The following is a 215,032-nucleotide window of genomic DNA, read 5'->3' on the forward strand; positions in this document are numbered from 1 at the left end:
GTTGCAATAGCTAACTCCTCTCTGTTTGCAGTATCTGGCCAGTCTCCAGATAAGCAGGGTTGGGATCTAGTAGTTGTTCTAGAAGGTGCTGCTGAGCATACCCACAGGAGTGGCCCTGCAGGCCCTCATTGACCTCTGTTACACAGGAATGAAGAGGCCCTGAGAGAGGAAGGACCTGGCCTGGGACCCTGGAGCAAACTGGCCTCAGACACAGAGCTATCAAGATCTGAGACTGGATTCCTAGCCCCAGGAGTCTCTACTTTCCAGCAAATGACAAAGGGGTTGGAGGTTAGACACTCAGGCCTGGAGGGAACAGGATAGCTATGCATTTGTGTAACTTGGGCAGGTCACTTGCCCTTTCCTGGTCAAGTCCTGGGTCCGTAAACACAGATAAGAAGCCCCCCTGCCCCCCTCCCCTGCCTCCTTGTAAGGACTTGAGACAAAGCCCATGCACAGTGAGTGCCCACTAAATATTGCTCCGTATTATTGCGTGTAACCACACCAGGCAGGGTGGGGTGCCCTTGATGGCTTTCTGCAGGGCTGCTAGTGAAAGAAGAATGGATGGAGAAGCTATGTTCAAAAGTCATTTTGTCAGGACTGGAGAGATGGCTCAGCAGCTAAGAACATTGGCTGCTCTTGCAGACAGGGGTTCAATTCCCAGCAGACACAGGACATCACACAACCATCTGCATCTCCAGTTCTAGGGGATCCAACACCCCTGATTTTCCCAGGCACTGCACTCAAGTGGTGTACAGACAGACAGACATATACACAAAACGCCCATACACATAAAATATATTTCAAGTCATTTTTATTCAGTGCTTTACACAGTAATTTCCACTCAAGAGAAAACTGAAACTCAACCAGAATCATTTCACTGCTGAGAGGCCACTTCAGAGGCTGCTTTAGGACAGAAAGGTGGCAGTGAGACAACATTTTGGAGGAAGCCCTTTACCCAGCCTGGGCTGCTGCCCTGTCACTTCGCTTCTTGGCTCCCTGTCTGCTGGACCAAGGGTCATAGACACCATCAGAAAGCCAAAGAGGAAGATGTGCCCTCGGGTTGCAGCCAGAGGCCCTGGTGTTGACAGCTTCTCTCTGTAGGGAACCAGCCCGTCCTGCCAGGGCCTTTATATGTAGAGTGGTGGAAAGGGCAGCTCAGTTGTGGGCTGGAGCCTGCAGAGAGCAAGAGGTGGCCTTAAGGGATCACTGTGTCTAGTGTGGAGGGTCTTCTCAGGAGGTTCTCTGAGGCACGCACCAACCCTGCTACCTACCAATTCTCTGGGCTCCAGACAGTGCCGGCAGCGGCCTCCATGACGTGGAAAGTATAGGCCTGGCGCGAGCGGTCGGAGAGGTTCTGTTCACTCTTATGCACCACTTCTCCATGGATCAGGACCAGACCCCCTTGGGGAATACCACCCAGTCACCAGCGAGTCACCACCAGCCCCACAGCACAGCCTTCCTCTCCCCGAGGCAGTGGGAGAACATGGCCCTCCTCCATCAAAGGGTGAAGTGTCCGCCACCCTCTCTGTTCCTATCTTTAGAAGCTCAGGCTCTCATGCCTGCTCCAGGATGAGGCCACATGTTAGACAGAGGTTCGCCTGGGATCAAATCTCCACTTTGACCTGCCTCAAGAAGCCTTAAGAAGGGCCTCCCCCAGGCCAGGCATGGTGACATATACCTTTAATCCCAGTATTTGGGAGGCAGAGGCAGGTGGATCTCAGTGAGTTTGAGGCCAGCCTGGTCTACAAAGCAAGTTTCAGGACAGCCAGAGCTACACAGAGAAACCCTGTCTCAAAAAAACAAAAACAAATAATAATAATAATAAGGGCTTCCTTCCCTGGGCGAGGGAATCAGTCAGCTGGGATCTGGTGACACTGACTTGGAACCCAGTATTCCCTTTCCATAGGAAAAGCAGGGAGCTCCTGCGACATCCACTGAGCACTTGTGCACCTCACAGATTCCCTGTAAACATCCTGTAATCATTGCTGGCCACTTGGGAAAATGGAGGCTGAGATTCAATCATCCACTCCAAGAAATAGCCCCTAAGCAGGGTCTGGGTTGTAGCCTGACCTCCAAAGCCTGATGGAAGCAGACTGCTTGCTCACATCCAAGCCCAGGACCTGCACTCACCTCCCATTCCATGATTCCATGGCCCTCAGGTGGCAGGCACCACGGAGCCTTGTGGATGCCAGGCGTGGGGCAAACACAGACCTCTAGGCATGGCCACCTGCCTCTCTGTGCTCTGCACCCCACCTACCTCTCCGCACTGGCAGAGGCACAAAGAGCTTGTTATCCCAGGCTGGCTCTGACCCAAGGAAGCTAGTGGCAGGCCCAGAGCCCTCAGGGGCTCTGATCATTCTTCTTGACACTCCACCTGTGGGCCAACATGGAGCCAGCCGTTAGCCTCTCCTTTCCCATGTCCCTCTCCATGGGGATAGGTTGGGCAGAGATAGACAGAATCCTCACTGGTATGGGAGCCAGGGATGAACCAGAGGCAGCCGTTCTCCTGCAAGGCATCTTCAATCGCAATCCAAACGCCCAGCACGCGGCCCAAGGGCTCCGTGTACAGAAAGGTAGCATCTTGGTGAGGGGAGACTGTAATAGACCAACCTGGGGGTGAGGTACAAAGCCCTTGGCCAGGCCTCGCCTCACCTGGCCAGGTTCTCATTCCATTATCTTCCCAGGGCCAACCTGTCACCAGTGAAGAGGCTCACCACTGCCTGACCTACAAGCTCTGGGCAGAGAGTGCATCCCCGAGAGTTTCCATCTCTAGAGTGGTTCCAACTACAACCACCTCAAAGGCCTGCTAGAGGTGTCTCTAAAACAACTTATTAAAATTGCCTAGTACAGGAGAGATGGCTCTGTGTTTAAGAGCACTGGCTGGTCTTCCAGAGGTCCTGAGTTCAATTCTCAGCACTTACATAGTAGCTCACAACCATCTAAAATGGGATCCAATACCCTCTTCGGGTATGCAGACATACATGCAGACAGAGCACTCATATATAGAAAACATATAAATCTTTTAAGAAATTGCTTAGTACAAGGCCCAACCTTGTAATGCTAAAAAGTACCTATTGTTTAATCCCAGCCACATCACTGAAGCCATCATTTTAACCAGGGGCAAGCAGATTCGAACTACCAAATGGCCCACCAGTAGCATAAGCTAGAAATAAGAGCAGAGCTCGACATTAACTGAATGACCAAGCCACTGCATTTCTTTGTTGTGTTCTGTGACAGGGCCCAGCTGTGTAGCCTGGAACTCATAATCCTCCTGTCTCCAGAGTATGGGCACTGCAGGCTTGTGCCACCAGACCCAGAGAGCACCCATATTTGCATACTAGGTGAGTGTTCTCCCACTGACTTATTGACCTGGCCCTCTTTTCGCTTTTGTTTTGAGACAGGATCTCAGGATTGTGTCTCAGCACTAGTTTCCTGTGTTACTAGTCAGGAGACACAACCCCAGCCCATTTGCACCCACTTTTTAAAGCCTCCCTGTGTTGATGCCAGGCACACCCAGGATGGAGATGCCACTGGACAGAGTTTAGTATACAGTAACAAGTTACGGGGTGACAATCTCACCTTCATTCTTCCTAGGTAACTGCATTCTAAGTACCCAACTTTGAGAGGGGCTTTGAAATCCCCAATGTTATCCAGGAGTGTGTCCAGTCAGGGGGGCTTCAAAGTCTTTGAGGGGAAAAAATGGCCAAGGTAGCTGGATGTGCTGGCCTTGGGCAGAGCAGGTACAGGAAGATGGGAGGAGCGATGTGGGAGGAGGAGGCTGGTCACAAGGAGTCGGACGGGCTCGTGCAAGAAGGAAGAGCTGCCCGTGAATGGGGCAGTCTTCCTTGGGAGCAGAGGTGAGCAGAAGGCCACCCACCCACCATGGAGTCCCCAAAATTTGTGGGCTGGAGAGATGGCAGAGACTGAGAGCACTGACTGCTCTCCCAGAGGTCCCCGGTTCAATTCCCAGCACCCACATGCCAGCTCACAACTGTCTGGAACTCCAGTTTCAGGGGATCTGACACCTTCACACAGACATACATACAGGCAACACAGGAGCACACATGAAATAAAAATAAATAAATAAAAATACAGATTTGTGAGCTAGAGAGATAGCTCTGTGACTCCAATTTCAGAGGCTGCAACACCCTATTCTGGCCTTCACAGGCACTGCACGGGTGGTTCACAGACAAAACGCCCATACATATAAATAAAAAAACAGGAACTCTTTTTTCTTTGTTTGTTTTTCAAGACAAGGTTTCTCTGTGTAGCCCTGGCTGTCCTGGAACTCACTCTGTAGCCCAGGCTGGCCTCGAACTCACAGAGATCCACCTGCCTCTACCTCCTGGAGTGCTGGGGTTAAAGACATATACCACCACCGCCCAACATAAGTAACTCTCTTTTAAAGAAATTCAGCCTTGTAGGCTCATGTTGACTTACTTCAGATCTCAGGGAGGGGGCTAGAGAGATGGCTCAGTGGTTAAGAGCACTGGTGGTTCTTCCAGAGGACCCAGGTTCAATTCCAGCACCCACATGGCAGCTCACAACTGTCTGAAACTCCAGTAAGGACACCCTCGCACAGACAAACACACAAAAATAGATAAGAAAGAAAATCAACTTCTTAAGCCAGGTATAGTGGTGTAGGCCTTTACTCCCAGCACTGGAGAGGCAGGTGCAGGTGGATCTCTGTGAGTCTACAGAGTGAGTTCCAGGACAGCCAGAGCTATAAAGTGAGACCCTTTTTCAAACAAAAGTAAAAAAAAAAAAATGGGGGGGACTGTGTGGTGAACACAGCTGCTTGATAAAGTTCTAGCATTTTGACATTACAGACCACACTTCTCCAGCACCTTTTAACTTTCATTTTTAATGATTCTATTAATGGCTTTCCCTTTGGGAAATTTTGTGCAGGCTTTGGTAGAGGATGAAAATGTATAAAATAGCAGCCTCTTTAATAAATATAATTTAATAATTCTTTGGAAAAAAAATCCCTGCCACCTTGGAACCAGGGATCCCATTGTGCCCTCCTAATCACACCAAGGCCGGGGAAAGTTATAGGTTTTCTAGACACACCTGATCCAAGGAGGAAAGGCCTGCAATCCAGATCCAGAGCCTGAGGCCGTTAAAGACAAGAGTTCAGTTTAATAAGCGTAGAGAAGTCAGAATGGTAAGGGTTAATGGGAAAAGAGTAAGACATCAGGGCCTTCCCTTTTGGGAGTATATGAGGGGAACAGGCCATAGAGTAAGACTAAGACACAAAGGGGCACAATTAGGGAACGGCTCAGTGCTTCTCCCCTTAAGGAATGAAAATTGGTCTTAAGTATAGTGTCTGGTCCCAGAAGTCCTTTTCTCAAGATCAGGCATTTGGATAAGGGCCTCCATTCCCTCTGGGGCTTGAGGAAAGTTCCTGCTTGCTAAAGCAGTCATTCTCCTTATCTCTGGCTAGAGGAACTTGTGGCCCTTCCATTATGAACTTACGAAGCCTACTGTCAAGGTCAATGTCAGATTCCTCAACACCCCCCCATCTCAAGCCACACCTCAGCTCACACGCCCCCTTTCTTCCGTTCAATCCTATGTGCAACTCGAGAGTACATAAGGTGTATTCCTTTTCCAATAAACGCTGCTGCCAGCTATCCCAATTCACCCTCAAATCATGGCTGTCTCCTTTTCTCCCGCCATCTACTCCATGCTTCTTCTTTGGGACCTGAACCTCTGCCAAAGCTAGTCTTTGGCAAAAAAAAAAAAAAAAAAAAAAAAAAAAAAAAAAAAGTCTCAGGGAAGAGGACCAAGGGTTCTGGTCTCAATCAGCTAAGTTTGCTGTTGGGATTGGGACCACTGTACCAAGGGCTGTAGGGACCCCTCAGAAGCCTACTGCTCTAAGCAGGGATGGAAGGTGGCTGGCTGCCCTGGCCCAGGTTCCTGCCCATTCCAGACACTGCAGAAAGCGCTTTTCCTCCCTTCACACACCCAGTGGCCACTGCTGTCCCATCTCCAGCCTGGGGCCTTTGCTGGCTCGCACAGCAGCCCAGTCTCTACTCACCTTCGCCACCAAAGTGAGGTTGCTGCAAGAGAGGACAAGGAGCTGGTGAGGACGGAGGAGAGCAGAGAGGGGCTTGGCCTGAGTCCTGTAGGTCCTGCAACCCTGCATGAGCACCCATCTACTGAGCACCTACTGTATGCAAAAAGAAGCCACCCCCACCCACCAGGAGTTTGAGGTCTACACTGAGGCAGTTTGTACCCACCCTACAAGATCACAAAACAGAACCAGTGATGGGAGGGCTGGAACAGGCTTCCACAGGCCTGAGGCTGAACCCTTTTGTGTGTGTGTGTGTGTGTGTGTGTGTGTGTGTGTGTGTGTGTGTGTGTGTGTGTGTGTGGACTCTTTTCCCAGGGGATTTAGACAGCTTCTTAGAGAATATAGCACTGAGCTGGCCCATGAGAGCTGAGAGCAGAGCATTCAATAGAACAAGGAACGCTTCCTTCCTTCTAACAGGTTTTAACTGAGCATCTATGTGCTGCCAAGTACCTTAGCCAGAGGCTGGCTCCACATGCCCTCCCAGCAACCTACCACAGTTCCAGCGGTTCTTGGCCTAGTGTAAGATGATGCTGTTTATGAACAGTCTGTCGTCTTACAGAGGGTAAACTGAGGTGTGGGGAGGCTGCAGAGCTCACCTTAAAGATATACATGCTCTGCACCACCACTGGCAGCTGGAGGCCCAAACTTCTGACCAAAACCTGGAAGATGAAAGCCACACTGCCATTCTGTTCATACATACACACTTCCTGCCTGCTCATATATACATACACACTTCCTGCCTGCTCATATATACATACACACTTCCTGCCTGCTCATACATACATACACACTGCTGACCTGCTCACACATACATACATACACACTGCCCACCTGCTCATACATATATACACACTGCTGGCCTGCTCACACATACATACACACTGCTGGCCTTCTCATACATGCATACACACTGTCTGCCTGCTCATACACACATACACACTGCCTGTCTGCTCATACACACATATCTGTCCTTCACACCCTCCCACCCTCACCTCCAGCCCCCACTCACCTGCACCTTGGGAGAATGTGTCACGCTCCTGAAGACAGGGTCATGAGCATGCAAAGCTATGGGTCAGAAGACAGGGTTCATGGGCTAGCCTTCATGGGCTAGCCTGGGCCCTTATGTAGCCCTCCCACACCCTGAACACCAGATTCAGGCCTATTTTAAACATTATGTTTGTTTATAACTAAGTAGAAGGCTACAGACACCTTGACCCTACTCCGCCCAGGGCCTTATGTTTGATTTTGCTTTAGTAACATCAAAGTCCCAGGATGGCCTGGACTTACTGTGTACCTGAGGATGACCTTCCCATCCTCCTGCCTCCGCCTGAGTGTGCTGCCATCAAAGGCACAGGCCACCACGCCTGGCTTACACTGTGCTAGGGATCAAACCCTGGGCGTCATGTGTACTAGGCAAGCACTCTACCAATCGAGCTATGCCCCCAGTCTGCCTGTGACCTTATTCATGACCTTCTGGCCACCTGGAAACCTCATTCCAGCCCAGACTCCTCACACCTCAGAGTGAAAAGGACTCACAGAGGCCTGTCTCTTGGTAGCAATCTCAGTAACGCCACTTGCTCTGTGTGAGCTCAGATAACAGGCCTCTCCTATAAGCCTCAGTCTCCTCCTCTATAAAATGGGAGTGAGAAGACCAGCTGTGTCCTCCAGTGATGCTGTAGGGTTCAGTGAGCCCACACACAGAGAAAGTATATAAATAAGCAAACGTTTAATTAAAAAGTCTAAAAATGCCAGGTGGTGGTGGTGCATGCCTTTAATCCCAGCACCCGGGAGGCAGAGTCAGGCAGATCTCCGTGAGTTCAAGGCCAGCCTGGGCTACAGAGTAAGATCCAGGACAGGCTCCAAAGCTACACAGAGAAACCCTGTCTTGAAAAACAAAACAAAACAAAACAAGTCTAAAAACCAGTTGTCATGTGTCATCCTGAAAAAAAGGTAAGAGTTTGCACATTTGATTTGGAGGTCTTAGAATAAGGACTGAGATGTCACATCAGGTGTCCCTTAAGGAAACTCCAGGAAGCCACTGGAGCTAGAAGCCCCATCCCCAGGGATCATCCCCAGCCCAGGCGGTAGAGAGTGGAGGAGTGCACTGCCATCTTGGGGGCCCCACAAATGGAGTCCTTTCCCAGTGCTGGGGTGGAAGTTCCAAGGGATCAACATCAGAGGGTGCAGAGGATTCAGGCTGAGGAGAGTGCTGTACAGCCAGCTACCATCTTGTGAGGTGGGGTGGGGATACAGACAAGGTTTCTCTGTGTAGTCCTGGCTGTCCAGGAACTCACTCTGTAGACCAGTCTGGCCTCAGACTCACAGAGATCTGCCTGCTTCTGCCTCCCTCCCGAGTTCTGGGATCAAAGGCGTGTACCACCCCTGCCCTGGGGTCAACTACCATCTTATGGTGGTCTTTGATCTTGTCTCAAACACTTTAGGTCTCAGATGCCCTAATTCCTTTTCTGGACTCCCAGTCTCCTGCTCACCATGGCCGATTTTGTTGATAGATTTCTCTGGAGGGACCAAGAAATTTCCTGTGGTACAAAAGACAAACAAAGGCAGAAGACCTGGAGTCCAGCTTCCTCAGGTAGCTGGTCTCAGCTTCCTCCCAGCCCCAGGAAGTAGCTACCCTCATCCAGCCCCACGAACCCTCATGTCTCCAGAGCCCCACTCCAAACCTTTCTTGTCAAAAACGCCTTTCTCAAAGAAGAATCGAACCTTGTCACTGCTGCTCAAGAAGTAGTCTGTGTTGCCCTGCGGAGGGGAACATACGAGGGCCTAGAGAATGGCTGGGGACAGAGCTGGGCGTGACAAAGACAGGAGTGGATCAGGAGCGGCCCACCCCCACAGGGCTACAGATGCCCCCCTCCAGGGGCTCCTCAAACATGACCATTGAGGTATAGACAATGGATTAAAACTCCAGGTGCCTGAAGCTACAAATTGAGATTTCCTGTACATCTCTTATTACAAATGCTCCTTAATTCACCATGGAGCTTTGATGAGATAAATTCACATACACATACATTGAAAATCTTATAAATCAAAAAAGCTTTTTATGGCCGGGTGGTGGTGGTACATGACTTTAATCCCAGCACTCGGGAGGCAGAGGCAGGTGGATCTCGTGAGTTCGAGGCCAGCCTGGACTACAGAGTGAGTTCCAGGACAGCCAGGGCTACACAGAGAAACCCTGTCTTGAAAACCAACCAACTAACCAAACCCAAACAAACAAACAAAACCCAACAACAACAACAAAATAAACATTCTATGTGAAAAATGCTGGCAACACGTCCCCTTGGTACACTTCTTTGTTTCTCCCCCTAAGGGAGGTGCCATTCCCCTGCCTCCACCCAGCACTGTAGCTGTGTCACCAGGGAAAAGAGCAAAGTTAAAATGCACAGCTTTGCTGAAACTGTATGGCTTCTCAGGAGGAGAAAGATGGATCGGTGATGAAGAGCACTGGCTGCTCTTCCCAAGAACCCTGGATCAATTCCCAGCACCTACATGATGGCTCACAATGTTCTGTAATTCTAGTCTCAGGAGGTTTGACACCCTCTTCTAGACTCCTCCCACACCGCACACATGGTGCACAACCGTGCATGCAAGCGAGACCCACACACATGAAGTAAAAAGGTATCCAGAGACCACAGCACCCTTTCTTTTTCTTCCTTTCTTGTTGTTTTGTTGTTTTTTGAGACAGGGTTTCTCTGTGTAGCCCTGACTGTCCTGGAACTCACTTTGTAGACCAGGCTGGCCTCGAACTCACGGAGATCCGCCTGTCTCTGCCTCCTGAGTGCTGGAACTAAAGGCATGTGCCACCATGCCCAGCTAGCTCTCTCTCTCTCTCTCTCTCTCTCTCTCTCTCTCTCTCTCTCTCTCTATCTCTATCTCTCTATCTCTCTCTATCTCTATCTCTCCCCTAACATTTTTAAAATTTTTCCTAAGATTTAAAAATATTTTTTTGTTGTATGTGCATTGGTGTTTTGTCCACATGTATGTCTGTAGAGGGGGTCAGGTCCCCTAGAACTGAAGGTACAGACAGGTGCGAGCTGTCCTGTAGCAGCTGGAATTGAACCCAGGTCCTCTGCAAGATCAGGGAGTGCTCTCAACCACCTAGCCCCCTCTCCAACCCTGCCCACACTTTCTTCCATTCTTCCTATCTCCGCTGTCCACTGACTGTTGGAAGACGGTGGGGGGAGGAGACAAGTCAGCCCCCTCACTCTTTAGAGTGTGTGTGTCCTTTCATTTGGGGAAAAACAACAACAACAAACAACAACTCAAGTTTGTAATATGTTTTCTGAAGACTTCACACTTCCCTCTCCTAGGGAAGGCAGCTTCTGGCTGCTGTAATTCTGTTTATGCCCACCAGATGGCAGAAGCTCACTGGTATCAGTATGAGTGAGCACTGTTTCCTGGACCACTCAGAAATCCAGACTAAGAGGGGTTAAAGGAACTGGCTGGAAGAACCACCTATCCGGTCACTGTGTTCAGTCTGAGGAAGCAACTGGCCTTCCTAGTCTGGCTGGGGGATGACTCACCCCAGAGTGGCCCGTCAGAATCTCAGGGCTCACTTTGGTCACAGAAGGTTCTTTGTGACCAGAGAACTTGAGAAACCCCAGCAGGTCAAAGACCAGCACCTCTTGATAACAGAGAGCTGGATTCAAGTCCTGGCTCTGTCAGTTACAAACTGTGTGTGTGGCTGGAGCGACACAGTATTACCCAAGGAAAAGCCCTGCTTTTCCATCTGCCAAGTGAGAACAATACCCACCGTAGAAATTCATAGTGAACAGTGATACAGCACAGCTCCTTAGCCTGGTGCCTGGCATGCAGCTGGCTGAGGTCTGATCCCTTATCAGAAGAAGCCTGTGGCCAGGGGTCCTCCCATCCAGGCTGCCCACCTCAGGAGGGTACTGAGCTCCCATCAAAAACCAGATGCCCATCCTCATCGACCCAGGTACCTACCTGAGTTCGAAGCTGCTCATCTTCCTGGGTGGAAAACTCTGTCCGGCAGTGCAGAGGGACATCCATCTCAGCCACAATCTCCCCAATCCTCTGTTGCATGGCCTCACACTCATCTGCTGTCAAGAATCCTTCCAACAGCAGAAAGCCGTCCTCCTGAAACTGCAGCAGAAACAAGCCGCAGGATTCCCTCTGCCCTCAGCCACTCCTTATGATTCATGTTTGAGCACAAACCTGAACCAAGATCGAGTGTCCTGCTGCTTTTCTGTCTCCTAGCCTGGCCATGGGTGTCTGGTACTCAGTGAGGAACAGTCAGTATCGGCTGCTTGGATCTTCGAGAGGAAAGGGAAGAGGAGCTTGTCTCTGCTCTTGGCCTCCAGTGGGTTTGGGACATGTGGAAATATATATGTCCTTAATTATTTATGTGTAAATGTGTCCGTGTGAGTACAGAACCGTGTGTGTGTGTGTGTGTGTGTATGTACTTGTGCGTGTGCACATTTATGCATGTGCAGGGACACCGGAAGAAGACATTAGATGTTCTCCTCTACCACTTTCTCTATTCCTGAGGCAGGCACTCTCCTTGAACCTGGGCTTATGTTTTCTTCACTAGATTGGTAGCCTGTAAGCCCTAGTAATCCTGTCTCCACACAGAAGGTAGGCTTATAGGTGTGTGCAGCTCAAGTGGGTGCTGAGAGTCAAAAAGTGGTCCTCAAGATTGCACAAGTACTCCTAACCACTGAGCCACCTCTCTAGCCCCGCCCCCTTTTATGTTTGTTTGTTTGAAGACAGGTGTAGTGGTATTTCCTCCACCCATGACCATGACTTTGGGCTATATGGCCCAAAGGAGGTAGTGCTTCTTGCCTTCCTATGTGGCCCCACATTGGGCGACACTTGTTAAGATCAATCCACGTGAGTCTATTTAATGGGTAACAGGGATTTATTAAGATATAAATTGAGGGGCTGGAGAGATGGCTCAGAGGTTAAGAGCACTGGCTGTTCTTCCAGAGGTCCTGAGTTCAATTCCCAGCAACCACATGGTGGCTCACAACCATCAATAATGAGATCTGGTGCCCTCGTCTGGCCTGCAGGCATACTAAATACATAATAAATAAATTAAAAAAAAAAGATATAAATTGAGGAAATACACTCATGAATACAGAACCAAGTAAACAGCTGAAGTCATCCTCTGTTCTGTCTGGAATGCACCTGGCCGTCCAATCACGCCAGGAAGAAGGAAGGATGTGACCTCCTCCCTTTCCTTTTAAGGGGTCACATATGAAGGCAAGAAGCACAGCCTCCTTCTGGACCCTATAGCTCAAGGTTATGGGTGGAGGAAATACCACTACAGACAGGGTCTCTTTGTGCAGCCCAGGGAGGCTTCAAACTCAAGATCCTCCTGTGTCATCCTCCTGAATGCTGGCATTACAGATGTGCACCACCACGTCTGGCTATTCCAATCTTGACTAAGCATGAGTATGTATGAGACAGTTTTAGGAGACAGATGCATGGTAACGAACAAGCCATCCTCACACAATTTACGGTCCAGTGACGGAGACCCATCACTAATCCTCAGGCAAACACACCATCCCACATCATGGCGAGTACAGGGAGAGAAGGGTGGGTTTTGAGAATGAAAGGCAGAGCAGCTAATGAGGTGAAGGGTCAAAGGGCAGCTCTGAGGAAGTCTAAGGGAAAGCACAGAGTGTTGGGAAGCACAGATACGAAGGAGCACTGCAGACAGAGACTAGGGTGCGCAGAGCCTCAGGGTACCGGAAGAACACGAGAAACTGGGAAGGAATAGGGCACAGGGTGAGGGGAGGGCTGGAGGAGTGGGCAGGAAGGGAAGGGGTCAGAGGAGGAGCTGGGTTTTCTCCTGAGTGTAGTGGGAAGCCTGTGGGGTGAACACAGAGGGCTTATTCTGACATAGCCCCAAGGTTTTTATCTTGAGACTGAGAGATAAGGTGAGGAAGAGCATCTTCAGGGCTGGGATGCCGCTCAGACAGACTGCTCACCTAGCAAAGACACGGCCCTGGCTTCCATCCCCAGCATTGAAAAAGAAGACAAACTAGGGGGTCAGAAGGCAAAGATGAGCTGGGTAGGGGGGCGCACCTTTAGTCCCAGCACTCGGGAGGCAGAGGCAGGTGGATCTCTGTGAGTTCGAGGCCAGCCTGGTCTACAGAGCTAGTTCCAGCATACCCAGGACTACACCAGAGAGACCTTGTTTGGGCGGTGGGGGGTGCTGGATACTGACAAGGGGTTCTGTCCTGGATATACTGTGAGACAGGAAAAAAGGACTGACTTCCAGTGAGTACTTAACCACAGCAAGTTTGAGAACTGCAGCAACAGTGGCAGGCGTGAGAGACTAGGGGTGTGTGTGTGTGTGTGTGTGTGTGTGTGTGTGTGTGTGTGTGTTGGAATCTATCAGGGCCCCCAGCAAGCACTCAACTACTAAGCTACATCTATAGCTCCAGGAGGGACTGTGAAACATCTAAAACATTAGCAGTCTTGGCATATGAATTCATGGGTGGCTATTCCAAAGTGTGTACACTCCAACTCCTAACGCTGTGTGGTAGGTTTTCATCATGGGACTGACGGTCTACTGGCCTGTCCCGTCTAGTCTCTCCGCCTTCGTCAACAGGCCCCTGGGGCTGGCTGGATTGGCTAATCTGAATTCTGGCTCCTCTGCCTCCTACCCCCAATCCCCACCATACGCCACCTGGGAGTGGGGGGGGGGGGGTGAGGGTCTGTGATCTGCCCACCTCAGGCTATGTACACAGGCTTATGCCCAGAGAAACTTCTCTCCTTTGTGAAATGTCAGGGGTCACCAGAGGCCCTGTACCTCCTCATCTGACTCTCCCAGCCACAGCCCCTACCTTCTTGAGTTGTGAGGGACTCAGGCAGGCCATGGGGAACTGCAGGGTACTGCTGGCTCAGGTTGCTGACTCCAGGGCTGGAGAGGAGAAACTTCCGGAGGGGAGAGAGAAGGACTTAACCCTTACCCACTCAGATAATAGCCCAACCCACAGTTCCACCCTCCTAAACACATCCAGTCCAGTCTGTGCCTTCCACTCTGGTCCCAGTCCCTCCCCTTCCCCCCACTCCCGTTTCTGACCCCGGAAGTGGGCCAGTTCTCTGCCCCAGCTGGCCTCCAGTTAATCCAGGACTAGCCTTCCCTACTTCCCTTCACAGTCCAGGCTCCCTTGACCCCTCAGGTTTCTGTCTTGGATCCACTCCTGGGCAGTTCTAGGAACTGTTATTTAGTGTAGGGCAGGCAGAAAACCGCCAGAACACTTAAGTCACTCCTAGCATGAGGAAGGTAAAGCTGTAAAGTCCCCAGTCACAGGATCTAATTTTACCCTGAGGCGGGGCCTGTGGGGCTGAGTGGCTTTGCATTGTGAAGGCCCAAGAAGTCCTATAAAATAACTGTGTGCTCCAGCTTTGGTTTGAAGCCCTCTAGATGCTGGAAGACTGGAGCGGTGCTGAGGTAGTGGGGATGAGGGGGTACTGGGGCCTCGGAATGAGGGATGACAGATGCTTCCTGCTGCTCTCCAGCCTCAGACCTAAGATGACTGGTGTCTTCAGAGGGGCAGGCAGGGTAGTTAGAACCACCTGCTGGCTCTGCAGCTGACAGGGACACTGGGCTCTGAAAAGCTGTCCACTGGCCTTCCCAGAAATGGTACTTTGAACAGCCAAGGGACAGAGTGTCTCGGGAGTGATCGAGGGGACACTGCTCAGCTGTCAAAAGAGCTTTGGCTCCAGATCAAGTGGTTTCTGGGCCATAACATTGGGAGCTACAGCTTTGTCTCGGCTGTCCAGGCCTCAAGAAAGCCATTGAGGGCTGTGCCCGCCGGCCCCTGGGGCTAATGGAAATTCTCTTGGGTCAGGCTGGGGAAGGCCCTGGAGACAGAACAGGGAGCGTCACAAGGCAGGGCACGCAGAACGAGTCCTTTCTGATGCAACAGCTGAGCAAAACCAGACACCCAACCAAGTTCCGGGAACATGGAGCAGAGAGGCCCCTACTGCTGAGTCAGCAGTGGGCCTGGGGACCTCACCAGAGGCTGGGAGCTGGGGCTCAGCCAGGTAGGGGTGGGGTCCAGCCCTCACATTCTGCAGTTGGTGATAACAGGACCTCAGTGAACAGCAGGTAGCAGTTACTGCTGATAAGGAGCCTGGCCTGGGGCTAGCACCTAGGAAGTACCTCCCAAATGGTTCACCCAAGGCTGGCCCAGTAGGGGTGAGGCAGTAAACCAGGTGGAAGTATTTTGTTTTTAAAACTATTTCTCTGGGGGCTGGAGAGATGGCTTAGCAGTTAAGAGCACTGACTGCTCTTCCAGATGGACCCAGGTTCAATTCCCAGCACCCACAAAAAAACAAACAAACAAAAAACTATTTCTCAGTTTCTCCAAGTTTTCTAAGTTGCTTTTGTAAGTAGTGGTTAGGCCACCACTGTGGTTTTAGGTAGTGTGTGGGGGACGGGGGCATTCCATTCTATTCATTCTGCTGGCCTTGAGGGGAGGGTGGGCCATGTTTCCACACCATATCCCCTCAGATGCTAACCAGTTCCAGATTGAATTCTCCAGAGCCCAGGCCTGAAAAGTCTCTCCCAACCCCCACTCCTACCCTAGGGTAGAAACAGGGAGGGGGAGGGGGAGGGGCCGCGGGTGGGGAAGGGACCCGGCTCAGAACAGACTAGACCAGACAGGACAGGAGGACAGGAAGTCTCCACATGAAGGTATGAAAGAGGGTCTTCCAGTGAGTAGAGCTCACGGTCCTCTAGCAACCCATAAGGGCAGAGGGAGAGGAAGTTCTGGCTCAGTCCTGAGGGGTCAGTCCTGAGGGGTCAGTCCCCGTGCAGTGAGGGAGAGAGGCTCTGGTCAATTCCAGAACTGCCCAGACAACTCCGGCCTCCTCACTGAAATCTCACTTTGGCCCCTCTTTCTCACCTAAAGCCTTGGGCGTTGAGCCCTCATGATGGGCACATGGTCCAGAAGGAAGTGGGAGACTGCTGACCAGGCACATGCTATGCTTGTAACCCCAAATCCATCTATTAGAAACTTAATTCCACTTATTTTGAATTTTTGATAAACCGTCCAGTGAACCTCTCTGCTTGTTCCACAGGTCTGGCTGGCCCACACCACAGAGCCCACACTGGCTCTGTCCTCTGGCAATCTCTGAGATTACAGCATTGAATCCACCACGGGGAGGTAGGCAGAGTAGGAAGTGCTTGGGTCCACCCTCATGAACAGGTTAATGCCTCTCCTGGGAATAGGCTAGCCCTGCAGCTCCAACTGCTGTGATGTTAGGAGGTGGCATGTCCCCCTCACTGGGTACAGCCAGCCATCAATCAGATCCTGGACTTCTTACCTCCGCAACCGTGACCCTAAGGGAGCATTCCTCTACAGATCACCCAGGAGTGAAGAGCACAGCTCAGTGGACGAAAAGAACCCTTGCTCAGCATGTTCACGGCTTTGGGCTCCATTCCCAGAAATGTCCTCCCCCCAGTCCATAGACCACTGTTAGGTACCACAGCCATGGAGAACACAAAGTGGACATCAAAACCATGGCTCCTTTAAACAGGCCTGTTCACGACATTATTACTCCAATTTACAAATGAGAGGGGGGGAAGAAAGAAACCAAGGAGGGGAAAAAGCCAACAAAAAAATGAAGGGAACTGGAGTCTCAGTTGAGTTGCGCTCTGAAGGCAGTTCTGGAAACCAGGGAGGCCTCCCCTTGGTCACTGCCAGCCTGACCTCTGCAGAACCATGGAGACTTGGGTGTTGCGACCCCAAGCATCTTCTGACAGCAGGATCGAAATGCCCATGGCGCAGATGGGAATATGGAGGCCACAGAGGGAGAGGTGGGCTTAGCTTCACGCACAAGACAACTGGGCTCCAACAAGGACTTCTGGCTACTGGCTCCCATCCAGACAACTCCCGGCCCCAACCAATCAAAGCTCACGAGGGCCCAAACAGGTGCCTGGGACAAGAGAAACAGCACAGGCCACCAGACTCGTGGTCAGGAACTATGCCTGAAGCATACAGGTGCACCTTCCAGCAACTGCCCTCAAAGGTACCCTAAGTTTCACAGGGTAGAGAGGTGAGCAGGGCTACTGTAGGACCCAAGAAAGGGTCCTTCAACAAACTAGTCAACCAGGACCAAACACCTCAGAGAAGTGAAGGGACAAACCCGTGTTCTATGGCATGGAGACCTCCAGAGGCAACTGTGTTATACATTTATTGGATAGTTGACCCATGTGTAACGGATTGCTTCATGGTTGACAGAGGCTAGTGTGCAGTATTTCCAAGGGTTACATCCAATGACACGACGCAGAAAACACAAATGGACGGACAGACATAGTCGTTAAGACAAGAGACGCTAAAACGTGCCTTAGTGTCCATGTGATTGATCTAAGGCAAGGCCCCTTCTAAAGTGGGGACCCTAGTGAGTGATCTAAAGCAAAGTGGCTCACTGCCACTAGGCGCTAACTGTACTGTGTGCAAACCAGGTGCCCAGTATAGAAACTGGCCTGGAATCAAAAACTGGGAACCTGCCCTCGCAGTGGTGACCTCTCCATGCCCAACCTGCCTCAAATGTCTGTTCTTCACGAGGGACCAGATGGTGACAGAGCCAGTGTAAGCAGCAGCAGAGGCGAGTGAGGCATGAGCAAACCCACGACACTCGTGGGACAGAGTCTGGGGGAGCAGCTGCCCGGGCTCCTTAACACTGTGCGTGAGGGGCACAAGGGGGGGGGGGGGGCAGGGATGGAGCACCGTTCATCTGGGGATTAGTCAGCCCAAGTCTCCTCCCTTCTTGGCAGCTCCAGAGCTTTCCTTTTGGCTGACAGCCATGAAAAGGGTGCCTGCCAAGACCCATGGAGGAGAAAAAAATAACAGGACACCAAAAAAACCCTAAAAGCAAACAAAAATAAAAGCCCTGCCCCAGGAGAAGAGAACAAACAGCACTCTGGACCAAGGTCAGGACGGACTGGGAAGACCTCCTGGCCCACACCACAGGGACAGGAAGTTTCCTTCAATGTCTTGCTGCTTTGCTCAAGGGGAAATACCACCCACCCTGAGACTTCAACTCACTGGCCTTTAGTGTCGTTGTTTTTTTTTTTTTTCTTTTCTTTCTTTCTTTTTTTTAAATAACCAAACCATCATTTTCAAAGCTTAAAAAAAAAAAAAAAAAAAACAGACTTAAAAAAAAAAAAGAAAGAAAGAAAACAAAACAAACGAAAATCTTCAAAAACTGACAGGGCAAGCCCCAGGCCTGACCCTTTCACCTGGAGGCCTGGTCTCCCACAAGCGCTGCTGCCAGATCCTAGCCCAGTGCCAATAAGGTGACCATCCTGTGCTGGCTCACCTAACCCGACTCTGCCTGCGTCTGGGTGGGCACTGACTCTGTCAGCATCACCCGAAAAGAAAGAGGCCAACACTGCCAGGTTGCTTCAACACTTCCCACAGAGTCAAACCGTCTTGGGAATGTCTAAGCTATCTGTAGGGAGGAGATGGGAGGTGGAGAGAAATAAATACCCAGCTCTAAGTTACTGTCCCTGGGTCTCTGGTGCCCGCTCAGCCCGAGGCAGAGATGGCCCCCAGGGTAAAGACCCTGATTGTCCAAATACTGTACTCTGAGACTAGTCTCAGAGTTTCCGGTCCCCAGCAAGTGCCTGCCCTGGGTGTATGAGTCCCAGAGGGAGAAAAGGGGCCAGCCCCTCAATTCCTGTCTTCTGCCCTGGCCCAGCTCACGCCTGGCCTGGGCTCTGCCTGGCTGGCCCCGGCTGGCTGTCCAGCAGTCCTGGGAGAGCTGGGCTGCCCACTTGGCCTGAGGGCCTGCTGAGGGTCCTTGCTGCTCCTCCAGGCTATGCTCAGGCTTGCTCCTTGTCAGCTCTCCAGAGCCGTTCCTTCACCTCGGGTGGCAGCGTGCTGAACAAATCCTCCTCCACCACCAGGCCACTGCGCTTGAGCAGCGGGCACTCGCCCAGCTCCACAGGTAGGCATTCCAGCCGGTTGCCTCGAAGCTCGATCTGCGTCAGGTTGGTCAGCTCACCCACTCTCGAGGGCAGTGACTGCAGTACATTGTTGCCCAGGTGCAGAGCCCGCAGCTTCCGGCACTGGAAGAGCTCTGGGGGGAGTGCCTCGATCTGCAGGAGGGAGCAAAGAGCCAGGGTGAGGTGGACGGCTGGACAGGGCCTTTGGGCTTTCTCTGAGCCTGACAATCCTTAGTATGGGCCCAAATCTGGCCAACAGCTACTGGTATGTAGGTATTGCCTCTGCAGTCACTTCTTCCAGGAAGCCATCCTAACTTGCTGGGTCCCACAACATTTATAATGCTAATCCTTCTGCTTGTCATCTCCTGGACTGTGGGCTCTCAGAGTGCAGGGTGGGTCTACCCAGTACCTGCCTTAAGAGGCACATCAAGCTGGCAGCTCTTGCTTGTCCCACTCAACTCCACATCCCAGGGCCAGAATCATGTGGGTGCTGGGAATTGAACCTGCATCCTCTGAAGAGCATCAAGTGCTCCTAACCTCAGAGCCATCTCTCCATCCCCCCAAGATGTACTTATTTTTATGTGTGTGAGTCCTTGACCACATGGATGCATGTACATGCACCCATGTGCATACCTAGTGACTGTGGAGGCCAGAAGAGGGTGTCAGATTTCCTGGCACTAACGAGCGGTTTTAAGTTGTCATGTGGATGCTGGGACTGACCCAGGTCCTCTGCAGGCACAAGTGCTGACAAGCATTGAGCATCTCTCCAGGCCCCCTTGGCTGGTTTGCTTGCTTGTTTGGGGATGGTCTCACTACCTAGCCCTGGCTGCTCTAGAACCTGCTATGTAGACCAGGATGGCCTCAAACCCACGAGTGCCAGGACTAAAGGCGTGTGCCACCATGTCTGGCTTAAATTTCTCTCTCTTTTTTTTAAAAAGATTTATTTATTTATTATGTATACAGTGTTCTGTCTGTACATATGCCTATAGGCCAGAAGAGGGCGCCAGATCTCATTACAGATGGCTGTGAGCCACCATGTGGTTGCTGGGAATTGAACTCAGGACCTCTGGAAGAACAGCTAGTGCTCTTAACCGCTGCGCCATCTCGCCAGTCCTTATTTCTCTTATTTTATGTTTTTGAGACAGGGTCTTACTATGCAGCCTTGGTATTTTTTATTTTATTTATTTATTTTTGGTTTTTTCGAGACAGGGTTTCTCTGTGTAGCTTTGCGCCTTTCCTGGAACTCGCTTTGGAGACCAGGCTGGCCTTGGCGTGTGCCGCCACCACCACCTGGCCCAGCTTCCCCATTTCTGAAACACAAAGCTTGGCCTAGAAATCCTTCTCATCTCCAGCATTCCTAACTCAGGACCTTTTTTCAGTCTTGGACCTTAACCTCATAGGTTCTGGTCTCCAATGACCACCTTAGTTTTCTCAGTAGGGAAATGAGTGTGGCTATATCCTCAGTCACCAGAACAGGAGGATCACAGTGATTTGTTCAAAGAGATGTCTGACCTGGGTATCCAAAACTACCTCTGCTATGGCCAGGGATGGGGTAAGGTGGCTACAGGTTCAAGTTCAGGGATATGAAAGTCAAGCATAGATGGGAAGTGGGCTCTGCAAGACCTAGGGAGCAGCGCTTTCCCAGAATAGCCACATTGCCTTCCTGCCTCCTCCACCACCTCCACCACCACACATCCTGTGACCTCCAAGGATACAAAGTCAAGGGCAGCAGAAATGGTTCTGGCCAGTGGGTGGCAGAGTCAGGTCCACTTAGAGTTAGTCTGTGCTTCCAGAGACATCTTCTTGAAAGTCCCCTCCCCAGAATCCCACCACTACCAGTACTCTGCCACCAAGCACTCCCTAGGCCTCAGAGAAAAGTGCAGGTCCTTTTGGTAGCTTGGCCATGGCCACGCCTAACCTTTTAGACCTGTCCCTAGTCCACCGAAGGCTTAAAGTTGTTTCCAGTCACCCTGAATACCATCTATCCTGTCTCTTCAAGAGACCTCAGTGGCTCCCTGATTAGCGTAGAAATGACCTCAGGTCCACTTGGTCTTCAGGAAAGATGACCCTTCCAGGAGCCTCTGGGCTGCTCCCTCCTCCATGGCTCCTCAACCTTCCTGACCACCATCTGGAAAAGTGCTCCCTCTGAGCTCACATAACCTAGCCTCTGCCCTTCTGCCTAGCCTTGCCTCTGGCCAGTCACAAGCTAGATCCACATCTGTCCTTTCACTGACTCCCCATGCATAAGGAGCCATATGCTCCAAGCTGACCTCGCTTTTCACCTCAAAGTTCAAGACCCCTCTTCATCTTGGAGCACAGCAAGGATGACTCTGAAGTCTCAGGACAATTCATTGAGGGCCCAACACAGGATGTACACTTCATCATTCCTCTGAAGACCGAACCACCTCACACTCCCTCCCCAATGGGTGACCCGTAACTCCACCTTCAAAGGCTCTCCCAAACTCACCCTCACTTCTGTCCCTAGCAGCCTTGTGCAATTCCAGCCTCCCACCTCACTACTCACCCTACTGTAGTCTCAAACCCAGCAGGCCCCGCCTGCCTGTAATTGGTCCAAGCACATTTTTTCCTATAAAAGGCCTTTCTCTGGGTACTCCAGGGGGTGGGGACAGGATGTGATTAAGCAATGTGCTTAACAGGGTGTCAGAGGGTCTCCTTCCTCCTAAAGAACATGCCTCTGCCAGCTCCTTTCCTAAGGGGTGACCTCAGCCTACAGGCACGACACTAACAGGCAAGCCTGGTGTGAGAACCCGGGGGTGGGGGACGAGGTAAGGTGAGGCTGAAAGCTGTCCCACACCTTCCTGAACCCTGTAGGAGTCTGGCTCAGCACCTAAAGCACAGCCGGCACCTCAGGGTGAGGGATGGAGAGTCCGTTCCAACTTCCTGGAGTAACCAGGCTCCAACATTACGCCGCCGCAGGGAGCCACTTGGTACCCTACCCCACATTACAGAAGGGACTGGCCTGTGCAGTACTTCCCAAACATGCTTTGTTTCGTTTTTGCTTGTTTTTCCTTCATGGACATCCACTTCCTCTTTTCAACGGGTCCCACTATAGTCCCACTAAACCACTGGAGTTGGGCCATCATCGTTGAACACTCTCAAATGGACATAAACCATGGCTGGGGTGGGGAAACAAGGACTGGCCAGATCCCTCTGACAGGGAGGGTACAGGATGGCCTGCACTAAAGGGGTGGAGCAACCAAGGAAGGAAGCACCTAGGCCATCACCACTTTGTGCCACGTCGAGGCAAGGCGAGCTAGATCCACTGTCCTCCACATCTGAGGCTGGTAGAAAGAGCCGGCAGCAGCAGGAGGCTGCAGCAGGAGGCTGCAGCAGGAGGCTGCAGCAGGAGGCTGCGGTGTCGCACCTGCTCAAGGCCACCACAACCGTCACTCAAGAGTCAGCAGAACTTAAAGGCACAGAGGCGGTGGCTGATCTGGTGCTCAAGCTCTGTCTCCTGCCCCCAACCTCAGGCTCCCCACCTTTGACAGGAAGACATCCTGAGTACAGCGGAACCTCCCACCCAACAGCAGTGGCTGCAGCCTGGTTTCCCCTGGAGGCTAGACCACAAGCCACAGAAGTGCCCTGCCCTCCGCCCCAATCTAACTGCCCCGTTACTGCTTGGTGGGGGCTTTCGAGTCACACAAAGAGTTGGTGCACAGAGGCCACCTACAGTCTCAAGGGCATCGCTTCCCACAGTGCTAGGCCCCAGTCTGCATAATTTCTTCTCCAGAAAAGCAGGTGGGGACGAGCCATGCCATTTAAGCCCAACCTTTCCCTCCAGCGCCCGACACAGAAAAGGGAGGGACACGAGCAGTGGTGTAGCTACAGAGACCATCTGCCTTCACCTCAGCCAGGAAAGCCGCCGCCCTCAGAGCTTCTCTTGCTGAGGAGACCCAAGCTGGCCCCTCGGCTCGAAATCTCATTGGAGACAAGCTGAGGGAGACAGATACCACAAACTCCAGGTTAAGACCTACCTCCCACCAGCCCACTCCAAGAGAACCTTGGTCTTGGGCTTCCTGTGTTATGGACACCCCTGAAACACAGGCCCTGCCTGACCACACCACTCTCGTGGCAGAACTCTGAGCTTATGTGACAAGGACAGACTCCCAGCCCGAGATTCTGATTTAGCAGATCTGCAGTGAGGCCTGGGAGCCTGGCTCCTGAACAAGTATCCGAGTTTCTAGAAACAAGTGAGGACCTCAACCTCAGAAGTGTCCCGAGGTACTAGTTCTCCTGAACGCCCGCCCATCCGCCCGGCAGGCCATCCCGGGGCAGACCACTCACCCTATTGGCCGTGACCGCCAGGTTCTGGAGGTTCTGCAGGAGGCCGATGTCAGCGGGAAGGAAGGTCAGGTTGTTGTGGCTGAGGTCCAGGTAGCGCAGCTTGCGGCAGTAGAAGAGCTGGGTGGGGATCTTCTCGATCTTGTTGCGGTTCAGGTAGAGGCGCTCGAGGTTGGTGAGGTTGCCGATCTGGATGGGGATGTAGGCAATGTGGTTGTACCACAGCTTAAGGCAGGTGAGGCGGTGCAGATGCTGGAAGCTGATGATCTCCTCGATGGTCTTGAGGTTGTTGTCCTTGAGGTCGATCTCCTGCAGGTTGTGGAGGCTGAAGATGGAGTGGGGGATGCGCTCCAGGTCACAGCGGATCAGCTCCAGCTCCGTCAGGTTCACCATCTTCTTGAGGCTGTTGAGGACGATGAGCTTGGTGCCCTCGTTGTTGATGGAGAGCTTCTGCAGGTGCACGCCCACATCCGTGACCACCTGCGGGAGCTTGCTCAGGTTGCTCTTGAGCCGCAGCACCTTGAGGCGCTTGAGCTCCCGGAGCCCGTCGATGACAATGTAGCGGTTGTTCTCTGCACTCAGGTTCCCCGTCAGGTGCAGCTCCTCCAGCGTCTTCAGGCTGTAGATCCACAGGGGGATCTCCTTGATGTCGGTGAACTTGATGTGCAGTGCCCGCAGGTTCTCACGCAGGAAGGCCAGAGCAGGAGCCTCGATCTTGGCTGCTGTGTGGTAGAGCCACAGCTCCTTAAGGCCCGTGAGCTGGGCGATGCTGGGCGGGATGGTCACATCGGGGATCAGTTCCAGCTTCAGGACCTCCAGCTCGACCAGGTCAAACACAGTGTCAGGGATGCCACTGAGCATGAAGAGGTGCAGCTCCAGCTTGTCCTGGGCGTTCTTGGTGAGCCGCTGGCGCAGCTTGTCCAGCGTCCACTCATTGTTGAGGTTCAGCTGCCGCAGCTTGTTCTCACTCACTTCGGACAGGAAGACGGCAAAGCGCTTTGAGTAAAGCGGGTCGTATTGGTCGATGAGGTGCAGCATGAAAGCGAAGTCGTTCTTGACATCTGGGATGTCGCTGTAGCTGCTCTCCTCTCGGATTGACTCAAACGAGTACTTCTTGAGGGAGCGCCGCAGCATCCACCACAGCGTGTACATGCAGATGAGCCCATAGAAGATGACCAAGCTGATGTAGAAGGACGCCAAGATCTTGAAGAGCGTGGCCAGAGGGTGGGCACACCGGTAGGTGCGGTAACCTGTCAGGCTCTCGATGTCCACAGTGCAGTCCACATCGAACTTGATGTTGTGCACATAGTAGACAGTGTAGCAGATGATGAGGACGAACTTGATCACCTTGATGATGGTCTGCCGCATGTAGAGGCGGTACACAATGTCCCCCTCCTCCACGTGGGTCCGAAACTTCTTCACCTTCTCAAACAGTGCCTTTGCCTGCTCCCCTTCCTTCTTGTCCAGCACGCCCGTCTCCGATCGGTCCACGATGCCCTGCTCAATCCGTGACTTGGTCCGCTGCAGCATGGGCACAGTGGCCTCCACGTCCTCGCTGACTGTAGATGACTTCTTGTCCATGGAGCCATTCATCTTGCTGAAGGCTGGCTTGGGATCACTCTCCTCCACCACTGTCTCTGACAGGGCCCTTGTGGTCCACGGAGAATCGAAGCACTTGAGCAGGATAGACACAAAGTGCTCCAACTTGGAACTGGTGCGCGGGAACTTGAACCAGAAGTTGCTGCAGGCCAGGAAGATGAGGGTGTGCAGGAGCACGAGGTAGGGGAAGTACTTGGCGAACCAGTGCAGACGGTTCTCGTAGCACACGGCGTCCACGTAGTTGTACTGGTGGCGGTCTAGGTCATACTTTATACCTGTGGGGCCTGGGTCGGCAGTCGGCACGACTGTGGAGTTGGGGTAAGTGGGCTCCGGGCTGGAGGCCGCCCAGCCCCGGAAGGAGTCGTTGCAGGAGTCTTTGGTGACCCACTTACATGGTAGGCAGATCATCTTGTCCTGGGTGACTTGCAACGTCCCCCCAAAGACAGCAATCATCAGCATGACAATGGAGATGTAGTCAGTGAACACATCCCACCATGGCTTCAGGATCCGGTATGCTGGCTGGGTGTCCGCAAAGTAGCGGAGCTCTGTCACCGGGATCATGGTTCACCCTGAAAGGGACCCATAAGAGGAAGTTACCACAGGCAGATCACAATTGTGGACCCCAAGGATGAGGGAAGAATATACAAATTCCACCACTGGAGCTGCTCGGTGGTGGCAAATGCCTTTAATTCCAGCCTTTGCTGGGAAGAGGCAGGTGGATCTCTGAGTTCAAGGCCAGCCTGGTCTACAGAGCGAGATCCAGGACAGCCAGAGCTACACAGGGAAACCTTGTCTTGAAACAAAAGAAACCAAAACACATCTGCAAGTTTGTACATGGTGGGTGTGGACAGGACTGTGGGGACAGACAGTAGGTCCAGTGAGGGCCTCCTAGAGGTGGGAGTACAGGACGGAGGCTCTGTGTAACTTCCTGTGAATAACCTGCGGTGTGGAGAGGGGGCTGTAAACAGCAAGTACAGGCGAGTCGCCCCAGAGCTCCATCTGGCTGGACTCAGGAAGCCTGGGAATCTACAGTGGTTTCTGTGCCCCAAGTGGTTAGCCCACTGAGAAGTGCTGGACCAGAAGCTGCTTTAGGGAGAGCCAGCCTGTGCCACCAACATGGGTGGAAGGGGTCCTTGGTATCCCTGAACACTGCCAAGGAGGCTGGGCTGCCTCTGGTCTACAGAACTGTAATGAGTGGGGTGCAGGAAGCAGCTACCCCTGGAAGTTCGCTAGAGGGCATCTGGAAAAATATGAAAAGCATGAGATGGGGAAGAGGCTCTGCTCACTCGGCTGTCAGGCCGCCCAGTGCACACTGACTGGTAACTCTCTTGACTTCTGGGTTGGTTTCATCTGAGACAGGGGCTTATATAGCTGTAGGCTGGCCTCAGACTCATCAGCATATAACCAATAATGACCTTGAATTTCTGATCCAGTCTACTCCCTAAGCCACCACACCCAGTTTATGAGTTGCTAAGGATCAAACCCACAACTTCCTGCACGCTATACAAGGGCTATATCACCACCCCCATTTTAAAAAGTAAAACTGTGCTTTTACTTAACCCGTATTTCCGTGATCAGAATCTAGAGTTCACACCAACTTTAAATACTGTGTTAGGTAGGTCTCACTGTCTTGGAAGAGGAAGGGGACCCCCTGGGGAGGGGACCAGGCTACTGCATTTTCACACTGACACTGATCATGACAGCAGTAACAGCTCCTTCAGTCTGTTGAATCCTCTCCACAAGTGCTAAGTGCTCCCAGCCAGTCTCTCGAGGGCACCTGAGGACCTGAGGATGGCCCTGAGGCAGGAGGCATTCGGGCCTTTAGTGGAGCTGGCAATAGCTACAGTACAGGGCAGGCTCCTCCCACACTGACTCTGCTGGAATCTCTCCGCCTGTCCCTTAGCCCATTCCACAGACAGGGGAAAATAGAGTTTCAGGGAGGTAAAACATCTGCCCAATAACATCTGCCCAATGGAATTTTTTTTACCAAGTAAAACACTGTCCCATTCCTCCTGGTTGAGATCAGGCTTCATTGCTCTATGGAGTTTGCCCTCCTCTTGCCTACGGTCCCATGTACAGTAGGTGTCTGATACACATGGTGCTGAAGAAACCCTCAAAGGTGTCCAGCTTCCCCGCCCCCACCCCCGGGCTCCCATTGTTTAGGTCACCTCAGGGCCAGCAGACAATACCGGCAGCCACCCAGAGACAGCTCTCCTGGTGAGGCCCGGACTCTCGGGCCAGGATGAGTGCCTATCCCACAGGAAGGCCCCAGCCCTCTAATGACCAGCTGGCTTTGTACACCACCCACACCCCTGGGAGAGAGGGGCACAGGGGTGGGCTGGAGAGGGCAGGGCGGGCTGAATCACACAGCTGACCTCCAGCTGGGAACCACACAGGGTATCTTTCCTGCCTCCAAGGCCTCATCCAGGGCAGCTGAAGATTGGAGGAGAGGAGTTAGACTGGGCCTGAGGGAGTGAGGCATCCTGTCCCACTCATTCAGGAGACTGGAAGGGATAGAGAGCCAGCCATTTGGGGTAGGAGCAGCTATCGGCTGTGGCTTCCATTCCACAGTACTTCCTTTGATTTCTGGTGAGAAGTTGAGCCTGTCAGTTCATGGGGAATAGCCAGCCTCCTTACAAAAGACAAGTTCAGCTAGCTGTGTGCCCAGCAAGGTAGTAGTAGTCAGGCTCCAAGATGCAGGTAAGGAGCCCAGGTTCTGAGAGGTCAGACCAGCTAGCTGCCTGAAGGAGGAGACACTTCAATCCATCCATGCTCATCCACCTGCCTCCTCCCCCATCTCAAAGTTCATCTTGGATTCTATTCAGCCCTTGGTGAGGCCCCGTGGGGGTAATGAACACATCCAAAGTGTCCCCCACTTCAGGCCAGAGTGTGGGTTAATCCCAGAGCTGAGAAGGAAGCGGACTAGAGCCCAGGGGAGGCCGAGGCCTGGTGAAGGTGACCTGAGTAGAGGGTCACCTCCTACAGACAGTCCTATTACTTCTGCAGTTTGAGCTGGCAGGGTCAGCGACCCCTGCACCTCTGCGGCCAGACGCTTCTTCAGCACAGCAGTCCATAGCACTCTCAAACAGAGGCGGGGGAGTGGGCAGGGATGGGTGTGGACCTGGGTGTGGTGGGCAAGCAGTTTCAGGTGGATGTGGCGTGGGTAGGGCCAGCAAGGGGTGACCCCTCCCACTTCCTGCCTCAGGGAGGACTGGGGCTATAGGGAGTGGTGAGGTGCAGTACCCTCCGGCGGCGGCACCCAGGGAGCCAGAGGGGTGAGTAAGCACCCACACTGGGAGCAATGGGAGCAGCTCCTCATGCAGAGGCTGGGGAGGGCCCAGTCCAGAACCCACTGTGGTGCCCATGGCTTTCTCAGCTGGCTTTGGGACGTGAAAAGATGCAACTACCATAAATGTAGCCATTGTCTCAGGCCTGTGTCTGGCCAGTGGTGTGAAGCATGGAGCTGTGGCTCAGCTGTCCTCACCATCTGCTGGCACAGCCTCTTTCTCTTGCAAAACAGAAACTCCGATCATTAGTCACCGACTCCTCCAGTCCCCAAACACTGGCAGCTACTGTGTCTAGCCATCTCCACGACCCTGACGGTTCTAAGTCTCTCTGGAGGTCTTGAGGCTCTGCTCTGCTGCCTGCCATCATGCTGACCATTCCTTAACTGGGACTCCTCAGGGTTCATCATGTTGTAACCTATTTTAGACTGACTTCTGGTTTTTCGAGACAGGGTTTCTCTGTGGAGTCCTGACTGTCGTGGAACTCACTCTGTAGACCAGGGTGGTATTGAACTCAGAACTCAGAGATCCACCTGCCTCTGTCTCCCAGGTGCTGGGATTAAGGCATGTGCCACCACTGCCAGGCTTATGGGAGCTATTCTTATTCAAACTATTGCAGAGAGAGAGAGAGAGACAGAGACAGAGAGAGTGTGTGTGTGAAGAGGAGACAAGAGCTACAGGCAGTTAGTTCTAAGTCATCTGACATGGGAACCAAACTCAGGTTCTCTGGGAAAGCAGCAAGAGCCTAAACTGCCATCTCTCCAGCCTCTATTCTTCTCCTAAAAAACAAATTTTATTATTTATTTATTTATTTATTTATTTATTTATTTATTTATTTATTTATTTATTTTGAGGCATGGTTTCACTATATAGTCCAGCTCACCTCTACTCAGCAATCCTCATGTGTCAGTCTCCTAAGGGCTCAGATTGTAGGCATGCACCACACACTTTGCTTCTTCCTTAAGGCTCAGTATTACATCATGTGCCCAATTCACACACAGGCTTAAGAGCAAACTGCACACCTACGCACAGTGCAGCCCAGACAATCCACATCCCCAGGGGCCACTCCAGTGAGCAGCCCCACCTGAGCTCTCTCGGGTGCCCCTGGGTGTGACGGGAGAGCAGCAGAGGGATAGGATGGGTACATGGGGGTAGAACCTTTCTCAGGAAGGGACCAGAAGGCTGTCTAGATTCTCTGTTTTCCTGTCTGGAAGGGAGCAGAGACTGCAGGAAATACGCCCATGTGTATAAAATATGGGTCAAGGACTTGAAAGGCAAGTAGCAGAGCCCAGCCTCCTGCCCCCTCCTTTGCACGCTACCCCAGCTCATTCAAGCAGGGCCTGGGTCCTGGGGCTACTGTCATTCCCACAGGCACCCCTTGTCCTGACTCCTGCTGTGGCGGCAGCGGCGGGAGAGACCCATCTCAGTTTCCCAATACAGTCAGGCCATCATGGAGTTAGGTGGGACCAAGGCCCTGAGCTCTGGAGAGGAGCAGCAGACTGGGGCCAGGCTGGCTCTGCTGCTCCCTGGCAGAGTGACCTTGGACAGGTGGCTTGGCCTTTCTGAGCCCTGACTCCTTTCTGACAGTGTCAGGTTCTGGGCCAGAGCCTGGAGGTGGGAGGGAGGGGCAGGTGAACAAAACAGGTATGTCTGGACCCCATCCCAGGGCAGGCCTTCCAACACTCACTAGTGAAAGGAAAGTATGTGGGAGAGGTCAAAGAGGAGAGGAACAGAAGGAAAGCCTCTGGGGCGCCAGGTGGAGAGAGAGATGGGGTTCAGTACACAGTAGGTGGGCAAACAGCCAGTGGAATGGGAAATGGGAACGAAGAGGCTCTTCATGTGCTGCAAGGAAAAGCCAGTCCATAACACTAAGGATATGCCCCACAGTGCTGAGCCCGACCTCTGCACCCACGGGAGCTTTTCCACAGGAGAAAAGGAGCAGAAACCTAAAATGGAAGCTTAGGCTTCTAATCAACATGTATTTTCCTTTTGATTACAAAACTGTATGGAGCCCATGGTCATGGCGCAATATCAAGTGCTTGGCCAACACGCACGTGCGCATACACGCATACGCATACATACACACATACACACACACACACACACACACACACACACACACACACACACACGCGAGCATAAAATGCAAAATAAATACAGCCTTCAAAAAGAAAGCGAAAAGCCGCACACAGGTGTGGAGATCAGGTGTAGCTCTGCGTGAGGTTCAGGAGGCAACAGAGAAACAGGTCAAGTCAGGTCTCTCCCCAAGAACAAAGATGGAAGGGTGTGAAATAGGGCTGAGGAATGTCAGAAGAGGGCTGGGCCTTGCCTCGCTATAGCTGGTCTCTTATTTTATTTTTTATTTTTTTGGTTTTTCGAGACAGGGTTTCCCTGTGTAGCTTTGCACCTTTCCTGGAACTCACTCTGTAGACCAGGCTGGCCTCGAACTCACAGAGATCCACCTGCCTCTGCCTCCTGAGTGCTGGGATCAAAGGTGTGCACCACCACCACCCAGTTCTTATTTTATTTTTTAGAAAAAGGGTCTCACATAGTACAGGTTAGCCTCAAAATCGCTATGTAGCTGAAGATGACCTTCAACTCCTGATCCTCCTGCCTCCACCTTCCCGGTGCGGGATAACAGGCAGGTACCCCTAAACCCAGTTTATCCAGTACTGGGGTCAAAGCCGGGTCTCATGCATGCCAGGCAAGCGGTCTACCAGCTGAGCCACATCCCAGCCCTATTTGTTCTAGCATAGATGAATCAATGTCCTCTGGAGACTGTCACATGGACGGGAGGCTGACAGTATGGTGGGTGAGAGATCCCTGAGGGGAGAGAAAAGGCTGGGAATTTCTGTATATCACGGACCATTTGGGGCGCATGCCAGGCCTGTGTGCAGAGTTTGGGGTGTGGGAAGGTGGAATAAGGATTTCTCAAGCAGAATGAGCTAAGAAAAGAAAGGTAGGCAAGTGCTTGAGATGGACTCCCAGACAGACACACCGTCCTAGGGGTAGTCATCACAGTGAGCAAAAGCAGGAAACGGTGTGCCTGCTGTAGGCCATGGGTTAGATATTTGTTAAAGGATCAGAGGATGAAATACTATACAGCAGACAAAAGTGCATTTGTGAAAAACACGTAAGGACACAGGGACAGACTGCATGTCTGCTAACTGTGTAAAGGTGGTAATCAGAGGACTGCTGCCGTTAGTCCTTCTCACTTCCGGTTCAGTTCTTTTCATTATAAACATATGTTACAATCACATAAATGCGGGAAAGGAGTTCATTCTCATTAGATTCGTTTATTTATTTGGAGAGGGGCTCTAAGTGGAGGTCAGGTCGACCTGCAGGAGTTGACTCTCTCCTTCTACCATGCAGATGTAGGTATTGGAGTCAGGTCAGCCTTGGCAACGGCACCTTTGCCTGCTGGGCCGCCTCGCTGGCCCTGCAGTCCTCTTTCCTACTGGTTCATCTGGCCTCGAACTCAGAGAGATCCACCTGCATCTGCCTCCCGAGTGCTGGGATTAAAGGCACCGCCTCATCTTTCTTTTCTTGATTTTCAGAGATGACGTTTTTATCCAGCGTGGTGGGGACTTTGAGAGAAGATGGCAACTACTTGTTCAAAGGGGTTCTTGTCATGTAGTCCACCAAGACCCCCAGCTCTGCACTGGCCCTGTCTCTGTGAGCGTGGCACCACTGAGCTTTGTTGGCAGGCACGTTAGGACTGTCTCTCTCTGGTACAGGGAATCAAACTTGGAGTCTCACATGTGCTAGATGCGTACCCTGCCACTGAGCTGCCTTCCCAAGCATTTCCAAGCTTTGCTTCAGGTTTTTTTGTTTGTTTGTTTGTTTTATTTTTAAGATTTATTTATTCATGTATTTTATGTATATGAGCGGTCTGTCTTCATGCAGAAGAGAGAATCAGATCTCATTACAGATGGTTGTGAGCCACCATGTGGTTGCTGGGATTGAACTCAGGACCTCTGGAAGAACAGCCAGTCCTCTTAACTGCCATCTTAAGAGCCATCTCCCCAAGCCCCTTGCTTCAGGTCTTTAACTCATTGGGATTTAGTGTTGGAAGTTCTGACCATGTGAAACTTGAGGCTGGCAGAGTTTCTAGGCCTCATTCTTTCCCCCTGAGCTGCAGAGGTAAGAGTGTCATGTCTGACATTTCCAGGTCTGCAGACTTTCTTTGCTCTGCCCATCTGTCCTGTCAGATCCCTGGGACCCCCACGGTGGAAGGAGACTGAGCTCTGACGCAGGATTGACACTTCCCTATGGGCCTAAGCTATTTCATTATATAAAAGGCACCAGCCCAGGGGCTGGTCCTCTCCCCATCCTCACACTTGTGAAGGTCCAGCAGGCAGCAGCAGCTAGTGCAGGTGACTACAGTAGTGGACACAGCCCCTCCTGCCAGCCGGTATACACTCTTTCTGCCCAAGGGCACTGTCCCTGAGCATGGGGAGCAGGCAGCCCCATCCATGCCAGATCCTGCCCCATCCCCAGAGACACAGAAATGCATTCTAAGCAAGCTGCAGAAGGGTCAAATAAGCCACCCAGAGAGCCACTGCTCTCCCCTAGGTGGCAGGCAGATGGTAGAGGAAGGACAGGAGACCAGTGAGTTCAAATTCATCTCTAGCACGAAATCATCTTGTGACCCCAAGCACATAATTTAGCCTAAACATCTGTTATTGTAGCTCTGAAACAGGAATGTCCCTCTTCACAAACCTGTATGCAACGACCAGATGATGTCCCGGAGACACCAGTCTAAAAAGAACTTGCTGACAAGGACACGAGAGGTGTGGTCCCCAAAAGCAGCCAGTCAGGACAGGGTCACTGCTGCCAGGTGACACCAACAACAGTACCAAGAGGTCAAACTCAAAGAGAGCCGCGTCTCCCGGGAGTGGGGGAACTCCTGGGGACAAAGTTCCCGAGACAGGGGCGGGGAGCTGCACACAAAGGAATGTTTGCAAGATGAACCCTCCTGAGATAGAGGCGGGGAGTACTGTACAGAAAGGAATGCAGCCAACATCACCACCCCACCCCTGCCCATCCAACACCCTGCCCTGAGCCACCAGCCTACACCAAATGCAGTGAGAACAAGGATTTTACGTTACACGTATCATACAGGAAAAGCAAAGAAAAGCTCGTCGGTGGCAGCGGCACACATCTTTAATCCCAGCACTCGGGAGGCAGGGGCAGGTGGGTCTCCGTGAGTTTGAGGCCAGCCTGGGCTACAGAGTGAGTTCCAGGACAGCTCCGGCTACATAGAGAAACTCTGTCTTGGGAAAGAAAGAGAGAGAGTGAGTGAGGGGCAAGTGAGCAGAGTTTATTAAGGAAAAAAATAGCTCTGCAGCTAGAAGATGACGAAAAACGAGTTGTGCAATCTTTCTCATTGTAACTAATTTCCTTTATTTAATGTGTGCGTGTGCACCCGTGCATATGCAAGAGCACATACCAAGTGCAAGGAGAGGCCGGAGGACAACTTGAGGGGTGCAGCTCTCTCCTCCCACCACGCAGCAGCTGAGGGATGGGCTCAGGTTGTCAGGCTTAGAGGCGCCCTCACCCATCGGCCCATCCTGTCATCTGTCATCTACTAAAGCAGTGGTTCTGAGGGCTGTCTGAAACAGCAGAACGATGGGAGGGTCTTTAGGGATGGCAGGTTGGGTTGTGGGTCCATGCACTAAAGCAGTGGTCCTCAGGTTGTGGGTCACAGCCTCTTTGGGGGTCAAACAACCCTTTTACAGAGTTGCATATCAGATATTTACATTACGACTCATAACAGCAGCAAAGTTAGTTATGAAGTAGCAGTAAAAACAATTCTATGGTTGGTGTCCCCACAACATGAGGAGCTGTATTAAAGGGCTGCAGCATTAGGAAGGTTGAGAACCGCTGCTCAAGAGCATAGGGCTGCCTGCATGAGCTGTAGCAACCTAACACATACCTGTTCTTATTCCAAAACAGTCCATCAGTCTAAAGAAACAAATCAAGAACAAACAAAAATCCCTCATTACTGCATGTATGGGAAAGCACATGAACTCCACGAGGTTAAGTCAGAGGGTGGGTAAGCTTGTCTCTTCCACATCTTACTATTTAACTATGTTGTGTCTGTAAGCAGGAAACACACTTGGGAAAAAGTTGCCTTCAGCCCTGTGTGACTGCTGGGACTATAACTGAACTGACAAGGACAGTATGCTACCACACGAGGAAAGGTCAGCCCTGTGCTCGCCACCCTGTGACACCACAGCCACCACAGCCACCACAGCCCTCACTCTAACGGGCAACACACAGGGCAGGAAGAACCTGGAGAGGGGAGCATCATTTAGTCATGTCCGCTCTGCTGTCTCAACTGTAAGGTGGAACTGTGGCTGTCCAGAGTGTCACTGTAGGAACTGAGGACCATGGCTGTCCAGAGTGTCACTGTAGGAACTGAGGAGGACCATGGCTGTCCAGAGTGTCACTGTAGGAACTGAGGACAAGATAATGTCCTGCACTTGTTTGAAACCTGGCGCAGGTGAGAGGGCATGGACCCACAACTCAACCTGCCATCCCTAAGACTGCCCCATAGTTCTGCCGTTTCAGTCTAGGTGAGGGTGGAGTTCCTTACTGGTTCGAGGGCCCAGGAAAGGCCCAAAGAGACAGCCCTGAGGCATCAGGCCCCGTCTTCACTCAGAGCCCCTCTCCCACCCTTCCTCCTCCTGTCTTCACTCCTCCCCTCTCACACCTCTTCTTTTTCCTCAAGAGGGGTCTATGGTGCCTAGGCTGGCCCCAAAGCCCTGATATGGATGATCCTCCTGCCTCAGCTACCTGAGCAGCTGGAACTACAGCAGTGCACTGTATTGCACCTAATTTCCTGTTGATGCTTCTTATACACATACACATACACATGCGCGCGCGCGCGCGCGCACACGCGCACACACACACACACACACACACACACACACACACACACACACACACTCACAGGATCAGAGAAACTACATGCTGCCCCTTCCATCTGCAGAGAGACCACCCAAGCATGCCCAGACCTTACAGAACTTCAGGCAGCTCCTACACCTGGGCCACAGGCCCTCAGGAGCTGGCAAGCATGCAGAGCACAAAGAGCCTTTTGTTGAACACAAACAGAGCCTAAGAGAAAACTTCCCTGCAGGCAGAGGAGGCTGGCACCCTCCCTGAAGCACAGATGGGCCGCTGTCCCTCTAAAATGCTCTCAGGGAGGGGGAAGGGCTGGTCCTCAGAGGCCCTGTCAGACACTGAGTCTCAAGCCCCACGGTCTCAGGCCTATGAATCTGCCTCAGGGTTTATGCTTCTTCATGTAGGGGCTAGGAGGTAAGAGGAGGTCTCCCACTCCTGTGGTACACAGCACCCATCCTGACCAGACCCCCACACCCAGCTGGAATGAGTCAAAGACTGTGGGCTGGGGACTTACCCTGCACACAAGGGCACTCCCCCACTTCTTGGGAAACAGCCTAGGGGAGACAGCAGGCTGGAGCAGCAGGGTTAGAAGTATTTGAACTGCTCTCACTTTAGGGCAGGGCTTCCCAAACAGGTCCGTCCTCTGCAGACCTGTAGGGGTGTGGCCTGTGTTCTGGTAAAAGGTGACAGGCAAGGGCCACCTCCTGGACTACCCCCCCTGGCCACTGGAATCCTGTACGCAGTGCAGCAGGTGAGGCCCAGACCCACTGCCCGCCCTGCTCTGGGCCCAGCACTTCTTGCACCTTAGCTTTCAACAGCCAGACAAACCTCGGTGGCTCCAACCTCACCAGTGAGTGACCTGAGAAAAGAATCTCACCTCACCTGTAAAACGGGCTGGAATGTCTATTTCCTCGGAGGGTTAGAGTGGGGACTGAATAAAGCGGTCCAAAAAAGCATTTGGATCATGCCCACGCAGTAAAAATGCTTACTACAGCTATTACCAGGGGGTTGTTTGAGATGTTGCCCAGGCTGCCTCTGAATTTGTGAACTCATGAACTCCTCCTGGACTACAGGCACATGTCACTATTGCTGCTGCTCTCAGAACAGAAGGGCTGAAAAGTCCCTTAACAACGTGAAATTGAGGTCCAGAGAGGTGAATGGGAAGATGACCCAGATCTGAGTTGCCACTATGCCAAGCGGTCCCTAAGACAACAGGTCTCCTGGGCCCCAATGCATCCACAGGTCTTTCAAAAGGCTTCTTAGGAAAAGCCTCCTTTTGCCAAGGCATGAACAGAATGAGGCCTTTGCAAACACCCCTGGAAAGTCATACTCAGCAGTCTCTAGTATTTCAGGAGTTAAAAAAACACTGGAGTCTGGGGTCTGTGTACCTGGGGACAAAGCATCCTTGAAGACTGGTAATGAGCTGCCATGAACACCTTCTGTCTTCTGAGACTGGTTAAGAAACGGAGGTGTCGGGCGGTGGTGGCGCACGCCTTTAATCCCAGCACTCAGGAGGCAGACCCAGGTGGATCTCTGTGAGTTCGAGGCCAGCCTGGTCTATAGAGCAAGATCCAGGACAGACACCAAAAACTAAACAGAGAAACTCCGTCTCAAAAAAAAAAGAAAGAAAGAAAGAAAGAAACGGAGGTGTAAGAACCCTGGACAAGCTTGTAAACACATATGCTGTGGGTCCAGGGGAATAAGGTGCTGGCCTGGCCCAGGCGGGCAAGGGGACCCAGCCAAAGGCAAGCTGTCTACCCACTCCCCGAATAAGAACCCAGGGAGCCAGCTGGGGGGCGCCAGCTGCCCCACCAGGCCAGGATTCCGCCACACCACCTGAGCTGCTGGGCAGCACATTTGTCGGGCTGTCACAGAGGGCACGGGTTTGGCAGCTGCGCCTCTGAGGTGGGCGAGCACGTGAAACCATGGAATTTTACAGCCACTTTTACACCGGCGGAACGTCACACCAAGCGTGTGGCTGTAATGCAGCAAGCAATTTAATTTTGAGATTTCAAGCCCTCAAGAGACAGAAGACAACTTACTGCAAACCAGGAGGTGCAGCAGAAACACACCAAGAGAGCCCATCTCTCTCTCTCTCTCTCTCTCACACACACACACACACACACACACACACACACACACACACACACACGACAGACAGACAAACAGAAACACTAAAACACACATAGGCAACCTGGTTCTGGAGGGCGCTCTACTCCCCTCCCCTGGCTTCATTCACCAAAGATGGATTCTGTCCTGAAGCTAAGTGCTTTCCTGGTCAGTGTTCCCAGCACTGTCTGCAGACACCAAGCCTGAGCACACGAGCTGGGGTCACACTCTGAAAGCACCCTCAAAGTAAAGAGACAGAGAGGAACCAGAAGGGTGGAGCAGACAGAGCACAGGTCACCATGCCATGACTTCAGTTTCAGCCCGGTATTGTGTCGTCACCTACAACTTGAGGCAAGTGACCGCGTCCCCTAAGCCTGGCCTCCTGTCGGTCCCACTCACGAGGCTGGGGTGGAGGTGAATGCAGTGACCTGGTAGGGCTTCTTAGCACCGAGGATGTTCATGGAGGGGAAGGTGTTGGGGAGGAGGGCAAGGAGAAGTCGAGCCATCAGCTACTCAGAGGCCAGCTCCTGTCTCTCTAGAAGCGGGGAAACGGCAAGGGAGAGCAGAGGAGGACCTGGAGGGCAAGGCCGGGAGGACCTAGGAAACCAGCAGGTGAAGTGGGCAGGGAGCTCCGCAGAAAACTCAGAATCTGCCAAACAACACTCCACAGACTCCAGCTGCCGGACTTGACATGACGCACTCTAAAAATCCCTGCTGGTGCTGGGTATGGAGGTGCACACCTGTAATCTAGCACTTGGGAGGTAAAGGCAGGAGAGCAGGAGTTCAAGGCCAGCCTGGGCTACATGAGATCCCATTTTTTTTTTTTTTTTTTTTTGGTTTTTCGAGACAGGGTTTCTCTGTGTAGCCTTGCGCCTCTCCTGGAACTCACTTGGTAGCCCAGGCTGGCCTCGAACTCACAGAGATCCGCCTGGCTCTGCCTCCCGAGTGCTGGGATTAAAGGCGTGCGCCACCACCACCCGGCGAGATCCCATTTTTAAAAAATGTTCTGATGTCAGCTGTGCCCAACAGTAGATCTGTAGACTCAAACCACTAGGAAGCCCTTGCCCTTATCATCCAACCCTTGGGATCTATGTCTGAAAGGAACACTCTGCGACCAGGACAAAACTGACTTTAGGTACTGTAAGGAGAAACAGAGTCAGGGCTAACTTATGACTCAAGTGTCTGTACGGGACAGAAAGGCATATACAGCAATCCAATCCCACTTAAATGCCACACGTCTCTCTAAACTGCACCTAGGCCCCAGCTCAGGCAGACAGTAGAGGCCAAAATTGGCAGGTCAAACCTCAGGCCAGCATGTGGTGGCTCTTCTGTACAGTTTCCAAGCAGAGAAGGAATTCCCATCTCACATAGGCACTTCCCACTGCTTCCTGTTCACCACTGTCCAGCAAGGCAGGCTCCAGCTCAGGCCTCCTCTCTCCCAGGACAGAGTTCCTCAACAACCAACAGGAAGCTCCCACAGGGTAAAGCAGTCACTGCTGGCTTCGTTCCCATAAACAAGAGTACGAACAGCACCACACACCAGGCGTTTTCCACCTTCCTCTCTGATGTCAAGGCCCCACACAAGCAGAAAAGCCCAGCAGGGCTAGAGCAGGGCCCCAGGGGTGCTGCAGCAGCAATGTGCCTTCTGTCTGCCAGGCTCAGCAGCCTGTCTGAATCTGTCCTGGGAAAGGGCTCTAGATGCTGGCTGCCCTTCCAAAAAACAAGAGAGCCAAAGCAGACAGCCCCAAAGTGCCCTGACTTTCATGAAGCAGGCACCAGAGAGGAGATGTGGTGGGAGTCTCTCCATTTATCCCGGTCTCCGAAGACAGGGTCAGGACTTTACCTTCTCTTTGACATTAAAATCTAAACAGTATGATGCAGCACGTCTACAATTCCAACCCTCTGGAGGCTGAGGTAAGAGGATCAAGAGTTGGGGCTGAAGAGATGGCTCAGAGTTAGGATCACTTGTTGCTCTCACAGAAGACCCAGGTTCGATTCCCAGCACACACACGGCAGCTCACAACTGTCTCTAACTCTAGTTCAAGGGAATCTGAAGCCCTCTTCTGATCTTCAAGGGTACCAGGCACACCCATGGTGCACAGACATACATGCAGGCAAAACATTCATCATTCACACACATAATACAATTTGATTAAAAAAAAAAAAAAAAGCTGTTGGAGGCTGGCCTGGGCTACATGGATTTTGAAAGCAGCAGCAACCCCCCCCACCCACCCCCCAGGATGACTATTTCCTTAAAGTCCAGGCTGGGGGTGGGGTGGGGGCTCTTGCAATCCTCCAGGAAAAGCTGAGGCATAAACAGAGGTTGGGGGACTGAGGCAAGAACAAAGGACCAGACCCAGACAGAGTTACAGGATCTGAGTTCAAATCCACGTTATGGTCCTTCATGGGTGGATTTAGCATGTTGCTTCCTGGCTTTGAGCCTCAGTTTCTATGAGTTAACACTGACAGAGACCAAGTTCAAGCTTTGGCAAACGATCCCAAGATCCTGTCACAGAGTGTTCTAAGTGCCTTCTCCACACCAGTCCTCAAAAAGTGACTATCACCACCACCTGTTTTGGAGGCTTGCTGCAGACCTAACTTCCTGCTAACAATGCCAATGAGCTCCCTTCACCCTGTTCCATCTGCTTTTTGTTTTGTTGTTGTTCTTGAGACTACGTCTCTCTATGTGGCCCTGGCTGGCCTGGAACTTGCTATATAGACCAGGCTGGCCTCAAACTTAGAGATCCACTTCCTAGTTTCTTTTCTTGAGACAGAGTCTCAGTATGTAGCTCAGGCTGGCAAACCTCCTGCCTCGGCCTCCCCAGTGCTGACAACAGGGCTGCAGACCCACCTGCAGCCAAGGTTCTCAACACTGAGATGCCCACAGTCCCTCAGCAAGCAAGGCTGAGAGTCTGACTAGCTCTAACCCTGAGTCAGGTCCTAGCTAGTGAGCCTCTGGTCCTGGGCAACCTCTCCAGTGCAATGGAGGGCTGGAGGAAGAGCTCAGTTGGTAGTGTTTGCTAGTGTGCACACAGCCCTGGAGTCCAGGTCCAGCACCCACAGAAAGCACACTCAGTGGTACAAGTCTGTAATCCAGGCACTCAGGAGGCAGGAGACCATCCTCAGCTACCTACCCAGTCTGAGTACAACCTCGCCTCAGAAAGCAAATAGAAGAAAGTATACAGTCTAAAGGAACCTCCGCCTCCAACAGATATGCATATGACCACGTAAGCGTGAGGACTGCTCATATTCATCATGCTCAAGCCCGTGCTTTCAAGACTCTGACCAGTCCTGCAGCAGCTGGACCAAAGGGGTTCGTGTCCAAAGGAACACAGCTTGGGAAATGGGGCACAGGCAGCATTTCTAGCTATCCACACTGGTAAGATGTAGGGGGAGGAAGACAAATGTGAGGCCCAGTGCAGCAGCACTGGGTTCAAAGAACACAGCCTGCTGGGCCTGCTCACAGAGCCTGGAGTCCAGCCACTCAGGAGCTGAGGCAGAGCTGCGAGTTCAAGGTCTGACCCCGCAAGTTAGGAAGATCCTGCCTTACTATAAAGGTGAAACAAGGTCCAAGGAGAAAGCTGGGGGTGGGAGCTAGTAGTGCATGCCTTGCACACAGAGAACCCTGGGTCCCATCCCCAGTACCACATTACCCCAGGCTGGTGCTGTGCCTATAATCCTAGGACTGGAAGATAGAAGCAGGGAGATGAGGAGTTCAAGGCCAGCCTCAGACACATATTAAGAAGTAATTTAAAGATAGAGCACTTGGGTGACACATGTGAGGCCCTGGGTTCAGTCCCCACTACTAAACAAAAACAAAAACACCAAGGCAGAGCAAGCAGGAACACTCAGAAGCCCTGGATCCTATAAAGGCCAAAGGACTATGACAATGGAGGCGTGGGCCATGCTATCTGCCTGGGAGAGGCAGTACACACAGTTTGGAGAGGGCCTTACCCTAAGGTGGCTCTGCTATCTTCGTGCTGGCTGTTGGTGCTGAGGTTGGTCCCTGTCTGGATGCACAGGGTCCGGGGCATTCCTTCTGCTCCATGGACGCGGCTGCTGCCCTAGGAGAAGTCAAGAGCTACAGTCAATAGGTACATCTGTGGGTCTCAGAGATATTTACATTGGGCTAGCATTTTTAGAGAGCCTGGGGATACTGTCAGGGCCTATATGGGGCTCTAGGGCAACAGGAGCACCTGCCCCACAGACCCTAGTTCTCCAAAGAGCCCCCAGGCAGTTTTTTCAATCTGGAGGCAAGGCCCTTGCTGGGGACTCAGGCCCAGCCCAGACCAGAGGGGTTAGTTAGTACAGGCTGCTAGAAGAGCAGGTTTCTGGTGATCCCCGAGCATGAGGAGTAGGCGAATGATCCAGGCAGGAGCAGAGCATGTACTCATTGGCAGGAGAGAAGAGGTAGGCAAGATGCTACAAGCTACTTTTTGGTCACAACTAGTCCTGGAGGTGGAAGTGGGGACAGAGGAGTGGTAAGGGGTGAGCCAGGCCAGACAAGGATTTCTACTCAAACATGAGGACACACTCTCCATAGTGAGCAAGCACTCAACTCCCCACCGGGCACTGTGCTTTGCACTGCTTACCAGAGACAAGGTGGCAGTGTGAGAGAGGAGTGTGGGCGCCACTCCAGACTTGGGAGACAGCAAAAGCAGCCCAAGATGGCAGTGTGGCCCAGCTGTGAGGGAGTTAAAACATTAGGAGTTATCCAGGAAGGAAGCAGCAGACGGCAGGACCTGGACGGGTCTAGGAGGGGTTGGGGAGTACCTGCCAACTTGTGAGGATGCAGTCTCTGGTAAAGGATGGACATCAAACACAGTCTCCCAAACCACAGGAAGACAAGACATGCAGGCATCCAGCAGCCAGAGCCAGGAAGGAGCAGAGGCCATCCAGGCCACCTGTGCCCCACCCTCTGTCTCGGACTGGACTGGGACATTGCTGATGCTGGACAGTAACTTGCCACTTCACAGCCATGACTAAAGTAGGGCTCTGGACTCACGCTTCTCTAGCCCCTTCTTGAAGGACATGTACCCTGGGCAGCCTGCTCACTAACCCAAGGCCCCTCCTCCTTCCTCTGCTTTATTTAAAGTCTACATTTATTCCTCCTGAGTTATCAGGAGGTCTTGGCTGCTCAGCCTGTGCCTTGGTATCTCTATGTAAAAACCTGGAATCATCTACAGTCTCAGGTGAGTGGGGAACAGGCTGGTTCCAGCTCTTGTAGGCAGCAAGCTGGGGTTCTACCCCATTAGGATGAGCCTCACGAGCCCACACCCTCCACAAAGGCCACTCAAATTTGCAAGGAAACTTCATCCTAGCAAGTATGCCTTAGGTACAGAGAACAAATGTGTGAGGCTGACTTCTGGTGGTGGTGGTGGGGGGGGTGTCAAATGCTTCTCTGGTCTCTGCTATTATACACCATCCCCCAAAGTGGAGCATCAAACCCCATCTCACACGCTCTGGGAAGCTGTCCTCCAGCACTACCCATATGTCCTTGCCCTACTCCAGACAGCCACAGGAGAGGATGACCTTCATCAAGGAAACAGTAGTGCGAGTGGCCTAGCACACTGGCACCACCCCACCTGGGGCCTCTGAATACACGCCCACTTTCCTACCCCCAACAGTCAACCTACTCTTCTTTCTGCAGTGTCTGTCTGTCTGTCTGACTGTCTGCCGGTATGTCTGCTCCAGAGGGCAGAACACAGATGGCTGGGTTAAAGGTACCACTGACACACTTGCAAGGACCTTGGAGCCCCTGGCTACTCATTTCTGCCCCCAAAATTCAGCACACAAGTGTCCCCTGTCCTCACACACCCTCTCCCCCTTCCACACCTCATCCTTAAAGGATCCTAGTTGGTTGAGGCAGGGGAAGAGGAGGCAGTGTAAGTGTGACTGTCCTGGAACTACCACTATGTCAGCCCAGTTCCCATGGGGAAAAAGCTAACACTCATCGCTCACTCAATTCGGGTGTCCTTCCCAAAAAAGGCAGGAATTGCATCAGAGGAGAGCCAGCCCATCTTGGTTCACTCCAGTCCAGAGGAAGGGAAGGAATCCTCACCAAAGCAGGTTCAAGAACCCAGGGCTCAAGCACAGCTTAGTGGCCCACGTCTTTACCCAGCACTCGGGAGGCAGAGGCAGGCTAATCTCTGTGAGTTCGAAGCTAGCCTGGTCTACATAGAGAGTTCTAGAACAGCCAAGGCTACATAGTGAGACCCTGTCTCAAAAAACAAACAAACAAACAAACAAACAGCTCTCTGAGCTCTTCCTTCAGCCTGGGAGCATCTTTGCTGACCTTCAGCTCACCCACACTTTCACAGATCTGATACTCCTGCCCGCTGATGGATACAGAAGACAAGGGCAGAGCCAAGTGGAGTTTCACATCGAGAGCCGGTCGTCCGGGGAACCGAAGCCCAAAGACCGAGGTCCCAAAAGCCTGTGCTCCTGCCATGGAAACTGTCCCGCAGATCAGGAAGAGGGAGGGGTCCGAGGAAAGCAGCTGGCGCCGGGAAGCCCCGCGGCTGAGAACTAGGGGAGCTGGTGGGAGAGCTGTCCAGAGAACGCCCAGGTGGAACCACTGGGAAAAGGGCGCGTGCGTGGAGGAGCGCGGATCGGCGGGGACCAGCGCAGCAAGTGTGGCCGGGAGAGCGCGGCGGAAACTCGCGTGAGAGGCGCGCGCTGAGCACAGGGTGCCCGGGAGGGGGCTCGCGAGCCGCGGCACGGCCAGGAGGGTGGGGTTGGGAGCGGCGCCCGCCGGAGGCCGGGCCGAGCGGAGCGCAGCCCGGCGCAGGGCCTGGGTGGCCGGCGCCCGCGGGCAGCGAGAGCCGCCCAGGACTTGCGGAGGCGGGGCACACATCAGGACGGGTTCCGTGAGGTGACAGCGCGTGTCTCATCCCCCACCCGACCCGCTCACCTTAGCTCGCCGCTCGCAGCCGCCCGGCAGGCAGCCCCGGTCCTCCGCCACACAGTCCCGCCGGCCGCCGGACGCCGCGCTCCGCGGGCGCCCTCCTTTTGTTTGTCCCTCACTGCACCACTCTCCCTCCTCCGCCCAGGAAGTGACGTCACGGCCGGGCGCACCCGCGGCAGTCAGGGCGTTACCATGTCTGTAAAGGGGAACGCTTCCCACCGCTTCACCCTACTCTCTCCAACGCGCCTGCGCCAAGTCACTTCGGGGCGGAAGTAACGGAGCCAAGTTCAGCCCCCTTAAAGGGACAGGGGTCCCTGCAGCCTGAGGGTGCGCTGCTACTGGAAGAGAGGCGAAGTGACCCAAAAGGACGTAAGTAGCTGCTCACTACCGATCGACATTGGGCCAGAGTCCTCATCCCTTTAGTGCTGCACGTTGTCTGAGTAGCTGCCCAAAAGATGCAGGTGCCCGCAAATGGAACTTTCGTGCTAACCGACGCGAACTCTTTCCTTTTGCACACACATCCCGCTAGCGAAGGTCGTCCCGTGGAAGCCCGAGTTAACAGTGCATTCTGAGCTGAGCTGCGGGTGGATCCACGTCTCCAGGTCATCAGCCGCCAGCTCTTCATCTGTGTGGACCCTCCTGGGTCCTCATAATTCCCAGGCTAACTGTAGTGAGCCATTCGTTGGTAAATTGTTCAGCCGTTAAAACGAAGTGTTCCGTGTGCCGGAGTACATCCTTCTAGAAAGGCAGAGAGGACGGCAATGAACGGCGGGGCGCTTTTGTGAATGTGGACGTGGGTATCGGGGGGGGGGGGGGGGGGTGTGTGTGCACCAGCTGACTGATAAGATCCACAAGCTGTACAGATTATTCTTCCCTCACTGAATAACCTCCGCCCCCTTTTACAGTGACAATTGACCATAAACGCGAGAGTTTGTCTCTAGACTGTCAATTGTTCACCAATATATCCTTCAGCCAGTCACATCCATATTTTAATCAACTTTAAAACTCTACATAGTGAAGCTTCCAGCTTTTTCTTCCTTTCCAGACATTGACTCTTTTTGCTTTGAGAAGGAGGCAGAAAGAACCAAAGAAGACCTGGGACAGGGGTAAACTAGGGAAGCTGCGTGGAGGAGATGCAACCCAGCCAAACCCTGAAAGATGGGTGCAGACTGCATTAGACTCTGAACCAAGCTGTTTGGTAAGGAACACACAGTAGAAAGTTGCCAACCGTGGATTAGAACCTTGCTAAGCAGAAGTGTTGCCTAGAGGGAATTTGCCAACATTCATTGCAACATATAAATCATTATCCATCGTAGCCGGATTCATGCAGTACATAATGTGTGACTTATTTTGCTAAACAGTGTATCCTGAATACTCTATTTTCAATGCTAGGGATTCAGCCCAGAGCCTTGGGCATGCCAAGCACAACCTGCTGTGGAATAATCCTTTTGTACACTGTGAAGATGTTTTAATCTCGTTGGTTTAATAAAGAGCCAACTGGCCAATAGCTAGGCAGAAAGAGGTTAAACAGGAGAGCCAGACAGAGAGAACACTGGGAAGGAGAAATTTGACGAACATGCTGTGCTGAAAAAAGGTACTGCCACGTGGCAGAATGTAGATAAGAGATACGGGTTAATTTAAGTTGAAAGAGCTAGTTGGTAACAAGCCTAAGCTATCAGCTGAGTATTTATAATAATATAATATAATAATAAGTCTCTGTGTGGTTATTTTGGAGTGGGCTGGCGGGACAGGAAAGTCCACCTACACAACCCACTGAGCCACACTGCAGCCCCTCACTGCTTTTAATGACTGTTTATATTCCATTGCCCAGATGTGCCATGGTTTACTGATGTAGTCCTAACTCTTGGACCACTTCCCATGTCTCCTGTCACAAGAGATGTCATCCTTGTACACATGTGCATTTCTATACCATAAGTTCCTACAAGTGAAACTAGTGAATGGTTGTACATGTTTAAATATACAGTAGGTTAATCTTAGCACTTGGGAGGCAGAGGCAGGTGGATATCTTTGGGTTCAAGGCCTGGTCTACATAGAGAGTTCTAGGCCAGCCAGGACTACATAGAGAAACCTTGTCTCAAATAAATAAACAAATTAATTTGCAGTAGATATAGTGGTAAATTATCTTCCAGGTAGCTTTACTGTTTTTTGTTCATTTGTTTTTGTGGTTTTTTGAGACAGGGTTTCTCCATGTAACAGCTCTGGCTGTCCTGTAGATCAGGCTGGCCTCAAACTGACAGAGACTGGCCTGCCTCTGCCTCCTAGGTGCTGAGATTAAAGTCATGTGCCACCACCACCCGGCTTAGCTTTACTGCTTTATTTTTTGTGTATGGACATTTTGCCTGAATTTATGTCTATGTACCCAGTTGCCTGTGGAGGCCAGCAGAGGGTGTTGGATCCCCTGGAACTGGAGCTACTGATGGCTATGAGCCAGCATGTGGATGCTGGGAATTGAACCAGGGTTCTCTAGAAAAGCAGCCAGTGCTCTTAACTGGTTAGCCAGTCATCTCTCCAGCTTTTAGTATTACTGTTATGTTTTGTTTCCTTTTTGAGACAGCCAAGCTTTGAATGGGAGAAGCCCATTTCTGATTTGCTAACAGATACCAGGATGGCAGGAATTCTGGCCTCTCCAGGTCTGGCCTTTCTACGCTGTGAGATATTTGTACACTGTGTGAAGATATATTGCTGTGATTGCTTTCCTAAAGAGCTGAATGGCCAGTAACTAGGCAGGAGGTATAGGCAGGACTTCTGGGCAGAGAGAGGAAGAGGAAAAATCTAAGCGTGCCAGAGACCTGCAAGAAGCAGCATGGGCGGTGCACGACAGAAAGTAGATTAATAGACACGGGTTAATTTATTTAGGTGAGCTAAAACCAAGCCTAAGCTAAGGCCAAACTTTCATAATTAATAATAAGTCTTGTGTCCTTATTTGGGAGCTGGCTGGTGGGATAGAGTAAGACTCATTACCCCTCTATCCTTACAATGAAGAGCTGGTCCATTATCTCTGAAGTCACCTCATGTAGATCTTGGATTCTGTGGTTTATTTCTCTCTGGCTCTGCCCTGGCTTGCTGCAGTCTGCCCTCTCATTTCCTCTTATCTATCTCTGTGCACACTGGCAGGGCTGGGCACGATATCATATCCTGGCATTCCCATTCTGCTATAGCAGGTGGAGAGCATATGCTGAAGCCAACATTCCTGAAATGAGTCTGAAATGCCCCTCACAGACTCATGTTCCTGAGGCTGGTTTCCCAGCTGGTGGGGTCGTTTGGGAGGTTCTGGAAGGTGTTTGTTAGTTTTGTGAAGTAGGGTCTCACTATGTAGGCTTCTTGGAACTCACAGAGATCCTTCTGCCTCTGCCTCTGCCCCTGCCCCCGGAGTGCTGGGATTAAAGTGGTGTGCCATCATGGCTGGCTGTTGTCAAAGTTTTAAGAGGTTGATCCTAGCTCATGGAAGCATGTTCCTAGGCATGGACCTTTGAAAATTATTTCCCAACTCTGGGTTCTGGTCACCACCCACCCCACCACCCACCATGTGCCCATGCACTCCCATCTATCCTCCCCACCCCCCCACCCCCTGCTTCAGTTTCCTGGACTGTCACAGTGTGAACTGTCTTTGCCTCAAGGCTCCTACTGCTCCGCTGTGCTTTTCCTGCTATGAAACCTTGAGCCACAATTACTCCCCCACCCCCGCGCAAATTGTTTCCGTTTGGTATTTTAGTCAAAACAACACAAAAACAACCAACACAAAAAATTGGTGCTGTCTGCAGAATTGTTGCTGTGACAAACTGACCCTGTGCTCCTTAGACATTTGGAACTGGCCTGAGGGAGGAGTGTGGAACAGTTCAGTTCAAAGCTGGGGCTAGAGAAGCTCTAGGGTGGCATGAGCGCCACCTAGTGTACGACCTGGTGGGACGGCTTCCAGAAACACTGACAGTCACTTCACGGGGAAGCGCACAAGAGGCAAAGAATTTGTCTACATTCTGTCCATATCTTGAAAATTGGGATGAGGTTAGACTAAAAGTATAGACTAATTTGTTTGGCAGAGGAAGGTTCAAGACAGCAGAGCTTCAGACTGGAGATGGTTCTGCTTTAGTGAGGTTTTATAATGAGAATTGGAAGGGGAAGTGGAATGGGATTTGAAAACTGTACAATTTGAGCAGAAAAGGAGTGCTGGTGTTAAAGGGGTGTACCACCATGCCCAGCCCAAAGGTTCATTTATTTATTAGTCTTTTGTTTGTTCTTAGTTGTTTTTTTTTCCAAGACAGGCTTTCTCTGTGTAGCTTTGCACCTTTCCTGGAACTCACTCTGTAGCCCAGGCTGGCCTCAAATTCACAAAGATCCACCTGCCTCTGCCTCCTAAGTGCTGGGATTAAAGATGTGCACCACCACCGTCCAGCCAAAGATTATTTATTTATTTATTTATTTTTTCGAGACAGGGTTTCTCTGTGTAGCTTTGCACCTTTCCTGGAACTCACTCTGTAGACCAGGCTGACCTCAAACTCACAGAGATCCGCCTGCCTCTGCCTCCCGAGTGCTGGGATTAAAGGCGAGCGCCGCCGCCGCCACCACCGCCTGGCCAAAGATATTTATTTTTATCTTTATGTGTATGAACGTTTTGCTTGCATGCATGTATGTGCAGCTATGTGTGTAGTGACGCCAGAAGTGGACATCAGCTCCCGTAGAACTAAAGGTACAGACGGTTATGAGCTGCCACTGGGGTGCTGGGAACCAGACCTGTGTCCTCTGCAACAGCAGCAAGGGCACTGAGCCATCTCTCTCCAGCCCAGCTTGATGCTTTTTATGTTTGGTTTGATTTTTTGAGGCAGGGCCGCTCTACATAGCCCTGGCTGTCCTAGAACTCACTCTGTAGACCAGGCTGACCTAAGCTCGCTGCTTCTCTCTTGGTCATGTTGTGAACAGTCTCCTCCCCATGCTGCCGCCGGCACAGCTGCCGGCTCCACAGTCAAGCAGCGCCCTCCCCGCATGCTGGATCACAACCCCTGACACTAAGAGTCAGACCCTTCTAGTCATTGTTTCCGGGGCGATTTGGTCACATGATGTGCTGATACACTGCACCTGTACCCTGTGGGAAACGATCTGGCACCTGAGCTAAGGCCTTGGGCCTCATGAACTTCAGACATGAACTTCTGCCTCCCCAAGGCCTGGTGGCCATTCCAGACTCCACCTTCTCCAACTGGTACCATCAGAATAACTGCATCTGTTTTATGAAGGTGAGGCTGGGCTGAGAGGTGCAGATGGGAGAACCAATACGTTTGGTGCAGGGTGAATCCACACCAGGGCCAGAGATGAGAAGCTCCAGGTGAAGGCAGAGCTCAGATCCCAAGGCTGGCTTTGCCCATGCCACACTCTCTCTATCCCAGTTACAGCCAGTCCCTTGTCCCACTCCCAGATGGCTTTATGCTACTGTGAAATTATACATATGTGAGTTTTCCCATATTTCAGTGTCCTAGTCAGGGGAAGTAAGATCACACACTACAGTACCCAGGTCTCCATATGTATCTGAGGCCTTTGTTTTCCTTTTAGTCTGAGGTGCTGATCTGGCCAAGCAGGCATTCTGCCAGGAAGCTCTATCCCCAACCCTTCCCTTAGTTTTTGAGACAGAGCCTCACTCACTATGTCACCTAGGCTGGGCTTGAACTTGCAATCCTCCTGAGGAGCTGGGATTGCAGGTCTGTTCCACTGTGAGTAGCTCCTTTGTAGCCTCTTTATCTCTTTTTTTTTTTTTTTTCGAGACAGGGTTTCTCTGTGTAGCTTTGCGCCTTTCCTGGAACTTTGGAGACCAGGCTGGCCTCGAACTCACAGAGATCCACCTGCCTCTGCCTCCCGAGTGCTGGGATTAAAAGCGTGCGCCACCACCGCCCGGCGCCTCTTTATCTCTTAAGTTAATTACTCTCTGGTCAGAGGAGCCCTTCACTTCCTGTCCCCAGGCCCCGGAATGACTGTCCCTTTGTGACCGCACTCCACACTCTTTCCTTAACCCTTAGTCTTCAAGGTTCATATCTGTAGTGTATTTCAGAAGTCAGCCTTTTTTTTTTTTTTCAAGGCTAATTAATGCTCGGTGTACCTAGTTCATACACACACACCTTGAGGCTCAGAAAGAGAAGCTTCTGCTCATCTCTACTAGTCAGAGGCAGCCTCTGGACCTGAGTGCATGGTGCAGTTCTGAGCATTGCTATAAGCAGCCCTACCTACCTGCAGAGACAGGCAGGTATAGGGGAGGGGCCTTTTTCTGGACTCCATTAACAGCCATGCCTTTACAGAGCCTATGAAGTCACCTACACTGCAAGATAAGGTGTGCACCCAGGTTGTGGGGGCGGGGGGGGGGGGGGGGGGGGAGAGGAGGGACATGACCACACCCCCTTCTTGCCTGTTAGCTTCAACACTAAAAACAGAAACCTTCCAAAATAACAACAACAACAACAACAAAAAATGGACCAAGAGTTGGAGAGATTGCTCAGTGGTTAAGAGCACTGGCTGCTCTTCCAGAGGACCAGGGTTCAATTCCCAGAACCCACATGGCAGCTCACAATGGTCTGTAACTCCAGTTGCAGGGGATCTGACACCCTCACACAGATATACGTGCAGGCAAAACACCATTGCACATAAAATTAAAAAAAATAAGAAAAGAACTGGGCAGTGGTGGTGCACACCTTTAATCCCGGCACTCAGGAGGCAGAGGCGGGCGGATCTCTGTGAGTTCGAGGCCAAATTGGTCTACAGAGTGAGTTCCAGGACAGCCAGAGCTACACAGAGAAACCCTGTCTGGAAAAAACAAAACACAGCTAGGGACCAAACCCTCCTCCAGGCTCGTCAAGAGTATACTGAGTCAGACAACGTGTTACTGGAGATCCGGGGAGGGTCACACTCAGGCATATGCAATGACCCAAGTGTTTCTGTCCCTGTAGCAGCCACCAGGCCGCACTGCAGGACAGCATGTGGTGGCACTGGATACTGTTGTGACAAACAAGCTTCTTCATGGTCACCCAGCAAGGCAGGCTCAGGCTTCCTCTTCCCAGGAACAGCTCTTCAAGATCAACAGGAAATTCCCACAGGCGGGGCTGCCACTGCTGACCTTGTTCTCATAAACAAGAGTATGACAGTGCCATGCGTTTCCCACTTCCTCCACACAGAGGAGAGGGGGCGGGCACTCGGGATAGGGGAGGGCCTGCAGCTGGAATGTGCCTTCTGCTTGCCCCTGGCCTGGGAAAGGGCTCCAGATGCTGCTGCTCTGCCATTGGCAGCTCCAAGGTCACCTGACTTTTATGAGGGAATAGAACGTGGAAGGTACTGTGTGACTCTTCTGGGGAGACTGTTTCATTTTGTTTTGTTTTTGTTTTTTGACACAGGGTTTCTCTGTGTAGCCATGGCTGTCCTGGAACTCTGTATACCCAGCCGGCCTTGAACTCAAGGATCCACCTGCCTCTGCCTTCTGAGTACTGGGATTCATGCCCAGCTTGGGAGACTTTTAAGATTTATATTTGTGAATGTACGTGTGTGTACTAGCACGCATAAGTGATATGTACATAGTTGTCTGTAGAGACCAAAAGAGGATGTCACATGCCCCGGAACTGAAGTTACAGGCCACGTGACATGGGTGCTGGGAACTGAACTCAGGTACCACAAGCTCAGTGCAAAATCTTTACCACTGAGCAGTCTTTCCTGCTGTGGATTATTACTTTAACTATGTAAAGGTGTGTTGCATTTGTTTATGCTGCATTTGTTTAATGATGTAAAGATGTGTTACATTTGTTTTACCTTGCCTGCGTAAGGCACCTGATTGGTCTAATAAAAAGCTGAAAGGCCAATAGCTAGGCAGGAGAGGGATAGGAGGGGCTGGCAGGCAGAGAGAATGAGTAGGAGGAGGAATCGAGGCTTGAGGGAGAAGAGAATGAGGAAGAAAAAGAGGGAGGTGCTGGGGCCAGCCAGCTGCCAGAGAGGCATGTGGGGAGCAGGAAAAGTAGGACATACAGAATGAAAGGAAGGTAAGAAGCCCTGAGGCAAAACATAGATGGAGAGAAGCAGGTTAATATAAGTTATCAGAGTTAGTGGAACATAAGGCCGAGCATTCATAATTGCTAAGTCTCTGTGTCATGATTTGGGGGCTAGTGGTCCAAGAAAGCCTGCTACACTTTCCAGCCTCACTTTGGGCATGTTTCTACTCAGGCCAGATAGGAAAGGGCAACAACAGACCAAAGAAAGTCCCACCGAGTCCAGCATGGCGAATCAGTGAGTTTACTGAGACTACTTACAGGCTCATGAGTGATCCCTTGTACCCCAGGGTGGCTGCTGGCTGTGATAGCTGGGGAGTATCCCTTTCAGTTAGCCTTACACATCCGGTAAAATACTGCACCTCTTGAGATCACATATAGCTACGTGTGGAATATTCCTTTACACTGTGTGAATATATGTCGCTGGGATTGGCTTAATAAAGAAGCTGACTGGCCAATAGCTGGACAGGATAAGATTAGGTGGGAGAACCAGACTAAGAACAATGGGAAGGAGGGCAGAGTGAGAGGAGCCGCCAGTGAGACAGGGAGAGGAAACAGGAGGTGCAAGATGAAAGAGAGGTAGCAGTCGGGTGCTGGTGGCGCACGCCTTTAATGCCAGCACTCGGGAGGCAGAGCCAGGCGGATCTCTGTGAGTTCGAGGCCAGCCTGGGCTACAGAGCGAGATCCAGGAGAGGCGCAAAGCTACACAGAGAGACCCTGTCTCGAAAAACGGAAAAAAAAAAAAAAAATGAGAGGTAGCGCCACATGGCAGAATGTAGATTAATATAAATGAATTAATTTAAGTTGTAAGAGCAAGTTAGTAATAAGCCTGAGCTATTGGCTGAGCCTTTATAATAAAGTCTATGCGTCAGTTATTTGGGAACTGGGGGGGGGGGTCCACCTATAGCTACAGCAAGACTACATGGGGTGGAGAGAGGAGAGTGAGGGTCTGATTACCCCCTCACACTTCTACCAGGGAATGTAGAGTCAGTCTTGTGAGGGACTCCTGTGGGTGCCCATAGCTGCTCTGATTTCAAGATGGTCACCCCAAGTCATGCCTGGAGGATAACATCCCACAACAGAGGCTTACTCCCCGATTCCATATGTGAAGAGCTGATCAGAGAAGTCTTTACTTTTGATATCAGGAATCCAAATAGTATGAAACCATTAACTAAGATGCATCTCCTTGTTTATTAGAGAAGCAGTAACCAGGTGGTGCTGGCACACGTCTTTAATGCCAGCAGAGGCAGGCAGCCTGGTCTACAGAATGAGTTCTGCGGCAGCCAGGGCTATACAGAGAAACCATGTCTCAAAAGACAAAACAAAGAAGGAAAAGCCCCAAGATAAAAATCTGTTTAAAGGTGGGGGCCAGAGTCTCGTGCCTGCTGTTGGGGAGAACTGAGGAGGAGTCAGAAAGAACCATGGACCTAGCCCCAGTACTGCAGTGTGCGTGTTCAAGGTCACAACCTTACTTTTTTTCCTGAGGTGTTGGTTGCAACATGTTGCTCACTCTGAGTCTTCATGCTTGTTTATCAACAGGGGACAAAGGCCATTGCCAAAGGTCATGAGATTGATGTCATGGGTTTATTTTGCAGATTACATGACAGTCTCTAAACAGGCCAGTTTTGGGTTTGGAGCCTGGGGCAAGCATTCTAAGTGCCTTCTCTACACCAACATATTCTCAAAACATCCTAAAGGGAGCTGGGTACTAAAGGGAACCTCTAAAAAGATGCGGAAGAGCTGGGCTTAGTGGTGCACACCTGTAACCCCCGCATGTGGGAGGCAGAGGCAGGGGGATCTCTGTGAGTCAGCCAGAACTACATGGTGGGATCCTCCCAATAAATAGATAAATATGACAACCTAGAAAATTAAAAAAAAAAAAAAAAGATGAGTTACCTGAAATTCCGAGAACAATGTTTGTAAGTGAGCATGTGGCAGCTGTGACTCTAGCCCAGATCTGAATAGAGACTCGAGTCTTATTTATTCATTCATTCATTTATTTTATTTTTACTATTAGTTTTGTTTGGTTGGTTTTGTTTTTGTTTTTCAAGACAGGGTTTCTCTGTGTAGCCCTGACTGTCCTGGATCGCACTCTGTAGACCAGGCTGGCCTCGAATTCACAGAGATCTGCCTGCCTCCACCTCCTGAGTGCTAGGATTAAAGTCTTGCACATTAAATAAAATCTTTATAAAAAATATATTCTAAATGTCTAGTCCATAAGTAACTGGTAAATTTATAGATTACTCCAATGGCTGTCCTGTACTGAAGAGTCCAAAGTTTTGCACCTAGTATGTCTTTTGTCAAAATTCTGTAACCAACTGTCTAGTCTTCAACCCCATCAAAGACCTGAGAAGGAAAATAGTATTACCTGAGTAAGCAGGAAGTGCAAGCAAGCGACTTCCAAAAAATGTAAGAAATGACAGACAGCTGGATGCCTGGACAGTTTCCAAGGTTCCTCTGCAACATTGGGGCATCCATCTTTGGCCTATAGGACTAGAATATCTGACAGACCTTTTTCAGAAGCAGAAAATTTTAAAGGACCCTGTCTTGGCAAAGTTCAGCAGTCACTCTTCTTTGTGTCCTGCTTGTCCAGATTGTACAGCATACTTACTGTCAGCAGTCGAGGCAAGGGCAGTTTCTTGCACTATAGGTCAGTTTATGCCATAAAGAAAGCAAACTCCATATGGCAGTGCATGCCTTTGATCCCAGCACTCGGGAGGCAGAGGCAGGCAGATCTTTGTGAGTTTGAGGCCAGCCTGGTCTACAAAGCGAGATCCAGGAAAGGCGCAAAGCTACACAGAGAAACCCTGTCTAAAAAAACAAAAAGAAAAGAAAAATCATTTTTCAAACCCTTGTTATTGACATGGTATTTTTTGTTTTTGTTTGTTTTATGAAATTTGGAGGCTTCTAGCACATTTCCTATCAATAGTTGATTGATTTCATCATTACCTTGTGCATATGGGATCTAATGTGTTAGTTAGATATAAGGGATGATTTCTATTTCTGATTATTTCTTGTAACTAAATAAATAAGTCAATTTTGTGTCATTTAGAATAACTTCAGCAGTTTCAATATGTAAAATAATTCTTTCTGCATATTGAGAGTCAGTACCTATATTAAGAGGTTCTGGAAAAAAATCTAACAATATCATGAGAATAGCATATAATTCTGAGTTTTGAACAGAATCATAAGGGCTTTGAACCTCTTTATTCAAATTTTTTGATTTATAACCTGCCTTTCTTGATTTATTTGGATCAGTATATAATGTAGGGGCTCCATACAATGTGAGGAAGGATCCAGTAGTTTTCTTTATAAACTGAATTTTCTTGCTTTTGGGATGTTTGTTGTTAATCTCTCCCAAAAAATTACTGCAAGCTCTTTGTCAATGTTCATTTTCTGCCCATAAAGAGGAAATTTTAGGATTAATAAAAGGTACTACAATTTCTGTTCCAGTAATGTCTAGAAGAAACATTGTTTCTAGGAATGACCTGCTAACAATTCCTTTTTAGATGACCTTGTTTACCACAAGGAAAACATTTGACATTTTAATTTTTCCTTAAGCCCTTGAGAATCACCTCCCTCATCCAAGCCTCATCACTATAGTTAAGAGACTCAACATTGATTGTGTGTTGGATACATTCTTCTACCGGTGCTGATCTGACCTTTAAAGGCACAAGTATCTTTTTGCATTTTAATTAGCATTTCAAAAGCCAAAGATCGAATTAGTACTCGCCTAACTTCTTGATGTAATATCACTCTGTTTACAACTCTAGTCAATCTTTGTAAAAAGCCAATAAAGACTTCTTTGGTGCCTTGTATAACTTTAGTTAATGGCTCAGTTCTCTTTTCTGCTTCTTGAATCTTTTCCCAAGCATTTAAGGCTACTGTATGGCATAGGGATAAGGTGTGTTCATCAAATGCAGCCTGACTATCCGCATCAGAATAATGGCCCTCACCCAGGATTTGATCTTGGGAAATCTGAAAACCCCTAACCTTACTTTGCTGTTCAAGGGCCTTAGCTTCTTCTCTCCACCAACTGTACCACTCTAACTGAAGACCATATTCCAGTACTGCTGTAACTAAACCTTTCCAGGCTTGTGAAGTAATTCTGTTCTGAGTGGACCATGTATTCAACATCTGCCTCATGTCATATGAATGCATACCATAGGAAACCATTGCTTCCTTAAATCTCCTTAAATCTAACATTTCTATAGGATCCCATTTAACTTCTGTATAGCTTTGGGTATACCTGTCATCTGATAGTCTTTCTTGAATCATATATGGATAAATCGAGGTTGTTGTTTTTTTTTAATAACCTTAGGCTGCTCCTAATTCCATAAGGTAATGATGAGGTTGGTTCTCCTCTGAATTATTCTGTCTGTGTCTGAATGCTTTTATCATCAGTTTTAATAATTTTTTCTAAGGCTTGTTATTTATGAGTAGTGGCCTTTCTAAGGCTTGTATCTTTTGAATAGTAAATTTTTCTAAGTTTTGCAAATTATCATCACCTTCTTGTTCTGTTCATCAGTAAATATTTCTAAAGCCTGTATATTATCAGGCAAGATTGTATTATTCTCCTTAGTAACTATTTGTAAGGCTTCCATATTATCAGTAGTAGCCTTTTCTAAAGCTTGTTATCTTTTGAATAGTAAGTTTTTCTAAGTTTTGCATATTATCAGTCAATTTATCATATTTGACAGTTATCAAACCATTTTTAAGGATAAAATATGAAATGCCAGACTGATAATGACTATGACTGAAATCGTATCGATCCCAGCTAAGTTTTTTATCGCCTCAGTTTTTGTAGCATCCCCGTCCATAGCAGTGAGCAGGGTCCTAATTTCCTGCATTGTGATATTTTCAATCATTGACCTGGGAAAGGTTTTAAGATTGTCCTTTCCCCTTATTCTTTTACCTTTTTAAAAAATTAATTAATTAATTAAATAGTCTAGTTTACAGTTTAAAAGTTGTCAAGTGACTTATCACAGTTCAAGAATTGTTGTAGACGTAGTGGCAATGTTTGACCAGCAGGTGGAGCAGGTGAGGCATCAAGGTAGCTCAGGTTCTGCTCGGCTGAACCACCCCAGACTCTGCTCCAGCACTTGTCCCCAGGGAGCAAAATTGGTTTGAGAGCAGCAGTATGCCACACTTGATTTATGCTAGCGCGTGCCTGCGCAGGGCTTGGAAGGGTAGCGGAACAGTGCAAATGCGCAAGGCAGCGGGAACCTGCCTTAGCGCCTGTGCACGCCGAGCAGAACACATCTGGGAGGGCAACTGCTGGAGCAGGTGGGGCCACGGGGAGCTCCTGGGCGAGGGGTGGGGGGAATCACAAGGTACGAGGGCCAGTGAGGGATGGGGTGGGGTGGGGGGTAGAGTAAGAAGGCTCCGGGATTGTCTTGACGCGCTGGCGGGTGGGTGGGCACGGCAGCCTGTTGGACGCCAGATGATAAAGGAAGTCAAATGATTACCGTTTATTATCAGTAAAATATGTGCACAAATGCCACAGTACAGGGTTGGAAATCTGAACCGACTCGCCAGCAACTCCTACTGCCAGCTAGCCGCTTGTTCCTCCTTCCAAGGGGCCCGCGCATCCCTTGGCCCCGCCTTATACTTGGGTCACGTCCATTCCTCAAGAAAACTCCACCTCTTGGGCCAAAATTCTCCTTTTAATTGGTTGGCTGACCGGTGGCAGGATTCCCTAACGACTAGTCTTCCGGGGACCCCTAGCCCGGAGACCGAGGTCCCCAAAGCCTGTGCCCCCGCTCCCACAGCAGGGCAATGTCCGGCTGAGAATGGGGTGGGGTGGGGGAGCCGGTGGGGGTCTGTCCAGAGAACGCCCAGGCGGAACCACGCGAGTGGCAGCGCGCGTCCCTTTCTCCACCCGACCCACTAACTGGGCCGCCGCTCCCGGCCACATGTCACGCAGCCCCAGCCCTCGTTCGCGCTGTGGGTCTTTGGCGCCCTGTTTTGTTTTCCTGTGGCTGTACCGGTTCATAGGTATCCGCCCCGGAAGTGATGTCACCGGGCGCCAACGGGGCTCCTCGGGGTCGCCATGGTTTTTTAAAGGGAACTTAGAGCTCTTGGCGCCATGTTGCTTCCGGGCGGAAGTAGCGCATCTAGGACTCTGCCTCTTTAAAGGAACAGAGACGTTTGCAACCTTGGTAATACATTTGGGGTTGCCAGCGATGCGAGGAAGCCTCACAGTTCTTCGCTGAAGCAGGTCAGTACCTGGTTGCGGTGCTAGGTTTCACTGAGATCGTGTGTTGAAGCCGACAGGTTCTCCAAAGGGTTCCGAGTGCTGTAGCCCTCGATGCATGTGCGGCTGTTTGTGTGTGGTGTGTAGCTTCGCTGAAAGAAAGGCTGGTCCCCCGAGAAAAACTTGCGCGCGCGGTTGGCAGCTCTGCACTCATCCATGGGACCAGACAGGCTAGCTCTCTCTGCACCCACATTCACTTGCCCAAGGTAATCCTGGCCAAGGAGATGAAGACTGTGGTTATGAAGAATTCCCGGCAGAGCTGGCGCCAATAACAGTCTCCGTGGGTTCTTCTGACGATTCCCAGGCTGACAGCAGTCATGGCAATTGGGTTAGAGTACTAATGTGGGACAACTTCCGAGATAACTTAGGTTAAAAACTTATGGGGCAGAAAGAATAGCCTTCAGCCCTGCTGCCGTTCGAGTGTTCGCGTGCACGCCAGCTTTCTACTAATATGCACACGTTGTTAACCGATGGACTGGCACAAGGGAACAGAGGTTCTGGGTACCTGACAAGGGGAGGAATTTAACTATTGTGTGCACGGTTTGATTCTTGAAAAGAAAGGGATGAAATTATCGGCTGAGCCAATGCCTAGGTTCGCGTCTTCTCCTAAAGGTGTTGTTGCTTCCCCTTAAGGAGGAAACAGGTTAGGGGAAGTTAAAGAATTTAGTGTGTTACAGCCAACATGGGAAGAAGAAGCTGGAATTTGAGTACAGGGGCATTTAGCCTGCTTTGGTCTGACCCATGTTCCACCAGGCATAGCACAGACATGTAGCATGAATTGTTGGACAAATGGGGCTGACAGGAAGACTAGCCCAGGGGGAGGGTGAACAGAGGAAGAGTGTCAGAGCCCAGGATAAAGTCCAAGGCTCACTGTCCTTTTCTACCCTGGAGTCGGTAGAGCTGGACCATCATCCATTAACAGATATGACCACAACAGTAGACACCAAGTGGCTCCACGCTTTCACCTTTTCATACACATCAGTCCTATTTACCGATGGGTGAGGCACAGAGTTTGGAAAAGGGATTCCCACAGGTCCTCGCTCCCCTCCCACCGACCCACCCACGGTAGACTTTGAGGCCACCAGGTCTCGCCCTCTGCTTTCTGGGAGCATCAGCCTCTAGTGGTTCAAAGTCTACACAGTAGCTGGACAGACGCGAACTGACTGTTCCCATTCTATGATTCTGGGAGAGCAGCCGACAACTCGGCAGTCAGCTCCTGTGTTGCAAACCTTTGCATAGGACAAAGAACCAGACTGGGTGGAGTCTTCTAGATAGTGACTGACCTTTCACACGTGACAGAGAAGTGTTTAGAACAACTGCCCAGCATTCCCTGAGGGCCCTAGGGGACTGATAGAGTGCGCATCATCAGAGTAAGTGTAGGTTGCAGACATCCAGGCTAGTTTCTATGCGCACCATCCTTTATGGCCAAACCTCAACCCCACCTACCACTGCACTTTCCTTCCCTGACCTCAAGACCTGGCTCCTGGTTGCTAATCCAGATGGGGGCGCCAGAAGACCACTGGAGGCTTCACAGCAATGACATGCTCCTGACCTTGTCCACCTGCAGGGACGTTGCAGTCTGTCCCCAGAGCAGCGGTCCTGGTGCTGCAAATAAAGGTGTCACATCTCAGGACAAGGGCCTCTTGTCTTCCTGCTTGTTTTTACTGGCTGAGTTCTCAAACTGCCAAGGAACAGGGACACCTAAGCTACCAAGAAAAGACCTGCTCCTTCCTCTGTGGCCCACAGGCCAAATTAGCTTAGCCAGAGAGGGGTCCATTAGGCCTGTCCCAGCAGACATTGGGCCTGAAGGACTCCCGGAGGACCCAGGTAGCCCCTGAAAGTTTCCTACCTCCTTACCCAGGGGAGCAAGTGTGAGCCTGGAGCTTCCTGGCCTTTGCCGGGACTCTGACTTTGGGTAAGTCCCTTCCCTGATCCAACCCTCAGCTCTACCTAGAAAATTGACAGGCTGTTCTCCAAGGTTCCTGCTGGGCCCCTCCTTCCCTGTAAGTAGAACTGCCCAGGGAGGGGGATTTCAGTTTTGCATCTATACCCTTACTAAGGGGACAGGAAACAAGCTGCCCGCTGTTTGTCACACCTGGGATTGCCACCAACCCCTGTGGGCTGGGAACCCTCAGTCAGAGCTGCAGAAGTCACTCCTTCTCAGCTCATTCCAAGGTCAAGGGGCCTGGGGCTCCATCCTTGTTTCCTTAGCTCTTAGGCCAGCATTTCCTCTGGGAATATTTATAATATGGGACCTCTTTTTTACTGTTTAAAAAAGAGGGGCTAGGCTGGCGGTGGTGGCGCACCCCTTTAATCCCAGTACTTGGGAGGCAGAGGCAGTGGATCTCTGTGAGTTTGAGGCCAGCCTGGTCTACAGAGTGAGTTTCAGGACAGCCAAAAAGTTACACAGAGAAACCCTGTCTTGAAAATAAATAAATAAATAAATAAATAAATAAAAGATGGGGGGGTGGATTCATTATTGAATAAGAGACTTTTGGGGAGAGGCCTTGTATCATGAAATAGATGTTTAAAAAAGACATTTTTATTTTTAATAATGTGTGATTGTCTTGCTGTGTGGTTTTGTGTGTGTGTGTGTGTGTGTGTGTGTGTGTGTGTGTGTACATGAGTACAGATGCCTTTGGAGGCCAGCGGCATCAGATCTTCCTGAAAGCTGTAGTTACAGGCAGTTGTGAGCCACCTGGTGTGGGTGCTGGGGTCAAGTTTAGGTCCACTGCCAAAGCAGTGTGGCTCTTAACCATAAGCTCTCTCCCTAGCCCTGTTAAACAGGTTTTTGTGGAAAGCTGGTGGGTTTCAATAATTGGCTTCTTGCTAATTGCAGGTTACCACATACATACAAGGAGCACAGCATGACGTGGGTTAGACTGGCTGGTTATCTGTGGTACTGAGGATCAAGTTCAGCCCTTGTTCTTGCTGTGATGATTCTCTACCACTCTACGGATGGGTAAACTGAGCCCACAGGCTGTGCAAGGGGACCCATGGTCCATAGCTAGTGCAATAGTGGAGCTGGGTCGTTTCATCTAAGACCAAGCTTCATTTTTTTTTTCTCCTTGCCATGGTGTGGGGACAGGTCTTAACCAAGCATGACGTCCCTTCTCCTGCTCTCTCCTGTTCTCGGTGGGCACCATGGTTAGTGTTTTCTCAGTGAGTGGCCATCTTCCGGCTGGCTGAGCCGAGCAAAGGAAATGCAAATGTTCTTCGAGGGAACCAGAGCATTTGAGGAAAGAGTTGGGGTTTTAGGAAAAGGTGAATGGAGAGTGGCATGACCCCTAGTTCAGGTATTCAGGGTCCAGTGGGTGTCAGTCTTTATGCTCTGGAGTAAAATAGGGCAACAGCCTCCCAGCAGTGGTAGTCCGGCTGTAGGACCCCATCCTCACCAGACAACAGGCCAGTTAAATAAAGGGAAGTATTGAGGCAAGGGCGATGCTTTTTTCCCAGTTATTTTATTTATTCATTTATTTTATTTTATTTTTTGAGACAAGGTTTCTCTGTGTAGCCCTGGCTGTCCTGAAACTCGCTATGTGGACAGGCTGGCCTCAGACTCACAGAGATTTGCCTGCCTCTGCTTGCTAAGTGCTGGGACTAAAGGCATACAACACTATACCTATTTCTCCCCCACCACACACACACTCATTTAACATGTATGGGTATTTGGCCTGAATATGTGTCTGGACGACACATGTATGTACTTCTGGTGCAGGCCAGAGAGGGTGTTGGATCCGCTAGGACTAGATACAGATGGTTGTGAGCCACCATGTTGGTGCTGCGAGTCAAGCCTGAGGCCTGTGGAACAGTAACCACTGACTGGCTCTCTCCAGCCCCATGGCTGACCTATTTGTTTATTTAGGTTTTTCTTTCCTTCTTTCTTAATTTTTAGGTTATGTGCTATGGTGTCAGGTTCCCTGGAACTGGCGTTACAGATGGTTGTAAGCTGCCACGTGGTTCCTGGGAATTGAACCCGGGTCCTCTGGAAGAGCAGCCAGTGCTCTTTACCACTGAACCATCTCGCCTATTTTGGTTTTTCAAGACAAGGTTTCTCTATGTAGCCTTGGCTGTCCTGGAACTCCACTCTGTAGACCATGCTGGCCTGTCTCTACCTCCCAAGTACTGGGATTAAAGGCATGCCCCACCACCACACAGAGAAAGACAGAGTTTTGTTTGTTTGGTTTTGGTTTTTCAAGAAACTTTATTTATTTTTTTGTTTTTTTCGAGACAGAGTTTCTCTGTGTAGCTTTGCGCCTTTCCTGGGACTCACTTGGTAGCCCAGGCTGGCCTCGAACTCACAGAGATCCGCCTGCCTCCGCCTCCCGAGTGCTGGGATTAAAGGCGTGCACCACCACCGCCCGGCAAGACTTTATTTTTTTGAAGCCAGGTTTATAGGCTGGGCATGGAAGCTCATGCCCACTATCACATTTGGGAAATTGAGGGACTCAGTGAGTTCCAGACCAGCATAGGGTACAGGGTGAGTGAGACTATCTCAGAATAGCCAAGTAAATAAATAGATAAATTAAACCCCACCAGAGGATGGTGGGGGGCGGGGGGGGGGGGGTTGTCTATGTTGCCAGGAAGCTGACGTAGGGTTGGTTCATCCAGGTGAGTGCTATGTGTTTTCAGACTGGTAACCAGCTTCTCACAGCAAGGTGCCAGAGGTACACATATGACCCTAACAAGCACTTAGTCACAAGGGACTTTTTAGTTCTGCAAATCTCAAAACAGAGCTCATTATTCCATGGGGCCGCCGTTGTGCTGATTGCCCACACGCAGTTTCTGGAATGTTACACAATGGACATGTTAGGTGTGTGGCTGCTCCCAGGCCCTCTTGCTGCTCGCCAGACTCCTTCACAGTCAGCCTCCGTGCACACCAGGGCACACAGTGCACACCCATGCAGATGCACAGCTAGTCATGGTGAATGGCATGGGGTGCATGCCAGGCATCGGGCAGAGCGGGCGCATGTGTGGGTCAGGTCATGTTTAAAGCAAAGAACCTGTATGTCCTAAAGAAAGGGGACCATGGAGGCTGCAGAGTCGGGGCTCAGCCAACTCCAGAGGCCAGGCTGAGGTGGCTCTGCACTGATGTCAACACTCTAGTGACAACACAGCCTACTGGACAAGTGTGTCCAACGTGGGTCAGCAGCCAGGGCACAGCTGACATCAGCACCAAGTTACTGGAACATGCCAAGTGTCCAAGGGTCGTCCACAAGCTTCCTGGTGAGGCTAGTGGCCATTCGCTGTCCAGGCTCAGGGAGATGTCTGTGGGGGGAGGCACCTGCTGCCGGTGCCTGGCCTGACACTGAGGAGGTCTCAGAGTGTAGATGCTTAGGAATCACAGTTTGTAGGAAGGTGTCGTAAAGGTCACATTGTGCCCCTCTGATCCCTGCCCTGGTGAAGTTGTCTCCTTAGTGTACCCGAGCACCTGCTCTGCCCCCATGGCAGTACTTCTCTGGTGGATTGTTTGTGACAGAGTATCTCTGGGTGGCCCTGACTAGCCTGGAACTTGCTGTGTAGACTAGGTTGACTTTGAACTCACAGAGATCCACCTGCTTTCCCTCCCAAGTGCTGGGATTAAAGGTGTGAGCCACCACACTTGGCTCTAATGTATTTATTTACTTATGTATTTTTTGTTTATGTGTTTGAGTGTTTTGCCTGCATGGATATCTGTCTTAGTCAGGGTTTCTATTGCTGTGAGGAAACACCATGAGCAAAAAGCCAGTTGAGGAGAAAAGGGTTTATTGGGTTTACACTTCCACATTGCTGTTTATCGATGAAGGAAGTCAGGACAGGAACTCAAACAGGACAGGAACCTGGAGGCAGGAGCTGATGCAGAGGCCATGGAGGGTGCTGCTTCCTGTCTTACTCAGCCTGCTTCTTATAGAACCCAGGACCACCCACAATGGGCTGGGCCCTCCCACATGAATCACTAATTAAGAAAACATCCACTCAGGAGGCAGAGGCAGGTAGATCTCTATGAGTTCGAGGCCAACCTGGTCTACAGAATGAGTTCCAGGACAGCCAGGGCTACATGGAGAAACCTTGTCTAGAAAGAAAGAAAGAAAGAAAGAAAGAGAGAGAGAGAGAGAGAGAGAGAGAGAGAGAGAGAGAGAGAGAGAGAGGGAGAGAGGGAGAGAGGGAGGGAGGGAGGGAGGGAGGGAGGGAGGGAGGGAGGAAGAAAGAAAGAAAGAGAAAGAAAGAGAAAGAAAGAGAAAGAAAGAGAAAGAAAGAGAAAGAAAGAGAAAGAAAAAGAAAATACCCTACCGGCGTGCCTGTAGCCTGATGAAATTGAGGCTCCCTCCTCTCCAGTGACTCTAGCTTGTGTCAAGTTAACAAAATTAGCCAGCACAGTGACTGTGCGCCATGTGCATGCAATGTCCAGAGATAACAGAAGAGGACTCAGGAACTAGAGTTACAGAAGATCGTGAGCCGCCATGTGGGTGCTAGGAACTAACTCCAGGTCCTCTGGAAGAGCAGCCAGTGCTCTGAGACAGCTCTCCAGCCACCATCACCACCCTCTTTTTATAAAATTTATTTTGTGGTTTTGCTCTTTATTTTTTTTAGACAGGGTCTCACTTTGTAGACCTAGCTGTCCTGGAACTCACTCTGTAGACCAGGCTGGCCTTGAACTCAGAGAGATCTTCCTGCTTCTGCCTCCCAAACTGGTATCAAAGGCACAAACCACCACCACCCGGCCATTTTTAATTTTTACGTGTGTGTGTGTGTGTGTGTGTGTGTGTGTGTGTGTGTGTGTGTGTGTGTGTTTAGGAGAAGGTGCCAGCTCCCCTGGAGCTGGAGTTACAGGTGTTTGTGAGCCATCTCACTTAGATGCTAGAAACCAAACTTAGAGCCTCTGAAAGGGCAGCATGCACTCTTAGCCCCTGAGGGGTCTCTCCAGGCCCCTACCCCACCCCACTCTTCCACCCTGTAGATTTTACATTCCGTCAGATTCTTCATGATTTTGAGTAAATGTTCAGACTTGTGCTCTTCTCACCACAATCCAGTTGGGACCAAAGCCACTCAGGCCCGTGGATATCATTCCTCACTTGCACCCCTCTGTCCTACCCCCACTCCAAGTTCGAAGACTTGCTTTGGGTAGAGCCCAGATCCACTCCTACCACACAAGTGCTCTACCCAGAAACCACATCTCCAGCACTATGCTCTAATTTTTTTTTTTTCCCAAAAGAATCAGGAGACTTGGAAGATGGCCCAGTTGGTAAAGTGCCCAGTGTGTCAGCATGAGGCCCTGAGTTTGATTACCAGGACTGGCGAAAGAATAAACCTGGCACACCTGTAGTGCCTCCTGGGGAGACGGAGACAAGGTGGACGGCTCCCGAGGAATGAGACCCAAGGTTAACCTCTGGCCTACACACACACAGCCACACACTGCTCCTGGGCACTCGTAAACATGCACACTACACACACAATCACAAATCAAACTATATGCAAGTCTGTACGTCCCCAAAGCCAGTGTTTATAATTCAGTAGAGCCTCTTGAGACATTCTTGAGCATAACCATTCATTCGTACTAAGCAGCCCGTATGGAACACTTTTGAGAAGAGTGAGTCGCAGGCGTCCAGATTTAGTTAAATAACACCGGCTCTCAATGACACGGTTCAGACGTCCGTAATCATATAATTGTTCATCACAGTCGTTGTGTAACATAGGCTTTGTAGTTCGTTCCTCCTCCCGGATCTGGATGGGAATGGCAGGTTGTGGAATGACAGGTTGCATGTAAGTGGCAACCAGTCCCGTCGTGTCCTGGCCTCCCGTGTCGGACACGTGTTGCTGAGTCACTGTATTCTTCCAGGGACAGGCAGTGAAGCATGCTGTCACCAAGTGATGGAACCAGATAACCCACGTAGCATCTCACGAAGTGGATCATCAGAAGAGAGTTAGCCAGAAGAGACACAAGTGCAGGCGAGCAAGGGACCGGACACGGCAGTCACATCTGACCCCACAGGGGCACTGTAGCTGTCCCGTTGGAAAACTTCCATCTGCAGTGAGGGAAACTTCCAAAATGCTCACTGATGGAGAGGTCCCAGAGAAGGGCCTGGAACCTGCCAGTCAGGACTGCACTGCTGAGCTGCACACCCGGCCCTTACATTTTTTGTTGTTTGTTTGTTTGTTTGTTTGTTTGAGGTAGGGTCTTACTAAGTAGCTTGGGTTTCCCGTTGGGCGGTGGTGGCGCACGCCTTTAATCCCAGCACTCGGGAGGCAGAGCCAGGAGGATCTCTGTGAGTTCGAGGCCAGCCTGGGCTACCAAGTGAGTTCCAAGAGCGGCGCAAAGCTACACAGAGAAACCCTGTCTCGAAAAACCAAAAAAAAAAAAGTAGCTTGGGTTTCATCAAAACCCATATGATGATTCTGGGGCTGGCAAGATGGCTGAGCAGGTAATGACATCTGCTGCCAACTTGGATGACCCGAATTTTATCTTCAGAACCTACATGATGAAAAGAGAAAACTGACCCCCGAAAGTTGTCATCTGACGTCCACATATGAGCTGTGGTACACTTAAATACACATCAACATGGATGATAAATAAATGAATAAATAAATGTGAATCACACTTAAAAATACAAACTCATGATCCTCCTGCCTCCACCGTTTATCTATATAAAATCTCTCAAACAAACCAAATAATCACTTCCTGTCCCCGTCCACATCTGGTAAGCAGTCACCTCTGCATTGGCTGGGTTCTAGATTCATCGTATAAAAGGGATCACACAATGTGTGGTCTTGTGTGACTGGTGTCTTTCACTCAGTGTAACTGGATTTTTCTTTGGGGTGCCAGCTTACAAATAATGACACAGAGACCTATTAATTATGAGAGCTCAGCCTTAGCTTAGGCTTGTCCCACTAGCTCTTACACATTAAATTAACCTGCTTTTATTAATCTACATTTTGCCATGTGGCTTTTTACCTTTCTTTTCCTATTGCCCAAGCTGCTTCCTCTGCATATGGCTGGCGATCCACCTTTCTTCTTCCCAGAGTCTTCTCTGTCCCCAGAAGTCCCACCTAACTTCTTCCTGCCTAGCTATTGGCCATTCAGCTCTTTATTAAACCAATCAGAAGGCACCTAGGCAAAGGCACATCTTCACAGTGTAAACAAATATTCCACAACAACCTAGCATAGCATAGGTTCATACAAATTAGAGCGTGTAGCAGTAAACTTCACTGTGTCACTGTGTGACTGCAGTTTACTTAGCCATTGATGAACATTTGGGGTTTTCTACATGTCTTTAAAAAGATATAGCCAGGCGGTGGACACCTTTAAACCCAGCACTCGGGAGGCAGAGGCAGGTGGATCTTTGTGAGTTCGAGGCCAGCCTGGTCTACGGAGCCAGATCCAGGAAAGGCGCAAAGCTACACAGAGAAACCCTGTCTCCAAAAAAACAAAAAAAAACAAACAAACAAAAAAAAGATATATTTGCCAGGCAGTGGTGGTACACACCTTTAGTCTTAGTACTTGGGAGGCAGAGACAAGTGGATCTCTGGGTTCAAGGCCAGCCAGATCTACAGAGTGAGTTCCCTGCATACAGTGCCTGTGAAGGCCAGAAGAGGTCCACCATCGGGCAGAGGTGTAGCTCAATGGTAGAGCTCGTGCTTATGTGACAAAATCTTGTGTTCAGTCCCCAGCACTGCACAGAAATAATAGTGTTGCTAAGAAAGGCTCTTCACAGGTCTTTGCTTGGACGTCAGTCTCCAGTTCTTTAGAGTACGTCTGTAGGAGGGGAATTGCCAGGCCACAGGTAAATCTACGTCTGAAGTCATAAAAATGAAATACTTAGCTGGGTGTGGTGGCCCATGCCTATGATCTTAGCATTCAGAGATCACAAGCATGAGGCTAGCCTGAGCTACAGTAGTAAGACCCTGCTTAAAAAAAAAAAAAAAAAAAGGTGGGGGTGGCAGAAAGAGAAAGGGAAGAGGGAAGGAAAGAAACTGAACTTGGTGAGGTGGCCCACGCCTTTAATCCCAGCACTCACGAGGCAGAGCCAGGTGGATCTCTGTGAGTTCGAGGCCAGCCTGGTCTACAGAGCAAGTTCAAGGACAGCTAGGGCTGTTACACAGAGAAACCCTATCTTGAAAAAACCAACCAAAAAAAAAAAAAAGAAAAGAAAGGAAAGAAACCTATGTATATTCTAAAACATTCATCATGGCCCTTTGGAGAAGGGCGTCTGTCTGTCTCACTAAAGAAGAATGAATCCACACTGGGGAGCAGCTGGCAAATAACAGGGTCATGGGTGAGCCTGGGGACAGTGAGCCTGGGGGACAGTGGCAGGACATGAGCCACCAGAGGTGGTCTCATCGAGGTCTAATGAAGCCCAGGGTAGACGTGGACTTGCATCTGGCTGAGAGTTTGGAAGAGAAGGCATCCTTGCCTGACTTGCCAGTCAGGTGTGTTTCCTCCTCTTGTACCCAAATGTGGCCAAAAACATCAGCGTCAGGCAGGGACACACCACAACCCTAGTAAGTCCAGACACAGTGTCTTATTCTATAGCCAAGGCTGGCGTAGAAGTTAGTAATCCATTCTGGCCTCAAACTCACAGAGCCTCTTGTCCCTGCATCTTGAACACAGGGGTTCCAGACCTGTACTGTGTATACGTGTGTGCGTGCGTGCGTGCGTGTGTGTGTGTGTGTGTGAACCCCTGTGTATACGTGTGTGCGTGCGTGCATGTGTGTGTGTATGTGTGTATTCCCAGCTGTATTCGGCAGGATCTCACTGTATGGCCCAAGCTGACTTCAAATTTACAATCAAGGATGGAGAGATGGCTCAGTGGTTAAGAGCACTGTCTAAACTTGTACCGGGGTTATGTTCCCAGCACTCAACTGGGAGCTAACAACTGTCTGTAACTCCAGTTACAGAGGATGAGGATCCGGTGCCTCTTCTGGCCTCCTGGGCACTGTGTGCATGTGGTACAGGGGCTTCTATGCAGACAAAATACTCATACACAGGAAACATACATTTGCAATCCTCCTGCTTCAGATCTTTGCTACTTTGGCTCATACATTTGCTCCTAGGAGATACTGAGTTCATTTTTATATGTGGTGTGAAATAGGGTATATTTGTTCATTTTTGTTTTTTAACTTCAAGGCTGGGTCTCACCTCTTAGTCCAAGCTGACATTTGAAGTCAAGGCTGGCCTCAAACTTTCAGAGTTCTGCCTTAGTCTCCCAGGTGTCGGGATTACGGGCATCCAACACCATGCCCACTCCAAATTCGTTCTTTTCTCTGGAGCTGTTGTAAAGAGAGATCTCAGAGATGGTTATTCTTTTGTTCAGCACCCTCAAATAGACCCTGGGAGCTTTTGAGGGAAGAGAGCCTTGCATGGTCTTCATTAAATATTTGTGACCTGGACTAAACCACGGAGACCACAGATTCTCAGGCCCAGCCATGCAACAGCCTCACAAGCAATCGCCAGTAGGTCTCTGACTACAGTGTCAGTTCACCAATAAGAATTACGCAAAAGCAGGGCGGTGGTGGCGCACACCTTTAATCCCAGCACTCGGGAGGTAGAGGCAGGCTGATCTCTGTGAGTTCGAGGCCAGCCTGGTCTACAAAGCGAGTTCCAGGAAAGGCGCAAAGTTACATGCAAAACAATTTGTAATGTGATGATGTGTGCGAGCATGTGCGTGCATACTCGTGTGCATGCATGTGTGTGTGTGTGTGTGTGTGTGTGTGTGTGTGTGTGTGTGTGTGTGTGAGACAGGCTCTTACTATGTTATAGTACTGGCTGGCCTGAAGCTTGCTATGTAGACAGGGTGGACTCCTAATTGTGTCAATCCCTCTGCCTCTTCCTCCCCATGTTCTGTGATTATATGCCCATGCCAGCACATCTGGCTCAGTTTTGTTTTTCAAGACAGGGTTTCTCTGTGTAGCCCTGGCTGCCCTGGAACTCGCTCTGTAGACCAGGCTGGCCTCGAACTCATAGAGATCCAGCCGCCTGGCTCTTCCTCCTGAGTGCTAGGACTAAAGGCATGTGCCACCACTGCCTGGCTTTGGCTCAGTGTTTTGCCTTTTAAAATCCTGCCCTTTCCTCCAGTGCTCAGAACACAGGCCAATTGCTCCGGGGCCCTTGTCTCCTGGTATTGCAGCTCATTAACAGACTGAGTAAACACCTTTTGCCTGAGGGTGAACTTGGGCGTCATTTCGGGCTAGTGTTAATGTCCAGTTGATCCAGCAGCATTCGTTGAAGATTGCGTCTTTGCCCATTGAATGGTCTTGGCCTCTCTAGGAACAATCACCCATAAACATGAGAGTCGATTTGGGAATTGTTGGTTCCGATGCAATGCTCTGCATGCCTGTCCTTCAGCCAGTCCCCTCTCACTTTATTACTGTTATTGTATTTTTTGATCCTTTCAGCTCTGCTCTGTAGTGAGCTTTGAAATTGTGTGCTGTGACATAGCTAACCTTTTCAGAGCTGTCTGTTAGGTTTTATGTTTGCTGGTGGTTTAAGGTTTAAGGTTTTTTGTTTTGTTTTTTACTTTTATTTATTTTAGACAGATCTTATTCTACAGCTCAAGCTGGCCTAGCACTTGGTGATCCTCCTGTCTCTGCCTCTCAAGTGCTGGGGCTATAGACATGCACCACCACATAGCTGCCCCCCAGCCTTTCTTTTTCTTTACATTTTATTTATGGAAGAAGTGGAGGTGCTTGCTATATAGTTTGTCAGTTTGGGTTTGTGAGTTGTAGCTCTGTGGTATCACTTACCAGGTTCTTCAGTCTCGTGTAGCAATCCATTGGTGGGTTAGGTTCACTGTGGTAGGAGGAATGGTAGGCATGTGTGTGTGTGTGTGTGTGTGTGTGTGTTTCCAGAACTGGAATTAAACTGAGTCTGGGTTGATGCTCTGTGTTGTTAACCTGTCAGTGACTGTCACCTGGGTCGCTTTGCCCTTGGAGGCGATTTGAATTTTAAAGGATCACTGTGTGTGGTTGAGGTGACTAAGGGGAAGAGTCAGGCAGTAAAGCACCTGGCACCAGCCTGGTGCACAGTGACACTTTATTGTTGTTGTTTGACCTGTGTGTGGGACTCAAGTCCCTAGCCTGGAGCCATTTTCTGGCCTAGGCTGTCTGCCCTTCTCCTCTACCCCTGGAGGGGAAGTCTACAGTGCCTGTGGATCTGGGAGGCATGTTCAGGAGCTCAGCAGCCATCTCAGTGCACCTGGTGTGGCCGCTCTGGGGAAGGAAGGCTGGAGCCTCACTCACCCGGTGTTTGCACCAGACTGTAAGTGTCCTGCATGGCCCTCTACCACATGCATGGCCCTCTCTACCACATGCATGGCCCTCTCTACCACATGCATGGTCCTCTACCACATGCATGGCCCTGGGGTCCCTGGGATCTGGCTGGGTCCTGCCTCTAAAGCTATGCATGAGCCTGCTCTTCCAGAAGCCTTCCCAGGCAAGCTGTGCTGTCACCTCCCTTGGGCCTGCTTCTCTTATCTGGAACTCAGCCCTGCATGGATACTCGGTTTGTCGGCTGCAGCCCGCCCACCCATGGTCCCAGCCCAGCTGATAGTACACAGTGGCTGCACAGTACATCTTGGTTGGCTGATTGTGTTATGCACAGCTCAAGAACACCACCATTCTCTGATTTATCCAAGTACTGACTGCCATTTGCAAGGGCATCCTCTTGAGTCCTCCAAGTTTGTGGAGTTCCGATTATCTCTCTCCTTCTCAAACCCATTTGACTCCACTCATTTCTGTTCATCTATAAGTTTGTGCCCTTGTGCCCTGCACCTTCCACACCTCCACCACAACCTCCCTTCCCTCATGCTAGCCTGCCCCTCAACAGTCCCACTGGCAGGCCACCTTCATTCAGTCATCTCATTCATTCATATCCCCCCCCCCCCCCTCCACCCCCAGTCCAATGGTCAGTCCACACACTTGGCTTCATGCCGTTGTCAACAGGGAGAGGTTCTGCTGCTAGAGGGATGAATTTGGGAAATGATGATAAGCTGGAGCTGTGAGTTATGGACAGGCTCAAATTCAGAAAAGATATGGTGTGAAGTATGCAATTGTTAGAATCAGTCAAAAACCAAAAAAGAGCCAGAAGTGAAAGTCAAGGCCTGAGAGGTGGCTCATCAGCTGCAGGTACCTGCCACCAGTCCTGATGACTTGAGTTTGGTGCCTGGGGTTCACACAGTAGGAACTGAGAAGATTCCTGCAAGTTGTCCTCTGCCTTCCACACACCTGCTGTGACAGGCATGTGTACCCCCCACAAAGTGAATAAACTATGATTTAAAAAATACTAAGCCAGGTGTGGTGGTGCACACCTTTAATCCCAGCACTTGGGAGGCAGAGGCAGGTGGATCTCTGTGAGTTCCAGACCAGCCTGGTCTCCAAATCGAGTTCCAGGACAGCCAGGGCTACACAGAGAAACTCTGTCTCAAAAACAAAACCAAACAAAACAAAAAACTCTAAAACCCAATCAATCAAATAAAGTGATCTCTGTACAAATCAGAAAACCAAACATAAACTGGGAAGTAGAAAAGCAAAGAGAGCGAGCTGGAGGCAGAGTCACAGCCCCCATGGGAAAGAGGCTCTGTGAGCACCTCGGTGACTCCTTTCCTACAGCTCCCTTCCTACGCATGTGTGATCATAGAACTGAACATGCCTGCACAGATACATGCATATTAGGGGATTTTTATTTATTTATTTATTTATTTGTTTGTTTGTTTTTCGAGACAGGGTTTCTCTGTGTAGTTTTGGTGCTGTCCTGTTATTTATTATTTTTTTAAAGACATGGTGTCATGTGGCACAGGCTAGCCTCAAACTCACTATGTTGCTATGAGTGACCTTCTGATCCCCTACTTCCACCTCTTATGTGCTGGGATGACAGGTCCAAGTCACCATGCCTGGTTGTGAAGTGTTGGAGAACAAATCCAGGGCTTCCTGTGGGGGTGGGCAAGCACCCTATCCCCTGGGCTCCAGCCCCTGCCCTCAGGTATTTAAAAAATACTGTAATACTTAGTACACCCTGTTTTGCAGACTGTTTTATTGATATTGGTATATTGTATCACTAACATTCTTCTAGATTATGATTGTCTCCAACATTTTTCAATCATAAAAATAAGCTATTTAGCTGGACATAGTGATTCACATCTATAATTCCAGCACTTGGGAGGTGAGGCTGGAGGATTGCTGTGAGTTCAAGGCCAGCATGTACTTCATTCCAAATTCCAGGCCAGCCAGAACTACAAAGAAAGACCCTGTCTCAAAACACAATAGCATTATGAAAAATAAAATATTTAGCCAAGCTTGATGGCTCATACCTGTAATCCCAGGATTTGGGAGACTGAGGCAGGAGAATTACCACAAGAGCCAGCCTGGACTATAGAGTAAGAATTCTGTCTAAAAAAAAAAAAAAAAAAGAAAGAAAAAAAAAAAGAAAAGAAAATTTGTTTTATAAAATTTGAAAAATATGCCAGGCTGTGATGCATACGCCTTTAAACCCAGCACTCAGAGGCAGAGGCAGGCAGATCTCTGTGAGTTCGAGGTCAGCCTGGTCTACAGAGTGAGTTCTAGGACAGCCAGGGCTGCACAGAGAAACCCTGTCTTGAAAAACAAAACAAAAAATAAAAAATAAAAAAAAATGGGAGGCAGAAGCAGGTGGGCCTCTGAGTTCAAAGCTAGCCCTGTCTACATTAAGAGTTCTAGGGTAGCCTGGGCTACATAGTGAGACTTTGTCTCAAAAAAACAAAAATAAACAAACTGAAAAATAATTGTAAAGAAGAAAAATTCAAATTCAATTATCTGCTAACCAACATACCAAAGAAAATCGCCCCTGACATTTTGATTATACTGAGGTGGTCTCCTCAGGGCCATCCTCTTGTAAGCTTGGTGGTCGACACTGGGTGCTAGCCCAGTGACGCCCTCCAGGAGTCAGTGGAGGGGCAGGGCAAAGGGCTGGCAAAGATGCTGTGTGCCAGGCCCCAACTTGTTCCCATGCCAGTCAGGCTGCCGAGAAGTCTTACACACCACACGTGACCTAAGGCTTCTCCAGGGCAGGGCCTGGTGCCAAGATTATTGCCACAACCACTGTGACAGGATCCGCAGTAGCTTCTCCTCTGAGCCTCTGTGTGCCTCATGTCTTCATGTGCTGTGTGCAGATGAGCTTACCACCTCTGGTGGTTGCTATGGGAACTTAGCAGATCTCGACCCACAAGCATGATTTCCGACTAGCCACAGCAGGTGGCCTCCAAGCGTGGGAGTCACCTAGCATGGCTCCCTCCTGGGCCTAAGTGAGCAACCCTCTCACCAGAGTCCACAGTTAGCCTGGAGTCAGCAGCCCTGAGTCTCAGTCAGTTTGCTGTGTGACCGTGAGTACACTACCCACATGCCCACTCCAAGCTCTCGTCTGCGCTAGGAACCAGCCAGGTCATCCTAAGTGTATGTATACTAGGATGCCCTTTGCCAACGCAAGTGACCATTACTCCTGGTACCACCTTTCTCCCCTCCTCACGTTCCTCTTCCTCAGCCCTCTGGAATCACCTGTAACCTGGCTGTCAGGGCTGTATCTCAGGACACACAGAGTCAGCACTGGTGCACTCCACCCTCACAGCCCCCTGTCAGTGTGTGGGAGAAGATGAAAGGGTGATAGAGCCCGGCCGGAAGTCAGCAAGAGTAGTCTGGGAGAGCAGGTTCCAGCCAATCTGGCTACCTGAGCCTGGGTCTCCACCCATGCCAGGAGAGCGGAGGGCGGGGTTGTGACCATAAAGCCACGGTGGGGTTGCTCACACTCCACACGATTCTCACATTGGACTTCCCTTCTCTGTACCCAGCTCACCATGGCCAAACAGCTGCCGGCTCGAAGGCTGAATGGGATTGATCACAACCCCTGGTGAGCTGACGGGTTGGGAGGTGTCCGGGTGTCCCTTCTCCCATGGGCTTACCATCCCGGATTTGTAGTAACTCAGTGTAGCCAGGATGGGTAGTGACAGCCACAGCACAGGAGAGGCAAGACCCAAGGTAGCAGACCAGCCATAGGTCTCAGCATCCCCCTGCTTGGCTGTGGTGCTGAGCGGGAGACGCATTGGTTCAAAATGGAGATGATTTTACCTCCCTGAAGGACCTTGTGGACTAGCAACAGCCTCAAATCAGGCAGCAGGCCATGGCTCCCACAGGTGGTAACTGATCCTCTGCTCCATACCTATGGCTTCCACACATCTGGGGATTCAACCAATTGGAGACCAAAAGCATTTTTCAAAAAATGCTTCCATGTGACTAGAGAGATGGTTCAGCAGGCGTAAGTGTCTGTGGCCTATGCTAGAGTGCCTGGATTTAGATCCTAGCACTCACATTTTCACAAAGCTGGGCACAGCCATGCCTGTTTGTAACCCTAGTGCCGCTAGAACAGAGACAGGAGGATTGCTGGCACTTGCTCTTCAGCACCCTAACTCCAGGTTCAGTGAGAGGTCTTATCTCAAGGGAATAAGGAGAGAGGCATAGATCAAGACACTTGCCCAGCTCCTCTGGGTTCTATATGCATGTTCATGGGTAAGTAAACCAAAAACACACACATGCTGTACACACAGAGAGAAAAGGAAGAATGCCTTTACATATAAAGACAGTTCTTGTCCTCAGTCACTGAGCGATACAGTGTAGCAGCTGTTTCCATGACACACACAGTGACTGGAAATTGGTCATCTGGAGATGAGGTGTGTGGGAAGGTCTGGGATGTACCTCAATGCACCAGTGCCTGCATAGCGTGTTCAAGGCTCTGGGTTTCATGCCCAGCAAGGGGGAAAGAGAAAAGGATGTGGGGAGAGGGCTCAGATCACACACAAATGCTATGATATTGGGCCAGTTTGGATATCCTGGATGGAGGGCGTCTGAAACCCATTTCTCTGCAAACACTAAGGGTCGGCCTTCATTTTATTTCATAGGTGCTTTGAAATGAGATAAGCTAAGAAAGAAAGATACAGAGGCTGGGGAGATGGCTCAGTGGTTAGGTGCTTGCCATACAAGTGTGAGGACCAGGGTTCAGATCCCCAGAACCCATGTAAAAGCCTGGTAAACATGGCTCCCTGTCTGTAATTCCTGCCTGGAAAGACAGAGACAAGGGATCCCCAGAGCAAACTGGCTAGCAAGACTAGCCATATGGGCAAGCTCTAGGTTTACTGAGAGGCCCTGTCTCATTTTGGAAGAACAATGGAGAATGATGCTCAACTTCAATCTTACTCCTCCACCTCACACACACATGTATTCACACACATGTGCCCACATGTGCAGACATGCATGTACACATATGCATACCACACACATACACATGATGACAGAAAAAAAGAAGAAAGTATGATGCAAGCCAGTATTTCCCCCTCAGTGCTAGGGCTGGGACCCAGGGCTCCATGCTTAGTGCTCTAACACTTGGGAGATGGAAGGATTGTCTGTGTACATTGTTATTAGTGTTACAGTAAATATAGCGGGAAGTGTGTTCAAAGGAGTTAATCATTTTTCCCTTCGCCATTTCTGTACATTAAGCCAGGTGCATCGACAGATCTGTATACTTGAAAAAGTTACAGAGGTGTGTCAGAGAGCTCTCTACACACACACACACACACACACACACACACACACACACACACACACACACACACGGAATTTATTAGAATGGCTTACAGGCTGTGGTTCAGCTAACCAACAATGCTGTCTACCAACTGAAAGTCTAAGAACCCAGTAGTCTTTGAGTTCATAAGGCTGGATGTCTTCAGTCACGCCAAATCCCAGAGAGGTAGGCTGTAATGCAGTGAGGGAAAGGACTCACCAGTGGAGCAAGAACAAGCAGGCAAGGAGCAAAAGCTCCCCTCCACGTCCTTTCACAGGCGGCCAGCAGAAGGTGTGGCCCAGATTAAGGGTGGCTCTTCCAGCCTCAAAAGATCTAGATTAAAAGTGGGTCTTCCCAATTCAAATGATGTAATTAAGGAAAAACCCCTCACAGGTGTGCCCAGCCACTTGGGTTTTGGTTAATTCCAGATGTAGTCAAGTTGACAACCAAGAATAACCATCATAGTGCAGAAGCACACACTTGACCCTCCCAGCTACTGGAGAGGCTCTGGGGTCACCTGAACCGAGGAGTTCCAGGTCCCTGAGCAACAATGGAACCTTGATTTTGGGGGGAAATGCTGGGTATGGAGGCACGTGCTGTAACCCTCATGCTCTGGAGGCAGAGGCAAGTGAATCACCACAAACTTGAGGTCAGCCTAGGCTACAGAGTTCCAGGTCAGCCAGGGTGCAAGTCAACACCCAAAGCTCAAAAGACAAAGGCACATACGGTAGCTCATGACTGTACCCAGCAGTCCAGAGGCAGAGGCATGTGGATCTCCATGAGTTTGGAATCTACCATGAGGGTTTCAGATCAGCCTTGATTACACAGTGGAACTCTTTTTCAAAACCAAACAAGGGGCCAGAGAAGTGGCTCCGTGGTTAAGAGCACTTAGCGCTCTCGTAAAGGAGTGTGGTTCCCAGCAACCACATTGGGTGGCTCACCGCTGCCTACGACGCCAACTCCAGGACATCTGACACCCTCTTCTGGACTCCTGGCACCCATGTGCTTGTGTTCACATAAATTAAATATTATTTATTTTTTAAAAATTCACATAAATTTAAATATTGAATACACATAAATATTTTAAAAGATTAAAAACATTTAAATAAATAATTGGTCAGATATGGTGGCATATGCCTGTAATCCCAGCACTCAAGAGGCAGAGGCAGGAGGATGGTGAATTTGGTGCCAACCTAGGCTTCATAGTGAGTTCTAGGCTAGCATGGGCTGCAGAGATAGATGCCATCTCAAGGGGAAAAATGTTTTGGATTTTGGTTTTAGAAGAAGTGGGGACCACCTTTCCTTTAGACTTCCTTTACGGGCAGCGTTTGTATTTTACAGTTTCTTAGATGCCCTGTGGCTGGGAACCGGGGAGCCAAGCCTGGGGGTCCTCCCAAGCCTTGCTGTCCTTCAGGGTCATACTAGACCGTGTGTCTTTTAAGTGGCTGGGCAGGCACCACAGCTCAGCTGTAGTTAAATGAAGTCCTGCCCTGCAAGACCGCAAGAAAAGACAGTCACAGAGACACTCTGGGGGCCACACACCAAGCAGTGATATAGCTGAATCTCCCCCAAACTCTGGGGGCCACACACCAAGCAGTGATATAGCTGAATCTCCCCCAAACTCTGGGGGCCACACACCAAGCAGTGATATAGCTGATTCTCCAACAGACACAGTTAGATCCCCTTACCAAGTACAGCTGATGTGTTCTGTCCATGGTCCTGCCATGGTCCACACCTGGGTTCACACACAGTACTGTCCACTACAGATCCAATCCCAGACACACATTGTAGTCTGTGCTTGTGACTATTTGGCTGTTAGTTTAGGGGCTGGTAAGATGGCCTATTCAGGAGAGTGACGACCTCTCCAGCATGAGGGCCTGAGTTGTGGCACATCTGTAATCCTGGCACTGGGGAAGCAGAGACAGGTGTGTATCAGTCTTTTTCTTTTGGGCCACCAACCAGCTCTCAAACCATGACAGACTTATTAGTTTTGAATGCTTGGCCTAACTTAGACACATTTCTGGCTAGCTCTTTTAACTTAACCTGTTTATCTACCTTTTGCCTCGGGGCTCGTTACCCTTCTTCTGTATATCTTACTTCTCCATGACTGGCTGCCTAGCGGCTGCCTGGCTTTAGTCCCGGGCATGTCCCTTCTTCTCTCCTCTTCTTGTTCTTCTCTTCGCTTCCTCTTTTCTTCTATTCATTCTCTCTGCTCAGCAGCCCCGCCTATCCCTCTCCTGCCTAGCTATTGGCCGTTCAGCTTTTTATTAGATCAATCAGGGGCCTTAGACAGGCAAGGCGAAACAGCAACACATCTTTACGTAATTAAACAAATGCAGCACAAACAAATGTAACACACCTTTACACAGTTAAAGTAATATTTTGCAGCATAAACAAATGTAACACACCTTTGTCTAGTTAAAATAATATTCCACAACACAGGTGGATCCCTGGAAGCTCTCTAGTTCACATGGTAGAATTCCAGACCAATGAGATGCCTTGCCGCAAACAAAAAGGTGGAAGGGGCTGGAGAGGTGACACCCAAGTTTGTCCTCTGACCTTCACATGTACACCTCTACACACACACACACACACACACACACACACACACACACACACTTCCTGATCCCCTTGACAGCCTCCTAGGGTCATTTAATTCAGCAGAACAGTGCAAGGTCTCAGAGAATGTGCGAATGTGCTCTACTGACCTCACCGGCTTATTATGAAGGCCATTGCCAAGATACAAAGGAGCAGGTTGGCACTGCCTGGCACTCAGCTCTGTGTCCTCGGAGTGACCCAGAGCACAGTGAGTCACACAGGCCACCAGGAGGTGATGTGAGCCAAGTGTTTCACATTGCCGGGGACAGATACACTACAGGTTAGGAAATCCCTTTTTTGGCCTCTGAGTAATACATCACCACATCCCATTCAATAGGTGCCTCTAAAGTATAAGGCAGCATGGCATCGAGGGTGTGGCTCAGGGGTGGAGCTTTGCCTAGCTTGCTGTCCAGCACAGTGGGGAAGGAAAGACAGAGTGAGAGGGTAAGATGGAGAGGCTGTAGCAGGAGTCTCCTACTTGCCAGTCACATGGTTTTGGATGTAAATGTTTCTTACCATGGCATGGCCAAAATTGGAAGTCTCCTGGGTTGAGCCATATAATTGGTACAGGGCCTGACCACCTTAAAATATGGGGCCCACCCAGGTGGGGGGAGAGATATGTTACCTGTCTTTCTAGCGTGGTCTCATGCATGTCCACCCTGCCCTGCAGACAGGCAGAAACACTCCTGGGCGGCGGCCCGGGGCTCACTCTCTCTTTGTTGCCAGGGTGGAGTTTGTCAGACTGGCCAAAGAGTATGATGTCGTGAACTTGGGTCAGGGCTTCCCCGACTTCCCACCTCCGGACTTCGCTGTGCAAGCTTTTCAGCAGGCCGTCAGTGGGGACTTCATGCTGAACCAGTACACCATGGCATTTGTGAGTCTCCCGCATCTCCTGAAGGTCCTGAAGGACAGGCACCAACACCACATAGGTGACAAGGCTCATGGGGTGCAACCCAGTAGGTTGAGTTCAGCATTCTCCATTACTGAGAGTCTCCTGTGTCCTGTACCTCAGGTCCCAGTGCAGAAGGCAGATCGGGAACCCTTCATGGTCAAAACATCTGGTCCAGCCTGGGAGGAAGGAGGAAGTGGATCATGGTAGTGGGAGGGGAAGCTTCTAGGAGGAGATGATACCTCAGCCAACCCCTGAGAGAGAGGCTGTTGATTGCATTAGACTAACTCCCAGCTGCTCTGTAAGGGCCACACAATATATAATTGCCAACATTGGACTAGAATTAGCCTTTTGAGGGGGGGAGGGAGTTTCGAGACAGGGTTTCTCTGTGTAGCCCTGGCTGTCCTGGACGCACTCTGTAGACCAGGCTGATATAGTTGTATTTTTCTTTGGGCCACCAACCAGTTCCCAAATAAAGACATGGAGAATTATTAATCATGAATTCTGGGCCTTAGCTTAGGCTTCTCCCATTAGCTCTTTTAACTTTACTTTTTCTGTCCCAGGGCTTTTTACCTTTCTTTCATTCTGTCTGTCCGACTCTTCCTGCTTCCTCTGTTTCTGGCTGGCTGGCCCCCGATGTCTCTCTTTCTTCCTTGAGCCTAAATTCCTCCTCCTGTTTAATCTCCCTGCCAGGAAGTCCCACCTATGCCTCCTCTCTCACTATTGGCCATTCAGCTTTTTAGTAGACCAATCAGGTGCCTTAGGCAGGCAAGGTAAAACAGCAACACATCTTCACATAATTAAACAAATGCAACACATATTTGCATAGTTAAACAAATATTCTGCAACAGACTGCCTCTGACTCACAGAAATCTGCCTGCTTCTGTCTCCCAAGTTCTGGGATTAAAGGTGTGGGCCACCACCACTGCCTGTTTTTTGTTTTTTGGGTTTTTTTTGTTTTGTTGTTTTTTGTTTTTTTGAGACAGGGTTTCTCTGTATAGCTTTGTGCCTTTCCTAGAACTCACTCTGTAGCCCAGACTGGCCTCGAACTCACAGAGATCCGTCTGCCTCAGCCTGCCTCTGTCTCCCGCGTGCTGGGATTAAAGGTGTGTGCCACCACCGCCCGGTGCTATTTTTGTTATTTTTAATTATGTGTGTATCTGTATGTGGGTATATGCACATGAATGCAGGTGCTCTGGAAGGTCAGGGGTGGTAGAAAAAAACCCTGGAACTGGAGTTACAGGTGGTTGTGAGCTGCTTTATATGGGTGCTGGGAATTGAACCCAGGTCCTCTGAAAGAGCAAGATATGCTCTTAACCACTGAGTCATTGTGACTGGTTTAATAAAGAGCTGAATGGCCATTAGCTAGCAGGAAAGGGTCAGGTGGGACTTCTAGGGAAAGAGAGCTCTGGGTGAGAGAAAGGAGGAGTTGCCAGCCAGATCCAGGGGAAGCAGGATGGGCAAAATGGAGATGAGGTAATGAGTATGTGGAAGAATGTAGATTAAAAATGTGGGTTAATTCAAGTTATAAGAACTAGTTAGGAACAAGCCTAAGCTAAGGCCGAGCTTTTATAATTAATAATAAGTCTCCATGTCATTAATTGTGATTGTAAGCTGGCAAAGAAAGCCCAAAGAAAACATTGCACCCAACATCTGGCTTGGTAAAGACAGATCCAGATAGAAAAAAACTCAAAACAGGTTACAGTGTGTTTAAAAATGTGCATAAGCTTAAAAAAGAAAAGAAAATGGGTATAGACAATCATAGAAAAAATAGTTTATAAATAATAAGATAAAATCTTAAAGAGAGAATAAAATAATATAAAAAGGATAAGAAGGAGAGAGCCAATTAAATGTCCTCTGACCTCCATATGTCCACTGACCTCCTATGATACACATGGGCACACACACACACAATAATTTTTCTTTGAGGCAGCGTCTCTTTGTGTAGTCCTTGCTGCCCTGGAACTCACTGTATAGACCAGGCTGGCCTCAAACTCACGAAGATCTGCCTAGCTCTACCTCCCGAGTGCTGGGATTAAAGGCGTGTGCCACCACTACCACCTGGCAAATTTTTTGTTTTGTTTGGGACAGGGTTTCTCCTGTTAACAGCCTTGGCTGTCCTGGAACTTGCTTTGTAAATCAGGCTGGCCTCAAACTCACAGAGAACAGTCTGCCTCTGCTTCTCAAGGGTTGGGATTAAAGCATGCGCCACCATTGCCTGGCCATTTCTTTTTTTTTTAAGATTTTTTTTTTTTGAGACAGGGTTTCTCTGTGTAGCTTTAGAGCTTTTCCTGGAACTCACTCTGTAGACCAGGCTGGCCTCAAACTTACAGAGATCCACCTGGCTCTGCCTCCTGAGTGCTGGGATTAAAGGTGTGTGCCACCATGCCCGGCACCTAGCAATTTTTTTAAAGGAAAAAATGTTATTCCTGAACCTCATGTTCTATAACCTTTGTTTCTCAGGGATTCTATTTTGTAATGCATCCAAATAAATAATCTGAGGCTCCAGGGCTGCTAGGGGTGTGGGTCAGGTTAGCACAAATGTACCTTTTAAACACACAGAGAAGTGTGAGGTTTCTGCTACCCCATGGTTCCACTGTACTACAGATGAAGAAAAAAACAATGTCAGGTTCTCCCCACATCCCAGCTCTGGGTCAGACTCCATGACCAAGGCTGCTGGAGGAGATATAACAATTTAGCCCAAGAAAGCTGACTTTGCTAGAAAGTTCTTGATAACCTGGGTGCAGCTGAGCTGAAGGAGACTAGGCTGATCCTGGGTGCCTGACCCTGCTGTCCTGGCAGGGTTACCCACCACTGACAAAGATCCTGGCAAGTTTCTTTGGCAAGCTGCTGGGACAGGAGTTGGACCCACTCAAGAATGTGCTGGTGACAGTGGGTGCCTATGGGGCCTTGTTCACAGCCTTCCAGGCCCTGGTGGACGAAGGAGATGAGGTGAGAGGTGAAACTTGAATGGGGTGGGATGAGCTAGCTCAGGGCAGTGCTGACCCCTGCTAATCTGACCCTTGAACCAGGTCATCATCATAGAACCTGCTTTTGATTGTTATGAACCCATGACACTGATGGCTGGAGGTCGGCCTGTGTTTGTGTCCCTGAGGCCGGTAAGGAATGCTGCGTGGTTATGGGTTGGCCAAGGCTGGTAAGGGATGCTGGATGGTTATGGGTGGTTGAGGGACCCAAGATCTGACCTGGGCTAGATCCTAGGGCATGGGATAAGGCTGGGAAGGTGTGGAGGTGGAGTCCAGAGCAGAAAGGAGAGAGATGGAGGCAGATGCATGTGGACGTGAGTTGCTGTCAGGAAAGTAAATACTGTTGCCTTTCCCACCTCCGTTTGCAGAGCCCTGCTCCTAAGGGACAATTGGAATCCACCAATGACTGGCAACTGGACCCCACAGAACTGGCCAGCAAGTTCACACCTCGTACCAAGGCCCTGGTCCTCAACACACCCAACAACCCTCTGGGAAAGGTACCAGGGGGTGCATTCAGAGACTTCTGCAAGCTGTTTCCCTTCTGATCGTGAGCATAAGCTCCCTCAGGCTTTATTTCCTCGTGTGAAGTGGGAGGGCTGTATGCCTTAAACCCAACCCTCCCTGAGGTGCTAGGTGCATGGGCTGAATGCCTCACCACTTTCTGGTGGTTTTGGAACAGTGACTTTACCTCTCTGTACAGTGGGATCCAGACCAATCCCACAGGGTCAGTATTGCAGAGCTGGTCAAAGGGGTGGTCCAGAGAAGCCTTAGGACCTGGTATGGTCTTGTACTCTACCTCTGAGCAGGCTCTGCACTTGGGGACAGTCCCAGCTGCACACCCGTGACCTTGGATCCCACAGGTGTTCTCTAAGACGGAGCTGGAGCTGGTGGCCGACCTGTGCCAGCAGCATGATGTCCTGTGCATCTCTGACGAGGTCTACCAGTGGCTGGTCTACGATGGGCACCAGCACATCAGCATCGGTGAGCTGGGCCTGCCGCAGCTTCCCCTGGACACTTGAGCAGGGCTTGAGCCCAAGCTGGGAGCAGCCTAGGCCTGGGGGTCAGGACCCAGGGCTGTGGAACTGTGCACTGGTGTGACCATGGGCAGGGACTTCCCCTCCTGAGGTCTGAGGAGTTCGGTAGCATCTGCTTCCTGAGGCTGTGAGGAGCAGGAAATGGAATGGGTCCTGGCAGCAGCTTAGAGGGTACCAGTCCTCAGTTGAGAGGCTTGCCCCTGGGTCCCCTCCCTCCACCTTCCCCATTTCAGCATTTGTTCTTCTTGGCCGTGGGCAGCCAGCCTCCCTGGCATGTGGGGACGGACCCTGACCATTGGCAGCGCAGGCAAGAGCTTCAGTGCCACCGGCTGGAAGGTAAGTGTGGTCACTTGGCAGGTGACGGTGTGGGAGGATTAAGAAAGGCCACCTCTGGCCCCGAGGCCCTCACTGACTGTGTTCTGGTCTAGGTGGGCTGGGTTTTGGGTCCAGATAACATCATGAAACACCTTCGGACTGTGCATCAGAACTCTGTTTTCCATTGTCCCACCCAGGGCCAGGTGAGGAGGGGAGGAAAAGGCACGGTGAGGGTACGCGACAGCGAGACGGGCAGTGAAAGCCCCTAGACAGGTCACGGCTGACCTGTCCTTCCATCTGCCCTGTCCAGGCCGCCGTCGCCCGGTGCTTTGAGCGGGAGCAGGAACACTTCGGACAACCCAGCAGTTACTTCCTGCAGCTCCCACAGGCCATGCAGCTGACCAGAGACCACATGATCCGTAGCCTGCAGTTGGTGGGCCTCAAGCCCTTGATCTCCCAGGGCAGCTACTTCCTCATTGCAGACATCTCAGACTTCAGTGAGGCACTGGCCATGCCACTCGGGATTTGGGGAGGTACCAAAGTTGGCTAGGACTCAGCATGACCTCTTCTGTTGCCGCAGAGAGCAAGATGCCCGACCTGCCTGGGGCTGTGGATGAGCCCTACGACAGACGCTTTGCCAAGTGGATGATCAAAAACAAGGTAGGCTGGGCCTCTTGTCGGGGCCAGTCGGTGGAGTTGCCCAGGCTGTGCCCTGGTCAAGGGTGTCCAGTCAGCGGACCTTTTCCATGACTCCTGATGCAAGGCGGATTGCACAGTCCTTTTCACTTGCACAAAGAAGCCGTGCAGGCCCCAGGAGTCCCTGCCCTTCTCTGAGCCTGGCTGTCTCTCCTGTACAGTAAGGGAGGGTCTAGTCCATTTGCTCTCATCACCTGCTCAGACTACTGAGGTTCAAACTTAGCTTTCCCCCAGAGTGCTGCACAGTCCCTCTCTTTCTCTGCACCCCGGGAGGAACCTAGCAGAATGCCCTGGGGCTTCTCTCCTGACCATCACAGCAGGTGGGGGGACACACTGAGCCTTTACTCTGTCCCCTGAGCTGATGTCTTGGGTCTCAAGGCTATATGCACACATGGGCTTCCTCCTCCCCAGGGCCTGGTGGCCATCCCTGTCTCCATCTTCTTCAGTCAACCCCATCAGAAGGACTTTGACCACTACATCCGCTTCTGTTTTGTGAAGGTGAGAAAAGGCTGGGAGAACCTCGACGGGCCTGGCTAGCCACCAGGGAGGGGGGAGAGAAGGCTCACTGTGTGTCTTGCAGGATGAGGCCACACTCCAGGCCATGGATGAGAGGCTGCAGAAGTGGAAAAGAGAGCTCCAGCCCTGAGGCTCCTCAGCCCTCCCCCACAGTGGGGCTCAGCTGTGCCTATCACAGGGATGGTGCTGCAGGGCCCAGCTCTGTGACTGGACATGCTTCCAGGAAAGAGGCCATTTATTTGGGGGTTTCAGCAATCTTTCCCCATCGTGTCTGGACTGCTGTCTTGGGTTGAGCCTCACTCTACTCCTCTGTAGGTTACTTGAGGGGTGTGGTTATTTCTGGCCTCTCTGCCTGGGACAGTAAAGGATGGAGTCAGGCCTGGAGTCCCAACCTCACCTCCAGCCTTAACTTAGCCCTGCCGAGGCTCAGGGCTCTCTGCCTCTTCTCATGTGACTTCAGGACATTGCTTCTGGCTTGACTGCTTTTGTTCCTAATAAAGTTTTAAGTTATTAGAGCCCTCAAGGCAGCTTCTCTCTTCCTCTGGACTGCCTGCTAAACAGGGCTTGGAACAGTTTGGAAGGGACCCCAGAGAACCTCAGACCCCACACCTTCCCTAGGAAGAGTGTGTGTGTGTGTGCGCGTGCGTGCGTGCGTGCATGCGTGTGTGTGTGTGTGTGTGTGTGTGTGTGTGTGTGTGTGTGTGTGAACACTGGGAACTTGGAACTCTTCTGAAGTCACAGGGCTTGTTCATGGCAACCCAGACTCTCCACTGCCTGCTATGTTCCTCACCCTCAGAGGGTGCAAGCTGAAGGCTGGGTTAGGGTGTTAGTGTGTGGGGATGGGGATGGGGTCTTAGAGACATCTTCACAGGAGTTCAAGGACAGCCTGGTGTGTGCACAGAGGTAGGAGGGGCAGCTGTGAGCAGCTCCACTGGTCCAGGCTTACCTGCAACTCCCAACAGTCTGCTGAGGGGGCAGTGTGGGGGGAGGCAGTGTGGGGGGAGGCAGTGTGGGGGAGGCAGTGTGGAGGGAGGCAGTGTGGGGGGAGGCTGTGGGGGGGAGGGCAGTGTGGGGGGGAGGCAGTGTGGGGGAGGCAGTGTGGGGGAGGCAGTGTGGGGGGAGGCTGTGGGGGGGAGGGCAGTGTGGGGGGAGGCAGTGTGGGGGAGGCAGTGTGGGGGAGGCAGTGTGGGGGGAGGCTGTGGGGGGGAGGGCAGTGTGGGGGGAGGCAGTGTGGGGGAGGCAGTGTGGGGGAGGCAGTGTGGGGGGAGGCTGTGGGGGGGGAGGGCAGTGTGGGGGGAGGCAGTGTGGGGGGAGGCAGTGTGGGGGGGGAGGGCTGTGTGGGGGGAGGCAGTGTGGAGGGAGGCAGTGTGGGGGGGCAGTGTGGGGGAGGGCTGTGTGGAGGGAGGCAGTGTGGGGGGGGCAGTGTGGGGGAGGCCGGTGTGGGGGACGGTGGTGTGGGGGGAGGCAGTGGGGGGGAGGCAGTGGGGGGGGAGCCACCCGGGCCAGTGAGTGCTTGACCTAAAGTGGAAGTGAGGTTGGATTTGGCCAGGGGTTTTAGACAGGCCTGAAACTCAAACTTGTGAACCTCCTGCCTCTGCTTCCAGAGTACTGAGATTACAGCACGTTCCACACCTGGCAGAGAAGTGGGACTTGACCCCAGTTGTCTCACTGAAGCCACTGCAGTCCTAAATCCGCACGGAAGGCCGCGCTAGGAGCCAGGTTCATTTGTAGAGTGACCTCAGGAGTTTCACTCACATCTTTTCTTGAACCTAGAGAAATGATGGTTACGTAAGAACTTTAAATGTTTTCTCACCGGGCGGTGGTGGCACACACCTTTAATCCCAGCACTCAGGAGGCAGAGTCAGGTGGATCTCTGTGAGTTCGAGGCCAGCCTGGGCTACAGAGTGAGTTCCAGGAAAGGGAACAAAACTACACAGAGAAACCCTGTCTCAAAAAAACAAAAAACAAAAACAACAACAAAACAGTTTTCTCCTGGAACAGAATTCCTACAACATGAAGTTTTGTGATAGATGGGAGTGGTTTTTGTTAATCATATAAAGCTCCTTTGGACTTGGGGTTAGCGTCAGAGCTTTGAGGCTGCCCCCTCCCCTCTACTGTCCTCGGGGAATGGGGTGGGACTGGACTTTCAGTTCAATCCAAAATCATATTTTTCTCTTTGAAGGTTGCCAGGAGAGGTCGGTGTCACACTGTAGCCAAGGTTGGCTTCAAACTCATGACAATCCTCCTCTCTCTGCCTCCTGAGTATTAGGATGATAAGCCTAAACCATCCATCCTGGCTTGATTTTGCATTTTGTTTTGTTGGCAATGCTAAGGATTGAACTCATGGCTTTGCATACACATGCTGGACAAGCACTTGTAACTCTGAGCTGCATCCCAGCCAAGAATCGTCCCTGGAACACGCTTGTTGGCAGAGCCACAGAGCCACAGGGTACTGCTGCTGGTGCAGAGGGAGGCCTGGGAACCAACGTTCCACCTCAAGGGCTCAGGCTTGAAGCGCCTCTGCCGCACCACATGGCAAGACGATAAAGTCTTGTAGAGGGTAAACTCCTAGAATTCTTAAAGTTCCTGGCAAAGACCAGGCCTGATGGCACACACCCACTATTTTACTCCAGAGGCGGAGCAGGGAAGATCAGGAGTTCAAGGTCTGGCTCTGCTGCGTTGTGAGTTCAATGCTGATACATGAGAGTTTGTCTCAAAAACAAAGCCTAGGTTGGAGAGATGGCTATACAATCGGGAGGAGCAGAGATCAGATCCCAGCACCGACGTTACAAGCTGTGTGCCCCACACATGCCTTCCACCCCAGCTAGGAATGTGGTGGAGACAAGAGACTCTTGGGAGCTTCCAGCCTGGGCAGAGCCATGAGCCCCAGGCTCAGGGAACAAGCTTGCCTCAAAGGTGGAGAGTATACATACAGACACAGAAGGACATGCACACACATGAATAAAAATAAACAGAACAGTCTGACCAAAGATCTCCTTTCTCGTGAATCATCCCAGAATCTGCCCATAACTCATAGCCATAGCCATAACTCTGAGTCCCCAGATGTGATTGTGAAGCTGGCTGGGTGGTGCACACCTGGCTTGCTTTTTTGTTTTGGCTCTTGTTTTGTTTTGTTTGGGACAGGGTCTCACTATGTAGCTCTAGCTGTCCTGGAGCTCACAGGGATCTGCCTGCCTCTGCCTCTGCCTCCCCAGTGCTGGGATTAAAGGCGTGTGCTACCACCCCCAGTTTTTGGTGCACAGTTATAATCCCAGCACTCAGGAATCTGAGGCAAGGGGATCTTGAATCAAGGCCTGTGTGAGATACACAGTGAACCTCTGAGTCACACACCGCCCCGCCCCCTTCAAAGAAGTGACCTGGGAGCTGGAGAGATGGCTCAGCGGTTAAGAGGACCTGGGCTCAGTTCCCAGCACACACATGGTGGCTCACAACCTCCTGTAAGTGCCAGGGGATCCAGTGTTCTCTTCTGGCCTTCTCAGGTACCAGAAAAGCCTGTGTGCACAGACATACATGCTGACAAAACACGCATATAAATTAAGTAGCCGGGCGGTGGTAGCGCACGCCTTTGATCCCAGCACTCCTGAGGCAGAGGCAGGCAGATCTCTGTGAGTTCGAGGCCAGCCTGGTCTACAGAGTGAGTTCCAGGAAAGGCACCAAAACTACACAGAGAAACCCTGTCTCGAAAAACAAACAAACAAATAAATAAATTAAGTAAAGTCAAAACCCAGAGAACATGGTGCTTACTGGTCTTTAATTTCCTCACTTGGGAGATTGAGGCAGTTGATACTATCTCAACAAACAAAACCAAAGCAAGCAAAACAGACAAAAAGAAAGTATAACTCAAGAGAGAATGTTGTTTGGTTGATAATAATGTGTCAGTATCTTCCCCAACTGTAACAAAGTACCAGATCATTCTAAAATGTTAATACAAGCTCTGTATGGTGGCACATGCCTTTAATCTCAGCTCTCAAGAGGCAGGTGGATCTCTGAATTTGAGGCCAGCCTAGTCTACAGAGCAAGTTCCAGGACAGCTGGGGATACACAGAGAAACCTGTCTTGAAAAACCAAAACAAAACAAAAAATTAATACAAAGCTACCAGGCAGAAAAGTTTTTAGGGGAACCACTTTCATTACTATCTTCCCATTTTTTCTTAAACTTAAAATATTACTTTAAAGGGGACAGGGAATGTTGCTCGGTGGTAGAGTGTTTGCATGCTGGAGACCTTGGATTTGATTCTCGAGCCTGCCAAAAATTAATCAATCCATCAAAGCACTCAGGAGGTTGATGGAAGGTGATCCTGAGTTTGAGGTCAGTCCAAGCTACATAGTAACACCCTATCTCAAATAATTTTTTTTAAATTTAAACAACCACACTCAAACAAATAAAGTGATAAAGAATAAAGTTTAGGCAGGGTTGGGAATGTAAGCCACTGGTGGAGCACTTGATTTAGCATATGTCAGGCCCTTAGTTGGATTCCCAGGAAAATGAATGAATGGATAAATAAAAAGAAAGTGCAAATGAACAAATTGAAGCACTGGATTAAACTACTACTAAAGTAATTTCCAGTAGGGTCTCCTTACATAAATCGTGGAAGCTGAATGTCGCCCGGGTACCGATCGGGAGGGCCACATGTGAGCCTTTTAGGGTTCGGACCACACTGAGTCGCGAAATTCATTTATCTTGAAGACAGGAGCCAGCGTTGTTGCCTGTGCATCTGCAGGGGGAGTGTCCGTGCTCCACCTCCCCTGACTCCTAGGCCACGCCCCCACACGCCGCAGGGCCTTCGATTGGGCAGCTCCGCGGAGGTGTGGCCGGAAGCGGCGAGGCTGATTGGCAAGCGCGTGGTGCTCCGGAAACATGGCGGAGCGCCCGAAGAAGCGTCCGTGTGGCCCGGTAAGTGGCAGCCCGTGGGGTTCCGGGCAAGGCCGGGGAGCCGCGGCGTCTCACAGTGGTGTCGACCTGGGTGCTCCCTCCTAGCTGCTCGCCCGAGGCCTGAGCTCTCGAGGTTAGCTGGCCCGCGCTGCATTCCTCAGGGCGACGGTGCTCATGCTCGTGAGCCCTTTCCTGGCTTGTTTCTGTTTCCTAGGGCAACGTTGTGGATAGGCCTCTCCTCCCCTTTCCTCAATTTCTCCTTTTATTCTATGGGAATTCATCCCCTAACTTCCCGGTTGCTTACTGTGCCGGGCCTGACCCCAGGCGTTGAGCACAGCGTGTCACTGTGTACTCCTGCCTAGTTTGGGGAATTCAGAGGGCTGGAGGCCAGCAACGATGCTCCCCTGTCTTCCTCCTGCTCTTCCAGGGTGAACATGGCCAAAGGGTTGAATGGCGAAAATGGAAGCGGCAGAGTAAGTAAGGGCTGGCTGGCGGCGGGCTGGAAAGAGCGCTGAGCCCTCCCTTCCCCCAGACCACCTAATGCCCCCGCCAAGCCGTCTCTGGGTGTCCATCCAGTGGAGCTGCCCTGGCAGCCTCCTGGAGCCCAGACTGGCCCAGTGAGAGGGAACTCTCCTCACTATGCCAAGGCCCTCTCCCCCCACTAATTCTTCTCCCAGAGAAAGAGGAGAAAAAGAAGTGGAAGGACCTCAAGATAATGAAAAAACTGGAGCGGCAGCGGGCCCAGGAGGAACAGGCCAAGCGCCAGGAGGAGGAGGAGGAGGAGGCTGCTGCCCAGAGGAGCGACCAAGGTAAGCAGCTGGGTCCTGGGGAGGACGCAGGTTGTGGCCTGAAGCCGAGCCTCACAGCTAACTTGCTGCCTTCCGTCGCTCCTCATTCCCTCTCTCTGTCTCTGTTTTCTCCTCTCTCTCTTTCCCTTCCTTCTTTTTTCTCCCTCCCTCTCTCTTTCTTCTTCTTCTTTTTTTCCTTTCAAGTGAGGCGCTAAAGATTAAACCCAGAGCCTTCATTCATGGTAGGCATTCTCTCACCAAACTACCCTTGGCTTGCACCTCTTGAGCCTTCTGAGTGCTTTAGTTACGTTTTAAATTTAATTTCATAATGAAAATTTTTCTTTATTTTCCCATTATATCTAATACATGCTGAAAACGATACAGAAAACTATGAAAAAGAAAGAAAAACTGAGCAGGTTGTGATTGTGGCTTGTTCTAACATGACTAGTGGTGTGGCAGGAGAGAGCCTGTATGTACAGTGTGACAGCCCTGAGTCCTGGGTATATGCTTCTGGACCTGGCTTTCCTCATCTCCTGTTACTGCCCTGAGTGTTCCGTGACAGTACATTTACCCTAAGAGACCATCTTTTTTTAGTTGTGGTGATACACACAGCTGTGATCTCAGTACCTGGGAGGCTGAGGCAGGAAGATAAAGAGTTCAAGGCTAGTCCAGGGCTCGTAGTATCCTTTTTCACAAACAGAAAGAATCCTTTTTCACTGGTGGGTGTGTGAGAGTGGGAACATTGTACCCTTTAGAGCTCAGTAGCCACCAGTGGGGCTGTTGAACATGGGTTCAGGGGCCCTGGAAATGATGTCTAAGTGTTACCTCTTTCTGATAAGGAAACCCCAGGAGGGAGAGAATGTGGTGGCTCCTCTACAGCTAGGCAACCTATCTCCTGTCTCAGCCACCCCACCACTTAATGTCACTACAGACAGAACACTTATCCGACTTTCCTGGGGGACAAACCATACTCATGTAAATGGGGAGGACTCTGGTTCCAGGAGCCTTCCACTTGTCTGGAGATGCTCATGGCCTTCAGGTGGTGAAGTTTTACAGATACATCCCCTCTCCCCAACTGAGAGCCAAGTTCAGACCACCTGTAACATATAATACAGCACAATGCCTTGTGAGTTCTTGTTACTATATATTAATAACATGTTTAACACAGATAAAAGGGGGTTCTTTTGTAAATATTCCAACATTATATCTGATGTACGTAATTCCCTCACTAGGAAGACTGATACAGGAAGATCATGGGTTTGGGAGTAGTCTGGGGACTAGATAGAGTAAGACTCCCCCATCCCAAAATAAAAAACAAACCACCACACAGTCAGTGTTGTTTGATTTTCGTTTGGGACTGCCAGCTCACAAATAATGACACGGAGACTTCTTATTAATTATGAAAGCTTGGCCTTTGGCTTAGGCTTGTCCCTAGCTAGCTCTTAAAACTTAAACTCACCTGCTTCTATTAATCTACGGTCTGCCATATGGCTTTTTTTACCTCTCCTCCATTCCGTATGTCTGACTTGGTCCAAGGTTCACTGGCATCTCCTCTTCCTCTTTCTCCCCAGAAATCCTGCCTATCCTCTCCTGCCTAGCTATTGGCCATTCAGCTCTTTATTAAACCAATCAGAAGGTACCTTGGCAAAGACACATCTTCACAGTGTACAAAAGGATTATCCCACAACAAATCAGTGACTTACACAGGCTGTGTATGTGTGTGCACAAATGTGTACATATTTGTTTCCAGTCAGGGTTGATTGAATCCGTAGGTGGGGAAACTACAGGTAGAGAGGGCAGACTTGATGCTTCCCGGGGCTTGTGTGATATCAAATACGTATTATATTTTCACTGGCTTTTTAAGATTTATTTATTTGTGTGTTTTACATATATGGGTGTTTTGTCTGCATGTACATCTGAAAACCAGAAGAGGTCATTAGATCCCATGGGGCTATATTACAGTTGTGAGCCGCCATGTTGATCTCAGGGCCTGTGTAAGAACAGCCAGATTTTAGCTGTTCTTATTTACATTTGACAGCTGGTAAACTGAGGTATCTTAGAGCAGAGCCAGGATCCAGATGTAGGCCAGTGCTGCTGACCAATGCTTGGCCTTGTTCTCCAGGCTGCCTTACTTTGAGAAGCCTTGGAGACTTTGGTCCATTTCTTCCTGAACAGATTGGAACCTTTAGAGAAGGGGTGGAATCTAGTTTGCTGATCTCAAAGCTCCTCCCAGTAAGACAGTTCTCTTACTCTGACCATGGGGGCAGACAGAGCAAGGGAGGAGAGGTCCACAGCCTGTCAGGTTGACCAGGAGCACCCCTACCCCTGCTAGGACGGCCTTACACTCTGAGCGTGGCCCTGCCGGGCTCCATCCTGGACAACGCCCAGTCACCTGAGCTTCGCACCTACCTGGCTGGCCAGATCGCTAGAGCCTGCACCATCTTCTGCGTCGACGAGATCGTGGTGTTCGATGAGGAGGGCCAGGATACCAAGTGAGAGTCTTCACAGGGAGGGGAGGGCCACCAGGGTTGGCTGTGACTTGTTCTGTCCCTTGTCACCTGCCTGGCTTTTTGACAGTGCCCCGCCTGGAATGCCCACATTATAATCCTTAGTTTTGTCGAGTCGAGGACTCTCACAGTGGGTGGGAGCCGCTGTCAAGGCAGCTGCGGTTGGATTTTTTTCCCTTGCTGCTGGAGATGGAACTCCGGGTTTTGTACTTGTTCTGCCACTGAAGCTGCATGCCATTCAGCTCTTAGCTCCGGTGTGGCTCCTATCTAATATTTATTTATTTATTTATTTATGGTGCTTGTGTATATACACACCAGTGTGGTTGTGGAACTCAGATGACAACTCGGGCCGGGCAGGGGCAGCGCGCACCTTTAATCCCAGCACTCGTGAGGCAGAGGCAGGTGAATCTCTGAGTTCAAGGCCAGCCTGGTCTACAGAGTGAGTTCCAGGACTGTCAGGGCTGTTGACAGAGAAACCCTGTTTCAAAAACCAAAACAATAAATAAATGAAGAGGACGACATGCAGGAGTCAGGTGTCAGCTCTCTTCTCATGCGGGTTCTGGGCTTGGAATTTAGGTTTTCAGGATTGGGAACAGGAGCCCTTAACCCGGTAGGCCGTCTCTCCAGCCCAGCACGGGAACCTTGAGCCCTGTCTTTGTCTTCCCAGGACTGTGGAAGGGGAATTCAAGGGAGTTGGCAAGAAGGGGCAGGCGTGTGTACAGCTGGCCCGCATCCTGCAGTACCTGGAGTGTCCACAGTAAGTGTGAGGCGAGGGTGGTGTTCCCTTGGATGTCGCTGGGAAGCAGCCTCCCCAGGGTGGTCCTGACAGCTGCCTTCCGCCCCAGGTACCTGAGAAAGGCGTTCTTCCCCAAACATCAGGACCTGCAGTTCGCAGGTATGGCTGGCGTGCCCGCCCCATTTCTCAGGGCTCATCCTAGGCACTGGGAAATGATCTTGCCCCACTTACCCCAGTGGGAAAGCAGGCCTGAGAGTGCAGGTCTGGACCTGACATCACCCTCCTGACCCCCACAGGGATCCTCAACCCCTTGGACAGTCCTCACCACATGCGTCAGGATGAGGAATCCGAGTTCCGAGAAGGCGTTGTGGTGGACCGGCCCACCAAGGCAGGCCATGGCTCTTTGGTCAACTGTGGAATGAAGAAGGTGGGAATGGAAGGCAGGCTGTGGTCTACCTTGAGGACACTTGCTCACTGTGGAAGACAGGCAGGGACATAAGAATAGACCTGGACTGTAGGCCTGTTGTGAAACACCAGTTATTGCTAACTGGATCAGAGAAGTACCCAAAGTAGAACTTAAGAGATGAACTCAGGGAAGCTGGAGAGGTGGCTCATTGGTTAAGAGCGCTGGTTGCTCTTGCAGAGGACCCAGGTTCAGTTCCCAGCACCCACATGGCGACTCACAAACCAACTGTAACTCCAGTTCCAGGGGATCTGATGCCCTCTTCTGGCCTCCGTGGGCCCCAGGCATGAACATGGTGCACAGACATGCATGTAGGCAAGACACCCATATACATAAAATAAAAATAAAAGAGAGATGAAGTCATGACCACACGCAGTGTTGTGGTGTGTTTATTATTTATTTTTGTTACTGAGATTTAATCATGCTCTGTTGTTGAAGTACATTCTCAGCTTTGCTGGTTTGGGGTGAGGCGATTTTTTAATTTCTCATTTTTAGTGTACATGGGTGTGAATGTGTGTGTAAGCATGCACGTGCCAAGGAGTAAATGTGAGCTCAGAGAACGACTTGACAAGTGTGTTCTCCCCGCACTGTGTGAGGAGTGAGCTCTGGTCATCAGGCTTGGGGGCGGGTGCCTGGTGAACCGTCCGACAGTAGCTCTTGTTTATATATAGTCTCCTGGTCAGCAGATGAGGAGGCTGAGGCTCACAGGAGTTAAGTGACCCCCTCACACTCCGCAGCTAACAAGTGGCCAAGCCACCACATGGAGGAAACCTATGACTTCATCTCTTACCCAGGGCTTCCATCTCTGACCAGTGCCCTGTGGTAACTGTTCTGCATGAATGGTCTCTCTTAACAGGTCCTACTCAGTGCCAGAAACAGGGTGGCGGGCTGACCTGGCACCACAGTTCTCGGGGGGGTCTCTGAGAAGGTTGGCCCCTTTGGAGGTGTGGCGCTCATTTCCTCTAGCTTCTCCACAGGAGGTGAAGATTGACAAGAAACTGGAACCTGGACTCCGCGTGACCGTGCGACTGAACCAGAAGCAGCTCCCCCCAGGTATCTGGAAGCTTCCGTGGCCCTTACAGTTGCCTGGCCTAGAGCCTCCACCTACCTCCTGGTCTCCTTGGTCCTCACAGCCTGTTTTATTCCCCAGAATGCAAGACCTACAAGGGGACAGTCGTGTCGTCACAGGACCCCCGCACCAAAGCTGGTCTCTACTGGGGCTACACTGTCCGGCTGGCCTCCTGTCTCAGTAAGGCCGAGTTCCTTCCCTGAATGTCCCTCTGTCCTACCAGATGGGTGTGTGTCTAAGTGGTGCCATCTCTGGTCTCCCTGAACATCTGTTCGGATGCTAAGAACATCTGAGAGCAGGACGTGCTTGGCCCCCAGCTGCCATCCCAGCACTGGGAGGCCAACAAAGGGCTCTCACTGTAAACTTGAGGCCAGCTCAGGAAACAGAGCAAGACCTTGTCTCAAACACCAAACCAGGAAAGCCCTCTGAAGCCAGGGTCAGGCTGCTGACCATGGTCCAGGGCTTGGGAGCTCCTCCTCGCCCACCCTGTGTGCTCCCCAGCCCAGGCTTCAACTCCACCATTCCCTGCCCCCAACTTCCCAAGAGCAGTAGATGGTCCCTTTACCTGAGCTCTCAGCCACCTTGCAATATGCTAGAGACACAGCCCAGAGCAGCACCCCACTGAGCGGCCCCACCCCCAGGTGCCGTGTTTGCTGAGGCTCCCTTCCAGGATGGGTACGACCTGACCATTGGTACATCAGAACGTGGCTCCAACGTGGCCTCTGCCCAGCTGCCCAGCTTCAGGTGGGTGCTGCTTAGGGCAGGGACTGGGCCCTACTGTATATGGGTTTGGGGACCTAAAGCTCTGGGGACTATCCAGTGGAGCCTTGAAGTCAGTGACTCCCTGTCTCTGGGTACCAGGCATGCTCTTGTGGTGTTCGGGGGCCTCCAAGGGCTGGAAGCTGGAGTGGATGCTGACCCCAACCTTGAAGTGTCTGAACCCAGTGTCCTCTTCGACTTCTACGTCAACACATGCCCCAACCAGGGCAGCCGTACCATCCGCACTGAGGTGAGCCGCAGGCACAGGCACCCGGTCCTCCTTGTGATCCACCCTAGGTGCTTTCTCCCAAGATTTACTTATGAGTTCATGTACTTCTGCACGTCAGAAGAGGACATCAGATCCCACGAGACTACAGGTATAGACGGTTATGAACCACCATGTAGATGCTGGGAATTGAACTCGGGACCTCTGGAAAAGCAACCAGTGCTCTTAACCACCGAGACATCTTCCGAGCCTCAGCCTAAATGCCTTTTCTGAAGGTGGGGTCCTTACCACAGCAAACTCGTGGCAGGGACAGGACACAAGAGCCATAAAGGTTGCAAGTCCTGGGCCAGTAGTAGTCCCCAGGTACCCTGTCTGTCCCTGTTCAGGGCCTCTGCTTCCTTGGTGATGTCCTAGGCCCCTCTGGGTGTCAACAACATTTCTGTGCTGAGGAAAAGTGTCCCACAAGAACAGAGCATCTGCCGGGCGGTGGTGGCGCACACCTTTAATCCCAGCACTCGGGAGGCAGAGCCAAGCAGATCTCTGTGAGTTCGAGGCCAGCCTGGGCTACCAAATGAGCCCCAGGAAAGGCGCAAAGCTACACAGAGAAACCCTGTCTCGAAAAAAACAAAAAAAGAACAGAGCATCCATGGGATCTGTGCAACCATCCCAGAGGCCAGCATAAAATGATGTCCCTATGGGTACCATGTGGAGGAGGCTCTGTTGCTCCATCGGTCTCAAGGGTGGTGACTGTAGGTTGATAGCCCCAGTCTGCCTGTCCCTGAGGCCCTGCCCATGTCACTTACTACTGCTCAGCCAGTTGGAAACAACTGCCCATCATCTTCTTCCTGGCTCTTGAAGAAGGCCCCGGCTGGGGCTGGGGCAGCTGGGTAACTGCCAGGTCCCAGCCAACTTCTTTTCTTCCAGGAAGCCATACTCATCTCCCTGGCTGCCCTGCAACCTGGTCTCATCCAGGCGGGTTCCTGGACCACCTGACAACTTCATGGATCCAGGATGCAGAAACAGCAGGAAATGGAGGATCACCAGGAACAGAGATGGTCAAGGCTTGTCTCCAAAAATAACCATCTTTAATATGAACCAGCCCCATCTCCCCAGTGTCTTGAATCCTTCCCCCTCACTTGCTGCCAGCAGTGATGGCCTTGAGGTTCCCGGCACGGGCCAGGATGTTGGGCACGAAGAGCAACCCCGAGGCACGCTCAATGCTCTCGATGGGCACGAGGAAGCGCTCCAGAGGGAGAGTCTCGTCTACAGGGGCATTGGGCATCACGTAGGAACGCAGCTCGATTTGCCCACTGGTGGACTCCAGGATGAGCACCTTGAAGAAGTGCGTGGGCACTGCCACATGATTCTTTCCAATAACCTGGTACTTGACGTAGGACTTCCCATCAGCCTCTGTCCTGTGGATAGACCCAGGCACATGTGGCCAGGAAGCAGGGTTGGACACAAGGCCACCTCTTCCAGGAAGCCTTCCCTGACCTAACTTCCAACAAGAAATTTATTTCCGTGCCTGGTTGCCTCCTTGGGCCGGGGAACTCTGTAGGGTGGGGACCAACATTTAACCCTCTGTTTTTCTGCCCAATACTGGTTCAGACGGAGTGGGTGGCAATAAATGCTGCTAGAGGAATGAGCTCTCTGGACCTTGAAGTCACATGCAGTCATGTGACTACCACCTGTCCCCATAGGCAGTACACCAGGCAAGCAAGGGTGTGAGGGCCATGACAGTGCAGTCCCAGCCCGGGCCTGGTATCAGCACTGCCACACTGGATGGATGGGAGCGTCCAGGTTCCTCAGCAGCAGCCATGCCAGGCCTGAGCTGATCACAAGGCTCTCCGATGTTCAGAGGAACTTAGCTCGCCTGTCGGGCAGGGCTGACCTTGGGAAGGAGTGCTTCAAGCCCAGCACAGGTGAGAGCCTGGTGCAGCGACGTGTCAAAAGGGGAGCAAAGGCAGACTTGGGGCCTAGCAGCTGTGGACACAAGAGGGTTCTAGGCCACCCAAAGGTCTCTGGCTGCAGTGAAACAGCCCAAGGTCGGAGAATAGGATTGGAAGGCCCTGTCAGCCACAGACTTACCTGGGCAGGAAAAGGGGCCCTGTGCAGACATAGACATTTTGGTAAGTGCGAGTCAAGCTGCGGCTGTACTTCTCAAGGTTGTTCCAAGCATTCTGGTTGAGGTGCGGCACCTGGTGGGAGAAGCAAGGCTCAGTACCACACCTGGGCCCTTCTTTGTTAGGAATACCCCAGGTCCTAAGGAGACGGCCAAGCATGTGGAGGACGAAGGCTCAAAGAAGGAGTCACTCCTTGAGGCTCTGTGACTACAGGGGTTGAGTGTTTGTAGGGCTGTCCACTGCTAGCCACACGCCATCCGTTCCTAGGCACTCCAAATCTCGTAAGTTTACCCCAGCTCAAAGAACCGGGGACAGAGGGAGCATTAATCATTTAGAGATCCCCTAGGTCCCTTGACAGGCCTCAGAACAAGCACTGGGGGTGGGGTGGAGGTGGGGGGCATGCTCTGTCCATCTCCGACCACTGGGTGGATGTTCCTAGTTCACCTATCACAACCCTCCTGGGAGCAGGTGCAGTGCTAACAATGTGTCCAGGGTCATGTGACTGGCACCAACAGCCCAACTTCGTGCCAGCTGTTTTCCTGGCAGCTGCTGCAGGGGCCAGCTGGGAACACGGAGTAGGCGACCTCCCGGGTTCCCTCCGGAAGTACACTGGGTAGCTTACAGACTGGGAGATAGGAGCGCTGTTTCCCACAGGAGTGCTTCCCAGCACTCCGTCTAAGTTCAAACCCCGTCTCTCCCGCTACGGTGCACGTGTAAATTCAGACCTAGGCGCTGCAGTCAGGCAGGTGCCCGGGGACCACGGCTACCTGCGGGGCCACGTTGCTCAGGTAGAAGGTGTCGTCCATGGCCCGCTGGCTCCAGCGGTGGTTGGCGGCGGCGGCCAAGTGGCCGCGGTCAAAGCCGCTGCCGCGGTAGTCCGCGTTGGTGGCACGGTGGTATGCATGCACAGAGTCATCCTCTCGGAAGTCGCAGGCGCTGCGGTCGCCCTCCCCGCGGAGCCGCTCAGGCCGCAGCTGCTCCAAGACCCAGAGCGCACCGCGCGTGCGCGGGTCGTAGCTCAGCACATAGGACTCCCGGCTCCGGAGCTGCGCCACGCCGGGCAGCCCGTACTTGGCCAGTTCCCCGGTGCCACCCGCCGGCCCCCCAGGCAGCGCGGGCAGCTCGGCCGCTACCACGGGCAGCACCGGCACCCGGCCCAGCAGCCCCGGCGCTATCCCAGCCCGTCGCCGCCAGTGCTCTGCCGCCGCACCCAACCCCGCGCCTAGCGCCAGGGTCAGACCGACCCGCAGAGCGCGCATGGCCTATAAGAGGACGAGCGTGGTCCCAGTGCAAGGCGCAGGAGCATCGGGCGACCCCTAGCGCGTGTCCTCGGGGCCTTCCTCCGCCCTTTTTAGACACGGGCCGGGGCGTGACGCCGCCCGACCTGCTTACAATTGGTCGCTGCCAAGTCTGGCTCCGCCTCGCCGTGTGCGTCTCCGGAAACCTTGCCTCCTGCAGGGCGTTTAGCGCAGTCCCAGGGCCGAGTATTTAACCTTCACACAGGCCTGGGAAGTCTAGTTGCTTGAACAGGACAGAAACCCGGATCTGTCAGACCCCTCCTCTCCACTCAAATGAGCCAAACATTTCTCTCCATTGGCTGACAAAAGGGCGCAGGTGCAGGCTGAAGCTGCTGACAGCCGCCTGAGGCTAAGGTTGCTAGTGAGGTCGTAAAAAGCAGCTTGAAAAGCCTATACTAGGGTCATACTTTTCCATTTTTTTGTTTGTTTTGTTTTGGTTTTTCGAGATAGGGTCTGTGTAGCCCTGGCTGTCCTGGAACTCACTGTGTAGAGCAGGCTGGCCTCAAACTCACAGAGTGGTGGGAGTAAAGGCGTGCACCACTACCGCCGCCGCCGCCGCCGCCGCCGCCGCCACCACCACCACCACCGGCGCCGCCACCCACCACCACCACCGCCACCGCCACCGCCACCGCCACCGCCACCGCCACCGCCACCGCCACCGCCACGCCCAGGTCTTTTCAACCCTCTTAAAGGCTGAAGTATGTTGTGTAAGGCAGTGTTTCCTGTCCACAGAAGCTGGACAGTACTCAACTCTAGGGGGTGGATAAGAATATTTCCTGCACACCAGATGGAACAGTATTTAACCTACGAATATTTTAAGACAGCAACTTGCCTACCACTTATTAAAGTGGGGGAAAGAACAATACGAGTGTGTATCATCAGAGCTACAATCATTAGCACGAGACAAAACCAATTATTTATTAAGCATTAAATTGGAAAATAGGGGATCAGCAGGTGCTGGAAGACAGGAGGGCACTGGAAGGAAATAATAAAAATGCACAGCATATACATATGGAAGTGTTATAATGAAACTCACTTTTTTGTTTGCTTATTTTTTCAAGACAGGGTTTCTTTGTGTAACAGTCCTGACTGTCATGGAACTTGCTTTGTAGATCAGGGTGGCCTTGAACTCACGGAGATCCACCTGGCCCTGACTCTGAGTGCTGGGATTAAAGAAGTGCACCACCACCACCCAGTTGAAAGATATTTTTGGGGGCAGGGGAGCAAGCTTAGTGGGTAAAAGCATGACTGATGACATGATTTCCATCACTGGAACACACATAGGCCTCAGAGGCAGCAGCTCACATCTGTAATCCTAGCATTCCCAAACTGAGATTTGAGGCCCAGGCAGGGGCCTACAGTGCACAGCACAGTGGATGAAATAAGAGACCCTGCATCGAAACAAAATGGAAGGAGTGAACTGACTCCCGAGTTCTTACTACAACATGTGTATACCTGTGCATGGGCTGGCACAAGCACACACACAAGCACACACACACATTAAAGAAAGGCTAATGAATAGTAATTGGGCATAGTGACTCTTATCTGTAGTCTCAGCACTAGGGAGGCTGAGACAGAATTACCATGAGCCCAAGGCCAGCCTGGGGTGACTGCCTTAAACACACACACACACACACACACACACACACACACACACACACACACACACATACACACACACAAAAGCAGAGTAGTATTCAATGTGTATCTATACCATTTTCTCTGTCCATTCATCCACTAATGGACATTAGATTTTTTGGTTCCTGTGAATGTTACCAATAAATATAAGAGTGCTTTGGGGGCCATGTCCAAACAGCATCCCCCTGTCTTCTGACAGCTACAGTTCCAGGCTTCAGGATTAAGCCTGCAATTCATTTGAGAGTTGATTCTCTATGTGTTGTAAACGTTTCATTTTGCTTTTCTGTGTGTGGAAATCAGTTCTCTCAGCACCATTTACTGAAGACTGTCCTTTCTCCATTGTGTTTCTGGCTCCTTTGTCAAGGCAACTGATTACAGGGGCTGGAGGGATGGTTCAGAAGAGCACTGGCTGCTCTTGCAGAGGACCTGGGTTCAGTTCCCACTCTCCACAGGGTGGCCCACAGCCACCTGTAACTCCAGTCCCGGGGAGTATGGTGCCCTCTTCTAGCCTCCATGGGCACCACGTACACATACAGCAGGTAAGCACACATACACATAAAAGTTTAAAAGGTTGATGTCATATTTTTTTCTTTCTTTTTTTTTGGTTTTTCAAGACAGGGTTTCTCTGTGTAGCAGCTCTGGCTGTCCTAGAACTTGCTCTGTAGACCAGGCTGGCCTTGAGCTCACAGAGATCCACCTGCCTCTGCCTCCCTAGTGCTGGGAATAAACTCGATGTCATCTATTTCTGTCCACATCGTGCTGTTTTGATTACCATAAACTAGGATTTTAAAGTCAGGTGGCCTTCAGCTTTGTCCTTTTGCTCACAATTATATCAGGTACTTGGGATCTTTTATGGTTCCCTAACACATTTTCAGATTCTTTCCTTTTCCTGTGAAAAATGACTTTGTGTGTGTGTGTGTGTGTGTGTGTGTGTGTGTGTGTGTGTATGTGTGTGTATGTGTGTGTTAGGACTCATAGGCTCAGGCAAGCAAAGCAGATGCTCTGCCACTGAGCTACACTTCCATGTCACAGTAATGTTGTTTCAGGCAGGACCTCGCTATGTAGTCCCAGGAAGACTGGAACTACACACGCCGGTCTCAGATTTGCCAGGATCCTCTTTGTGGAGTGCTGAGATCACAGGTCTGTGCCACCACACTTGGCCACACTGGAATTTTGATGGGGACCACATTTACCCAGAGCTGGGCTTGAGTTAGTGCACCAGACTCCTGGATCCCCAGCTCATTTACTATTAAATTTCGGTGAGCTGGAACCCTTCCTCCCACCATCCCATAATCACCACCTTCTTACCACACTCCCAGTCTTGGGCTTATTTAGCCGGGAGTTGCTTAAGATGGAGAAGGAATTTTCATTTTCTCACCAGCTGGAAAAGATTCATTCATTCAACTATATACACTTAGAACCCACCCGTTCACCTTTCACAGTTCTAGATACTGGGAATGGAGAGAAGTTCTTCCAACCTGGAAATGCAGAGTAAGTAAGTACCCTCTTGTTTCTCTGCACCTCCGTCAACTTCTTCCAAGGATTTACAATGCACAGTATTCATGGGGCTGTGGTTCTGGCTCAGTGGTCCAGTGCTTGCTTGATATGTGTGAGGGCCTGGGCTCTATGAGCAGCACAAAATTCATAAGAACTTTAATTTCTCTTAGGTATTGCAAGTAGCATCTTATTATTTTCAGAGTTTACAGTTAGCATATGCACAACTACAACTTAAAAATGAATAATAAAGTGTGTACTGGCAGAGCCCTCCTTCCTAAGCCCACCCATCTCCTGCTGACTGGCAGCTGAACTGGAAGAGGCAGGCTCTCCTGGAAAGCACTTCCTGGTCTTTCTTAGACCAGTAGAAGGGACTCTGACTTTGTCCTTGCTCCAAAGTGTCACGTCGGGCCATCGAAGGACCAATCCACATGGTAGAGAGCACACGGTTTATTAAAGACAACTCATTAACAGCACTGACTCGGAATGGATGCCAACACAAAAGCCATTGCTGTCCTGACTCTCAGGCGGACCTGCGGAGCTCCTGGGGGCCACTCCCGGGGGAAGCTGCAGGTCCTCTGAGGACAAGTTCTTTCCTCGGGCAGCACCCAACTGGGGAGCCACCCTACTCAAGAAGAGTCTGTGTGTCCTTGGCCTTCATCCCAAGGACCAAGCAGTGGGCACAGGATGCAGGTCTCCCACAGAAACCAATCGGATGCAGTGATTCCAGCAGCATGGTCCCAGGAAGGAAGAGGGGCAAGGAGAGAGGGAGAGAGAGACAGGCAAGAGGGAATACACTGGGTGTCCCAGGCAGTGTCCGCTGGCTTCCAGACAATGAAGAGGTCAATGCTGGGGCTGAACTACCAGTGACAGGTCCTAGATGAGGGGACGGCCAGGATGCTAGGAGTGTATGTGTCCTGTATCTTTGAGTACAGCAAATGTACCAGCTCTGGCCTCCTTATACTCAGTTTTAGTGTAGAGCTGGCAGCCCTCCAGTCAGGGATGAGAGAGGATGTCAGAGTTAACATCTCTGTTAAGACAATCCATGCCTCCAACTCTACCATCCCAGCAACTACCAGCCACCCACAGCCCCGAGTCACTTGCCAATCTGCAATAAATAGCCTGTGTCTAAATAAATAGTTAAAAAAAAAAAAACACCCAAATATTGTGTGTTGGGGGAGAAGGTAGCAAAACGGGAAAAAGGCAAGCGCGGAGTCCCAGCAGCACCCGAGAACGTTCACTCCGCAGTGGCCTGGGGAGGCAGGAAGCCCTGCCCACCGGGCTCAGGAAGGCTTCAGGTGGCTGCTGCAGTTCCTGGGGCTAATCAGTCAGTGAGGACTCTTTCGGTCAACCTACCTTCAGGACCCAAACAACCTGGCCGCCACACAAAAGGAGGGAAGGCGCAAGGTCAGAAAACGTCTGCCTGCTGAACAGGAGCGGCTACGGGCACACTGGCCCCAGAGCCGGGAGACAGCCAAGCACCTCCACAGCCCCGTAGGAGGAGAGAACAGATGCAGCTCTCCTGGACACACAGAGGCATCTTTGGTCCCCTTGCCCTTGATGAGGCTGGCACACCCTTGGTAGGAACATGGAAGCCCCGGGGATGATAGCTCTACTGAAATGCTTAGGCTCCGACCCCCAGGCACAGCACAGCTGGGACATCCTTGATCTCTGAGGTGATGAGTCTTCAGGAAGCCCCTGAAATGACTCTCCTCCTCCCTCCTTTCTCCACACTTAGGCAGAAGATAGGCAAGAGGCTTAAAGTCTCACAGTCCACCACCGTCAGCAGCACGGGGTTTCCACGAGCAGACAGGCCAGGGCTCTCTCACGAGCCACTGTGGAGTCCCCCTGACTAGGGGACCTTGAAACCTTGGGCTGGGGATGGGAACAGAATGCCCAAGCCAAGGCTGGCCTTCAGGGGTCCCACTAAGACACACTCCTCATTCTGACTGCTGGCTTCAGGAAGCAGAGGAGAGGAGAGAGGAAGAGGTTTGGGGTAAGGCACCCCAAGAGAAGGGTAACGAGAAATGGAGAGGAAGGACAGCAGGGGTCAAACACATCTCTGGCAAAGGAAGGAGGGAGAGGTAGAGACACAGAAAAGAGGAAGCAGGGCCTTAGAGGGACTCCAACATACCCTCACTCCACGTCCAGGGCATGTGTGAACACACATGGACACACACACAAGCAGAGACACCTGGGGGCCATGAGCAAAAACACACCAGCCAGGAGAGACAAAAGGTGGACCGAGAACTGGCAGTCACGCAGCTCTTCCGGGCTCACTTCCCCAAGCAGCTTGAGCACCAACACTCAGAAACGGTTTCTGGCCATCGCCAGTGACCTCCCCTGACCAAGTCCCAGGGGAGGGTGAAAGCACAAAGGACATGGAGCTACTGGCAGAGGTATGGCAGGACCCTTGCCAGCCTCCTGTGCCCCAAATGGCCCCAGCCCCAGGAAACCAGTTCAGGAGCTCCAGCCCTGCTCGGCAGCCTGGGCGGAGGGTCTCAGGGCTCCAGCCCTGCTCGGCAGCCTGGGCGGAGGGTCTCAGGGCTCCAGTCCTGCTCGGCAGCCTGGGCAGAGGGTCTCAGGGCTCCAGCTCTGCTCGGCAGCCTGGGCGGAGGGTCTCAGGGCTCCAGCCCTGCTCGGCAGCCTGGGTGGAGGGTCTCAGGGCTCCAGCCCTGCTCGGCAGCCTGGGCGGAGGGTCTCAGGGCTCCAGCCCTGCTCGGCAGCCTGGGCAGAGGGTCTCAGGGCTCCAGCCCTGCTCGGCAGCCTGGGTGGAGGGGCGCAGGGCTGAAGTGCAGGGAGAGCGGCAGGGCCGAGCACTGGGGAGGAGCACAACAGTGTGCTCCAGGAAGAGGAGCCTGGACCATGGGAACCAGGGTGGGAAGACCTGGAGCTGGCCAAGCCTGCAGCTTGCCCTCAGGCTGCCTTTCCCACTGGCTGCTCTGGGTCCCACAAACCAGGGTGTGGAGCGCAGGTGGCTGCTCTTCCAAACCCAGGCCTCTTGCTACCAGGTTACTTCGAGTCTTGGAGTTCCTTGGCTTTCTGTAGGATCTGGCAGACGTCTGTGATGGGGTAATCCTGGACACCAAGAAGATCACAATGTGCTCTTGGAGCAGCCCCACTGTGTTCCACTCACCACACCCACACAGATGGCACATGGTATGGCACCATGGTATGGCACCGGGGCAGGGACCATGGTATACCAGACACCCCGAGTATCCCGCCCCAAACACAGCGTGTCACTGAGGTCACAACTCCCGAGGTCCAAAGGGTCTCACAGTCTGTCTTAGAACCGGGGTGCCCAAGGCCTCAGTCCTCCCATCTCCTGACATAGAACCTGGAGCCACACCCATGCAGAGGCTGGAGCTACTTCGGGCAGTGTAGCCCCTGAGGAGCCTCAAGAAGGGGTGCTGTGATTACATCCATCTTACAGACCTAGCTAGTGAGGTGTTTGAAAACCAACCCTAAGCCAGGAGTTGGTAAAGACACTGAGGCCTAGAAAATGTCACTTGGCTCAAGTCACATGACAAGCAGAGCAGAACACACGTGAACCTCAGGTTGGCTGTCAGACCCTCCTGACACACACCTCCCTGCCTGAGCATACTCAGCAACATCCACTACCTTCACCTTGTCGTCCAGAGTCCTGGAGGGCCAAGGACGTGCACTACTCGAGGTCTGTGAAGACCAGGATTCAACTCAGATCCAAACCAGATGTGGTCAGGAGTCTGGACCCTGAACCCACAACACAGGCTCCCGTTTCTGTGCCAGCCTGCCACAGTGGCAGCTGCAGGGTGGGGGGTGGAAAGTGTCTGCCCTGTGGCTGAGACTGGCTTCCCCTCCAGTGCCCATTACCTGCAGAAGCCGCATGTTGACGGTGAAATCCCCCTCCAGCAACTGCTCCCGGATCAGTCTGCAAGGAAACAAGCAGCCATGGCTGGGGCTGGATGTCCCAGGAGCAGGCCGGCAGCCCTCCACTTACTCCTTCACCCTCAGCAGGTCCTGCTGGCCCGATACCCGGTCCACTTTCCTTACAGACAGGGCAAATCATGGCCCCACTCACATGAGCATGGCACAGCAGACCAGGAGGAGGAAGTCAAAGCGGTTGTCATCGGCGAAGAGGGAGTCCCAGATGCGGATGACGTCGGGCAGCAAGAACTCCTGCGACAGCAACAGTGTCAGCCAGCGGAAGGCGAAGAACTGGGGTTTGATATTCTGCTCTTGCTGGGGAGACAGCAGGGATCGGGGGTCAGCTGCATAAAGAAAACAGAGCCTAGGAGCAAGCCCTGCTAGGGCCCTGGGAGGGGCCGCACAGAGTCTCCGTCCACGAAGGGGGCAGCTGCTGCTAGTCCACCCAACATTGCCATATCTTTTGATTTCTTCAAGACACACTAGAAGCCCTTTGGATTTGGAAATGATGGCTTACCACATGCACAAGGACCAGCACCAGGCACAGTACCTGTGCTCAGCTTCCATAACCCATGAAACCACCTCACAGAACAGAAATCCCCAAGAGGGGAGCACTTTGGTGAGCCACAGAGGGTATTAACAGAAAGAGCATGCACCACACAGCAAAAACAGCATTCCGTATTCATTTAAAAATGTTGGCCGGGCGGTGGTGGCGCACGCCTTTAATCCCAGCACTCGGGAGGCAGAGCCAGGCGGATCTCTGTGAGTTCGAGGCCAGCCTGGGCTACAGCGCGAGATCCAGGAAAGGTGCAAAGCTACACAGAGAAACCCTGTCTCGAAAAACCAAAAAAAAAAAAAAAATGAATGCTTCAAGACAGGCATGGTGGTAGGCGCCTTTAATCCCCATGCTGGGGAGGCAGAGGCAGGCAGATCTCTTGAGTTTGAGGCCAGCCTGGTCTACAAAGTGAGTTCCAGGATAGCCAGGACTAAACAGACAAACCCTGCCTCAAAAAATCAAAATAAAATAAAATAAGAATATTAAAAGGGCTGAAGGCTCAGAGGTTAAGAGCACTGGCTGCTCTTCCAGAGGTCCTGAGTTCAATTCCCAGCAACCACATGGTGGCTCACAACCACCTGTAATGAGATCTGGTGCCCTCTTCTGGCCTGCAGACATACACGGAGGCAGAACGTTGTATACATAATAAATAAATCTTTAAAAAAAAATTTTAAAAAAATATATGCGTCCATATTTTTTTTTCACAAAACATTTTATCAACTTGTGTTTTAGACAGGGTCTCATCATATAGCCTTGGCTGGTCTTGAACCCATTGTGTAGATCAGGCTAACTTCAAACTCACAGAAATCTGCCTGCCTCTGCTTCCTGAGTATTGGCTTTTTGTTGTTGTTGTTGTTCCTATTCATTGTTTATGTTTTTGTTTTGTTTTGTTTTTTGAGACAGGGTTTCTCTGTGTAACAGCCCTGCTGTCCCGGAACTTGAGACCAAGGTGGTCTTGAACTCAAAAAGATCTGTCTGCCTCTGTCTCCTGAGTGCTGGGATTAAAGGCGTGTGTCACCAAACCTGGCTTCATTTTTTTTTTTTTCAATTTTTTTTTTTTAATTTTTTTTTTTTTTTTTTTTTTTTTTTGGTTTTTTCGAGACAGGGTTTCTCTGTGCAGCTTTGCGCCTTTCCTGGAACTCACTTGGTAGACCAGGCTGGCCTCGAACTCACAGAGATCCTCCTGGCTCTGCCTCCCGAGTGCTGGGATTAAAGGCGTGTGCCACCACCGCCCGGCTAAATGTTTTTTTATGTACAGCCCAGGTTGGGATCAAAGTCACCATGAAGCCAAATATGACCTTAAACTCCTGATATCCCTGGCTTCCACCTCTGAGAGTTGAGATTACAGGCATGTACCACTGTGGCTGGTTAATATACCAATGAGAATGGAACCCAGATGAGCCCAGGGCTTCAGCATGCTAGGCAAGCATTCCATCAACGGAGCCACATGCCTATCCCATAACACTTGCAACATTTATATGCAAAAATGTGTCTTTTTTTTTTTTTTTAGTTTTTTGTTTTGTTTTGTTTTGTTTTTCTTGTTTTCGAGACAGGGTTTCTCTGTGTAACAGCTCTGGCTGTCCTGGAACTCACTCTGTAGACCAGGCTGGCCTCAAACTCACAGAGATCTGCCTGCCTCTGCCTCCCAAGTACTGGGATTAAAGGCATGCACCACCACCATCTGGCTCCTTAATCTATTCTTAAGGTAGGTTTCCATATAAACTGGTCTTAAACTCACTATGTAGGCCAGGCTGGCTTGAACCTTATCCTAGGATGTGTCTCCCTGTCTAGCTTAAACTCAACTATTTTATGAAATACACAAGCGTATTACAGTTTGAATGTATTTGTTGGAGGAGGTATGTAGAATAAAGGACAACCTTCAGGAGTCGGTTCTCCTTCTGCCATGTGGGTCCCAGGGACTGAACTAAGGTGGCTGGGCTTGGTGCTAAACACCTGTATCTTCTTCCTTGTTTTTTGCTTTTTTTGAGGCAGGGTTTCTCTGTGTAGACCAGGCTGTCCTCAAACTTACATATCCGCCTGCCTCTGCCTCCTGAGTGCTGGGATTAAAGGTGTGCACCAATACCACCATCACCCAACATTTTTTTTTTGTTTTTTTTTTTTTTTGAGACAAAGTGTCCTGGAACTCACTCTATACACCAGGCTGGCCTCGAACTCAGAGATCCGTCTGCCTTTGCTTCCCAAATGCTGGGACTAAAGGCTTACGCCACCACATTCAAGCCTACAAGCACCACTCCTAACTTTCCACTCCCCTCCAGCCTACTGGGCTTCTATGCTCAGCTGCCAGGCTCCCAGGCCTGCCTCAGCACATGGGTCAGCATCCCCTGGCGCCGGGCCCATATCTGGAGTAAATGCCCAGTGTTCTCAACTGCAGCCTCTTCCAGCCCCCAGACTCAGGCAGCTGTGTGCCTGGCCTGTGCCCTACCCGTGCGCTCTGTCAGTGTGTCCCGCCTGTGGCCTGGCCCTCACCAGTTTCAGGTAGAGTTCGACATCCTTGTCCTTCAAGGTGGAGTACACCTTTTCCATCTTGTAGGTGATGCCGCACTGGGAGTCATCCAGGCTCTTGATGAAGTTGTCCCGGATCTCAGCCATGAGGTTGGTGAAGCAGAAAAAGGTGTCGGCTTCAGCATGCTCTGAGACAGACAGTGAGGTGTGGGTGGACACAGGGAATGAGGTGTTCTTCAGTCCCTCCTCACCTCTCAACCCGGACATACACCCCACTTCTATGTGTCACCCAGCTGCACCTGTGGAGGCTGGAATGGGTCCCTCACCTTGGCCCCTGTCCACCTCTAAGGGTACCACCACTTCTGCCTCACCTTCTAGGCCCACAGTCCACTCAGCAGTTTATCATACACTATGCCAATGGGTCACATCTTTCAGCTGCTTGTGACCGTCTATTCTACAGAAAGTTACAAATACCAACAGATCAGTGAACAGCAGTATTCTAGAAGGCAGAGCTGCGAAGGGTCTTAGATACAATCCAGACCAGCACCTGCTCTGACATGAGCATAGGTATCTGAAAGTAGATGAGGCTCTGGAGCCCCAGACGGCCCATCAGCCTGGCTAGTCCCATTCTCTTTCTCTAGGGGGCAGCAGTGGGAAATTCAGGAGGCTAAGAGCCTGTCTACCTTTCCACTCGCTGTTGGGGTCAGTGGCAAAAGTATAGTACAGGGGGCCCACGATCTCATTCATGCCCTGCACATAAGCGATGCCAGGGTTGAGCTTGGCATAGATGAACAGGATCCGCTCTACCACCTCCCAGTGGGCTTCACAGCCATTGGGCAGAACCTCATACTCGTTCAGGGCCGGCGGTGTGCTGCTCTTGTGTGGGGAGCTCATCTAGGGAGAAGAGAAGAGCCTGTTAGCAGGTCAAATGTCCCCATGAAGGCCAACTTGACTTAACATCCTAGCTTCTGGGCAAGACAGGGCCTGGAGGAACCTGTCAGCCACAAGAAGAGGCAGGTCGAGGCTGCAGGAAGACACTGAAGTGACAACTAGGTTAAAGACAGGTCACAGCAGGGCGGCGGTGGCACATGTCTTTAATTCCAGCGCTAAGAGGCAGACACAAGCAGATCTCTGTGAGTTCGAGGCCAGCCTAGTCTACAGAGTGAGACCCTGTCTTTAAAAACAAAAACAAGTGAGTTCGAGGCCAGCCTGGTCCCCAAAGCGAGTTCCAGGAAAGGCGCAAAGCTACACAGAGAAACCCTGTCTCGAAAAACCAAAAAAAAAAAAAAACAAAAAAACAAAGGAAACAAAGCAAAACCAACCAAACACAACAACAAAACAAAGGTAAATTCTGTGGTAAAGGAACTGACAGGGAGAGGGAATGGGCCTCCTGCACAGTGAGAAATCTTCATCTTGACTGGTGGTTACACAGGTGCATCCATTAGAAAAACAAATCTGGGGCTGGAGAGATGGCTCAGAAGTTAAAAGCACTGGCTGTTCTTCCAGAGGACCTGGGTTCAATTCCCAGCACCCACATGGTGGCTCACAACCATCTGTAATGAGATCTGGTGCCCTATTCTGGCCTGCAGGCACAACACTGTATACATACTAAATAAATAAATAAATAAATACATTTTTTTTTTTTAATTTTTTCAAGACAGTGTTTCTCTGTGTAGTTTTGGTGCCTGTCCTAGATCTCGCTCTGGAGACCAGGCTGGCCTCAATCTCACAGAGATCTGCCTGGCTCTGCCTCCCAAGTGCTGGAATTAAAAGCGTGCACCACCACAACCCGGCCATAAATAAATAAATCTTAAAAAAAAAATTGTTTAAAAAAAAGGAAAAAAAAGAAAAACAAATCTAGCTATATACATAAAATGTGTGTATTTTTTAAAAAAAAGATGTATTCATTTATTATGTATACAGTGTTCTGCCTGCATGTATGCCTGCATGCCAGAAGAGGGCATCAGATCTCATTATAGACGGTTGTGAGCCACCATGTGGGTGCTGGGAATTGAACTCAGGACCTCCAGAAGAACAGTTAATGCTCTTTAACCTCTAAGCCATCTCTCCAGCCCATGTGTGCATTTTTAAGTATGTATACTTCAACTGAAAATAAAGTCTTGGCTGCATGTGGTGGTGCAGGCCTGTAAATCCCAGCACTTGCAGGTAGAATTGAGAGGATGAGGGGTTCAATGCCAGCCTCAGCTACATAGAGTTCTAGGCCAACCTGGACTGCATAAAACCAACAAGTTCACAACAAGAAAAAGGGTCCACAACATCAGCGGCTCTGCCGAACCCCAGGAAATTTAGGGGATCAGCCTGCTCCAGCAAGTGGGTACAGAGCTTTATAAGGCTGTCTTAGGAGTCCAGGGAGCCCAGGCTATTTCTACATACCCGTCATACATGTATATGCCAGAAACACACGCAGCCCAGGAGCAGACCATACTCCTCCATCTTCTCTCAAGGCCACTTTCTTTTTTCAACAGAACTTAACATGGTTCAGACTGGACTTCCAACTCATCATCTAGCTGAGGATGGCCTGGAGCTGATCCTCCTGCCTCAGACTCCAGGCTTTGAGCCACAGCACCACCTCTGAAGAGTTCAAGACGAGGAAACAGGCCCACACAGACTTGAACCTGGACTGGCTAGCCCAGAGCCTGTGTGCCAAGCTGCGGGAGCAGGCTTTCTCCCAAGAAGTGCTTCCAGCTTTCCAAGAACCTGCTTTCCATGACATCATTTCCTCTAACTGTTCCTCAGCCAGGCAGGCCAGGAGCGATCATGCCCAGAGTCACACAGATTGACTTAACTGACCCCACTACAGGTCCAGAATTCTAGGGATGGAGCTTCAGGACCAGATCCAAAGGTAAAATGGGTACAGCATGACCCGCACAGACAATACTATGAAAGGATTAACAAGGTTGGGCCTTCATCCAGGCAATCAGCGTCCACGCCAAGAGGGATGCACAAAACGGAGCCACAGTTCCTTCACCAAGCCTGGGCTATGCCCAAGAACTCTGGTGGACCCTAACTGTTGTATTTTAAAACTGGCTCGAAGGAGTCACAACAGGACCCACATGGGAGGTTTATAGAGGGGAGGAGAGAGAAAGGGCAGAGGAGGGGGCAGAGAAGGTGAAGAGATCGATGGGGGGGAGGATAGGTAAAGCCTTCCTTTTATAAGGAAACAGGAAATGCACACAGTGGGTGCTCTTAGTGGCTACAGCTGAGGATATATCCTGTCAGGACCCTAAGGGCAGGCCAGTACAGATGCCTAAATGCTGACACTAACCCCAGGCAGGTACATGGGACCAGGAGTGACAGCATCTGTCCTCACTGCCCCATCAGCATCTTGACTAGTTAGCAACTCTGGGAAAAGAAATTTGTACAACCCTCCATTCCCTGCTGGGGAGGCTGCACAGGAGAGCTTTCCTGCCGATATGAAAGCCAGTGACATGTGGGAACAAGTCACTACTCACTACAGGTCCCAAAGCAGTGGGTCTAAATGGAGAAATAAGGTCATACATCTTTTTTGGACATAGCAGCTGCCATAATGGTGGGGTCTGCTAGATCCTGGAGCTCAACAACACTCAGAGTTTACCCTTTCTGTGTGTCCCAGATCTGTCCCTGCTCTAACCAGACAGCAAATTCTGCCCTAGATAAATGCAGCTATCTCTTTTGATATCCCTTCCATGCCCAAGGCCACCTGAACCAAAAGTTGCTGCCTGCTCAGAATACTCCAAGAGCCCCCCAGACCTCGGAACAGAGGCCCCGTCTGACCTCCCACCACCAGCTATTCCAGCACCTCCAGCATTCCCCTCTGCTGTCTCACGGCTTCTAGCCATGGGGCCTTCATTTATTTTTCCACAATACAAATGATAAATTAGACTTTCGGAGTGAGACCATGAAGCGGCGAATGGGATGCCAGTGGTCGTGGGTCCCTACAGGCAGTCCCAGCCCAGCTGCTTTCACCAGGTAAAGATGGGCTTTGTTGTGCCATGGGCATGGTGGCTGGGCGCTGTTTGGCACCTTCTCCTATCTTGGGATTGGAATGTGGGTCGGGAAATGATGGGCAGCATTGGGAAAACCATGATGCAGAGTAGCGGCACCTTTGGTACATTCATGGCCATCAGAACTGGCACATGATGTTCATCAGGGCAGTGTCTGCCTGCTACATCCATACTGTCCTATCCATTTTGAACCTTGTACAATAACAAAGTTTAAAAAAAAAAAAAAAAGATAAATTACATTTATATGGTAAATAAGTATCAACAGTCAACACAAATCCAAAACTGACCATCAGCCCTGGGACTGAGAAACAGCTGGGTGATTTCCTCCAGGGTGTTCAGGAAGACATGGTGGCACGTATGTAGCACACATGGCAGTGACCAGTGGCTTCATGATCCCTGTCTGCAGTGGGTCACAGGGACATTGCTAGATGGCCTGTGGGAGGGGGGACACAGTGGCTCCTGAGGTGGGCTTTTGTCTTCTGCAGCAGAGTCACTAGCCTGACCCCTATTTCCTGAGCACTGGCATTCACTCACATATGAAGACTTTGGCACATGCTCCCCACAACACTTGGAATGCTGTTTCTTCTCCATCCTTCCCTGACTGCCAAACAGGTCAGCTGAAGCTGATATCCAGACCTGGATGGGCTGCTAACCACCCCAGTACTGCTCTCTTCACACCCAGGCCTTCTCTCTCAGAACCATCTCCACTTCACCTGAGGCAGAGCCTGAACACGGGGAGAGTGCCGTCCTCACCCTGCAGCTAGTATAACCTGCTGGAACCACAGAAAGGCCCTGACACCAACCTTCAGCAAGCACCCAGTGCGCTGGGGCCAGTGGACCAAAGGACACATGCAGGGGACAGTCTGTTAAGAAAAGACTCCAGGAGCCGGGTGGTGGTGGCGCACGCCTTTAATCCCAGCACTTGAGAGGCAGAGAAAGGTAGATCTCTGTGAGTTCGAGGCCAGCCTGGTCTACACAGTGAGTTCCAGGAAAGGCACAAAGCTACACAGAGAAACCCTGTCTCAAAAAACCAAAAAAAAAAAAGAAAAGAAAAGAAAGAAAAGACCCCAGGGGCTTGAGAGATGACTCAGATGTTAAGAACACTGGCTGCTCTTCCAAAGGACCTGAGTTCAATTCCCAGTAACCACCTGGTGGCTCACAACCATCTATAATGGGATCTGATGCCCTCTTCTGGTGTGCAGGCATACATGCAAATAGAGCACTCATATACATAAAATAAATAAATAGATAAATAAATAAATCTTTAAAAAAGAAAGGACCCCAGGAGGCTGGAGTGAAGGCTCAGCAGTTAAGAGCACTTGCTCTTGCAGAGGACCAGAGTTCGATTCCTAGCACTCACAATTACTTCTGACTCCAGTTCCAGGGGATCCAATGCCTTTTTTTGACCTCCATAGGCACCGAACATGTACATGGAGCACATATGCACATGCAGGCAAACACTTGAACAAAATAAATAAATCTTAAAAAGAAAAAGACCCCAGGTCCCCAGCTGGTTCTTACATTTGTGACCCCGCTCCGGTTCCGGGCCACCGTCTGAGATTTCAATGTTGTCTGCTCCACCCGCTTACGAAGGGTCTCGAACTCATTCTGTGGGTCCAGGATGAGGAGGCAGGGGTACTCAGTGGCTCTTTGGAAGAAGGATATATCTGGGCACAGCCTCCTATTGGAATGGAAGGAAGGTTATCATTGACAGTGATTGATTGATAACAATGACAGTGCTGGGACTAACCTAGGTCCATGCTAGACAAGTGCTCTACCATGCTACTCTCCAACTGTCTGCTTGTTTGTAACAGTTCAGCTGGGTATGACGACTCACACCTGTCATCAAGTACTTGGAAGGCCTGAGGCAGGAGGATTGCCCTGAGTTCAAGGCCAGCTTCAGCTACAGAGTGAGCTCCTGAGCAGCCTTGACTAGTGTAAAACTTTGTTTCAAAAACTAAAGTAATAGTATTTTAAGCCCCAAAACACTGTTTTTAAAAACACAGTAGAAATTACATATACATATGTGTTTGTGAAGAGGTACACACATGTGTACATTTTTTAAGGGTCTTTATGGTCATAAAGCCTAATTATCGTAAACCACAAACACCTCTCCACGTCAAAAGCACTTGTGTAGAAGCTAAGGCTACAGCTTGGTGGTAGAACACTTGCCTAATACGCACTATATATACATGTATATAAGTATGTCTGATATTTATAAGGAGTCAAGTCCTGAGTTCAATCCCCAGCAAAAACATTTTATACACACACATACATTTACATGCATCCGTCTGTAGATGCATGGATATGCACAAGGATTAAACATGGCCATCTTCCACAGGAAAGGTTTGGTTAAGTACAACAGAACACCTTCTGCTGACATGAAGAGATGCTCAAGGAACAGCAAGCAGGGGGCATCCGGAGTATGACAGGGCACTGCACTCATGTACACTCCTCAGACCTCCTAGGCGCAGCACACTGCACGCTGGCCCTCTGGAAACACTGACAAGCTACTGCAGTCACCAATGGGAGAGAGAGCCTGAGCCCCTAATCCCTCCCCCAAACTACTGCAGGATGAGACTCATCACCTAAACCTGACCAGTACAGCATCTCATGGGTAGGGCTGCTCCAATGCTAGTCTGAGAAGAAAGGCACCAAGCGCCTGCTGTACCACCCGATTCGGGCATCCAGAGGGCACCTAGCAAGGGATCTGGGCAGAGATGCAGCACTCAGGGGGTAAGGATCTTCCTGTAGACTTTATCCCAAGCCTCGGGGCACTCCTACATCAGTTCCTCAGGCTAGGAAGCTCTTCCACACAGCCCCATGCCTCCCATCCTCTTCTCGTCTGGCATCTCATGCTGAGTCACCTCTAAAAGGGCCCCTATTCCCTCAGAACACCAGCTTCTCCTCCCTCACAGCAGTGCAACCTTTGAATTGCCTACGTGTTGACAGGCTGAGTGTCTGTCTCCTCAGGTAAACCTCCAGCCCTCCTCACATGGGTGCAGCTGGCCTGTGCTGTTGCAGGCAGAATTGGCCCCAGGATTCCTTGGGAATGCCACTGAGTCTCTGTGCATGACTCTCCTGTCTAAACAAGGAGTGGGTGCTAGAGAGGACTCTCAGTCAGGCGGCTCCAAGTGAAGGGGGATCAGCTCCCAGGACCCTTCTCTAAAGGCAACTGAGCATTTCAAAGGCCTCTGTAGCATGCTAAAGCCAGCCCAACAATTCAAATTATATGTGAAGACCCATACTGCACATGCCCTTAACCTGAGCCACCTCACTTCTGCTTCCAGATAAGTTCAGAGAGCCCGAGTCGCCTGCCCAAGGTCAATTCGTGAAGCTGTCACTGAAACCAGACATACAGGCTCTAGTGCCCTCTGGTACTCCACTGCAGGTACAAACCCTCTCAAGGCCACCCTGCAGCAGAAAGCCCATGGGAGCCTCTTACCGGACATCTTTGTCAATCTGCAGTAGCACCTCGTTGTCCTTAAAATACGTGTTCCACCTGCTATCAGGGTTTGGGTTGAGGGGCTGTGAAGAGAGAAGCAGATGCTGTGTGCAAGGACCAGGCAGGGCTGCAGCTCGGCAGTCTCATATCAAAGGCCTACAGACCCAGCTCTGGTTGAGACAGGCTCAGTCCACCCAGCAGGCACAGGCTTCCCAAAGCCTCCCAGGTTCTCTAGAGGCACTTCCACACTACACAGCCGGCAGAGAGCCTTGCAGCCTGCTCTGTATGGCAGACAGTGTTCTAGGCAGCGCCCCAGCCAGAAGTGTGCATGTAGCAATCAGTCACTGAGCGCTGTGCAAAGGGTGAACGAATGAATGTCATTTCATTATCTACCAGGGCTTTAGGTAGTCAACTCCTGTCTGGGAGGATGGGTCTGGGGCCAGCCCAGCTACACTTCCCGCCCTGTCAAGTATACATGAAGGAGTTCAGCATAGGAAGAGGAAAACAGGACTTTCTCCAGGCCTCGGACTGGCACTTATTTCATCCTTACCTCTGCCCAGTTCTTTCTTCAACTATACAATCCCAGTACCTTCCTCAAGAACCCAGGGTGAGGGGAGACGTACAGTGCAGTGGCAGAGTGATTGCCTACCACGTTTAGATCCTCTGCTCAACCTCCAAGCCCATAAAAAGGCAAATAAATGAACATTTAGCCAGGGATAAATCCCAGATCTTGGGAGGGCTGAAGCAGGAAGATTCCAAGTTTGAGACAAGCCTAGGCTATATAGCAAGATCCTGCCTCAAAAAAACAAACAAACAAATCCGTTCTGAGCCTGCAAAATGGCTTAGTGGGCAAAGGTGTTTGCTGCACGAGTGTAGAACTAAGTTCAGTCCCCAACACAGGTGGGGGTGGGGCAGGAACCGACACAAATGATCCTTTCACCTCTCGTCCGCCATGACATAAACCCTCACTGACACCCACAGACATACTAATAATCAATTTTTAAAATGTTTTTAGGTTCAGGGTCACTCTTGGCTATAAGCTGAGTCCAGGCCAGCATGAAATATACAAGACTCTATCTCTTTTTCGAGACAGGGTTTCTCTGTGTAGCCCTGGCTGTCCTGGAACTCAACTATGTAGACCAGACTGGCCACAAGCCCCAGAGATCCACCTGCCTCTGCCTCCCAAGTGCTGGGATTAAAGGAATGTGCACCACCACCACCACCCAGCAAGACTGTCTTTTTTTTTTACTTATTTACATTTATTTCATGTACATTGGTGTTTTGCCTGCATGTATGTCTGTGTGAGGGTGTTGGATACCCTGGAGCTGGAGTTACAGACAGTTGTAAGCTGCCATGTGGGTGCTGGGAATTGAACCCAGGTCCTGTGGAGGAGCAGTCAGTGCTCTTAACCACTAGCCCCAGGACTCTATCTGAAAAAGCAAACAATGGGGGACTGGAGAGAGACCAGTGGTTAAAAGCATGTAATACTCTTTTATTTATTTATTTAGATTTTTGGAGACAAGATCTCTTAATATAGGCCTGGCTGTCCTGGAACTCACTATGTAGACCAGGCTGGCCTGGAACTCAGAGATCCACCTGCCTCTGCTTCCTGAGTGCTAAAAATAAAATCGTGCATCCTCCCAGCGTGGAGCATGTACTACTCGTAACAAAGGACCTCAGTTCCCAGCACCACATGGTGGCTCACAACCATCCAAACTCCATTCCATGGGATGGCACCCTCTTCCGAGCAAGAGTGCATGCAGTAGTGCACACACATACAGATAAGCAAACTGTTCATACACATAAAACAAATGAAGCTAAAAAAATGCTTTTATTGTATTTTTGTTTGGTTTGTTTGGGTTTGGTTTTTTGAGTTGTTTCTCTGCGTAACAGCTCTGGCTGTCCTGGAACTCACAGAGTTCACTGCCTCCAAGAGCTGGGATTAAAGGCGTGTGCCACCACCACCCAGCTTAATTAACTTTTTACTAAAATCAAAACAAAAGTACTGGGGTGTGGGTTCCAGAGACCATGCCCAAAGAGCTCCTGGTACAGGACGACTCCCACAGCACCCTCGGGACAATGGTTCTCACTTATGTTACTAACTGGGCCTAGGGCTCCTGTGGTTAACTTGAGCCTAGAATAAGCAGGGAGACACCACTGTTTCCAAGGGCTGGAAACCTGATGAAGAGGGAGGAACTGACGGGAATGCAGGCTAGGCCCCACCCGTCCTCCAGCAAGGGGCCCTTGCCTGGTCCAAGCCTCTCCCCTCCCCATATCCATACTCATCCCCTGACGCCAATCTTACTTACATGGTCCTCAAAGGTCACATCCTCCCTGGATACACCCAGGTTGGCCTTGGCAATGCCAGGCTGGATAATCATTTCTCTCAGGAACTGAGAATAGAGGCCCCTGCAGGAGTGAAGAGAAGGATGAGTCCAGAGAAGCACCCACAGGAAGCAGGACAGGCTCTGTGTGAGGCGAAAGCCCCCCCTCACAGGTCTCACCTCTGCTTGGCCAGGACGGAAGTCCACGAGGCTCTCTCCAAAGGGAGGTAGTTCAGGAGGATCTGCACAGAGAACAGTACAGCTCTTGCAACATCCCTGCCCCTGTCCTAGACAGCAGTGGAGGCACACAGGCCTCCAAAGAAAGGCTTCATGAAGCCAGGAACAGGCAAGATGGCTGCGACCAGGAGCTCCGGCCTGAAGAGCGGCCCCCTCCTCCTAGCCCCAGCTCCATCCCCTCTGCTTTCCTCACAGACTCTTCTAATGAGAAGAGAACATGGCATTGAAGGGCTGGTAACCAGGAACAGATGCTGCTCGCCACCTCAGCTAGTGGCTTCAGGGGGAGCCAGCCTCGGTTTTGTCCCAACCAGCGTCACTTCCAATGCGCACTGGCACCGGGAAGTGGACATCTTTGCTGGCATTATGAAGTGTTCCATCCCCAAAGGAATCCTGGAGAGGATACCAAGAGAACACAAAACCCCACAACTTCCAGAAAGACTTCCTCAGACAAGCAAGGAAAGAAACAGAGAGGAGGGGCCGGGAGGAGGTCCATGCAAGACCCAGGGGACCCCAAAACCAAGAAGCCCCACCCCAGGCACACCCACCTTCCAGCAGAGGCACCGAAGTCCGCCCTCACAGGGGATGCCTGTGGACACAGCAGGCAAAGGTCACCCAAAGCCAGAGTTCCAGAACCCCCCCAGCCCTACACCTTGGAGCCAGTTGGCAGGGAGTGGAGTAGGCAGGAAGCACTTGGGGAACCATTCTCAACCAAAGAAATGTCTAAACTGGATGCTAACTCTAATTTCTGTCTACAGCCCTGTCCCCCAGCCCAGAACCTCATCTGTCTGGAATGTTCTTTGAACCTTCTCATCTTTGATACTTTCTTCTTCAAAAAGGTCATTATCAACTACCAACTCTACTCAAAGTTAGGCTCTTCTTTTCGGGGAGGAAGCAGAGGCTCATGTAGCCCAGGTTGGCCTCAAATTTACTATGGAGCCAAGGAGGAACTGCTGCTCCTCCTGCCTCCTCCTCCTGAGTGGCAGAATTTATAGGTGTATTCAGCCACCATGTCTAGTTTACAGATGGGGCTCTGTTCATGCTAGGCAAACACTCCATGAACCGAATGATATGCCCAGCCTCAGGCTCTCTAATTTTCATTTTACTTTTTGAGACAGGGTCTCACGATGTAACTCTGGCTGTGACGGAACTCACTACGTAGACCAGTCTGGCCTTGAACTCACATAGATCCACCTGCCTCTGCCTCCTGTTCTGGGATTAAAAGTTTGAACCACTACGCTGGGCATCAGTATCTCTGCTCATACACAATGGCTCTGTGGCTGTCTATAACACCCATCACAAACAGAATTATCTAAAAACTTGAGCATGAACTTAATGTGTGTAACTCCCACAGATGGAGAGGCCTCAGACAGACAAGAAGCATGTTTGTGGATGCTCCTTGCCTAGCACAGGACACAGAACACAAATGCCATTCCACATTTGTGAAACTCAAATCAGACTGTCAGGTTAAGAGCTCTGTGCCAGACAGCCACGATTTCACTTAATTCCCATTTTAGTTCCAGTAAGAATGGAAGATTAGCTCCCTCATCCTCACTTACAGATAAAGGAACTTATCTGTAGACAGAACCAAGGATTAGGACACAGGCGTAATGAGCAGCCCAAGCTCTGTGCGATCACCACAGACGGCCTCCCCTCTGGGGCCTCCACAGCACTCCAGAATGGGAAGGTCAACTTCTGCAGTGCCGCCAGGAACCAACCTCCCAAGAACAGCTCTGACGACGGTGTCCCTGAGCCAATGCCCCTACCTCAGAATCTGCATGACCCAGGCAATATGAACTCCTTCCTGGCCGAGTTACTGGGCAGAGCAGTGCCACAAGGAGCTATTCAAACACCTTGGGGTGTTTTTACAGACAGGATAAAGAGCCAGCTATCTGTGCTGGAACATTAACCATGTGAGAAGGGCAAAGTCAAACATGGCTGATGTTCAACTCCTTAAAGCTGCTGTTCTGGGGCTTGAGTTTTAGCATTAACCAAAGGTCACTCTCAGCTCTGATCCAAAGCCAGGCAGAGGAACCGGGAACCACCCTGCGACTTCTGAAACTCAGGAAACTAGCTGAGAAATGACAAATGCCTCTCCTAGGCTCAAAAGGTCAACCCCATTTCAATCTTCAGGCTACTTCAGGCAATCTGGGGAACCTTGTGCCTCCTATCTAAGGCCGAAGGGTGGTTACCACTCCTACAACCTCCAAGCAGCTCTGTGAAGTCAGCCTGGCCTCCTTGGGTATGGTCTAGGTGCTTCTCCTCCCTCTCAGCCCTGCTATTCCAGGGAACCTGGAAGGAAAATTGTGCCTTACCACTAAAGCTCAGCTCTCGAAGCTTTTCCAGCACAATGGAGGGCTCCTTCAGGACATCCTGGAAATCTGCAATTCTTCAAGGGCAGAAGAGGAAACCCCAAGGTAACAGGCTTAATGACCAATCTTGCAGCCCACAGATCCCTTACCCAACAGTCTCCAACTCCTAGCTTAGGGAAGTGGGCAATACAAGTTTCTTCCTCTAAAGTCCGAAATGCCAATGAAGAGCAGGGGTGGGGGGGGTGTTCTAGTCAAACGGTTTGAAATGAGACCTTAACACCAAGTCACTGTTAGTGAGCTGGCATTTCCTGGGCACTTGCTGTGGGCAAGCCCAGCCCACAGCACACCACTGCCTGAATTCACACAACCAAGCTTCGCAACCAGGAGTAATTTGATCTACAGACAACGGACCTGAACAGTCTCCCCACCACTTGGCTGGGGAAGGGGGAGGGGGCACAGACTTCTTGGGCCTGCCCTCAGGCAAGGACAAAAGGCTAAAAATTAGTCCTGGAGTGAGCAAAATTTAGCCGACGCGGCAAGATGTAGCCTTGGCGGGGAGGGGGAATTAAGAGGCCAGACTGGAGACCTCGGGTTCTCTCTCGTGTTTCTCATAAGCAAGGAGCACAGTGACAGGAGTATTTCGGGGGGTGGGGGTGTAGCCTGGAGCCAGGAAGTGGGGAGGGTAATAGGTCTGAAAGAGGGAGACACCAGGGTAAGGGGTCCAGAGTGAGAGAGAGAAAGGTGACAGCAATGTAGAGAATCATCTCTGCTTCCCCCCACCCCCCGCCACACAGGCAATGATGTTGTAAAGTGGGCGCTGGGGACCCTCCGCCGGGGGTGGGGGCTGCTCTTGGCCGCACATGCGCTGAGCAGCTCGGTCGGGGAGAAGGCGCGGCCCGGCCGGAGCGGTCTAGGCTCAGTCCTGCCCTCCGGTCTCCTCCTTACCGGCTCTTGTGCAGACTCGACATGGTGTTGACTTCCGGACCCCCGGGCTGATCTGCAGCCCCAGCTGCCGCCACTGCCCCCCCTCCCCGTCCGGGGACCCGGGGAGCTCCGCAAAAGCCTCCGGCGGGAAGCACAACCGAGAGCGTGCACGTTCCGGAGGAGCCCGGCCGCGCTGGTTCCGCCCCGGGATCACGTGACGCGGGGCGGCTTTCAGGCCCCGCAAACCCCTGCGCTGAGCGCCAGGGCAGCCCGGGAGCGCGCCGGCCGCCAGTCCCTGGGCCTCGGTTTCTGACTACGTAATACACTTGTCAATGTCTCTCGCTCCCTGTCATTAACCGCGGCGCAGTTGTTTGGTGAGCTGGATCCAGTCCCCGGGTGTGGTCTTGTTCAGTACTGAGTCCTTAATGGAAATGACCGTGTGGCTCAGTAAGTACCGCTTGGAGAAGCCGGCGTACAGCTCGGTGTTTCCTTGCCTTTGGGAGTTCATAAAACAGAATTTCTGAGGGTGAGGTTCAGTTGGTAGAGGGCTTGCCTGGCATGCACTTCGCCTGGGTTTCTGACGCAGCACCGCTTGTAGTTGTAGTTGGATGTGGGAATGCATGCCTGGGGATGCGTGCGGCTCTTGAGAGGTGGAAGCAGGAAGATCAGAAGTTCAAAGTTGTCCTCTGGTAGAAGTGAATTCGACGTTGATAGTTGAGGGAATAAGGCGCTTGCGTGTTTGGATCCATAGAACTCATGCAAGAGCGGAGGGGCAGAGATGGTAATCCCTGCATGTGCAAGGTGGTGGGGCAAGCTGGCTCCCTAGACTACCCTCAAAGAATAAAATGGTGGGCGATCACGGAAGACAACTGACTTTTAGGTCAGGGCCCCCCAACACACACACATGCACACTGTGCACATACATGATCCCACACATATTTGCACACATACACACATTTTTTTAAGTATGTGGGTGGGTGCTTTGCTTGCATGTATGTCTATGCATCTCTTACCCACCCAGAGGTCAGAAGAGGGTGTTGGATCCCCCGGACCTGGAGTTGTAGACAGCTGTGAGCCATCATGAGGGTGCTGGAAAGTGAACTAGGCCTTCTGTAAGAAAAGCCAGTGCTCTTAACTGCTAAGCTATCTCTCCAGCCCTTACACAATATTTTTTAGTAAAGAGAGCTGGGGATGGTAGAGGCAGGTGGGTCTCTGTAAATTCAAGGCCAGTCTGGTCTACAAATCGAGTTCCAGGACAGCCAGAGCTGTTACACATACACACACACACACACACACACACACACACACACACACACACACAAACCCTTTAATCCTAGCACTCAGGAGGCAGAGGCAGGTGGATCTCTGTGAGTTTCAGTTCAGCCTGGTCTATAGAGGGAGATCCAGGACAGGCACCAAAACTACACAGAGAAACCCTGTCTCGAAAAACCAAAAACAAAAAAACCAAAAGCCTGTCTTGAAAAAACTAACTAACTAAATAAATAAATATTAAAAGTAAAGGGAGGGGAGAAATCAACATGTCAGAAGTCCTTCTCAAGTTCCTCTACACATGCACACACGCACACACACACACACACACACATTCATAATTGCACGTCTTAATTTTTTCTAACAGCCAATGAAGACTTTAATGTTGGACAACATCACTTCTCAGCTCCTCTGATTTTCATGTTCCTGGCACTGGCCAATAGAACAGGCTCACAATTTTCTAGTTCCAAGTCCCAAAGTTTCCCATATTCCTCCAGAAAACAACATGTTCACGTTGGTCGCAGCGACACCCCAATCCTGGTACCAACTTCTGTCTTAGTTACTGTTCTCTTGCTGTGACAAAACACCATGACCAGGACAAGTTATAGAGAAAAAAGGGGGGGGGGTTATTTGGGATTATGGTTCCATCGCCATCACGGCAGGGAGGCTTGGCAGCAGGCAGCCACTGGCAGAAGAGCAGCAAGCTGAGAGCTCCTATCTTGAACCACAAGCACAAAGAGAGAGTAGGGCTGGAGAGTTGACTCAGCAGTTAAGAGTACTTGTTGCTAGCACTTGGGAGGCAGAGGCACGAAGATCTCTGTGAGTTCAAGGCCAGCCTGGTCTACAAAGCAAGTTCCAGGGCAGCCAGGGCTAAACAGAGACCCTGTCTCTTAAAACAAACAAAAAAAGTGCTTGTTGCTCTTGCAGAGGACCTGAGTTCAGTTCTCGTTAGCCATAGAGCGGCTTGCAACAGCCTGTAACTCCAGTTCCAGGGGATCTGAAGCCCTCTTCTGGTACCAGGCATGCAAGGGCACCAGGCATGCGCATAGTGCACATACATAAATCATACACATAAAACAATACAAATAATCTACAAAAAATTAAGGGAACTGGGGTGGTGGTGGTGGTGGTGGTGGTGGTGGCACACGCCTTTAATCCCAGCACTCAGGAGGCAGAAGCAGGCAGCTCTCTTGAGTTCGAGGCCAGCCTGGTCTACAGAGCTAATTCTAGGACAGCCAGGGCTACACACATACACACACAAAACCTGTCTCAAGAAAAAAAAAAAAAAAGGAAGAAAGAAAGAAGAATGAAAGGAGAGTGTGAGAGCGAGGGCAAGCCAGAGGCGGCTGGAATCCTGAAGCCCTCAGCACCTGCCCCTAGTGACCTACTTCCACCAGCAAGGCCACGCCTCCTAAGCTTCCCCAAATAGCACCGTGGACTGGAAACCAAGTTTTCAAATACAGAGCCTTTGGGAAATATTCTCTTTTAAACCACCACAATCACTGTGCCTTACTGCCTTGAGACGGTGTCTCCCTTAACCAGAACCTTGCTCTTTCAAATGAGGCTAGGCGACCAGGCTCAGAGTCCGCCAGGCTCTGCAGGGCTGGAGCTGCAGGTACACGCAGCTATGCATGGCTTTTTATATGGGTGTGGGTTATTTGAACACAGGTGGTTCTGCTCACAGAGCAGGTGTCCTTCCTGACTGAGCCATCTCTCCAGCCCTGCATTCATTTCTTTTTATCACTGAGATAAAATACCTGACATGGACAATTTAGGAAAGCTTTATTTCAGCTCAAGGATTCAGAGAGTTCAGTCCATCACGGCAGGGAGCTCAGAGCAGGAAGTTAGTTCATGTCATGGTTAACTAGCAGGCAGGTGTAAAGACGGGGCTCAGTGACTTCCTGCTTCCTCTTTGTTCTGAGACTCTACCCCATGGGTTGCTGCTGCCCAGAGTCAAAGTGGGCCTACCCTTGTCATTTAGCCAACTCTGGAAACATCCAGAAGTATGCCTTAGAAATGTCTGTGAGTTGCTTTATAAAAATATTTATTTTTATATTTACTTGTGTGTGTGTGTGTGTGTGTGTGTGTGTGTGTGTGTGTGTGTCTGTATGCCACATGTTTCAGGTTCAGAAGATGGTGTGGGATCCCCTGAAACTGGAGTTACAAATGGTTGTGAGCTGCCCTAAATGGGTGCTGGAACCAAAGTGGGATCCTCTGCGGCAGCAATAAGTGCTCTTAACCACTGAACCATCTCTCTACAACCCCTTGGAGTTTCCTAATCTAATCCATTAGATAATCAAAATTAACCACCACAAGAGGACCCTTTGTTAATTTGACACCCGGACATAACACTTTTATTGTTTATTTATTATTTTTATTATTTTATTACTGCCTGCATGTATGTCTATATACCACATGCATGCCTAGTGCCTGTTGAAGCCAGAAGAGGGCATTGGGTCTCCTGGAGCTGGAGTTACAGATGGTTGTCAGCCACTGTGTAGGTGCTGGGAACCAGACCCTAGTTCTCATTATGAGTAGCCAGTGCTCTTAACTACTGAGCCATCCCTCCAGCACCCAAATGCATCACTTCAAATCATTTCTGTAACATGCAAAAGCCAATTTTTAAAGGATGCAAACTTTTTTTTTTTTTTTAAATAACAGTTTTATTTTATTTATTTTTACAATTTATTTAGCTATTACATATACAGTGCTCTGTCTGCATGTATGCCTACAGGCCAGAAGAGGGCAGCAGATCTCATTATAGATGGTTGTGAGCCACCATGTGGTTGCTGGGAATTGAACTCAAGACCTCTGGTAGAACAGCCAGTGCTCTTAACCTCTGAGCCATCTCTCCAGCCCCGGATGCAAACTTTTGTTTAAGGTTTTTAAATTTTATTTTATAAATTTGAGTTTTGCCTACACACACACACACATATGCACCACATACAGTACCTGCAGGGGCCAGAAGAGGGCATCAGATCCCTGGAACTGGAATTAAGATGGTTGTGAGTCGTCATGCCGGAGCTGGGAACTGAATCCCCATCCTCTGTAAGAGCAGCCAGTGCTTTTAACCTCTGAGCTGTCTCCCCAGTCCCACTGCCCCCCCCTCAAAGATTCATTTTCTGAGAATGAATGGTTAGTGAAGTTGAATCTTAGAGGCATTTAACTGATAATTAATTTTGCTAAGTTTGGCCATATTTAAAAAGTTTCATTGAGATAAGATCACATACTATAGAATTTACTTCTTTAAATTGTATGAATCCAGCTGGACAGTGATGGCACATGCCTTTAATCCCAGCACTTGGGAGGCAGAAGCAGTCAGATCTCTGCGAGCTTGAGGCCAGCCTGGCCTACGGAGCGAGTTCCAGACAGCCAGGGATATGTAGAGAAACCCTGTCTCAAAAACCCAAACAGAAAAAAAAATTGTATGACTCTGGGGTTGCAGACATGGCTCAGGAGTTAAGAGCACTTTCTGTTCTTCAGGGGGACCTGAGTTTGGTTGGTTCCCAGCACCATGCTGGCCAGTTCACAACTGTTTGTAACCAGGGGATCTGGTGCCCTCTTCTGGTCTTGGAGGGCAAGGGCATACAGATGCATGCGCATGCGTGCACACAGACACACAGACACACACAAACACTCACATACACACACTCACACACACAAATAAAAAAAGAAAAATAAAGTTTTCAAGTGTATTAAACATTATTTGGGTAGTGTAGGCGGCATAGAGTCCTTGTGCTCACAGATAAGCATGAGAGGAACCAGGAGTGTTAAACACACAGCACTGTCTCTTCAAATGAAGAGATGTATAATCTGTTTTTCACTCAGAAAGCTGGGAGCGGATTGGTCTCAGAGCCTGGTGACCTTCGCACTATCTGTGTGGCTGAGGGCAGTGGTGGCGCACGCCTTTTATCCCAGCACTCGGGAGGCAGAGGCAGGCGGATCTCTGTGAGTTCGAGGCCAGCCTGGTCTACAGAGCAAGATCCAGGAAAGGCTCTAAGCTACACAGAGAAACCCTGTCTCGGGGGGAGAAAAAAAAGTATCTGTGCGGCTGAAACTACACCGGATCCTCCCCCAGACCCTTATTCTGAGCTTGTTTCCTCAGTCAATCTATAGAACTTATCTTTATGGAGGACATCATTGTACTTTACCAAGAGTCTTGATTTGATCATGTTGTAAGCTCTGTTGTACACATGAGATTGAGTTAATTATCACCAGGAAACTTTTTACCAAATTGTACTGTGATTAAATACGCCTAAAATAATAAACTACTTGAGGTCTGACTTTTCGTTTTTGTTTTTGTTTTTCGAGATAGGGTTTCTCTGTGTAGTGTTGCGCCTTTCCTGGGACTCGCTTGGTAGCCCAGGCTGGCCTCGAACTCACAGAGATCCACCTGCTTCTGCCTCCCGAGTGCTGGGATTAAATGCGCCCGACTCTAGACTCTTGAAGTCTGAACCAACACTGGCTGCTTAGTTCCTTTGAACCAACCTGTCTTCTTGCCTCCTTTGCATGGTCCCTCGGCCAGCCATGGTGGTCAGAGACCCCTGCAGGGTAGATTTTATTTAAACTGTAGGAAAATTCACATAACCCAAAATGTTCCCTCTGAATGATTTCAGACTGATTCAGCAGCATTAATTACATTCTAATACCATGCAACCATCAACACTATTTCCCAAACTCTTCACCATCTTCAATAGAGACTCCACAATCCATTATACAAGAATCTCTGCACCCATCGCCACACTCCGGTACCATCTGTGCTATTTTCGTGTTCTGTTAGCCTGTGCTATTCTTTTTAGGTTTTTATTGTTATTTTAATTAGGTGTGTGTGTCTGCATGTGGATGTGCGCCTGAATGCCGGTGCCACTGGAGAACAGAGGCACTGGACCCATGTGCCTTTGGGTTCTGGGAATTAAACTTGAGTCCTCTGGAAGAGTAATACATAGTCTTAACCACTGAGCCATCTCTCTACCTCTGAAGCTGTGTTTTTCTTACGTCATTGTTCAAGTGGAATCATGCTGTGGTCTTGGTCTTCTGTTTGTGTTACTGACCTATATTGCACAGTGTAATGACTTGGAAGTTCACACTTGTTACAGCATGTAAAAGAATGTCATTATTTTGTGGCTGAGTGATGCTCCACTCTATGTACATCGGTGGACTGAGGTGGGTGTTAGGAGATCCTGGCTGCTGACAATGCAGGAGTCAGAGGGACTGCCAGAAGTCTGGCTGGCAGACACAACCAAATCAGGAAGGACAATCCTTTCTGTCTTCTGGCTATTGCAATAAACAGCAACATGCAGTTATTTGTCTTGGCTTTCAGAACTAGTGGCTGAATCATGGGGTAAATCTGCATGATGAGAGACCCAGCAGCCCATCACAGCTGTGCCCCCTCTGTTCCCACGAGTAATAGCTGAGTCCAACCCCTCCACACTCTGGTCAACACTTATCATCACTTCTTTGTTAAAAAGAAATCATATGCACCCTTATAGGAGAAAAATAGTCTCTCATTGTGAGTTTTTGTTTGCTTATGTGTGTGGGTGTTTTACCTACATTGATGTCTGTGCACCACATGTGTGCAGTGCCCACAGAGACCAGAGGCAGTGTGTTGGGTCCTTTGGAAATGGAGATACAGACCCTTGTGAGCTGCCATGTGTGCTGGGAATTGAAGCCAGGTCCCTTTGCAAGAAAGAGCAGCAGGTGCTCTTAAGAGCTGAGCCATCTCCTCATCTGCCTGTGCTCATTGTGGTTTTGATTTACATATGTAGCTACCAACTTTGTCCATCTTTTCAAGTTTGTTTTTTCTGTGAACCCTGATATTCCATATGAATATTGAGGTGACTCTTCCCCTCCCCCCGTGTCTCTCTCTCTCTCTCTCTCTCTCTCTCTCTCTCTCTCTCTCTCTCTCTCTCTCTCGTTGTTTTTCCAGAAGGGTTTCTCTGTGTAGCCCTGGCTGTCCTGGAACTCACTCTGTAGACCAGGCTGGCCTCAAACTCAGAGATCCGCCTGCCTCTGCCTCCCAGTGCTGGGATTAAAAGCGTGTGCCACCACCACCCGGCTTAAGGTGAATCTTTCTTTGCTCCCTCCCTCCCTTCCTCCCTTCCTCCCTTGGTTATTTTGAGACAGGAGCTCCTGTAGCTCAGGAGACTTCAGACTCACTATACAGCCAAGGGTAGCTTGAACTCCTTATACTCATGTCTCTGCCTCCCATTGTTCTGGTATTACAAGCACAACCCACAATGCCTGGTGGGTTTTGCTATTTTTTAAAACTGCTATTAGGAGTTTGAAAGAGTTCATACTTACTTTGTAGATCAATTTGGGTAATACTGCCATCCTAACAGTACTAAACTTTCCTGCCTGTGAACATGGGGTGTCTTTCCATTTATTTGTGTTTAATTCAATCTAGCACTCTTTCGTAGGTTTCAATGTGTAGGTTTTTTCACTTCTTTTTTTAAAAATTTATTTCTTTATTATGTATACAATGTTCTGCCTGCATGTGTCCCTGCACACCAGAAGAGGGCACCAGATCTCATTATAGATGGTTGTGAGCCACCATGTGGGTGCTGGGAATTGAACCCAGGTCCTCTGGAAGAACAGCCAGTGCTCTTAACCACTGAGCCATCTCTCCAGCCTTTTTTTTCTTTTTCTTTTTCTTTTTCTTTTTTCTTTTTTTTTTAGTTTTTTGAGACAGGGTTTCTCTGTGTAGCTTTGCGCCTGTTCTGGAACTCACTCTGTAGCCCAGGCTGGCCTCAAACTCACAGAGATCCTCCTGCCTCTGCCTCCCAAGTGCTGGGATTAAAGGCGTGGGCCACCACCGCCCGGTGTTTTTTCACTTCTTTGGCTAATTTTATTTATCTATTTATTTGTATGAGTGTTTTGCCTTCATGTATGTATGGGCATCATATACATTCCTGGTGCCCAAGGAAGTCAGAGGAGGGCATTGGATCCCTTGGAACTGGAGTTGCATATGGCTGTGAGCTGCCGTATGGGTTCTGGGAGCTGAACAATCCTGGCCCTCAGTAAGAACAACATGTCCTTTTGTTGACTGTCTCTCCAGCCTCTAATTTTATTCTTAAATGTTTCATTCTTTTCAATGTTACTGTACATGAATTGTTTCCTCCTTTGAACACTGTAAATACGTTTACTCTCATTGGTTAATAAAAAAGCTGACTGGCCAATAGCTGGACAAGTAGAAGTTAGGCAGGAAAGCCAAACTGAAAGAACTCTGGGAAGGAGGGCAGAGTCTCAGGAGAAGCAAGATGAATGTGCTGTGTTGAAAGAAGGTACCGCCATGAGGCACCGGGTAGATAAGAAATATGGGTTAATTTAAAATGTAAGCGTTAGCTTGTAATAAGCCTGAGCTATCAGCCGAGCATTTATAATTAATAATAAGTCTCTGAGTGGTTATTTAGGAGCAGCTACCAGGACACTGCCCACACTGGACCCTCACAGATGACTGAAATTTGACTCTGTTGGTCTACAGAGACCTCCTACCAGGCTAGCTAGCCCCTTGTGCTGTGTGTAATAGAATAGCTGAGATTCCAGGGCTTTGTGCATAGTTGCTGCTCCCTCAGAGTGAGCACAGCCCAAACAATTCTAGCTTTTCTGAATGTGTTTCTGCCCTTTCTTCATTCTCTTACCACCCCAGTTAGGTTCCCAGGACCAAGCTACGCTTGATGTGGCCAGCTAGAGAGGAAGCTCACTGAGTAAAGTGCCTGCCAGACAAACCTGAAGACCAGAGTTAAGATGCCCAGCACCAGGCTGGAGAGATGGCTCAGGTGTTAAGAGCATTGGCTGTTCTTCCAGAGGACCTGGGTTCAATTCCCAGCACCCACATGGCTGCTCACAACTGTCTGTAATTCCAGCTCCAGAGAATGCAACACTGTTATACTAATGCACATAAAATAAAGTTAAATTAATCATTAAAAAAAATCTCCAGCACCTATGTAAAAATCTGAAGTTGCAGCAAATTGATGAACTTCCAGGTTCAGTGAGAGACCTGTCTCCAAAAATAGAGTGATTGATGACGATATTCAATGTCAACTTCTGGCATCTGAGCAGACAGCGCTCGCGCTCTCTCTCTCTCTCTCTCTCTCTCTCTCTCTCTCTCTCTCTCTCTCACTCGCTTACTCACCATGACAGTCCTGGAACTTGTTATGTAGACCAGGCTGGCCTTGAACCTACAGAGATCTGCATGCTTCTGCTTCAGGAGTGCTGGGATTAAAGGCGTATGGCACTATACCTGGCCCACAAAAATTCATTTTACAAAATGTATTTATTTCTGGGTAGTGGTGGCATACACCTTTAATCCCAGCACTCGGGAGGCAGAGCCAGGCAGATCTCCGTGAGTTCAAGGCCAGCCTGGTCTACAGAGTGAGATCCAGGACAGGTACCAGAACAACACAGAGAAACCCTGTCTCGAAAACAAACAAACAAACAAACAAAAAGTATTTATTTATTTAGACAGAGTCTCAAATATATAGCCCTGACTGGCCTGGAACTGGCTATGTATGCCAGTCTGGTCTCAAACTCACAGAGATCCTCTTGCCTCTGCCTCTTCGATCAAAAGCATGCACTAACAAGCCCATCATACTTTTAAATATTTTCAGATTGTTCAAGTGTACAGAACAATCAACAGATTTTGTGTTTTATATTGTATCTTAAAACTTCTTATCTTTTTGTTTTGTTTTTCGAGACAGGGTTTCTGTGTGTAGCTTTGGACCCTGTCCTGGAACTCACTCTAGCCCAGGCTGGCCTCGAACTCACAGAGATCCACCTGCCTCTGCCTCCCGAGGTCTGGGATTAAAGGCATGCACCACCACCGCCAGGCTCTATAGTGTATTTTACAACTCTCACATGTTGTTGTGAAATAAGGCTTAGATCTACAGTTATGTCATCTGCAATCAGAAATAAGCTTCTTTTCCAACTTACTTTCTTTTTTTAACCTCTGGCGAGGATGTCTAGTCGTGTGCTGAGTAGAAAGAAGTGGGCACCTTTGCCTTTTTCCTGATCTTAGTGTAAAAACTGTTTTTCACAAGTATAATGTCAACTTGAGTTTTCATTTGGCCTTCATGATATTGAGAAAATTTTCTTCGATCCAACTTAACTGAGGAGTTTGTGTTTGTTCAGCTTGCTTCTTGAGACAATGCCTTACCATGTAACCATGGCTGGCCTGGAACTCTCTAGGTAGACCAGGCTGGCCTCGAATTCAGTGCTTGTTTTGTGGGGGACAGGATCTCAGGTAGCCTAGATTGACCTCTGACTTTATGTAGCCAAGTATGACCTGGGACACCATCAGATGATCCTGCTGCTTCCACTTCGCAAGTGCTGGGATCATATACAGGGTGAGACCCTACAGCCTGAATCATTTTAATCATGAAAGAAAGGGTGAATTATTCCAGTATGTTTCTACTTTAATTATGATGATGATCATCAGTTAAGGAAGCTTTTTTTTTCCTTCTTTTTTTCGAGACATGAGATTTCTTTATGCTACAGCTCTGGCTGTTCAGGAACTTGATTTGTAGACCAGGCTGGCCTTGAACTCAGAGGTCCTCCTGCCTCTGTCTCCCAAGTGCTGGGTTTTTTTTTTTTTTTTTTTTCGTTTTTCGAGACAGGGTTTCTCTGTGTAGCTTTGCGCCTTTCCTGGAACTCACTCTGTAGCCCAGGCTGGCCTCTAACTCACAAGATCCTCCTGCCTCTGCCTCCGAGGTCTGGGATTAAAGGCGTGCTCCACCACTGCCTAGCTTTTTTTCCCTCCTTTATGTCAATGCCCTATATTAGAATGATTGATGCCATCTTTGAATTCCAGGAATAAATCTTACTTGGTCATTGTGCTGGCTAGTTTTATGTTAACTTGACACAAGATAGAGTCATCTGAAAGGAGGGAAACTCAATTGAGAAAATGCCTCCATATGATCCAGATGTATAAGCCCAGTTAGTGGTGCATGCCTTTAACCCCAGCAGAAGCAGGCAGATCTCTGAGTTCGAGACCAGCCTGGTCTATAGAGTGAGTTCCAGGACAGCCAGGGCTATACAGAGAAACCCTGTCTCAAAAAACAAAAATCAAACAGAAAAGGAAAGAAAGCTGTGCAAACCATGAAGAACAAGCCAGTAAGCAGCACCTCTCCATACCTTCTGTATCAACTCCTGCCTCCAGGCTCCTGCCCTGTTTGCGTACCTGCCCTGACTTCCTTCAGTGATGGACTGTGGTGTGAAAATGTAAGTCCAATAAGCACTTTCCTCCCCAGCTTGCTTTTGGTCATGTGTTTCATCCCAGCAATAGTAACCCTGACTAAGGCAGTCATGGTGTAGAATTGTTTCAATACGCTGCTGGGTTAGGTTTGCCATACACCAAGTGTTGTGGGACAAAAGTTTTCCTGGGGAGAGAGAACACACACACATCTACTCACCCTAGATAAGGAACTCATGGCAAACCAAAGTACAGATGCCACCACAGTCCAACCTGGTGAACCAGTGAGTTTTACTGGGATTACTTAGAGGAATGTGTGTGAGGGGTTACTCACAGGAGCAGAAATGACTCACAGACAGCCACATCATCAAGGCCCACCCCAGCACAGGTGACAGTTCACAAAGCTGGGAACCTGGAGCACAGTGCACAGCCTGCAGACAGCTCAACAGGTTGGAGAGTGTCCTTTCCAGGTGTCTTAGCTGGTCTAGACCTCTTCCAGACAGTTCAGCTGGTTTCTGCTTCCAGGCCTCAGTCTGCTCTCAGAGTTTTCTTCTCTGAGAACCTTTGCTGCTCAGCTCCTCTGAGAGGAACTCTCAGCTTTTTATTATTTACTCTAGCAGGGAGGGACTTAGTGAATCTGGTCAGTTTCAGGGGCTTCCTGAAACTATTTTGAGTTGTTTACTCTTCTGCTTAAATATCTAGACAGGATTTTTTTGTGTAGCGTTGGCTGTCTTGGAACTCACTCTGTAGACCAGGCTGGCCTCAAAGTCACAGAGCTCCACCTGCCTCCACCTTAAGAGTGCTGGGATTAAAGATGTGCACCACTGCTGCCAGGCATATGCATCCTTTCTTGTACATTGACAAGAAAGCTTATAGCTCCCTGGTAGAATTCCTGCATGCCTCAGGACCTGGATTTGAGACTGAGCATCACCTTCCTCCACCATCCACTCCCCACCTCCCACCCACCAGAGTTCCTCAAGCAAGAAGCATGCCAACAGAGACCAGTACACCAGATGTGGATGGCAGTAAGAAAAATGTTTAAATTAACCAACTGATTGATTGAGCCTATGAAGAGACAGAGATGAAAAGAGCCAAAACTGATTTAAACTGTGAACTGTCTGGACAGGGAATCAGAAGGAAGCAATTGACTGAGAGACTGGGTCAGGGTAGATCAAGAGAGTCTGCATGCCCTGATGAGATTTGTTTTGGAAAACCCACTCTTGGATTGTGGAACTGCAGAAGGAATGAGAGGATTTGTGTTAGGAGCCCATGGTAGAAGTTAGGAGAAGAAATGGTGTGTGTGTGTGGGGGGGGGGGGGGCAGTGAGATGACTCAGCAGGTAGGGAGGGGTTCTTGACATCAAAATTGAGGGCCGGGGTTCGATACCTGGAACCCACATGCTAGGCACAGAGAACCATCTCTAGCAAACAGTCCTCTGACCCCCTACACATGCATACATGGGTGCACAAATGTAAATTAAAAAATTATCTTAAAAGGAAGGATAGGTAGGAGAGATAGTTCGGTTCCCAGCACCTACTTGGGGGGCTTAAGACCACCTGTAACTTCAGCTCCACGGAATCGGGGCCTTCTGGCCTCCATAGGCACCTGCCGTCACGTCACGTGCATATACCCCCACTCACACAGATACGCGTAATTAAAAATAATAAAAATTTTTGAAAGATAAAATGATGGACAGAAGGCACTGTTGGAGGAAGAAGAAGCAACTGTTAAGAGGTCCTTGGTGACTAGAGGGAAATGCAGGGGACAAGGGCAGCCTCAGCTTGCTATCTGACAGCTCCTGGGTGAGTGGCCCTTCTCTTGAGGGAGAGGGAGGAGCACGCTTGAGGGGCAATGTGGTGGCTTGCGTGGAACAGCCCAAAAGACGTCGGATTGGACGCCGGGTGAGTCAGCGCTGACGAGGGAAGGTGGAGTCAGTCCTGTCCTGAACCCTGCTCCTGCGAGCCAGCCCTTCGCTGGAAGGGACCCTGAAGGCTAACTTGGGGGACGCAGGCCCCACAACTGGCAGGAGCAGCCCGCAGGGCCCGGAACCTTCGGCCGCCGACGCCCGCATTCGCGGCGGGACACGACCGGGGTACCCCTCCTCTGTTGCTAAGGGGCGGCCCGGAAGTGACGCTTTGTTGACAGCACACCGGCAGCCACAGGCTCTCCCAGCGGTCGGAGCAGGATCGGGGGGAGGGGCTGGGCCCGGAGCCAGCAGCCGACGGCCCTCCGCGGCCCGAGGGCAAGGGAACGGCCTCCGTCCCGGGCTCTGGCCGCTGCCTTCGCGCCCCGCCCCGCCCCGCCCCGCCGCCCCGGACCCGGACCGGATCCGACCTCCTGCGGCGCTCTGGCAGCGGATTCCCCAGGGCCGCAGCCTCTGCTTGTAAGCCTGCGAAGCATCCCGTCTCCCCGCTGAGGGCCGCCCTCTCCCAGGGTATGTCCTAGCTGCCGAGCCGAGCGACGTACCTGCATCCTCCTCTTCCCCCGCCTCAGGGTCTAAGCATTGCCGCTGCGACTCCTTGCAGGTCCACCTCGGCCAGGGGTGGGAGGGCTCTTGTCGCCTCCCGCCCAGGTCTGAGGAACCTGCCTTGAAAATTGAGCTCTCTCCACAAGGAGAACGACGCTCGTCCGTGCAAGATGGGGGAATCAATGTAGGGATTAGAAGGCAGGCCTCTGCCCCTCCTACCTGTTGGATGAGCTTAGGTCTCGTTCCAACCCCCAAGCCGTGCTACTTAAAAGCTTAAGGATGGCATGGCTTCTGGATCAGCTCCCAAAATGGGATGGCGCGGTGCAAGAGGGTGCAACAGGGTCGGGAAAGGGCGGGTGGGCTTGCAAACTGAAGACCAAGGGCGCCCATAGGTGACGTGAAAGTGGAGCTGGCTGGTCTGGCCAGCTCAGCTCTGGGTGGAACTTGGTTTGGCTGCTCTTTAACCAGAGTCAGAGATTTCCCGTGTTTGCTTGCGCCTTGTGAGATATTAAGGGGGGTGAGGGGGTGCCACCTAATGCCTGGGAAAAGCTGGCTCAATGGTGTTTCTGACAGAATGCCTCTCTTTAGGTTTCGAGTGACCATGGAAGATAGCACTGAAAAGGGTCACAGGAAGCTATGTTTAGACCAAGAGGTGGCTGTCAGATGGAAGGGTCGTTACTATTACATGTAAAATAGTAATAGTGAGTGTCATGTAGAAAGGGAAAGCAGGAAGGACCATGGGGGACAGAGCCTGGGACTTCTTTATAGAAAGTGGTCAGGGAAGGTTTCTAATAAGGTTGCTGTCTGAGCAGAGATGAGTGAGGCAGGAAGTCATTAAGCTTTCTGGGGGCACAGCATCCAGCAGCAGGTGCAAAGATCCTGAGGGGAACTTGCGTGGGTCAGCATGGAGGAGTGGGTCAGCGTGGAGGAGTGGGTCAGCGTGGAGGAGTGGGTCAGCGTGGAGGAGTGGGTCAGCGTGGAGGAGTGGGTCAGCATGGAGGAGGAGTGGGTCAGCATGGAGGAGTGGGTCAGCATGGAGGAGTGGGTCAGCATGGAGGAGTGAGTGGGTCAGCATGGAGGAGGCAGAGTGGGTGGTAAGGAAGTCAACTGGGAACAAGAAACAATAGGGGGCAAGTTAGGGGCTGCCTTGTGATGCAGGGTTGACTGTAATTGTTAAAATGTTGGAGAAAATGCAAATGTGTCTGAGGTGACAAGTGATCATTGTACTTTGGCCTTTTGTTCTGAGTGACCATCAGTGACAGAAATCTTTTAAAAGGTAGCCCTGCAGGCAAGTCATTCACACTACTGTTTCCTGGTTCTAAGGATGTGAGCAAGTGACCTTGTGCCTCAGTCTTTCCGTCTGTAGAATAGGACTGCTAAGTAGAGTGCGTGTGTGGCAGTGTGGTGGGGTAGATGACAGTAGGGATCTGCCACCACACAGCCCTGCATTCCAGCACCAACCAGTGTATCCCCTGCTCTGCCCGATTCCCCAGCTCATAGAAGTTGTAGGAATACTGGAGGGGGCTATGTAGACTCTTATGACATCCCTCATTGGTAAAAGTAATGGTGTGTCCTCCAGGGAAGTCTGAGAGCTTAGCCTTGGTTTTTTGTTTGTTTTCTTTTTCTTTTCTTTTCTTTCTTTTTCTTTTCTTTTTTTTAGGTAAGGTCTCCTGTAGCTAGGCTGACTCACTGTGTAGCCCAGGCTGACCTTGGACTCACAGCAGCCCTCCTCAGCCTCCCAAGTGCTGGGATTGCAGACATGGGCCACCAACTCTAGCTGGTGGTCCTTACTTTTTTATTTGTTTGTTCATTTTGAGGCAATTGCATGTAGACAAGGCTGGCCTGAAACTCACTCTGTAGACCAGGCTGGTCTTGAACTCAGAGATTCACCTGCCTCTGCCCCCTGAGGGCTGGGATAATATGGTACACCATGCCTGACCCAATGAGGACTTTGGAAATCAAGTCCCAAGAGTCCCCATTCTGTCACATAACAAAATGACAGTGCTGTCTGTGACTTGTAGACTGGGAAGGACAGTGTTTGTTGGGCCGAGCTGTGGCATCGAGTGTGTGGCCACGTTTTAGGCAGAGGCTGAGGATCCTGGAGGTACCTGGTACAGGCTGAAAATTTGCAGCCTTTGAAGAGAACAGCCCCAGACCTTTCTCCTCATCCCTTGAGCCTGACTACATCATCAGGCCTGGGTCATAGGCTGAGCAGTTGGATTTAAAAATGCAAGGGCAAGGGACAGAAGGTGTGGCTTCGTGATTGACTGCTTGCCTAGCATGCAGAAACCACTGGGGTCCATCCCAAGCACTACAAAAATAAAATGTAAATGTGTAAAATTAGAGCACTTCGAAGATTGGAGCCTAAATGACAGAGAAAGCTTCTATGACCCGGGGAACCCCAAACTAGCTAGGACCCAGGTGAACCAGGGTCCCCCACAGGTCTGCCACCGCTTATTATATGTACTTTCGTGAATCCTTTGTTCCCTCTGGACCTCAATTTTCCCATCTTTACACTGAGAATGTTGTCCTCTTGCCCCTGCTGACTCTGGAGGGTGTGGGGGGGGGGGGTGAAATGAGACATAGGTTAGAGAAGGATCAGTCCTAGGCTAACGCTCCGCAGCACTGACAAGCACTTCCTGTTAGTTCCCCGGGGCTTCCGCAGGTGCAGCTAGCCCACCAGGCACAGGGGTGCTCTTTGCCTCCAGGTGTGTTTGTTTTTAACATTTACTTACTGAAGTACCACAGCACATATGTGGAGGTCAGAGGACAATTTATGAGCGTCGGCTCTCTCTTTCCATCATGAAGGACCTGGGGTTCGAACTTGGGTTTTGAGCCTTGGCAGCCAGCACCGCTTAACCACTGAGCCGTCTCACCAGCCTCTGCTTTCACTGTTTTTTGTTCAGCCTAGGTGCTTCAGCTGTTCTTGACTCCGAAAATGTGAGCTCAGAGACCCCTGTAGAGCCAGCTATTTGGGGATTAACATAAAACCTGGTTCCTTCACTGGTGCTGGTTTTCTGGCTTCAGAAGTGAACAGAGAGCTGGGGATATGGCTCACACAGTAAAAAATACTTGGCTTGAGGACCTGAGTTCAATCCCCAGCACCCACACAAAACTGTATGGTGGTCTGGTGGTGGTGGCGCACACCTTTAATCTTAGCGCTCGGGAGACAGAGGCAGGTGGATCTCTGTGAGTTCAAGGCCAGCCTGGTCTACATAGAGAAACCCTGTACCGGAAAAAAACAAAAAACAAGCAGTATGGTGACGCGCACTTGTAATCCCAGAGATGGAGAGACAGAGACAGGAGGGTCTCAGCTAGCCTAGCCTGTCATTCACTTATTGTATAATGGAGGTCCTGTGACTCTACAGGGTCCCTACTTTTAGGAAGCTTCTAGTCCTAGCCCATGGTGCCCATGGAATCGCTCCCACAAAACCAGAAGAGCAGTGGTCATTAGGCAAGGATGCATGGAGTTGAAAGAAGGTAGTGATAGCACAGAAGGGAAACTGAGGCTTGCGTAAGACATCGTGAGTGACCCCCCTGAGAAGATAGCTGGAAAGGTTAAAACCCTCGGGCTTGACCTGTTGAGTGGAGAGCACGGGTCTATCTGTGTACACAGCGGCTGTGCAGACTACTTGGCACACAGCCTCAGCTGCCACACCTGCAGGCTGTAGATAGGACCCTGCCTCCTGTGACGATGGGGAGGGAGCTGGCGCATAGCTAGTGCTGAGCAGCATGGGCATTAGTAAGTTTGCTCGCACAGACAGAACCCAAGCAGTATGGTTCTCAGCTTGCCCTAGTCACTCACACACACACACACACACACACACACACACACACACACACACACACCCGCCCCAGTATTTGTTCATTGTTTCTTATCAAGAGAGATACCAGCAGCCTAGTGGGATGTGCTTGCCTCCCTCGCTCGGTGTCTTCCCAGGATTTAGTCTCTGTAGACACCCATCTCCAGTCCTCACCTGCGCCTCTGCCCGCTAGAGTTCCCCTAGCACTTGTCTGGACCATTGTCACAGCAGCTTTCTGTCCCTAATCCCTAGCCCAGGATCCACTCCTTCCTGGAAAGCATTCAACTGTAAGTAGGGCATTTGTCTGGGGAGCTTACGGGTTAACATTTCACAGGGTGGGTGCCGCCGCTCCAAGGTTCGGATCTTCTGGCTCCCCAGACTGTTCTCTCGGTGTCAGGGTGTCTGTTGCTGGGGTCCCTTGCTCCTTCCTCTGAACATTGGTCACTCTATTTCTCTAGCTGGTTGCTGGATGAATGGAAGAGAGTGATTGGTGAGTTTAGATTTTACACCCTTACCCAAAGTCAGTGGCTATCTCAGGCTACTTTTGTGTTAGTTATGGGCCTCTCAGTGTCTTCATCAGCAAATGACTAGCAGTCTCTACCTCAGAGTACCATCGTGAGGTAATCCTGGCAACAGCAAACCTTTGTTCCGCCTAAATGCCAGGCACTAGTAGGCACCAAGGATGTGGGCGTGGGTGCAAGCCGCCAGTCGGTCCTCCCGAGCTGGCAGCTGGGGGAGGGTCATAGACAAATTGTTATGCAAATGAATAGCTCTCGATTGGTACAGGGTACTGGGCTGTGATGTTTGGCTGGTTAAATAAGAAACTGTAGGAAGTCAGTTCTGGAAGGAGCTGGGTATCCGTCTGGAAGCGCCCAGCATGGAGATGGTGCAGCGGGGGCGGCTGCCTGGGCTGCTGTTGTTTTTCTCCCTCTTTTCTCCCTGCATGTCCTAAAGAGCCTGTCAGAAAAGAGACACTACCTCCTCTGGTCGTCATCAATAGCAGAGTCCCCACTTGCCGGAACTCCAGATGGCTGGAACCTGTTGTGAGAGTAGAGATCCTTAAGGCTCCAAGGGGTGGAGTGGTAGGGTGTTCTGAGCCCTCCAGGCTTTGGTGCCAGATGAGGGCAGCTCCTTCCTCCTCAGCTCACCGGGGACACCCCCATCCCCACCGCTGCAGGGTCAGTCCCTCGAGGAGGTGACCACAGGTGGCAGCATTCACCCAGTGTGCTCTCTGGAGGCCTTCAATGACCTGGGCAACTGGTGTTGTGGTATCCCTTTAGTGTGCACAGCCCAGTTAGAGCAGGAAAGTAGCGCTCTCCCAGGCAGCCACAGGTTCTGCTGTGGCCCGTAGGGTTTCAGCAGTGTTCTGGGGACGGGGAACTTACACTCAGCCTCATGAGACTCAGATCCTGCAGTTCTTTGTGGCTCCTGCCATGGCATTTGTTGACACTTCCCTTCCCTCAGGCCCTGCGCTGGGTGTTCAGTACCTCTGGGCTCTTGGTGCCTGCATGCCCTGCACCCCATCTTTTCAGTCACTGCACATCCTCTCCTTCCTCCCCCTCCAGGGCTAGGGAGGGCTCATCTCTGGGGTCTCCGATAAATGTCAAGCCTGCCCTGAGACTGCAGCTCAGAGTAGACACAGGCCCTTCCCTGTCTGTCAGAGCTCTGGCCCAGTGATGTGTCTGTGTCTGTGTTCTTCTTAGGTGGCTGTCTCCTAGTAGTGCCAGGATGTTTCATACAGGCAGCGCCTTGTCTGGCTTGCTCAATAGAGGACCTATGCCCTCAGGAGTTCATGGCTAGGTTCACAGTTACAGGGAAGCACTGCAGAAACAGACAGCCTGCAGGCAGTGGTGGCGCACGCCTTTAATCCCAGCACTCGGGAGGCAGAGGCAGGCAGATCTCTCTGAGTTCGAGGCCAGCCTGGTCTGCAAGTTCTAGGGCAGCCAGGGCTACACGGAGAAACCCTGTCTAGAAAAACAAAAAAACTTAAAAAAAAAAAAAAAAGAAAGAAAGAAAAAGAAAAAAAGAAAAGAGAGAAGAGAAGAGAAAAAAGAAGGAAACGGATATCTATCTGTCCCCTGTCTACCATGGAAGCGGGAGGAGTAAACTAGAACCCGGACTGAGGTCGTGAGACCCCCAGCAGGAACATGCTGACAGGACAGTGATGCCTCCCTGGACACTGGGATGATGGAGTGGGCCCATAAGAGAACTCAGTGCATTGAGTGGCCAGGAGCTGCTTTGTAGAGGCAGGACATGGGTGGGGATGGATAGTTGTGGGGACTCTTCGGGGTGAAAGAAAGCGTTGGTTTACCTGGACAGTCCCAGTAGACAGAGAAGGAACTAGCTATGGGGCTACACGTGGCTAGGCCTAGGGCCTCGAGCCATCCAGTGGAGGAGGTAGGCTAAAGGGGGTCACGGAACTGAGGAGGCCAGAAACCGGGTCCCGAACCTGCCTGGTCTCTCCATGCTGCTTCCCCAGTGCCGGCAGGGAGAAGGCCAGGCTGTCATTCCGGCAGGCTTGCCAGGGAGGGAGGGCATGCCGAGGTCCAGGCAACCCCACCATTGGGCCGTCCCCGGAGAGTGTTACATTAGCCCCGGGACTGCTGGGCATGGGCCTTGTGGGAGGCCTGGGTCTAGGAAGAACAGACCCTGCTTGGCACAGAAGTGAGAGCAGCTTGGCAGAAGGTGGCAGTGAGTCTTGAGAGCCGTCTTTAAAGAAAAAAAGAAAAGAAAACCGAAGTAACAGGGCCTCAGAGATGGCTGTGCGGTTAAAAGGGCGTGCTCTTCCTGGGTTAGAGAGATGGCTCAGCAGTTCACAGAGCATTTGTTTGAGTCCCAGCACCCACATGGTAGCTCACAAACATCCATAACTCTAGTTCCAGGAGATCCAGTGCCCTCTTCTGACCTTCAAGGACACCAGGCATGCATGTGGTACATAGACATACATGCAAGCAAAACACTTATGTATCTACAAGAATATAAATAAATCTAAGAAAAAAAATTAACTGATTTATTTTTTAAAAAGAAAAGTGCATGCTCTTCTTACAGAGACCTGAGTTCAGTTCCTAGCATGTGCACCAGGCAGCGCTCAGGGCCTGTGACTCCGGCTCTGGGGCTGTCCTCTTCTGGTCTCCATGTGCACCTGTACTCATGCACGTAGGCCCGCCCTCCACACACGTTATACGTAAGTTTATATCAGGCGTGGGCATAGTGGCACCTGCCTTTAATTCCAGCAGGGACGGGAAGACCTCTGTGAGCTCACGGCCATCCTGGTTTACCTAGAGAGTTCCAGGTCAATCAGGTCTACATAGTGAGATCCTAGCTATAAAAGAAAATGAAATAAATCTTAAAAGCAGCAGCAGCCAAAGAATAGCTGATTTTTAATTTTTTCCCGAAGATGGAACCCGGTGTCTCACACATGCTAGGCAAGTGCTCTACCACTGAGCTGCCCCACATTTTTTATTTTATTAATACAGGGCTTCGCTAAGTTGCTCAGGCTGGTCCTGAACTTGTGATCCTCCTGCCTCAGCCTCCCCAGTGCAGGCAATGTTGCCTCTTGCTCCATGGCCTGAGTATCTTAGAAGGCTCAGGAGTGGTGCCCAGAAGCTGGGCAATGCTGAGCCCACACCCTTTTGGAACTTTCCTCCTAGGGCAGTGGTTCTCAACCTTCCTAACGCTGGGACCCTTTAATACAGTCCCTCTTGTTGTGGTCATCCCCAACCATAAAATTATTTTCGTTGCTACTTCATAACTGTAATTTTGCTACTGTTATGTAACATAAGTATCTGTGTTTACAGATGGTCTTAAGTGACCCCTGGGAAAGGGTCATTCGACCCCCAAAGGGGTCATGACCCTCTGGTTGAGAACCACTGCTCTCAGGGATGATGTGACGGAGCCAAACAAACCCGTTTGTACAGAGTGGCCTTGAGTCTCAGAGCTTGCATTTCCTTATCTGTCAGACATAAGCAGAGCCTCGTTTGCTGTGTGTTGTGTGCTGTGGGAAGCATTTCTCAGCACTATCTCCTCAGCTCCTCCAGCCCTGGCACAAGAATTATCATCCTCACCTTTCTACATGAGGACACTGTGATCTGGAGAGGTGACATTGTTTCCCAGTGAATTACAGAATGAAGTCGGACCACAGAACCTGTACTTTGGGGGGATGTCAGGGATCGAGCCCAAAGCCTCATACATAGTAAGCATGGCCTCTACCACTGCGCTCCATCTCAAAACACTGCGACTTGTCTGCAGTTCGGTATCCACAGGGGATTGATTCCCTGGGTTGGGTACCAAAATCTGTGGCTGCTCAAGTTGTCTATGTACATAGTGTAGTAGTACTTGCACAGAGCCCATCCACCCACACAGTGAAGGAAGCGCAGGTCCTCTGCCAGAGTAGTACCAGGCTCTAAACCCCTGTACCCTCTCTCCAGCCCCCAGGAACTGTCTCTTGTGCACCTGAGTATAATATGAAGGTTCAGTCTGCCGTCACTGCAGCCAGTGTTGGTACTATATGAACTGGCTTATCACCGGGAGGCATCCAGACCCCTTTCCACTGGTGCCAATCGTGTTTTTGTTTTTTGTTTGAGACAGGATTTCTCTTTATAGCCCTGGCTGTCCTGGAACTCACTCTGTAGACCAGGCTGGCCTCGAACTCACAGATAACCCTCCTGCCTCTGCCATCTGTGTGCTAGGACTAAAGGTGTGCGCCACCCAACCATTTTTAATCTCTTTACTGAATTCTGTGAATGTTCACAATGAAGACACCTGTGGGTCCACTCAGAGGAGTGACCTGAAGCCCACCCAAACCCAAAAACTTCCTTTCAGGGGCATATCCCTACACACACGTCCTTGCCAAGGAGATAGTCCCACTCCAGGGCAGGCTTCCTTGTGTGCTAGTTGAAGGGAATGCTCCGGAAACAAATGCAGTGGCCTCCTGTTGGACTCCTTCCTTGTCCTTTGTGAAGATCATCCCAGTCATTGACTGAATTCTCACTGCAGTGTGGTGATTAAACAATAAATAGATTGTAATTATCCATTGCCATATTACTGGACACTCAAGGGGGTCATCACATAGAATATTGCTGTAAGCCAGGCAGTGGTGGCACACGTCTTTAATCCCAGCACTCGGGAAGCAGAGGCAGGCAGATCTCTGAGTTCCTGGTCTACAGAGCGAGTTCCAGGACATCCAGGGCTGCATGAAGAAACTCTGTCTTGTAAAACAACAACAATAACAACAACAAAAATACTGCTGTGACCATTTAGTGTACCTTTTAAAAGTTTTATTTATTAGGTATTGTATGAGAATGTGGATGTGCACCTGCCACAGTCCCTGTGCGGAGGTCAGAGGGCAACTTGTGGGAGTCTGTTGTCTCTTGTACTGTGGGTCCTGGGGTTTGAACTCAGGTCCTCAGGCTTACATGCAAGTGCCTTTACCCCCAAGGCATCTCACTGGCCCTAGTTTCACATTTGCATGTGTACCTCTGTTGGGTGTGTTCCTGACAGCAGACTTGCTGAACCTTGAAAGCACAGTCCTACTCAGCATCAGTCAGTGTTAACTGTCTCCCAGTTCACACCACTTCTCACTCCACCAGCAGTTCCATATCTTCACCAGTGCTTGGTGTCTGCCCCTGAGCTGGCTGGCAGTGGGAAATGGCATCTCATTGTGGGTTGGTGTGCGTTTCCCTGATACTGATGGAGCAAGCTGAGTGCCCTTCAGGAGGCAGTCGTGTTTAAGGAGGTGCCTGCTGGGGTCTTCTGCCCCCTTTACACTGGTAAAGCACATGATACCTCTCTCCTTACTGGTCTGTAAACGTTGCCTATGTATTTTGAATATGTGGGACTGAAGGCATGCACCACCATGCCTGGCTGGTGCCAACCATTTTTAATCTCTATTGAATTATAGCATACATGTGAATGTTCACAGCGCAGACAGCTGTGGGTCCACTCAGGAAGGACCAGCTTTGCGTTTGTAGTCTGTGCCTCCCTCCTCCTCCTCCTCCTCCCCCTCCCCCTCCCCCTCCCCCTCCCTCCCCTGAATCTCCATTACGTTGTCTAGGCTTGAATTGAGCTTCGTGATCCTCTACCTTAGTGTCCTCCCAAGTGCTGGGATTGCCGGCACATTGCTAACCCCAGTCTATCGGCGTCCGTCTTTCTGTGAAACAGGCCTACTGTTACGTCATAAAGTGCCCTGTGCTTTACTTTAGGCCTGTGGTGTGTTTGGAATTAGCTTTTGTGTGTGTGTGTGTGTGTGAACAGAAGTTTCCTCACTCCAGTGCATACCAGTTTAACCTTTTCTCTCTTATGGTTGGCATTTTTAAGGCCTGTTAAGAAATAATCTTAGGGGAGGGGCTGGAGAACTGGCCAGTGGTTAAGAACACTTGTTTGCTCTTGCAGAGGACCTGGGTTTGGTTCCCCGCACCCACATGGCAGCTCAAAACCATCTGTAATTCCAGATCTAGGAGATCCGATTTCTTTTCTGAGCTCCGTGGGCAATGCATGCCCCTGGAGCTAGAATTCTGGTCAGTTGTGAGCTACCATGTAGGTTCTGGGAGTTGAACCCAGGACCTTTGCAAGAGCAGTAGATGATGTTCTTAACCACCAAGCCATCTCTCCAGCCCTCAAGACTTCACTTTATAGAGCGACATTTGAGTGTGATTCACAGGTCATGTATTGCGGCCATTTCAGGTGTCCAGTTCTGCAGTTTGTAGTGTGCTCCCAGTGTACAGCCATCACTGTCTTCACTCCCGTCTCCCCAGACGCTGTCTCCGTGTCTGTGGAGTTGCCCTTTGCGGCTCCACATCCCGTGGACTGTGTTGTAACCTTCATAGTTGGTTTCTTCAGTTAGCATGGCCCAGTGTTACCTGGGTACCTTTATGACCGGATAACACTCAGCTTTTGTTGTGAGTCAGGAGCTAGCTATAGCTCAGGCTGGTCTGCAACTCTTGGTCCTCCTGGTCTGTCTGCCAAGTGCTGGGTTACAGGCTTGCCCAGCCTTGTAGGTGGTCATTGGAATGTGCTGGATGGGGCTTCCCTTTCCCCACACAGAGCAGACACAGGCTTTTATCTGCAGCTCACTTGGCCTCTTTTCTCCTTTCCTTCCCAGGCTGTGGCTCTGCCAATGATCTTGTGAGTGTTGGGAACTCCTAGCTGACTGAGAGTGGCCACCTGCCCTCCCCCAGCATGGCGTCTGACACACCCGAGTCCCTCATGGCCCTCTGTACCGACTTCTGTCTCCGGAATCTTGATGGCACCCTGGGCTACCTGCTGGACAAGGAGACCCTGCGGCTGCATCCAGACATCTTCTTGCCCAGCGAAATCTGTGACCAGCTGGTCAATGAGTGAGCAAAGGACTCCCCAGGACTGGGGCAGGGTTGGAGCCAAATGTGGGGGATGAAGTGTGAGCTGAAGATGAAGACTATGTGTTCAGACCCCCACAAGGGGAAGTGGCTATGAGTGTAACATTGAAGGACAATAATGATATGTATATGTTACCATAGAGATATGGTTGCATATGCATTGATGTGTGTGCACTTGAAGGAATGGGTATATATACATGTAGGATTATGCAGCACAGAATATGTGTGTGAAGCAGCATGTGTGTGTTTAGGAATGAGTTAGTATAAAATCCCGCATGTAAATCAGGGCATTGTGTACTACCCTGTGTGTGTGCTCACACCTGTGCCTGCACTTCTGAACTAAGTACACATGGGCAAGTGTGTTTATATGTGTACCAAGACCAGAACAACAGAGGCTGTATCACCCAGATGACCTCTATGCAGCCTCCTGGCAGACCCTCCACTGCGCTGGGTGCCTACAGCACAAGGTGTATACACCTCCCTGAGCGCTGGGGGTATACAAGTTATCCCAAAGGGAAACCATTAGATCACATGGGAACTGAGGACTGAGCTCGGAATGGTATTCTGGGCATTCAGTGTGGGCCAGGCATGGTGCTGAACACTTTCTCAGCTTAGCACCAAAGCTAATGCATCTCCCAGATGAAGAGATTGACATCTAGGCAAGTTCAGTTGTGTGAGCTTCCCAGCTGGGAGCAGTTGAGCCAAACGGTTTCTCTGTATCACCTCTTCTAGCCTGGAACTCACTCTGTGGACCAGGCTGGGCTCAAACTCAGAGATCCGCCCGCCTCTGCCTCCCAAATGCTGGGATTAAAGGTGTACCATCCCATACCTGGTTCTTTTCTTTTTTAAAGGGGCCACCATGTAGGCACTGGAAACTGAATACCAGTCCTCTGCAAGAACAAGTACTCTTTTTTTTCTAAACTTTTATTCTCTCATACATTACATCCTGACCTCAGTTTCCCCTCCCTCTACTCCAGTCCCTGAGAACAAGTGTTCTTAACAGCTGAGCCATCTCTCGGAGCCCCTAGCCCAGGATTCATGCATACACAGGTGTGGCTAGGTAAGGTCACACTGAAGGCTCACTGTCTGCCTAGTGTCCAGCTGTAAGTTCAGAACCATTTTACTTCATTTTAATTTGCCTGCCCTGGAAGGGGCTGCTAAGATGCCAGAGGCTACAAAGAAAAGGTGTGTCTGGACCGTGGTGGAACTGTGGTTAAGGTAGTGCAGTCTGGTGTGATGGGCTGTGCCTGTGAAGAGTTGGCACATGTGCTATGTGTGCAGGTTCGTGTTTAGGCTGCTGAAGGGAAGTGCTTGGGACTTGCTGTGGACGATAAGAGGCCCCTTGTGTCACACGTGGTCACCCTGAGGACTGCCTTTGGATTCTGTCTCCTGAAGCATATGGTGTAGCCAGAATCTAAGCAGGTGCTATGAAGAGAGGACCAGGAGCTGGCTATTGCTCGGGTGATGTGGCCTCAGAAGGCGGCCCAGGTGCGTAGGCACTTCCTGAGCTAGGCTTGCTTCTCTCCCAGGTATGTGGAGCTGGTCAGTGCTGCCTGCACCTTTGAGCCACACGAGACTTTCTTCAGCCTCTTCTCAGACCCCCGCAGCACTCGCCTCACCCGGATCCACCTCCGCGAGGACCTGGTGCAGGACCAGGACCTGGAGGCCATTCGCAAGCAGGTGAGGCCGCTCTCTCTACTGTGCAGACCCCGCCCATCCCCAGAAGCCAGGCCTGGGGTGGCACAGGGTGGGCAGAGGAGCTGAGGCTGCTGTGCTACTCCAGGACCTGGTGGAGCTATACCTGACCAACTGCGAGAAGCTGTCGGCCAAGAGCCTGCAGACACTTCGGAGCTTCAGCCACAGTCTGGTGTCCTTGAGCCTCTTCGGCTGTGCCAACATCTTCTATGAGGAGGACAACCCAGGGGGCTGTGAGGACGAGTGTCTCGTCAACCCCACCTGCCAGGTGCTGGTCAAGGACTTCACCTTCGAAGGCTTCAGTCGCCTGCGCTTCCTCAACCTGGGCCGCATGATAGACGGTGTCCCAGTGGAGTCTCTGCTTCGGCCACTCAACTCACTGGCTGCCTTGGACCTCTCAGGCATCCAGACAAGCGACGCCACCTTCCTAACACAGTGGAAGGACAGTCTGATGTCCCTTGTGCTCTACAACATGGACCTTTCAGATGACCACATCCGTGTCATCGCCCAGCTGCACAAGCTTCGGTGAGCTGTGCAGTCAGCAGGAGGGGGAGGACAGAGGGCGGGAGAGAGGTGTGGGAGAGAGGGAACCCTTGCATGGAGCAGAGGGAGAGAGCCCACTCCGTAGACCACATATTCCAGCTGGATGAGGGCGGTTTACGGCACCTCCGTCCCAGCAGACAGAATTCCCTGGAGAAGTTGTGGCAGGCATGGCCCTCCCCTGCTGTGACTTGAAGGAGTCAGATCCTGACCTGTGGCCCTCCCTGACCTGCAGCCACCTGGACATCTCCCGAGACCGCCTCTCCAGCTACTACAAGTTCAAGCTGACTCGGAAGGTGCTCAGCCTCTTGGTGCAGAAGCTGGGGAACCTGATGTCCCTGGACATCTCTGGCCACATGATCCTAGAGAACTGTAGCATCTCCAAGATGGATGAGGAGGCAGGACAGATCAGGTGGGTACCTGGCTATGGCTGCTGGGAAGGTGTCATTCACCAAGCCCTGGCTAAGCACCCTGTGCCAAGTACTGTGCTGGGTGCTAGAGATAAGAAGCAAGTCTGTAGGGGATTTAGCACAGTGGTAGAGCGCTTGCCTACAAGGTCCTGGGTTCGGTCCTCAGCCCCAGGGTAGGGGGTGGGGGATGGGGGGAAGAAGCAAGTCTGTGAGTCCAGCATGATGATGCACAACTTTAATCCCAGTACACAGAGACAGGGCAGGCTCATCTCTGTGAGTTCAAGGCCAGCCAGGGCTACATAGCTTCAAAAAGGGGCTGGGGTGGCTGGAGAGATGGCTCAGCAGTTTATAGCATTTGTTGCTTTTCCAGAGGACCTGGGTTTGAGCCCCACACCTGCATGACTGCCTATAACCGTCTACTTCCAAGGGACCTGACATGCTCTTCTGGCCTCTGCAGGCACCAGGCACACACAGAGAGTACAACATAGAGTATGCAGGCAAAATACCCATAAAATTAAAATAAATAACCAATTACTTTAAAGAGTCAAGGGCCAGCAAGATAGTTCAGCAGGTGGAGGTGCTTGACACCAAAGCTGACGCCCTGAGTTCTGTCCCTGGAACCCAGTCCTACAAACTGTCCGCTGATTTCTATATGAGTGTGAGCGTGCGAGCATGCACAAGCACACATGCACACGTTGAGTAAATTAGCATAAATAAATACAGAAGCAAGTCAAGCCTTGCCCACATGGCCCGTGTGAGCTGGTGGGGATCGCAAAGTCGTTCTGGGCACTGGCCTGGGAAGTGCACACTCGGGGCCACCCTAAGCCATTCTGAGTCTGTTGAACAGATCCCATTGCAGCATGGGATCAGCATGCACAAGGCTTGGGGGCCACAGGGAATGTACCTGGGCAACAAGCAGCCTGGGCACGATGGCGTGGCGGGGAACGGCAGGCCTGTTGACCTGCTGCTCCTCAGGTGTTGCCGTGGCTGATGTGTGCCTCTGGATGGGTGGTGAGATCTCATTCCAGCCCAGCCACTGTGATTGGCCTCATGGCCCTCCCCCAGCCACATTTAGTGGCGTGTGGCAGAGGAGCTTATCTTTGTTAGTGAAACATGTCCCTGTTAGCCTGGCAGGTGATACCTCTCAAAGGTGGCAGTGGGAGTAGTTCCAGTCCCGTGTTCTTTACACTGTGCCCTTCCCACCCTTCCATCAAGAAGTGGGGGCTGGGCATGTAGCTCAGGTGGTAGAGTGTTCGCCTACCATGTGCAAAGCCTTGGGCTCCATCCCCGACACAGAATAGAACAGGCATGGAGGCATGTGCCTGTAATCCCAGCACTTGGGAGGTGAGCGGAGGAGGATCGGGAGTTCAAGGCCAGTCTTAGCTACCAGGGAGTTGGGCAGGGACAGGATGAGGCTAGAAGCCCTTGTTTCTCCATCAATGAAATGCCTAGTCTGTGGGGGAGCCCAGGCCAGGTCCGACCAGGTTGCCAACTCTGGCATGCTCTTTTCCCAGCACCGAGCCTTCCAAGAGCAGCATCATGCCTTTTCGGGCTCTCAGGAGGCCACTGCAGTTCCTCGGACTCTTTGAGACCTCCCTGTGTCGCCTCACACACATTCCAGCCTACAAAGTAAGAGGCGGGGTGGGGGAGGAAGGAAGTGGCCGGGTACTGGAGCGCCACTGAGTCTGGGGATCCCACTCCCTGGCCTCTTGTGGGTTGTCCTGAACATGTTCCATCACTAGGTAAGCGGTGACAAAAATGAGGAGCAGGTGCTGAACGCCATCGAGGCCTACACAGAACACCGGCCTGAGGTCACTTCCAGGGCCATCAACCTGCTGTTTGACATCGCACGTATTGAGCGCTGCAACCAGCTTCTGCGGGCCCTGAAGGTCAGCTTAGACCCCGGCCTTCAGCCTCCCAGACAGCCCTGCCTCCTCCTCTGTCCCTCTGCACCCACTCCTGACCCCAGGGAAATAGGCAGCCTTGCCTCACAAGCTTCTACCCCGTTGGCAGTGCCTGGCTTCCCTACCCTATTTCCTGCCCTCCCCACATCTACCCAGGGAGAGCAGGGCTAGGGTCAGCCTTTCCCCAGAGGAGCCACGGTGACTCATAGAGCCCAGGCTGTCCTTGCCTGCCTCTGGCAGCACTTCCAGCCCCAGCCTCTGCCCTGTCTTCACACAGCTGGTCATCACAGCCCTCAAGTGCCACAAGTATGACAAGAACATTCAAGTGACAGGCAGCGCTGCCCTCTTCTACCTGACCAACTCCGAGTACCGCTCGGAGCAGAGCGTCAAGCTGCGCCGGCAGGTCATCCAGGTGGTGCTGAATGGCATGGAGTCCTACCAGGAGGTGACGGTGAGCCCCCTGCCTACTGTGGCCTGCATGCTTTGGCCCAGTAACCCTTGCTGCTTCCCAGGGTCCCAGACATGCATGTCCCCCAGGCTTGCCTGGACTTAGGTGGCCTTCATCAGTTCCCCTTAGCACTGTCCCAGAAACCTGTCTCTAGCCTCAACTGCCACTCACTCACTGCCATGGCCACCACCCCCCGCCCTCTGAGTTCCAGATGTGCCTTCTCCTCTGCCCCTATCACTGTTGGGAAGGTTGTTTCTAATTAATACCTGTGTTTTAATTATAATAAAAGAACATGTACCATAGAACAGTTACAGATACAAAGATGTGAACTCCACCTAAAACCCCACCACACTTAGGGCCTTTCACTGACACCCCTTATTCTGACTTTTAGTCTGTGCATGGGAGTTTAGTAAGTGGGTCATCTGCACCATGCTGCATGTTGTTTATGTAATGTGGATGTTTGTTTCTGTGGGTGTGAATGTACAGACAATATTTTTTAGTTGTTATTATTAACGTTCATTGGTGTTTTGGGTGCATGTATGTCTGTGTGAGGGTGTCAGAAGTCCTGGAACTAGAACTACAGACAGGTGTGAGCTGCCATGTAGGTGCTGGGAATTGAACTCAGGTCCTCTGGGAAAGCAGCCAGTGTTCTTAACCGCTGAGCCATCTCTCCAGCCCCACAAATAATTTCTGCTTTGAAGACTTGGCTTAGACAAAAGGGAGAGAAAGAGGGAATCAGGCATGCTGGCTCTTGCTTGTGATGGCGGCCTCAGGAGGCTGAGCGGAGGATTGAGGTCTGGGTTACAGAGTAAAACCCTGCCTTAGAAAGAAAATCACTTTAGAAAGGGCATCCCAGAACTCAGGAGGCAGAGGCCGGTGGATCTCTGTGAGTTTCAAAGTGAGTTTCAAGACGGCCAGGACTACACAGAGAGACCCTGTCTCAGAAAAAGAAAAAGGAAGGAGGGAGGGAGGGAGGGAGGGAAGGAAGGAAGGAAGGAAGGAAAATGGGGCATGGAAAGATGGTTCAGCAATTAAGAGCACAGACTGCTGTTGCCGAGAATTCAGGTTCAAATCCCACATCTCACAACCATCTGTAACTCCAGTCCCAGGGGATGCAGCACCCTCTCCTGGCCTCCGGGGGCACTGCATGCATGTGGTGCACAGACATACATGCAGGCAATCACCCACATACATAAAATCAAGACAACAAAGGAGCTAGGACACTAGCTGTCTGCCGGGTGATAGCACATAAACGTTGTACAGGGTTGCCTTTCAACTGTAAAGTAAGGCCAGAGCAGAGGCAGGGTTCTGCCTCTCTGAGTTCGAGGCCAGCCTGGTCTACAGAGCAAGTTCCACGACAGCCAGGGCTACACAGAGGTACCCTGTCTCGCACAAGCAAAAATTTAAAAAAAAGAAAGAAAAACTTTAAAATCATCTTTTTCTCAAGTTCTAATATTTTGGGCCAGGGTTGTAGCTCAGTGATGGAACCCATGTACAAGGCATGAGGTTCGGAGTTCAGTTCCCAGCACTGCAAAAAGTGTGTGTGTGCGTGCATGCATGTGTGTGATAAACAGAAAAACAAATAAGATGTTGCCTGAGGGACCATACTCTCTAAATAGTGTGATCAATAAAACGTGGTGAATGTCAATATTTAATAAGGAAGGAAACAGGGCTAGATATATGACTCAGTGGTTAACAGCACTTATTACCCTTGCAGAGGACATGGGTTCAGTTCCCAGCACTCATTTGGTGGCTCACAATTGGCTGGAACTCCGGTTCCAAGGGCTCCAACACCTTCTGACCTCCTCGAGCACAAGGCATGAATGCAGGCAGAACACTCATACACATAAAATAAATTTAAAAATTGAAAATATGTGTTTAATAAGGAAGGGAATGAGATTAAATGGTGATCAGTGCAGGTGGGAAAGAGCAGCTGAGAAGGGGTGTGGCCAGATGCCGATACGCTGTTGTGAGAATGCAGGCCAGCGCAGCCACCTGGAAAACAGCCGGGCCGTATCCAGCAGCATGAATACTTGTACATTTACATCAGGCAAGCCAGGCTTGGAGGCAAGAGGCTCAGAAGTTCAGGGTCATCTTCAGCTGCGTTTGGAGCCATCTTGGACTACATAAGACCCTCTCAAGAAAATAAAAAACCGGAAATCTCCCGAGCATGTGTACCGTAGTGCAGCTGTGTTACGGACATCAGGAAGCATAATAACACATTATGGACAGTGGCCAAAGTCTGGTAGCAGGAGAATGATAGATAAACTGAGGTGTTATGAGAGAATACTTCCTGCAGTGAAAAAGAGTACACTCTAGCTGCATGTAACAACACTGGACCCTGTGAGCAGTCCTGAACAGCGACTGTGGCTCCCTGGGAAGGGTAGGAAGGGTCTTGGGATCAGGAAGGGACTTTGGGTGTTGGCAGTGTTGTTTCTTGGCATCGGTAGTGGTTACATGGGTATGTTTTTATAATTATATACTCTACAAAAATTTCATGTTTTTAAATGCTGTTTTAGAATAACCTTAATAAAAATGAAAAGCAAGCCAACAAGCATTAGCTGGGCCTGTTAGTACGTCTTGGGAGACTGAGGCAGGGAGGGTAGAAGTTGAAGCTAGCCCTGGCTACATAGTAATTTGAATTCAGCCTGGATTACATGAGACCCCCATCTCCATCTCAAAACACTCCAAACAAAAGAGCCCGGTAGGCTGCTCCTCCAGAGGGCCTCCCCAGCTCTGGGCGGCCCTGGCCTAGAGCCCTGCTCCAGGTCTGTGCCCGACCGTGCCCGACCGTGCCTGGCCGTGCCTGACAACCGTGCCTGGCCGTGCCTGACGACCGTGCCCTGCTGTCCCCCACCCTGCCCAGGTGCAGCGGAACTGCTGCCTGACCCTGTGCAACTTCAGCATCCCCGAGGAGCTGGAGTTCCAGTACCGCCGCGTGAACGAGCTCCTGCTCAGCATCCTCAGCCCCGCCCGGCAGGACGAGTCGATCCAGCGCATTGCTGTGCACCTGTGCAATGCCCTGGTCTGCCAAGTGGACAATGACCACAAGGAGGCTGTGGGCAAGATGGGCTTCGTGGTGGTACGTGTGCTTGTCCGTCCTTGTCATCCTGTCCTCTGTGAGGAAGGCCTCAGGAGACCTGGGCTGGGGTAGGAGGGTAGGGAAAGTCGGCAGCGTAGACCCAAGGGAGCGCATCTGTGTTATTCTCGTCTTTATGTGGGGTGGGGTGGGGGAGAGGATTGCTAAGGACTGAGTGCAGGGCCTGGCGAATGCTAGGCAAGTGCCCAGCACTGAGCTTCACACCAGCACTTTGAAGACTTTCGTGTGTGTGTGTGTGTGTGTGTGTGTGTGTGTGTGTTAGTGGGGCTAGTGCAGGCCAGATTGGTTTGATCCATCTAGAGCTGGAGTTATAGGTGGCCATGTGCCATCTCACACTTGGGTCCTCTGCAAGAATAGTGTGCCCTCCTAACTACAGAGCTGTCTCTGCAGTCCCTCAGAAGAGTTGTTTGTTTAATTCTTTTATTTTTATTTTTTTGAGACAAGGTCTTTCTATGTAGCCCTGGCTGGCCTGGAACTTGATATGTAGACCAGGTTGGTCTCAAACTCAGAAAGATCCACCTGCCTTCCCCTGAGTGCCGGTATTAAAGGTGTATGCCACCAGCCACCAGCCACCATGACCACCTCAGAAAAACTGTTTTGTTTTGTTTTTCAAGACAGGGCTTCTCTGTGTAGTCCTGGATGTCCTGGAACTTGCTTTGTAGCCCAGACTGGCCTCAAACTCACTGAGATCCTCCTGCCTCTGCCTCCTAAGTGCTGGGATTAAAGGCATGCGCCACCGTGCCTGGCGATCAGAAGAATTTCTGAATGTGATTGTTGATGATTATTGTGTGGCCTTCCCTATCTTTGAACTACTTCCCCTCAGCTCCATGCAGTAATCCCTGTGGCAGAAGACCAGGGTTGGCCTGTGAATAACTTCCCAGCCAGTACATGGGACAGGATAAATATGGGAGGGAAGGAGGGGGCAGGAACTAGATGCATCCATTGTTAGCCTCACTTTACCCCCGGGGAAGGGCAGCCCAGAGCATGGGAGGGCTGGGCCAAGTTCCAAGGGTCTGTCCTTGACCACCCTTCAAACAGCCTACAAAAAACGTCGTGTTGAGTGCTGTCGGGCTGTCACCCAGGACAGCCAGTGGCTCCCTCTGCTGAGCTCCCGGGCTGTTGGAGTCCTGGCCTCAGGCAGCCTCTCTCCTCTCCCCACAGACCATGTTGAAGCTGATCCAGAAGAAGCTGCTGGACAAGACGGTAAGGAGAGCCTCACATACTCTGCCCTCACCCGAGACTTCTGTGCCAGGGCTGGCCATGTGTCCTTCGGTGGGCTCGGCTGAGCTGTGCCTCCCCCACAGTGTGACCAGGTCATGGAGTTCTCCTGGAGTGCCCTGTGGAACATCACAGACGAGACACCCGACAACTGTGAGATGTTCCTCAACTTCAACGGCATGAAGCTCTTTCTCGACTGCCTCAAGGTAGGCACTGCCCTGGCTGCCACCCACCCCACAGGCTGCTACCCCACAGGCACTATCCCATACAAGCTTCCCATGGACACCAGGACATGAGCAGTTCAGCCCCCCTCCCCCCACCATGCCACCCCAGCTGGGCCTCCTGAGATCCTTTCTGCCAGGGAACCCCCAGCCTGTGTTCACAGCAGTCTGCTCTGATTGCCCACAGACCATTTCCTGCTAGTAGATACAGTTCTGCCCAGAAGGTAGGTCTCTGTTTCTTGCTCTAGCTTCCGAGGAGCTCCCCAAAAGGACCCTTCTAAGCTGTGGCAAATGGAGCCACACTTGTCCCACAGGTCACAGGAGCACTAGAAAGTTGGGGTCAGCCCACTGTACCCCTTCTGTGTCTAGAGGGCCATTCAGACAGGTGCCCACAAAGCCTTCAGGGTAATGATCAGACATTAAATGACCGAGTACAAGGCTTTGCTGGATCTTGTTCCCCAGGAGTTCCCAGAGAAGCAGGAACTGCATCGGAACATGCTGGGACTCTTGGGGAACGTGGCAGAGGTGAAGGAGCTGCGGCCTCAGCTGATGACTTCCCAGTTCATCAGCGTCTTCAGGTTGGTGCTTCCTTGGCTGCCAGGATACTCACAAGACTAGTGTGTATTCGATGGCCACAGCCGTGCTCAGTCTCGGTTTCCGTCGTTGATCCTGCTTTCTATCTATCATGTGGGTTTTGTTTTCAATTGGCTTTAATTATGTGGGGGGTGGATGGGTATGTGCCCATGAGTGCAATTGCCCATAAAGGCCAGAAGCTTTGGGTCTTCTTGGAGCTTCAGGGTACGGCAGTTGCAAGTCACCAAGTGTGCTGGGAACCTATTCCAGTCTCTGAAAGAGCAGCGTGTGCTTTTAACCACGGAGCCATTGCTCATGCCCCTGTGTGTTGTCTTATTCTTTCAACCTGCCACAGATGGCAGTAATGTCACATCCATTTTTGAAGGACTCTGTGACTAACAAGTGGCTGGATGTGGTGGCACAAGCTTGTAATCCCAGCACTTGGGGGACGAAGAAGCAGGAATCTTGACGACATAGCACGTTCCAGGCCAGCCTGAACTGCATGAGATCCTGACTCAAAAAACAAACAAAAGACCCTAGTCATTTACAGCTGAGCCCAGTAGTACACACCTGTAATCCTAGTGCTCAAGAGGCTGAACCAACAGAGTCATAGCAATAGTGCCTCTGGTATCGGGGGTCTAGATTGTCATCCATGAGTGCATGATGGATTTTTCCTTCTTCCTCCTGGTAGCAACCTGCTGGAAAGCAAGGCCGATGGCATTGAGGTTTCTTACAATGCCTGTGGTGTTCTATCCCACATCATGTTCGATGGGCCTGAGGCCTGGGGTGTCTGTGAGCCCCAGAGGCCAGAGGTGGAGGAGCGTATGTGGGCAGCCATCCAGAGCTGGGACATCAACTCTCGGAGGAATATCAACTATAGGTGAGAGATGGGAAGGTACACAGCATGGAGAGTCAGAAGCTGCTTATCCCAGCATGCTGTATCCTGAGCTTCCATCCTGGTCCTGTCCTCCACAGGCGTTTGCTCTCGCTCACTCTAGGATCCAGTGTGTGATGGGCACATTCCCCAGTTAGTAACACCTGTGTGTATCCCAGGCCTGTGTTTTATGCATGCTTGATACAGAATTAAATACACAGCAAAACACAAGTCACCTGTAACCCTCCCCTACCAGGCTGGCTTCAGTTCTTACTGTGCTGTGAGTGGATTGCAGTCTCCAGTCAGCCCCTTTCTTCCTGCTGGGCTGTCTGTGCAGCTGGTTATTAAGTCAAATACTCTTTTGAAAGGATGGGCTGAGGTATGCAGCTTTGCTCAGGCCCTAGGTCCCTGGGAGACGGGAAGCTCAGTCTCGGGGGGCCCCTCTGAGGCCTTGCTGATTTGGTTTGGGGGCTGGCACTCCAGCCTGGCCTAGAGTCACTGTAGGCAATTTCCAGGGCTTCTCCCTTCCTCGCCACAGCTTGTCTCTCTCAGGTTGCCGAGACCCCCCAGCTTTCCCTCTGTTCTGACTTTGATCTTGTCCAGAGTGAGCTCCTGGGCAGAGCCTGCAGCAGGACCCCTGGCATCCCCCAGGCTTGCCCTTAGGACCCTGCAGGAAGGAGAGCCCCCCACACATACCCTGCTTCAGTCTCAGGGGTAATAGCAGCAGTCTCTCTCCCTCCAGGTCCTTTGAGCCGATTCTCCGCCTCCTTCCTCAGGGCATCTCTCCAGTCAGCCAGCACTGGGCCACCTGGGCCCTGTACAACCTCGTGTCTGTCTACCGTGAGTGCCTCCCCTCCCCAAGTTCAGACACTCACTCAGCTGAACACAGCATGTCCACAGGGAGCTTGCATGCAGGAGGGGTCCCGTAGGGTTACTGTTGGCCTTGTGTCTTAGAGCAGTCCTCTGCACTTGGGGATTAGTGGTATGCCGGTGTGATGGCTAGCCCCGCTACACCGTCAGAAGCGACTCGGCCTGTACAGTGTGCCTTACTTCACACTTCTACCCTACTTGTCAGTGACCTTTCCAGTCTTTTACCACCTGCAGGGCAAAAGGATACCTGTGGCTCCGGCCTGGGTGGTTACCACAGTCCCCTGGGGGTATCTTACTAACAATATCATAAATGCAAGCTGCTGCCTGGGGACTCCAGTTCCAAAACTCCCTGGGAACCTGTGTCATGATACAAACCTCTAAGAGGGGTATCATGCTTTGGGCCTGTGCTTGGAATAATATTTTCTTAATTTATTTGTTTTGACAAGTCTGGGGGAACTATAACAACTTTGGACCACAATAGGAAGTGTCTTTTCCAAGGGCTTGCCCCTTTTCCCGTCCAGGTGGACCCAGGAGGCAGGCAGACTTGGCTTGTCCCTGCTCCAATGTGTCCCTCCCCCCCCAGCAGCCACTGTAGAGCCGTTCTGGAAGCAGGGTGGGTGTCTGGGGCACAGACCCATAGAAAGCTGCCCATCCTCAGCTCCCTGCTCTGCCCTATAGCTGACAAGTACTGCCCCCTGCTGATCAAAGAAGGTGGGATGCCCCTGCTGAGGGAGTTGATCAAGATGGCCACTGCCCGGCAAGAAACCAAGGAGATGGCCCGGTAAGAAACAAATCTTGCATTTCTGGCTGGGTACCTTGATCTGGTGGGCAAGGGGCACAATGGAAATGGCTAAAGTTCCCAGGGGCCACTCAGGATTGAATGTGGAGCAGACAGTGTATGGCTGTCCAGCAGGGGCCCCTGTCATTTATCCATGTCACCGACCTTCAGCGGAGTTAATCTGCTCTTAAGGGCTCGGTTGGCTTCCTTTGATTCCCATCGAGAACCTCCTTGCTGCTCAGCACTAGCAAGAACTCCGCATTATTTTTGACCACAATGATTCCAATGAAAAAGGACTCAGTGTGGTGATGCATATTCTAGAGGCTGTGTGTGCACAGTGCTAGTTTATCTGAATGCAAGTGTGAAGGCGAAGGTCACCAGGAGAACAGTGCCCTTGGATGAGCTAAAAGGAAGCTCAGTGGTACAGTATGGGGCATGTGCAAGGCCCCATCCATAGCACATTCATATGTGTGCGCATGTGTGTGCACACATACATACCCACGCACACGCACAAATTACCTGTGTGAAGGTTGGGGTATGCCAGAGTCCACACTGGGCTTCTGTGTCCGTGGATTCATTGTTGAGTGTTGAGCATCAGCTCTGATTGTCCCTCCAGTGTGTGCACAAGAAAGTGCAACACCACATGCTAGTATCAGCTGGATTGGCCCTCCTCTCTCCCGATCCATTCTAGTTGGGAGGGTAGTCCCTTGTCATAATTCTGAGCACAGTGTAGCCTGAGGCTCAGACAACCCCAACCCCACCCTCAGAATATATCCTCCTGGGCTGGAGGCATCAGCTGGTTCCTTCCATTCATTATTTTTGGTGAAGGCATTGTTTCAGTATTACTGACAGACTAGTTCCCAGGAACTCACCAGCAGATTTCTTACCAGGGGCCTGGGGCTATCCATGTCAAACAAGGATCCTCGGACTTGCCAGTCACTAGGTGGGGCTCACCAGCCCTCTAGGCACCAAAGGTCCTTTTGGCATCAAGGAATGAATGGCCCTGGGCATTTCCTTCTCAAAGGCCTTAATACAGCCTTTTGGCAAATTGGGGCTGCAGCAAACCCCCAAACCCAGAGGCTTCCTGTTGAGCAGGCAAACAGTGTAGGTCAAACGTAACCACGCCAGCAATGGGTGGCAGTTTTCTCAGGGAGCAGGGTGAGCTGGGACACTAAGACCTGGAGACAGCGTGGCTGCCCATGCAGATCTCCAGTCTGGTCCTTTTTGGGAACCCCCTAGTGGACTTCTGCTGAGAGAGTGGGCCGGTGTGCAGGGAAAACGGTGAGGAGAGCAGCAGTAGGTTTGGGAGCTCAGGCCTGGCTGCTTGTGGGATCCCCTTCCCAAGCTGAGGGCAGCGGCAGTGCTCATGGCCACAGGCGCTATTAACCAGGCGCTCTGCCAGCCACTGACACACCATTCAAGTCTGCGTCAGGGTCAGGGTCGCTCTTAAGGTTTTTTAGGCAGCCGTGCGGCCCCAGGAGGAGCAGGGGGCCCAGGAGGAGCGGGGGCCCCAGGAGGAGCGGAGCCCCAGGAGAAGCGGGGGCCTCAGGAGGACCGGGGGGCCCAGGAGGAGCGGGGGGGGGCCCAGGAGGAGCGGCCCTCCTTAGCCACCCTCCACTGCTGTCCCCCGTTGCATCCAGCAAGGTGATTGAACACTGCAGTAACTTTAGAGAGGAGAACATGGACACGTCCAGATAGAGGCCTCCACCCATGGCCACACAGCTCGGACCACAGGACAGGAGGAAGCGCTGGAGGTCCAGTGGGCAGGTCCCTTCGGCCTCCCACAGGATGAAGAGACAGCGAGGACTTTTGCACAGCCGACGCTTTTCCTTAATGTTAGTGAGATATATATATTCTATATATATTTTTTTTTTGGTTAGGAAGTGTGAAGTTTTGTGTGTATGACCTCTTCTGAGTCTTCGCAGCTCCTTGCCACTCTCAGCCCGCCTCCAAGCTTTCATGGCTACCATGCTCACTCCCGCCCAGCCAGGCTTGCCTCTAATGCTGTGAGTCTCCAGTCCCTTTCCAGTGAGCTCAGACCCTGGCCTGGCTTCTGTCTGTTGTGGGAGGAGCTGGCCCTTACTGGGCTGGCTGCTCAACAGCTCTGATGCCTGCCTGAGCGCCCTGACGGGGCTCCCAGGTGAGGCTTGATGGGGTTTGGGAATTAAGACCAGCTCTACTGAGTCTCCCAGAAGCCTTGGTGCTCCAGGCTGTAAGCTGTCCAAGGCCTCAGGCTAAGCAGCTCCTGTCCAGGGGACCCTCTGGAGAAGCAGGGCTGTATTGACTCTCTGGCCAGGGCTGCCTGTGGCCATGCTGCTATGGAGGCTGCCTCAAGTCTCCCTCAGGCCCCAGGTTTTTGAAGGCTCCAGCCCAGAGATGGTCAGAACTCAGGGGCAATTCCATTGCCCCTTCTGCCAAACATGCCCCAACCCACCCCAGCTCTGGCAGCTGGCACCTTCCAGGACCAGGGTCTTGCTCCTTTTTCTGTAGCTCTCATCTGCCCACAGCACCCCAGTGCCCAGGTACTCCCACCAACAGAGCTGAGCCCACCCCCCTGCCCAAAAGATACCACAAGGCAGGTCCCCACTCCAGCCCTTCACAGTGACAGCGGGCAGCCACCTCCAGACCAGCACTGGGACAGTCCTCTGTCCCTCCAGCCCACTCAGGCTGTCCCTGAGAAGCCGCTGTATTGTGTTACAAGGCACAGTGACAGGCGGCTGTCTAGGCATCTCGTGCGTTGTATCTCAGCATTGCTCCTCATTGACACAGGACCACTGAGGAGGCCTGTGCTCACAAGAGCAGAGCTCCCCCTGGAGGCAGCTTTTGGTGTGGCTTTTTCTGCCCTCTTTCTTCCCTGGGCCTGTTGTTTGATTTTTCTGGATTGGCATGTCTGTCTCCAGGCAGAAGGGGCCTGGCTGTTCACAAAACTCTCCAGAGGAGACTGTCTCCCTGGCCACGTTAGAGAGAGGGCTTAACCATGTGCTTCTACTGTGCAGCACGTGGGCAACCTTAGCCCTCCTTTCCATCCCTGGCCCTTCTGGCAGTAGCCAGACCATGAGCAGAGTTCACATCCCATCGCTTTACCACCTGCGGTCTGGGGAAATGTCTGTACTTTGGGGTGTCACAGAAATACATTTTTGTGCAAAGTGCAGAAGAGTGGTCTCTTTCTCTCTTTTTGCAGAGGAGATTGGGGAATACTGGTCTAGGGTGGGGGTGGGGAGTCAGGAAAGGAGCTAAGGGTCTCCCAGGGTACCTTGGAGAGCAAGTGGTTTTGTTATAAGTGTATGTGCCAGCAGGCTGGAGACAGGCGGCACACTGAGGTGAGGTGCATCTGTGACCTTCCCTCCACATCTTTGCCTAGAGACTGAGGTCACGGCTGGCCACCAGACTGGCAGAGCCTCCGCTGGGCTGGCACAGCCTACTGGGAGAGACACACAGTAAATAGAAAGGGACTCGTCACTCTGCAGGAAAGATCAGAAAGGTGCCTCCTGCCACTGCTGGGAAGGTGGAGTGGTTCAGAACGTCTGGTGGGTGTTAGGCCGTGTCACAGAGCCCCTGTGGAGGGAGAAGAGCAAGGCACCAGCAGAGTGTCCTCCACATAAGGCTAAGCTGAGCAGCGGAAAAGTGGAGCCTGCCAGGGATTGCATCTCAGACAGAGGGCCCTGCTGTGGCGGTCAGGAAGACCGTTCCCTGGGGAGCAGTACTGTAAAGGCACAGGAAGCTGTGGGAGGGGGGACAGAGCTAAGGAGCCGAGAACAAACCTGAAATGAGGAGGCTCCGGCCTTGCCAGGACAGCCCTGCTTCCGTCTGGGCCCCAGTGGACTGTCAGTAGTCCTCGCGCTCACAGGTTCTTGAGTTGACAGTAACCACGCGGTCAGGTGCTCTCCAGACCACACAGAGGGTGTAGGCAGAAGTTCCAGGGCCTGCTGACCACGCCCTTCTCAGGAGAGCAGAGGTCCCCTCTTCCCTTCAGCAGAGCCCACACCAGGCTCTTCCCAGGGTGAGTACCCTCTATCACTGGAAGCCCACAGGGTCCAGCAGAAAGGGCATCACATATGGTGCTTTGCCCTTGAACCCTGAGTGGGTCAGCCAAGTCCCGGAGAGACGAGGAGAAGCTGTCAGGGCCTGCTGAAGGCTCCATCTGTACATACCCTGTGTGCATTCGGCCTTCTCCTGGTCCTTGGAACAACCCTCAGTACATGGACTCAAAAGGTGAGGTGCCTTCTTACCTCAAGTACCACAGCGAAGGAGGGGACACAGGCTTCCCGCCTCCACTGCGTGCTCCTGGCCCAGGTGCCTGCTGCTCCCCGTTTCTGGAACACTGCTTCATGCTCACTCATCATCCTGCTACACTCCCGTGGGATTGTGAACACAGCCCAGAACCCCGACATCCAGGACTCTTCACAGATGCATTTTATTTACTTCGTGTGAGGATACACTACTTGGGTGCCATGTCCATGGTGGCCAGAAGAGGGCAACAGCTCATAGATGGGTGGCATGGGTGCCGAGAGCCAAATTTCTTGAAGAGCAGTGAGCATTGACCCCTCAGCCATCTCTCCAGCCATCTCATCCAGGGCTCTTATTAAAAACCTTACTGGTTGAGCCAGACGTGTGGCTTAGCAAGTAAAGGGGCCTGCCTCCAAGGCTGACTACCTGAGTTCCATTCCCAAGACCCACACTGTGAAAGCCAAGATCAGACTCCTGCAACCTCTCCCACCCCAAAAAACACAAATAAATATGCTAATTTTGTTACTGTTTTTCGAGAAAAGGTTTCTTTGTGTAGCCCTGCCTGTCCTGGAACTCACTCTGTAGACCAGACTGGTCTCGAACTCACAGAGATCTGCCTGTCTCTGCCTCCCGAGTGCTGCGATCAAAGGCGTGCGCCACCACTATCTGGCTACTTTTTTTTTTCAAGACAGGGTCTCCCTGTAGATCTAGCCTATGTAAAATTGTGTAGACTAGGCTGCCTCTGTCTAGTACTGGGATCAAAGGCATACACCACCATGTACAGTTGTACTGTGGCTTCTGCAGAGGGCCACAGTTTGGTTCCCAGCACTCACATGGTGCTTATAACCATCTGTAACTCCAGTCCCAGAGAATCTGACGCTCTCTTATGACCTCTGCAGACACCAAGCACAGATATGGTGCACAGACATGCATCCAGGCAAAACATTCACACTCATAAAATAATAATGACCAGGCTCTAGCCTGATGACCTGATTTGATTCTCTAAAACCTGTATGGCAGGAGAGAACCAACAGGTAGTGTAGCTAGAGTTTTCCTGCCTGGCTCACAGTCAGGACAAATCTCTGTCACCCGACAGTCCCACAGCAGCTCAGACCCGACCAAGTAAACACAGAGACTTATATTGGTTACAAACTGTATGGCCGTGGCAGGCTTCTTGCTAACTGTTCTTATACCTTAAATTAATCCATTTCCATTACTCTATACCTTGCCACATGGCTCGTGGCTTACCAGCATCTTCACATGCTGTTTCTCATCATGGCGGCTGGCAGTGTCTCTCTGACTCAGCCTTCCACTTCCCAGCTTTATTCTCCTCCTTGTCCCGCCTATACTTCCTGCCTAGCCAATGGCCAATCAGTGTTTTATTTATTGACAAATCAGCAACACATTTGACATACAGAACATCCCACAGCAAGGTAGGATTATCCTCTCCTTCCCATGGATACGCCATGGCATCCATATAGGTGCACACACAGACTCACAAATGGGTGTGTGTTGTTTGTTTTTGTTTGTTTGTTTTGTTTTTGTCTCCCCCCCCACCCCCACCTCACTATTCAGCCCTATAGACCAGAGCTGGCCACCAGCCTGTCTCTCTGGCTCAAACGCTGGGATTAAAGATGTGTGCCTCTGTCCTAGTGCTGGGTTTAAAGATGTGGGCAGCTGTTGTTTGTTTGTTTGTTTTCTGAGACAGGGTTTCTCTATGTAGCCTTGGCTGTCCTGGATCTCTTAGAGATTGCCTACCTCTGCCTCTAGTGCTGGAATTAAAGGTGTGCACCATCACTGTCTGGCTTCCAAACCCCTTTTTTGAGACAAACTTTCATATCACACAAGTTGGTTTTGAATCCCTCCCCCCATGTATAGTGGAGGATGGCCTTGAATTTCTGATTTTCCTGCCTCTACCTCCTGCATGTTGAGATTGCAGGCATGCACCACCATACTCATTTTATACCATGCTGGGAATTGAATCCAGGTTTCAGAGTTACTAATCCCCAGCCCCTATTTAGTAATACTACGAAATGGTTCTGATTAGCCCTAACCCTGCACACACATACACACACACACACACACACACACACACACACACACACACACACACACTGAGAGAGAGGGAGAGAGGGGAGTGAGGGACAATCATTCCTTCCAGAACCACGCTGGTCTTGGGAAGTCAGTTCCCCTACAGAAAAAGGGAATGTTTAATTAACCAAAACAAATAGCCAACAGCATGACTACCGGGGAAGGGCAATCAGTTGGAGGTCAGCTGAATGGGGAAGGTCCTAGGGACACAAGAAAATGTTAGTCTAGCTGGGCCGTGGTGATAGCCGGGTGACAGGCACCTGTCTTAGAGGCGGGTACTATCGCCAACCCCATTGAGAGGCAGAAAGTAGATCAGAGAAGTTCAGTAACTTGCCTTGAAAGGCATGGGATGTGCTATGTCTCTGACTCCAAGCCGGGCCATGCATGCCCGGAATCCGCACCAGAATCTCCTCTCTCCCATCATTTGTTTGCAATATCCGAAAACAAATAGGCAAGAGTGTCATCTGACTGCTCTGTGTTAGCAGAGTCGTGGTTTCCAAGCTGCTTGCATTAGTTTTACCTGCTGCTCTTCCCGAGTCCATGGAGTCGCTTCACGCCCGATTGTTTCCTGGTCTCTCCATCAAGATTCAACGCAGTAATGGCTTAATTCACAGTGCCAATATAAGCACACTGAACTTGGAGAAATCCTGTGTTTCAGTGGAATGGACAGAAGGAGGTAACACACAGGGAAAGAGATTGATACTGATGATGTGGCTGCAATAAACCCAGACCTCTTCCAGCTTCTTCCCTTACACCGAAGGACAATCTGCCACTGCAGGAAAATGTAACAGTTCTGAGGCAAAAACGCAGATTGGTCAACTCCAAAATTCCAGCTCCAAAAGAAGGTCTTCAAGGTTGGGGATTTAGCTCAGTGATAGAGCGCTTGCCTAGCAAGTGCAAGGCCCTGGGTTCGGTCCTCAGCTCTGGAAAAAAAAAAAAAAAGGTCTTGGAAGCTGGTCCACTCGCATGTCCACTGTCCCAGAGGTTCAAATTGCCACTCAGGAGAAGGAAATGGAGGTGGAGCTGCCTGTGGCTACAAACTCTCGCAAGCAGTTTTCAGTTACCACCGACTTCCCTAGGCCCTCCTGCCCTGCAGTAGCAGAATTACCATTGTCGATGGTTAGTGAGGAGACAGAAGAGCAAGTCCACCCTACCCGAAGCATGTCTTCTGCAAACCCTGGAAATTCAGTTTGGAGGAAATCATGTATTGTGAAGGAAATGGAAAAAATGAACAAGCGGAAAGAGAAGAGGGCCCAGAACTCAGAAATAAGAATAAAGCGAGCTCAGGGACATGACAGCAGCTTCCCAAACTGGGAATTTGCCCGGATGGTTAAAGAATTTCGGGTTACTATGGAATGTCACCCACTTACTGTGACTGAACCTATTGAGGAACACAGGATCTGTGTCTGTGTTAAGCGCCCACTGGCTGGGCGGCGGTGGCACACGCCTTTAATCCCAGCACTCGTGAGGCAGAGGCAGGCGGATCTCTGTGAGTTCGAGGCCAGCCTGGTCTACAAAGTTAGTTCCAGGAAAGGCACAAAACTACACAGAGAAACCCTGTCTTGAAAAACCAAAAAAAAAAAGGCGCCCACTGAATAAACAAGAACTGACCAAGAAGGAAATCGATGTGATTTCTGTTCCTAGCAAGTGTTTCCTCTTTGTGCATGAACCCAAATTAAAAGTGGCCTTGACAAAGTATCTGGAGAACCAGGCGTTCTACTTGGACTTTGCCTTCGATAAAACAGCTTCAAATGAAGTTGTCTACAGGTTCACAGCAAGGCCACTGGTGCAGACGATATTTGAAAGGGGAAAAGCAGCTTGCTTTGCCTATGGGCAGACAGGCAGTGGGAAGACTCATACAATGGGTGGAGACCTGTCTGGTAAACCTCAGAATGCATCTAAAGGGATCTACACAATGGCTTCCTGGGATGTCTTCCTTTTGAAGAGTCAGCCTCGCTACCGGAACTTAAACCTGGAAGTTTATGTGACATTCTTTGAGATCCACAATGGGAAGGTGTTTGATCTGCTCAACAAGGCCAAGTTACATGTACCAGAAGACAACAAGCAACAGGTGCAGGTTGTGGGATGCAGGAGTAACTGGTTAACTGCCGATGACGTCATCAAGATGCTCAACATGGGCAGCACCTGCAGGACTTCTGGACAGACGTTTGCCAACTCCAATTCCTCCCACTCCCATGCCTGCTTCCAGATTCTTCTTCGAGCCAAAGGGAAATTACATGGCAAATTCTCTTTGGTAGATCTGGCAGGGAATGAACGAGGGGCCGACACTTCTAGTGCTGTAGTGCTGTAGTGCTGACCGGCAGACTCGCGTGGAGGGTGCAGAGATTAACAAGTCTCTCCTAGATCTGAAGGAGTGCATCAGGGCACTGGGACAGAACAAGGCTCATACCCCATTCTGTGAGAGCAAGCTGACACAGGTGCTGAGGGACTCATTCATTGGTGAGAACTTGAGGACTTGCATGATTGCCATGATCTCACCAGGCATAAGCTCCTGTGAATATACATTAAACACGCTGAGATATGCAGACAGAGTCAAGGAGCTGAGCTCCCACAGCGGGCCCAGTGGAGAGCAGCCAACTCAAATAAAAACAGAAGAGATGGAAGCCAGCTCTAATGGAAGCCCGCTGGCAGTTGATTTCACCAAGGAAGAGGAGGAGCTGTCTTCCCAGATGTCAAGCATTAATGAAGCCATAACTCAGATCAGGGAGCTGGAAGAGAGGGCCATGGAGGAGCTCAAGGAGATCATACAGCAAGGACCAGGCTGGCTTGAGCTCTCCGAGATGACCCATCAGCCCGAATACGACTTGGAGGCCTTTGTGAAGAAAGCAGAGTCTGCCCTGGCGCAGCAGGCTAAGCACTTCTCAGCCCTGTGAGAAGTCATCAAGGCCCTGCGCCTGGCCATGCAGCTGGAAGAACAGGCTAGCAAGCAAATAAACAGCAAGAAACGGCACCAATGATGATTTCAAATAAAGATGTTTGGTATCAAATAAAAAAAAGAGTGCCATCAAGGCGCACCCTTGTGCAAGCCCTGCCAATCACCCCTTGAGAGCAAGCACCGCGTGGCCTCCGGGCATCACAGATGGAACCTGTGTCTCGTGGAGGGGGGAACCAAAGACAGGCACGTACGCGCATGCGGGGGTGGGGGTCCTTCCGAGGCTTCCGCCTCCCCGCCCTAGCAAAGTTACCTGGCCCACGGGGGGCGGAGTTAGGGAGTTACGGTCTGTGCGCGTGCCGGCCCCGCCCCCGGTCTCCTCTGGCACCTGTTGGCCTGAGGGGCCGCGGCTGCCACCCAATAGACAGCCTCCCTGAGCCGCCAGGGCCCCGCCCCCGATGCGAAGCCACCAATCCCCGCGTTGCCACCGCCCCTCTGCTCCCTGGCCCCTCCTTCCGCGCGCTTCTTCCGGGCCGGCTGGAGCGGGGGGCAAGGCCATGGCTCTCTGGGCGCTGCTCAGCCCTGGGGTGCTGGTGCGGACTGGGCACACCGTGCTGACCTGGGGAATCACGCTGGTGCTCTTCCTGCACGACACCGGTGAGCTGGACACCGCGCGACCCCGAGCCCACCCAATCCCTCATGGTTCCCCTGGAGTGGGTCTCATCCGGTTCCCCTAATCCTCAGATACATTGAGATTCACCACCAGCTCCTCAGTTCTCATCTGTCGATCCAGGAACCATCCACTCTCTGTCTGATACCCAAGTTGGTCCCTAATTAATGCCGGGATTTTTCCTGTCGCCGACATATATCCATCCAAAGACCACCAGTAACCATCAAATCCGAGGACCAGCTAGAGGCCCCGTCTCCCCTGACCCTGGCCTCCACCCCATCCTTCTCAGAAATTGCCTCCCAGCCTCTCCCTGAGTAAGATTAAGAAATCGATTAGATTCAAATACTGGCTTTTTGCACAACTCCCCAAATCCTGAGAAGACTACTGCCCAAAAGAACACCAGAGCAGTCTCCCACCTTCCCTTGGTAGCATTCACCCATCCACCTCCTTCCCCTTTATTTCCTTCAGCAACCCCTACCCAGGTTTCCCCACCCAAGGCAACAGCCCCCACCACTGAGGCTTTGGGTCAGCCTCCTCCACCACCTTTGCCCTTTATGCTCGGGCTTCCCCTCCAGGAATCAGCAGCTCCTTTCAAAACCTAGGCTCTCTTTCGACCACGAGTACTAGAGTTGTCTACACTCAGCTTGTCCAGTGTCTCCACGCTCTCTCACTTCTCAGCTCTCCCACCTCTCCAGAATCCTCATTCACCACCATGGGCTTAAACACGCTGGGACCTTCCTAGCCTGGGCTCCTTAGGCAGCATCTGGGCCTCTTTGAGGGCTGACTCTTCCCATGGAGGACCTTTTCCCTTGCACCATTCATCGGGTTAGCCTCATCACCCCTATTCCCTCCCCTCCAGCTACTTCCCGTCCTGTCCCCTCTTGCTGTGGGCCTCACTGTCCTCTGGCCTCTCCAGAGCTCCGTCAATGGGAAGAGCAAGGGGAGCTGTTCCTGCCCCTCACCTTCCTGCTCCTGGTTCTGGGCTCCCTGCTGCTCTATCTGGCTGTGTCACTCATGGACCCGGGCTATGTGACTACGCATCCCCAACCTCAGGTAACCAGGGACCCTGAGGTCCAAACCCCTCCTTGGGCCAACAGGGAAATGAGACCTCAGAAATATGTCTGTGTGAAGCTCTGAGCTGCTTCCATTGTAGCACATATTGGTGAGACCTCTTTCCTACCCTATGTTTTTACTCCTACAAGGCCCACATGAGAACAGGTGCCTTGCAAAGGCCATCCATCAAGTGTCCAGTACTCTACTGTGTACCTACCTCCCTTCTGCATGGGATGGGCCCCAAGTCCTGCACAACCAGAACCAAGCGGCCCCTAAGAGAGATGCCCCCACTGTCATCTGCCTCCCAAGGGGACCCTTCCCCCACCCCATACCCTTTGTTTCATTTTCAGGAGGAACCGAAGGAGGAACAGACAGCCATGGTTCCTCAGGCTATCCCACTTCGACGTTGCAGATACTGCCTGGTGCTGGTGGGTGATATGCACATACTCTTGTGGGAGGAATTGGGACCAAATTAAGACTCCTTGCCCTGGTGCCCTAGCACCTTGGCCTTATCCCTCCTCCAGGAAGGCCTCCCAAATTTAGGACCTGACTGTGGCCTTCAGCCCTCTCAGAACCCACGGGGGGCGCCAGCACTGAGCCTGGACTCCTCTGTGCCCACAGCAGCCCCTGCGAGCCCGACACTGCCGTGACTGCCGCCGCTGTGTTCGCCGTTATGACCACCACTGTCCCTGGATGGAGAACTGTGTGGGTGAACGCAACCACCCGCTCTTCGTGGCCTACCTAGCACTGCAGCTGGTGGTTCTCCTCTGGGGCCTGTACCTGGCGTGGTAGGTGCATCGGGGAGTGTGGACAGCATGCATGTAGGTGCTCACCGAGCAAGGACTCCCTGGGACGCCCTGCAGTCCCCAACTCCTCCTTCCCTGTCCTCTAGGTCGGGTCTCCGGTTCTTCCAGCCCTGGGGGCTGTGGCTCCGGTCTACCGGGCTCCTGTTTACCACCTTCCTGCTGCTTTCCTTCTGCTCACTGGTGGTCGGCCTGCTCCTGGCCTCACACCTCTACCTGGTGGCCAGCAATACTACTACCTGGGAATTCATGTCTTCACACCGAATTGCCTACCTCCGCCAGCGCTCCGGCAACCCCTTTGACCGAGGTCTGACTCGAAACCTGGCCCACTTCTTCTGTGGGTGGCCCTCTGGGCCCTGGGAGACCCTCTGGGCTGAAGAGGAGGAGGAAGGCAGCAGCCAGGCTGTCTAGGCTTGCTGAAGAGAAGGCTGCCATTGTGCCTAAAAACTGGAGGCTGTGCCACTAGGGGTCAGCCCAGTTAGCCTGAGCTCTTTGCCCCTTCCCAGGCTACCAGCCCTCAGCAGAGCATCAGACAGAACCCCACACACAAGGAAGATGGAAGAAAAGGACATAAGCGGGGGGAAGTGGGGAGGGCGCGACACAAAGAGAACCCAGACTCTGCCACGACCCCTGGCCTGGCTACCTCGAATGTACAGTTTTATTAATTTAATCCTCTATAAAGGCAAGTATTAAAGACAAACCGTCCTGCTGTGGGGCCTTGCCTGCTGATCTGGGCACTGCCAAGAAGCAGAAGGGCTAGTGACACAGCCACCCAGTAACACTGAGGAAAGCCTCCAGCAGCAGCCCACGGCCACTACCTGGAACCCCACACGTTCATTAAACACCTTGGCCCTGGGCACATGGACAAGTGGCGAGTTCTTGAAATCTGGCAGAGGGAGGCAGAGGGGCCAGGAGACCCTCAGGACTCCAGGAACCGCTGAGACACAAAGTCAAAGTCCCGGAAGGCAGCCTGTTGGCGAGCGGTGAGGGAACTTTGGGGTGCCGGTGGGGTCAGGGTTGGCGGCAGGCTGGTGAACTCCCCCTCGAAGTAGCGAAGATCTGCGGGGCCACAGAGAGTAGGCACAAAGGGGGGCCGGACAGTGCGGGCAAGCAAGGCCTGCCAGTTGGTGGTCTGGAAACAAGGATGGAGGAATCTGAGAAGGTGGGAACAGCAGACCCCGGGGTCACCCAGCCCTCCCACCTCACCAGGCAATGGGAACTGCTGGGTCCTGGCCACTTACCCTGAAGAATGGCTGAACCTTGATCTCCTCTGCGTCCTGCTCTCCTGCCCCTAGACGCTTCTCTGGGCACTTCTGGAGGAGCTGGCAGGAAGCAGGGTAGGTGTGAACTCGGCATGCCACTCCAGGTGCTGGCTGCCCCACAGGTACCCTACTTAAGCCACGCCATAGGGCCCCAAGGTGGTGTCAGGAAGCACACAAATCACGAGCAGCTGCCTGGCCAAGCCCTGGACCTTGGGACTCACCTTCTGAATGAGCTCAAGCCCTTGAACGGATAGAAAGTGGGGATATGGGGCGTCTGCATTAACGATGCAATCGAACACCTCCTCTTCTGTGTCCCCCGGGAATGGGCACTGTGAAGATGGGGGCAGAGCAGGTTATGTGGGTCATCCCACTGTCCCCACCCCAGACCCTAGAAGTCCCACTTAAGGACTTACCTCACCCACTAGCATCTCATAGAGCAGCACACCCAGCCCCCACCAGTCCACAGCCCGAGTGTAAGCCTCCTGAGTCAGAACTTCGGGAGCCAGGAACTCTGGGGTGCCACAGAAGGTGCTCGTCCGGTCCCCAAATCCAATCCCTGCAAACCATCATCCACACCAATGCCTGCTTAGGTGTGGCTCACTCACTATAGCCTCTGTGGTTATAAGAATCAACAGGGGGAGGGGCCTGGAGGGATGGCTCAGTGGTTAAGTGAGGACTCAGGTTTGATTCCAGCACCCACATGGTGGCTTTGCAGCTGTAACTCCAGTTTCAGGGTATCTGAAGCCCTCTTACGGCCTCCACAGGCACTAGGCACAGACATACATGCATGCAAAGCACCCATACACATTTTTTGGAATTCCTTTTTTTTTTAATTAATATTTTTCCTGCCTAATCACAGTTTTCTCTCCTATCCCATGGCTAGCTAATATACAGGGAAGGCCTGCAATTTTCTGAAGGGAAGGGAGAGGTAGTGGATTGGAGGGGGGAGGTCAGGGGAAGGAACACACAAAAATTTTATATACCACAAAATTAAAAAATCACCAGGCAGTGGTGGCGCACACCTTTGATCCCAGCACTTGGGAGGCAGAGGCAGGCAGATCTCTGTGAGTTCAAGGCCAGCCTGGTCTACAAAGCGAGTTCCAGGAAAGGCTCCAAAGCTACACAGATAAACTGTCTCGAAAAATCAAAAAAAAAAAAAATCAAGGCCAGAGATGGAGGTGTGATTCAGTAGTAAAGTGCTTTCCTGGCATATGTGAAACCGTGGGTCAAAACTCAACAATGCAAATACATACATACATACATACATATCATATGTACGTAGATACATATTTTCTAATCTGTGCCAGCCTTTATGATACCCATTAACAAGGTCTGCTGTGTCGTGCAGACCCCCTAGGCCAAGGTCATCATGCAGCCAGTGACTGTATGAGAAAGCTAAGTCTGCTGAACCTATGTGCAAAACAAACGTCCTCTTCAGTCCTAACCATAGGTTCTCTGACCAACTACAAATTAGGAAGAGCCAGTACTCTAAGCTGTCCTCCTAAATAAGGGTCCCAGTTGGGAATAAAGGCCAGAGGCTGGAGAACCTGGGTGCCCATGAGTGGGTTGACTTCCGGCTGGCCTGGGCAAGACAAGCGGATGTGATTCCAGGAGGGGGGCCCACCTTCCTTGCACAGTCCAAAGTCCGCAATCTTCAGGAAACCCTGGGCATCCAGAAGTAGATTATCCAGCTTCAGATCCCTGATGGCAGAGGGCTGCAGATCAAAGGGGCTGAAAAGGGCTGAGGCCCAGCAGCACAGGGGAGGGGCAATGGGGCAATGGCCCACCCAGGTCCACCCTAGTATCTCTCAGGCAGAGACTACCTGTAAATGATCCTCTTCTCATGTAGGAACTGCAGCCCCAGGACCACACAGGCCAGGTAGAAGCTGAGGGGTAGTACAGGGATGTTCAGGCCAGGCGCTAGGAGGCACCAGGAGGTCCTGGCCAGATTCAGGCATGGATGAGACCAGACAAATAATACGGTGCCTGGGCTAGAAGGGCCCAGAGTCATCCTGATGTTGTCATATATTAATGACCGATCCTTCCTGGGCTTAACTATGCAGGACCACTGGGTCCAGTAGTATAGACCTGTGATCCCAGCTACTTGGGATGCTGAGGCTGGAGGGTAGGAATTTTGAGGCTAGTCTGGTCTACAAAGTAGAACCCGCTTTCAAAAAACAAACAGAAAAGGAAACATAGAGGGCTGGGCATGTAGCTCAGTGGTAGAGCACTTGCCTGGCATACACTAAACCCTGGTTCAGTGCTCTGTATGGGTATCTCCCCAGCAGCCTGTGGAGGATAACCATCACGACTTTTACTCAAATCAGGATCTGGGAGGCTGGAGAGATGGCCCAGGATTTAAGAGAGAGTGTTACTCTTGAAGATGACCTGAGTTTGGTTCCTAGAATCAGATTCCTACATCAGGTGGCTCACAACTGCCCATCATTCCAGCTCCAGGATATCTGGCACCCTCTTCTGGCCTCCAAGGGTTCCTGCACTCATGTGCACACGGCCATGCACAGCCACACATACAATCAAATGAGGATCTGAGACTTGACTCAGGGTCATACACCCAGTATGACACTCAGTTCAGAACTGATGCGCTGAGTCAGATTGCTCTAAGCAGAGCAGGCACGGGAGCATGGCACGCAACTCCAGCTGCCATCCTGTGCTGAGCAGTTTGCAAGCATGGCCTTCATCCCTGCAAACTTATGAGGACAGATCCCATCCACAACTATGCGGACAGAACCCCCATGTGCTGTAAGAGTTGCACCAAGGCTCCTCCAACCCGGTGCTACTTGTCTGCTGGGTACCTCCTACCCCAAGGGAGCAAGCGCCAAGTAACCAGGGGACCCACCAGGCCTGGGGCTCAGGAAAGATGTCCTCGTGGATCTGCATCATGAGGTCTCCTCCAGGCACAAACTCAGTAACAAAGCAGGCATGGCTAGAGGTCTGGAAGCAGGCAAAGAGGGACAGCAGGAAGGGGTGTCCTGTGTGACCCACAGCCTCCAGGATCCGCTTCTCACAGTACAGGCTGCAAGGGAGGATGGGATGGATGGGATGGAACCTCCATGGGCTGTGCCCTGACACCCACATGTAGCATGAATCTTAAAAGTTCTTATTACTACGTGGAGTGGCCTTAATAATTTCACCAATACCCACACAGCACCTCTGCTTGGATGGGTCCTCAAAGAGCTAAGGAGGTAAGTTGATGGTCTGCACATGGGGAAGGTTTAAAACCATCAAAACTAGACGTGTGGTGGCGCACGTTCTTAATCCCAGCATCGGGAGGCAGAGGCAGGCGGGATCTCTGAGTTCTAGGCCAGCCTGGTCTACAGAGCGAGTTCCAGGACAGCCAGGGCTACACAGAGAAACCCTGTCTTTAAAAAACAAAACAAAGCCGGGCGGTGGTGGCGCACGCCTTTAATCCCAGCACTCGGGAGGCAGAGCCAGGCGGATCTCTGTGAGTTCGAGGCCAGCCTGGACTACCAAGTGAGTTCCAGGAAAGGCACAAAGCTACACAGAGAAACCCTGTCTCGAAAAACCAAAAAAAAAAAAAAAAAAAAAAAAAAACAACAAACCTTCAAAACTATCACAGTCCTATTTATAAAAGAGCAACCCAAGGTGCTAAAAGATGTGAGAGCTTTCCCAGTGCCAAAAAGAGAACCTGAACCTGGCCTCTGGGATCTTGAGCTGCCTTCTGGAACCCAGGCTAATCACCCAAGTGTCCCTCCAGGGTCAGCTACGTCTCAATTATACACACCTGTCAATCTCGTCCCGGCCCAGCACTTCCTGCTTCTTCAGAGCCTTGACAGCATAGTACTTTCCTGTTCCTTTGTACTGGACCAGGAGGACCTGGGGACCGGAAAGAGTTGGGCTCCAGATGGGCAGGACAGAGAGACCTCACCTCCCTATCCTGCACCCCCACATCCCAGCACCTCCTAGCTAATGTGCTGAGGCTCACCCACCCACCAACTCCACTGCGCTATCCTCAACCCGCTACCTTCCCGAAGTGTCCCCTGCCCAGTACAGCCAAGCATCGGAAGTCCTGAAGTCGGGGGGGTTTCCTGCAAGAGAGAAAGAGCACAAGGAGCGGGACAGGACCAAGGTCAGGCCTTCCTGTCACAGCCTAGGCTGTCCCCACAGCTGGAATTTAAAAACTGCACTCAGCACATAAGGAAGGCATTGAGCAAGCCAGTTTGTGTACTCAAGGAGCCAGGGAGTGAGGTGTCAATCAGTATGTACAATGAGTGAGTAAGTGATGGTGCACACTTGTGATCTCAGCACTCAGACCACAGAGACAGGAGAATCACAAGTTCAAGGCCAGCCTGGGCTACACAGTAAAGCCTTATTTTTAAAAGAGTAAGTCTCAAGGAAGTGAAATGGCTTAAATTCCATGCCTAGGATCCTCTTTAGAAATGCCAGGCGTAGTGACTGGCTCACATCTGAAACTCCAGCCCCCGCACCCTAAGGTGAGACGGGAGGTGGAAATGAAGTTCAAGTATGTGAGCAGCAAGCACAGTAGCGAAGCAAGGAGGCCCTGCCTCAAGAACGAAGGGGACTGAGGACGGCCTCCCAAAAAGCTGTGCTCTGCCTTCTACATGGGTCCGTGTGTGCGTGCAGGCACACACAAGCACAATCCTTAAAAAAACAAATCCAAGTCTCTAAATGAATGCAAGCCAGTGAGTACCTGGTGGGTGAGGCCGCCAGGGTGGGCACTATTCCAGTTCTAGGGTCCATGTGGGGGCGTTTGGTACACTGTGAGGACAGTGGGGTTCAGGACAGAGCTGACATGCTGGCCCTCTTTCCCTCCTCCCCCAGCCTCTGGGTCTGCCCCCACCTCCAGAATCTCTTACAGGAGTGTCCCGGGCTGGTTCTTGGGGCAGATAGAGACGAGGGGGTTTGGGTGGAGGCTTCATGTCTTCTCCCGAGAGGGTCTTCGTGGGCAGGAAATTACTGTCAGAAGAAGGAGATGTCTGAGCTGGGACAGATGGAGGTGGGAGGGGCATGGCCATGGGAAGGGACAGAGAAGAGTGAGCCAGAGATCACAAAACATTCACACGCAGAGCCTGGATGGATGGGACCTGCAGGCGGCTCACCTGGGGGAAGCAGAATTGGAGGTCCCAGAGGCCGCAGTTGGGGGACACCCTTTAGGGGGACTGACTGTGCTTGGTGAGCTGCAGGGGGGCAGCAGGCTCATGACCAGGCGTCCCCAGGCTGCCATGCTGAGGTTCATCTGGGAAGCCCTCAGGAAGTCCTGGCCTAGAGGAGGCAGATAGGGCTCAGTCCCACCATCCCAATGGTCAGCCTCGCCCTCTCCTCACAGTCCCCACCCTCCATACCTCTACGCTTAGAGAAAATGCGTCTCTGCCTCTGTAGCCGAGGCCTCCTTTCAATGACAGGGTCACAGAAGGTTACCTAAAGGGACGTGAACAGAGCTGAAGACCTGGACTGGCCATCCTCCACCCTACCGGCTAGGCCCCAAGCACCCAGCTCTCAATCTCAACCAATGGAGGTACCCTAGTTAGCTCTAACTGTCAACATGACACAGCCAGAACCATCTGAGAGGAACTGCTTAGATCACATGGCTTGTGGGCATGTCTGGGGAACTGTCTTGATCGTTAGTTGAGACAGGAGGGTCTAGCTCCCTGTGGGTGGCACCATCCATAGACAGTTGGCACTGGGCTATATAAGAAAGCTAGCCAGCCGGGCCGTGGTGGTGCACGCCTTTAATCCCAGCACTCGGGAGGCAGAGCCAGATGGATGTCTGTGAGTTTGAGGCCAGCCTGGTCTACAGAGCAAGATCCAGGACAGGCACCAAAACTACACAGAGAAACCCTGTCTTGAAAAAAAAACAAAAAACAAAAACACCCACAAAAACAAAACCAAAAAAGCTGGCCAAGCATGAGCTTGTGAGGGAGGCCGAGAGCAGGCCAGCAAGCAGGGTTCCTCCTTGGTTTCTGCTTTGAGTTCCTGCTTAAGGTCCTGCCCTGACTTCAAGACAGGCTGGAAATCTGTAAATTGAAATAAACCCTTTCCTCCCAGAAGTTGCTTTTGGCCAGTGTTTTTATCACAGAATGACACTAGTATGAGAGGCAAAACAAAGGACCCAGAGAATACCACACATCCTCATTGGTGCCAGTGGAGAAACTGAGGCCCAGAAAAGAGGCACTTATTCAAGGTGACAAATGAGCCAGGACAATGTCAGGGGAGAGACGTGAGCCTCTCTGCAGCCCTGTCTGTGGAACCATCTCCATTCCTCAGCTCCCACACTTCTGTGGGGTGCCAGTCTGTACACACACACACACACACACACACACACACACACACACACACACACACACGCAGGTGGAGGATGACACGGAGTATCTGCCTTTCCACCTTATTTTTTGAGACACGGCCTCTCACTGAACCTGGAACTCACTGTTTCAGCTAGACTGACTGGTGAGCAGGCCTCGGGATCCAGCTACCTCTGTATGACCAGCAGTGACATCTACAGACAAGCACCACTACACCTAGTTTTTACACGGATGCTAGCGATTTTGCACACAGCAAGCACATTTTACCCCCTGAGCCATCTCCCCACCAAAGTGTCAGTCCTAAAGACCCTCTGTTAGAGGTCAAGGGTCAGTGGGAACCTGGGCAAAGAGCCTTCCTTGCGGCACCAGGCTGAGAGAAAGCTGGTGACACGTGTTGTCCAGGAAGTCCTCAAGCTTCAGGAAGGCCACGCCACACAACTGCCGCCAGTCCCGCCAGTGAACCCCGATCTCCAGCTCCCGTGCCTGTGTGGGGGAGACCAGGCTAAGGAATGGGGTGTGGCATCAGCCGCGCGTGAGTGGTCTCCCTCCCTGCGGCCCCTGGCTATCCCTGACCACACAAAGGCCGGCCTTACTCGATCCAAGGAGATGTTAAAAGCCTGGTCCCAGGATTTCTCGGCCACCTGTCCCCATCCTGTCTGACCCACAACACGGTTGTCAACCTTCAGTACAGCCAGTACCTCACCTGTAGTGCCAAGGCTGGGATTCAGAGCATGTTCAGAGCGGGGACCCCCAGTCCCTTCCATGGTTCCTCCCTACTCACTGGCCAGTTCTCCTCCACCACGCTGCTGCCTGGACCTGGTTCGGCGCCAGCCCTCAGAGGCACTGCCTGCCAGGACAGCCATGGGAGACCGTCCAGGTACAGCTGCCAGCAGCTGTTCACAGCCCAGGAGGTGAACCTGCAGGGTGCCTGGTCGGGAGTCGGGAGGGCACTTTGTCAGAAGCCACCCCCAACGGGCCATGGGACCCCCGAGGGATACCACTTGCTCTAGGAGGGTTAGAGTTAGGATTAGCTGATGCAAACCCTATCCACACTAGGCCTTGGTATCCACCCCTCATCCTCAGCAGCCCTCCTAGCTCTCCCTCCCGGGTGCCTGTGCCGCGGCAGGACACAGCAGACCTCCCCCAGAGCTGTGTGGAACCACAGGTTGGGGTAAGCTGCTGCCCTGAGCACAAGGCCTGGAGAGCACCGCGGCCTCAAGTGCACAGGGGCAGGCCCGGGAGCCTGGGAGCAGGAGCAGCTCCAGGGATGCCTTCCCCATTTGTTCCTGTCTGAACAGTGAGGGAGAGTCCCGAACAGGAACAAAACATGTTTTGTCTGAGATCACTGAGAGGAAGCAGGAACCCCGGAGCCCCTGAGGGCACACAATGCGTCTGGGAAGACCTTTTTGGTGGGCTGGACCTGGGGGTAATACTTGGAGAACTTACAGAGACCCCAAGTGTGGTGTCCAGGCAGGATACTCACCTTAGGAGATGGATGCTCAGCCATGAACTAGGATATGTGGTTTTGGGTCTTGTTTTTAGATAGGATCTCGTCAGCCCAAGTTGGCCTCAAACTCAGTCTGTAGCTAAAGATGCCCTTGAACTCCTGATCCTCCAGCCTCACTTCCCAAGGGCTTAGATTATAGGTGTGTGTGGCCATACCCAGTTTATATGATGCTGGGGATCGAACCCAGGGCCTAGTGCATGCCAGGCAAGAACTCTACCAACTGCCTCCCATGGCTACAGCCTTGTCTCAAACCTTTGCCTTTAAACAAGCAGTTCCCTCTGTCTTCCCCAACTCACTGACTTGACCATAAGCATGCCCACGAGACCTCCAAGTTCAGACTCCACCTCTTCTAGGGAATCCTCTGATGACCCACGACCAGTGAAAGGCCCACCAGGAGCAGGGCCCTGTCTAGTCCCACCCCATCCACTGTGCTCTGCAGCAGGCACCATCTGGGCTGGGGCTCGCAGCTTAGGTGATTTATTGACTGTCAGCTACTGCTACAAGGAGACAGATAGGAAAGACCTTTCTGGCCTGGTGGTGGTGGCGCAGGCCTTTAATCCCAAACTCAGGAGACAGAGGCAGGCGGATCTCTGAGTTTGAGTCCAGCCTGGTCTACAGAACGAGTTCCAAGACAGCCAGGGCTACACAGAGAAACCCTGTCTGGAAAACAACCAAAAACAACAACAACAACAAAAAACCCTCAAAAACCAAAGAGAGAGAGAGAGAGAGAGAGAGAGAGAGAGAGAGAGAGAGAGAGAGAGAAAGGAAAGATCTAACTTTGTGGAAGCCCATGCTGCCCAGGCCTGGCTCCAAGGCCGACAGGGGAGTGTGCCGACTAACACTGTACTCCAACTTATGGTCACTTGTTTAAATTACATCACACTGGCCAAACCCTGACTGTACTCGGTGCTGAAGGATCAAAAGTTAGAGGATTTACAAAGCAATCCACAAGTCAGTGCTCATAGTGTTTCTAGCCTTCCTTTGTTTACTTAGAGACAGGGTCTCACTCTGCAGCTCTGGCTGTCCTGGAACTCACTCTGTAGACCAGGCTGGCCTGGAACTCACAGAGATCCTCCTGCCTCTGCCTCCTGAGTGCTGGAGTTAAAGCCATGACCACCATGCCTGGCTACTATCATTTCTGTTACAGATGGATAAACTGAGAACCAGAGTGGGAATGTCAGCTATCCAAGCTCACACAGCAGGACTGAACTCTTTCCCACAGTACTTCAGGGTCCTCTCCAAAAGGTAAGGGGCTCCCTGAAGTGAGAGGGAACCCTTTGGACCTACCTGTCAGGGCAATAGGTTTCACAAGTGTCCCCAAAGGCTGGGGGTTCCCGAGCACAGCCATCCGCAGCTCTCGGGTCACCCTGCTGCGCAGGGAATGGGTGGGCGGCAGCCTCTCCAGCAGTGACTCCAGGGCCAGTCTCAGGAGGTCCAGCTTCTGGGAGGACTCCTGGAGCTGGGCCTGGGCCTACAAAGGAGACGCAGATAGAGACAGCCATGCGGCCCGGGTTGAAGGGACAGATGATGCCTTGTGGTTCTTCACCGCCACCCTACCCAGGCAGCAAGCCCTTGGTGCCTGGCACCACTGCAGGGCGGACAGAGATAAGCAGAGCTGTAGGAAGAGCAGATCTCTATGATCTGCCTGGTCTACAGAGTTCCAAAATAGCCAAGACTACAAGACTAACCAGAGAAACCCTGTCTTAAAAAAGAAGAGCAGTGGTCCAGGGGACACAGTCTGACCTCGGCCAATGCCTTGCGGTCCTGCATTCTCTGGCCACCAAGCAGCTTCACCACGTTCTTGGCTCCTGCAGCCACAGCGGCCTCGATTCGCAGGCGGTGCTGCAGCTCCTCTGCTAGCAAGTCAGGGCCTGCAGGGAGGAGGCACCCTTAGCCCTGGCCACCGGGTGCCGCCCTCCCTGCCTTGAGAGGCCTCACCTGGCTCTGGAGACCCGCTGGCCTCCAGGCTGCTTATCTTCATTCGGAGTAGGGCAACCTTCAGTTGGCTATCCTTCAGCATCTGCTGGGCAGCCGCCAGGAGCTTCCTTTCCTGCAGGGATGTGACACTCGCCCCATCATATCAGGGCTATGGCAGGTCACCAGGACCTGGAGTTGAGCTCCCCCTGCTATACCAAGGTTCAACCCCTACAAGGAAGCCACTACAGAGGAGGCTCCCTGTTGAACTAGGTGACGGGGTAGGGGCTGGGGGTGAGCAGAGCCTGACTCCTATCAGTTTGATAAGCTAAGTGTTACGGCGTCCTGTCAGACGGAGCACAGAGGGTAGAGGCTGAGAGTTGAACCTGGCAGCTGGGTGAATATTCTGCTAGACTGCTGTTGGGCCTTTACGATAGAGTGGATTGGAACCTTGCGTCACCTGACCAACTAGGATTTAGGGCTGTACTTCCACCATTAGACGAAGGACTGGGGCTGGGTAGCATTTCCCTCTTGGCACACGGCCTGGCACTGTACTAACACCTGAGAGCTAGATCTCTCCCACCAGCTCAGAAGCCAGGCTGTGCCTCCAGTCAGGCCCCAGCACTTACCTTGGGGGTGCCGCTGGCACACGTGTGGATCATGTTCTCAGCCCCTTGCTTTACCTTCAGCTCCACCTGCAGCTGCCTCTGTAAAACCTCCAAGTGCCGGGCCCTTGCCTGCTCTGCCCGCGGCCGGGGTCCTGAGGCCACTGGCTCTGCGGAAAGAAGGTAGGGGGTGCATGATCCTGCCACCAGAGTCCAGACCTCTGTAAAGAGGCTCTCTCTTCCCTTCCTTCCTGGCCTTGTCAGCAACATGGAAGATACAGGGAGGTCAGGTGGTCTTACCCAGTGGTCACAGCCAAGGCCAGATCAGGGTGTCCATGAATCTCCTATTCCCTGGGGTCTGTGCAGACTTCTCACTCACCGGCTGAGGTTGGCAGCAGAACTTGGGCATGCAACTCCCGAAGCTCGCCATGCAGCTGCTCCAGGCGGCGGTTGGAGGCCCTCAGCAGCTGCTGCACATGGCCCAGGTGGCGCCGGTCTGTGGCCACACGCCGCATGTTTTCCATGCCCTCCTTGATCTTCAACTCCTTCTGGATAGCCCGACGGATCATCTCTTTCTCATCCTCAGGGGGCCTCTGGCCAGTGCCAGGCTGCAAAAGGGCAGGGAAGTCATAGCCCACCCCCCTCCAAGGGGGAAAGACACAGCAAGCCGAGCTCTGGGTGTCTCAGAACGCTGCTGCGGTGTCTAGCTCTTGTCTTCCTTTCAGAGAAGGGAGAGAGATGACAGATCAGGTTCCCAGGATGCTCTCTGGGTACTGAGTTCCAGACCACAGAGCTCTAACAACACTGAATCCCCTTCCCCTCTGCAGCAAGCACTCTTTCGAGGTACTGGGGAAAGAACCCACAGCCTGGAGCATGCTAACAAGCAAGAGCTCCACCACAGAGCCACATGCTTGGTTCCCACTCCCGTTCTACACAGGCGCAAAGAACAAAGAGGGTGAGCGGCTTGCTCACAGAGGCAACACCGAGAAGGGACCACTGTGTGTTGAGGGACAGTGACCCCATTCTCTCCTAGTCATACTGCTTTCTCTAGATCTGAGAACCAAGTGCAATATGGGAGGTAATGCAGGTAAGGAATTTACTCAGGGTCGCATGCAGGAGGCAGCCAGTGGCCCAAGACACCAACACTTGTTTCCTCTGCCTTAGTGTGGTAGGCAAGTGATGAAACGGAGCTGCCAAGGAGCTGAGGAGGTCTGGGCGGCTCAGCTCTGGCAGGAAAGAAAAGACCCCCTCAACTGTTCACCAGGTTAGAGGCAGGAGAGGAAACCTCCCTCTCAGAGGCTGACCTCAGCCCAGGCAACCTGCTGGCCCCCTCCCATCCCAAGGATCGCGGCAGCCACCCTATTTTATTCCTCTTACCTCTCTGTGTTCCATCTCCCGAGCCCCATGAAAGAATGGCTACTCAGTTTAGGGGCCCCCCAACCCCCCAACTCCAGGCCTCAGCTAGGCTGGCTGGCTCTGCCTTAGCTGTCAGAGGGTGAGGGCGAGGGCGAGGCTCAGGAAATCCTTTGACCGCCCCAGGCAAGAAGGCCAGAGCCAAAGGCCTGAGCAAACAAAGCTCCCCCAGAGCTAGGGGCCTGCTGGCCACCAGGGTCCTGAGTCACCCCGCTGCTGCCACAGGGCGGAGGCTCACAGGAAATCGGAAAATGTGTACAAGTCACTGCTAAACAGGCCAAGAGGGATCTCTGGAGGAAGGGTACCGGGAGGGGCGAGATTCAGCCTTGCAGGCTGCCTGAACCCTTGAGGTGCTCATATCTACACGTCTTGACTTGGTACTGGATGCCATCTTGTACATAAATATCCCGCTCCACCTCTAACTGCCCTGAGGTAGGACACTACCTCTCTCCCCTTTACATCTAACCCAAACCCCTCCACATTGTGGACCCTTCGGTGGACCCGAGGATTCCCTGCGCATTGCTGGGCCAGGTGCCTCTGGTGGGAAAGTGTTCTTGCCCGTGGGTGTAATGTGTTGGGGACAACGCCCACCAAGAGCTCAGTCCCGTCCTCCCCAACGCAAGCATCCCCCTCCCCCCGCCGCCGCCCCAGACTCCTCTTGGAGGGCCGGGACCCCAACCTCTGCGCTCCCGGCACATTGCACCCGCCTGAAAGTCTCTAGAAGACTGATTTTTAAGGAACTTGAGACCCAGCCTGATGGCACATTCCACGTTTTCAGGCATGCTGCCGGGCTGGATCTCCGTCACTCTGGGGACCAGAGAGTGTTAACCCAGGGCTCAGGTCCCGCCCCGCGCAGGGGTCACCAGCAGAGGCCGGAGTAGGGTGGAGACGCAAGCGTGGGGTGCTCTGAGCTGCAAACGCGGCCGCTGCGCGCGCTCGGTTCACCTGGCGCGCCGCCCCATTCTGCTCCATGGCGCCGCGCCGGCCAGTCCTCTCCTTCACCACTATGGTTCCGGAAGCCCGGGCCTCTGCGCCGGACTTTCAAACTTGAAACTTCCCGGGAAGCGGCGCGGGACACGCGGGATAGGGCGCCCCCTCCGGAGACCGGCGCGCCCGGCGGGTGCTGGAGAGCAGCGCCCCCTCCCGGCTGCGAGGGAGCAGCGCCCCGGACCCCACTCCCGAGTTCGGCTCCGCGGATCCCGGGTCCCCTTCCTGCCTTAGCGGCTCACACTCTGCACCACAGCTGATCTTCCTAGAGTTGGGAAGTCCGGGGACCATTTCTACTCCAGCTTTACCGGCAGCGCGCGCCGGGGGAGCCTGACCCGATGCGGAGTAAACCTTGATCCAAATTATGGCCAGATACAAGTAAGATATGAACCAACTCAGGCTCGTTATGAAATGAGTTTGCTGACTCAGCGGGAGCCAAGCTTCTGACTTTACCATAAGGAAGTCCGTAGCGGCTAGGGAGGGAGTTCAGTAAAGTGCTTCAAGGCAAGCTCACAGATTCGATCAATTCCCACCCAGTATCTATAGTTTTTTTTAAGGGGCCAGGAGAGTCCTCTCAGGGTGGGTGGGTTTTGCCCTGAGCACAGAGAGCGGGGTGCTTGCCCATGAGATGGCGAGGGGGTGGTGTGTGGAAGGGGGTGTTGAAGACCCTGTGTGCGTGGAGAGGGCCAGATTGAACTGGTTGGCATTGTCCAAGCCTTCAATCCCAGGATTTGAGCGGCAGAGGCCGGAAGATCTTCTGTGAGTTCAAGGCCAACCTGGTCTACAAAATGAGTTCCAGGACAGCCAGGGCTGCATAGGGAAACTGTCTTGAAAAACCAAAACCAATAAAAAGTGTGTGCCTCAACATACCAGGTAGGGGGCAACTTTCATCTTTTTTTTTTTTTTTTAATTGTGATTTTGTTTTCTTTTTGAGGCAGAGTTTCCCTGGGTAGTCCTTGCAGTTCTGGAACTAACCTGCAGCCCAGGCTGGCCTCAGGGAGTCAGGATGGAGAGTCCCTGAACTCTCCATCTTCCTGTGCTGAATTACAGGTGTGTGTCACTGGGTTTTGTTGAGCCGAAATCTTTTTGTTTGTTTGTTTGTTTTTACAGGGTTCCTCCATGTAGTCCCTCATGCTTACCTGGAGTTGCTGAGTGTTACAGTTCACCAGTTAAGAGGGTGTGGTGGCACATGCCTGTAATTCCAGCACTCAGGTGGTTCTTGAGCCTCCATCTCAATAAATAAATAAAGTAAAAATTGGGACTACTGCTATTCCTCAGAAGCTAAGCAAATAATCTGATTCAGAACTCTCCTTTGAACCAGTGGCTCCATGTGTAAAGGAGTTTTGCTGCCAGTAATGAAGGCCCTGAACCCAGATGGTGTGAAGAACCAACTCACACAAGCATCCTTTGACCCTCACGAATGCACAAATTCTTCTTTTTTTTTTCCCCGAGACAGGGTTTCTTTGTGTAGTCTTGGCTGTCCTGGAACTTGCTGTTGACCAGACTGGCCTCAAACTCAGAGATCCTCCTGCCTCTGCCTCCTGAGTACCTGGATTACAGGTGTGTGCACCACCATTGCCCGGCTTTTATTCACTTTTTAAAAACTTGTAATACACGCTGGGCGGTGGTGGCGCACACCTTTAATCCCAGCACTTGGGAGGCAGAGGCAGGCAGATCACTGTGAGTTCAAGGCCAGCCTAGGCTATAGAGTGAGTTCCAGGAAAGGCGCAAAGCTACACAGAGAAACCCTGTCTTGGAGGGGGAAAAAAATGTAATACGCAAGCCTTTAACCCCAGTACTGGGGAGGCAGAGGCAGATAGATCTTTTTTAGTTTGAGGCCAGTCTGGTCATAGTTTCAAGACAGCCAGGGAGAGACCCTATAACTAAAAAAAAAAAAAAAAAGTTTGACTTGGCGATGGTGGTACATACCCGTAATATCAGCACTGGCTGATGCTAATGGGAGCCCCAGGCTAATCAGAGATGCATAGTAAAGCACCATCTCAAAAATAGCCAGGCATGGTGGCACATGCCCTTAATCCCAGCACTTGAGAGGCAGAGGCAGGTAGGTCTCTGAGCTCAATGATAGCCTTGTCTACAGAGTTCCGGGGTAGCCAAGGCCACAGAGTAAACAACACTGTTTGTACATGTGACTGCAGCCCCTATCCCCACTCCCAGGGATTGACGGGATGCCCTGAAGTAGTTTACATGTAAAAGCTTCTGTACCTGGGTGCTCTTTGCTTCCTTCTGTGCTGCTGGGAGTCAAGTGCTGGATTTTGCACCACATCCTTGGCAAGCCAATGAAGCGAATCCCCACCCCTCTATATAATACTGCTTCAAAACCACTGGTCTACCTCCTTCCCCAGGAAGCTGAACGAGGTGCCTCACATGCAGGGAAGGAGTTGTGAGGGAGCAGGATCATTAAGGCCCAGCTGCACCTGTCTGATGAACTTTGCTCAAATTCTCAGGCAGAGACTGCATGCCCAGCTTTCAGCATGAAACTACACAGCTAACGTAAGCTTAGGATAAGTCAGCTTCTCCACAGGATACATCTTCCCAGCTGTGCTTCTCCTCACGAGTGCAGCTGTGTTAGGTCTCCATGCAGACATCACCGGGTCAAGCTGGTAAACAGCCTACAATTGGTGGGATTCTCATCTAATCACAGAACTAACCACAATCCATTAGACTGATAGCAATTAAATTTGAGCTGCAGATGGTAGAACATGTCTTTAATCTCAGCACTCAGAAGACAGATCTCTGAATTCCAGGCCAGCCTGGTCTACATAGCAAATTGCAGGAATAGCCAGCTAGGGCTATAGACCCTACTTAAAAATAAACAAACCAGGGCTGGAGAGATGGCTCAGGGGTTAAGAGCACTGGCTGCTCTTCCAAAGGTCCTGAGTTCAATTCCCAGCAACCACATGGTGGCTCACAACCATCTGTAATGAGATCTGGCGCCCTCTTCTGGCCTGCAGGAATATGTGCAGTCAGAACACTGTATACACACATAATAAATAAATAAATCTTAAAAAAAAAATAAAATAAAATAAACAAACCAGGCCGGGCAGTGGTGGCGCACGCCTTTAATCCCAGCACTCAGGAGGCAGAGGCAGGCGGATCTCTGTGTGTTTGAGGCCAGCCTGGTCTACAGAGTGAGTTCCAGGTGAGGAGCAAAGCTATACAGAGAAACCCTGTCTCGAAGAAAGACAAACAAAAAAACCCAGAAATCAACCACCCACCTTACCCTAATTTTTATTTTATTTATTTGTTTGTTTATTTATTTGGTTTTTCGGGACAGAGTTCTTCTATATCGTTTTGGTGCTTGTCCTGGATCTTGCTCTGTAGACCTGGGCTGGAACTAACAGAGATCTGCCCGGCTCTGCTTCCCAGTGCTGGGACTGAAGGCGTGTCCCACCACTGCCCAGCTCACCTTCCCCTAATTTAAATAGGGTGTCTATGTGTGCTTTAGAGATGGCTTGGTGATGGTGATTACAAGCATTTATGTACCAGAAGTCCAGACTTTGGAGCCTATCACCCCATATCAAATTCCAGCTCAGAGGATCCAGTGCCCTCTTTTGGTCTACAAGGGTGCACGCACACATACCGCATACATACACTCAGATATATCATACACATGAAGTAAATTTATAAACAGCACACATATACAGAATAACTTTTTAAAATATTTTTTTGTTATAGATGTTTTGCCTCTATGTCTGCACCATGTGCATGCAGAGGCCGGAAGAGTGACATTTGACGCTTCAGTATCAGAGTCACTGATGGTTGCTGGTAGTTCTGTGGGTGCTGAGAACTAAACGAAGGTCCTCTTAAACTCTAACTAAGCCCATCTCCAAAATTAAAACTTCCATATCCACGGGCTATGTTCTGGTAGTCTTGGAACTCTCTGTAGACCAAGCTGGCCTCAAACTCAAGAGATGAGCCTGCCTCTGGCCCCTAGCATGCCCTGTCCCAGGCTATGCTCTAAAGGGAATGCCACTGCTGAGTAACTGTCATTTCCTTTGAATTCACCGCAGGGGTGGGAAGCAGCTCACTGGCTTGACTATCTGGTGGACCCTGAACTGATGCATGGGACAGAAGATACCTATTTCCAGGAAGTTCTGTGCTGGCACAGTGGGTCTAACACATGATAGGCAAGCACCCTACCATTGACCTATAGCCCCAACACCACCACCCCCCCTTCTTTTGAGACAGGATCACTCTCCTGGAACTCATTTTGTGTGTCAAGCTGGCCTGGAACTAACTCAACATGCCTAGCTCCAGAATGCTGGGATAAAAGGTGTAGGCCACCACACCCAGTTAAGTATTTTAAAACAGTAGTTAAGAAACTGTAACTGCAGGATGATCTAATAACATTCTTTAAGGTTTTCAAATGCAGTCTAGGCCTCAGTAGCTAATAAGTAGTGACTTCTTGTAAAACAGTATGGCCCACTTTGTTAGTCCTCTCCTGTATCATACACCCGCTAAGGCCAGCCCAGAAACCCTCTTAAATAGATGTAAAGCACAGCTAAGCCCAGGAAACTGTTAGGTTCTCATCCCAATCCTCAAAATCCTATGTTCAAAGAAAACAGTGACAATATCTAGGGTCAAATTATTACCTTCAAAGGCCCCAAAACTTGATCCCAGCCCCCAGAATATCATTAAGGACCTAATTAGACATTGTAACTGATGCCTGCAGTCCCACTTGGAAGGCAGAATCACTGTGGTCAACTTCAACACACCTCCAGAAAAATGAAAAGGGCTGGAACACTGGCTACCCTTCCAGAAGACCAGGATAACTCCAGACCCAGGGAATCCCAACACACTCTGCTGGCCTTCCAGAGAAAAGCTCCTGTTGCAGACATACATGTAAGCAAAATACTCATACACATAAATAAAACTAGTTCCATGGTCTCATGCACACTCTACCTTTCTGAATCCTGGAGCCACAGGAATATTCTGCCGTAACTAGCTTTCTATAGACCTCCCCCTCACAAAGACCTGGAATCTAGACACCGGGGAAACTCAGTGATACCTGTCTGCAAACGAAGAGGAGACACCCAGAGGCTAGCTAACGGGGAGTGATCACAAAAACACATGGTACATATGTAAAAATAAGGTAGAGCACACTAGTTAAAAAAAAAATGGTAAAAGGAGTACGGGCCATAAGCTCTTAGTGGTACAGTCACAATTTAAAACAGCATGCATGCACACTCACCACCACCACTTGATTCCCGAAGTCAGGATTCACCAAGTACAGGTGAGCACCCTCCTCAATCACCAAGACTCTCCAGAGTCACACAACAAAGTGTTTATGGATCTGGTACATACCTCCACCTTTGGTATACTTGTACCTGGGCCATAATTACCAAATGAATAGCCCCAGTACCCCCAGTCATTAATATACCTTCTAAATCTCTACAAAACAAGGAGAATGACCCCAGTCCAAAAAAAATCTTTATGTTCCTTTATTGGAGCAAGATTCCTGACGTATACAGTGATGTATTTACTAAACAGAGTCCTGTGCAGAAATTACACACTATCCATCTAGACAGATTTTGGTTACACTTTGCCTATTGATGGATTAGTTCCATTTATAAAGTTTTATACATCAAAAAGCTTTGAATTTGACCAGGCTGTCCATTAATCATCTCTGAAAAAGTGGCATTTAATTTTAGCTCTATTTTACAGCATTAAAAAGCTTATGCATCAGGTAGCTTCCCAAAACATTATTTTCTGCACAATGGCGTGGAGCAGAGCTCTTCATCCACCCAGATTCAGAGTCACAGCTGAGAGCTTCTGCTACATACCTGGGACAGAGCACTCTCGACCACCCCATGGACTGCATACTCTGATAGCCCACTTCCTTGGCCAGTTCATACTGCCAGTGAAGACACACCAGCAGCTGTCCTTCGTACAGATGGCATTAGAGTAACGATCTGTGACACGGTGGGAGCAGGTGCTGTCATGATATCCAGGTAACTAAAGGCCCATTTAAAAAATGCCAAATTGAGATAAAAATCAAGGGTACAAGTCCATTGCAGCAAACTGTACCCACATCACTCAGTTACGGAGACATTAAGACATGATTCAAATCCCTTTAACTCAAATCTGCATAGCCCTGAGGTCATCTTGCAAAGTGCGTATCAAAAAATACGAAGTTAGGGAGACAAAGTTTGACATGATGTCATTATGCAGGTCAAACTTGGAAGGTCATGTTGAGCATCTGTTCTGACAGAAAAGCATCGGGTCCTTTGTGTACACATTGGTTTTATTGTAACAAAGCAACTTGTACACTTCAACATTTAAAATGAGCATTTTTCCTTCCAGTGAAAACCAAAAAAAAAAAATAAAAAATAAAAATTAAAAATAAAGTTACAACAGAGAATGTCAACTCCAAATAAAACCCTACAGGTTCTGCTGATTCTCCCATTGAGTGGCAGGGCTCAAGTCATCGTTAGGAGAGAATTTTATTTAAAAGTGTCATCTTAAACTGCAAGGATGTCCGTTAAACATCACAATCAAACATGCCAAAGGAGAAGCCATGTTGTCACAATGCCCACTTACCCCCCCAGACACCTCAACCCACCCTTGCTGACCTTCTATACCCCCCCTTTTTTTCTTTTTTTTTTTCTTTTTATTAAACAAGAGAAAGTAGACAGATACATGTTGGTAAATGCTAACTGTCTGTATTCACATAGAGACACAGTGTAATCTCTGAGCCCAATATACAGAGAAAGGAAAAAAGCTAGAAGTCTATGCACTACTACACAGGGGCCTGGCACCCCCAGTCTCCAGCAGAGCCAAGGGGGCCGAAGGGTTTTCTTTTTTCCCACAGAGCACAGTGGTGGTGTTGAATCCACAGTTTGAGACAACAAAGGATAAAAATGAATTTAGAACAGAATAGTGGAGATTCTTTTCCTGTTGTATTTTGTTCAAGGTATTTCCCCCAAAATAGGTTGAGAACCATGGTGTTGAGAAGAGACCTCAAAAACAGGGCTACTGAGCACAAGAGGGGTTGGGGGGGGGGGAGGGAAATGACTGCAACTTGCTCCCAGGGACTGGAGAAAATTAAAAAATAAAAAGAAAATAAAAAAGAGGGTTGGAATCCATCAGTCTTCTGTGCTAGTCATCCTCGCCTTCATCCTCCTGAAAGAATAAGCGACCAGTCAACCATGGGGCAAATTCAAAGACCTTCCACTAGCTCTTGGGCACACAACGGACCTTACCAAACACAGACTACTCCTTGGAGCACCCAGTTCTCATAGCTTAAACATGAATCTCCATTAAGCTAGCACTCTCCGGAGAATATGCTTATAGATTAAGAGCACTTCAGGACCCCAGCCCCCACACAGTGGCTCACAATCACCCATAACGTCAGTACCAGGGGAGCCTATGCCCTCTTCTGATCTGTGCAGACAAGTCACGTGTAGTGCACAGACATGTAGGCAAATCACCCATACACATAAAATATTAAAGCGAGGGGGGAAAGACCCAGATGTTAATACCTCATCTCCCCCACTATTTCAGTCAGTTACACATTCTAATTATATTATATTCTACAGTTCTGTTACTCATTATTATCTTCTATATATGATCTCCAAAGTCACTGGGGACTTAACAAGTCTCCTCACCTCTCCTTCCTCCCCTTCATCATCATCTTCATCTTCTTCACCTTCATCTTCATCCCCTTCCTCATCAATATCTTCCAAGCCTTCCTCTTCTTCATCATCATCATCATCATCTTCTGCCTCTCCTTCTTCATCATCCATATCAGGAACCTTAAAAAACCAGGGAATGTTCCTTTATGAACTCACTTTGCAGGACACATTGCCATCCTCAAGTTAGTGACCATCAACTCACCAAATAGTACTGCAAGGGGTTTGGCCAAATATCGTCTTTGATGACCTCTCCTAACTCATCTGCACCTGCATCAGAATGGTCAGTGAACCAGGTGAAGAAACTCTCCGGCTCTTCATGCTGCCTCTTCCTGCTGGCCTTATTCTGCGTTTGACTTGAGCGTTTTGTCAAATCCTAAAGGAAAATATCGGTATGTTCTATATTAGCCTTCTCCAACACCCAAATGCCCCCAAAGCGCAAAAGATCACATTACTAAGAACAATTATAAAATGTGTACTTGCAAACTGCTTTCACAGAAGGATGTTATCTATCAACTGTGGGATTTTATAAAATTATTTCCACTGTAGACCTAGAAGCCAGGCCCGTGTCTCCAAAATAAAAATTGAAAACCAAAAATGTGTAAGTATGGAAGACACTGCACTATGAAAACTTTGACCTGACACACTGGCATGAATCTCTGCACTTTTCACCCAGCAATCACTAAGGCCCTGAGCACTCACTAGTAGTCAAGAGATTCAGCTGAGCCACCATATAAATACCTTTCCAGACTTCCATTTGATTTCAGTGGACTTTGAAGATGGGTCACCACTCTCATTCAGATGAAATTCTTTGGAGAGAACTTTATTTTCAAAGTAAGGATTTTCATCAAAATACTATAAAAGATCAAAAGATTAGAAATGAATAAACAACTCTCAGAACCAAAGCACACATTCATTTTTACAGTTGCAAACTGGATGTTAGGTACTTACAAAATCTATTCTGTAACCTGATTTAATGTCTTCAAATTCTGTCACTTCAACTCTGGTCAAGTAATGCAGAGCCTCTTCATCTTCCTCCCCAAGCAGTGCAGACACTAGAGAACACATCAGATCAGTTCAAGTGTGAATGGATAACTACCCGTTAGAGTGGTTACAAATTGAATAACAACTTTGCTCTCTGATAAACTCTCCTTTGTCCTGCCTGCAGTCCTTTGAGATCAAGTGGCCCCAGAGCTCCCCAATCCCAGGACAAATGCTCAGTACTGCTGACCCACCACATACCTTGTGGATGGTTGACAAATGTTGTTACCCAAAAATTTGGGATTTTGGCGATCAATTCTGACCTCTTCTGAAAAAATGGTTGGCGGAGTTTGTTATATTTTTGTTCTACTTTCAAAATTTCCTCACTGGCTTGTTCATTAAGTCTGAAACAATGAAGACATGTTGACTACGATGGTTATTTGACAAACATAAACTGTTCAAGACTACGGAATACGTTTTATTTCTTACTGGCTTCAGGACTGCAAAAGATCTATCTGTAGAAGCTCACTCCCTAGCTTATTCCTGAAGACCATAACAAAAAACTAAGACAGTAAAGCTAAATACCAAACTGACACATCTTGGCTACATTGTTGCCCTCCTTAGGGACTGGGAATCTGGAATCCCTGCCCCCAGGCCTCTCTGAGAACCAAAACCACAGAGCTAACTCTAGTATTGGCAACATTTATATTTTAGCAAACTCCATTTCCAGGCTATTCTGACTGTGTTTCCCAGGAGCAGAAAGTATTAAGTGAAGGTGTTACTCAAAAACAAAAAACAAAATAAAAAACAAAACAACAAAAAACAAGCAACATTGTTGCCATACTACCCCATGAAAATCCAGGCAGCCACCAGGCCATTTTATAGCCTTTAAAAAGCATACTCAACCTAAGTCGGCCTGCATTGAGGAGGTTGAGGTACGTTTACTTTAACCCAGGAATTATGAACAGACCAAGAAACAGGGCTTGAGTGCATATTCACCAAAACCTTCCTGTGATTGACTGCTCATCAGATCCCCAAGAAAACTTCCATAAAGTGAATGAAATAAATTTACCTGTCTATTTCATTTTGTACTTCGTCAATGTGTTCAATTGCTTCTTGCTGTTCTTTTTCTGCAAAAACAAAAAAGGAACACGAGACTCAATACAAATCACAAGCTACACTTCCTGATACTATGATGTGAACTGTTAACAGTAAAGCTGCTAGAAGTGTGCTTACTACAAAGCATGCTCCCCACGTGTTCAAGCATGCAGTTGACAAATTACTTTCTCATTACTCGACCGTTCACAAATTAAGATATCTGCTAGGCTATTCAGAAAAATGCTTCATTACTGGATCACTTTTTATATAGTTTCGAAGGGTCCAATCATCGGCCTTCATTATGAAAGGTGAGGGAGAGGCTTAGCCTCATTCAGAAATTCTCCGTGTTTATTACTAATCACATTATACACTTGCAGTAGAATGGTGCCAGCTGCTAACTTAATGTGGAAACTAATCCATGACAAATTAAGATACTACCAACTGGTACAACCGCTTTAAAAGAAATAAATACTGCTCTCAATTTATTATGATTATCAACACATACCGACAAAGACCAGTCACCAAACTACCACAGTCGTCTTTGCAGTCTTAGAATGTGAACCTGAATCCAATCCGACCTTACTCTTCAAACCCAATCCTGACGAGCCTGGTCACCACACGCGGCCGTGCAGGATTTTTGAACACACTGGAAAAATGCCGTCCCAAACTCAGGAGGCACAAGGAGCAAAGGGGGTGTGCTCCTAATTCCTGCCCTTTTGTCCGGTGAGGGCTGCGAAGGCTTTTACAAAGCCAAGTGGGCGTGAAGGGGCCCGATCGCGCGGTTCATTTCCGGTAACTCGCCCTGGGGTCTGCAGCTGCCCTCGGCTCAAAACGACCCTCCCGGTGAGGACTAGGCGTCCTAAGGGTCCTTGAAAGCCCCTGCATCGCTCGGCCTCGGCGCCAGATTCCCCGCGCGCCCGGCGCGCCCGAGTGTGGCTGCCCCACGTGGGGTGTGCAACCCGCGCGGCCCGGAGCATCCTCCCGCCGGCTCCGCGTCGCTACCCCGCCCCAGACCGAGGCGGCTCCCGGTCCCGCCGCGGCGCCGGCTCCGGGCGGGAAGCAGGGCGGCGGGAGAGGCCGGGCCGCAGGGCTGCGTCCGGCCGCACCATGTGGCGGCGGCGGCGGCGGCTGATGGGAGCGAGGCATCATGGCGGAGCACAATAAAGAGAGGCTTCTCGGGAGGGAGGGAGGGAGGGAGGGAGGGAGGGGGAGGAGAGCGCGGGCGGGGGGAAGGGGGGGTCTCCGCCCGCCGCGCAGGCCGCAGCGCCCCCGCCTCGCCCGCGCCGCCCGCCGCCGCGGCGCCACCCCGGCCCCCCGGCCCCGCGCCGCACACAAAAAGGGCGCCGGCCCCGCGGGCCCCGCGCGCCCCCCGCAGCCCCGCGGCCCGGGCCGAAAGATGGCGGCGCGGCCGGGCCCCCGCCGCGCCCGGTCCTCACCTGAGGTCTCGTCGGCCCCGTCGTGGTTGGAGTTGAGCTCCTTTTTACTGGCTTTGGCCGTCGGCGCCGACATGGTGCCCTCCGCGGTCGGGGCGGGGAGCGGGGAGGGGGAGCGAAGGGACGGCCTAGGGGGCGGCCAGCGGCTTCCCCTCACGCCACACGCGCGGCGCCCGCTTGCTCCGGCCGCCTCCTCCCGGCGCTCACTTGCTCGCCCTCCCCCTGGCTGCCTGGCGCTGCCCGCGGGGCCTGACGCCGAGGCAGGCCCGGGCGCGTTGTGGCGGGCCCCCGGCCGGGGCTCTCGCTGAAGGCGGGGAGGCGGCGGCGGCGGCGGCTCGGCTGGACTCCTCGACTCGCGCCCCGCGCTCCGGCTCGCTTCTCGATTGCCCTGAGCCGCCTCCTCCTCCTCCTCCTCCTCCTCCTCCTCCTCCACCTCCTCCACTTCGCGGCGAGGGGCAGTCGGCAGAGCGCAGGCGCACCAGGCCTGCGCAAGTCCCGCCTCCGACCGGAGACGCTCGCGCCGCGCAGCTATTGGCTGGGGCCGCGGGCCAGGGGGCGGGGCCGTGGCGGGTGGTGGTGGTGGTGGTGGGGACACTGGGGCCTGGACGAGAGGCGGGAGGAAGCGGCTCCGCGACGCATGGTCCGGGCCCCGCGCGGCGCTCCCCTCCCCCGCTTTCCCCTTCTCCAGCCGACCCGGGACGTTTGCGCGCGGCGGCGGCGGCGGGCGCGCGGTGACTTGAGGGGCGGGGCCTCTTCTCCCCAATACCCGCGCATCACGTGGTGGCTGAGCGGCTTCCCTTTGCGGGGCGGCCGGGGGGCGCCGGAGAGGGGGCGCGCGCAGCCCCTCGGAAGAGCAGGCCTTGGTAATACACAGACTACCCTCACCGGCCTGAGTTCTGCACCCCGGGCACCCTCGGACCTTCCTTCCTCTTCTTGGGAGAAAGAAGCACCTTCACCCTTTTTTCTAGGTGGAGAAATTGCGAACCCAACTCAAACTCTGGGTTTGTGTGCAAAACTACCAACAGTTCGTCTATCCAGTCTACTCACAGGGTCCTACTGTACCCTTGGGCCAAGTCAAGCCTCCTCTAGGCACTCGGATCTGAAATTTTAAAAGCTGTCACATGTCACATTTAAACAGGGTCCGCTGAATGTAGGAAGGAAGCGGCATTCTGCCACGAGTCCTTCGGCCCAACTTAGTCCCAGGTGCCCATCTCAGCGGTGAGAGGAGAGAAGTTTTGGAGGAGACAAATGGAGAAATGTTTAGGCTTTTTAAACATCAAAGGCTAAAACAGCAAAAACCAGTTTTAGATTAAAAAGCCCTTAAGCACTATATCGGGAGGAGGCTCTCTGCTTAAACAGTTTTCCAGGACTGGAAAAGACAGCAGCTTTCCTGTCTACCTGTACCCCAACACGTGGTCCTGGAAAAGCCAGAAATCTCACCTGGGTGCTATGCAACTTGAGCGTGGGGTTATTCACCCACCTTCCAGCATTCCTGTTTTATTATCAGTTCTTAAAGATAAAGCAGTGTGACTTTAATAGTCAAGACATCCATGGTGGGGGATCAATAAATGTAAAATACACCATATACAGTTCATCAACACCAGGAAATTCATCTAAACCTTCTGGCGCACCTTATGCTCAATTCAGTGAATTCTAGTCATCTATTGCGGTTAACTTAACCCTGTGAACAGTCCTAAGGAGCCCCACCGCTCCCAAGCACAGGGACCTCCAGCACATACAACTATGGACAGGTTCCTTAAAGAGGGAAACATCTGACAAATAAAAAGCAGAGGAACAAAATTTGTGATCTGGAACGTTTGCTAAATCTCTGGTAATACTTTCACCGTGCATAATTCAAGACAGTCCTGTGAGGTCCTGGCACAGTTGCAAAGAAATTCCACAAACAAAACCAGGCAAGTAAGGAGACTTGGGTCTCGAGACTGAGACAGAGAGACCTAGAGCCGAGGCCAGCCTGGGCTACAGTGTGCGACAATGTCTCAAAAGGATAACAGCTGTCAACTCCCGAAAGGCCCACCACACGGCTTGAGCATTCCTATGGTCCACGCTGAAATAAGCTATATTTTCATGTAACCCTCATTCGATACAAAGTAGGTTCTATGGATAATTATTCTTTGGGTGCTGGGAATTGAACCTGGGGCCTACTAGGTAAGTCCTCTATCACTTAACCACGGCCGAGGCAGCCTCAAACTGAACTCATACATAAGACACAGAGTACATTTTACAGATAAAACTAAACTTGAGGTAATAGGACAGGAACCTTCCGCCTGGTGCCCGCTAAGCTGTCATTTGCTATTAGTCCACAAAGCCCCACCCCCAACAGAACTTTACAAGAGGCAGGATCAAGATAAATCAATATTTTTCTTTGTGGGGAGCCTGGAACGGGCTATGTAGACCAGGATGGCTTTGAACTTGGGTTCCTTCCGTCCCAGACCCCTCAGTGTTTTAAATGTGGCCTGGGAAACACAACTGACATCAACACTTGGCACACACACACACTTACACAAAACCAATACACACCTACTAAGAATGATGGATTTCAGTTTCTTTCCCCCCCCCTTTTTTTTTTTTTTTTGGTTTTTCGAGACAGGGTTTCTCTGTGTAGCTTTGAGCCTTTCCTGGAACTCACTCTGTAGCCCAGGCTGGCCTCAAACTCAGAGATCCTCCTGGCTCTGCCTCCCGATTGCTGGGATTAAAGGCGTGTGCCACCACCGCCCGGCCATTTCTTTCAGTGTTTGGTCTGTGTGCATATAAATATAAGCATACCATATTGTTGCAAGTGCAAGGAAGACCAAAAGAGGATGCTGGCTCCTCCCAGAGCTGGAGTTACAGGTGGTTGTGAGCCACCATGTGGGTGCTGGGAAACTAAATCCAAATCCTCAGCAAGGCCAAAGTGCTCTAGCACGGAACCACCCCTCCGATCTCTTTCTTTTTTTAACTACAAGCCACACCTCATTACACAGACTTCATGGGCCACTCCTAGGAAGAAACTTGGTCTGAAAAAGTGATGTTTTTCAACCACAAAGTCTGGCCCACGGGTTGGTACCGTTACCCACACAGCATGTATCAACGAAGTACCTGATCTACAGAAGACCCAAGAGGCTCAAGGGGCCAACTTCTGATTAGGCGCTGGCCTTCAAGATGAATGCAAGGGTACTAGAAAACAATGCAGAACAGCAAGCGACGGAGTAAATATGGGAGAGGTCTGGCCTGGGTGCTATCAGGGGGCCTCCAGGCACAGCACACTTCTTGTTGGTGCTGTAAGGGCTGTTGTGATGCCACACTGGGTACAGTGTGCTTTAGCCATTTCTTGCCAGCAAACTAAATGGAAGACCATGCAGCAACTTTTGGTCTCTATACGCAGGACCTGGGCACGATGGTGCCCTCCCGGCTGTCTGGATCAAAAGTTCAAGGTCACCCCCACTGACAAGTTTGGGGCCAGCTTGGGATGTACGAAGCCCTTTTCAAAACAAGGAAAAATACCAGGTGTGGTGGTGCCTTTAATCCCAGCACCTCAGAGACAGGCAGGCTGAGCACCAGGCCAACCAGGGCTGCATATGGAGACCCTGTCTTTATCATTCTGGGACAGAGGGCAGGTCTCTGCCTGCCATTTGAAAGGCGAGGGACTGAGACACAGCAACGGGAAACAGGGCCACAGAAGTGCTGAGATGTCCACTCCACTGGGTGCCTAGTGTTCCTTCCACCCGTGGCACTAAACTTCAGCCAAACCGACACTTTCCCTCTGCTTTCCTGCCCGGTACCGGACCCAAGCCACGCGGGAAAACACCACACCACGACTCGGAGCTGTGTCTAGGAAACGCAGCTCTCACCATAACATAGGAAGGCGAAAAGTGCAAGCTCGAAAACCACGATCTGAATGGAAAATGAGGAAAGTGCTAGGGTAGGGTGACACTGGGTGCGGCCAACAGCAGCTTCTGATAGGGGCTAAGGCTCGGAGGGAGAGGCTGGAGAGTGATCTCCCCACAACATTACCGCCCTGCCACCCGGGGTGGGAGGAGAGGCACGGGTTTCCTGGCAGAGGACAAGTCAGTGTCCAGGGCTAGGTGAGAGAATGCAACTCCAGGCGTTTCGGCGACATTATAGGTGTTAGAGGGGGTCCACCACATAGGGAACCTGCAGAAGTAGGTGGGGACCAGGTGGGTAGGGTCCTCGGTACCGGAAGTCTTAGTTTGTACCTGGAGGGCAACCGAGAGGCTGTCTTACAAGTCTGGGAGCCAGTCACGTGACTAGCTTTGCTCGGGCAGGATGGGAGAAGGAAGCTGGGAGCCACACGAGGTGGCAGTAATTCAGGCCAGAGTTGTGCGCTGGCGGCTGCCGCCAACAGGGAGAGCGACCTGAGAGGCCTTGAACCCCAGAACTCGGAGTTGGAGGGGCGGGGAAGTCTCAGAATGGTTGCTGGTGCATTGACTCGTGCAGAACCGCCACATGAGAGTTTGGGGGCTGGGAAGAGCAAGCTGGGTCCCACGTGGTGTCGCGGGCCAGAGGAAGTCCCCTCCGCACGGGTTTCCCAGTCCCGCGCTTTCCGCTCCTTCTCTTACATCTGCCTCCTTCCCCGCCGCCGCGAGCTGAGAGCCTTTCGGGAGGGTTTGTGGGGGTCCCATCTCCAGAAGGATCGGGGGAGAGAAAAGCCAATCACGGAGTCGATCACCAAGGAAACGCCATGGAGGAACTTACCTCCCTTCGGCAGGCCGGGGGAGGCCGACTTGTCCTCCAGCTTCGGGGCAGGAGCCGATTTGGGTTTCTTGGACTGAGGCAGGAGCGCAGATTGCCGTTTCGGGGCCATGGCACAAGGGAAGAGGCCAGGAGCCAGAGGCCGGCGGCCCGACGCTCACAGCAGGAAGGAACTCGCAGGAACTGAGGCGGCCTCAGGTGCGGGAGATTTAAGTCGGCCTCGAAGCCGCCCTGCCCGCGGGGGATATTTACATGACAGTGGGACACACACCCCCACGCCCCTTCTCCCAGCCTCCTCGCCCTCCCTCCAATCAGCAGAAACTTCTTTGAGTTGCTCTTGGCGGGGGCTTCCCGGCGTTGGAGGAGGGGGCGGCTTCTGCCCGAGCAGCGTCGCGCTGCCTTTGAACCCCGGATTGCACTGGGAAGCCCGCGGTCGGTGGCCCTGCCCTCCCCCCGAGCCCCTCCGCCACGCCGCCCGGCCCCCATCGAGAGTTCTTCCTCTTTCCCTTCACCCCCCAGTTTGGTCTCCGGCAGACTTAGCTACGTGCTGTTGCCTCACCTCAGCCTGGAACATTCTTCGCTCTTCCCAACCCCCCTACTCCTGCGTCTGGCTAGACTCCTTCCCAGCCTGCAGATCGCCGCTTGCAGGGACAGATGAGTGTTGGAAGAAAAGGGATTCCAAGGCGAGAATTACAAAAATCGCGGCGGGGGAGGGAAGGGAAGACTTGGCGCATCCATTCCCTCTACCCCAAAGGGCTTGAGTCAGAGAAGTAAAATGCGCTGGCTCAGCCTGTAGTCTTTTTGTTTTGTTTTTACTTTTTTGCCTTTTGATTTTTTTCAAGACAGGGTTTCTCTATGTAGTCCTGGCTGTTCTGGAACTCATTTTTTTTTAGACCAGACTGTCCTCGAACTCAAGAGACCGGCCCGCCTTTGCCTCCGTAGTGCTGGGATTAAAGACAAGCACTACCACGCCCGGCTTTTAGGCTGTAATCTTAGCACTCAGAAGTTGAGTCTGGAGAATCGCAGGTTTCAGACCAGTGTGGACTACAGTGCAAAACCCTGCCCCAAAAACTAAAAGAAAAAAAGTGTGTGTGTGTGTGTGTGTGTGTGTGTGTGTGTGGCTGGGGATGGAACCAAGGCCTCCAGAGCACTAACACACTACCACTCAGCTACACCTTGCTCCTGCCAGAGCATCTGGCTTGGGTGCCACATACCCAGGTAATAAGTAACAAACGTGGCCCGACGGGCATGGTGGCACACACCTTTAATCCCAGCACTCAGGAGACAGAGCCAGGCAGATCTCTGAGTATGAGGCCAGCCTGGTCTACAGAGGGAGTTCCAGAACAGCCAGGGCTACACAGAGAAACCCTGCCTTGAAAAAAAAAAGAAAAAAGAAACAAACAAACCAATGTGAGGAGTGTACTCAGCAGTAGAGCACGTGCCTACCAATTGAAAAGCACACCAAAAAATAAGACAACAAAGGAAGCCAGACAGATGAGATGGCCCCGCAGGTAAAGCGCTTGCTGTCAGCCGAGGGCCTGAGTTCTGTTCCCACAGGAAGTCCTATCACTCTCCCATCACACAATGTCATACACACAATTTTTAAAAAATTTTTTCAAGGCTGGCGGCGGTGGCTCACGCCTTTAATCCCAGCACTCAGGAGGCAGAGCCAGGCGGATCTCTGTGAGTTCGAGGCCAGCCTGGGCTACAGCGCGAGATCCAAGACAGGCACCAAAACTATTACAGAGAAACTCCATGGAGTGGGGGGATTTTTTTTCCAAGACAGTTTCACGATATAGTTTTGACTATCTTGGAGCTTACTATGTAGACCAGGCTGGCCTTAAACTCAAGATATCTGCCTTCCTCTGGTGTACTGACATTAAAATCCTGTGACGCCAAGCCCCAGCAAAAAAAATAAATTTTAACCAGACAGTGGTGGCACAGGCCTTTAATCCCAGCAGGCAGATCTCTGTGAGTTTGGGGCCAGCCTGGTCTACAGAGTGAGTTCCAGGACAGGCTCCAAAGCTACACAGAGGAACTCTGTCTTGGGAAAAAAAGAAAAGAAAAGAAAAGAAAAATTAATTAATTAATTAAAAATAAATTTAAAAATTTTTTAAAATATAGTTCAAGCCAGCCATGATGGCACAGGCTTTTAACCCAAGCCCTCAAAGGCAGAGGTAGATAGATCTCTGAGTTCCAGGCTAGCCAAGAGAAGAGTGAGATCCAGTCTCAAAAGAAGAGGAGGAAGAGAAGGGGCTGGAGATGGCTTGGAGATTAAAAACCCTCTTTGCTCTAGCAGAAATGGCAGGCTCCATTCCCAGCCCCCACATGGCTGCTCACTACTGACTTTAACTCACTTCCAGGGGATCTGACAGCCTTTTCTGTCCTCCCAGGGTAACAACAAACACACAAGTAGTACACAGACATTCATACACACAGAACACCCACACATGTAAAGTAAAAATAAATACTTAAAAAAAAACAAAAAACACAGCAATTGTTGTAGCCATGGCCAGCAGTAATCTCAGCACGTGGGAATGAGGCAGAAAGAACAGGGGTTCAAGGTCATCCTTGGGTATATATGTGTATATATATATATATATATATATATATATATATATATATATATATATATCAAATTTGAGGCCAGCAGCCTGGGCTACAGAAGGCTTTCTTACACACACACACACACACACACACACACACACACACACACACACACACACAGAGAGAGAGAGAGAAAGAGAGAGAGAGAGAAAACAAACAAAAACTAGTAACAATCCTGAAGATTTTTCAACTTAGGGCAGGCAAGAAATTCTCAGCCAATGGGAGGTTGGTACAGCCACTCTGGAAAACTGCTGGGTCCACAGAGCTGGATGAGCACAGTCCTGGCAACCAGGCCCGCTGTGTCTCTGACACAAGTGTCTGCACAGATGCCCTATTTGCTTGAGAATGCTCAGAGCACTAGGATTCATAATTGCACACCCAATCTGTAAGGAACTAAAGCTTTTGCAAGAAGATAAGAATAAAGTTTAGGCGGGCTGGAGAGATGGCTCAGAGGTTAAGAACACTGGCTGCTCTTCCAGAGGTCCTGAGTTCAATTCCCAGCAACCATATGGTGGCTCACAACCATCTATAACGGGATCTGAGGCCCTCTTCTGCTAGGCAGGGATACATGCAGACAGAACACTGTATACATAATACATAAATAAATCTTTTTAAAAAAAATAAGAAAGTTTAGAAACAATGTTGAATGGAAGACAAGAAACACAAATAGTGACCAGTGGGATCTCATTTGCATAAATTACAGAGTCAGGCCCAGTTTGGTGGATCACATTTGTAATCCACCAGCCCAGGAGACTGAAACAAGATCGATGCAGCCGTGGATTACAGAGTGAGACCTTGTCTCAAAAAATGGGGGTGGGGGATGGCAGGATGGTTCAGCAGATAAAAGCTGACTGCCACCAGGTGGTGGTGACGCCTTTAATCCCAGCACTCAGGAGGCAGAGCCAGGCAGATCTCTGTGAGTTCGAAGTCAGTCTGGTCTACAGAGCAAGATCCAGGACAGGCACCAAAACTACACAGAGGAATCTCTCAAAGAAAAAAAAAGCAAAAAGGAACAAAAGCTGACTGCCTGGGTTTGATCTGCAGGACCTACATGGTGGAGGAGACCACACCAAAAATGTAGCTCCTGTGCACATTCACATACACATGATAAATAAATAAATATAAAACAAGCCAAAATAAATGTAATTTATAATTTTTAGAACTGGAGACATGGCTCAGCAGATAAGAGCACTGGTTGCAGTCGGGCGGTGGTGGCGCACGCCTGTAATCCAAGCACTGGGGAGGCAGAGGCAGGGGGAGTTCGAGGCCAGCCTGGTCTACAGAGCAAGATTCTGGACAGCCAGGACTGTTACACAGAGAAACCCTGTCTCAAAAAACCAAAATAAAAATAAATAAATGTAAAGCTAGTCTATGTTATTAGAAATGCAGTGTGAAGGTCACCTTGCCTTGGAAGGACATGGGTCACTAAAGAAGACATTAGTATTCCTCTTTGGTAGTTCACTCCTAATTCTCTTTCACTTTTCCTTAATAAATCCATGTTCCCCTAGCTCAAAATAATAAAGTAAAATGTAGACATTAAAGGACTCTGGCAGTGCAGTCTTTGGATTAGGGGCTTGTTTATTAATTTATCTTATGTGTCCTGTGTCTGTGTGTGCCATATGCCTGCACTACCCAAGGGGCCCAAAAGAGGGCGTCTGCCCCATCCAGGTGCTGGGGACTTAACTCAGGTCCTCTGAAGAGGAACAAGTGCTGTTTAAGTGCCCCAGTTATCTCTCTCCCACATTTCAACACTTGAAAAAAATTATTTTATCTTTTTTTAGAAAGTACATTTATTTAGTATGCTGCAAAGTAACAGCAGAATTTAGTTGTTTTGTTGAGGTTGGGTCTCATGCTATTGCCCAGGCTATCCCTAAACTCTTTTTATGTATAATTTATTTTTATTTGTTTGTTTATATGGGCACATGCATGCCATAGCAATGCACATAGAGGTAAATAGTTGCCAGGCTGGGTGGTACCTCCCTAGGATGAGTTAGGCTCCAGGTTCCATCCCCAGTGCTGCCCTGGTGGGGATGGAGGGGGCTGAGGTTGAATACACAGTGGAAGAACAAAGGAGGAATAGGAGAATAGGAAAACAGATCAAAAGTAAATAAATAGCCTGGTGTGGCAGGGCACTGCCTGAATGCCAGCACTCTGAGGCAAAGCCAAGTAGATCTCTGTGAGTTTGAAGCCATCACGGTGTACATAGTGAGTTCTAGGACAGCCAGGGCTGCATAGTGAGAGCCTGTCTCAAAACATAAAAACAGCCAGGCAGTGGTGGCTCACGCCTTTAATCCCAGCACTCGGGAGGCAAAGGCAAGTGGATCTCTGTGTCAGCCTGGTCTTCAGACTGAGTTCCAGGAAAGACAAGGCTACACTGAGAAACCCTGTCTGGAAAACAAAAAAACAAAACAATACAAAACAAAACAAACAAAAAACAATCAAAACAAAAAAACAAACAAAAAACACAAAAACAAAAATAAAAACAACAATCCCTCCTCCCCCACCAAAAATAATGTAGGGGCTGGAGAGATGGCTCAGTGCTTAAGAGAACTTGTGATTTTGCACAGGATCTAGGTTTCTTTGTTCCTAGGACCCACAAGAGGGTTCACAACTGCCTGTAACTTCAGAGGATCTGATGCTGTCTACTGACCTTGACGTCCTAGGACACTAGGCATGCACATGGTGTACTTAGATACTTGAAGACTAACACACGCATGAAATAAAAATAAATAAATCTTTAAATATAAAAACAACCAGGGGGGCTGTTGAGAAGCCTTAGTTGGTACAAGTACTTGTCACCTGATCCTGAGCTCGATAATGGTATAGGAGAGGACTGACTCCCAAAAGTTGTCCTCTGATCTCTATATGTACACCATGGCACATGCACACATGTGCACACACAGAGGCGTGCACACCATGGCACGTGCACACACGTGCACACACAGAGGCATGCACACAAAGTAAATAAATATTTAAAATAACCATAAAGAGATACTTGATTTATGTAGTACAATTACTAAAATTAAATTAATTTAAAAATGTAATTTTAAAAAAGAGGGGATGCTAGTTGGCTCGGCAGGCAAAGCTGCACAATGACCTGAATTAGGTCCCTGAAACTCGGTGAGATCTGACTCCAAAAATTGTCTTCTGTCTGCCACACAGGTGCCCATGTCCCCACCCCATAATAATAATAATATCAACAACAACAAAGACAATAATAAACAATGTCGGGAACCAGAAATACATGAAGTGGAGAAAGCAAAAGACCAAAGTCATGCCCTCAGCTGTTTCCATTCCTTTCCTCTCCAGCTCCCAAATCTTACCTTCCTGGATTCCCAGTGGTTGTTACTAGGCAACAGAGACAACCAGATTCCATTCCACAACAGACGGCATGAGTTGGTGGGATGCGAAGTTCATGGTCTCCCCTAACCCTCCTAACAGGTGGATGGTTCGAGAAGGCCAGATGTTCTGTGCCCCCGAGCTTGGGTCTCCACGTCAAGGTGACTTGAATTCAGTCCCCTAACATGGTGGAAGGAGAGAACCAATTTCCACAGTTGTGCTGCAAACCTGTAAACCCAGCACTCGGGAGGCAGAGGCAGGCAGATCTCTGAGTTCAAGACGAGCCTGGTTTAGAGATTGAGTTCCAGGACAGTCAGGGCTACACAGAGAAGCCCTGTCTGGGGTGGGGGAGGGAGAGATAAAATAGAAATGAAGCAAATAGATTACTAAAGGTTTTCAGCATGTTGTTCAGCTGTCTGTTGCCTCTTGTAGTACCTAAGTGTATCTCATGGAACCTGGCCTCATTCTCTAAAGAAAACAGTACCTCAGCTTGGTGCAATAGCTCCTGCATGGATTCTCTGCTGGGAAGGGTGAGGTGGGAAGATTCTGCAAGTTCAAGGACAGCCTAGACTGCATAGAGCTTGTCTCAAAAAATGAAAACAAGCAAACAAAAACAATACTCAATGGTTAAGAGTGTACACTGCTCTTCTGAGGCAGCCAAATTCAATTCCCAACAACCATGTCAGGTGGCTCACAACTAACCATCTGTAGCCGCAGCACCAAGGCATCTGATATTTCTGGCCTCCTTAGGCACCTGTACTCATAAGCACATATCCCTCCACAGACACAGACACATAATTCAAAATATAAATACAATTTATTTTTATTAAAGATTTATTTACTATGACTATAGTGTTCTGCCTACATGCCAGAAGAGTGCACCAGATCTCATTACAGATGGTTGTGAGCCACCATGTGGTTGCTGGGAACTGAACTCAGGACCTCTGGAAGAGCAGCCAATGCTCTTATCCTCTGAGCCATCTCTCCAGCCCTAAAATTTTTATTTTTAAATTAATTTATTTATTAAGAAGAGATCTTTGCTGGTCCAGAAATGAACTCACTATGTAGACCAGGCTGGCCTCAAAGTAACAAAGATACACTAGTCCAGCCTTGAAAATCAGTCTTTATAAACAAAACAAGCTGGGCGGTGGTGGCACATGCCTTTAATCCCAGCACTCGGGAGGCAGAGGCAGGCGGATCCATGTTAGTTCGAGGCCAGCCTGGTCTACAGAGCGAGATCCAGGCCAGGCACCAAAAACAAAACAAAACAGTCCAGGCAGTGGTGGCACACACCTTTTTTGTTTTGTTTTGTTTTGTTTTGTTTTTCGAGACAGGGTTTCTCTGTGTAGTTTTGGTGCCTTTCCTGGATCTCACTCTGTAGACCAGGCTGGCCTCGAACTCACAGAGATCCGCCTGCCTCTGCCTCCCGAGTGCTGAGTGCTGGGATTAAAGGCATGCGCCACCACCGCCCGGCGGCACACACCTTTAATCCCAGCACTCATGAAGCAGAGGCAGGCAGATCTCTGTGAATTTGAGGCCAGCCTGGTCTACAAAGTGAGTTCTTGGACAGCCAGGCTACACAGAGAAACCCAGTCTCAAAAAGCAAAGCAAAATAAAAACAGGACAAAACAAAGTATATAAGTACATTTTACATACAGAACTGATAAACAATTTCTCATACATTGCAAAAATATTTTACCTAGGCTGCTACTTAATGCTTTTCTTTTCTTTTTTCTTTTTCAAGACAGGGTTTCTCTGTCCTGGAACTCACTCTGTAGACCAGGCTAGCTTCGAACTCACAGAGATCTGCCTACCTCTGCCTCCCACGTGCTGGGATTAAAGGCGTGTGCCACCACTGCCAGGCCTCTTAGTGATCTTTAATTGAGGAGGACCCAGTAAAATGACTATTTGTACATAGTGAAGTTGCTCTGACAATTTTGATTCTTTTGATATATAAATACAACTTGCAGCTGGGCAGTGGTGGTACACACCTTTAATTCCAGGCAGAAGCAGGCAGATCTCTGAGTTTGAGGCCAGACTGGTCTACAGATCAAGTTCCAGAAAACAGTCAAGGCTACACAGAGAAACCCATCTTGAATAGCCTAAATACATGAATGAATGCAACTTGTTCGGCCCCTTTAGTGTCTCCCGTGTCACTGCTGTGTACGTGATCTCAGAGATGCCCACTTGGCACTGAGAACCAATCAGAGAGCTCATCCCTAGGGAAAACTACGTCTCCTGCCCTCTGCACTCCTTAGGTGCTCGTAGTTCTCTGTCCACGAGTGAGGCACCTTGAGATTTATGCCTTCCACGTGAGTGTTTCTATTGATATTGTATGTCTCCAGGCTTTGTTTGGGCAGCCATGTTGTTGTGGTCTCATGGGTAAAGCTTCCCTGTTATTTGCTGGCATCAAATGCACGTGCCACCATGCCCAGTAGATATTTTTCTTCTCAAATGAGTTTTGCTTTTCCTCTTCCGAGAGTGATCTCCTACAAAAATTCAGCTGGCTTTTCTTATTATACTGCATCCTTTTTTTTGTTTTTATTTAAGGCAGGTTCTCAGGTGGCGCAGGTGACATAGTTCAGAAGGTTTAATTGTATCTACCCAACTGTTTAGGCAGCACATTTTCAACAGACCTGCTGCTGTAGTGATAGCAAATGAAATACCAGAAAAGGATGTGTTTCCAGAACGTTTGCCTGAGCAAGGCGTGTTCACTATCAGTCAATATGTACCAAGTGTCTGATTCAAGCCAGGCTATAGGCGTCAGGGTCAAGGCTGTGAACAGAACACAGACAACAGAATCTATCTGGCATCTGGGCAGAGACCTCCGGAAGGAGATCGGAAGTGTTGTGAGGAGACAGGGAAACAGAAAGCCCTGAAGCAAGAGCAGGTCTCAGAAAATGACAGCTCATCAGGGTTGTAGCACTGTTGATGACAGGTGAAGAGCTCAGAGCTCAGGCCATTAGAACATGTGGACTGTGGCAGCATTCGGCCCACAGCATGGGTGTAGTGTTCAGAGGACAGCTTAGGGGAATTGGTTTTCTCCTTCCCCCATGTAGGTCCAGGGATCCAACTCAAGGAGTCAGGCTTTAGTCATTGAGCCATTTGTCAGCTATACTTTTTCTTTTATTAAAAAAAACCTAGCCGGGCGGTGGTGGCGCACGCCTTTAATCCCAGCACTCGGGAGGCAGAGGCAGGCACATATCTGTGAGTTCGAGGCCAGCCTGGTCTATGAGTTCTAGGACAGGCTCCAAAGCTACACATAGAAACCCTGTCTCGAGAAACCAAAAATTAAAAAACAAAACAAAACACTTTATATTTCAAAATCAGATTTATTCATTTTTATATGTGAATGTTTTATCTGAATGTATGTATGTCTGTGACCACATATAGCTAGGTGCCCAAGGAGATCAGAAGAGAGCATTGGATCCCCTGGAACTAGAGTTATAGATGGTTGTGAACCACCATGTGGGTAATCAAATCTGGGTCCTCTGAAAGAGCAACAGGTGCTCGTAACCACTGAGCCATCTTTCCAACCTGCTACCATCACCCTTTTAAGAATTTGTTAACAGCCAGATGTGGTGGTGCATGCCTTGACTCCCAGCACTTCTTTTTTTAAGATTTTTTTTTCACTTTTTAAAAATTTATTTTTCTATTATCAGCTTGATACAGTATAAATTCTTATCCTAATTGTGAAATGTTTCATTGAGGTTTGCCCAGTAATTGAGTAAAACCAAAACTTATTATAAGCCACAGTCATCCTCGGGTCCCCCCTGCTATATAGCCTCCCTGGTTTTGTGGGTTGCAGTCTGGTTGTTCTTTGCTTTATATCTAGAATCCACGTATGAGGGATACATACCATGTTTGTCCTTCTGACTCCCAGCACTTTGTAGCAGAGCCAGGTGTTTCAAAAACCAAAATAGCCGGGTGGTGGTGCCGCACGCCTTTAATCCTAGCACTTGAGAGGCAGAGCCAGGCGGATCTCTGTGAGTTCGAGGCCAGCCTGGGCTACCAAGTGAGTTCCAGGAAAGGTGCAAAGCTACACAGAGAAACCCTGTCTCGAAAAACCAAAAAAAAAAAAAACCAAAAAAAAAAAAAAAATAAGTAAATAGATACACACCTCTCACAGGGCTTTTGTTGAGTGTGATTCCCCTCTAACTCAACCCCCCCCCCAAAAAAAAAGGGTTTCCCTGTGTAGTCCTGGTTGTCCTGGAACTCATTTTGTAGACCAGGCTGGCCTTGAACTCACAGAGATCCGCCTGCTTCTGTCTCCTGAGTGCTGGGATTAAAGGCATGCACTGCCACTAACTGTCCTGACTTTTTAAAATTTTATTATTTGACTTTATATGTATGGATGTTTTGCCTGCACGCATGTCTGTGCACCAGGTACATGCCTAGTGACTTCAGAGGCCAGAAGAGTGTGTGAGATCTCCCTGGAACTGAAATTACAGACAGTTGTGAGCTGCAATGTGGGTGCTGGGAATTGAACCTGGGTCCTCGTGGAAGAGCAAGCAACCAGTACTCTTAACCTTTGAGCCCTGATTGTGACTTCTAGACTCCTTGGTGATGTTTGCATTTTTTTCTGGAGTTAAGAGGGCCTTACAAAGAGGCTCCCTTTAGGAAGGGACGTCTTAGAAGAACTTTTCTATTGCATTTTCCCCCCCTTTCCAGTGTTGCTAATCTAATCGGCCCTCCTGGCCTTGGCTGCTGAGGAGGTTCCTGTCCCTGGGTGGTGTACTGAGAAGGAAAGACTTGGGCAAGCTTCCCAGGCTGAGGAAAGAGGAAATGGGCCCAGTGGACTAAAGGAGCAGATTAAGGCCTAGAGGCTCAGGGCTTGGTTTTGGCAATCAGGCAAGCCACCTGCAGGATCTTTTTTTTTTTTTGGTTTTTCGAGACAGGGTTTCTCTGTGTAGCTTTGCGCCTTTCCTGGATCTCACTCTGTAGACCAGGCTGGCCTCGAACTCACAGAGATCCGCCTGGCTCTGCCTCCCGAGTGCTGGGATTAAAGGCGTGCGCCACCACCGCCCGGCAACCTGCAGGATCTTACTGGGTGGTTTAGGACAGTTACAGATCTGTCAGTACAGTCAAGAGGCGCTGTAATAACAGCTGCGATGTAGATGTAGTTCATGGGTAGAGCATAGGGGTGGGTATGCAGGAAGTCCTGGGTTCCATCCCCAGCACTTCAAAAAAACGAACCAACCAACTAACAAGCAAGCAAGCAGTTGCTTCTGTAGGTTGAGGATTTAATAAGATAAACATTCATATGTCTTTGGGCACTTTGCTTGACACATTGTCAGTACTCATTAACTGGTAGTTGTGCCCTTTTGTGTGTGTGTGTTGAGGACTGACTGAGTCTGGGGCAATCTATCATTGAGCTCAACTTCATCCCCAGTGGTTGTTTTTGTCTCTAATTTCAGTTTAGCAAGAATTTTATTTATTTATTTATTTTTATGTAAACTTTCTCATTTGGGCCTTCCACCCATTCACCCCCACTTTCGATCTGTGTACGAATATTTTTCATTAAGGGAGAAACTGAAAATGCTGCCGACTCAAGCGGCGAAATTGGTTCTGGAGTACTCGGTTCCTTCCAACCCAGCCTGGTCTCCGTACCAGCTCGGCC

General features: G+C 50.9%; 10 protein-coding genes, 1 long non-coding RNA gene and 1 pseudogene across 33 annotated transcripts; 6 read left to right on the forward strand and 6 right to left on the reverse strand.

Annotated features, from left to right (window-relative positions):
* Positions 1 to 794: 794 nt before the first annotated feature.
* On the reverse strand, positions 795 to 17,139 carry Phyhd1 (phytanoyl-CoA dioxygenase domain containing 1). 2 transcript variants are annotated; one of them, XM_052725322.1, is made up of 11 exons: positions 13,906 to 17,139; positions 11,036 to 11,194; positions 8,755 to 8,830; positions 8,563 to 8,610; positions 7,083 to 7,138; positions 6,670 to 6,732; positions 6,038 to 6,059; positions 2,467 to 2,595; positions 2,258 to 2,374; positions 1,272 to 1,401; positions 795 to 1,173 (listed from the first exon to the last, which is right to left on the reverse strand). In XM_052725322.1, exons 1-11 carry the CDS (start codon positions 13,936 to 13,938, stop codon positions 1,128 to 1,130), a joined length of 879 nt encoding a protein of 292 aa, XP_052581282.1. In that variant the 5' UTR covers positions 13,939 to 17,139; the 3' UTR covers positions 795 to 1,127. The 2 variants fall into 2 exon arrangements, with proteins under 2 accessions (XP_052581282.1, XP_052581284.1); XM_052725324.1 differs by lacking the exon at positions 8,563 to 8,610.
* Positions 17,140 to 17,250: 111 nt separating this feature from the next.
* On the reverse strand, positions 17,251 to 44,261 carry Lrrc8a (leucine rich repeat containing 8 VRAC subunit A). 5 transcript variants are annotated; one of them, XM_052725302.1, is made up of 4 exons: positions 44,139 to 44,261; positions 41,180 to 41,289; positions 23,328 to 25,492; positions 17,251 to 19,175 (listed from the first exon to the last, which is right to left on the reverse strand). In XM_052725302.1, exons 3-4 carry the CDS (start codon positions 25,482 to 25,484, stop codon positions 18,900 to 18,902), a joined length of 2,433 nt encoding a protein of 810 aa, XP_052581262.1. In that variant the 5' UTR covers positions 25,485 to 25,492; positions 41,180 to 41,289; positions 44,139 to 44,261; the 3' UTR covers positions 17,251 to 18,899. The 5 variants fall into 5 exon arrangements, with proteins under 5 accessions (XP_052581262.1, XP_052581264.1, XP_052581263.1 ...); XM_052725304.1 differs by having other exon boundaries at positions 41,180 to 41,284; positions 44,139 to 44,249; XM_052725303.1 differs by lacking the exon at positions 44,139 to 44,261 and adding an exon at positions 43,521 to 43,870.
* A 138-nt stretch (positions 44,262 to 44,399) lies between these two features.
* Kyat1 (kynurenine aminotransferase 1) lies at positions 44,400 to 86,520 on the forward strand. Of its 6 annotated transcripts, none has more exons than XM_052725307.1 (14): positions 58,250 to 58,376; positions 71,485 to 71,643; positions 75,200 to 75,258; positions 80,287 to 80,434; positions 83,252 to 83,401; positions 83,482 to 83,568; positions 83,805 to 83,933; positions 84,297 to 84,417; positions 84,730 to 84,806; positions 84,899 to 84,988; positions 85,096 to 85,282; positions 85,366 to 85,445; positions 85,893 to 85,979; positions 86,062 to 86,520. In XM_052725307.1, exons 2-14 carry the CDS (start codon positions 71,548 to 71,550, stop codon positions 86,125 to 86,127), a joined length of 1,377 nt encoding a protein of 458 aa, XP_052581267.1. In that variant the 5' UTR covers positions 58,250 to 58,376; positions 71,485 to 71,547; the 3' UTR covers positions 86,128 to 86,520. The 6 variants fall into 6 exon arrangements, with proteins under 6 accessions (XP_052581272.1, XP_052581271.1, XP_052581267.1 ...); XM_052725308.1 differs by having other exon boundaries at positions 58,257 to 58,376; positions 71,455 to 71,643; XM_052725312.1 differs by lacking the exons at positions 58,250 to 58,376; positions 71,485 to 71,643 and adding an exon at positions 44,400 to 44,501.
* Positions 86,521 to 90,825: 4,305 nt separating this feature from the next.
* Spout1 (SPOUT domain containing methyltransferase 1) lies at positions 90,826 to 98,538 on the forward strand. Of its 7 annotated transcripts, none has more exons than XM_052725320.1 (12): positions 90,827 to 90,912; positions 91,319 to 91,364; positions 91,569 to 91,700; positions 94,012 to 94,171; positions 94,854 to 94,943; positions 95,032 to 95,081; positions 95,219 to 95,349; positions 96,363 to 96,438; positions 96,536 to 96,634; positions 97,096 to 97,198; positions 97,316 to 97,463; positions 98,364 to 98,538. In XM_052725320.1, exons 1-12 carry the CDS (start codon positions 90,877 to 90,879, stop codon positions 98,430 to 98,432), a joined length of 1,140 nt encoding a protein of 379 aa, XP_052581280.1. In that variant the 5' UTR covers positions 90,827 to 90,876; the 3' UTR covers positions 98,433 to 98,538. The 7 variants fall into 7 exon arrangements, with proteins under 7 accessions (XP_052581277.1, XP_052581280.1, XP_052581276.1 ...); XM_052725316.1 differs by lacking the exons at positions 90,827 to 90,912; positions 98,364 to 98,538 and adding exons at positions 90,948 to 91,024; positions 93,251 to 93,315 and having other exon boundaries at positions 97,316 to 98,077; XM_052725317.1 differs by lacking the exon at positions 98,364 to 98,538 and having other exon boundaries at positions 90,826 to 90,912; positions 97,316 to 98,077.
* On the reverse strand, positions 98,503 to 100,919 carry Endog (endonuclease G). Its single transcript, XM_052725321.1, has 3 exons — positions 100,330 to 100,919; positions 99,528 to 99,637; positions 98,503 to 98,854 (listed from the first exon to the last, which is right to left on the reverse strand). Exons 1-3 carry the CDS (start codon positions 100,819 to 100,821, stop codon positions 98,572 to 98,574), a joined length of 885 nt encoding a protein of 294 aa, XP_052581281.1. The 5' UTR covers positions 100,822 to 100,919; the 3' UTR covers positions 98,503 to 98,571.
* Positions 100,920 to 104,427: 3,508 nt separating this feature from the next.
* Positions 104,428 to 124,328, reverse strand: Tbc1d13 (TBC1 domain family member 13). Its single transcript, XM_052725957.1, has 12 exons — positions 124,182 to 124,328; positions 123,240 to 123,313; positions 121,473 to 121,513; positions 120,871 to 120,932; positions 120,676 to 120,775; positions 118,367 to 118,449; positions 116,443 to 116,602; positions 111,601 to 111,811; positions 110,942 to 111,105; positions 108,053 to 108,213; positions 107,845 to 107,902; positions 104,428 to 107,070 (listed from the first exon to the last, which is right to left on the reverse strand). Exons 1-12 carry the CDS (start codon positions 124,202 to 124,204, stop codon positions 107,005 to 107,007), a joined length of 1,203 nt encoding a protein of 400 aa, XP_052581917.1. The 5' UTR covers positions 124,205 to 124,328; the 3' UTR covers positions 104,428 to 107,004.
* A 160-nt stretch (positions 124,329 to 124,488) lies between these two features.
* Zer1 (zyg-11 related cell cycle regulator) lies at positions 124,489 to 165,022 on the forward strand. Of its 4 annotated transcripts, none has more exons than XM_052725954.1 (16): positions 124,489 to 124,607; positions 148,985 to 149,219; positions 150,767 to 150,917; positions 151,021 to 151,457; positions 151,708 to 151,884; positions 153,397 to 153,511; positions 153,625 to 153,771; positions 154,064 to 154,237; positions 157,101 to 157,316; positions 158,496 to 158,537; positions 158,639 to 158,758; positions 159,236 to 159,351; positions 160,038 to 160,226; positions 160,963 to 161,060; positions 161,769 to 161,871; positions 163,509 to 165,022. In XM_052725954.1, exons 2-16 carry the CDS (start codon positions 149,062 to 149,064, stop codon positions 163,564 to 163,566), a joined length of 2,301 nt encoding a protein of 766 aa, XP_052581914.1. In that variant the 5' UTR covers positions 124,489 to 124,607; positions 148,985 to 149,061; the 3' UTR covers positions 163,567 to 165,022. The 4 variants fall into 4 exon arrangements, with proteins under 4 accessions (XP_052581914.1, XP_052581915.1, XP_052581913.1 ...); XM_052725955.1 differs by lacking the exon at positions 124,489 to 124,607 and adding an exon at positions 137,881 to 137,998; XM_052725953.1 differs by lacking the exon at positions 124,489 to 124,607 and adding an exon at positions 137,935 to 138,049.
* Positions 165,023 to 165,127: 105 nt separating this feature from the next.
* Positions 165,128 to 171,164, forward strand: LOC128102316 (kinesin-like protein KIF2C; annotated as a pseudogene).
* Positions 171,165 to 171,537: 373 nt separating this feature from the next.
* Positions 171,538 to 174,315, forward strand: Zdhhc12 (zinc finger DHHC-type palmitoyltransferase 12). 2 transcript variants are annotated; one of them, XM_052725958.1, is made up of 5 exons: positions 171,538 to 171,736; positions 172,609 to 172,802; positions 173,153 to 173,230; positions 173,424 to 173,590; positions 173,695 to 174,315. In XM_052725958.1, exons 1-5 carry the CDS (start codon positions 171,538 to 171,540, stop codon positions 174,014 to 174,016), a joined length of 960 nt encoding a protein of 319 aa, XP_052581918.1. In that variant the 3' UTR covers positions 174,017 to 174,315. The 2 variants fall into 2 exon arrangements, with proteins under 2 accessions (XP_052581918.1, XP_052581919.1); XM_052725959.1 differs by having other exon boundaries at positions 172,666 to 172,802.
* Pkn3 (protein kinase N3) lies at positions 174,250 to 187,635 on the reverse strand. 2 transcript variants are annotated; one of them, XM_052725951.1, is made up of 22 exons: positions 187,551 to 187,635; positions 185,572 to 185,800; positions 185,217 to 185,362; positions 184,612 to 184,723; positions 184,417 to 184,544; positions 183,961 to 184,144; positions 181,948 to 182,094; positions 181,760 to 181,869; positions 181,506 to 181,649; positions 180,210 to 180,285; positions 179,967 to 180,129; positions 179,724 to 179,823; positions 179,558 to 179,625; positions 178,871 to 178,934; positions 178,631 to 178,722; positions 177,725 to 177,901; positions 176,691 to 176,753; positions 176,492 to 176,568; positions 175,281 to 175,423; positions 175,089 to 175,196; positions 174,847 to 174,927; positions 174,250 to 174,737 (listed from the first exon to the last, which is right to left on the reverse strand). In XM_052725951.1, the coding sequence occupies exons 1-22, from the start codon at positions 187,575 to 187,577 to the stop codon at positions 174,525 to 174,527; spliced, it is 2,652 nt and encodes an 883-aa protein (XP_052581911.1). In that variant the 5' UTR covers positions 187,578 to 187,635; the 3' UTR covers positions 174,250 to 174,524. The 2 variants fall into 2 exon arrangements, with proteins under 2 accessions (XP_052581911.1, XP_052581912.1); XM_052725952.1 differs by lacking the exon at positions 187,551 to 187,635 and adding an exon at positions 186,570 to 187,201.
* A 5,395-nt stretch (positions 187,636 to 193,030) lies between these two features.
* Set (SET nuclear proto-oncogene) lies at positions 193,031 to 204,139 on the reverse strand. Of its 2 annotated transcripts, XM_052724887.1 has the most exons (9): positions 204,026 to 204,139; positions 203,470 to 203,697; positions 197,298 to 197,355; positions 196,487 to 196,629; positions 196,196 to 196,299; positions 195,986 to 196,099; positions 195,450 to 195,620; positions 195,221 to 195,367; positions 193,031 to 194,735 (listed from the first exon to the last, which is right to left on the reverse strand). In XM_052724887.1, exons 2-9 carry the CDS (start codon positions 203,576 to 203,578, stop codon positions 194,712 to 194,714), a joined length of 870 nt encoding a protein of 289 aa, XP_052580847.1. In that variant the 5' UTR covers positions 203,579 to 203,697; positions 204,026 to 204,139; the 3' UTR covers positions 193,031 to 194,711. The 2 variants fall into 2 exon arrangements, with proteins under 2 accessions (XP_052580847.1, XP_052580846.1); XM_052724886.1 differs by lacking the exons at positions 203,470 to 203,697; positions 204,026 to 204,139 and adding an exon at positions 198,760 to 199,152.
* LOC128101620 (uncharacterized) lies at positions 203,551 to 204,261 on the forward strand. Its single transcript, XR_008215143.1, has 2 exons — positions 203,551 to 203,664; positions 203,986 to 204,261. It is a non-coding gene; the product is annotated as an uncharacterized LOC128101620 (long non-coding RNA).
* Positions 204,262 to 215,032: the final 10,771 nt, after the last annotated feature.

This window comes from Peromyscus californicus, unplaced genomic scaffold (assembly GCF_007827085.1).
Source record: "Peromyscus californicus insignis strain IS unplaced genomic scaffold, ASM782708v3 Scaffold_7__1_contigs__length_154581171, whole genome shotgun sequence".
Taxonomy (NCBI): Eukaryota; Metazoa; Chordata; class Mammalia; order Rodentia; family Cricetidae; genus Peromyscus; species Peromyscus californicus.

Bases quoted from the DNA above. Each gene is read 5' to 3' on its own strand.
- Phyhd1 (XM_052725322.1), bottom strand. From the start codon at position 13,938: ATGGCCTGCCTGAGTCCCTCACAACTCAAGAAG. The intron at 6,060-6,669 runs GTGAGCTCTGCA...CCTCTCTTGCAG, and splicing joins AGAGCATGTATATCTTTAAG to CAACCTCACTTTGGTGGCGA. The intron at 1,402-2,257 runs GTAGGTGGGGTG...GTATTCCCCAAG, and splicing joins GCCTCTGCCAGTGCGGAGAG to GGGGTCTGGTCCTGATCCAT.
- Lrrc8a (XM_052725302.1), bottom strand. From the start codon at position 25,484: ATGATCCCGGTGACAGAGCTCCGCTACTTTGCGGACACCCAGCCAGCA. The intron at 19,176-23,327 runs GTGAGTGGTCTG...TCCCTCCTGCAG, and splicing joins TGGCGGTCACGGCCAATAGG to ATCGAGGCACTCCCCCCAGA.
- Kyat1 (XM_052725307.1), top strand. From the start codon at position 71,548: ATGTTCAGGAGCTCAGCAGCCATCTCAGTGCACCTGGTGTGGCCGCTC. The intron at 84,807-84,898 runs GTAAGTGTGGTC...GTTCTGGTCTAG, and splicing joins TCAGTGCCACCGGCTGGAAG to GTGGGCTGGGTTTTGGGTCC. The intron at 85,980-86,061 runs GTGAGAAAAGGC...TGTGTCTTGCAG, and splicing joins TCCGCTTCTGTTTTGTGAAG to GATGAGGCCACACTCCAGGC.
- Spout1 (XM_052725314.1), top strand. From the start codon at position 91,531: ATGCCAAGGCCCTCTCCCCCCACTAATTCTTCTCCCAGAGAAAGAGGA. The intron at 91,701-93,250 runs GTAAGCAGCTGG...CTTTCTCCCCAG, and splicing joins TGCCCAGAGGAGCGACCAAG to AAATCCTGCCTATCCTCTCC. The intron at 94,944-95,031 runs GTAAGTGTGAGG...CTTCCGCCCCAG, and splicing joins CAGTACCTGGAGTGTCCACA to GTACCTGAGAAAGGCGTTCT.
- Endog (XM_052725321.1), bottom strand. From the start codon at position 100,821: ATGCGCGCTCTGCGGGTCGGTCTGACCCTGGCGCTAGGCGCGGGGTTG. The intron at 99,638-100,329 runs GTAGCCGTGGTC...TTCTCCCACCAG, and splicing joins TGAGCAACGTGGCCCCGCAG to GTGCCGCACCTCAACCAGAA. The intron at 98,855-99,527 runs GTAAGTCTGTGG...GTCTATCCACAG, and splicing joins GGGCCCCTTTTCCTGCCCAG to GACAGAGGCTGATGGGAAGT.
- Tbc1d13 (XM_052725957.1), bottom strand. From the start codon at position 124,204: ATGTCGAGTCTGCACAAGAGCCG. The intron at 118,450-120,675 runs GTAAGTAAGATT...CTCTCTTCACAG, and splicing joins ATGTGACCTTTGAGGACCAT to CCCCTCAACCCAAACCCTGA. The intron at 107,071-107,844 runs GTAATGGGCACT...CTTGGTGTCCAG, and splicing joins TCAACATGCGGCTTCTGCAG to GATTACCCCATCACAGACGT.
- Zer1 (XM_052725954.1), top strand. From the start codon at position 149,062: ATGGCGTCTGACACACCCGAGTCCCTCATGGCCCTCTGTACCGACTTC. The intron at 151,458-151,707 runs GTGAGCTGTGCA...CCTGACCTGCAG, and splicing joins GCCCAGCTGCACAAGCTTCG to CCACCTGGACATCTCCCGAG. The intron at 160,227-160,962 runs GTGAGAGATGGG...CTCTCCCTCCAG, and splicing joins CGGAGGAATATCAACTATAG to GTCCTTTGAGCCGATTCTCC.
- Zdhhc12 (XM_052725958.1), top strand. From the start codon at position 171,538: ATGCGAAGCCACCAATCCCCGCGTTGCCACCGCCCCTCTGCTCCCTGG. The intron at 171,737-172,608 runs GTGAGCTGGACA...CCTCCCCTCCAG, and splicing joins GCTCTTCCTGCACGACACCG to CTACTTCCCGTCCTGTCCCC. The intron at 173,231-173,423 runs GTGGGTGATATG...CTGTGCCCACAG, and splicing joins GCAGATACTGCCTGGTGCTG to CAGCCCCTGCGAGCCCGACA.
- Pkn3 (XM_052725951.1), bottom strand. From the start codon at position 187,577: ATGGAGCAGAATGGGGCGGCGCGCCAG. The intron at 178,935-179,557 runs GTACTCACTGGC...TCTCTCTTGCAG, and splicing joins CTGGCGGCCTCACCCACCAG to GAAACCCCCCCGACTTCAGG. The intron at 175,197-175,280 runs GTAAGTCCTTAA...CCATCTTCACAG, and splicing joins ATGAGATGCTAGTGGGTGAG to TGCCCATTCCCGGGGGACAC.
- Set (XM_052724887.1), bottom strand. From the start codon at position 203,578: ATGGCCCCGAAACGGCAATCTGCGCTCCTGCCTCAGTCCAAGAAACCC. The intron at 197,356-203,469 runs GTAAGTTCCTCC...TTGTTTTTGCAG, and splicing joins CCCCGGCCTGCCGAAGGGAG to AAAAAGAACAGCAAGAAGCA. The intron at 194,736-195,220 runs GTGAGGAGACTT...TTATTCTTTCAG, and splicing joins ATGAAGGGGAGGAAGGAGAG to GAGGATGAAGGCGAGGATGA.